Source organism: Macaca mulatta, chromosome 20 (assembly GCF_049350105.2).
Source record: "Macaca mulatta isolate MMU2019108-1 chromosome 20, T2T-MMU8v2.0, whole genome shotgun sequence".
Taxonomy (NCBI): Eukaryota; Metazoa; Chordata; class Mammalia; order Primates; family Cercopithecidae; genus Macaca; species Macaca mulatta.
This window is the reverse complement of record NC_133425.1, coordinates 77,364,576-77,652,933: the sequence shown is the minus strand read 5'-3', so window position 1 is coordinate 77,652,933 and position 288,358 is coordinate 77,364,576. Positions and strand designations below refer to the sequence as shown.

Here is a 288,358-nt window from a genome sequence, read left to right as displayed (position 1 = left end):
CCTGTACATTCTTATCTGTAACAGGTAATTATAGTCCTTTCTCACTGAATTTTTAAAGAGGATTAGAGAAGAGAACACAGAGAAAGCTCAGCATAGCCTCATAATAACTAAATATAAAATTACCATATGAGCCAGCAATTCTACTTCTCAGTATGTATCCAAAATAACTGAAAACAACGATTCAGGCACTTGTACACGAATGTTCACAGCAACACTATTCACAGTAATCCAAAGGGGAAAACAGTCCAAATGCCCGTCAACCAATGAATGGATAAATAAACTGTAGCCTATCATACACCGGAATATTACTCAGCCATAAAAAGGAGTGGGGGGTGACTGCTCCATGGACATAGGGTTTCCTTTTGGGGTAATAAAAACATCTTGAAGCTAGATAGGTGTGATTGTTGTGCAACGTTGTGAAGGTACTACATGCCACTAAATTTCACAGTTTACGATGATTAATTTTATGTTGTATGAATTTCATCTCAATTTTTTAAAAAGTTCAGCATAGTGTGAGGAACATACAAAATGTGCAGTAAACGGTAGCCATTATGACATCCCCACTGAAGCTTAAATCTCCCTCTGGGTTACATTCAAAGACTCCTTGTCAGCCACAGGCTTACGCAGCACAGCTTCAGGTGGGTCAAATGTAGCCAAAACTCTTCAGCTGGGCCACCAAGCCCCTCTATAGCCAGTTCCCAGATCACATCACTAACTTTACCTCTCAATATCTCCCTCTACCAGTGATTTTCCCCATTTGTGGAGGTGGGGGGGTGTCATTAATTCTTTTAAGAATCTGCTGGAAGCACTGAATCCTGTCTTCAGAGGGAAAATGCAAACAAAATTTCCACACGGCTTTTCAGGTCTCAAGACCACTCATGAGCAGTAGGAATGCTCCTAGTCTTTGTGAATTCAGGGTTACAGAAATGCACATACTCTCTACAACAATCTCTTCGGTGACTGAACCTCCACTAACATACTACCTCTGACCTTCCTTCATTCTTCCCCTGCCCTCACCCAGCAATGTCTGCCCATCCGTTAAGGCCCAGCTAATACACAACATATCTACTGTGACTACCCCAGCCTTCAAGGTCCTTCCCTTTCTCAGAATTCTTTTAGAAATCCATATGATATCACCTACTTGGTATATTACCACACACTGCTTTGTATTGCAGGATTTCTCTTCTTTTTTTCATAGGTTTACTTTTATCTCTAACTGTATTATAAACCGGAGGGTGCAAATTCACATGTCTCCAGAACCCAAGTAGTCAGGGATTATGATAGACTGGAGAGAATCTCCCTCTTCTAAAAAGCCTGGTTTCTCTGGGTCTATAGTTTGTCATGAAAAGTCAGAATTCTGGATATTTATGTGAAATCTTTTGGTTTTCAAATGCTAGTAACTACCCCCTAGAAGCACACATTAGGTGGACACATTTTGTGGAATGCATGACTGGTCTTGGTCAGACAAAAGGCACGGTCAAAGTAATAACTTCTGCAGGCCCTGATTTACTAGAATACAGCATGGGTGAATTCTCGGGTGCCTGGAGGGCTTTGACCTAGCATTCTAGGACAACCAACCACCTGTTAGCCAAAGTGACCAGAGTCTGGTTTTTCTTTAAAAGGCCTAATACTTTGCTTTAAGCTCCCTCCCAGGAAGGAGATTTCAGATTGTGTCCTGATTGAAGATTGAAAAACCGCACTTAGGTTGGAGGTAGTTATAACTTGGATCATTTCACAATTATTTGTGCAGTAATTTCATGACACATATTGGAATGGGCACAAGAGATGCAATAAGGAACAAGACAGACTGTACCTGTGCTCAGGAGTCCAAAAATGTAATGCAAGAGTTACTGATGAGGAAGAATAAGAATAGGGCATACATGAAAGAAAAAATACAAACAGCCAACAAATAAACACAAAGATGTTCATCATCACCAGCACTCAGGGACATACAAATTAAAAAGCACTTCACATGGGCAAAAATTAAGAAGTGTGCTAATGTTGATGTGGGAAAATGGCTTCTCTCTGAACTACAAGTGGGATCATAATTTGGCTCAGGCCCTTTCAAGGGCAATTTGCTGGTGCCATTAATGTTTAAATGTGCATCCCCTGTGACTCAGTGATTCCACTTCTTTGTAGCCACTTTGGAGAAAACACTCATAGTACAAAAAAGACATACTCAAGTATATCCATTGGAACATTGTTTGCAAAGGCAAAAAAAAAAAAATTCTATATCAATAGGGAACTGTTGGAGCAAGCTGTCCTATGTGGTTGTATAATGAAATTCTATGCAGTACATAAACCAGTAAGGTTGGTTTGTACCAATATGGAAAGTCTCCAAGACACAGTGCTGAAGGAAATGCATACACAATAAATATGACTACTCATTTTGTATGATACAATTCTATGGGTTAAAAACACACAGATGTTTCCAGTTTAAAAGGATCTAGACCAAACTCAAAAGAGTGGCAGCTTCTTATATGGAAGAATTCTCTAGAGATTGCTGGTGATGATCAAGGTAACTGGAGACTTATTAGGAATCTTTGAAAAAACATGCTCATGCCTTACCTGTGTGGTTGAGAAAATTTAAAACACTTAGATGATTTCATGGATCTGTTTTCATCAAGGACATCTGTGATGTACACTTTCTCACAAGTCGGAAAATCTCACAGTTCTCACTCCAGCATTATTTGCCCATTTTTGTTGTTGTTGTTGATTATATCATAGTGACTCTCTAACAACTGACTACACTATAACCTTGAACTGTCCCTAAGTTTCAAAACTGGTGTTTCAGGCCCATTTTTATTTCCATTTATAAAGCTATCTTCCTTTCAAAACAAAAACTGCTTAGACATGTGTTTTGGGGTGGCTGGGCCCAGCCAGGATCAGCTAGAAGCCTGAAATTACTCTCCAATGCCAAGCTGGCTGCTGGGTTCCTCCAAGAACCTGCTGTGAGGGGAAGTAATACAAATCTTTGTGGCTAAATGAACCCGGCACCAAAGCCTGGTCCCACCTGCCCTGGTGCAAGACACACAGGACATCTATCATTCTTATTTGGCCGTTCAGTGTTGGAGGACCCCCTAACACATCAGGAAGTGAAAATCCTTCCAGTCTCTCTTGCAGTGAGGGTCCAGCACATGGCCGAGACCCTTCCCATCACCCACTTGTCATGAAGCAATGGGAGCAGGTAAGCCAAAGCAGTAGCACTTGCAGCAGCCATTCTGGCAAAGGTGGCAGCCTCAGCTTCACCATCTTCCCAAGGCTTCTGTGACCCAGGTTTGCTCTGTCTTGTTTGCTGTGAGCAGGACACACCTTGGGGTCTATAACTGGGACATCAGCGGTAGGGTCTTTGGTGGTGGTATTCTTGGCTGTATGGCTTCTAGACCTATAGTTTCAGCCTTCCTGGAGATCCTTCAAACTTCCCAACACCATTTTGACAAATTGATTTTCTGCTTGGTCAGGGTTGGTTTCTATTAGTTGCCTCTGAGAACCTGACTGACCTGGTAATCTTGGGAAGGTTACCTAATTTCTTCTGTTTCTTCATCTATGAAAACGAGAATAATAATATCTATTTCACAGGCTTGCAAGGAGATAAAATATATGCCATGTTTTTAAAATATACATATTGCATATATGAAATATATTTTTAAATGCACATACATAGTAATATATTGACTGAATATGTTTTATGCACTTACATGAATTTATGAATATTATATATCTACATATAACATCTACATTAGGTAAAATAAATTAAAATGTCAAACCCTATAGTTTTCTCCCCAGGGTTGAGGGCAGTGGGGTGTGATGGGTTCTTAGGATTTATAGTACATTGTTGTTTACTTCCACTCCTAACATTTCATAGACAAATGGAAAGGTAAATGATGTAAAGCTTTTCAAGGAAGTAGGAAAAAAAATAAATAAAAAGACGGTATTTGTGGACCTAAGCTTGAGTACAAATAACCGCTCCAAACCGCCTGTGGCTCACTTATTTTGTGTGTAATCTGTGGTGACCTTTCGCTGAAGGCCAATTTTCTAATATCAAATAAATTCTGACCATAGTCCAGCTGGCTTGATAGCATTCACAGAACTTACCTCTTCTAATATCAGTCACAATAAACATAATTAGGGCTGAAAATCTTCTGGAAAACAACTCTTGAGCCCCAGAGTGAAGTCCACAGCCAAAGAGGTGACATCAAGATTAACGACTTAGTTGGGCGCCCATGCCAGCATTCCCTTGTCAGCCCAGGTAATCAAGAGGCAGAAGATGTGATAGTTTGGAAGGGCCTCGGGGATCCCAGTGTGCAAATTAGTCTGAGCATCAGATTCTCTAGAACCAGGAATTTATCCTCACCCTCTGTTCACAGGGAGTATGTAATCCTCAGGACAGGTCCTCCGGTTGCTTGATCAGCACAGAGGAAGAGAGGCTAGAGGTTCCCATTTCCCAGATCCATGGGAGCCTCAGAAATGAGCAGCCTCAACCAACAGAGACAGAAATAGAGGTAAGCTGAAAATGAGTGTGCCTTTTCCTGACTCTCTCTGGACCATCTGCAGGACAGATACAGAAACTCCCTCACAAATTGCCAGGGCACAGTCACTGTGTTCCTCATTAAGGCTTTTCACCTGAGGACTCCCAGCTTCCCCAGGATATTCCTTCATACATCCAAGCAATAGGAAAAGAGAAACAGAAAGCACATAACCCCAAACTCCAATGGGGAGAAAAGGCAGCAGCATATCTCAGCCTGAAACCAAAGCAGTCCTCTGCTTTGGTCTTAAAATAATGATTGATCAAAAGGGATCACAGCCACCTCTCCTCCCTTAATTCAGGAGCTGGTTAATGTACTGGGAGACGAAGGGGCCCCACAGCCATCTTTCTTCTCCCTCTTCCTCCCCATACTCTAGCCATTTCTTCGGGAAAAAGGGAGTGTATAAATATCTATTATTTGCCTCTCTAGTGTACTTTCCCAAATTATTTGCTTATAAAACCCCTTTTCTTCTCTGTGGGAAATTCATTCCATGTGGTTTACATGGGGCTAAACTTGCTATTCACAGAGAGCCCAGTACACACACACACAAACACACACATACACACACACACTGCCACCATAGTAGTGAACACCAATACCCAGAAGTGGCCAGTCCAAGAGTGACCATATGACCTACGACCTAAGTCAGTCCCATCAGAGCTTCCTCTGATAGACAAACACCAGAAGGTCTCTCTCTTCCTTTAAGTCTGTGAGTCACAGGGATAATATCATCTTGAGTTGCTTCTGGTCATTTCCTGCAAAAATATGGGGGAAGCTGTCTGCAGTAGGAGAGAATGGCACTACCATCCAAAGAAATACAAAAGGATAAACAGGAATAGACACAGAGCACAGATGCTATCAAAAGAGTCATTAAAAGAATGCTGTTTAATAAAAGAAGAAACTCAAAACAAACCCACTCACGTGTAATAAGAAGTTTGAGGTTAGAAATGGTGAAAGAGGCCGGGCGCGGTGGCTCAAGCCTGTAATCCCAGCACTTTGGGAGGCCGAGACGGGCGGATCACGAGGTCGGGAGATCGAGACCATCCTGGCTAACACGGTGAAACCCTGTCTCTACTAAAAAAAAATACAAAAAACTAGCCTGGCGAGGCGGCGGGCGCCTGTAGTCCCAGCTACTCGGGAGGCTGAGGCAGGAGAATGGCGGGAACCCGGGAGGCGGAGCTTGCAGTGAGCTGAGATCCGGCCACTGCACTCCAGCCTGGGCGACAGAGCGAGACTCCGTCTCAAAAAAAAAAAAAAAAAAAAAAAAAAAAAGAAATGGTGAAAGAATGAAAGGCAAGTTGACCCCACAGGCTATAAATAAAGCTGTGGGTCATACTGTGATCTTGGCATTTATATAGCACCTGCTGAGTGCCCAGCTCTAAACCAGGCGCTTTCTGAAATGCTTCGTGTAGCAACTGAGAGGGAGGAATTCCTTGGAACTTACACTAATTTATTTAACAAGGAAAGAGCCTGGCGAAGACTTCGAAACAGAGAGGTACTTAATAAATGTTTTATTGAATAGTGTGATTTGATAAATTCAGGAGACGGGGGACTATATTCTCCCTTGATCTTAACAGCATACTTCTATTCATTCAGCTTATGCATATGGCTTCTTATCCACTAATTGAGTGTGTGCTGTTAAACTGGGGTTCTGCTATCCCATACCCCTGCAAATTACTCTTCAATGTCTAGTCTCTGCCATAAGTTTATTCCTATTAAAGTTCATCTTTTAGTCCCAGCCCATCATCTTGGTCTGTCAACATGATACGGAATCCTGACTCCATCATCCAACATGTAAGTTTCTTCCTTTCACCTTTGAATCATTTAAAAATTTAACAGGCTTAACTAATACATCTGTATTGGAACTATTGGTAAATACAGGCAAGATAAGGAGAAGAGGGTTCCACAAGGTACAGGTAGAGAAAACTCCCTTCCTTCCTCCATCCAGAAAAAGAAAATGACATTAGTAGAAGATTTTCATATATAGTTAAACATCCAGTTATAAATCAACCTGCTAACTAATTGGACCCACGTTTCCACCTGCCAACTATGGGGGTTTTATGAAAGATGCTATCAGATACCCCGCTGGATGTCATGCATATCCTGCCTCCAGGCTGTTACAACAGTACAAGAATCGGATCACATAAGAATTAAATTTGGTTTGACATGACCAGTTCTTGGTGAACCCATTCTGGCTCCCAGTGATCCCAGCTCCCATTTCCACTGCCTCACAAACCATCTGTTTGATAATTGAGTCTGGGACTGCACAGTTCACTAGTGTTAAATTCACTAGCCGATAACTTCCAAAACAACCTTCCTTCTCTTTGGGAAAGTTCAAAATCTATCTATTATCAGTCTTCAGTCACCTCTCCTTTTTCTATTCAACAAATAAATATTTAAAGAATGCCTAACCATGTGGCTCTGTGTTAGGCATTTGGCAAATAGAGAGGAGTAAGCAGACAGGGTTGCTATTCTTAGAGAATTCCAATGACCATTGCCGGCAATTGCATTTCAATCAAGCAAGCATAACATGAGAATCTCCCATGAGATTCTCCCATAACATGGGAGAATCAAGCAAACACGACATGGGAGAATCTCCTGCTGTGCTTCACCAGGTCTATCTCTGGGGGAAATAGATCTGAGTTAGTGACTTTGGCTGCATCTTGCTGGCATTCTTCCTACGACTCTCTCCACCTCTGCAACTCCACTCAGATATACCAAGGAATTCCTCTCTGCTCTGGCAGTTCTAAGAAAAATAATGAGACAAATGGCCGGCAGTTGCTGAGTTGTAATGTTTATTGGGACAAGTCTCACAGGGTTTTTGCTCTCTACTTTAGAAAACTGTTTGCTACAGCCAGCCACAGATATAACTGAGCAGTACATGGGAAGAAGGATGTGCCCAGCATAAATCAGTAACATACCAGAAATTCAGGCATTAGCCAAAACTTCAAATTCAAGCCCAGCAAATTGCCTCACCAAACTAGAAAAGCCTCAAGTGCAGAGACATGACTATTGTCACAATCCCAAAGCAATGCTTGGAACATAGCAGGTACTTATGGAAGGTCAACTACGTTCATGACCCCTTTGTGCCTTTGGCTCCATGTGACTTTCAGTTCCTCTTATTACAGAGGAGGAGCCTACCTCCTTACCTCTTGAGTCTGTGCTGAACTTGTGACTTGCTTTGGCCAATAGAATTCTGTGGAAGTGCTATGTGCTGGATATGAATACCAGCTTCACAGTCTTGTTCTTTTCGCTTATGCTCCTGCACCTCTGCCTCTGCTATGAGAATATGCCCGGACTAGCAAGCTAGGATGAGAAACCAATCATCCTCTTCTAGGATGAGAACAGCCTTGTTGTCTCGGTTTCCCCTTGCCTAAGCCAGACTGTAAATGAATGATGCCCACTCGACCCTTGACCTGTGAGTGAGTCTAGCCAAGATCAGCAGAGCCACTGGCCTGCCCACACTTGACCCAGGACACACAACAACAGAAGCTTATTTGTGCTTGTTTGTTACACAGCATTATTTTTGGTAAGGACCATTCCATTGGTGGTATTAACAGTTCTCAAATATAAGAAGGACAAAGAGAAGAGGGAGGAAAGGGGACATTTCAAGGCTGAGCTTATTATAAATTTGCCACATATGTGATATCTACTCTTCATATTTGACATATTCTTCCTATGCCAAACGAATAGATTTGGAAAAGGAAAAAAGAAATCTGCCTTCCTGATTGTCATAAATTTCTTGAGGAGGAACGGATATGAGACAGAAGGGAAGAAGAAGGTTCAAAAGTAGCCTCTCTGTATCCTGTATAGCAACCAGCACTATAGATTTTACACTTAAAAGTTCCAATAGACCCACAAGATAAATTTCATCTAATTCTGGAGACCCGAGCTCATTTCTATGAATCGCTGATGGCCTCCTGCCTTCACACCTATGCTGGACCCAGATTCCCTTCCCTTTTCTCTATTTTTCCCACTGGAAGATAATCCTGATAGAAAAAATCAGAATTTAAACAGCAATCGAGGCCAGGCATGGTGGCTCATGCCTGTAATCCCAGCACTTTGGGAGGCTAAGGCGGGTGGATCACTTCAGGTCTGAGTTCAAGACCAGCCTGGCCAACATGGTGAAACCCCATCTCTACTAAAAATACAAAAATTAGCTGGGCATGTTGGTGGGCTCAGCTACTCGGGAGGCTGAGGCAGCCGAATCGCTCAAGCCTGGGAGGTGGAGGCTACAGTGAGCCGAGATTGCACCACTGCACTCCAGCCTGAGTGACAGTGAGACTCTGGCAAAAAACAAAAACAAACCAACAACAACAAAAAAAAACCAATAACAACAAAAAACCCCACAATCGAGGAGTGCTGCTTTCTCTCTCGTGTGTTAAAACTTCGTGCAAGCAGTCCTCTCTTTGTTCATCTACTTTTTTCCCCAAATGCAAGTGCAGAGCCCCTTTTAGTTGTCTTCAGTATGTTTCTCAAAGTGCTGACTTTTCTGGGTTTTGGATGAAGAGCACATGGTGAAGAGCACAGGCTCTAGAGTCAGACAGACATGTGTTTGGCTCCCAACAGTTCCCAGCTCTGCCACATAGGAACTGCATGGTCTTGAGTAAGTTTTCTAGCCTCTCAGGACTTAATTTTTCTTTGTAGGAATGGGAGACATTGTCATACCGTGTCACAGGGTTGTTGTGAATATTAAACGAGAAAATGGAAGCAAACTGTTCAGCACTATCCTGACACACAGTAGGCATCCAATACCCAGCAGCCAGCATGATTCTTTAAGCTGGGGCCCATTCTTTTGAGTTGGAGGATAAGTGGGATTTTTTTTTAATCCTTTGTCATTTCATTCTGCTGCTTATCATGGCTTTTCAGAGAGCTCTACAAGCAAATATGAGATGACCTGTCAACATTCTCCCTTTTGGTCTTTATTAGAATCACTCTATAGGACATTGATCAAGACTGGACTTTGCAACTCTGGGCAGTAGGAAGCTACACCAACATTAACCTAGCCTTAGAATTATGAATGTTGAGGAAGGATTCTGAAATCACCATTGCCAATGCCTGCCCGCTTCCCAGCCTGGACTCTTTCCTTCTTCCAAGGTCCGGGTATCATCAAGAGGCATCTCCAGTCTTGGTCCCAGGTCCAACTCCTGCCAGAACACTCCAGTTTCTCCAGGATGGGTCTCCTAGGAATGAGAAGAGTGCCACAAAGACCCACTACCCTCACTGCCTACTCTGCCACCTAAGCTGGCCAGCTGGTGGCCTTCCACTCACCGTATGGTCTATTCCTGGGGCTGCCACCGACTTACAGGAACCTCCACTTCTTTCAGGAACACCCAGGGGGTCTGCTCAGGCTCTGCCAGTCACTGTACTCACTTGTCTGCTTTCCTTCTGGCCCACTCTCCCTCAAAGCACTAGCCTCTCACTCCAGGATATGGACTTCATTGTAGGGTTACCGCTTGTGATAGTTTTGTGTGTTAACTTGGTCAGGCTATAGGACCCAGTTATTCAGTTGAACACTAGTCCAGATGTTGATGGGAAGGTATCATGAAGACATGGTTAAAGTCTGCAACCAGTAGACTTCAAGTAAAAGAGATTATTCTTGATAACCTTGGTGGGCTTCATCCAATTGGTTGAAAGGCCTTAAGAGCAAAATTGAGGTTTCCAAGAGGAAAAAGAAATCCCATCTGTGGACTGCAGAATCATCTTATGCCAGAGTACTCAACCAGATGGCCTGCCCTATGGATTTTAGACTTACCAGCTCCCACAACACGAATGTGTGTGTGTGTGTGTGTGTGTGTGTGTGTGTGTGTGTGTGTGTGTGTGTTAATCCACTACTGGTTCTCTTCTCTGTTAGCACCTCTCCTGCCCAGGAACCCCTGCCACTACCAATGCCCACACAGCCAGCAGACCAAACCCAAACTAGCCAAAATCTGATCTCACTGCTCCTACAAATCACAGCAAAACCACCCAGCTCCTAGTCACAAGGTCAATTTACCAGACTGACTGTCCTGTTCACATTTAACAATATCAAAAGCCAATAACATTTTCCTGAGCCGCTCCTGTGGCCCGAGATGATGCTAAGAACTATGCATGATTTCATTTAATCTTCCTGCCATCCTATATGGTAGGAATTACTATTATTCCTATTTATCCAAAGAAAGAATCAAGACTCAGCACCATCATGGAGGCTACTTAAGGTCTCCTGGCTACTAAACGGTGGAGCTGGTGTTCACACCTGCTCCAGCGACTTCCCAGTCCCAGTTTCTGGGGTATCTGGTTTAAGCTGTTTTCTTGATTCCAGTTTTACCCTAAATCCATGTTCTACATAGTAGTAATAGTGAAGCTGAATGTTGACCTCCTAAGAGACATGTCCACCTGAAACTTGTGAATGTGAGCGTGTTTTGAAAAAATATCTTGGCAGACATAATTAAGAACCTTGAGATAATATCCTTAATTAGAGTGGGCCCTAAATCTGGTCATAAGCGTGCTCACAAGAGAAGGGGCAAGACACAAAGAGGAAAAGGCCATGTGAAGACGAAGGCAGAGACTGGAGTGGTGCAACTACAAGCCAGGAGATGCCAAGAATTTCCAGCAACTGCCAGAAATGAGAAGAGAGGCATAAAACACCTTCTCCCTCCGAGCCTCCAGAAGGAACCAACCCTGCTGACCTTTTCATTTTAGACTTCTGACCTCCAGAACTGTAAAAAAAAATTGCTATTGTTTCAGCCACCTAGTCAATGTGTGGATTAAGGGACTTTTTGTTCCTGCAAACCCGGGAAACTAATACAGTGGTCAAAGTGATGCTTTAAACATGTAAATCAGATCATGTCATTTTCCTATGGAAAACCCTCCAGTGACATCCTACTACACTCAAGTAGAATTCAGACTCTTTACTCAGGCCTCCAGGCCCTATAGAGTCCGGTCTTGCCTTGCCCACTTACTCGTGACATCCTCCATCCTCAAGCCCCTGATCGGTTCACCCTAGCCACACCAGTGATCTTTCTGTTCCCAAATGCACCAAACCCATGCCTGCCTCAGGATCTTCAGACTAACTGTTCCTTCTGCCTGGAAATGTTTCCCCCAGATATTCTCAGGGCTGGCTCCTATTCACCTTCAGGACTCCAACGTCCCCTTCTCAGAAAGGCCTCCTCTGACCACAAATTCTAAAATAGCCCTTCCCCAAGCACACCCTATCCCACTGCCCTGCCCTGTATTTCTTCACAGCCCTTATACTTGTTTACCTGATTAGTTTATGAGTATTATCTGTTTGCCATGAGAGCAGATTTTTGTCTGCTTGTTCACTGATCAATCTCCAGCACCAAAAACAATGCTGGACACTTTGTAAGTACCTAATAAGTGTTTGTTTAATGAACAAAGATATTTTGTTCAACTCATCTAACCCTGGGGCCCAAGACAGCCACCAGATCCAGATAGAGAAAGGATTCAAGATTCTTCAATCTCCCATCTAGTCCTAAACCTCTGTTCTAGTGAAACCTGGGACTGAGCCCAAAGTTCCACCTGTCTTTGCAGCAAAGTGGACCCCCAAATCACCAGTCAACATCCCCTTCCCACTTCTGCACCAATCACAAAAACAGTCAGTCCATCCCAGAAACAGACAGGTTCACTTCTCTCAGCATCCAAATGCTGTCTACATCTGTCCTCGTCCCCTCTACTGCCCTCCAGCCCTTCCCACCCCTGCCATGCCCCTGCTCTCCTGGTCCATATATTATCCCCTGACTGGTGCTCACAATTGAGCTCAGGACACATGTTCCTCTTTTTTTTTTTTTTTTTTTTTTTTGAGACAGAGTCTCTCTCTGTGGCCAGGCTGGAGTACAATCGCATGATCTCAGCTCACTGCAACCTCTGTCTCCCAGGCTCAAGTAATTCTCCTACCTCAGCCTCCCGAGTAGCTGGGATTACTACACCAGCTACCGGCGTGTGCCACCATGCCTGGATAATTTTTGTATTTTTAGTAGAGATGGGGTTTCACCATGTTGTCCAGGCTGGTCTCGAACTCCTGACCTCAGGTAATCCACCCACCTCGGTCTCCCAAAGTGCTGTGATTGCAGGCGTGAGCCACCATGCCCAGCCGACATTTCTTGAGCCAGCAGGCATCTGTCACTTTACTTCCTCCTAGAGTCACACAGCAGCTCTCCATCTATCCTATTGGCAGGACTCTCAAGAATCTAAGAATGCTCTCTCCAGCTCACGGCTGCCAAGAAACTCCAGCAGCATGGGGAGCTGCAACCTCCTAGGCCCAATTATCCTGTGAACTCCAAACTCCCCACCAAGGGCTAGATCAGAGACTGCAGGAAGTCAAGGAGACCAGCTAAAGGCAGAGGACTTCCCTGAAAAAAGTTCTTGACAGGAAGCCTGCAGCACATCAATGCCAAGACATGGCCATCATCCTCTTCTCCAAGGAGCAGGTGTGCCAATGGCTCCACAGCTGTGTGCCACGCATGGCAGATGGAGTGGACAACCAGCGCCAGTTCTGGCCATAATCAAAACCCACAGGCCCAAGCCCCATCCTATTTAAGCTTGTTTCCCCATCCTTGAGTCCCAGAATTCTGTACCTGCCTTCTTTGAACTGAAACCCCCAACACCCAGGCATCCAAGATGGCCTCCAGCCCCCCTGGAACCAATGGGCTCAATGTCCAGGCTCACAGACCCCCTAGAGCCGGCACATGACACTCAACAGGGAGCTTTTAAACATATTTAGACCAGCTCCCCGCTCCCTGCCGACAACAAAGATTCTGAGCCAGTGGGACCAGCAGGCATTTTTTAAAAACTCTTTTTATGTTTTTATTGGGTTTTCATTTCTGGTTTTTTTTTTTTACCTGCAGCCACTGCCTTCGAGTGTAATTTAAACTTCACATACAAACTCCAACTCTTTGAACTTGAGGAGCTTTCTAGTTCTGCAAACCTTTCCCACACAGTTCCAGGGGCCCTCGTTGACCACCAAAGGTGAGCCTGGGAAGTGGGGAACAAACTCATAGACACACCTCTAGAGCAAGTCTGACTCAAGAGCTCCCTTGCCCTTGCTTTTCAGGAGCTCAGAAATAAGATGGAGTTTTCTCCCTTGTCCCCAAGAAGCCCATTCAGCTACCCTGATTTGGCCAGTTTCACCTGATGCTGAGTGGACACAGCTCTTCTGGTTTTAGCAAAGTTTTAAAACCATTCACCACCCAGGTTTGCTGAAGCTAGCATCGGGTTCATCTTTGGCGGTGAGTGATGCGTTTCAGTTGGGTATCCTCCCTCCGCAGGTTTTTCCCTTCGCCTGTCCACAAAGCTGGGCAGACACATCAGGCCCCATCCAGAATCTGACAGAATTCTCAGTCCAAAGAAGCTCAGGCAAGATCCCCAGCAGAGCTTACTGCCACCTACATGAAGGACTGTCCCCAGATGCCCTGATGGAGAATCCAAGACCCAGAGCAGATATGGAGAGTTGGAGAACACGTTAGAGAACACTCTCAGAGCTCCCTGCAGCCCTCTGAGGACACCCAGGACCCCTGAGGCCCTGTGTGGCCCCTTACGGGCCAGAGCTGCCTGAAGCCTCTAGGACAAAGGCCCCCAACCTACCTAATCCTAAGAATCACCTGGGGCGCTTGCTAAAAACCACAACGGAATCCAAATCTCTGGAGAAAAATGGACATCTTTATAAACCTCTGGATGATTCTCAGGCAATGTGGGGAAGCAGGGGGGTTAAGTCTTGGCCCAAGGCTGTTCCCCAATTCAAGATCCCACCCAGTCTCCTGAGCTTCCTAAGTGGTAGTGACTGCCCAGAACTAGGTATTATGTTTTGCTGAGCTCAGGCAAGCCAGTCTCCTGGAGGCCTAAATCACTAAGGTAACAGTTCCCAGAGTTTTAAAATGATTTAAAGACCATCCACATTAGAAACAACGACAGAAAGTGAATGAGGGGTATAGGGCCTGTTATGCAATTCAGATTCCCAGGCCATGAGCCAAAGAACCTGAAACAGAATCCCTGAGAGCAGGGCCCAGGAATCTGCTTTCTGAGGAAGCTTCTCCCCCAGGGACACCTTTGTGCCCACTGACATTTGTCAACTCCTGGCTGGTGTCTGATGGAGGGGCCATCAAGACCAGTTTTGGGGACCCAAGACACTTAGACACTCCACTGAAGACTGGGGCCTGTGTCCAGAAGATTCTCCATATTAAGCCCACTTGCAGAGACCGTCATTTCTGATCCTTTTTTCCAAGTCAGAACTTAAGACAAAAGCTCTTTCTCCAAAGCCTGCTGGGGAAACCTCAGAGCAGGCTAGCAGACCATTGCCTGCATGTGTGACCTTCTTAGGGAAGCCAGTCCTTCCCTGGTGTGAAGCTCAGGGCCACAATGAAGATGATGCATTTTCAGGAGGGGGCCCCTCTTCCACTCAGAGATGGTTCTATAACTCTTCTTACCCTACTAGACCTCTTCTTCCTCTTCTGTGAAATGGACTAAGTTGAATCCTAACAACCTCTACCCATTTCTCCTGGAGGATATCACTGATGAAAATGACTACCGAATGCCACCTCTTTTTATCCTGGACAAAGGCTATGGGTTCCAACAGGTCCCCCTATCCCTTCCTTACCACAATGCAGACAATATTCTCTCTCTACAGGGTGTAGCTGAGCACGTCACTTCCCTGCCTAGAATGCATCAATAATTTATTCATTGTTCTTAGGATACAATTCAAAACACTTCGCCCATAGGCGCTACGGCCATGGTGCCCCCATTAATCTCCCCGGCTTATCTTCCACCCGGTGTCTTTCCCCCACTTCTCAAAAGAGCTGGTCTCTTCCTCTCCTTGGGAACTTTGCACATTCTGTTCCCTTCCTGAAATGCCCTTTCCCTGGTAACTTCTAACTCAACCTCGGAGCTCACCTTTCCTGACCACTTTCCCTCCCCATGCTTAGCTCAGGCCTCATTAGCCCCCCTCATTGGTCCCTTGTTAGCATTTATCAAATGTGTAGTGAACTCATTATCTGCATAATTACATGTTCATTATCTGTCTCCCCAACAGGCTGTGATGCCACGAGGATGACCATGTCTATCCTGCTTAATATTATATTTCCATGGGGCCTGGTACATAATAAGTATTCAGTAAGTATTTGTTGAACAAGTGAGCAAACAAGAAAAGCAATTAATTAATCAAAAGTTTTAATAACACTGTTTTCCACACCCAGTACTTTCAAGAACCAGTGGGTGCCTAAACCCTAGACCGATGTATATTGATGAATACTGATTTAAGCAAACTTCTTCATCTGCCTTTGAATAGTCCGCAAGTTCAAAAGGGCAACATTTGCCAAATGTATGTGATTTTTTTGCATGACAAAGGGATTCTTCACTTTACACACATACACAAAAATCCCCGAAAGACATCTTTAAATAGTGTGTTCCCTCCGGTGCCCATAAGCTGTATTAAGAGCTCATTAATTATCTGCCAGGGAGGCTAGAACTAAGAGGCAAGTCGTAAGGACGGTTGCCAAGGGAAGAAATGATGATAAATCAGCACTTAAAGGAAAGTGTAAATCATGGTGGAAGTGGGGCCCAATTTACAGAAGTGCGATTTGTACACAGCTTATCAGGAACTTTCTTATTACGAAGCGCACTTGGAGGGGATAGAAACACTGTTGCCTTGGAACAAGATTTCTTCCTTTAAAAGGCATCTTTTCCACTCAGTCTCTGCACAGCTTTCAAAGGCATCTTTGAGTTACTGGCTTGGGACTGGAGTGTGTTCCTCCTCCTGCCTCTGCTACCCCATCAAACTCTCTGGACCACTCAGGTACCCTTCCCAGGCATGAGTGTAAGATTTTCTAAAGGTCCAGTCCACCTTATGCCAGGGTGGCTGGTAACTTGGGATTGAAGAGGGCACTCCCCAGGCATGTTGTTGGGAATGTAGCGGGTGCTCCATCAGAAAAGAAGAGCATTTACTGACTGGTCGGTGGGTGTTAACACTTGAGTTCATGCTTCAAAATATCCCTTGTCAAAAACTGGAAATAAGCAAAAAGAACTGAAAGGATAATGATAATGTTTGGCTGTGTCCCCATCCAAATCTCATCTTGAATTGTGGCTCCCATAATTCCCATGTGCTGTCGGCAGAAAATTGAATCATGGGGGCAGTTTCATCCATACTGTTCTCATGGTAGTGAATAAGTCTCACAAGATCTGATGGTTTTATGAGGGGAAACCCCTTTAACTTGGTTGTCATTTTCTCTCTTGCCACCACCATATAAGAAGTGCCTTTCACCTTCCACCATGATTGTGAGGGCCTCTCTAGCCATGTGGAACTGTGAGTCAACTAAACCTCTTTTTTTAATAAATTACTCAGTTTCGGGTATGTCTTTATCAGTAGCGTGAACACGAACTAATATAGAGAACAAGCAGAGGCTATTGATTCAGAGCTTGCAATAGCAACGGAATCAGCCACCATCACTTGCATTTGGCAGACTCCAAGGCAGGCAAAGGAGAGGGAAAGCTTCATGTTGGGAAAAGGGAAGCCTTCAAGTGTGCCCTGTTTGGAGGCTGTTGACACAGGGAAGGATAGGTGAGCTAGATAGGTAGAAGAGGGGCATCATATGCAGTTGTCTAGAGGGGCAAGTTTGACTTTCTTTGGTTTGTCTTAAGTTGGAAACAAGGACCAACTTGGGAAAACTGGCAATAATTGATCAAATCCTGGGTGTTTGGGGCCAATTGCTGCAGAGGTTTTGGGTCAGAGTTCTACTTCTCCGTAAGTCTGGCCATCGTCATTGTCTGCTTATATATTTGGCCTCTTGTTAGAATGGCACTACCTTTTTAAATTCCATGATAACACCAGGGCTTTCCGCAAGAGCATTTGTTCTTTCATGGGCAAACCTATGTTTCTGTCTTTGGGACATTTCCAGATGCCTTTAGGAGTCAGCAGGCTCTGCCTCTTCTTCCCATTTGCTCCTCCTTTCTCCATGCTGGGGTCTGTGCTCACCAGGGTTGCTCTATAACAAAATAATCCCTCGCTCTCTTTCATTCTGCCCTCCTGCTCTGTTTTCTTATGGCCCTTGGCTCTTTCTTCTGATGTGTAAGGCCTATTGTTCTTGGGTATGAATGTGTCCATCTCTTCCTCTCAACTCGGACTCTGCCAGAGCCTTGAAGGTGGGGCCATGTCTGAGTTATGTTTATGGCCTCAGACCCAAAACAGTCCTGGCCCACAGAAAGTGTGTGACAAATGTCACATGAATAATTGAATGAATGCATTGTTTTCGCTGCCAGCCCTCATGATAATGAAAGGAAAAGAAGAGAAAATAATGAACACAACAAAGATGGGGCAATAACAAAACCTCAAGAATTCTTAAGAAGATTCTGCTGTAGTGTCCCTGGTCTTCATGAAACCATAAATGAGCCCAAGATTGGGTCTTCACTCTCCTTGTCACTTTTCTGCCTTCCATTATTAAATGGTTCCAGATAAGGCTTCTCTTCTCCCCTTCATACTTTTCCCAGGTTTGGGGATCTTATAGTTTTCTTGAATCCCCATATATGCCTATTGAAATACAGGAGACATGGCAGAATGTCAAAATGCATCAATAATGAGTTCAAAGTAGGAGAGAAAGACTATTTTGAATGACCATGCCAGAGTTGGCAATGGATAAGTTCCTAGGAGAGAAATTACTTGGCCATCCTAGCCCAAGGAAAATGCATTGCTCCCTATATGATGTAAAATGACAACTCAAATGGCAATTCAAATATAATCACTGTGTGATGCAAGAGGTAGTGCGTATGTTGAGGTATGGCTACCTCAAGGCTTTTGTTCAGGATGCTGTGAAAAACTGCCAAGCAAAATTCTATTTAACCGTGTCACAGAGCCCATGTCTTTATACTTGAGATTATCTAATTAAATCAGGTAAGAGTCCCCATCTTCCACTTCAGCCAGATAATTAAAGGAAAATCAAAGCTTTGAGCCTGAAAAATTGTCAGCACTCCAATGCTTAGCCATTTGCAAATACAGCAGCAGCCAACACCTCTCCCATAACAAAATAGAGATAGATGCCATTTTCCCCATTTCCGTAACCCAGTCTGTTAACTGCAGTTTTGCATGTTGACAGTGCAATGATAATCACGACCCTGAGGCCCTACAGGATTGAGAAATGCCTTCTGAAGCATCAAACAGAGATTAAATTGTCTTGCCTGTAGTTACAGCGTTAATTTAAATTAGAATTCTTTGAAAACTGGTATTGGATTACCACTACTCAAAAGACATGAAATTTTATCTAAGGGTGACCCAGTATGAACCAGAATGTATGATTAACATGAACATTCTTCTTTTTTTTTTTTAAAGTCTTTCAAGATGCACAAGACTTTTTTAAAAAACAATTTATTGAATATAAAAACCACCATTTGGCTGGGTGTGGTGGCTCATGCCTGTAATTCCATCACTTTGGGAGGCTGAGGCAGGAGGATTGCTTGAGCCCAGGAGTTTGAAACCAACCTGGACAACATAGCAAGACCCCATTTTTAGTAAAAATGTAAAAAAAAATAGCCAGATGTGATGGGCATGTGCCTGTAGTCCCAGCTACTCCAGAGACTGAAATGGGAGAATCACCTGAGCCCAGGAAGTCGTGGTTGCAGTAAGCTGTGATCACACCACTGCACTCCAGCCTGGGTAACAGGAGTGAGACCCTGTCTCAAAAAATAAACAAATAACAACAACAACAACAACAAAATCCACCATTTACTTTGGAATGGAACATGACAGTTTTCAAGTGTTTCCATGTATTTCTTGTCTGATTCCAGTAACTCTTCAGAAATGTAGATGAGTAAAATGTTGAGGATAATGTCAGTGTCCCACCCAATTCCTTTTTTACTTTTACACTCAGACTTTGGTGTGCTTTCATTTCCAAATTGCAGCTCTATTTTGGAGAACTTCCCTTGGGCTATTAGAGAACACTTTGCCCAACTGGGTATAGCACTAGAAGTTTCTGGGAATTTACATTCCCTCATCCTGCCCTCAGTCCTAGTCAGTGACTGAAATGCAGGAGCATGAAAGGTTGGCCAGATATGGGTGGCTTACGCCTGTAATCCCAGCATTTTGGTAGGCAGAGGCCAGAGAATCACTTGAGGATAGGAGTTCAAAACTAGCCTTGGCAACATAACAAGACCCCATCTCTACAAAAAAAAAAAATTTTTTAATAGCCAGTGTCATGGCACACACCTGTAGTCCTAGCTACTCAAGAGGCTGAGGCAGGAGAATCCTTTGAGTCCAGGAGTTTGAGGCTGCAGTGAACTGTGATCATGTCACTGCACTCCAGCCTGGACAACAGAGCAAGACGTTCTCTCTGAAAAAAAAAAGAGGAAGAGGAAGAAGAAGCAGAAGCAGAACAAGAAGAAAACAACTCTGGAGCTGCCTTCAGAGTTCCCCTGTGGGATCAGGCTGGAGGGCTGGAGCTGGCTCCTGCAGGACTTTTCCTGAGATCACACCCTTGCTCTGCTTCCTCCCCTCTCCTTAGTACCCCCACTTTCTTAATAAGTCACCCAAAACTGAAGCCACAGGTAATAGCTACTCCTGGAGAGTATGACTTAAGACTCAGGGGTAATTAATTATCAACCTTTTACAAATGGAAAAATGGACTCAGAGGAAGTTAAGTGACTTGTCCAAGATCATATAAGCTGAGTCTAGAACCCAAGTCTTTCCATTAATCAGCCAATCAATCAGTATTTATTGAGCATCTATCACTATACTCAGAATAGGAAATAATAGAGAGCTAAACACACTACAGTCCCTAACACCATTCAAATGCACAGGCTGGTGAGAAGAACAGCAAGACTCACCACAATGATTTTAGCTGGCAGTACTTTCCAATTGAAAGGAACTTGGAACAAAAGGGTATTAATTATGTCTTTTCAGGTTGATTTTGTCATGACTCCACTTGAAGTCAGTCAAAAGAGTGAGCATTTTTACTGAACACAACTCAAGGTGTCTCAAGTCTAATCAATTGCTTTCCTGCCCATCAGGGCACTGCATTCAAGCAACTGCTGGGGGGAGAAATAGAGAGGGGTCTGGGTAGGATGGGAACTTAATGGGATCCATGATGGAGAAATAGAAAGGAAGAAAATGGCTGGGTCCAGGAAGAATCCGACACTAAAGAGGCAGTGTTTCTGCACGTGGTTACCATGCCTTCGAACACACCCCAGGGCCGTGGCCCTCAACCTCTCAGATGCCAGCTTCCTGGGGAAGGGCTGAGCCCACCCTCTGTAAACCAAAAATAAAATTCTAAGCTCCCCTCAACCATCTGAATTGATTCCCTCTTCTTGGCCAGGGCACTCCAAAGTTAACCTGAAAAACTGGTCTAGACAATGACAGGAAGTGGGGGTAGTGGGGATGGGACAGGCCTCATGATGCCCTCCTCCCTTTTGGAATTCAGGAAAAGCCAACCAGTATTTAACATCAACATAGACCTTAAGTCTGATAAGAAACATTTACAATCTGTTCTCTCTGAAGCCTGCTACCTGGAGGCTTCATGTGCATGAGAAAACTTTGGTCTCCACAACCTCTTATGTAACCCAGACATTCCTTTTCTATTGATAATAACTCTTCCAACCAATTGCCAATCCAGAAATTTTAAAATCTACCTATCACCTGGAACCCTCCCCACCAACCCCGCTTCAACGTGTCCCACCCTTCTAGACTGAACCAATGTATATCTTAAATGTGTTTGATTGATGTCTCACATCTCTGTAAAATGTATAAAACCAAGCTGTGTCCTGACCACCTTGGCCACATGTCAGCAGGACCTCCTGAGGCTGTGTCACAGGTGTGTCCTTAATCTTGGCAAAATAAACATTCTGAATTGATTGAGACCTGTCTCAGATACTTCAGGGTTCGCACCTCCTTAGGTCACCCACAACAAAGCCCAGCAGCATCTCAGGGGCATCACTAGACCTGGTGGCCTAGTGATCTGAATCTGCATTTCTGAGCCTGGCTCAATTTGTCTGAGACTGACAGAGATGAAGTTATTCATCTAAGTTCACACAACCCAGTAAGAAGAAAAGCCAAGATCTGAACCCAGGAATGCCTAACTCCCAAGCCCATGCTTGAATACCAAGAAACAAAAGGAAAGAACGGTATTCTCATGAGTTCTCAGTTTTTCTCAGCAGAATAAACCACACTGCTAAGTTAGGCTGAGCAAATGCCTAAGCATAAAAGGAAATGAAATTCTCAATGAAAAACAAAAAAGCAGAATTAAGTTATCTCACAAAGAAATAGCCTGGAAAGAAAGAGGAAAGCCTCTAAATGAGATGGAATGTAAAACAATGTTAATGTTCTAAAACTCAAAAGATGTGTCAGCTAGGAAGGAAAAGCTAAAGACAGAAGATGCTGGAGGTCATTTGTGTGTGTTTACCTTTATCTTCATAGTAACTTCACTGCAATCCCTCTGTATCACTTGCTACAAGAAAAGAAACAGCAGACATTAAAAGGCAAGAAAAAGGTTTAGTATTTTCCTAGTATGCACCCAAACATGATATGGATCAGGCCTTTCCTAAAAACTAGAGAAGCAAAATAAGATAAATAGGGTTTTTTGTTTGTTTGTTTGTTTGTTTTACCTATATACAAACAAAAGGAAATAGAAGGATGCTAGAATTTGCAAAGCCAATCTAACCTGATATAGCAGAAAAAATCTTTGGTTACACTAACTTGAGGTTAAACCTTAGAAGAACACACGGTAAAGGGAGTAGGCAGTCCTAAAAGTAGCTGGAAAATGGTAACATAAGTGATGCTGAAAGCTAAGGAATACTTCTTTCTGTGGGAGATCATGCTTAGGATCTAACTGTTTTTCAAGCACAGAAGAGGCACTCTTTATTGGGAGGCACCTTGTGGGGAATCACAAGGATTCCCTTCTACCTCCCAACCCCCTGGAAGTCTCTGCCCTCAGATTCAGGCAGAGGAATCCGAAATGCTTACTTGGCTTCCCTCTTGGGACTTGAAGCCTCATTAAAAATGCAAAGAGATCCTGGGAGGAAAGTAAAGCACCATTAATTTGAAGTAGGACCATTGAAATCTTCCCTGTGCACACGTGTCCTTGCCAGTGAGACCTTGGCCATTTCCTGGCCTGAAAAAAAAAAAATGTGGCGATAGTCAAACTCTCTTTTCCAGGGTTTGTTGTGAGAGCTCCAAGAACATGTGGAAACACATGGCACATGGTAGATACTCAGTAGCACAAAGCTCTCCCTCCTGAAACAGAAAAGTGCCAGACACAGGGGAACAAGTTTAAGGGGGATAAGGGAGCAGAGGAGGGGAAAGGGATGACTAGGGCTCCAGCTGCTCCTGCCTAAAAGGGAACTACCAGTGAGCGTCCTAAGTCAACTGCATTCCATGGCTGGAAGGTGGGGCCTGGAAAAAAATGGGGAGCACAGAAGAGAAGTATCTTGATACCTCAACCCAATATAGTCATGACTAAAAGGGAGACACTTTTCCCAGGGAATGTGTAGATGAGGTCAAGCTCCCTTGAGAAACTGTGAATTAACCATAATCTTCAGAGCCCAGAGCCTGAAGAGATGCTGGTGGCACCCAGAATTAGGAACTGAAGCTCTCCTACCCTCATTGTCAGTAGATCTTTTACCTCAAATCAGAATCCTCTGGAGGGCTTGTTAAAGGACAGATTGCTAAACCCCAACCCAGCCTTTCTGATTCAGTAGATCTGGGGTACAGGCCAAGAATGTGCATTTCTGACAAGTTCCCATATGATACTAGTTCTGCTGGTCCAGGGACCATACTTTTAAGAACCAGTGTTTTATACTTTTATTTAATAACCTTACGAGAGATCCTCAGCCTAAAGCTAACAGTGACTTTGAACAACTCCTCCTATTGGCACCCCTGCACTTGAGTTGAGGCATTGTGCTAGCTGACCCCTGAGAGCCCTGCCAGCTCTGGTGTTCTGCAATTTTGCAAGTGTCTAACCAGTTCAGTGCATTTACTGCTTAGCTCTGGGCTCAGAATGGGGAGAGAGCAGGAGTGCAAGTGTGACTGAGTGACAAGGAGAATCTCCAAAAGACAGAAAGAGCAAATACTGCATTTTTTTTCCCACTTCCCTAATTTTGCTCCATACTCTAAAGTACTCTCCTGACCTCAACTAAGCTTGCCCTGGGATCCTGAGGTTGGCAGATATTTAAAATAAAGAATGAGCTGTTTGGCCAGGTAGTTTTCCTAAACGTCCTCCCCACCAAGGATTCTCAGCCCCTATGGCTGTGCTTCGGTGACTCAACAATGACATCTGGTGGCCATGAAGGTGCATTCTAAGCCCTGATAACACCTACTCGTGCTTCTGAAGACTACAGCACATACAGGGGATGCCTAAATTGCCATAAATAAGCCCATTTATCAATCACATATAACATATCCCTACTATCTGTGAGCAAATTGTTCTCTTGGTTGAATGCCAGAAACATTAAAGTCTCTGACTTCTATTTTAAATCTCTATTCATTGACCCATTTGAAAGGATGCAATCCTTAGGAGGCTGACAACCCACTGTGGTTGATGCATCTTAACTAATATTCACATTTAAACTGTTTGGTTAAAGGAATGCAACAAAGCATTTGGCAGTGGAAAAAAATACAGCCTAACGTTGCATCCAACAATTTGATCTAAGCAAATAAATAAGTTATTTTCATTTCCAGTTTAACATAACAAGAATATTTTTACATGATAATTTGCTTTCAAAAATTCTAGCTGTGAAGTTCAATAACAGCACATGAAGCTTCCTGTCATTTCATATTTATGCTCCAATCCCAGTTTTGGCAGTTCCCATGGGCTCTAGACTGCTTGGCTAGAGACATTTTAGGCCATGTTTTCATAACAACAGGTAGAAAACGCAGCCCTAGAGCCAGGAAAAAATAAAGAACCTTTAATAGGGTTTTAGACATGGGACTTGCTCAGCTTTTCCTCCTCCTTGCTACCAGGCAAGTTTACAACTCAAAGAAATGGTCAAGCTTTCCCTTCTAGTCTCCTAAATATACGGTACCAGGTGCCTGTTCCAAGCTCACAGTGTCAGAAAAGTCCCTTCTCTCCCTGGATTGACTAACAGCAAGAGCAGCCAGCTGGTACTGATCAAGAATTGACTCCATGCTGGGGGCTGTGCCCAAAACATCATATGCAGCTGGTCAGATCTCCAGGGAATCACCAGGAAGGCAGAACTGTATGTATCCCATTTCACAGATGAGGCGATGGGGCCTAGCTGGTGAGGACCTTTGCACAAGGTCTCACAAATAGCATGGGTTCTGAACCCAGACATCTAATTCCAGACTAGGATCATGCCTGGCTGGGTGTGTCAGGGTGAATCTGACCCATCCTCATCTAGTCAAACCCTTCAAACAGCAGCTTCAACCTTTTCTCCTCCTGCCCTACATTTCCCACCACTGTCACACTCACCAACCCAATCCCTTCCAATGGCACCAGTGCCTCTTGCCAGTGAAATCTCACCCTGCTTATCACTACCCCCTCCCACCGTCCACCCTTGCATTAAGGGGGTGACATGAACATAAGCATCTTAAAGGCAAGACTCATATCTAATTTGTGTCTGTATTAATCCCACATGCTGGCACAGGACATTATAAGCAGTCAGCGACCAGTACATGTTTGCAGGATGAGCAGATGAATAAATGGACCTGGAGAAATGCACTTCCACACTGTAAGAGATCCCTGGGGGCAGGAAGGGAACTAATCCCATTGGAGGGCATGGACAGTGATGATGCTAACCCCCAAAGAGTGGATAGGGGGGTGGGAGCACAGGGAGGACATCTAAGGAATTCACTCAGAAGGAATCTCTAATACCCAGGATGTCACCAACAACCAGAGTGATCCCACCACTGAACAAGACACCTTCAAGGCAGAGTCAGGCGCTGCAGCATGGAGCCAAAACAGAGGCCTCTGCAACCCTTCCCCTTTTAGCCTCTCTGGTGGGGCATTTAGGGAACACACAGAACCCCCCTCTCTTCTCTAGCACAGAATTACCACCGCCCCTTTCTAGACTGTGAGCTCTTCAAAGGCACAGGCTGTTTGGTTCTCTGCTAAATCCTGGATATCCTTGACACCTAGAGGAGGTTCAGTAGGTATTCTTAAAGCATTCAAGCCTTAATTTCAGCAGCCACTACAAAGCAGTGGTAAGGAAAAATCTGTGTCATATCCAGAGCAACACCTAGAGTTCCTCAGTCTTTTACTGAAAGAGTGATGTATGTGTGTTCATATTTTGTAGATGCTAATTGTTGACAACATGATTTGGTAGCTTAAAAAATTGAAACTGACACCAGCAACCTGTTCAATCCATTTACAATCTTTCATCATCAATGCAAGGGACTTTGTCAACTGAGCGGGCCAGCTTCCCTTGTGAGGCCAGCATCTTGTTTCCTATTAGTGATGAGTATTACAAGTAAATAGATTGGCTTAGCATGTTAAATTGCATCCAACAGCCCAGCAAAAATCACAAGCTAATGTAAGAAAATAGAATCTGTGAAGTAAGGAGAGGGAGGATTCAAACCAATGCACATTTACTGATAAAAGTTTTGCTAACTAGCTTTGCCACCACCGGACTTGCTGCACCCCACCCTCCACAAATTGTCCAAAGTGATCTTTCTAAATGCCAATTGGCTCATATTGCCTCCCTGTTTAAAATTCTTTAGTAGTTTTTCCAATCTCTTTATCGTGTCATCCCAGACCCTCTGGAACGTAGGCCTTGCGTACCTCCCTAGCTCAAAACATCTCCCTTTACTCACTCCACGTTGTGCTACACACACTCCCCCTGTACTCCAGAAGTCTCATGGTATGCATGAATGGCTGCAGAGTCTCTTTCAACAGGACCTTTGCACAGGCTCACCCCTCCTTTAGGAATAATTTCCTTTACCCTTTCACCTAGCTAATTGCTTCAGGATTTAGACAAACTGTTTATCGTATCCAAGAGACTTTCCTAATGTAATGGGGTTAAATGGTGGTCCCTAAAAAGATATGTCTACATCCTAACACCCCAGAACCTATGAATGTGATAAAAAAAAAGGGGGGGTCTGTAGGGCCAGGTGCAATGGCTCACACCTGTAATGCCAGCACTTTGGGAGCCTGAGGTGGGTGGATCACTTGAACCCAGGAGTTCAAGACCAGCCTGGGCAACATGGTTGTATTAGTCCATTTTCATGCTGCTGATAAAGACATACCTGAGACTAGGTAATTTATAAAGAAAAAGACGGGTTTTTTTTGTTGTTTTTTTTTGTTTTTTTTAATTTATTTATTATTATTATACTTTAAGTTGTAGGGTACATGTGCATAACGTGCAGGTTTGTTACATATGTATACTTGTGCCATGTTGGTGTGCTGCACCCATCAACTCATCATTTACATCAGGTATAACTCCCAATGCAATCCCTCCCCCCTCCTCCCTCCCCATGATAGGCCCCGGTGTGTGATGTTCCCCTTCCTGAGTCCAAGTGATCTCATTGTTCAGTTCCCACCTATGAGTGAGAACATGCGGTGTTTGGTTTTCTGTTCTTGCGATAGTTTGCTAAGAATGATGGTTTCCAGCTGCATCCATGTCCCTACAAAGGACACAAACTCATCCTTTTTGATGGCTGCATAGTATTCCATGGTGTATATGTGCCACGTTTTCTTAATCCAATCTGTCACTGATGGACATTTGGGTTGATTCCAAGTCTTTGCTATTGTGAATAGTGCTGCAATAAACATACGTGTGCATGTGTCTTTATAGCAGCATAATTTATAATCCTTTGGGTATATACCCAGTAATGGGATGGCTGGGTCATATGGTACATCTAGTTCTAGATCCTTGAGGAATCGCCATACTGTTTTCCATAATGGTTGAACTAGTTTACAATCCCACCAACAGTGTAAAAGTGTTCCTATTTCTCCACATCCTCTCCAGCACCTGTTGTTTCCTGACTTTTTAATGATCGCCATTCTAACTGGTGTGAGATGGTATCTCATTGTGGTTTTGATTTGCATTTCTCTGATGGCCAGTGATGATGAGCATTTTTTCATGTGTCTGTTGGCTGTATGAATGTCTTCTTTTGAGAAATGTCTGTTCATATCCTTTGCCCACTTTTTGATGGGGTTGTTTGTTTTTTTCTTGTAAGTTTGTTTGAGTTCTTTGTAGGTTCTGGATATTAGCCCTTTGTCAGATGAGTAGATTGCAAAAATTTTCTCCCATTCTGTAGGTTGCCTGTTCACTCTGATGGTAGTTTCTTTTGCTGTGCAGAAGCTCTTTAGTTTAATTACATCCCATTTGTCAATTTTGGCTTTTGCTGCTGTTGCTTTTGGTGTTTTAGACATGAAATCTTTGCCCATGCCTATGTCCTGAATGGTACTACCTAGGTTTTCCTCTAGGATTTTTATGGTATTAGGTCTAACATTTAAGTCTCTAATCCAGCTTGAATTAATTTTCGTATAAGGAGTAAGGAAAGGATCCAGTTTCAACTTTCTACTTATGGCTAGCCAATTTTCCCAGCACCATTTATTAAATAGGGAATCCTTTCCCCATTTCTTGTTTCTCTCAGGTTTGTCAAAGATCAGATGGCTGTGGATGTGTGGTATTATTTCTGAGGACTCTGTTCTGTTCCATTGGTCTATATCTCTGTTTTGGTACCAGTACCATGCTGTTTTGGTTACTGTAGCCTTGTAGTATAGTTTGAAGTCAGGTAGCGTGATGCCTCCAGCTTTGTTCTTTTGACTTAGGATTGTCTTGGAGATGCGGGCTCTTTTTTGGTTCCATATGAACTTTAAAGCAGTTTTTTCCAATTCTGTGAAGAAACTCATTGGTAGCTTGATGGGGATGGCATTGAATCTATAAATTACCTTGGGCAGTATGGCCATTTTCACGATATTGATTCTTCCTATCCATGAGCATGGTATGTTCTTCCATTTGTTTGTGTCCTCTTTTATTTCACTGAGCAGTGGTTTGTAGTTCTCCTTGAAGAGGTCCTTTACATCCCTTGTAAGCTGAATTCCTAGGTATTTGATTCTCTTTGAAGCAATTGTGAATGGAAGTTCATTCCTGATTTGGCTCTCTGTTTGTCTGTTACTGGTGTATAAGAATGCTTGTGATTTTTGCACATTAATTTTGTATCCTGAGACTTTGCTGAAGTTGCTTATCAGCTTAAGGAGATTTTGGGCTGAGACAATGGGGTTTTCTAAATATACAATCATGTCATCTGCAAACAGGGACAATTTGACTTCTTCTTTTCCTAACTGAATACCCTTGATTTCTTTCTCTTGCCTGATTGCCCTAGCCAGAACTTCCAACACTATGTTGAATAGGAGTGGTGAGAGAGGGCATCCCTGTCTTGTGCCAGTTTTCAAAGGGAATTTTTCCAGTTTTTGCCCATTCAGTATGATATTGGCTGTGGGTTTGTCATAAATAGCTCTTATTATTTTGAGGTACGTTCCATCAATACCGAATTTATTGAGCGTTTTTAGCATGAAGGGCTGTTGAATTTTGTCAAAAGCCTTTTCTGCATCTATTGAGATAATCATGTGGTTCTTGTCTTTGGTTCTGTTTATATGCTGGATTATGTTTATTGATTTGCGAATGTTGAACCAGCCTTGCATCCCAGGGATGAAGCCCACTTGATCATGGTGGATAAGCTTTTTGATGTGTTGCTGAATCCGGTTTGCCAGTATTTTATTGAGGATTTTTGCATCGATGTTCATCAGGGATATTGGTCTAAAATTCTCTTTTTTTGTTGTGTCTCTGCCAGGCTTTGGTATCAGGATGATGTTGGCCTCATAAAATGAGTTAGGGAGGATTCCCTCTTTTTCTATTGATTGGAATAGTTTCAGAAGGAATGGTACCAACTCCTCCTTGTACCTCTGGTAGAATTCAGCTGTGAATCCATCTGGTCCTGGACTTTTTTCGGTTGGTAGGCTATTAATTATTGCCTCAATTTCAGAGCCTGCTATTGGTCTATTCAGGGATTCAACTTCTTCCTGGTTTAGTCTTGGAAGAGTGTAAGTGTCCAGGAAATTATCCATTTCTTCTAGATTTTCCAGTTTATTTGCGTAGAGGTGTTTATAGTATTCTCTGATGGTAGTTTGTATTTCTGTGGGGTCAGTGGTGATATCCCCTTTATCATTTTTAATTGCGTCGATTTGATTCTTCTCTCTTTTCTTCTTTATTAGTCTTGCTAGTGGTCTGTCAATTTTGTTGATCTTTTCAAAAAACCAACTCCTGGATTCATTGATTTTTTGGAGGGTTTTTTGTGTCTCTATCTCCTTCAGTTCTGCTCTGATCTTAGTTACTTCTTGCCTTCTGCTAGCTTTCGAATGTGTTTGCTCTTGCTTCTCTAGTTCTTTTAATTGCGATGTTAGAGTGTCAATTTTAGATCTTTCCAGCTTTCTCTTGTGGGCATTTAGTGCTATAAATTTCCCTCTACACACTGCTTTAAATGTGTCCCAGAGATTCTGGTATGTTGTATCTTTGTTCTCATTGGTTTCAAAGAACATCTTTATTTCTGCCTTTATTTCGTTATGTACCCAGTAGTCATTCAGGAGCAGGTTGTTCAGTTTCCATGTAGTTGAGTGGTTTTGATTGAGTTTCTTAGTCCTGAGTTCTAGTTTGATTGCACTGTGGTCTGAGAGACAGTTTGTTATAATTTCTGTTCTTGTACATTTGCTGAGGAGTGCTTTACTTCCAATTACGTGGTCAATTTTGGAGTAAGTACGATGTGGTGCTGAGAAGAATGTATATTCTGTTGATTTGGGGTGGAGAGTTCTATAGATGTCTATTAGGTCTGCTTGCTGCAGAGATGAGTTCAATTCCTGGATATCCTTGTTAACTTTCTGTCTCGTTGATCTGTCTAATGTTGACAGTGGAGTGTTGAAGTCTCCCATTATTATTGTATGGGAGTCTAAGTCTCTTTGTAAGTCTCTAAGGACTTGCTTTATGAATCTGGGTGCTCCTGTATTGGGTGCATATATATTTAGGATAGTTAGCTCTTCCTGTTGAATTGATCCCTTTACCATTATGTAATGGCCTTCTTTGTCTCTTTTGATCTTTGATGGTTTAAAGTCTGTTTTATCAGAGACTAGTATTGCAACCCCTGCTTTTTTTTGTTCTCCATTTGCTTGGTAAATCTTCCTCCATCCCTTTATTTTGAGCCTATGTATGTCTCTGCGTGTGAGATGGGTCTCCTGAATACAGCAGACTGATGGGTCTTGACTCTTTATCCAGTTTGCCAGTCTGTGTCTTTTAATTGGACCATTTAGTCCATTTACATTTAAGGTTAAGATTGTTATGTGTGAACTTGATCCTGCCATTATATTAACTGGTTATTTTGCTCGTTAGTTGATGCAGTTTCTTCCTAGCCTCGATGGTCTTTACATTTTGGCATGTTTTTGCAATGGCTGGTACCAGTTGTTCCTTTCCATGTTTAGTGCTTCCTTCAGGGTCTCTTGTAAGGCAGGCCTAGTGGTGACAAAATCTCTAAGCATTTGCTTATCTGTAAAGGATTTTATTTCTCCTTCACTTATGAAACTTAGTTTGGCTGGATATGAAATTCTGGGTTGAAAATTCTTTTCTTTAAGAATGTTGAATATTGGCCCCCACTCTCTTCTGGCTTGTAGAGTTTCTGCGGAGAGATCTGCTGTTAGTCTGATGGGCTTCCCTTTGTGGGTAACCCGACCTTTCTCTCTGGCTGCCCTTAAGATTTTTTCCTTCATTTCAACTTTGGTGAATCTGGCAATTATGTGTCTTGGAGTTGCTCTTCTCGAGGAGTATCTTTGTGGCGTTCTCTGTATTTCCTGGATTTGAATGTTGGCCTGCCCTACTAGGTTGGGGAAGTTCTCCTGGATGATATCCTGAAGAGTGTTTTCCAACTTGGTTCCATTTTCCCCCTCACTTTCAGGCACCCCAATCAGACGTAGATTTGGTCTTTTTACATAATCCCATACTTCTTGCAGGCTTTGTTCATTTCTTTTTCTTCTTTTTTCTTTTGGTTTCTCTTCTCGCTTCATTTCATTCATTTGATCCTCAATCGCTGATACTCTTTCTTCCAGTTGATCGAGTCGGTTACTGAAGCTTGTGCATTTGTCACGTATTTCTCGTGTCATGGTTTTCATCTCTTTCATTTCGTTTAGGACCTTCTCTGCATTAATTACTCTCGCCATCAATTCTTCCACTTTTTTTTCAAGATTTTTAGTTTCTTTACGCTGGGTACGTAATTCCTCTTTTAGCTCTGAGAAATTTGATGGACTGAAGCCTTCTTCTCTCATCTCGTCAAAGTCATTCTCCGTCCAGCTTTGATCCGTTGCTGGCGATGAGCTGCGCTCCTTTGCCGGGGGAGATGCACTCTTATTTTTTGAATTTCCAGCTTTTCTGCCCTGCTTTTTCCCCATCTTTGTGGTTTTATCTGCCTCTGGTCTTTGATGATGGTGATGTACTGATGGGGTTTTGGTATAGGTGTCCTTCCTGTTTGATAATTTTCCTTCTAACAGTCAGGACCCTCAGCTGTAGGTCTGCTGGAGATTGCTTGAGGTCTACTCCAGACCCTGTTTGCCTGGGTATCAGCAGCAGAGGCTGCAGAAGATAGAATATTTCTGAACAGCGAGTGTACCTGTCTGATTCTTGCTTTGGAAGCTTCCTGTCAGGGGTGTACTCCACCCTGTGAGGTGTGGGGTGTCAGACTGCCCCTAGTGGGGGATGTCTCCCAGTTAGGCTACTCAGGGGTCAGGGACCCACTTGAGCAGGGAGTCTGTCCCTTCTCAGATCTCAACCTCCGTGTTGGGAGATCCACTGCTCTCTTCAAAGCTGTCAGACAGAGTCGTTTGCGTCTGCAGAGGCTTCTGCTGTGTTTGTTATTGTTTACTGTGCCCTGTCCCCAGAGGTGGAGTCTACAGAGACAGGCAGGTTTCCTTGAGCTGCTGTGAGCTCCACCCAGTTCGAGCTTCCCAGCAGCTTTGTTTACCTACTTAAGCCTCAGCAATGGCGGGCGCCCCTCCCCCAGCCTCGCTGCTGCCTTGCCGGTAGATCACAGACTGCTGTGCTAGCAATGAGGGAGGCTCCGTGGGCGTGGGACCCTCCCGGCCAGGTGTGGGATATGATCTCCTGGTGTGCCTGTTTGCTTAAAGCGCAGTATTGGGGTGGGAGTTACCCAATTTTCCAGGTGTTGTGTGTCTCAGTTCCCCTGGCTAGGAAAAGGGATTCCCTTCCCCCTTGCGCTTCCCAGGTGAGGCAATGCCTCGCCCTGCTTCAGCTCTCGCTGCTCAGGCTGCAGTAGCTGACCAGCACCGATCGTCCGGCACTCCCCAGTGAGATGAACCCAGTACCTCAGTTGAAAATGCAGAAATCACCGGTCTTCTGTGTGGCTCGCGCTAGGAGTTGGAGACTGGAGCTGTTCCTATTCGGCCATCTTGCTCCGCCCCCCCAAGAAAAAGAGGTTTAATGGACTTACAGTTCCATGTGGCTGGAGAGGCCTCACAATCATGGTAGAAGGTGAAACGCATGTCTCACATGGTGGCAGACAAGAGAGAAGTGAGAACCAAGCAAAAGGGGTTTCCCCATGTAAAACCACCGATTCTCATGAGATGTATTCACTACCACGAGAACAGTATGGGGGAACGACCCTCATGATTAAATTGTCTCCCACCAGTCCTTCCCACAACATGTGGTAATTATGGGAGGTATAATTCAAGATGAGATTTGGGTGGGAACACAGGCAAACCACATCAATGGTGAAATTCCAGCTCTACAAAAATATAAAAAAGTTAGCCAGGCATGGTGGCACATGTGTATAGTCTCAGCTACTCCAGAGGCTAAGGTAAGAGGATTGCTTGAGCCTGGGTGGCAGAGGTTGCGGTGAGCTGAGATCACACCACTGCACTCCAGCCTGGGTGACAGAGTGAGACCCTGCCAAAGAAGGAAGGGAGGAAGGAAGGAAGGGAGGAAAGGAGGAAAGGAGGAAAGAAGGAAAGGAGGAAAGGAGGGAGGGAGGCTTGCAAATTTAGTTAAATTAAAGATCTTGAGATACGATCATCCTAATCAGAGTGGGCCCTGAATTCAATGGTAAGTGCCCTTGTAAGAGACACACAGAGGAGGGTCACAGGGAGAAGGAGGAAAGGAGCCATGAGACTAAAGCGATGCAGTCACAAGTCAAGGAATGATGCCAGGAACCACCAGAAGCTGGAAGGGAAAAGGAAGGGTCTTCCCCCAGAGCCTTTGGAGGAAGCATGGACCCACTGACAGCTTGATTTCAGACTTCTGGCCTCTAGAACTGTAAGAGAATCAATTTCTGTTGGTTTAAGCCACCAAGTGTGTGGGAATTTGTTACTACAGTTCTGGGAGACTAATACACTCGACCTTACCTTCAGAAGCTCCCTGTTCTGTGCTACCCCAACCTTGTCTCTGTCTTTTTTGTATGGTTTTGTGATTGCTATTTGATTTTGTTGCCTTCCACACCAGACCCTGTGCCCAGAAGGTGAAGATTTTATCTTCTGTGTTTTCTGCCAGGTTCCAGCACTTCCTTGAATGGTTCGCAAGGCTGTCAGCAGGTAAAGAGCAAAAATGACCAAGAGTCTAACATGATCTTTAAAATCCCCAAATCTGCCACAAATGTCTTCTGAGAACAAGCCTATAAGTTCCCCCTCGTGTCCCCTTGCTCAAAGCTTCTCTTGGTCCTCAGTTAATTCCTGCATTTCTTTGCCAACAATGCTATCACTGCCCACTTAGCCAGCCAGATGAATCATGTATCTCCCTCTTTTGTCAAAGGGTGACAAGCTCTTAAAATTATTCATAAATAATTTCCATGGGTTTTAAGCCTCCATTCACTGTTTCAGGCTTGAGTGCATCCATTGCCTGTGAATCCAACTTCATTGAGTAGAAAGGTAGACTCACTGTGGCATTAAAATTGTCTTTCTCTTTTTTAATTGCACATTACTAAAAATGGACATACACCACAACCCTACCTAAAGTGTTAGGTGAAAAAATGGAAGAATGATAAATGTGTATTCATCCCAAGGCTCTTGACAAGCTCCCTGAAGAAAACAAGCTCCCTAAATAAGGTTTAGTCCTTGGCTGCAAAGGGGTTTATAATCTAGGTTAGTCTAATAATAATAACTGCTAACATTTGCTGCCTTGCCACCAAATCTGTTTCGGTTTTGGTTTTTGATAAAGCACAATTACTTCCAAACGTACCACTAAAAATTTTTTTTTAAAGATTTCCCTTTCCTTTGTTTTTAAAATAAATATATATATCAACAATAAGCCAGAAGGTCTATTACCTGTTTACAAATGAGCTGGAAAGTAGAGGTAATGATAAGTCAAGCAATGCGGCACTGCTGGTGGGAATGCAAAATAGGATAGCCACTGTGGCAAACCATCCAGCAGTTCCTCAGAATGTTGAACAGAAAGTTACCATATGATCCAGCAATTCCACTCCTAGGTATGTAACCAAAGAAATTAGAAACAGGTATTCAAATATTCATAGCAGCATTATTTGTTACATCCAAAAGGTCCACCAACAACGCAATTGTCCATCCACCGATAAATGGATAAACAAAATGTGGTCCATCCATACAATGGACTACTGCCTAGCCACGAAAAGGAATAGAGCACTGACACATGGAAGCAGCATGGATGACACTCAAAAACACCATGTGGGTAAAAGAAGCCAGTCACAACGCCCACGTACTGTATGATTCCATTTAGATGAAATGTCCAGTCTAGGCAAATTCAAAGAGACTGATTAACAGTTGCCAGGGGTTACGGGAAATGAGGGTAGAGAGGTTAAGGGGCAATGGAGTTTCTCAGTCAGCTCAGGCTGCTATCACAGAAACACCATAGACTGAGTGGTCGAAATGGCAAACATTCATTTATCACAGTTACAGAGGCTGGAAGTCAGAGATCAGGGTGCCTAAGTGCCTGGTTTCTTGGTGAGGGCCTCTGCTTGGTTATATTCTCACATGGCTCTCCTGGGTGCATGCATGCAGAGAAAGAGCAGGGTGTAGTCCTTCTTTTGTTTTCTTTTTTTTTTTTTTTTTTTTTTTTTTTGAGACGGAGTCTCGCTGTGTCTCCCAGGCTGGAGTGCAGTGGTGCAATCTCGATCTTGGCTCACTGCAACCTCTGCCTCCCAGTTCAAGCGATTCTCCTGCCTCAGCCTCCTGAGTAGCTGGTTCTACAGGTGCCCACCAGCACACCCGGCTAATTTTTTGTATTTTTAGTAGAGACGGGGTTTCACTGTGTTAGCCAGGATGGTCTCAATCTCCTGACCTCCTCATCTGCCCGCCTCGGCCTCCCAAAGTGCTGGGATTACAGGCATGAGCCACCTCCCCCGGCCTCTTCTTTTCTTACAAGAACATTAATCCCATCCTGGGGGCTCCACCCTCATGACCTCATCCAAGCAGAATTAGCACCCAAAGGCCCCACCTCCTAATACTATCCCATTGAGGGCAAGGGTTTCAACATATACATTTGTTGGGGGGGATATTAACATGCAGTCCATAACATGAAGTGACTGCTCATGGGTATGAGGCCTCTTTATGTGGTGTCAAAAACGTTTTGAAATTGATTGTAGTGATAAATGCATAGCCCTGAGAATATACTGAAAGTCGTTGAATTGTGCAATTTAAATGAGCGAATTATATATTGGGTGACTTATATGTAAAAAATAAATAAATAAATAAATAAAAACCCTGTTACCAATAAAAAAGAAGAAGGAATATGAAAAGAAACAATGAAAGAAGGGATTACAACCTCAAAAAGATCAGGAATGAATATATCCTAGAGAAAGTACTGTCCTGTGAAAGATTCAAAGCCAATATCAACACCACAAAGCAATTATAGGGAAAAGCTTTGTGTCAAATCCAGGACAACTACAGACTCCCCTTTTCTTGAAAAGGTAATAATGCTTATTAGGTGACAGTACTGTTCTCAATGATCCAGAACATTCAGAACATTTTAAATGAGATAATATCATATAAATCACTAAAGTCTCAAAGACCCTGTGCAGTAATTTAATTTCTAGTTTATAGATGAGAAAACTGAAGTACAGAGAAGTGAAGTTGCTTGTCCACAATCACTACCTACAAGCAGAGTAACTCCAAAGCCCAGTGCTCAGCTGGGTAGACAAGATGTACCCATATGAAAACACGAGGAGTATAATATGTGGATCAAGAGAATGGCAGGGACAGTCAACGTCCTCACAGCTCCCTGAAGGAAAAGTGCTTCTGCAGAGAGGGCCTTGAAAAACTTAGTGCAAAGGGAATTTCCAGACACTTGGTGATATGGTTTGACTGTGTCCTCACCCAAATCTTACCTTGAATTGCAATTCCCATAATCCCCACATGTCGTGTGAGGGACCCAGTAGGAGGTAATTGAATCATGGGAGTGGTTACCCCCACACTGCTGTTCTTGTGATAGTGAGTGAGTCCTCATTAGATCTGATGGTTTTATAAGGGTGTTTCCCCACTCCTAATTCTGTACTTCTCCTTGCTGCCACAATGTGAAGAAGGACATGTTTGCTTCCCCTTCTCCTATGATTGTAAGTTTCCTGAGGCCTCCCCAGTCATGCTGAACTGTGCATCAATTAAACCTCTTTCCTTTACAAATTACCCAGGCTTAAGTATGTCTTTATTAGCAATGTGAGATCAGACTAATACACTTGGACAATTGGAAAGGGAAACTGAGTTTCTATATCTCTGGGCGTTGGACAAATAGCATCAGGAAAAGTGAAGTTCATTCAGACTGCGAGTAGACCCTCAAGGGAGATGCTGCAAGTGGAAATCAAGTACTTTGCCAATTGCACAAGCTGATGAATCTGGCTCCTAGTGTGCCAAGAAGCATTCAGGCAGAAAGCTCCATATTTATTTTCAGGCCCAGAACAAATTTGATTGGGCAGCAATAACTGCCTTAAATATAGTCTCTTCACACTGGACACAACTGAAATGTCTAGATCATAGTTTCCCAACTAGTGTTCCATGGAATACTAGTTCTGCTTGTTGCCAAGAGGAGGTTGGGTTGAGAGAAAAGTGTTGCATGTTTAAACAAACTTTATAAATGCCTGATAAAACTGGATTAAGATTTCTCTACTTAACTAAAATGCACTGAGAATCTTCAAGAGGCCACAATAGATGGCAATATTCACCTACAGGATCAGAAACCACATTCTCATAACAGAGAATTTGGCCTCACTGAACTCGTTTTACTTTCTACAAATGTGTATTTTCTCCTTTTTGGGACTTTGCCTACTTTTTCCTTCCCTCCTTATTACCTGCCAAACGCTTTGTCTCATTTCTTCCAGAAGTCTTCCCTGACCTCCACAAACGGACTTAGGATCTCTTGCTTTACATTCCCTAGACATTCCCCACTCTACCATCATAGCATTCAACACATTGTATTTATTACCACTCATTTGATTTTCTGCTCCTATTGCTAATCCACGAGCTCGGTAATTAAGGGGTCACATCTGCCTCATGTATCATGGTATCCCCAGGGTCTAGGACTCTGCTTGGCCCACAGTGTTTGTTCAATAAAGTTATGGTTAAATGAATGAATGAGTTGCAATCTACCTCCTTATAAACTCCTTTGCCCTCTGGAGACCCACAAGAGCTCTGTCTTTACGAGCAATGCCAATCACTGCTTGTCCTGGCCACAGACTCCCCAAGTCCATTTCTAAGGGGGTCTACTGACCCACAGTCCTGCTCCCTGTGGGGCTATATTCATAAAACAAGGTGTTGCCCCATCCCTAGCCACCTATGGGCTACAGAACCTGACCCAAAGGTGGTCGACCTAGAGGCAGTGCAAAGATGAACTAGACCCTTCAGATTTTTTTCCCTCTGTTTCAGGAGTTGAAAATAAGACACACAGACGGAAGTTGCCAGTTGATGGTGGATAGTACACAAAGAACATTTCTTCAAAATGTTCTTCGAAATCTATATCTGTACTGTTCAATAAAGTAATCATTAACTATTTAAATATAAATTTAAATTAATTAAAACTAAAAATTCAGAGTCACACTAGCCACATTTCAAGTGTTCAACAGTCATGTGAGGCTAATGGCTACTATATTAAACAATGCATGTGAAGAACATTTCCATCGTTGTAAAAAATTCTATTGGACAACACTATCCTGCGTCTTTACAGTACAGCTTATTTACCTTGACCAATGTAAGTACAGTGTAAGAGTCTCTGCTCCTTACAGAGACTCCAAAAAAGTCTCCAAAGGAATCCAACCAGAACACCATTGCACGATGTAGCCCATCATTCATTTAACATAAAAGTTGTATTGATGTACAAAGTGCTAGTAACATGTGATCTTCTGAGTGCTAGGGATGCATTAGTGAGCTCCTACCACTGAATGAAATTGGGCAGGGTGGCCCTGGTTGGAGCCTTGGGAAGCTGAGAAAATGATGGGGTTTGCACACTTCTTGCTGCTAATTGGGCTTTCAGCTATGAATGCTGGTGATCCTGGAATCCTGCTTCTAAGCCCCCCACATCCATTTGAAGCCTCTTGCCTCCTGATCTGCCTTGAACCTCCTTCTGCCTCTCCTGTGGCTGACCTAGCTCCTGCTTTGCTCCTTCCAAGCCCCCAGTCCTTTAGCTCTGCTCCCCTGACCCTCCTGGGACAGACCCTACCTCAGTAAACCCCTTTGATCCTTAAAGGTGCCCTAGGAGGTTTTAGAGCTTCCTTCCCCATCCATGGAGCACATTCCTTTACCTTTAAAAGCAAAATTAAGTCAAGGTGATGATCAGCCCTAAGTTATGGGGGACACCAACAACAGGTTAAGCCCCGACTAGACACTTGATTTTTTCCAATCCCCACTGCCGTCTTATAAGAATGTCACCCTCAGGTGAGGAAACAAATTCAGAGAGATCAAATAAGTAGTCCCAGATATACAGCAAGAAAGTGACTGGGTTGGGATTTAAATAAAGGTCTTTTACTCAAAGACCAACATTCCTTCTGTTGTACCTTAACTTCAATTCTCTCCTGGGATTTTTGTAACTCAGGGCTCCACTGGCCTCAAAGATTCCTCACACTTAAAAATGTCTCCTTACTCTTGCCCTCTCTCAAACATACAGTCCTTTCTTTCACAAGAAGAATCCAATGACAGATAATAGTTTAAAGCCTGATTCCACTCAAAGAGATTCATATTTCAACTAAGCAAGGAGTAGGCAAGCCATGGCTTATGGGTCAAATCTCGCCCACCACCTGTTTTTGCATGACCCACAAACTAAGACTGCTTTTTTACATTTTTTAAAGGTTGGAAACATTAAAGAAAAAATAATATTTTGTGACATGTGAAAATTATATAAAATTCAAATTTCAGTGTCCATACATAAAGCTGTACGTGTCCATACATAAAGCTGTACTGGGACATGGTCATGCCCATTCATTTACATGTCTACAGCTGCTTCTGTCCCACAAAGCAGAGTTGAGTAATTTCAAAAGAGATTGTGTGACCTGCGAAGCCTAAAATATTTATTATCAAGACCTTGATAGAAAATGTTTGCAGACCCCTGAATTATGCTAAGGGTGTTATGTTCTGACAGTGAAATCTCAGGCATTGATCATGATGGAAACAGAATATGTAAGACTGACATCACACGGTAATCTGGGAGTTGATGGTGTAATTCTCCCAGTCCCTGGGTTGGTGACATAGTAAAGAAGGGCCCCATGGAGTGCTTCTAGTAATATTGATTGGGTAGGTCTAAGGGAGGTATTCTGACATCCTCGATAATAAGAACTACTTAATCTGATCATACCAGACACAACCTCAAACCTAAGCAACACTTCAAAGGAAATCATACTGGGAAGACGCCTGAATGAAGTATTAATATTAGTAACCAAGGAGAGTGATCGAGTCAATTAGGCCAATTAACATGCAACAGTTCTGAGGTCTCACCAACATGGTATCATCTGCTTATGCACACATCATTTTTATCAGCCTCATAACTCTTTCATCTAGGAAGTGCTATTGGTCTTCTAAGCCCATGACCACTGCAAAGAGAACAGTTATACTCTGACCCAAAAAAAGATATGATTTTCCTCATTCTACCTTAACTTCTTTCCAACAAGGATAAAACACAGAAGCAAGCATCCCTCTGCCATCCTTTTCACCCTGGCTGTCACTCCATTCTCATCAGCAAATATCAAGAGAAGTGATCAGGGCCCCCACTATGACTCATTACTCAGATGTGAAGGCGGCTGTCTTCTTCCTTCAGTTCCTTGAAATATGAGAGATAATAGAAGTGGGGTTTTTTTGTTGTTGTTTCTTCTTTTTCTTTTTTTTTTTTTTTTTTTTTTTTTTTTTTTTTTGGCTCAGAGCTAAATTTAATGCTTAAGTACCACAACTATCCTTAGCCTAGATTGTAACGTCCTGGAATTAGGATTGTAATGTCCTAGAATTAGGATTGTAATGTCCTAGAGTGATATCCTAATCATGTCCTAATTCTGGGACACTACAATATTCCTAACTCCAAAATACTACTCTCAATGTTTTGTTCTTACTTCAATAACTCTTTTAATATGTAACTTTCAGTGTCATACACCTTAAATGATTTTTTGAGGTAACAAGCGCATAAGGAATAAAAAGATTATATGTGTATACACAAAAGAATATTTGTGTATACAATATATAATGGTATGTAATAAACAATATTATAGTTAATACAAAGTAACCATTTACTGTACACTTGCATGAGCCAGCCTCTCTACTAGATATTTCACATACCTCAGCTAATTCTTTCACAAACCTGTTTCTTATTGTCAGTAGATGAGGATGATTCATTATGAGGGCCTAATTGCAGGTCTGAGTCAGAATTTCTAAGGTCAAGCCAGGACTTTGGGCAGAAATTGGTTGCAGACTCCAGCAAGAGACACTAAGTCTAGGAGGACTTGTCAATTCACCAGATGCTCAGAACATGTACAGATGTCAGAGAAGGGTGAGAGCTGGGGAGCAAGCTGGAGTTACTATCACATGGCCAAAGAGCATGGACAAGGAAAAGCGTTCCTTTTCACAGCAAAGATTTACAGAACATCTCCCAACTCAAGGAGTTTAGGGTTAGACAGAGAATATTACAGCTCTCCACTACATAAAGTACAATGGAATGCTATAGGCAAACTGCTTTGGGAATTCAATCTCCCTTCAGCTCTGGGGGAAATAATAGATGGGGAATCAAAGAATTCAACAGCCACTGATTTAAGTGTCCAATATGCAATAGGTCCTCTGGTCAATGGGATATAAAGATGAGTGAGACACTGTCACACCACTGCTCACCATCTAACAAAGATAGAATACGTACAAGGGAAGACTTCCTAGAGAAAATATTATCTTATATACACATGTGCATGGTAGCATTATTTGCAATAGCCAAAAGGTGAAAGCAAACCAAATATCCATCAGCAGATGCATGGATAAACAAAATGTGGTATATCCATACAATGGGATATTATTCAGCCATAAAAAGGAATAAACTTCTGATACATACCACAACATTTCTAAACCCTGAGGACATTAAACCAACTAAAATAAGCCAGTCACACACACAAAAGAAAGACAAACACTGTGATTCTACTTACATGAGGCACCTAGAATAGTCAAATTCATAGAGACTGAAAGTAGAATGGTAGTTTCCAGGGGCTGGGGATAAGGGGGATGGGGAGTTCATGTTCACTGGGCATAGAGTTTCAGTTTTGCAAGACGAAAAGAATTCCACAGATGGATGGTAGCACAAGAATGTAAATGCACTTAATGCTGCTAAACTGTACACTTAAAACTAGTTAAAATGCTAAATTTTATGTTATGTGTATCTTACCACAATTTAGTCAATTTTTTTAAAAGTGAGCTTTAGTGATCAAGTCACTTTTGGACTTTTCAAACACAGAATCAAGGAGACGTAAATAAAAGTCAGAATTAAGAATGATCACAAGCCTAAGGAAACAGTCAAGAAGGAAGGATCTGAGGGTAGCCGGGGATTACCGAGAGCACTGCAACCTCGATGCCTGTGACAGCTCCTTAGCTCAAGTTGTGAATTTTATGTGGAATCTATTTAGGAAGAAATAGTCCCAGGCTAGGCCTTGCTGAAAAAAATGAAGAGGATATCAGTTTAGATGCAGGGAAGCAACAATATCTAGGCCACCTTTTATAAGGTAGTCACCTGGGAATCGTGGGGGTTTGCTCAACTCGCCCTTTGTCTCTTTGTACCAATGACTTTAAGATCAGCAATTTCAGGCCACTCCCAACAAGGCACCATATCATTTCACAGAAGTGTGGAGAAAGCACGAGGAGAAAGGAGAAAAGTTCCCCTCTCTTCGTTCATGATTCATGGAAAGGTCCCAAAAAGCTATCTAAGTTATTAGGATACATTCTGCAGAGTTTTGTGGCCTATAAGGCCTGTTTGGGCTTCAGTGAAATCAGAACCTGAGACAAGGACTTGAGTGCATGTGCTTCACTTGGAGGTGATCATAGATTATTAAAGAAAGGAAGTGAGGAACCAGGGAAAGTAAGACAGGGAAGAGTGGAAGACCAAGTCAGGATGTACACCTGGGGTTGGAGCTGTTGGCCAAAGGGGCTCAATTTCTGAACTGGGAACTCCAGAGGTGAGTACAGAATGCCTCCCAAACTACCCATCTGAAAGACAAAGGGCTGGAGCCTTCTTCCACAAACTCCCATCTTCTGTTGGTTAGGCATTGACCTCAGGGGTATTCACTCCCTGACATTTCCAGGAGGCCTTTGCATGACCCAAGCAGACCCTGGCAGCTCAGATAGACTCTGAGGGCAGAAAGCAGAAAGGAACTCCACACTTCTGTGCTTCTTATAGGATGCCACCAAATGAATCTGAGCTGTCATAGAAGTGTCTCCCACAGCCATGGCTAAAATCAGAAGTAGGCATGAGATATGGGGCACCAAAAGTGTCTCTACGTGGACCTGTATTGTCTTAGGATAATTTAAGGAAGACTGAGATAGTTCCACTGTATGGTGACTTGTGACATTTTATTATTCCCATAAAGCAACAAAGCTGGAGAAGGGACAAGGCTTTTTAACAGGCACTGTAAGCCTATCTCAAAAATATATATTATTGAGATCCTAAGAACTTGCAAGTCCCAAAAAACTTCTTCCACAAGGACAGTATTACACAACTGTCTCAAATGCAGCTACTTCCAGCAAAGTAACACGACTCCTCATAGTAAGACAAAGTCATGGAGAATGTTGTCAGATGTCACAAGGTGACAGCCATGAGAATGCCCCTCCTAGCCCTCTACCTAAAGGAATCACATTTGACCAACAGCTCCAGAGGCTGTGAGCTCAAATCCATGGATACATTTGTGCCAAGGCCATACTTCCGTGGGTTGCTCCCTGTTGATTACTGGGTGCAGCAGGGATTCTAAGGCAGGTCCTGTCCTGGGAGATGCAGAACTCCTCTGATGAGGAGTGAGACTCACGACCTTCCCTATGGCCTTGCAGAACCTTCAGTAGACTACCCCATCCTTAGACTCTACCCGGCCTGCCATCCTCTTCTTCACTTTGAGGGCAGACACACACGGCCATCTGGTAGCTCTCCTAGTGTTTCCTGACTCCTACTCCATTTTCTCTCACAGACTTTTCCCCTAATGAAATTCTTGCATATTTAATCCAGTCTTATTTGCTTCTCAGAGGAGCTGGACTAACATGAGCTGCACTGAAAAGTCCATGTGCCTATTTTCTCTGTGAAATCTGTGCTCATTGCCTCCCTCTTCCCATAAACACCTGAGAATATTTTTCTCATTATTTTCATACTTGGCCTCACCCCTATGTTCAGGTGAGTATCAATTTATACAGATTTTACATACAATAGAGGAAATATATGTTTACTATTCCACAATAAGAAAGAGCTGATTACCTCCAGCAAGTATTCTAATAATTTAATAGATGAGAAAATATTGGGAGGAGAGGGATACTATAATATTGTTTGATCATGTGGTAATTACATCTTCAGATCTGCAATGCTTTTGGAGGGACCCAGAAAAATTCCCTTAAACTATACAAACAAATTTGTTGTGCCAGGCACCAAGGTACGCTGCCCAGATCTCAAGTGAGTCTGCCAAGAGGAGTGCAGACAGCTGGCACCTCTAGCTGCAGAGCCTTAGGGGTGTACCCCAGTGGTCAAGCCAAGGCCAAGGTCTCCCTGGGCAGCTCCCAGCCAATGACTGGACATGACAGGGGTACTAGGGTCAGACATTTTCTGTCTGACATATGCTGCTCTAATGGGTGATCTCTACTTTGGAGCTACACATTAGTACAGTGAGGCCTTCTCAGATTTACTCTACAGGCTGAGGCTCTTTTTAAAACCTCTTCCCTTCCCCTCTCTACAGCTGTCAGATCTTCACTGTGATCTGAAGGCCTTCAGAGGATGAAACTGAGCCCCAGAGACAGAGCATACCTGCCCAATCTTTCTCAACAAGTCCATGTTCGAGCTAGAAACAGAACACACGTATCTTCAAGCTCCAAAGTACAGTGTTCCACCCACAGCTTGCTGCCTCTGCACCCCAGTGAGCTGGCTGGTGGCTGATGTGATCACCACAGTCAAACATCTTATACACTTAGACTCAGCAGTTGTCTCACTAGGTGCTCAGATGGCCAATTACATGTCTTCACATCTCCATTTGCTGTACTATAAAATTTAGAAGACACTTGCCTCACATCAGCTCCCAGGGTAAGGAGGAATAAAATACTTTTTGTAGCTGGAAGAAAAGCCATAAATAACACAGAATTGTGCAGTCAACTTTCACTTATCAGGGCAAATGGATGGGTGCACTGGTGCAGATACACGGCCTGGGGCTTCTGTGAATGCCAGAGCAGCATACACACAAGAGACCAGACAGACAAGCAGCTGGGGAACTAGGAAGGAGCCCCAGATAAGCCTGGGAAGAGTGGCCCTGCTGAGCCGGCCAATCTGAGCCTGCTCTCTTAATATGTGCTCTTCTGAATGGAAAAACAGCATATGTAAGCAGTGCACAAATATATGGCTTTTAAGTATATGAAGAGAGAGAGATTCAAGCTCTCTCAGTATGGCAGAAACACAAAATTAAACTTCATAATAAGATAACATTATAAATTCAAATAAGTAGAGATCGACATGCAATATTGGTGAGGGTGTATAGAAACAATGTATTCATGCAAATGTAAATTGTGCACGTTTCTCCAGAGGAAAATTTGGCAATTTCTACTAAAATATAAAGTGTTTATACACTTGGACCCAGCCATCCCACTACTAAGACTTCATGCTATAGATCAATTTGCACAGATACACAAATGCACAGGGTGACCATCGCCACAGAATTTGAAATAGCCAATCACTGGAAACAGACTCAAAGTCTACCGTGAGAAGAAAGTTTAAATAAATTGCAGTGAATATGCAATAATGATATGCAATGGAATGTGCTAATATGGAATAACAAGCCAACAATAAATAGAAAGATGCAGGATGGGTTGCTACTTAAAAAAACATGCATATGCTTATATATGCAGAGAATATGTTTGGAAGAAAGCAAAAAAACTGATGGAAAGTAGCTACTGTTCTGAGAAGGGACTGATAGTGGGAAGGAGACAGTTTTCACTGTATAACCTTTATACTGTATTTTTACCATTTCTTTGCCTTATTTGAAAAATAAAAAACTTGTTAAAAATGTATGTTTTCTCCCTATAACACTGCTCATGGCAGCAGAAGTAAAAACAACATCAATAATAACAACCACCAACCCGCATTTAGCACTTTATATGCCATTCAACATTTCCCACCTATTTCTCTGATGTGAGCAGACAGAAATGATTTCTACCTATTTCTCAAATAAAAAAGCTAGAGCCAAAGAGAGTGCTTGAAGTGCCCAAGGTCACTGGAGAGGTCATCTGGAAGGGACCACTCTTTAATTTTGCCATAGCTCATACCCACATCTTCAAGGAAAGAAGGGATGAAGAAGTATCCTAATTTCCATGCTCTAAATTCTGGGAGCTTTTCTTTCCACATCTTCTCTCTCTGCCTCACAAAGAAGAAAATCGTTGTCTCTAATTAAAAAAGCAACAAGGCAACACTGAAGTTTTAAATAAAGGGACAAAATAAATGTTTGGCAAACGCAGAAAAAGAAAGAGTCACAGAGGACTTTCAGGCTAGAGAAGGTGGCCTGGGATGGAAGAATGAGCCCAGATCCTATGGGGACAATCCTTCATTCTTCATTCTCTGCTGAAGTCTTTGAACTCATTCCTTTCTCTCTACCCAAAAGAGCCAGTAAGGATTCCCTGGGAAATCAGAAGAGAGATTCCAGGTGCTGTTTTTCCACCAGGGATGGAATGTGGAGGAAAATAATGGAGAGGGTTATCAAAGTGGTTAAAACAGAAGGACCTCTGCCCTGCGGGGCCTTAAAGCAATGCTGTGGCTGAGCTCCTAAGATGAGATAACCTTGGCTTGACAGCTTCTGGCTGTCAAATGGGCAAATCACTGCGTGCATTCAGCTTCTTTCCTTGAAAAGATTGAGATATTGAATCTTGTCTCAGTATCCGTAACACATCAACAATGCACGATCCTTAGGGGAATGTCCACGATTTAACAATTTATTGTTGAGTCAGAAGGAAATTATAAGAGTATGTAACAAGACACACATTCACACACATGCATGCATATTCATTATGTATATATAGGATACGTGTTATCAGTGGTGTTCTCAGAGTATTCAAATTGATTTTTACAATGATTTGTTTTTTTAGTATTTCCAAATTTTCCAGTTTTCTGTAATATGCTATATTATTTTTACATTCAGAAAATATATATATTTATATATAATATGTATTATAAAAAGATATTCATATATTATATATTATAAAAAGATATATACGTGTGTGTGTATATATACACACACACATAAACACACACACACACACACATATATTTTTTTGAGACAGAGTCTTACTCTGTCACCCAGCCTGGGCTCACTGCAACCTTCACCCCTGGATTCAAGCAATTCTCATGCTTCAGCCTCCCAAGTAGCTGGAATTACAGGAACCTGCCACCGCACCTGGCTAATTTTTGTATTTTTCGTTGAGATGGGATTTCACCATGCTGGCTGGGCTTGTCTCGAACTCCTGACCTCAAGTGATCTTTCTGCCTTGGTCTCCCAAAGTGCTGGGATTACAGGTGTGAGCCACCGTGACCGGCCAGAAAAAATAATATTTTTTTTAAATAAAGACCATAAATACAATGAGGGAAGTTTAAGAGATAACTCCATTGCAGTTAGGGTATGAGAATGCTATATACTTGAGGTCAGGGGTCGAGAGTTACAACTACCGTGACCAGCATTTCTACCCCCTTGGTTCTCCAGGATTAGGGCCTGTTAACTGGTGTCTAACATTTGGGACTGCCATTTCCATTAAACAGGGTAACCTGATGGTAATCCAGATTTCTTTTCACCTAGATTATGTTGCTGACAGCCTTCTCCTAGTTGACCTGTACAGTGTTAAAATGATTAAATGGGAAGCTGTAAGACTGAAGCAGCTCCAGTACATTGGGTTTCTACACAAGCAAACCAAAACCTAACTCAGTATAAATGGTCATATTTTAGGCCAATCAAAAACTGCTATCTCCTAACTAGGGACTTTCCTCTGGAACGATCCAAATAGAGCTACTGCTCCACTTTAACAAACCTTTTTGTTTGTTTTTGTTTCCTATCAAAGCCTTACCTTTGTGCCCCTCCAGTGAATCCCCAAACCAGTTGGAGGTTGGAGCTGCCTGACTCATGAATCACTATTGATTTTAAAGTTTATCTTTTGTTTTTCTTTGAGACAGAATCTCACTCTATCTCGCTCTGTTGCCCAGGCTGGAGTGCAGTGGCACAATCACGGCTCACTGCAGCCTGGATCACCCCAAGTGATACTCCCACCTCCGCCCAGGTAGCTGGGACTATAGTCATGTGCTACTATGCCTGGCTAATTTTTTGTAGAGACAGATTTTTTACCATGTTGCCCAGGCTGGTCTCGGGCTCCTGGCCTCAAGCAATCTACCTGCCTCAGCCTCTTAAAGTGGTTAGATGACAAGCATAAGTCACCATGCCTGACCTTTAAGTTTATCTTTTAACAAAAGTAATTATCAACATGTTGTATTAGTCTGTTCTCACACCGCTATAAAGAACTGCCTGAGACCAGGTAATTTATAAAGGAAAGAGGTTTAATTGACTCACAGTTCTGTGTGACTGGGGAGGCCTCAGGAAACTTACAATCATGGTGGAAGGTAAAGAGGAAGCAAGGAGAGAGAAGAACAAAGGAGGAACTTCCAAACACTCATAAAACCATAGTATCTCATAAGAACTCCCTCGCTATCATGGGAACATCATGGAGAAGACCACCCCCCAGAGTGGAGAAGTTTGGTAGGAACTTCTCTACTCTGGTCCCTTGCTACTGACAAGTACTGCCTCCTTGACCAAACTTTAGCCAGGCTCCTCACAGAACCCTTTTCTTGACTGAGCCTTGTCCTTGGCCTTTGGACCCAGTTTTAGCAAGAACCCTGCTTAGCCATTTAGCAATAATTCTCCACCCTTCACATCTAATCCAGTTCCTCTTCCCTCACCCTGGATACCTAACCAAGATCTTCTTAATACTTTTCTATCCTCTCACTCACCCTGCCTGTTGGCTATGAGTCCCCAGCTGTCCCTTTTGTATTTGAAGTTGAGTTCACTCTGTCTCCCCAATTGCAATAGTCTTGAATAAAGTCTTCCTTGACATTTTTCACAAGTGTTTGGTGCAATTTCTCTTTAACACTGCTCAAAATATGGGCCATGTTCCAGCAGCGTCAGCATCACTTAGACACTCATTGGAAATGCAGCACCTTAGAGCCCACCCCAGAACTGCTGAATCAGAATCTCCACTTTAACAAGATTCCCAGGCAATTTTTGTGGATATTAAAGTTTAAGAAGCACTGCTTTTGTCAACATGGCCTCAGCTCCTTCAATATGTGTGGAGCCCTAATTGTAGACCTTCAGGACAGCCCCCATAGGACCAGCCATTCATGACCAGCTGAGCAGACTCATTGACTTGTGCCCTGTCTCATTTTAACTCTCATCCTTTCAACCTCTTTACTCACCCTCTCCTGGATTCCATTTTCCATGTGCTCTGCCTCAAGCATGAGATGTCAATCATTCCACTCTCTCCAGTTGCATAGATCTGAGATAGAAGGAGATCCTTTAATACCTAAGGGTGGTGGAGGGGAGCAGGGTAAGAAGCCCTCACTAAGGTCTGGCCCTAGAATGGGGTTTAAAAAGGCAATCGGACTTTTAACACACCCAAGATTAACCTTTTGTTTGTATATATCCTCAGCCAATGTCTTTTCCCCTGCTCTGCCCTAAGCATAACAAAGATCTCCTTCTATTATATTCTGGGGAGCAAGAATAGGAACAGGAGTGGTGAAACTTTTTTGGCCAGATATGTGACATGGATAATCATTTGATCCAATGAAGCCATGTGTCTAGTGCCAACATGCCAAGAGAGTCTGGATTAGGGTCCCCAGGATATATTTACACTATTATAAAAAGTTATTTGTTGTTGATCTGAAATTAAAATTTAGTTGGTGTCCTGTATTTTATCTAGCAACTCTAGCCTGGCTCTATCAGGAATATGTTCAATGCTCATGAGTTGGATTTCAATGTCACAAGAAGATAAGATCACAGGACAAGACCCCCTATTATTCTCTCCTAATTGGAATACAAATTGTTATTGGCAGATTTACCCCTTCTACTACTCTTCCCATCTCTTACATGGATGGGGCTTATCATGGAAAAGGGAGAGGGAAGTCTAAATTCGGAAAGTATTGGGAAATACTATAGCAAGAAAAAAGGTGTTTTAATTTGTACATAGCTCTTTCAAAACACCCTCCCTTATAGCAATTCTGAGATATCTCATTGTCTGTTCAGGAAATATCATGACATCACTAATATATTCTTAGATTTGGCAAAAGAGACACTTTCCTGATGTTTCCTTCTAGTGTTTCTCTTTGGACTCCAAGGAGGTCATGGATACACCCCAGTGATAAAATTATGATCCATCCCCCTTCTCTACTCTGTACCCCATGACCTTGCCTGGTTAAAAAAAAAAAAAAAAGTATCTCTCCTCCAAACTGAGTCATTTTCTTCTACCTCTCTCAGAGCTCTGTTCCTATGCAGTTTTATGCTATAGTTATGTATGACTTAGGAATTTCTATGGTTTAGACTGGGAGCTCCCTGAGGACAGGGATGTAGCCCCCCCCCCAATTCCTGGCCCAGGTCCTGCCAATGGATAGGCCTCCACAAAAGTTTTTTGAATGAGTCCTGTATGCCTTTCTCATAAAGCTAAAAATGAGACCCCAGCTGGACTTTCACTTGACTCTACTAGACTGTCATCGTAACAGAAAATGAAATGACATCAGTTTTGTCCAGAATCCCTGCCAGGGCTTATGGTTACAAAAACTACTGGCAACACTCTTTACAGTGCACTCTCAAAGGACTTTCTTTGGCCTCTGAATGCACTGGAGCTTTTGAAATGAATGCAAGCCCTTCCATGCCTGCTGGGCTCCCTTTTAGAATCCACTGTAACCATTAATAAGAAAAAAAGATTCTTATACGCTACTACTTTAGACACTTTCTTATTCAGAACTAGGAATGGCCCCAGGAGGTGAGGCCTCCAACCTCTCAGGCAGGAGAGAAATAATAACCTTTTCATACTCCTTGTCCAGACTTGTGGAAGCCCAGGGTGGGAGTATGACAAATCGTAACCAGCTGTGAGATTCCAGGCCAGCTCAGAATGAGAAACCTATTGCACAGGGGGCTTTAATAGGTAAAAGCCCAAGTGTACAAAAGATACCAAGCTCCATGGAGATTTCAGGTCCAGCTGAGGCCCCATATCTCAATGAGAGTCTCCAATGGTCCTTAAAGGTATTCCCACAGTTTATCTAGACCTCATGCTGCCCAAATCACATAATCCTTCATGCCTAAGGGATTGTTTTCTCCTCTTTCTGAGAAAAAGGCACAAGCTAAGAGATTCTGAGGAGAGAAAGCTGCAACCTGCAAGGTTCACCAACCTCACTCTCTACTCCCAGTGTCTCTCTTGCCATTGAAAGTAATGGCAAGAACCACAATTACTTTTGCACCAACCTAATATTTATACTTGTTATCGCAGCAGGAAAATACAGCATCCTTTCAGTAATGGACATCGGCTGATTTGCCTGCCCCACATCCACCACTTGTCATTCTGAGGCTGTCAGTCATAGCCCCCCAAGCCACTCCCCTTGGTGATGGCAACGGTCCCAGATCAGGCCAATCATAATCCACCATGCCCCTGGCAACAGTGGCTAGTCTGAGAAGAGAGCATGTTACTCAAGGTGGGCTGCCCAGAGCTCTTCCCTGGAACTAATGCACAGACATCACATGAAAGCAGGCACTCTCCTTCCGCAAGGGGTCACTGAGCTAGGAGGATGGGAATCTGGGGCTGAAAGCAAGGACCTGTCTGCAGAGAGAAGCCAAACAAAGAAAAAAGAAGAGAGATGAGAAATGGGAAGACATACATACATCTCACTGCTAAGGTTCTGTATCCTTTAGTTCTTCCCTTGATCTTGGAAGCTACTCCACTGTCCATTTCCTCTTTTGCTTAAACTGGTTGACATTGTGTTTTTATAGCTCAGAACAAAAGGAGTCATGACTTAATATTCTCCCTGATGTTCTTTCTAACTTGGATAGACCCTTGAAGAAATACAACCCCTCTTAATCATTTCAAGGTAAAAGAGAAGTCAAAAAAAAGAAGAATGTATAAAACTACAGACTCTTACATAATCGCTGTAGGGTATGGCTATGTCTAGCTGAGGGAATCTGTCCTGAATAATAAAATAAGTAATAACCCAACAACAGGCACAACTAATATTTTGAGGCACTGCTGGCCATGCCCATGGAGAACTTGCCCCTATCCCCCTGGTCAAACTGGATGATGAGAAGTGGACAAAACTTTGATTAAATTGAGTCATAGAAAGAGCTGATCCAAAACATCACACAGAACTGAAGTACGAGGCTGCCATCTTGGGGTGTTGCAAGGGACCAAATGAAAGTAAAGTTGTCTGAGAACTACAAGGAGAGAAGAAAAAAACAGGCACTTCCTTCTTCTTAGCAACTCTCCCTATGGAAACACTTCATTTGTTTACTGATCTAGTGTAGCTGAACGAAGAAACTACTATTTTAACAGTTGGCACCTACGTATTTATTTTATTTGTTTTGTTTTGGTTTTTTTTGTTTTTTTTTTTTTTTTATTAAGAAACGACTTTGCTAGATTGCTTTGAGTGAAGAAGGTGAGATCCCAAACCTGCCTTGTAAGGAAAAAAAGAAATAAAGAGAACAGTAAACTTAGCTGTAAAAGAAGTGATTCAGAATATTGGAGGTTGGCAAGGGATGTGAGATGGGACCATACTCTTAGCAGGAAGCAGGAGCCTGCAGATTGGGGTGCTGATGAGAAGTTCTTTGTGGTGGAATGGTCAAGGAAGTTTTAAGAACAGAGCATCAAATATATACTTTTAAGATTTTTGTACTTAAGACTCATAAACATCTTTTATATCTTCCATCTTCAATAAAGTCTGACAATACACGTGCATGGGCAACAAAGAAGGAAACAGGATGAGTACCCTGTCTGGTCTGCATGAATGTGAGCAAAGAATACAGTGGTGGGAGATGAGATGGGAATGGGCTCATCAGCAAGAGAAACCTGGTCCTAGAAATAAGATCACCACCACCCCCAATCAGTTTTTCACATTTTAGGAAGAACATTGATTTTTTCACAAAATGTGGGTTAGAAGTCATTTTAAACTTTAGGTTTAAAGACAATTCATTGTAAACTTTAGGTTTCCAAAGTCCTTGGCCCATGTCTCTGATGTGAATACTAGACTGTATTTTCACATACTTTGTGGACTCACAAACTTGAGCTCTTTGAGGACAGGGGCATGTCTTACCCATACTAGTGCCTAGAACAATGTCTGGCCTGCATTTTTAAAATTAATTAGAAACTTTATATTTTAGAATGACTAAAGATTTACAGAAAAAAATTGCAAAGACAATATAGAAAGTTCCCTTAAACCTCACACCAGGTATCCCCTATTATAAACATTTTCCATTAGCATTGTACATTTGACATAATTAATGAATCAATATTTAAGCATTATTATGAACTAAAGTCCACACTTTATTCAGACTACCTTAGTTTTCATTCAATGTTCTTTCACTATTTCAGGATCCCACCCAGACATGTCTCTCCATGCTCCTCTTCGCTATGACAGTTTCACAGAATTTTCTTGTTTTTTAATACTCAGACAGTTTTTAAGTTGTGGTCAAGTATTTTGTACAATGTGAAACAATTGGAACTTGTCTGATCTTTTTCTCATGATTAAAGCAAGGCTGCAGAGAGGAAGACCATACAGGTAAAGTGACATTCTCATCACATCATATCAAAGGTGCATGCCATCAACATGACTTATCGCTGTTCATTTTGACCTTAATCTTCCAACAGAGGATGTGTTTGCCAGGTTTGTCAATGCAATGGTACACTCCCCTTCCTCTCCTTTCCAGACTTCACTCTTTTGAAGAAGTCACAATGCACAGCCCACACTAAAGAAATGGGAGCCATGCCCCAACTCCTTGGAGCAAAGAGTATCCACATAAATTATTTGCATTTCTTCTGCATAGGATATTTATGTATCCCCCTATTAATTTATTTAATCATTTATTTACATCAGTATGAACACATGGATATTGATTTTATACCTTCGGTTATAATCCAATACTACTCTGTTTTATAGATCATATTGTTCCCAGTTGGCCACTGGGAGCTCTTGCAGTTGCCTTCTTTGTCTCTTTGACATATCCAGTTGCTGTGGAGTTTTTTGTTTTGTTTTGCTTTGTTTTGAAGGGGAGAGTTTTGGGGCAGGGATTGTTTTTATGGGATTTTTATTTATTTCAATCGGTTTTTGGGGAACAAGTGATGTTTGGTTACATGGATAAGTTATTTAGTGATGATTTCCAATTTTCTGAAAAGGGGCTTGTATCCAAAATATACAGAGAATTCTTAGAACTCAGCAGTAAGAGAACAAAAAACCCAATTTAAAAATGGGCAAAAGATCTGAATGATCACCTCACTAAAGAAGATATTTCCAAGATTTTGGTGCACCCATCACCGGAGCAGTGTATGCTGTACCCAATGTGCAGTCTTTTATCCATCACCTACTCCCACCCAAAACTTCTGTACAGTAAAAGAAATAAAAAGCAGACTAAACAGAAAACCCACAGACTGGGAGAATATATTCTCAAACTATGTATCTGAAAAAGGACTAATATCCAGAATCTACAAGGAACTCAAACAAATCAGCAAGAAAATTATAAATAATCCTATCAAAAAGTGGGCTAAGGACATGAATAGATAATTCTCAAAACAAGATACACAAATGACCAATACACATATAAAAAAATGCCCAACATCACTAATTATCATGGAAATGCAAATCAAAACCACAATGCAATACCACTTTACTCCTGCAAGAATGGTCATAACTTTAAAATCAAAAACTAATAGATATTGGTGCGGATGTGATGAAAGGGAACACTTTTATAATGCTAGTGAGAATGTAAACTAGTACAATCATTATGGAAATTCCTTAAAAAACTAAATGTGGGTTTTTTGTTTTTGTTTTTGCTTTTTTTAAGGAACTTTCTGGCACACAAGATGCTCCAGGCTTATATTTCCTGCCCCAAGTCTTTAAATCCAGGAAGACCTAGTTTCCTGGCACCCATAATTTGGGTACCCATGAGATACAATTTTATCAACTAAAATACAATAATTCGTTTGCCTTTAGTTTTACAAATTCCACTCATTTCCAAAGTTACTTAGGTCAGTACCTGTTCCCCAACCCCTTTCAGGGAAATTGTTTCACACACTGTGATACAGTTAGACTGTTTTGTCACAGTCTACATTCCAATCTGAATTTCCTTGACTTCCTAAATGCTTTTTTAAATTGTGTAAAGTTCCCTGTTTGTGTGTTAAAGGTCAATGGGTTTTGATAGATACATAATCTTATTTGTCACAATTATAGTATTATACAGAATAATATCACTCCCCTAAAAAAAACCCTATGCTTCACCTATTCAACCCTCCCTTCCCCTCATCCAAGTCCCTGGCAATCATTTATTTTTGCATCATCTTTATAGTTTTGCCTTTTCCAAAATGTTATATCATTGAAATCAAACAATATGTAGCCTTTTTAGGCTGGCTTTCTCCACTTAGCAGTATGCATTTAAGTTTCATCTCTCTGCATCATATGCCATAGAATGAGAGGACTACAGTTAACCCATTTATCTACTGAAGCATATCTTGGTTGCTTCCAGTTATTGGTGGTTATAAATAAAGCTGCTATAAACATTTCTAGGCAGCCTTTCGTGTAAATGTAAGTTTTCAGATCAGTTGGAGAAATAACTAGGAGTGTACTGCTAGATTGTGTGGTAAGACTGTGTTTAGCTTTATAAGAAACTGCCAAATTGTCTTCCAAAGCCACGGTACCATTTTACATTTCCACCAGAAATGAATGAGCATTCTTTTTGCTCTACATCCTTGACAGCAATTGGTACTATCGGGTGGTTTTCTTTGTTTAATTTTAGTCATTCTAGGAGGTATAGCGATATCTCATTATTTTAATTTTCAGTTCCCTAATGACAAATGATGGCTTGCATTCATTCATAGGCCTATTTACCATCTATGTATCTTATTTGATGAGGTGATCGTTCAGGTCTTTTGTCCATTTTTAAATTGAGTTTTTTTGTTCTCTTATTGCTAAGTTCTAAGAATTCTCTGTACTTTTGGGATACAAGCCCTTTTACAGACATATGTTTTATACATATTTTCTCCCAATCTGTGGTTTGTCTTTTCATTCTCTTAACAGTGGCTCTTAAAAGTCGCTTTTTCAGACTTTGTTCATTTAATAAGGTCTAACTTGTCAATTTTTTCTTTCATAAATCATGTTTTTGGTATTGTATCTAAAAACCCATTGCTAAATAAAAGGTCACCTAGATTTTCTCCTATTTTATCTTCTAGAAGCTTTACAAGTTTGTGGTTTATATTTAGGTCTATGATTCACTTTGAGTTAATTTTTGTGAAAAGTGGAAGGTCTGTGTCTAGGTTGGGTTTCTTTGTTTCGGTTTGGTTTTGGTTTGCATATGGACATCCAGGAGTTTCAGCACCATTTGTTAAAAAGACTATCCTTTTTCTGTCAAATTGCCTTTATTCTTTTGTCAAAAATTGTTCGGCTATATTTGTGTGGGTCTATTTCTGGACTCTCTATTCTGTCTCATTGATCTGTTTGTCTATTCCTCCACCAACATTGACATCCTAATAATATTGAGTCTTTCAATCCATGAACATGGAATATCTATTCATTTAGTTTGATCTTTTATTTCTTATATCAGAGTTTTATAGTTTTCCACATATAGATTCTTTTCTTATTGCACTACAAAAGACTTCCAGTACAGTCAATGTTGATTACGTGTGGTGAGAAAAAAAAAAATCCTTGCTTTGTTCCCAAACTTAGAGAGAAAACACCCAGTTCTCATTATTAAATATAATGTTAGTGGTGGGTTTTTAAGATGTTCTTTATCAAGCTGAAGACACTTTCCTCTATTCTCAGTTTACTAAGAACTTTTGTCATACAGACATATGTCTCCACCAGATCTCTCATCAAGGAAGGACTTGTTGCCCCAGTTATCAGTTCTATCAGGGTTGCCTCAGCCACAGAGCTACCTTTCCCAAGGGCATATTCTTCCTGGGGCAACTCACATTCAGTGATTGATAGAGGGGTGTTGTAAAAGCCCAACCATTTTAGTACAATCAGAGTCAACTACGATGAAGAACATATGCTCAGAGCTCCCCCTGGAGTCAGCCAAAGCTTTGCCAGGCATACATCACAGTTCAACTTTTCCCTCTACCCAACCAGGCTTCTTTCTCCTCCATTCAACAGGTGCTGATGTCTGATAAACATCCTGTGCACCAAACTCTACCTCAGTGCTGACTTCCAAACACCCAAGCTCTTCCTATAGAGAAAACTTATTTTCCATGCCACCTCACAAATGACAGGGTGGCTTTTTTTTTCCTACCAGACCATCAGCTACACACACACACACACACACACACACACAGGAGTAGAGGGAGAAAAAAACATTTCCCTCATCATTTGGTTATCACTTAAGACTGCTAAATTTTTATGCTTGGCTGTAGGGTCTGTATCCATTTACCGTTGTCACTTAATACAGATTCTCTTAATGCTCCTTGTCCACATTGCAGAGTAATGCAGACACATTAGGAGAGATGCTTGGACTCTGAAATGGCCTGGCTCCTACCCCTAGACAAAGAAATTCAAATAGGCAGAGGTCACAACCAGAAAGCCTCTTCCAAAAGCAGCGCTGCTGCAAAAACCACCAGACACAAAGCCAAAGAGCTCATCAGAAGGGTCAAAAAGACGAAACACAAGTCAGACTCAGTCAGAAGATTGTCACTAAGGGTTTTAGTTCAGGATCAGATGAAACAGAGTGCTACCACCTAGTACAGTATATCACATATAAGAGTATATGCTAATTTTTGTGGGGATTTTTTGAGAACTCTTCTATATTCTGGCACAGAAGATGCTCCAGGCTTATCTGGTATCAGCTCAATTTTATTGAACAAATTCAATAAATATTTGCTGAGTACATTAATGAGCACATTCAGAATTAGAAGTTCTGGATCCTGACCCTAGTTTTTGTACACATAGTATACAATTGAGAGTCAACTATAAAACTACATACATATAGACTGTTTCATTTCCATGCATTCAACTTACAAACATTTCATCAGCTCTTTCATATTTGTAGATTTTTGGCTATTTCACAATAGCATTGTTAGCCAACTAATATTTCCATTTTAGTAGTATCTCCATATTTGAAGGTAAACCAATGTTTGTGCAATTATACGACTATTTTTTTGCATTTATTCTTATTAGTTTACAAATATGAGTGGAGAAAGGAAAATGAAAGTGTTGATTCCTGGCATAAGCATAGGTCTCATTAACTCACACAATAGAGACAAAGATAGAAATCAATAGGCCTGTGGAAAGTGATAAGTCATTAGCCTCAATCAGATGCTCATTGACTTCAAGCTGATCAACATTGTGCTCTATTATGAAAGGAAATAATAAAATGAAAGAACTTGTATGGAATGTATAAATCATCGAGAAAGATGCCTAAAAGGTAAGGTGTAATTAGGGACGTTAGAATGTTTTTCAGCTCTCTAGTAACAGAACCCACATGTAATCTTGTTGAAGTTTCATAGCTGACTTTTGCACAAGTTTTTGAAAGAACATTGTGTACAAAATCAGGGGGATGGCTCGACTGATGCACAGCCTTCCACTCTTACATAGTTGTATATCACCCAGTAGAAAATAAAATCTGTGACTGCAATACTGGTTTTTAGTCTGTCATATTTATATAAACCTTGCTATTTTGTCAGTACAAATGCATTGGCAATTTTGTTGGCCTAATACCAATCAGTACAAATAGATAGATGTGGGTATAGGTATAGGTGTACTTACGGGTATGGGTGTGGATACCAATGTACATGCCTAGGCATTTTAGCATACTCCCATTTCTGGAATGTGGCCCATAGTGTTGTTTTTTTCTTTTAAGAGGAAAATATGGAAGGGACAATGGGGTAGAGAAGAGAGAAAGGGGGAAGTGAGACTTATAGGCCCAATTCCCAGCCCATCCCCTGAGGTTGACCACCTCCCTTTCTTCAGAACTAGATCAATCACCTTACTCTACTCCTCTTTCATTTCCAGGGCATCATTTCTATTATTAAGGCCTGAATCCAGCTACCTTATGATCATTTATTTTAAACAGGACTCTGGTTCACAACCACTCTACAGGATAGATTCAAACCTTAAGACGAAGGAAACTCAGCCTTTGAAGTGGAACAATATCTGAGGACAAGGGGTGGAGGAGGCCTCTTATTATGTCTTTTAAATAAAATATTACAAATATTATAGCCATTTCAATACTTTCATAAATAAATACAAAAATATTGTCATTGTGCACCAATTTTGCTGATGGCATGAAAGCATTTCAAAGAATACACAGTAGGTATTTTTTCACTTGCAAATTTAATATGCATGATTTTGACAATTTGTGAGAGATCCTGGAGGAGCATGACATGTAGCAATTTGTAATTTTGCTAAGGCACTAATTTGAATCACCTCCACTGTGAACTAGTGTGTGGGGAATTAGTCATTTAGGTGGTCAATGAGCCAATACCTGCATCTTGATGCTAGTTTGTTGTTCACTGTTGATGAATCTGGGGGATTCTGGAAAGTTTCAAGAAAAATATACTACATAGTTCAATACAGTTAGCTGTTAGAATTGTATATGTAAAAATGCAGATAGAGCTCATTGGGGATGACCCTGCCTGACCACTGGAGCCAAATGCAGGTGTCAAGAGTGGTTAAAACCAGATAACCCACCTCTGTTTGACATTCTGTCTGGGCATTGGGGTAATAATTGGCATAATAATCTAGCACTCACTTGTTTGCATCATATAAACATTGAGGTGTTATTAAAAATATTCTGTCCATCAGTGTTGAGTACTGGTATGCTTCCTCACCTGTGGTAGATACCGTTCAGTGCCTGCCAATGCCCATCCTCCACCTCTTTCTTACTCACAGCCCCTTACTGTTGTCTATGACAGTAGTAGATCCAGTCCCTACCTTATCTACTCCCCTAATGTCTAGGGGTGGCCCTATGAATCCAGTTCTGGCTAAAGAGATGTAAGAGGAAGCCATCTGGGAAACTGCCAGAAAAACTTTGCTTTCCTATAAAAGTGACAGATGTGGCCTAAACTATTGCCCCTGACTTTCTGCCTTGAAGTCGGCCATGAGGATTAAAGCTATGGCAGCCTTCTTGCAACAACGAGGCCATAAGCAACAGAGAATGGCTGGGTTCCGGCCTTAATGGAAGGGATGGTGGCCTGGAGGTAAAAGCAATAAGCAGAGAAATAATGGCAGCAACAACGTGTTCCTGACATTTTTGAGCCACTGAACAAACACTTCCTGTGTTCTCTGTGTAAGCAAAACAAAGCCCTGTTCTCTGTCAGCCTTCATAAGTCAGTAGATCTGTTTTCTTAAAACCAAACACAAATACATCACTCATAAAAACACATCATTTGAAAAGATAATACCAATACCTCAAGACTCCAGTCCCACATTCTATGATTGTAAAAGGCTAAGAGGGTCTTAGAGTGGAAATCTTGATCCCTCAGACCTACTCACTTTACTTTGCTAGACAGAGCATAGAGCTTCCATAGGAATCTTCTCTCTGATTTCCCCCATATTTCTTTCAGTGAGGGTTCATGCCTCGGGAGAAAATGAACTTTAATCTACGGTGTGTCATGATATCGCTTTCTATCTGCCTCATGTTTGGTGTCACCTCTCAGTTATCAATGAACTATTTCAGGAAAGAGGAAAATCCTAGGGAAGGAATGGCAAAAGTTGATAGTGCTTTTGTTTTTCTTTTTCTTTTTCTTTTCTTTTCTTTTTTTTTTCTGAACCAAATTAGAAAGACTGTCAAGAGCCCTGGACAGCCTGAAGACTTCAGAAAGGGAACTAAACTCCAAGAGGGCCTCTCCAATATTCCTGTGACAAGCCTACACATGTGATGTGAAATATGCAGCTAAGCAAAATTTTTTCCAGGAACTCCACCAACCAGGAAGATATAAAGAGCATGCTTCCATTTAAAGGGCAATAAACTTCAACTTAATTAAACTAACTTTTTGGAAGCAGCTACTAAGGGCCAGGTTGTATGAGAGGAGCCAGGGACATAAAAAGGGACAAGGGTCATAGCCACAAGGAGATCACACTGTATGATGAGACGTATGCTCCTTTGACTGATTGGCTGAGAATTCTCCATTTTCATTTTTATCCAGATAGGAATGTAATAACTTCATCTTCCCTGGTATTCTAGGGTTTCTCCATCTGTATTACTAAGCCAGATGCTGTTTACTGTACCTCATGCTGGGGGTTGGGGGGTAGATAAGCCCATTAACTTACCATTCATCCTCAGCCTATGCCATTCTGCAGGCAGGATGCCCAGCCTGGATGTCAACTTTTTACAAATAACTATTGAAACTGTCAGTTATCTTCATGAACATTGCTGCAGTGAAAGAACAGCATAATTGGGGTGGGGGGTGGTAAAATGTTAGTGAGCTCATTTTTTTCACCAGCAAGAGTAACAAAACATCTTTCTGGGGATAATGTATTTACTCTTATTATTTGGTACATAGCACATAAATTACAAATAATACAAGAGTGAAAAATATCCAATTCCTTAGTTTTTAGGAGAGGTAGAACATATAATCTCTCAAGTTTCAAAAAATACAAAGATCATGGGACCCTATTTCTTTCCTATTTTTTTCTTTTTTTTTTTTTTTTTTTTAGTCTGATTTTAAACAGAAAAATCCTGACGCTTATTTTTCTTCTTGGATATTTGTATGCTTAAATACAAGGCAACAGGACTATCAGAAAACCCTGGTGATTAACCCTCAAGGAAAAGATGTAAATTTGAATGATCTATGACATTGTCCTCTAGGACACTGGATGGTTCATTATTAAGTCAACCAAAATGTAATTTCCAGTATCCTTTCCATCCCTCCTAGTCTATAAATCCACGACTCCAGCAATTTGCCTACTCCTGCCCATCCCTTAAAACTCAGCTCAGTTGCCAAAACCCTAGTGAAGGCTCCCTCTCTCCTGTGAGCAGTGTTAACGTTTCTTTTCTCCTAGTCTCCATTTATCTTCTGCTTTCTCTCATCTGGCCTTTCTCAAGCCATATTCTAATTGCTGTTAACCCTTACGTCTTTTGCCTTAGTGAGGTCCTAAGAGATGGGAGCCAAGTTCATTCACCCTGAATCCCAGGGCCTTGTACAGTTCTTGGTATACAGAATATCCTCAATAAGTGTTTGCTGAAGGGGAAAAGGAAAGAATTAACGTGGGAAGGGTGGAGCATCTTGGCGATTGTTTCCTTCTCCAAGAATTAGAGCTCCATGGTGCAGCAAGGCAAAAGGTCTCTGCCTCCCAGCAGAGGGAAGCAGAGAGCTGAGGAGCAGAAACTCCCTACAGGATAATAAACTCCCAGGAAGAGGCTTTTCCCCAGAACTATGGGTGGGAAAGGCCAAGTACCACCAAGAGAGGCAGCTGATTGGATTAGATGGTAATTGAGATAGTTGAGAGGTGTTTGCAATTAATTTAAAAGAGGAGCCATGTACTTTGGTTAGACTGGCAGAATGTGGCCAGGTGTGGCTTGTCTGGGGGCTCAGAGGGACAAGGGAGAGGCTAATCCAATCCAATATGATGTAAACTGCCTCTCATGAACAAGGTCCCAGTGTGAGCCAAAGTTCAATTAGCAGGGTAAAAAACAAACGCAAACCCACACATGCACATACCCACAGAACTTTAGGGTGGAGAGGACAAACCCAGTGACACTAAAAATCAGGGACACATCATTCATTGTCAGATGTCACGGGGTGCTCAGGTAGGACATCAAACCTGGAAGGAGTGTATAAGGACACTAAGAAACAAAGTTAGTCCAATATAATTGGGTGAATTGTGTTTTGTGGAACAGGGCCTCGTCTGAAAGTCCACAGTCCTGGTCCCAGCAGGGAATGGGCTACAACTGATCTCAACGTCTTGGTATTCATGAGGAAGAGGAAGAATAGAGAGCAAACCTAAATATCAACACAGAATGGGTCACTAATTGGTAGCCAGAATTTTAAAGAGACCTAAATACTAGATAGCCTATGAGGCAGGAGTTGACCAGGAAGACAACCCCTGAACAAAAGCCAGTGACAAAGAGAAGGTTCTGCTGGTCAGATCAGAAATACCAAGGGCACAGGACCTGAGAGAAGGAGTCCGGAAACAGTTGTGTTTTGAAATCGCAACGCCAGCCGGGCGCAGTGGCTCACGTCTGTAATCCCAGCACTTTGGAAGGCCAAGGCGGGCGGATCACGAGCTCAGGAGATCGAGACCATCCTGGCTAAAATGATGAAACCCCACCTCTACTAAAAATACAAAAAATTAGCCAGGCGTGGTGGTGGGTGCCTGTAGTACCAGGTACTCCGGAGGCTGAGGCAGGAGAATGGTGTGTACCCGGGAGGCAAAGCTTGCAGTGAGCCGAGATTGCGCCACTGACTCCAGCCTGGGTGACAGAGCAAGACTCCGTCTCAAAAAAAAAAAAAAAAAGGAAATCACAAGGCCTCTCCCTTGTCCCGCCTGAGGCCCAGACAAGCCACATCTGGCCAGATTCTGCCAGTTGACACTAAACTACATGGCTACCTTTTTCAATTAATTGCAAACACCTCTCAACTGTCTCAACCACCACCTAATCCAATCAACTGCCACTCATGAGCAAGGTCCCAGTGCGAGCCAAAGTTCAATTAGCCAGGGTAAAAAACAAACCCAAACCCACACGTGCACACCCTCACAGAGCTTTAGTATTGGGTTGCATTTTATAATTCTAAAGCCCTGGATTTTATTGCTGACAGTACGGTCTGTGGAGCAGAAACAACATCGTTACCAAGGAGGTTGCTGAAATGCAAAATCTCAGTCCCCACCCCAGACCTACTGAATCACACGTATTCTGCATTTTAGCAAAATCTCCAGATGCTGTGTGTGCCCGTTAAATTGGAGAAGCACTATTCACCACCACCTGATCCCTGCCTGCATCTCTGACTGGAACGGGGGGCATTTTCCATCCTGACAACAATGTTCCAGCCATACCAACCTTCTTTCTGTCCCTCAAATATGCCATACTCAGGGCAGGCACAGTGGCTCACTCCTGTAATCCCAGCACTTTGGGAGCCCGAGGCGGGTTGATGATTTGAGGCCAGAAGTTCAAGACCAGCATGGCTAACACAGTGAAACCCCATCTCTACTAAAAAAAAATACAATAATTAGCCAGGTATGGTGGTGCACACCTGTAGTCCCAGCTATTTGGGAGGCTAAGGCAGGAGAATTGCTTGAACCCAGGAGGCAGAGGTTGCAGTGAGCCAAGATGGCACCACTGCCCTCCAGCCTGGGCAACAGAGCAAAACCTTGTCTTAAAAAAAAAGAAATCATGCTCATTCCCAACTTAGGATCTCTGTCCTCTCTGTTCCCTCTATCCAGAACAATGGATGGGTTTTCTTGACATTCAAATCTTTATTTTCAGATCAGCTCTGCACAGAGGCCTTCTCTCCATATCCAACACAAATGAAATGCTTGAGCACTCACCTACATTCTGCAATTTGACTTCCATGCACAGGGCGTGGTTGTTTGCCTTGAACATTCATCAGAATCACCCAGAGAACGGTTACAACACAGATTCCTGCGTCCACCCCCAGAGTTTCTGATTCAGCAAGTCTAGGGCAGAATCTGAGAATTTGCATTTCTAACAAGTTCCCAGGTGATACTTATGCTGTTAATCTGGGATCACCCTTTGAGAATCATTGGCACTGTCTCAATGCCTGATGATATTTTCCTCATCACTCTTTTCTGTAGTATCATCCACACTCCACTGGAGTGTCCATTCTATGAGAGTAGGGAGTTTGTATGTTTTGTTCACCCTGTATCTCTAGTGCATGATACATAGTAGGTGCTCGGAAGAATGAAGTAATTAGTAGCTAATCCTTTTCATTATAGATTTTGGATCATCTGCATTTGGTTTAATCTAATTTTGCAAGAACTTTGCATTCCATCTTGTGCATATATGTAACAGCCGTGAGAGACTGTTCATTAGACACAATTTAACTTACAAAAATGTAAGCCTCACACAGAGTTGACATCTGTTACTGACAGTATATTTTAGGTTGTGAACTTCACTAGTTGGCCTTCTACTTGAGGATAGAGATTCCATCCAATACCATGTTTAGAAAATAGCCTCTTCTTTTTAACAACATGAACTCAGTGGCATTCTCTTTAAATTGAGGGCAACATCCTCTTACACACAACACTGAAAGAGGAAAAGTAAACAGTTTGATATATTCATACAGTCATTCTTTCATACTCTGCAGAGTAACATTTCTCATACATCAGAATTAAATACATCATCATAAGGTTTAACTGATCACTATGAATACATCTCAGTAACAACCAGGTTCCTGTATTGCTAATAAGATTATACTTCACCTATCGATCCATTTGAGCTTACCTCTAAGGAGCCTTAACAAGTCACATGTTCCTGAAATTACTGAAGAAACCAGTTCACTGTGCAGTGCCTCAGTCAGCCCTCCATTTGCAGATTTTGGAATAGCCACATGTCTGAGTCCACAGATAACTGTGTTTATCTGCTTCTCCTGCTACCTAAACCCTGTCGTAACCATTACTACCTCTACCTCCTCCCCTTCCTAGGTAGTTCCCCCTGGTGGGCCTCCTGCCCACACTTGGCTCTCTGACCCCACCAGACTCTGAATCTCCTCTTCCCTGTGAGACAGATTTGTTTTCATCTCTTTAATGCTGAGATAGAAACCGTCCCTGCATAACAAGGGGCCAGAATCAAAGTCCAGGCTTGCAACCAACAAATCTAGTACTAAATTCACTCTAAAGTTGGCCACTGAGAGAAGCACCTGGGGAGGAAGGATGGGGCATAGCCTTGCTAATTAAGCCAGATTCAAGGTGTCTGGAGTCTTGTGTAAGATGTTGTAGCTAAATGTCAAAGTCAAGGAGTCAGCTGGTAGAATGACAAACACTTCCTATCAGAATGCTGACAGGCAAAGGCAGCAGTGGCTGGGGAGATGCCAGCTCTCTGTGGCTCATCTGTATCACATCCATCCTTCCTGAACACTTGTGACCAGTGACCACATTGAAGAAAGCAGATGGGCTTCCTCCGGCTACACTTGTAAGAGATCCTTAAAAATACTGACACAGATGACAGTGAGGGTCTCAAAGGAGCTCCCAACACAAACCAAGGGCTGAGACCTGAATCAAACACAATATCAATTCAATAAAGCCTATTTGAAGGCTTTGAAGATCCAGTTTTGCTGTGTACCTACATATCACAAAACATTGGCTCAATTCTGAACTGAAAGGCTTTACAATCAATGTTATTTTAAAATACACTGTTTCCATTTTCAACATAGAATAAAATATTTTGGTGCAGGAACCTACAAATGGCCATTAATTCTGGCTTTTGGCCCATAATTCCTTTCCTGTGTGGGACCCATTTGCTCATCTAAGAGAAGCATTTGACTATTTATCTTTGTCATTTTTTTTACAATGATAGCAATCCTATGACGTAGAGCAGATTTCAATTATTTGTTCCCCCATTTTATGGTGAAAACCTCAGATTCGGAAAGATCAAGTGACTTGCATAGATTCCAGCTATGAAGTGGTACAGCCGAGACCCCATTTATCAAGCAGTCCAGCTATTGGCCATCCGCAACATCTCAGACTGGTCTCTCCCGTTGGTTTCTTCAATCAGGCAGTGCTCTCTGACATCTTTATTCCTGGCCAGTGAGCCTGAGGTTGCTGCTTTCACACACAACTCACTGTCAGTGGCTACGACTCTTTTTGTTTACTTTCAGCTGCCAGAAAAGATTCCTCTTCCAACCTCAATGGTGTTGGTAACTTCAGCTTCCACTAAAAATATTTTTTCTACTGAAAAAGCTGTGGTGGTTTGTGTAGGGGAAACAAAACCTTAGATCCTCATTGAATATCCTCTTTGCTGTATGTTCACTCATTTGTGATGAGATGAACTTTCTTTTTCTTCTCCCTAGCCCCATCCACCTTATCCTCCTTCTAGGGTATGGCACATACAAAGCTTGGGACCAGAAAGAGAATTTAGTAATAAAACTCAGTGTGGAAGAAAAAGAGACTGAGACTCTATTAGCATCATAACAAACAGAAACTCAGCCATGGGATCAATGTCGGCAATATAAAAGGTCTAGTTGTCTGGATCTAAACCCACCACAACCACCACTCATTCTAGAGTGGAGCTAAATGAAACTGGATGGTTGAGAAGCTGCTGCAGAGGCCAAGAAGAATAAACAGGTCTGAAGCTAAAGACAAAAAAGGGCTACTCCAAAACCTTATTCTACCTATGGGCTCAGTTCAACTTGAGAATAAAGGATCATTTAGGGTATTCTCTTGAACTGCGTGTGCTTGATTCTCAAATGCTAATTGCTTAATAATGGACTGGATCACCATCGTCTCCTATAAACAGGGTCGTAGATTGGGTCATGCTACAAGTATTGGCTTATCATCAACCAAGAACCAGGCAGTGACATGAATAATAATATATGGCATTTCCTTAAGAAACTCATAGCCCCAGGGACTTTTTGAAGATAATGACTGTGATGGTTAAATTTATGTGTCAACATGACTGAGCTAATCCATGCCCAGATAGTTAGTAAAATATTATTCCCGGGTGTGTCTAGGAGAGATTAGCATTTGAATCAGTAGACGCAACAAAGAAGATCAATCCTCATCAATGTGGGAAGATACTATCCAATCCATTGAGGTCATGAATGAACAAAATGGTGGCGGAAGGGTGAATTCTCTTTCTCTTTTTTTGAACTGGAACATCCATCTTCTCCTGGCATCTGACAATGGAGCTCCTGGTTCTTGGGCCTTCAAACTCCAGGACTTATGTCAGCTCCAACCACCCACTTCCCCACCCTCCAGGTTCTCAGGCCTTTAGACTCGAACTGAATTACCCCACCAGCTACAAATGGCATATCAAGGGTCTTCTCCTGCCTCATCAAGTGAGCCACTTCCCATAATAAATCACTTCTCATATCTCTCTTTACATATTCTATTGGTTTTATTTCTCTGGAGAACTCTAACTAATACAATGACCATGGACATTTAAACTTTTAAATGAGCTTATTATTATTCTCTCATAAAATTTTCAATGAAGATATTAAGACTTCATCAAGACAATGGATACAGATGTCTGCTGCAGTCAAACCATAAATGAAAAGCAAAAATGAAACTTAGAGCAAAACCTTTGAGAACAATGACCTCTGTCCCCCGAGCACTGAATAATAACTAATATATACCATATCCAATTTTTCATATGCCCGATTTCTCATTTTATAATAATATGAATACCTACAAGGTAAGTACTATTACTATTATGCCTATTTCACAGAAAAAACTGAACATCATAAAACTTAATAAACTTGAGCTCACACTTTGCTTTTGTTTTTTCCTGAACTACCAGTACCAGGCTAACACAACTCAACAGGGGCCTGCCCTCTCTGGATAGAACAGCAGCAAATGCTAAGATATATTAAAGCCTATGTTTTCATTAGCTTGAGGATTCTTCTGATGTTCTGGCTTGGCATGTGGTTACTGAATCTGGTTACTGACTGTTTGGTAGTAGGCCATTTTGGTTGCCAATTCAAATTTATTCACACTGAAGTTTTTATTTTAAAACAACAAAATCACAAATAAGGCACTAAAAATACACAACCAAAATTTGCTAATTTAATGTCACAACCAAATTCAGGTATTCCTTGAGGAAAAACTGTCTATTGAGAACAGGATGTGTAAAGACTCTATCAAATGCTACATTTTCTAATACTGCTTTAAATTTCTTTGTGTTCAAGTAAATAAAGATCATTCTAACAAAAAATGATTTTTTTTTTTTTTTTTTTTTTTTTTTGAGACGGAGTCTCGCTGTGTCTCCCAGGCTGGAGTGCAGTGGCGTGATCTCGGCTCACTGCAAGCTCCGCCTCCTGGGTTCACGCCATTCTCCGGCCTCAGCCTCCCAAGTAGCTGAGACTACAGGCGCCCGCCACCACGCCCGGCTAGTTTTTTGTATTTTTAGTAGAGACGGGGTTTCACCATGTTAGCCAGGATAGTCTCGATCTCCTGACCTCGTGATCCACCTGCCTCGGCCTCCCAAAGTTTGTATTTCTTTTTAAGAAACTTAATTGTTTTTATTCCTCATAATGATTCTTATGGACATATCTTACTAATTGTTCAATAGTGTTTCCTATCAGAGCTACTTGGGATATATTCCTTGAATGATTATGATTTGAAGCACTACAGAAAATTCACAAGAGTTTCTCTTCTGCAAAACATGTTTTCTAAAAACATAATGAAACACTGCTAAAAATCCTATAACCATGTATACAAAAAAGATAGGAGGGAAAATAAGAATAGTGGATGTGAAAAAGTGGGATAAATCCCCATCTTTCACCATATACAAAAGACAACTCCAAATGGATTAAGGACTTAAAGGTAAGACCTGATACTATGAAACTACCAAAGAAAAAAAAACATTGATCTGGGCAAAGATTTTTGGGGGGTTAGACTTCAAAAGTATCGGTAACAAAAGCAAAAACAGACAAATGTGATTGTATCAAGCCAAAAAGCTTCTGCACAGCAAAGAGAACAATTAACAAAGTGAAAAGACCACCAACAGCACGGGAGAAAATATTTGCAAACTATCCATCTGTCTTAGTTTGTGTTGCTTTAAAGGAATACCTGAGACTAGGTAACTTACAAAGAAAAGAGGTTTATTTAGCTCACTGTTCTGCAGGCTGTACAAGAAGCCTGGCACCAGCTTCTGCTTCTGGTGAGGGCTTCAGGCTGCTTCCACTCATGGTGGAAGGTGAAGGGGAGCAGGTGTGTACAGAGACCACATAGTGTGGGGGCAGGGAAGAGAGAGAGGTGAAAGGTACCACTAGACTCTTTAAACAATCAGCTCTTGGGAACTAATAGAGGGAGAACTCACTCATTACCACAAGGATGGCACCAAGTCATTCATGAGGGATCTGTCCCCATGACCCAAACACCTCCCATTAGGCCCCACCTCCATCATTGGGGATCAAATATCAATAGAAGGTTTGGATCATCAAATATCCTAACTATAGCAGTGTCCAACAAGGAGTTAACAACCAGAATATATAAAGAACTCAAACAACTCAAGAACAAAAAAACAAACAACAAATAATCTGATTTTAAAACGGACAGAACCAGGCACAGAGGCACATGCCTATAGTCCCAGCTACTCAGGTGGCTGAGGCAAGAGGATTGAGCCCAGGAGTTTGAGGCTGGCCTGGGCAACACCCCAGCTGACCCCATTCCTAGAAAGACCCCATTCCTAATTTTGTTTATTGGGCAAAAGACCTGAAGAGCCAGTTCTCAAAAGAAAACATACAAATGACCAAGAGTTATATATTTAAAAAAAAAACTCAACATCACTAATCTTCAGGGAAATGCAAATCAAAACCACAATGAGATATCATCTCGCTCCAGGTAGATTGATTATTATCAAGAAGATACAAAATAACAAATCCCGGCGGGCACAGTGGCTCATGCCTGTAATCCCAGCACTCTGGGAGGCCAAGGAGGGCCAATCACTTGAGGTCAGGAGTTCCAGACCAGCCTGCCCAATATAGCGAAACCCTATCTCTACTAAAAATACAAAAATTAGCTGGGTGTGATGGCGCACACCTGTAATCCCAGATACTCAGGAGGCTGAGGCATGAGAATCACTTGAACCTGGGAGGCAGAGGTTGTAGTGAGCCAAGACCATGCCATTGCACTCCAGCCTGGGCAACAGAATGAGACTCAAAAATAAAATAATAAAATCTCGAAAATAAAATAAAATAAAATAAAACAAAACGAAATAAAATAAAGTAAGTAAAATAAAATAAAACAAATCCTGGAAAGAATGCAGAGAAAGGGGAATTCTTGTATACTGTTGGTAGGAATGCAAAGTCATACAGCCATACGAAAAATATTATGGAGATCCTCAAAAAACTAAAAATAGAACTGCCATGTGATCCAAAAATACCACTGCTGGGTATACATCCAAAAGAAAGGAAATCAGTATATTGAAGATATACTGCACTCCCATGTTTATTAGAGCACTACTCACAGTTGTCAAGATATGGACTCAACCTAAGTGTGCATCAATGGATAAAGAATATGTAGTATGTATACCCAATGGAATATTATTCAGCAGTAAAAAGAGTGAAACCTTGTCATTTGCAGAAACATGGATGGAACTGGAGGTCATTATGTTAAGTGAAATAAGCCAGGCACACAAAAACAAACATCACATGTTCTCATGCCTATGTGGGAGCTAAAAACAAAAATAGATCTCATGGTGGTAGAGAGTAGAATAGTGCTTACCAGAGGCTGGGGAGAGAACGAGGAAAAGGGGAAAAGAGAAGTTGGTTAATGGGTACAAAAATACAGTTACATAGAATAAGTTTTAGTATTTGATAGTTCAGTAGGGAAATTATAGTTAACAATAATTTATTGTAGATTTAAAAATAGCTAGAGGAGAAAGAATTGTAATGTTCCCAACATAGGGAAAAGATAAATGTTTGAGGTGATGGGTAACCCAATTGCCATGATTTGATCATTACACATTGTATACAGGTATCAAAACATCATGTGTACGCCCCCCAACTGTGAACTATGATATATCAATTTTTTTAAGTTATGAAACATTTTTAAAGGGAGGTATAGAATAAAAGGGAGAATGAGGAAGAGAAGACTGAAGTAATCAGATGAGAGAAAAGAAAGGGGAAAAGGAAAGAAAAGAAAGGAAAGACGGAAAAAAAGAAGGTTCTCGCTTTGGCTTTTGGTGTAATCCTGCCCTTTGCCATGCTCATGTCACACATTCACACCACACACTCACACACACATCATATACACACCACACACACTACACCGCACACTCACACACCACACACACCACACCACACACACATCATACACACACCACACCACATCACACACACACACCACACCACACCACACACACACACCACACATGCCACACCACACACTCACACACCACACACACACCACACACATACCATACACACACACCACATAACACGCACATCATACACGCATGCCACATACCACACACACAACACACACACCACGCACACCACACACACATCATATACACACTGCACACACCACACCACACACACCACACATACCACACACACCACACAAACACACATCATACACACACACCACACACTCACACACCACACCACACACAATCACATACCCACACACAAACACTACGAACCATAGCACACACCACAAATCACACACACAGTACACCATACACACAGCACACACACCACACCACACACCCCACTCACCACATCACACATACCACACACACACACATCACACACACAAACCACACTCATACATCTCACACACCACACACTACTTCTTTACAGTTGTCTCAGCCCCACACATCTGGCACAAGTTGTAGAAGTTGGCAACATTTTGATGATCCAAGACACTCCTTTCAAGAACACAAATGAAGGCCATAAACACATCAATTATTTTCAATTGTTTTAAAATTAAAATTTAAAAGATTCTCAGAATGAAACCATTTACCATCAAAAGTTTTATGAAAGATGAATACTTAAGTTGCTTTCTATATTTGGTAATCTGTTGTATTTCTTTCTGAGTTTTTCTTAACAAAGAAAATATACTTATTGTGTGGATGGATGGACAAATGGATGGTACACAGTTAGAATAGAAATTATAAATCGTTAAACAGCATAACCCCAGCTAGAATTTGCTTTCCATCCCCCCTCCTGTATACCACCACCCTCTGGCCCCTTGGGAATGTGGCTTAGACATAAGAATTTTATCGTTGGGGAACATGTTGGTGGTTGACAAAGAAAACAGCATAAAATATTTTAAATTGGGACTGTCACATACGCACATCTGTACACATCTGAATGTGTGCATACACACACCAGTCCCAGGTACATGGAAACCATACCCATAACCCTCTCATCTACCAATATATAAAAGGAAATTCCGAGATTTGGATTATAGCTTCCACCCTCTCAGTGGAGCCTTATTATATTACTGGATGAGCTGTCAAACAGTCTGATAACGCTGTTTAAAATTCACAATTGGGCATATGTTTCCATTTAATCTGAGAAACAGCAAGGCCCACTCTAGCGGGTGATACGCTGTTTATCTGCTGCTTCCGCCGCGATTGTCAATGTTTCTGAAATGCCAGTGCTATCGGCAAAGCACTCTGATTAGGACGTCAGTCTGCCTTTGAGCAAAGGCTGCCAACAGCCAGCCTGTGCAGCGAAACAGAAGGGCCCTCAGCTCTGGCGCAGGGTTGGGAAGCTGGTTAGAAAGTACCCCCCCAAAAGGGAAGAAATTGCTGCAGAGATCTGTGCTTCCAAAAGGTAGCTTGACCCATCTGGAAATGTGAGCCAGTATCGAGAGATGCCTTTTGTCAGGAGACATATTCAGGCGACCTCACTCTAAATCCCCGTTTTTCATTGTAAATACATATTGTTCTATATTCTTAACAATAAAAGGACAGTAACAGAGAAAATTGTTATTCCTTTTCTTGTTTAAATATGATTAAATAGCATATAGATATATTCATGTTGTAAAAGATTCAAACATCCAAAATCACACAATATAAAACATGAGTAGGCCCTTTCCCTGTTCCTTGGTGGGTACCCTCCATTGCTGCATGGATTTACACATGGATCTTTACATATATGAATACACTTTTTTTAAAAAAACACAAAAGGAATCCATCAGTTTTGTGACTTGCTTTCTCCACTTTACAGCGACACATCTCAGAGGTCATCCCACATCTGAACACACAGCTCTACCTCATTCTTTATAATGACTACATAGCATTGCACAGAAAAGGTATATGATAATGTATTCACTACACGCTCAATTATTGATGTGCATGCTGCCTCCAGTTTTTTGCTTTTATAACTAATGCTAACATGAACTTCCTTGTACGTAGATTTTTATAAAACATGTGCTTGAGGGTTTTTGGTTTAAAAGTCTCCTAGAAATGGATTGTTAAGTCAAAAAGTATGTGAACCTTAAAATCTGATTTATATTAACCAAGTGCCTTCCCAACAGGCTTGAACAAGTCATGCTTCCACCAACAACATATGAGAATGTGTATTTTACTGCACTGTTGTAAATATCTGGTATTATCAAGCTTTTTGATTTTTGACATTCTAAGGAATGATTATCTTATTTTTTATGTTACTAATTACAACTTCAGATGAGCTTATCTCCTTTAATATTTTGGACATTGTTTTTCCTTCCTTTGCAAATTACCCAATATTTCTTTTTCTGCACATTTTTATTTAGGTGTTTGCCATTTATAGCAACTAATTCATAGAAGTTTCATATTGGGTATTAATACGTTTTCTGTTACATATGTTGAAAATATTTATCCCGGTCTCTCCACTTAGAATGACCTTAATTTCAGCACAAACTTTGTTAATTGGTCTTCGATGTGCTTAATTTTTTTTTTTTTACTTTAGGTCATCAAAATAACTTTGTCTTTTGGTTATGTAACATGTTAACATTAGGAGAACCTGGGAGAAGGGTACACAAGAACTCTCTGCACTATCTTTGCAACTTTAATGTAAATCAAAACTTATTCCAAAACAAAAATGATATACACATGTAAATATATGTGTGTGTTTATGTCTGCATTTGCTAAGCTGTCATTCCACAATTGCATTTTATGCCACTACTAGCTTTTCATCACTTTGTATGGAATACATATTTGTATGACAGTAACAGTGATTAAATAACCAAGTGGACCTTGTAGTAAATGAGTTATTTCTTTGCTGCCATTATGTCTGATTCTCCATAGGTTATTCCATCTGAAGGCTTTTTAGAATCATAAGTAGCTACGATCATTTTTCACCTCATCATCCCATTTTCCACAATGAGAAAATACTTCTAAATGTGAAGATTACTCTTTCCAAAGATCCCTAGCAAGCGCTCCTATAGGCATTAGTGAAATTTATTAACTGCACGTTTTTGAAGCCGCAGCAGCAGTAGAAACAAAATACTAAAGGACACCCATACAGTCCTACTGGTGACTCCCCAGTATTAGGCTCCTTCTAGACTATACATGAGCCTGTCAAGATGATCTTACTGAACTGACCAACCTGCTACTCTTTATTCCCAAGATATTAATGGGCTTTGGATTCACACCCAAGGTTTTTGGGAAGAGAGAAAATCTTGATCTAGTGTAAAATTTCCCGGGGAATATCAGTGGATCTAACCAGACTCAGTCCTATTGCATAGCTCTAATAACTTTTCCATGTGCGTTCTAGTTTACGAAGGCTTCCACACTCATTACCCCCATTTAATTCACTACAACCTGAATCGCAATCGTCTGCATTCTTGAGATGGGGGAAATGAGGTCCAGTGACAATCAGTGTGATTTACCCAAGGTCACCAATACAGTGAGCTTCAGAGCCAGAACCCACGCCCAATTCTTCTAAATTCAGATGCCAGCAGGAGAGAAGTTCAAGGAACAGCTTAGCAGAACAGACTCCAATCTCTGCTTGACCACTGACAATTTTGCAACTTTGTAAAGTCGCCATTCAAAATGTGTTGGACCAGATAATCACCGAGACTCCACACTACGTTAATACTCCAAATATAATTCCTAATCTATGTCTGTCAACCCTGGTCCTTGTCCTGGCTCTTTGACAGTGTTTCCAAAGTTTGGTAGTTTTTATAGGTTTCTGCCTGATTTTCTCCTAGTGTCCAACAGGACCAAAAAGTTCCATTCAGTGGCCTAAACTCGGGAGGCGGAGCTTGCAGTGAGCTGAGATCCGGCCACTGCACCCCAGCCTGGGCGACAGAGCGAGACTCTGTCTCAAAAAAAAAAAAAAAAAAAAAAAGTTCCATTCAGGTCAAAAAGTTCCAGTCTCACCTAAGAGTTCCTGAATCTTCATAGGAGGAAGTAGAGAAGCAGAGCATTTTCTCTGCTTGGGAATCCCAGAGCTCTGTGGTTAAAAGGCAAAACCACATTCATCATCCCTCACTGTATAAGTTGTATTTGAAATAGATTATAAGTTGTTTCAATAATAATCTTTATATTACTGATTTCATAAACTCCAAGTTTCCAAGAAAATATTTGCAGGGTGGGAAGTTCTTGACCTCTTTTCAAAAATAAGCTCAAGAAAGTCACACTCTTAGGTCAGATGATACAGGAAGGGAACCTAAGTACATCCACTTGTGTTGAAAAATAAAAGCTCAAGTCAAGAGAGATGTCTATCCTTGGCCTATTTGAACATGACAAATTTATTTTTTATAGAGTTAAAAATGTATTTTTCTTGAATTGTTTCCACTATCTCTAACCAATAATTTATGGAATTTCTTCCATAAAGATTTCTTCCATGGAGATACTATGTCACCTTAGATACAAACTCATGAAAAATTTAGGTAGTAGACAAAAAACAGTTGCAATGTTCTCTCTCTCTCTCTCTCTCTCTCTCCTCTCTCTCCCTCTCTCTGTCTCTCAGAGCTGAAGAGAACTTTTAGTAGCAAGTTTTGAATGCAATATAAAAAAGAAACAAATTGCTTTGTAGTACTTATTTTCTATATCTGTTTGTTTTGTTGCTTTTTTTCCGTTGAACTGAAGAGGCAAGCAGAAATCCAAATGTGCTCAGGATTCTGAGTTGATTTTGGATACCACTCTCGGCACTACAATTAGCAATGGATAATTCTTTAATTGTATCCATAAGAAGAAATGTAATCCAGAACTTGAGGGGAAAATATTTTGAATAATCACTTGCTATGGTACGGTACAATATGGCATGGCATGGTATGGTATGGTATGGTATGGTATGGTATGGTATGGTATGGTATAATCACTCCAAGCAAAACTGAATTCAGAGAGGTTCGTCTCTTCCTAAAAGAGGTGAGAGTGTCCCGTGTCCGTAGGGATGAAACATTGATATTATTGTGGCTTAATAATGTTAGGTCTGGAAAGTCAATAGGCTTATAAATGGATATAAAGCTTGCATTTATAAGACACAGATTCCAGGCCTGGGTACAACTTTACTTTCTGTATTGTCTTAGGAAAGTAATTCAGGCTGGGCGTGGTAGCTCACATCTGTAATCCTAGCACTTTGGGAGGCCGAGGTGGGCAGGTCACTTGAGGCCAGGAGTTCGAGGCCAGCCTGGCCAACAAAATGACACCCCATCTCCATTAAAAATACAACAACAACAACAACAAAAACTAGCTGGGCGTGGTGGTGCATGCCTGTAATCCCAGATACTCAGAAGGCTGACGGAGGAGAATCACTTGAACCGGGGAGGCAGAGGGTGCAGGGAGCCAAGATCAAGATCATGCCACTGCACTCCAGCCTGGGCAACAAAGTGAGATTCTGTCTCCAAAAAAAAAAAGGAAATAAAGAAAGAAAGGAATTTTAAGAAAGGAATTCAACCTCTCTGAGCCTCATTTTCTTCATCCATCAAAGAAAGCAAATGAACACATCCTAATGAATTAATAGGCATTGAACATCAATAGCTGATAACATCACACACAAAGAAATATCTACATCATGAATTATCAAAAAATGAACCTGATTCTGATAAAGTCTCAAGACCTAACTACCAATTTACAGGAAACACAGGGGACAGAGAACCATATTAAACCATACCACAGGGACACAGTCAGTAAAATTCAGACTGTGGTAAAATTTAAGATAGACTCCAACAACAATACAGAAAAAAGAGGGTAGGGGACAAAAAGAGAGAAAAAGAGGAAGAAACTGTCGATCGAAAGAGACGTAAGGGACATATCAACCGTTAGGTTGTATAAATCTAATTTGGATCTTATCTCAGACAAACAATGGTGGAAAAAACAATTGCGGAGCCTCTATTTTCCACTTAGGGATATAAATACTTGGACAGAGCCTTGCCCTCTCCCTTAGAACAGCAACAAAACAACAAGGCAAGACAATTGCAAATTCATTACTTTTTTCAAACCCATTGGCGAACTGAGGTCTCAAGGCAATCAGTTGGTCCATAATAAAAGGACAGACAGATACCTTCAAGGAGAGAGGAGATGTAACTACTAGCTTACCTGGGGTAGATGGAACTGGATGGACACTGGGGAAAAGCAGTCAGCTAGAATAGTCAACATAATACTAACAAATCAAATCTGGTGCTATATAAAAAGAATCATATATCACTGTATTAGTCCCTTCTCACGCTGCTAATGAAGACATACTCAAGCCTGGGTAATTTATAAAGGAAAGAAGTTTAATTGACTCACAGCTCTGCATGGATGAGGAGGCCTCAAGAAACTTACAATCATAGCAGAAGTGGAAGCAATCATGTCCTTCTTCACATGGTGGCAGCAAGGAGAAGTGCAGAGTGAAAGAAGGGGGAAAGCCCCTCAAAAAACCATCAGATCTCATGAGAATTCATTCACTGTCACAAGAACAGCGGTTTGGGGGTAACAACCCCCATGATTTAATTACCTCCCACCGGGTCCCTCCAAATGACGCATGGGGATTATGGGAAATACAATTCAAGATGAGATTTGGTTAGAGACACAGCCAAACCATACAAACCATATCAATCACAATCAAGTGGGATTTATCCCAGGGATGCTGATTCAGCATTTGAAAGTTAATCAATATAATTCACAACGTGAACATAAAAAAAAGAAGAAATATCATATGTAATGGTGAAAGACTAAATGCTATCCTATTAAGCTCAAGCCAAGGATGTCCTCTCTTATCAGTCCAGCTCAACATCATACTGGATGTACCATACTGGATGCATCCCAGTCAATGTAATAAACTGAAAAAAAGGAAATAAGAGCCTCACAGATTATTATTATATTATATGTATTAATAGAGAACTCCCCTATTTCCACCTATGTGAAGGATACACATGAATTCTTTGTACTATTTTTACAACTTTTCTAAAAGTCTAAATTTATTCCAAAATAAAACGTTTTGTTTTAAATTAACAAAATAGAGGTAATGATAACATCTTGAGTCCCTGGCCTCCCCTATTACCACCTAGCTTCTGTCTATCCCAGAAGCTAACCTACTCCATGAGTCTATCATTTGTTAGACCATCTTGGCCACTGTTTAGTTTCCTGTTGCTGCTGTACTATGTTACTACAAACTTAGTGGCTTAAAACTACGTAAGTGTATTGTCTTGTGATTCTGAAGGTAAGAAGTCCAAAATGGGTCTTACTGGGCTAAAATCCAGGTGTCAGCAGAGCCGAGCCTCCCTTTCTGGGGGCACTAGGGGAGAACCTGCCTCCTTGCCTTTTCCATCTTCTAGGGGCTGCCTGCATTCTTTGGCTCATGGCCCTTTCCTCCATCTTCCACGCCAGCAGTGTAGCATCTTCAAATCTTTCTCTGACTCTGACTTTCTCTTCTGCCTCCCTATTCTACTTTAAAAAGCACTTATGATTAACTTAGCCCTACAAGGAAAATCCCCATCTAATTAGGGTCAGCTGACAGGCAACCTTAATTCCATCTGCAACCTAATTCTTCTCTGTCATATAGCCTAACACACTCACAGCTTCCCAGGATTAGGATGTGGACAACTTTGGGAACCATTATTCTGCCTATCACAGCTACCCTTTGCCAGGAATGCCTGGAATGTGTGCATCTATCCAAGCTCTCTGTCAAATCAGGTCCCTAAGTCATAAATTCCAGAAACTTGTCCCTAGCTGGTTGGAAATGTTATTTCATTTCCTCAGATTACCTCAGATGTGATTTCCTCAACTCACCCATTCCCAATAAGCTTATTGACTTTATTTATTCCTGTTTTTGTTTGTTTGCTTGTTTACTGTATAACCTTTCTATCTTTGACTGCTATTACCACTGTCTGTCTAAGCCTATAAATTCGAAGGCTGATACAGACAAGTAAAATAAATGTTGCTGATAAGAAAACTCCTCTTAATGTTTATCTTAAAATATCTTTGTTGAAATGTAATCATATTTCTTCTTGTCTTCCTTTTGGCAGTAACAGAAAATAACTAGTCAATATTCACCGTATAGAAACCTTTTAAATTTACTCTATCTTTCTAATGCCAAAAATGCCCATCAATATTTTAGCCAACCAGCCAATCCAAGATAAACACAAATCTAGGATAAAACAGTAACTTCAAGATGGCTTTTTTTGTTTGTTTGTTTTTGTTTTGAGACAGAGTCTGACATGATCTCAGCTCACTGCAACCTCCGCCTCCCAGGTTCAAGTGATTCCCCTGCCTCAGCCTCCAGGTAGCTGGGATTACAGATGCCCACCACCATGCCCGGCTAATTTTTGTACTGTTAGTAGAGACGTGGTTTTGCCATGTTGGCCAGGCTGGTCTTGAACTCCTGACCTCAGGTGATCCACCCACCTTGGCCTCCCAAAGTGCTGGGATTACAGGCATGAGCCACCGTGCCCGGTCTCAAGATGACTTTTGAAATGATGGAGTGACATAGTCAAGCCCTAAGATAAACAGCCATCCACAAAGGTGACCTATGTGATAATTCCAACTTTTCCCCCTTAGCCAACATTCATCCTGCCCTGTTTCCTAAAGTTCTCATAGATCTGACTCAAATCCTTCATGAGTCTCCTATATAAGTTCAGCTTGGGTCTGCAGCTTTTTCTTCTCCAACTGACAAAATTTCAGTCATCTTTCAAGACTTCCCACACGATGCTTTTCTCTCCCCCAGGAACAATTAGTCAGCCTCTTCTCTGTGCTCCTGTGGGATGCTCTGGGAGTTCATACCTCTAACACAACCTTAACTTATGATGTTATAATTGTTTATATTACTGTTTTTTTATTTCAAGTCTGGTTATTAGTCTATAAATTCCAAGAAGGCAGCTACTGTGTCTGTTAAATGAGTCCTCCTGGATTTCTTCCTACCTCTCTGGCTACCTGAAAATTCAAGTAATGGAGAATTCAATCTCAATTCAATATTGGAATTCCTCAACACTTTTTCCTTGGTTCTTTCATCTTCTCAGTGTATATTCCTCTCCCTAGTTGATTTCCTTCATTCCATTGGTTTCAACTACTACCTTTATGCAAATCACACCCAAAGTGTATTTCCAGCCCGGAACTCACCAGTGAGATTAAACCCAAGTGTCCATGATCTTTTGAATATCTTAAAGGTACCTCAAATACATCATGTTCAAAACACAACTAAGGAACTTTCTTGCTAGTAATGAGAACTTGGGGTTACCGTCCGATAGGGTTTAGATCTGTGTCCCTGCCTAAATCCCATGTCAAGTTGTAATCCCCAATGTGGCAGGTGGGGCCAGGTGGGAGGTGATTGGATCATGGGGACAGATTTCTGTACTGGTGCTGTTTTCTTGATAGTAAATGAGTTATCACAAGACCTGGTTGTTTAAAAGGGGGTGGAACCTCCCCTCACCTCTTGCTCCCGCTCTGGCTGTATAAGATGTCCCTATTTCCCCTTCACCTTGCACCATGATTGTAAATTTCCTGAGGCCTCCCCAGAAGCAGAAAGTGTTCGCTTCCTGTACAGCCTGCAGAACCATGGGCCAATTAAACCTATTTTCTTTAGAAATTACCCAGTCTTAGGAATTTCTTCATAGCCATGTGAGAAAAGACTAATACACCTTCCCAGCATCAATTTTCCTGTTTCTTACAGCAGCAGTATCCTAATTTCCTTTAAGGACTTTATTCCTCCAACTCTTGGCCAAGCCGGTCCCTATGAGGTTCCTCCACTCTCATCTACTACTCTGGCCAGGGTGACTCTTGGACTGTAAGTATATAATCCAATCAAACCAAGCAAGTCACAGTGATGCCTTAGCTGGGGCTCCTAGAAAGAGAAGACTTTGCCCTTTCTCTGTACTTGGTGGACTGAGTAGAGTATATGATCATCTTGTTTCCATAAGTGGCCAAAAGTACCCAAGGGAAGCAGAGCCAAGAGACTGATCCTTGTCATATTGTTCGACCTCACGCCATACCTAATGCCAATATAACCTTTTTTCCAGTTTAGTCAACTAATTTCCTTTCTGTGCAAGCTAATTCATGTTAGGTTTTCTATCACTTGGATCATAAAGAACTTTAACTGATACCCTCTGCTCTATACCTGATCTTCCAGAGTCTCCAATTCAGTAAACTATGTCATCATCCATCCTCCTAAGGATAGCAGACACTTAGGAGTCATTTCAAATTCCTCCATCTCCCTTGCCTTCCATATCCAATCAGTCACCAGGTCCTGTCAATTAGATGCCCTAAATATGCTCAGATCTGTCTATTTCTTTCCACCTTTATTGTCCCCACTCTATCCCAACTACCTTAATGTTTGCGTGGACTAGTAAAGCCCAGTAATTACTCTACCCTCACCTACTCTTGTTTTCCTCCAATTAATTCTCCACACTACAACCAAAATGATCTGTTCGAAGCACTAAAGTATTAACTTCGGGCCGGGCATTGTGGCTCATGCCTGTAATCCCAGTACTTCGGGAAGCCAAAGTGAGCAGATCCCCTAAGGTCAAAAGTTCGAGACCAGCCTGGCCAACACAGCAAAACCCTGTCTCTACTAAAAATACCAAGGAAAAACTAGCTGGGTGTGGAGGCACACATATGTAGTCTCAGCTACTCTGGAGGCTGAGGCATGAGAATGGCTTGAACCAAGGAGGTAGAGGTTGCAGGGAGCAGAGATCATGCCACTGCACTCCAGCGTGAGTGACAGAGTGAGACTCTGTCAAGAAAGAAAGAAAGAAAGAAAGAGAGAGAGAGAGAGAGAGAGAGAGAGAGAAAGAAAGAAAGAAAGAAAGAAAGAAAGAAAGAAAGAAAGAAAGAAAAGAAAGAAGAAAGAAAGAAAGAGAAAAGAAAGAAAGAAAGAGAGAAGGAGGAAGGAAGGAAGGAGGGAGGGAAGGAGGGAGGGAGGGAGGGACGGTGGGAAGGAAGGAAGAGAGAGAGAAAGAAAGAGAGAGGAAGGGAGGAAGGAAGGAAGGAAGGAAGTTCACCTGTGGAAATATGCAATCATTTTCCATTGCTTTTAAGACAAAGACAAAACTCTTTAACATTGTATCTCTGTCTGGCTTCCCCCAAAACAGCAGGTCACAAAAGTGTGCCTGCATAGTTTAATTTGGGACATGATTCCAGGGAGCAGGAGTTCATGGATCAGGGAAAGTCGGTAAAACAGAGAAGGAGGGAATGAATGAATAAGTTGATCACTGCTGTGAGGAACTATGACCAATTCTGTGAGGAATTTCTGAAGGACCATGGGGAATGTGTCTCCGAAACGTCCACCAGAGACAATGGGTGAATGCTTCTACCCTGAAGGGGTAGAAGCATTTTCTTTCTTCTACCCTGCCTTTCATCCACCAATGGCTGAGAGTTGCTCCATGGGCACCAACTCCCTGGTATGTGTGGGTTGCCCACATATGGCTGCCAGGTCTGCAAAGGCCTAGGCCTCGAACCAGAGAAGCTCCAGGCACACCTAGGATGAGGTCAGCACAGAGCTGATGGGAGCTGGTGAGGCACTGTTCACTGTAGCCTTGGCTGGAATTAGAGTGGGAGCGACGTGGTGTAGCACAGGTGCCTGATGTCGTGCATGGTCTGGCCTCTGCCCAGTTCTCCAGCTTCCTCTCACCCTCTAACTTCATTCAAACCATGCTAGTCTTATAGCTCCTGGACTCCACACATTCTCACCCACCACCAGGTCTTTGAAGGTGTTTCCTCTGTCTGGAACACTTTTTCCTTCCCTCTTCTTCTGGTTCCCCCTGCTTATTCATCAGAACTCAGCTTGAGCAACATTTCCTCTGGGAAGCCTTCCCTAATCGTGTCAAATCCACCCACCAGGGGTACTCACAGCTCTGTGTGCTTCTCCTGTGAGATGCATATGAAGGCTGCAATTGCCCACTTGTTGATCAGGTGAGGGCATCCAACTTCTACTGGACTGTGTGCAACATGAGGAAAATCACAGCATCCCCAGCATTAACATGGTATATCAAAGTTTAAAGAATAAACAGATTTATCTTTTTACTCCTGTTAGTGTCTGGAACATCTAGGTGTGCAAATATTTTTAACATAATTAATCAATTAATAAGTGAAGCTAATACTTTAAGAAGCAGATATGTTACTTTCTGAAGAACTGTATTTAATTTTCACTGAATTTCATTCCATTTCTTAAAATTGTTACAATGAAGCTCCTCTCTTGGAAGCCCTAGGACATACACTGTATCAATTTCCCCTTTTTAAATGTATAATAACTATAAACAGCAACTGTAGTCCCCAAGAAAGAATAGTTGAGATAAAGAAAAAAAGAGAAATCATCAATGCAGCTAAGAAAGTTTCATTGTGAGTTAAGACAGGGGTGCTATCTAAAGCAAATTAATATAGGTTATTGACCACAGAAGAATAAAATTTATTGATATGTGAAAACAAACTCCCCAGAAGCACTCTGAACTCTCCCTGTTAGCCAACACCATCAATTATTATTATTAAGTGGCTGCTCAGCTGCTGTGCGGTGGAAGAGGAAGGGAGGTTTGGTAGCTAGGCAACAGGCTGGAAACTCAAAGGGTAGGAGCTGTGATTCTGGCTCCTCCATAAAAGTGATAAGTGGCCTTGAGTAAACGCCCCCTGTCTTGTTTTCTTCATCTGAAAAATAGCATCACCCGTCTGGCTTTCTGCACTGAGGGAAGAAAAACAGAGAATTCCACCCTGCAATTACAGAAAAGTGAGCTTATGGGGGCTGGGAAATAAAGAACACGTAAGGGAATCAACTTTTCACTCAGATCACCACTTTGTTACTAAAGGTTTGAGCTTGAGTCTTCTGTGCCTCAGTTTATCCATCTGGAATGATTCACAGATAATGGTCATGTCCTGGCTTAAAATACAAGGTAAAGGTATGACTTTATTTCTGTAGGAGAAAACTTGGGTAGAAAAACTTTTCCCCCAAAGTGCCCTTGGAATTTCTCAAATACCCCTAGCCCACCTGCTTTGTCCAAGCTCCAACAATACCTTGTTTGTATCCCTATTAAAAGTCTGTATTGTCTTGTGGCTTATTTGTTTAGACATCTGACTCACTTGTGAGCTCCAAAAGAGCCAGGCCATGCGTCCATGTCTGAAGCTTTAGCATCAGTTTCTTATCTAGAGTGAGTGCTCAATAAATCTTCACTGGAAGAATAAATAAAACAATGAATGAATGAATGAACAGGAAAGAATGAACCAACTGACCTCCTTGCACATCAACAGCCCTCTCCTCACTTCCTCATGCTGTTCCCACCTTCCTCGAATGATGACACTGTGCTGACTTTGAAGAAAAGAAATAATGACGAACAAGGGCGTCTGGAAAGCCAGGAATGGGGGTGGCGTTTCCAGGTGTGGGTGATGGGAAGAGTAGTGAGAAGACAGGAAGCAAAAGCAGAGGTGTGGTGTTTCTTGCAGAGACCACAGAAATCCCACTGAGAGAACAGAAGAACTGGCATGGAGAATAGAAGTGCAGCAGGCAACAGGAGAGAACTGTGAGAGCCTGAGTGGAGTACGGCAGGACCCCGGAGCCTGTAGATGCACTTGGGTCAGGGTGATGGGGGTGGCGGTACTCAACTGAGGACAGAAGAATTCAATTCATCTTTTGTTTCCTCTCCTGTTGGTTTTTTACACATAACGTGAAAAAACCTACTTTGGGGAAAAAATAAGCTAGTGGACGCAAATGTTTACAACAGCACTATTCACAACAGCCAAAAGGCAGAAACAGTACAAATGTCCATCAATGAATGAACGGATAAACAAAATATGGTCTATCTATACAATGGGATATTGTGCAGCCGTAAAAAAGGATAAAATACCGATACATGCTATAACACAGATGAACTACAAAAACATCATGCTGCATGAAAGAATCAAGTCACTAAGGGTTATATATTGCACAATTCCATTTACATGAAACCTCCAGAATATGTAAGTTAATGGACACAGAAAGCAGGCCAATGGGTTTCCAGGGGTTTGAAGGACAGGGAGTAGGAGTATGATGGAGCTTAATGGGTATGAGTTTTCCTTTCTGGGTGATGAAAATGTCTCGGAACTAGATAGAGATGGTAGTTATACAATATCATGAATGCACTTAATGCCACTGAATTGTACACTTTAAAGTGGTTAACAGTTAATTTTATGTATGTGAATTTTACCTCAATTAAGAAAAATAAGCTGGGCCAGGTGCAGTGGCTCACACCTGCAATCCCAGCACTTTGGGAGGCCAAGGTGATCAAATCACTTGATGCCAGGAGTTCAAGAACAGCCTGGCCAACATGGTGAAACCTTCTCTCTCCAAAAATAAACAAAAATGAGCCAGGTGTAGTGGAGCATGCCTGTAATCCCAGCTACTCGGGAGGCTGAGGCAGGAGAATCGCTTGAACCTTGGAAAGTGTAAGTCGCAGTGAGCCAAGATTATGCCACTGCACTCCAGCCTGGGTGATGGAACAAGACTCTGTATTAAAGAAAGAAAAGGAAGCTGGTAGAAAATACCTCCACCTTGGATTAACCCATTGTTAGAGGCTTCCTCCACTTTATGGAGAGAGACACTACAGTTAAAGCAGAACCAGGGCCTCTCCCAGCTTATAGCCAAAATGCCACTGACAGTCCCTGCCTGGCTCTGTCGTAGGAAAGTTATCCCTTGTGGCTCCTAAATCTGCCTTAGCTTTCTCCCTCCCTCCCAAAGAATGTAAACTCGGGGGGGTCAGGGACTGGGTCTATCCTGCTCAACTGCCATTTCCCAGCACCTAGCATGGTGTCTGACGTGGTGTATGACTACTGTGCCCTCTGATCCATTCTCCACACTGTAACAGGCGATCTGTTCAAAGTGAGAATTTTCATGGGTCCCCTTCCTTCCATTTTCAACCCTAATGGCTTCACTTGCTCTAGAATGAAGACCAATGTTTTGCCCTGAACCATAAGCTAAGCATGATCTGGCTCCTGCCCAGCTCACCTTGAATCTGCCCACCTCTATGACCCAGGCCTGTGACCTACTTTCAGTGAAGGTCACCACACTTTCTCCTGTGATGCAGACTTTCCATGTGCTACCCTCTGTCTCCACTTCAGCCTAATTAACTCTTACTCATCCTTCATTTCTGTGCCAAAGACTGTCCCCTCCACCTGCCAGCATCCACTCTCAACTTCCTTTTAAATAGAACTCCTATGCAACTAGCTAGCACCACTAACAACATCTTCTGGCCTACTTTATAGCTAGGTGTGGTCATGTGACTAAATGCTGGCCAAGCAACAATGATGTGTACAGCTGCCAAGTCACCTGTTGAAAGCCATTTCTTTCTCCCCTCCTTCTGGCTCAAAATGGTATCCACAGAGATAGGACTGGAAGCCAGAAGTTGAAGATAGCAGAGCTGCCCACCAACCTTGAACTGCTCACCTCTGTCATACAAAAGAGAAAGAAACTTACATCTTAGTGAAGCCATGACAATGTAGCATCTTTGTGAGAGCAGTTTAGCTTGCATCATAACTAATCTATATCTTACCTCAAATGAATCATACCAAAGCCTTTCCCTGCCCAGGGTAATCAGTCTGGTTAGTCTGACTCTTCCTATTATGTGTTCTCAAGTCACCATAGACCTCTTATTTCTATCACTGTGTGTGGGGGGTGCGGGCAGTGGGCAGTGGGGGGTGGCAGGGAGAAAGAGAGACAGAGACAGAGAAATTGTTTAACTCCTGCCCCTCTCCTCTAGATTATAAATCCCCCAAAGACAGAGGACACATCTACCTATTTGACCATGCAAATCCCAGCACACAAGTCCCAGGCCCTGTGTCTGGAACACAGTAGGTGTTCCATTATGCTTAATTCACCAATTATTTAAATAAGGCCATCTCTGTAAATAAGAACAAGATGATATACATTCTTAAGTAAAGCATAACTAGTGCTGAAAGGAAAAAACTCCACTGAATAACTTTGGAGAAAGTGGCCTTCCTTCATCTGTGCTCTTGGGTGAAGACAAGTCCTTACTAGGTCATAAATACCCATGAAATGAGATTGCACTTTGACTGATTCCCATTTATTATTTTTACCATTATTTAGAACCATTCCAAATAATACAGTTAGAGCCCAGCAGCATTCTTCCCTTCAAATATAACTGTCATTCCTGTAGAGTAAGTTTCAGAAATGTTTATATATTATCAAAATTAAGTTTCAAAATGAGCTACAGTATCTGGGAAAGGGGGATAATAATATTTCACAGAAACTAATTGGAAACTTGTTTTGAAATAAAGTAGTTATTATTTCCATCATGGAGAGATGAAAGCAGAGAGATTTCCTTTTATCTCACCCAGGCTAGTATCTTACATTATTTATTCAAATTAATTAAAACCTGGACAAATCCTACTGCGGCATTGCATATCAGTTAGAGATTATTCTTCTGGAAATGAACTTTTTTTTTCACAGATTTCATTTTGCAGTTACAAATGACTATTATTAAAATGTAACATATAAAACTAAATTGTCTTTCCTTTTTCTGGCCACATGCAAGATTCACTTTCCTATGAAGTATGATTCTTTTCTTCTGAACTTGGCAGCATGTGGTCTACTGGCCATGGCCCAAGCATCCAGAGAATCGCACAAAACCTGCTCCACTGTCCTGCTGAACTCCCTGCCAATAGGCTTGCTGGGTTCTCCACCAAAGTCCTGGGGACCCCCTCAGTGCCGTTGTATTGCCCCACCCCTTGCATCCCAAGGAACAAATATCAAGAAATGTTCTCCACCTGGTGACCTTGTCAAGACTCAAATTTTTTTCTACAGACTCAAACTCATGCAAAGTCACTACCTGTAAAAAGTGCCTGGAGTGTGGTGTTAACCTACTTTCAGATTTCTGAATCCTTAACTCTGAAGCTCTTTCTCGCCTATCCCCCAGGCCTTCCCATATCCTACTCACTTGGCCTGGAATGTTCTTCCTTGTTCCTTGATTGCCTAACTCCAACTTGTCCTTCAGGTCTCAACTTAGACATAACTTCCTCCAGAAAGACTCCCCTAACCTCACTCCCATCTACTGGGTCAGGTATGGCCTATGTGTTGCTATGACACCCCGTACCACTTAGCACTTGCAACTTTTTATTTATTTATTTATTATTATTATTATTAATCTTAGAGATGGTCTCTCACTCTGTTGCCCAGACTGGAATTCAGTGATGTAATCATAGCTCACAGCAGCCTCAAATCCCTGGGCTTAAGCAATCTTCTGGCTTCAGCCTCCCAGGTGGCTGGGACTACAGGCCCTTGCTACCATACCCAGTTAAGTTTTTATTTTATGTATTTATTTTTTGTACAGACAATGTCTTGCTATGTTGCCTAGACTGGTCTCAAATTCCTGGCCTCAGGTGATCTTCCTGCCTCGACCTCCTAAGGCACTGAGATTACAAGCATGAGCCACTGCACCTGGCCTACAACTTTGTAATTTGCTCTTCCTCCTTCTGAATTGTAAGCCCCAGGAGGGCGGGAGTTAGGTTGTCTTGCCCACCCCCCCCCCCACCTCCATCCTATCTTCAATACCCAGCACAGTGATGGGCACATAGCAATTAACCAATATATGTTTCATTCATTTTTAATTTAGGTTCAACTCTGATATCTGGCCCCTGGAAAAACCAATCCCTAATCTGCATCCCAAAGAATACTATCTTCAGGCTTTCCTGGCATTAACTTGGTGGCTCACCACCAGAGCTCTCTCTGGTGCTTCATCTTGACAACTAATGTCTTCTCTGCTCATTTCCTTCTACCCTTGGAAGGTCATGCCTAGTGCATCCAGGGTCTTCTCTTCTGGTCAATTTGTTTGAATTATGCTCATTAACTAGTTATTAAATCTGGCCCTATTTTTTGGGTTCTTTGCATCGCCATCCCATCTCTTGTACATCCAGGCCACCTTTTATCTTTCCACCATCCTGTCTACTCTAGTTCTCTCTGGCTCAACAAGGATTTAAGCTTGGTTTGCACTCATTAAGAGGAGACAAAGGATGTCTGTAGCTACTGGATAGTTGTTGAACAGACAAAACTTTAACAAATTTCCTACCTTCCTTTCTTTGCATCTCTATGACCTCTGCTCTTGATCCTGCTCAAACTTTCTCTTTTCCCCAAGACAATGAGATTCCTCCATCTTCCAACTAAAAAAAAGCCTCACACTCCGTCCCCAGAAAGAAAGTCACTTTCCAATCAGCTCTGTTTATTTTTGGCCTCTGCCTACATGTTGCCAACAACTCCTTTTTCATCACAACTTCCTAGATTTATGTTTTGTTTGTTTGTCTGTCTGTTTGCTTAACCATGATGAAAGGTGGAAAAAAGGGCAGGTTTTCCCAGAGGGAAGTCAATCAGATCATTTTCTCACAGGTTGCCTAAAGACTGTCATATCAATTAAACAATTCATCTCTCAGATGTATTCAGCTGAAGAATTTGTCCCTGGGTATTTGTACTAGAACATATTAAAACCAAGTCAAAACATCATATTATTTAACAGGAAATTCTTCTGACATATATGGTAAAAGGGAATTGAAAGCACTGTTTCCAAATCAACCACCAAGACATAAATTTGGCCAAAAGTTAGTCCAGCATATTGCAATGAACTCCTCTCATGATTTTACACTTTGCTTTACATTCTTTCCAATAGAACTCTACGTGTTTTGGGTAAACACACCAAGAGCCAACATGAAACAGAAGTTGGGATCATTATGGTTAACCTGAGCATGCTGGAAACCAAGGATCAGCTGAATGTTATTATACATGACCCATAAATTGGAGTGAATGGTAGAACTAGAACAAGCATGAACTATGCATTGCAAAATAGGCAGCAAAGTCTGGACAAAGAACAGACACCAACAATTTCCAAATAACCAGTAGCTAACTGATGGTTAGTATCTGTGATACTAAAAGTCCATATTTTCCACTCCAGAGCATGGCCTCAGTGATATTCGATTTTGATTGACTCATAGGGATAAATTGTTCAACTGATCCAGACTGTCTTGGTTCACATCTTGGTTACATGTAAAGAAAGGAGCTAATGACTATTGCTTACCTTCACTCTTCTTTTTGGCATCATTTGAGGTATGAGGAGATCAATAAATAATAGCTCTCTCTTCCCTTCTCAAGTTAAGAACCTATCGAGAAATAAGACACAAAAAACAGACACATAGAGATCAAAATGTCAGCTTTATTATTATAACTGATAAGACTAAGAGAATTTCGCTGGAGAATTGAGAACAAATGAACTTGCTAATACTCATTAATTAGTCAGATTTACCCACCAGTCCAAGGCATCCCTGCAATACTGTAGGATCCTCCCTACACAGGCTGTAGCTGCTTCTGTAAGTTTCTAACATATGTCAGTGTCCTGGAAATAGGAGAGCTCCAAGAAAGAGAGAAATTTCTGAGTTAAGTAGATTTACTTCCTTCTTCAATCAAAGAAGGCCAGGAGGGCCGGGCACGGTGACTCACGCCTGTAATCCCAACACTTTGGGAAGCCAAGGTGGGCAGATCACCTGAGGTCAGCAGTTCAAGACAAGCCTGGCCAACATGGCGAAACCCTGTCTCTACTAAAAATACAAAATTAGCCAGGCATGGTGGCCCGTGCCTGTAGTCCCAGCTGGTGTGTGCCTGTAGACCCAGCTACTGGAGAAGCAGAGGCAGCAGAATGGCTTGAACCCAGGAGGCAGAGGTTGCATTGAGCTGAGATTGCGCCACTGCACTCCAGCCTGGGCGACAGAGCAAAACTCTGTCTCAAACAAACAAACAAACAACACCAAAAAAAAAAACAACAAACAAACAAAAAAAAAACAAAGAAGGCCAGGAATGTGACAATGGCTGTTAAAACAAACGCAATTCATTATGAAAACATAAGTACACAGGCACTCCATACAGTAACCAATTAAATTCTATCAAATGTCCCACCAACAGCTTTCATATGGTCCAAAGATCGATAAGCTGAGAATTCCCTTAGTGATTCCAAGTTTACCTTTTAACACACATATGAAACAATATTTTAGGATTCCCATGAGGTTTTATAGATTTGTTTGGTCTTGTGTGGGATAAAGATAAGTTTTTCCTTCAGCATTTGAACTAAGCCAGAACGCTTGAAAGTGGGTACATTGCTTATTTGGGTTCTTTGATTAAGAAGACAATTCTTTCATCTATGCCTTCCAGAGCCCCTTCAGACAAGCTCAGAACTATCTATGGCTTCTACTAGTTAGAGCAAGAATATTATAAAGTCTCTGCTCCGTTTCAAACCAGACTTGGCTGAGAGCCTTTGTAAAATGCATCCATTCACTTTGCTCCTGCCATGAGTACATTAAATGTAATTTCATATTTATTTGATGATTTATGCTCTTTGAGAGCCTCATATCATCATCATTTATTTCAATGCTCACTGTTTGGGCCTAAATACACAGAGATAGAATATACAAAGAATTGGATTAAGTGTGTCCTAACGGTAAGACAAACTGTGGCTGACCAGGAAGATCTCTGAAACACAAATATGAAAGATGATGGAAATACATTTAAAAATGATGATGGTGGTGGTGAGTAGCACTTACTATGTGCCAGACACTCTTCTAAGCCCTTTATGTACATTCAATCATTTACTCTTAAATCTTTTTTTTTTTTTTGGGAGTCAGAGTCTCCTTCTGTCACCCAGGCTGGAGTGCAGTGGCACGATCACAGCTCACTGCAACCTCTGCCTCCCAGGTTCAAGCGATTCTCATGTCTCAGCCTCCCGAGTAGCTGGGACTACAGGCATGCACCACTAAACCTGGCTAATTTTTGTATTTTTACTAGACACTGCATTTCACCATGTTGGCCAGGCTGGCCTCCAACTACTGACCTCAGGTGATCCACCTGCCTCAGCCTCCCAGAGTGCTGGGATTATAGGTGTGAGCAATTGCACCTGGCCTTAAGTCCTTAAGGTCTTATTACCTCCATTTTATAGATAAGGCCAACTCAGGTTCATAGAAGTGAACTAAGTTGCCCATGGTCTCACTGCTATAGGAAGTGAAACCACCAGGATTTGACCCTGGGTGGTGTGATTCTAGAGCCTTCACGTAAAACCACACACTGAAGCAAGGGAATGCATAGGAGTACTGAACTGAATGAACAAGATGAGAGAATTCATCCCTCAATAAGCTGAAGTGAAATATGCTTAAGCCTTCATCCACAAACATACGCATGCACACACACACATCCCTCTTATCAGCTACAATCAAAGTAAAAAGATAAACCTAAAAAACAGACTCACTGCTTGCGGCAGATGATATAACATTAACAAATAACAAAGCGAAAGTCATATATCTCCACTCCTGTTGTAGTTCCATCTCCTTTATCAGGGATAATAATCTTTAAACTCAGGACAGTTGAATAAATGTAGTTTAGAAGGAACTGAAGTATGAGATAGGTAAGGTGATAGCAGGAGACCATCTTGTTGTTTTAAATGAGTTTATGTCTCCAGGCCTAAACAAATTACATCCTGGAGTATGAAGAGATTTTGCAGATGAAATCTAAGAGTCACTGTCAGTAATCTTTACAGGATCATAGAGAATTGAAAAGGTCCTGGGGCAAGGTACTAGAGACATGTACTAGAGACATGTAGAGCTAGGAAATTAGTATTCTAATTTTTCAAAATGAGGCGGAGGAAAGTGTATTCTGTGTCCTACAGATCTGCAAGCTTGATTTTGAAACAGGGTATGACTAGATGGTGTGTCAGCCCTTAAAAAGGAAGTGGTGATCACTAGAAACCAGGATGGATTCACCAAAGGTGAGAGTGAGGATGTCATGTGTACAATAAGGGGTGGGAGAGCAACCTCGATGTGGGTCCTATCACCCCGTAGGCCACAAGGGTTGATTCATTTGATCTGGCTGGGTGATGGATCCCCTTCTTTGCTTTATGTTCCATAAAGTTGCACACTTGCTCAAGGAGAAATACCAGAGAGAGAAAGGCCTTCATATGGGCAAGGGAATACAAATCCTGTGCCTCCCCAGAATCCCCAGACAAGCTCAGATCCATGTGTGGTTTAGACTAGTTAGGGTAAGCATATTTACAAAGTCTCTTATTATTCTTGGAGATCTGATGGATAAGACAGTGCTTTTAAGAGAACAAATACCTGATTGACCATTCATACCAAAAAAGCTTACATTTATGAATCAATGTCCTTCTTCTTAGAACACTTTTCCTTCAGAGTTGCACAGCTCATGGCCTCTTTCCATTAGGAGTCCACCCGAGTTTCACCTCCATAAAGAGGTCTTTAACCATATGATATAAGATAGCATTTGCCCTCTAAATACACTGAATACCTTGTTTTCTTTTTATGTATAGTTCATGTCATTATCTGACATCATATTATATATTCTAGCTCTTGTCACTATTTGACATTGTATTATATACAATATTATATACATTATGTATGTATGTACACATACACAAAATTGGTCTCTCTCCTCCTCTTGTAGAGCCAACAAATTCTATGTGAATTATGTCCCTACGTTATGCAGTAGCTCTGGCCTTTTGAATGTCAACTCCATGAGGCCAGGGACTTTGCTGTCTTTTTTACCACTGAGTTCCTAGTCACTAGAAGAGTACTAAAACATAGATGTGTTCAATACACATTTATTGCCCAATAACATTTGTCAATTAGTGAATGTCAATCTGGAGAATGGTCTCTAGTGGCTATAGTGTTCAGTCCTTGGCCTTACCCAAAATATTAACTCTGACAGAAAAGAAGAAAGATAACAAGAAAATTGATTCTGATTCCCAGTCAAGAAAACATTTATCTTTATTATTTATTACTGTCATCACCATTACCTACTATGTGATAGGCACTGTATTCTGCTCTTACACTATTAGAGATGCTCATAACAAAACTAAGAGGTAGAAATTATCATCTTCTCTTTGAGATGAGCAAAACTGGGCTCAGGGAGTTTAAATAACTGGCTAACATCAGACAGCAGTTACATGATGAAACTGGGATTAAAATCCGAGATCTGTCTCACTAAAAAGTGTGTCCCTTTTCACAAGATGATGATAACACTTATAAAAGCATGGGAAACCTACTTTAATTTGCAGCTGACTGGAAAAACTGGTACGTTAGATGAAAAAAATCAAGATTTAATGAGAGTTTGAGATTTGAATGGCAGGTCAGAATTCAAATATATATATATTAGGTATGAAGATGAAGTTCCATATACCAATTCTAAGCATCATATGCGCGAATTGGGAGGAAGGGGGAAGAAGAGGGTGAGGATAGTCATTTACTTGAAATAGACCAAGAGGCATCAACTGACCACAGGCTTAGTCTAAACCAGAAGTAATAAGTGGCTGTAAAATGAATTAAAACAATCTTAAACTGTATTATCAGGAATTTTTTTAAGGGAAAGGGGTTCCAGTTTTATTCTGCAAAAGCTAGACCAGGAAAATGAAAGTTAAAGTAGAGTGTTAAGACCCCTGGAATGGTGAAAATCTCATTATGAATGAAATGATTAAAGGGCTTGGTAAACCTTGGCCTGGGAGAGAGAAGACTCAGAGATATGAAGATATCTATCTTCCTATCTGAAAAACTGTCAAAAAAAAAAAAAAAAAAGGAAACCTTCTCTGTTGTTCCTGATGAGTGAGACTATAGGAAAGAGGTTTGATTAAAAATACAAAGCTTACTAACAACTAGATGCCTTCCCTGCTATGAGCGAGTTTCCAATCTATTAGGGGAGATATTCAAGCAGAGGCTGTGTCACCACCTGGCCTGGAAACTCTAGTATCTACCCAAAGGGGTAGAAGATTAGGTTGATTTTAGGGTTTGTTTGTTTTTTTTCAGTTCTATCTCCTTCTACATGTGGTGACCTTATTTTCTGAACCCCAATCCAAGACCTATGATACCATAAAAGACTTTTGTGTTGCTTCCAGATTTGAAAGACAGTCTAGCAGGTACAACCACCAAAATATTGTCATTTCTAGGAGATATCAGTGATGAAATAATGGGAAAAATATATGAAATTGGAACTTTCCTGGAAAAAGGAAGAAGTTAAATCACTCTACGGCAGGCATCTACTTCTCTTTGAATACTCATGTTTCAACCAAGAAGGCAGAAACTCTGGGTAAAAGTTCTTTTTTTTTTTTTTTTTCCTTGCACAGCAAGTTTTCTGGAACTAAGACCTCTTCCTCCAAAGGCTGAGTGCCAAAATATAATTACAAATATAATTATAATCTAGTTCATTTGCATTAAGAAAGTCAAGAAGTCATTGGAAAAGCTTCTTGGAGCATCATCAAGATTTCCAGGCCCTACCACAAGAGCCATGCCAGACCTTCCTTCATGACATTGCTTCCACCTTTGTGCACATGGCAGATGTTCTAGTCTGCAGCTCATCAAGATGCCAAACTATCCTTGTTCCTCCACCCTGGACCAGAGTGACTCCCGACCAACTCCTCATTTTAGGTTCTTGTACTAAGAGGTGAGGGGCCAAAGATTCCCCCTTGGCCAAATCTGGACTCTACCAGTAAGGAACTATTCAGACTGATGAAGATATTGTAATTCTGGATATCATGCATTGGACTGGTATCAGCTGTTCCCTACTAGACACAATGTTCTTTTCAATAAACTACTTTGTTTCACACTGACAGTCATTTTTCACCCTGCAGAATTTCAAAGCCAAGAATCCTGTATTACAATGTAAACAAACAAAATTAGACTCAAAATTGCCTTTTCTGATTTTGATATATTAATCAACTCTTCAGGAAAGCTTCTAAACATTTTCAATTACATCAAAACAGGCTGGCAACATTTTCCAACTTCAAAAAAAAATCAGGCTTAGTTAAAGGTTTGTTTTCTATTCCATTGGTACTCTATATTACATATTCGCAACTGTTTCTGTTTTAGTACAGATTGATTAATAGCATCAGTTCTAAAATCCCAGCATGTTCACACACAAGCAAAAAAGTATTTCCATCTGTAATCTTCATTAACCAAGGGAAATCTATCAATTTTGGCGTGCTTGCCGCTTCTTTCAGCTGCAGTCTTGAGTCCTTGCAAATGTCTGAGGCTATGAGCCTCACAGTTGCCATTAAATGCTAATTGTAGGGCAGGTGTGCACTCTAGAAATGGAGGCCAAAAAGAATGGATCAAATGAAACAAAGAGAAAGAGAAGTCTTGACACCCAAAAGACGCAGTCCCCTCTATGCTTTACACCTTACTTGACTGGGCAGGAAAACTGGCATTTGAACTAACAACGAAAATATGCTGCAGAACAAAACAAGAAGCAGGTATGATTCATAAGGGATGTGAAAAAAGAAAGTGTATACTGGACAATTATGTGCTTAATAGATTAGATGACGACAGCAGCTAAAGTGCTTCAATTACTTCTATTGTTACCTTCTTCAAGAAGTGGAAATCGTAGGAATAATGCTACCAAGACAACTGAAATGTTTTCACATCCTTCCCTAAATGTATTCCTTAAGAAAAAAAGCTTACGACTGCTCCTGCTGCTACTTGCTAAAGTTTTTCATAACCTTTAAAGAACTGTCTTATCTACTAGTTAAAACCAGCTAGTTACCAGGATTTACTGAATCCCCGCAGTTTGCGGCATGTGTTGAGTGCAAGAATACAAAAAGAATTAGAATACAAATCTGTTTCCTCAAAAGGGGCTACAATCTGTAGTAGAAACTGGATTTGGAAAAATGCTTGCAAAACATGTAAAAATACTCAAGCCTGAAAAATAATGTGATCTATTATATAATTAGATGGGGTTGTATGTGCCACTACATTGGGAATTTCACCTCCTTTATTAAAATGAAATGCAGAATTTTCAGCACTTGAAGGAGTTTCTCCAAGAGGATACAGGGGCTGGCCACTTTAGCACAGCTCCACTCTGGAATTTCTCTCTCTCTCTTTCTCTCTCTTTCACTCTTAGACACACACACACACACACACACACACACACACACACTTTTCTTGCCACTCCTTAATATAAATGAGATAGAGTAAAATTTTCAAAATTATTTTATTATTTCGCTTTGTGCCAGATGCGTAAAAGCAGTCGAGCTTATAGAGTCCAGCACAATAGCTACATAAACCCCCTGACTCCCAAGATTCTTATACAATAAGAATATTCCCATTCTTATTCCCCCAAAGGAGTTAGTGATTTAAGACTAATCTGAGACTGCTGGCACTAGGGCCTGTTCTACGATATTCCAGAATTAGGAATACACCTCTCATCTTCAACAGAAACTGTACTTCAATTCTTAATATCATGATGGGGAAGAAATTTCAGGTTGTCAGAAGATAGAGACTCACAAAAGGACCTCACATGTTTCTTATTTCCTGTCAAATGCAATGCAAAACAAACTCTCAGTATTATTCTACTGCTTCCAGTATTTTTGCCTAAAGATGGGAATTTCTAATCATGTAAACCCGATATTGCTCAGTTAGGGAGTGAAGCGGAGATTGGAAAAAAGTTTCATTCCTACTGTTAGTTTCTATGAGGACTGAGTTAGGAGGATTTTCCCAACATGTAAGCCAAGAGTCCCGAGAAAGTTTTACATTTCTATCAGCAGAAATTGAAAACCCACAGTGACACTGACACCTAGTCACACCTTTGTTCTGCCTTATATTGGACAAGAAGGAATGAGTTTCTCACCAATCTCACTCCAGACATACCTACTAAAAAGTGCTAGCAGGCAGAGGCATTCTAAACAGGCTTTAAGCATAAGCAGATACATCTTAAGCTTTATTAGACATTTCCTATTTTCTTCATCAGTGTAGATATACAGCAGGCTGTCTATCAGAAAAAGGCTTAGGAGTTTGGTTCTTTGATTAAGAAAAATAATCATGGTGTATTAGTCTATTTATTACCAAGAGAAGAAGAATTTGCTATGTAGCAAAGTCAAGGATTGAGGCCCCAACTGGAGACCTTCCTAAGGGTTTCTCTTAACAAGCCCCATCTGTTCAGTTCACTTCCAATTTGCTTGGCCTAAAGTGCTGATAGAATGACTGACAGAAGTACCTGACTTCACAGTGCCACCTTTAAATGAAACCCCATTCCCTACATTCATGGTTTGGTCCTTAGTCGGTTGGAAGATAAATCTCTTGATGAAATCACATTTAAAGAAGAGTTACTCACATAGTAAAAGGAGATACTATTCTGTCAGTAACTGTATTAGTCCTTTCTCATATTGCTGTTATGAAATACCTGAAACTAAATAATTTACAAAGAAAAGAAGTTTCATTGGCTCACACTTAAACAGGCTATACAAGAAGCACGGCTGGGGAGGCCTCAGGAAACTTACAATCATGGCAAAGATGAAGGGGAAGCAAATACATCTTACGTGGCTGGAGCAGAAGGAAGAAAGAGAGGAGCGAGGTGCTACACACTTTTAAATGATCAAATCTCATGATAACTCACTCACTATCATGAGAACAACACCAAAGGGGAAATCTGCCCCACAATCCAATCACCTCCCACCAGGCCCCACTTCCAACACTGGGAATTACAATTTGACATAAGATTTGGGCAGGGACACAGACCCAAACCATATCAGTAACTACACATAGAACGGACATGTAAAAGAATGATAGCCAAAATGCAGTGACTTATTCAGGAATGAAAGGGAGGATGATTTTCTAAAGGTGGTAAGACCTTCCTACAGACTTCATCATTATCAAATTGCCCTTATTTTTAAAAGGCTCCCATAAACTGTAACTCTGGTGATTTACATGAATCAATTAACATCTATGTGTAGTAATCATCCAGCAGAAAAATACGTTAGGTATATGTCAATTATTTTTTTTGTTTGTTTCATTTAACACAACACCAATCTCAATTCACATATGTTAACTCTTCTTTTTTTTTTTTGTTTTTTTTTTTTTTGTTTTTACCTGAGATGGAGTCCCCTCTGTCGCCCAGGCTAGAGTGCAGTGGCGCAAACTCCACTCACTGCAAGCTCCGCCTCCCAGGTTCACGCCATTCTCCTGCCTCAGCCTCCCGAGTAGCTGGGACTACAGGTGCCCGCCACCACGCCTGGCTAATTTTTTAAATTTTTAGTAGAGACGGGGTTTCATCATGTTAGCCAGGATGGTCTCAATCTCCTGACCTCGTGATCCGCCCGCCTCGGCCTCCCAAAGTGCTGGGATTACAGGCATGAGCCGCCGAATCCAGCCCTGTTCACTCTTCTTAATCCACAGTTGCTATTGCATGATTCTGTGCTCATCAACTTAAAAAAAAGAAACAATTTAATTTTAAGAAATCTAAATTAAGCATTTATGTTAGAAAACCAGTATGTCAGCTTAAAGGAGATGGTTGTGCTAATGTAACAAAAGGTTTACCTCATTCCTTCTGCTCACTGAGGTAACCCCCATTCAAGTTGATATCCTTAAGTGAGCTGTGCTAAAAAATGATTGTATCCAAGGAGCTTAGTAGGGGCAAAGGAAACTGCAACACAAAGGGAATCTTATGAGATTAACTTTATTATTTAATAGTTATAAGATTATACCTAAAATGCTAACTCAAGAATAAAGAAATGTCACCAGTTAACATAAGTTTAAATACTTACAAATATTGAAATAGTGGGAATTGTCAAGTGCAAACACAAGAGACAAGGGCGATGCTATGCCTGATCCTATGAGCAATTTTCAGACATTAGCTCATTCTGACAACTATGATCAAAGAACACAAAGAAACCAGAATTATAATGAAGTGATTTTACATGGTTTTGGTTAGTGTGTTTTCTGTTGGAAATAAAAGAAGGCAAACCAGAATTGGCTTAAATAATGACTTTTATCATATCACAAAGCAGGAAGTCCAGAGCTAGAGTGACTCCATGGTGAGTTCACTTGGTAACTCACCGATGTCAAAAGGAAACTTCTTTACAACTTTCTACTCTTCCAACCTAAGCATGTTGGCTTGCCCTCTGAGCCTGGTTCTCTTCAAGATCCTTAAGGTGGCTTCTGCAGTTCCAGGTATTATATAAGGGTGGCAATCATCAGAGGCAGAAACGTTTGCTTCTAAGTGTAAATTTTACACAGAAGCACCCTACACCTAAGCCAAAGACTCTCCCTCAATACTTATTGGACAAATTTATATCACAAACCCAAGTCTAAATCAATCACTAGAAGGGTAATAATTAGAATTAGAATGTCTGATTTAGACTATTCAAGATTCACCTCCTCTCAAGGCTGATGGAAATCCCCTAAAACACATGACTGCCCAATATTTGAGAAAATTTAGAGTTCTACCAGTAACAAATAAGGCTGGTGAGAATGACAATGGGGTAGGCAGCCTGAAGTATCAACCACATATAACTAACAGAAATAGAATAGAGCTTAACTTACTATGCTATGGCTCAATTCATAGAGTTGACACAGTTTAACAGGTGAACAGTATCATATATCTAAGATTAGCCATTGTTGTTATAGCAATATATCTTCACAGAGAGCTGGAAAGACATGAATCTCTCTGTAAAAGGCAGTAAGTGATTATAATTGAAGCACAAATCATTGCTAAATCCATATCATCTACATGGACCCACAATAGATGTTTCCTCTTTTATTGAAAAATCAAGGGTTCCTTTTACTGGAAATTTGAGTTCCAGTGAGTTTCCAGTAACAGTTTCACATTACAGACGTGCATTTGTAATAAGTTTAAATTGGTTAATTGGGCTCAATTTATCTAATGAGCTACTAAAGTGGTCAATTGTTATGCAAATTAGGGAACATGGCTGTATTAAAAAGTAATGTATTGTATAACATATTACCTGAATATATTCAGATATACATTGTTTCATTTTTCATTTCATTCTAAATTTTCATTTATCACATCACCATCTCCCACATAGAAAAAATGGCTACAATGATACTTGTTAACTGTGTGCACTGTTCTAAAATATTTACTCAATTCTCATGAGAAATAATACTATTGAAATATTTTACTCTGTTTAAGGGACGTCGGGAAACACAATGTGGTGCAATAAAGCAATCAACTGAGAGGCAGGAAAGAGAATTCTAAGTCTGATAGCATTTATTGAGCACTCACTGTGTACCAGGTGCTGTGCCAAGTGTCTAACCTGGACTTGTTTCTTTAATTCTCCTGATAACTCTGTCAACCAGGTACTATGATTATCCCATTTTCACACTGAAGCACAAAACTGGTGCACAGAGTCACTTGTGCAGGCTTACACAGTTAGTAAGTGGTAGGGGCAAGCTTCAAACCCAACCACATGACTTCAGAGCCAAAGCACTTAATCGTGGTGCAATACCACCTCTCTAGTTCTGGAATTGGCACTAGCTGCTTAAACTGGTGGGGGGTGGGGGGCTGGTTACAGTTTTCTAATGAATTAAGAATTTGATATATTGAAGAACATTTCCAGCCCTAATACTAAAAATGTCATGAAAGCCATGACCTTACAGACATTCTCTTCAGCCATATGGTTTATATTAAGATTATATTTATCACACAACTGAACACCCATCTCTGGACTTTCTAAGTAACAACAACTGCAAGGTAATTCGGAAGAAGGAAGAACTAAAAAGCCAACCATGACATATAAGTCACAGAAAAATTACATCCCCTTGGAGGAATAATGTTACAGTTTATGAGACCTAAATTCATAAGGTATCCCAGACACTCGCGTGAGACCTACCTAGAAAGTAGGCTACAGAACTGAATTTCCTACACTACGGCTCCTGAATTAACCAAATATTTTTCAAAGTACACTACAATGTTTCATGACAATTAACAATGGAAAATTCTTGCCTCTCAGAGCAAAAATTCTTTTTTTTTTTTTTTTTTTTTTTGAGACAGAGTCTCGCTCTGTCACCCAGGCTGGAGTGCAGTGGCCGGATCTCAGCTCACTGCAAGCTCCGCCTCCCGGGTTCATGCCATTCTCCTGCCTCAGCCTCCTGAGTAGCTGGGACTACAGGCGCCCGCCACCCCGCCCAGCTAGTTTTTTGTATTTTTTTAGTAGAGACAGGGTTTCACCGCGTTAGCCAGGATGGTTTCGATCTCCTGACCTCATGATCCGCCCGTCTCGGCCTCCCAAAGTGCTGGGATTACAGGCTTGAGCCACCGCGCCCGGCCTCAGAGCAAAAATTCTTTCATCTCTCTGAGTCTCCTAAAGAGTTAGAATTAAGGTATTTTTAAAAATCTCACCAAACATAATTATAAGTATTCATAGGATTTCTCAAAATATCCTCTTTGGATATACCCAAACAGAGGCATAGAGATTGATACATTTGCAGAAGAATATTAATTTTTTTTCTCCCAACACTGTGAACTAACTACTCACTAGAAGGGACTACCATTCAGCTTATCTGAAGAGTTAAAGTTGTAATCTAAATGACTAGTCTCTAATCATATGTTAAGGATACAAGCAGGATTGCGCAGCATCTTCCTGCAGTCTGTGAAGAAGTTCATCCTTGGTGTACTTTCTCACTATGTGTAAAGAAGGTCATTGAGTGGTCTAAGTTCTGGAAATTGTCCTAGTCAGAGGTGTTTTCTCAACCCAGTCCCTGTGGCCCCTGCTGGAATGGCCATGGCACAGAAGTGCAAAGGATAGAAACATTTTCTTCTGAAACAATCACTGGAATATAAAAATCAGCAAACTTTTTGTTAAGGATCAACTTTCTTTTGGGTGTACAGTAATATCTCAATTATCTCCAATAGATAAGGGAAATAGTAGTGTGACTGTACAAATAAGTCATGTCTCACAGTATGTGTGTGTATGTGGGCATATCATTTTATGGATTTTGTTTTGCAATCCCATTCTTCTTTTATTACATAATAAAGTTAATTTGTTATTCCTGAACAAAAGATGACCAAAAGGTTCCAAAGCATTGTGAATGCTAAGGGCAACTTGTGCTACAGTATGCAAGAACTAATCCATAACAACTTGCTTAAAAAGATAGTAGCAGCTTGTTTACATCTGTAATGTGAAATGTATTCCAAATAAAAGTGCTGTGCACTTCTATTCCCACATCCTTGCTATATCTTTGTCCTAGGTTTATGGAATACATAAATTAAAAAGAACTTTATGACATTTTCCACCAAGGAAAAACTTCAGGCAGCTGAAGAACAATACAAAAAGCCATTGATGACAAGAACCATCTGCTTGTCATGTAAATGTTTCCTAAATCAGAAAAGGCATGAAGTTCCTTTTGTTTTGTTTCTCCCTTTCACCTTTGAGGCCAATCAGATTCCATGGACAAGGGATAAAATGAGAGGAATTACTACTCTGTCTTGTCTGAGCCATTGACTTTGTAATAAAATAAGGATAATATGTCAATTCAGCAACAAAAGAGGCAAACAAGTAGGAACCGAAATAACAAAATTCATTTGGTAATATTGAGACTTCAGAACCAAGGGAAGTAGAATGATCAATGAAGTGAGTGGAGCAATGGCAACAGAGTCCCACCAGCTCAGGACCAAGCCTGCGTCAGACTCTTCCAAACCTCTGGCAAGTAATTTCACTGCTCTAGATCATGTTTCTTTTCTTTTCTTTTTTTGTTTTAGATACAGGGTCTTATTCTGTCACCTCAGGATGTAGTGCAGTGACTCAATCATAGCTCACTGCAGCCTCAAACTCCTGGGCTCAAATAATCCTGCCACTTCAACCTCCAAGCAGCTGGGACTACAGGCATGCACCACCACACCAGCTATTTTTTATATATTTATCTTTTGTAGTGATGAGTTCTCACTGTGTTTCCAGGGCTGGCCTTGAATTCCCGGCCTCAAGCAATCCTCCCATCTTAGCCTTCCAAGCCAAGCACTAGGATTTCAGTAGATCATGTTTCTTAATCTGTGAAATGGGAATAATACCAATACCTACTTCAAAGGATTGTGGTGAGAAATAAATCATCAGCTTGAAAGCACTTATCCCAGTGCCTGGCACATGGCCAGTAATCTATACATGCCAGCTGCTACTCCTATTAACCCAGGAGTAAGATCATCCAACTGAGGGACAGTATTTGGATAGCACACCCTGCCCTGAGAATGTCTCTCATTTCATATTTTAACAAAATATATGCAAGTTCTTCCTTTCATAAACTCTCCTTTGAAAATTTAATCCGCAAAGTAATATACATTTTCAGCCAGGCACAGTGGCTCCTGCCTGTAATCCCGGAGGCTGAGGTCAGCGGATCACTTGAGGCCAGGACTTCGAGACCAGCCTGGCCAACATGGCAAAACCCCATCTCTACTAAAAATACGCCAGGTATGATGGTGCGGGCCTATAATCCCAGCTACTTAGAGGCTGAGGCACAAGAATTGCTTGAACCTGGGAGGCAGAGGTTGCAGTGAGTGAAATACAATAACCAACTTTTGTGGTTTCATTATTGCATTTGAATTTTTATAGCTGTGAGCCAAGATTGCGCCATTGCACTCCAGCCTGGGCAACAGAGTGAGACTCTGTCTCAAAAAAAAAAAAAAAAAAAAAGTAATACATATTTCAAAAAAGATTTTGTTAATGTAGGTTTTATAGTGAGAGTCTCTTCCCCACTCACAATATCAATTGTAATCATGACTTTAAATACCACTGTTCTGGATGTGGGATATATGCTTCCAAACTTTCACATGTTTAAACAAACATAGATATCATTTTTATAATTTTTTTTTTTTTTTTTTTTTTTTTTTTTTTTTTTTTGAGATGGAGTCTCACTCTGTCGCCCAGGCTGGAGTGCAGTGGCGCCATCTCCACTCACTGCAAACTCCACCTCCCGGGTTCACGCCATTCTCCTGCCTCAGCCTCCCGAGTAGCTGGGACTACAGGCACCCACCGCCACGCCTGGCTAATTTTTTGTATTTTTAGTAGAGACGGGGTTTCACCATGTTAGCCAGGATGGTCTCAATCTCCTGACCTTGTGATCTGCCCGCCTCTGCCTCCCAAAGTGCTATGTTTACAGGCGTGAGCCACCACACCTGGCCTCATTTTTATAATTTTTTAAATAGAAATTAAACCATGTTATAGAAGTTATTGTTACTTCCTCTTTCACTTATGTACCCTGCATATCTTTCATAATATGTTAGTAGGTGCAGATTTGTGCTGTTAACATAAATCTAATATTAAATTGTAAATGATAAGGAGATAAATGATAAGATAAATCATGAAAATAAAAAGATCATTAAAAAGTGTTCTTTCATTGTTGCTTAGCTTTTAAGTGTGATGATGGCATTGGGATTAAGTTTTGTTTCAAGTCCTTACCTTTTAGAGATATCTACTGGAATATTTACAGAAAAATTACATAATGCCTAGGATTAGCTTCAAACTGAAAGAGGGATGGAAAGAGGAAAACTGGGAAACATAAATAAAACAAGATTGGTCATAAATTGATAATTAAGCTAGCTGATGACCATGTAGGGATGAAAGTATTCTCCTCTTTGTACTTTTGAATATTTTTGAAATTTTTTATAGCAAAAAATTTTAACATTTTCCCTCCTTAAAACTGATCGAATAAATGCCAAATAGCCATATCTTTAAATCACAGCAATTAATTCCTCCTGACTGGTTAGATAATAACTTAATCAACAAGACTAATCATTCCTAACACACATCCCCTAAGCAGCACAAACCAAATACAACTTAGCTTTCTTATATTTTGAATGATGCTATAAAAATTCAAATGCAGTAACGAAACCACAGAAGCTGGTTATTGTATGTCACCAATGTTAAGGGAGCTATTTATCGACAAGTGCAAATTATAAACTATTATAATTATTATTTTTTTAGAGTTAATGAAGTGTTTTCCTTTTGCTCTTACATTGAAATTATTGCAGCTGGATGAAAAAACAGAAACAGTTGTTTAAACTAGCTACACTCAAGAAATCAAAAAGATCATGCGGAGTGTTCTATTCACCCAGCTAGGAGGACACATACAACCTGGAGTGTGCTCACCAAAATGTTGCCATGCTGAAGCTAAAAGAAGTTCTTTATTATGCCGCTGGAGCGGAATAATATTTTGAGTTTCGTGTTTTACTCTATGCACACCTCAACACTTCCAGGAAGGTGGCCAGGCCCTTAGTATGTCTTGTCTCTGGGGCAGGAGAGGAGGTTTATAGGACATAGAGGGGGAACTGCCTGAATCCTATAGTTCCTCTTGGCTTTTGTAAAAGTCTACACACACTAAAGAGGTATGTCCCTGAAGCCCAGAGGCACACAGGAGAGACAGTACTTTCTAGGGCAGCAAAAGGGAAGAATTAGTTTTTTCAATATTGGGAAGAGGTCAGAGTTCAGAAGATCCTGTGAGACAAAGAATCTTACAAGGCAAAGAGTGTCTGTATTGTGCACCCAGCGATTTTGGATGCTAGACTTCCAGTCCTCTCAAAGATTTCTGACACTGAACGTGGACTGGAAGCAAGGGAGAAGCAGAATCTAAAAAGATCAAGATGAATGGAAAACGGATATCTCTGCATTATCAGTGAGATAATGACATGATAATGCATGATCAATGACAAGGAGATCATCACCTATGATTCGGCATCATTTAAGATCCTGAACTCTTGGACTATTGTTTGGGGCAGGACATCACTAATAAATATTTCAACTTAATTTCTGCCAGCCCATAAGTATAATGAGATGTTAGATTTAAGTTTAAGTGGATTTAAAGAAAATAAAAATGTCCAATAGCACAGCTCTTAGTTTGTGGTAGTTACTTCATACAGGCTACTCCATTAAAAATCCACCATGCCAATAAAAGAGACTATAGAAGCAACCTACCTCCATTCTGGAATAACCATCCTTTACATCTGCACAGCTTTGTATTGGTAAGGTGTTTTCACACATGTTGTCTCCTCTGATCCTCACAGAGTTCCGAGGGTTCAGCGGCTCTTGAGCTGTTGAGAGTAGATGGGCAGGAGTGAAATGGCTCAGTGGAAGACAGGACTTTCTCAACTGGTCACTAGTCATTTCTCTTGCTTGCTCGCTCTCTCACTCACATTCTTGCTAGAAACAAGAGGAACCATTTATTCAACATTTCATTTTAAAACATCTGTGCAAAATTATCACTTGTAAGATGGATTTTATGGAGGCTATTGTCAAGGATGAATTCACTTCCTCAGGGGTCGCAATTTAGGCTGCCATCCAATGGTGGTAGTTAAGTCTTGGCCAAATGTTACTCAGCAGAGAAATATTAATATAACAAAACAATTGTTTGCAGGTGTATTTACAAAGGAAAAACAATTATAGCACTTTGCAATGCCTTCTTACTATAAGAAACAGGTATCTTTCTTAAAACAATTCAACAGAGAAAAAAAAAAAAGTTCATTTAAAGAGCATTCTTTTAGTGCAAATTTTTGAAGCCAGAAGATTTAATGGAAGTTGCCTCTAAGGAATGGGAGTTGGGGAAATGAAGTAGGTGAGACTTTCATTTTTCTAATTTGTACGTTTCTTTTTGTATATATATATCATAGTTTGGAAACTAATCTTTTTTAATCAAATGAATCTAATATCTAATTGGATCTTCTCCTCTTTATCACATCATTGCTAACAAAATATCTGCAAACATAAGCATTCTTTAATAACTTACAGGGCTTTAAAAAGAGAACTTTGATTCCCAACTATTCACTTCTGTCACTAAAACCCCTGCCCTTGTTTGTCCATGCTCTTTAGGCCAGGAATTTCTAACTATGGTAAGAACACCAGTGGGATAAAGGAGTCTTCAAAATCAGCATCAGGATTAAGAATTCACTTTCCATCAGCCTACGCCATCTGGTGAGTACACAAGGTTTAAGGCACCTGCCTTTGATTTTTCAGGCATAGTCTCAGCATACAAGTAGTAATCTAGGAGAGCAGTTTTTTGTTTTTATTTTAAAGTTTTAACAGGAAAAAAATTCTCCGAAAGACAAAATGCATTTTTATGTCTGCAAAACTTACTACAGGCTTTCATGGCTAGAAATCCTAGAACCAAGAATCAAATTCAAGTCTTTCTATTTCTAAAGATCATGTTCTTTCCACTCCACTGTGCAACTTCCCGTAGAGATCATATTTTCATAAACTTAGTTTTCTTTAAAACAGGAAATTGGATTTGCAGAGTTTCTTTCAGCCCCTGCTGCTGTGTGAAACAGAGAAGATATCTCACTGTTATGGTCAGCAGTGCCTGGGTACCACCGGAAATATGCCGGGATGATTTGTGTCTAGGTATATGTGATGGCATCCATCTCCAAAAGCTGTGAGCACCTGCATAGCTTGAATTCAGCTTATGTGGAGCTTTCCAGCAGCCACAGAACAAACACACCTTCCCAGCACAACTAATATAAGAAGAATTAAAAAAAAAAAAAAAAACTTACTACAAATAATAAAATAACGAAACTTAAAGACATGTAACTGTCCTTATAGAAAAATACTGGCTTTCTGTTTTTTAATGGTGGGAGGCATATTCTTAGAGTAGTAGAGGGATATAGGAAGGTGAGAGCCAGAGCCCTTGACTCGGTCCACAGGCTCAGCAGCCTTCTTTTTGGCTGGCATCGGCTTCATAACCTGCTCTCTCCTTTTCTAGGAGTAAGGATCCCTTGCAGGTAAAGAGAAGACTGTTTGGCCTCTCCAGTCCTGTGATTTAAGACCTTTCTTTTGTTCCCTCTCACTAGTAAACGCAACAATTACCCCTTTCCTTGGGAAAGTAACAACTCTACGTCTCCTGTGGCCTGGTTTCCAGTTTCTAACATGTTCCCCTTACACTTCATTTTCACGTGTTTCCTCTTTCTGAGAACCTCCTCCATCCCTCCCAAATGTCTTCCAGGTTTAGACCTTGTGGCTTCATTTGCATGAATTGATTATGTTTTTTAAATTGTTTCTCTTCATAATCCCCATGGCAACTGGCTTCTTTAGAAATTTCCTCACGGTCCAAAGATATCATATCTTTTAACTGAAAATAACATTTTGACTAGAATTAGTAGAGGAAAATAAGCTGTTTTATTACCCTGTCCTTGAATTTTTATTTCTTTAATTTTCTTTTGTAAAATTAAAAATTTAAAAAAAAAACCTGTCAACTCAGCTGGATGGAATTTGTTGGGTATTGTGGGGCTTATAAGTTATTAAAGGATGTATATAAATTTTTAAATGCTGTCTCACCCATTTTACAGAGCAGGCAGCTTTTCACTTATTCATTCAATAAGTGTTTTTTTAGTATCTTAAGAACTGTGTTTAAAGCTGTGAAACATTTAAGGTGAGTATAAAACCCAGAATTGTCCTCCTGCACCTGAAATCGTTTTTAGATAACAATAAAACGTAGTGTGTAATTAAACACTGAAACTATAAAACAGCCCTATCATCATTTTCAGTTGATGTAAGAAGAAGGTGAAATTTGAATTGGGCCCTGAGGAGTAGGATTTGAAAAGCTGAAAGAACACCAAAAACATTATTCTAGGCATCATTCCAGAAGAGAAGGCAGTGTGAAATTTATATGAAAGATAAATATGGAATGTTTGGAGGGACAGTGAGTAGATCAGCTTGGCTAGAGGAGAGTACATTGAGACATATAAGACGGATAAAAAGCTAGAAGATAAGGCTAGAAGGCAGGTGTAGAAGGTCTTACCCATCAAGTCTCGACCTGGGTTTGGATTTTATCTCAAAGGTGATAGGATTAACTAGATAAAACGGAAGATTAATCTACAGGAAATTATGAAGTATAATCTAAAAGAATCTTTAAAATGGCTTGAGGGTCAGGCTTTCTCCCTGTCTTCTGTTTTGTTTCTCCTTCCTCCATTTCCCTACTCCACTTTCAACCAGTGATCTTGAGAATCACACAATTCTATTGTGCAATTTTTAAAGGGTGTCATTCTCCTGCTTAAAACAGTTCAATAGCCTTGCAGAGACTTTCAGATAAAATCCTACCAATTTAACACATGGCCTTTAAGATCTGGCCCTAACTTGCCTCTCCAGACTTGTCACCTATACAACAGGCATCACTTTAACCCTTTTCTGTTGGACTGAAATACCCTTCACTCCTCCATGCCCCTTTCCATTTTTTTGTCTGACAAACGTGTAACTCATCTTGAGGTTTTGGCTTAGATGTCACTTTCCCAAGGATGGATCTCAGAGCACTTTAAATCTAGATTATGCTGCCTGCCACATATTCCATCTCTATGACAGTACTTAGGATCCCTGTGATTGCCTTGGGCATATCCATAGAGGTGGGGTGGTTTCCCCAGTACCTAACAAAGCACCAGAAACATAAGAGATGCCTTAAAATTTCTGTTAAATTAAATAATAGAAAATGAAGAAGGCAGAAAAAATAGGAGTCTATGGCAATCAGACAGTCATAAAATATTAAGATTTAGGCATAAATTCTGGGATAGGCTTGCAGCAATGGAAAAGAAGGGATGGATTGAGGCACAGTAAAAAAAAGAAAGCTAGGTGGAATGCTAACAAACCTCAATTCTGACTGAGCTGACATAATTTGGTATACATAATTAAAAGGTCCATCCAACCCTATAGTTTCCAAACTCTGGCTGATCATCAGAATCATCCAGAGAATCAGGAATGTTTTTTGGTTTTGATGTGTTTTGATTTTTCATGATCATTCTCATAACAACTTACTGATGTTTAGGAGTTACCTAGATGTCATATAAGGCCATTTCTAGCACTCATGTTCTCATTGAACCAAGACATCTCTGAAAAGGTAATAAGCAACTGAATGTAAGAGCAGAAGGAATGCCTTACACTACTACATTTTTAGGCTGGTTAACCTGGAGTCACAATTTGCATGTAACAGGCAGCCAAAAGAAAAAAGAAAAAAAAAAAATATATATATATATATATATATATATATAATTGATAAATAAATCAGGGAAGGAGAAAGAGGGAGCACATTTTCTGAGATGGATTTGATGTTGGACAAGAGTTTCCCAACTGACACTCTACCATTTTTGTGTCCTTCCAGCTGTCTCAACAGAGCTCTCATCCTGCTTTAAGTCCTTGGCATTGCTGTTTTGGCTACTATAGTGACTATCTCTGAGGAACAGCACCCAATTTCTCTTTAAAGAATTAGCCTCCCCCATTGTGTATAGTCTTCTTGAAATTGTAAATTGTCATATGTGACTAGTGAGCACTTGAAATCTGGCGAGTGCAACTGAAGAACTGAGTATTTTAGTTAAATTAAATTTTATTTAATAATTATTATAATTTTTTTGAGACAGAGTCTTGCTCTATAGCATAGGCTGGAGTGTCGTGGTGCAATCCTGGCTCACTGCAACCTCTGCCTCCCAGCTTCAAGAAAGAAGGTCCTGCCCTCCCTTAGCTGAGATATAACAAAAACTCTCTCCTTGATTTTAAAAACTTGAGTCAAGTGTCCAAAGAGCAGAGAAATCAATTGGTGCTCACCATTCTTGCTGTGTCATTAAGTTCCTTGGAATGCCCTGGTTTCTGTTCTTTTAACTTAGCCTTGTTATCAAGCCTTCTTATCATCTATGAACTACCCAGTATCCTTCCAAATCACCATTTTGTTTAACAAGTCATTTCAATATCTGGTACCTACAAACAAACAAATGAACAAAAACTAATACTTAATATACCACTTTCATTGTCTCATTGTATAAAACAGTTCCTTCCTGTGCTCACCCCAGATTCTTCTCTAGTTTCTGCACTAGGAAAGTATGCATAGCCATTGCAGTATTTAAAAAAAAAAAAAAAAAGAAACAAAAAGAAAAAAATGCAAGCCACACATGTAATTTTATATTTTCTAGCAGCCACATTTTAAAAAGTACACAGAAACGGATGAAATTAGTTTTAAGGCTATATTTTATTTAAACAAATATATCTTTATTATTATTTAACATATAATATGAAAAAATATTGAGTTTTTTTTTTTTTAGGGTAAGTCTTTTGAAGTGTGGTATGTATTTTACACTTACAGCACATCTCACTGCAGATGCTAAATTTTGAAAGGTTCAAGTGACATATGTTCCTTCCGAAACAATATAGCCACATAGACAGAAAAATAACTCACACTGTTACTTTTAACATTTAAATTGCTGGGCATGGTGGCTCATGCCTATAATCTCAGCATGTTGGGAGCCCAAGGCAGGCAGATTGCTTGAGGCCAGGTGTTCAAGACCAGCCTGGCCAACACAGCGAAACTCCGTCTCTGCTAAAAATTCAAAAATTAGCCAGGTGTGGTTGTGGGCGCCTGTAATCCCAGCTACTCAGTAGGCTGAGGCATGAGAATTGCTTGAACCCAGGAGGCAGAGGTTGCAGTGAGCCAAGATCGTACCACTACACTCCAGCCTGAGCAACAGAGCAAGACTCTGTCTCAAAAAAATAATAATATTAAATAAAAATTTAATTTAACTAAAATATTCAGTTCCTCAGTTGCACTAGCCACATTTCAAGTGCTCACTAGTCACATACGACAAGCATCTATGTACTAGGCACCACACCCTTAGATCTGCTACAGGAGTGAACAGTCACAGGGAACCTTTTCTTGATGGATCCAGTAGTTGGCAGGAATTGGAGGCTTTCACCCTTCCAAAAAATTCCATTATGACAGGACTCAAAACTGTGTGAAGACCTATTTGAAATATTTCTTCCCCAAAAATGATGTTTCTTTGCCTGGGTAACTACAACAGGTTAACACACTATTGATTGTGAGATCTATCCTCTGTGCTCTGCAATTCAGGTACATAGAAAGATCAAGGAATTATCTTGTCAGGTAGTTTTCAAAATTAAAAATACATAATTACTCTTAAATCACTTATCATTTATAACATGTTGAGGGGTGGGAAGAGACTTGGAGGACTCATTTTAATTATAAGGATTTTCACTATCAAATAGAAAATAGAATTTTGAGTGGCAGGTTGAAGATGTTGAACTTTATCTCTCAGACAATAACAGATATTGTAAATTTTAGAGTGAAAGAATAACATAATAATGTCAATGTTTCAGGAAAACAAATCAGAATCCAGACTGGTACAACAGGAGTCCATAGAGAAGGTGTGGCGCTTCTAGCATCCTTAGATGATAGATATATGCTCTTATTTCTGCCGGGAATGCTGTTTTCCTCTTCTGAAGCTGATAAGACATGTGTTCATCCTAGTTCGGTTGCCCCTTAGTTTTCCAAGTGCAGATGGCAGACTGAGTCACTTCTCCCTTCACCTCTACTCTCACAGCAGTTCTTTGAAAATCCTGCACAAAAGTCAAATTTATAGAGACAAAAAGTAGTCACGAGGGGCTGAGGAATTATTGTTTAATGGGAACAGAGTTTTCGTTTTGCAATATGAAGAGTCCTATGGATGGATGGTCGTAAAAGCAGCACAACAGTGTGAATGATTGGTGGGCCTTTCCCCTGATTAGCTCCTCTCCACGTTTAGGAGCGTCCTCTTTTCCAGGCCAGAATGGTTTAGGTACCCTTGCTGTACCCTTTCATGACCCTCATACTTTCCTTACCCGGCTCTCATCACAACTGTCATCGACAGCTAATTCTGTGGTATATTAGTCTGCCAGGGTTACTGTAAGAAAACACTACGGATTGGGTGCCTTATACAGACTGGGTGTGATTTTCTCACAGTGCTGGAGACTAGAAGTCTAAGATCAAGGTGTTGGCAGGTTTGGTTTCTCCTGAGGCATTTTTTTTTAAATTTATTTATTTATTGGCTTTCAGATAGTCTTTCCTTTATGCAAACACAATCTTGGTGTCTGTGTCCAAATTTCCTCTTCTTATGAAGACATCAGTCAGACTGGATTAGGGCTCACCCTAAGGGTCTTGTTTTTGGTTTTTGTTTTGTTTTGTTTTTGAGACGGAGTCTCGCTCTGTCGCCCAGGCTGGAGTGCAGTGGCGGGATCTCCGCTCACTGCAAGCTCCGCCGCCTCCCGGGTTATCGCCATTCTCCTGCCTCAGCCACCCTAGAAGCTGGGACTACAGGCGCCCGCCATCACGCCTGGCTAATTTTTTTGTATTTTCAGTAGAGACGGGGTTTCACCGTGTTCGCCAGGATGGTCTCGATCTCCTGACCTCGTGATCCGTCCGCCTCGGCCTCCCAAAGTGCTGGGATTACAGGCGTGAGCCACTGCGCCCAGCCAGGGTCTTGTTTTAATCACCTCTTTAAAGGTTCTGTCTCCAAATACACTCACATTCTGAGGCACTGGGAGTTGGAACTTCAACATATGAATTTTGGGGGATGCAATGAGGCTTGTGATTAACCTCTACTGTTTCCACTTGTTAAACTTTATAACACCAGGGACTTTGTCTTGTTCATATTTCAGGACCTTTACCGTTGCTGCTGTCTTCGGAGCACACTACCTCCAACTCTTCATACAACAGGTTTTTCTCAACTTTCAAGCCTTAGCACCACCATCTGACAAGGGCCATTCCAGACCACCTTGTCTAAAGTAACCCTAAACGTTACTCTAGGGGTCACAACACTGTTTCCTCTATTTCACGGCAGTCACCACTTACTTATGTCCAGAATATCAGCTTCAGGAAAGATGAGGATAGGTGTTTTTACACGCTATTATACCCCGGCATCTCACACACAGTCACAAGTGAATAAGATTCCGTAGCCACTTAGTACATTACAATGATTTTATTTACTCCTGGGAAAACCTCAAGGGCTTTTAACATCCAAATCGGTGTTTGAATTTCAGCTCTAACATGGATTAGCTGTGTGAATTCCACCAAGTCCCTTACCCGCTCTGTGTCTCAGAATTCCTAACAACACGATGACAATACCTTCTTTCCGGTTCTTAGGGAGATTAAGCGAACTAATTACCCATAAGGTGACCAGGTCAAGAATCTGACATAAAATCTATGCTATCAGCTGAAATGCTATTAGCTTGAGGGTGTTCCAAAGCGTCGGACCTGGGAATGATTTTTGAAAACGTGTTTAGTTGGTACCCAGAGCATTAAACACCAGGGTATGAATGCCACTCTATTTTCAGTGGTTTTTAAAATTCTTTTTTGTTTTGTTTTTGAAACAAAGGCTTGCTCTATAGCCCAAGGTGGTGTCCAGTGGTGGGATCTCAGCTCACTGCAGCCTCGACCTCCCGGGTTCCAGTGATTCTCCAGCCTCAGCCTCCCAAGTAATGGAGACCACAGGTCCGTGCCACCACACCCACCTATTTTTTTTTTTTTTTGGTAGAGATAGGGTCTCACTATGTTGCCCAGGCTGGTCTTTTCAATTCTTTAGATCAAAACCAAGCCTTCTTCTCATTCAGGTGTCTTTGGCACCCATCCCTGCCTCCATCCCTTGCAGTTTCTTCAGATTCTTCTGTTTAGCAGGGATCACTCGGCCAGACACGCACCGGCAGCAGCCCGGGGATGAAGCCAGCCCGCCTGGGGTGGCCCCCGCCACGCTCCCCGGGACTCAGGGCTGCTGTAAGGAAAGCAGCAACTCGTAGGGTCCTGGTGAAGAGCAAACGACCTGGCCCCTGCACAGGGACCCAGAACACAGGAAGCCCGCCATCCACGTTAGGAAAACAATACACGTGGGTAACCAGACCCAGGCGGGTGGCACGCGTGACGCAAACCTGTGAGGCTGGCGAGGACTACTGAGTCTGAAGGGAGTCTCTGAGGAAGGGAGTCCCTGAGCGAGGATGGGTCCCCGAGGGGGCCAGGCCGACGTCCCGGGAAGGCGGCCCCCGGCTCGGGGAAGCCAGGCTCTGGGTCCTCCTCTGACTTTGGCCTTTTTGGGATCTGCCGCGCTCATCCCCGCGCCACCGCGCCGCGCGCTTACCCCAGCCTCTCAGTCACCAGAGCGCCCGCTGAGTGGCCGCGCCGGCGCGCGACACGCAGCGGCGGGGCCGCGGGGCGGAGCGGGGCGGTGCGCTTTACGAGAGCGACGCAGCTGCGCACGCGGCTCCGCGCATGTGCAGTGAGGCTCGCGGCCGGAGTGCGGCGCTGGGCGGAAGCCACCATGGCGGCCGAGCGGAAGACAAAGTTGTCCAAGAATCTGCTGCGCATGAAGGTGCGGGGACACTGAGAGAGCCATGCCGGGCGATAGGGGCACCCGATCGTTCCGACCTGGCCAGGGCCGAGGCGGCGGGCGAACGAGGGACACCAGAGGGGCCTCAGAGGGCTTCCAGCTCTCGTGCTCATTCATTCACTTAGCGCCTGCTCTGCACTGTTTACTGGGAACCGGGTTACGAATTAGGCCGACTCTCAGGAGGCCCACGGGTGGATGGGAGCTCGCATACACAGGAGCAAGCAGTCAGGGTACAGCTTACCAAGTGCAGTGAGGGTAGAAGCGCCGGAGCCCTGGGAACTCACCCAGCTTCTCGCGGGGTAGTGGTCCCTTTAGGTTCCTGGGAGGGTGGGAGGCACAGCGTCCTAAACTAGGAGAAACCTGAGTTCAGAAGTCCACGAGGCAAGAAAGAAAAAGAAAACCATGGAGATTTCCAAGAATGAGAGGTAATTCAGTATGTCTGGAAGGCAAGTACTAAGAAATGGGGTTGCAGAGTAGGCAGTGGTCACAACGTGCAGGAAATTTGAGGCCAGATTAAGGATATTTTCCTTTATTTTGTGAGCAATGGAAAGCTATTGACACGGGGAACAGTATAAAAAAATAGCAACTATTTATAGTACTAGACAATGTTTTAAGGGGTTTGCGTATATTAACCTGTGCAATTCACATAATGACACTTTGAGGTGACTACAGGCAATAACTCTCTTTTTACAGTTAAGGCAACTGAAACAGAAATAAGTAACTTACTCAAAGTCGCACAGCTAATAAGTAGTGTAGACAGGACGGGAACTCAGGCAGTCTTGCTCCAGAACCCTGGCTCTGTGTTACTTACTCTGTGATGCCTGTCACTGAGCACTACTTATAGAGGGTAGCAAACTGTTACATGTCATGTTTAAAGAGGTCGAATTTCCAAAAGAAGGAAGGAAGCGTTCATAATGTTTTGAAAGATTGGAGAGAGAGGCCATTCGCAGTGGTTCATGCCTGTAATCTCAGCACTTTGAGAGGCTGAGGTAGACAAATCGCTTAAGCCCAGGTGTTTTAAGACCAGCCTGGGCAACATGGTGAAACCTCATCTCTACAAAAGATACAAAATATTCGTTGGGCCTTGTGGCACGCACCTGTAGTCCCAGCTATTTGGGAGGCTGAAGTGGGAGGATCACTTGAGCCTGGGAGATCGAGGCTGCAGAGAGCTGAGATGGTGCCACTGCACTCCAGCCTGGGTGACAGAGGGAGACCCTGTCTCAAAAAAAAAAGAGAGTAAACATTACATGGGCAAGATTTGAATGGAGTTGAGCTAGGATGGAATTAGGAATGAATGGGTGAATGAGGATGCAGGACAAATTACATCTAACTTAGAGTTTGTCAAGCACTTTCATGCATATTAGGAAAATTTGAATCTTTACTGAACAGAGTTTGCTTTTGATTTTATGATTTGTAATAACATTAATTTCAGAGAAGTGGAGTGAACTGGCCAAGCAGATATTGAAAAGATTTTAGCAGTTGTTTTAGCTCTTGGAATAAGCCAGATGATGTACTGGGTGACTCAGGCTCAAACTAAATATCTGAGTTGCAACTAAGAAGGAAGAAATTAACTTAAAACAAGTGTCCACTCCCACCAAATGGGGAGACGCAACTGGACATTGGAAGCAAAGGAGAAGGAAAAAGATCACCCAGATTCTGTATTTGGTTTAGCAGTTTTGGTCATTGATGAGAAAAAACTTACTGGCAAGATAGCAGGAGACACTATCTATACTGATAGAAAAGAGTATACTGTGAGAAGGCATGGAACAGCTGCACTTAGGGTGCCTTAACCAGAGCTAAGTCCTATATAACATGGGTCCCCAACCACTAGGCCACGGAGCAGCACCAGTCCATGACCTGTTAGGAACGGGCTGCTCAACAGGAGGCGAGCAGCAGGCAGCAAGCGAGTGAAGCTTCATCTATATTTACAGCTGCTCCCCATAGCTTGCATTACCACCTGAGCTCCGCCTCCTGCCAGATCAGTGGCAGAATCCTAGATTCTCCTAGGATCAAAAACCCTACCGTGAACTGCACCTATGAAGGATCTACCTTGAGCTCTACTTATGAGAATCTAATACCTGATGATCTGTCGTTGTCTCCCATCACACACAGATGAGACTGTCTAGTTTCAGGAAAACAAGCTCAGGGCTTCCACTGATTCTACATTATGGTGAGTTGTATAATTATTTCGTTACATATTATAATAATAGAAACAAAGTGCGCAATAAATGTAATGCACTTGAATCATCCCTAAACCATCTACCCCTCCCCTCTCCACCACCCATGGAAAAATTGTCTTCCAGGAAACCCATCCCTGGGGACCACTTTTTAGGGCAAGTATGAGAGGGTTGAGGATTTAATCCTGACTCACTTGAAGGCCTTTGACTTGGTCAGCCATTGCAGGATGATCCCGATGGGAAGCAGAAAAAGAAAGATGTGGATGGAAGGTCTTCCAGTATGGAATGGTTGTAGAAAGGGTGCTTATTTGTGATTTTAGTACTGTTAGACTTTTAGAACAGGGCTTGGCAAGCTTTCTGTAAAAGACCATATAATAAATATTTTGGGCTTATGAGCCAGACAGTCTCTGTTACAACTACTCAGCTCTGCCAGTGTTGTTTGGGACAGGATGACCATGGCTGTATCAACAACAACGGACATCTAGCCTGAGGACCATATTGTGCTGTTGCCTGCTGTGAGTCCCCACTGGTTTTGGAGTGTGTTCTGAAATGCCCTAGAGTAGGAGAATCGAACTTCTACCTAAGTCTGGAGGTGCTTGATTCATATTCACAGGGAGTTCTATCCTTTCTGTGTGTACAGAACATATGTATATGGCTATTTTGTATACCAAAGGAATAGGTACATGACTAAATAGGAGAAATAAGGGCAGTTGGGTGGTATTGATGAGTTTTACCACGAGGCATATTAGTGATGAAATGAGGTATATGCACTTAAAAAAAACCATCCCAGAAAGAGAGTCTGGAAAAATAAGACAAGTCTAGGTTCATTTACATTCAGAGAACCTTCATTGAGTGAGCTCTTGTGTACCAAGGGTGCTGCCTAAGTACCAATGATACAAGATGAACAAGAGTCATGGTCTATTCAGAATCATAGTCTTGGGAGACACCAAAGCAGCATGATGGTGAACGATAATCCAGTGTTTATCAGGCTGTCTTGGGAAGGTGCTTCTTTATAGGAGCAGGCCTGGGAAGAGCCAAGCCAAATGCCAGCCAGGGAAGTCTTACCAAAGGACACATGCTGTGGGCCTAAAAGAGTAAATATTTTGCCAGACAGAAAATGGAAACATGTTGTTAAGTCGCAAAGGCAAAAGGACCGGGAAATATAGTGTGCACGTTCCAGAAACTACAGTTCTTTCCTGGGATGAGGATATAGGCACAGGTAAAATGGATGAGGACTGCAAAACACTAGTCTGCAAACTTGTTTTCTTTTACTTTTTATTTAAAATAGTGATAGATTCACAGGAAGTTGCAAAAAGTATACAGGGATATCCCGTGCATCCTTCATGCCACCTCCCCCAGCGGCAACATTTTATAACACTAGAATACAATAAAGAGCCAGGACATTGACAGCGAGCTTACTCAGATTTCACCATTTTACATGCGCTCACTTTGCGTGGACAGTTGCTGGGTCATATGGTAAGTGTATGTTTAGTTTGCTAAGAAACTGCCACGCTGTTTTCCACAGTGGCTGTACCATTTACTTTCCTACCAACAATGTTTGAGTGCAGTTTCTTCACACTATCATCAGTGCTTGATGTTATCACAGTCATGTGGTACTTAACAACAGGGATACATTCTGAAACATGCATTGTTAGGTGATTACATCATTGTGAGAGCATCATAGAGTTCACCTACACAAACCTGGATGGGGTAGCCTACCACACACCTAGGCTGTATGGTACAGCCTGATGTTCGTAGGCTACAAACCTGTACGGCATGCTACTGTACTAAATACTGTAGGCAGTTGTAACAGTGGTATCTGTGTATCTAAACATATCTAGATATACAAAAGTTACAGTAAAAGTGCAGTATTGTAATCTTATGGGACCACCATCATATATGGGTTCCATCATTGACCAAACATCATTTTGCAGCACATGACTATTTTATTCATGAACATTCTTAAGGTTTTTTTCATTTAACTTAGTAGTGATTGTTAAAGCCCTTATGCCTAAAGAGGCTTATGTTTGGAAGAGCTGGAATAGAAGGAGAAGAAATATGGGACCTGGGCCGGGCGCAGTGGCTCACGCCTGTAATCCCAGCACTTTGGGAGGCCGAGGCAGGTGGATCACAAGGTCAGGAGTTCGAGACCAGCCCGGCCAATATGGTGAAACCCCCGTCTCTACTAAAAATATAAAAATTAGCTGGGCATTGTGGCAGGCACGTAATCCCCGCTACTCGGGAGCTGAGGCAGGAGAATCACTTGAACCTAGGAGGTGGAGGTTGCAGTGAGCCGAGATCATGCCACTACACTCCAGCCTGGGCGACAGAGCAAGACTCTGTCTCGAAAAAAAAGAAATATGGGAACTGAATAAGGGAAAGAAATGGGGATACATAGAAACCAGTGGAACCTGAAACCTAACTGCTAGGAGGCTCCTGGGTATTTTCATATTTTATTTTCTTCAGTGTTGATATTTTATCATTTTGCTGTGTTTAGCCTCTTAAGTTTGTTCACTTATTCCCTGAAGAAATACAGGTATTCATGCTAATGAGAGACTGGCAGCAGCACTGTTATTTACTGCCATATTTTGAGTCAAGTTTCTGCAGATTTGATAATAAGAACAGCTGAAGAGTTTAGCAGCATTTCAGAGGAAAAATAAAAATGAAGAGCAGACTTATAGACGTACCTTTGCTTCTGTCTACATTTATCGGGCTCTTACTGTGCTTCAGTCATCATATTGGGATAGATGAAGGAGATGACCCTGACACCCAGTCCTTAAGGTCTCCAGAAGAGATAGATGCCCAAAAGTTAAGATGTGGTGAGTCTATTGGAGGAGCCTTGGAAGCATTTAGGAGAGAGACACTAATTTTACTGGCACTCACAGAAGTGTGGTAGCTTTACCTATGTCAGACGGGCGAGGAGTTGGCCAGGTGAAAGAGGATAAGAAGAGCATTTCAACCCCAGATCAGCAGGTGCCAAAGCCAGTGGGCTCTGTGGGTGAGCGCAAGACCTTCGAATGTGATGTCTTAGCCCTTAAGTTTTTTGGAGGAAACATACATTGTGCATTTTCTCATGCCCTGACACAATCCCTCATCATTTAGTGTAAAGTTAGAAGGGTAGAGCTAAACCATTTGATCACTTGCCCCAACCCTCAATCTTGAGATGGGTTCCATAGATAAATGAGGGAGAGCACATAGAAGAAAATTATTTGGGGTTTCCTCATTTCTAAAATGGGAAAAGTTTCTGACATTGATTTTGTTTGTTTTCACAGTTTATGCAAAGGGGACTGGACTCGGAAACCAAGAAACAACTAGAAGAAGAAGAAAAGAAAATCATTAGTGAAGAACACTGGTACTTGGATTTGCCAGAGCTTAAAGAAAAAGAGTAGGTTTATTCAAATTTATACTGACAATGGTTGGGGCGTTCAGAAGGAAACTCCTGGTAAATTTAACTCATCATTCCCGTGACATAAAGCCCATGAAATAGTTTCTGTTCAGTTTATTGAGTTAGCAGCACAACTAAAAAATATTAAACCTATAAAAGTTGTACATGGATTTATACATTTTTACTACTCCCCCTCCCAGCCACTGTTTATCACATTGTCCTTTTTTACGTTGAATAAAGGAACCTAGCCCACGTCTCTGATAGTAACAGCAGACCTTTTAGGGAAGCTATAATGTTCTCTCTATCACCTTAAGTTCTAAAGATTAGGTGTGTACTTCAGACCTCTCCAGTTTTGTTTCAATTACAGAGTTCATTAGGTTGAGCATTTTAAGGCAGGTCAGGAGTTTTTGTTTCTTTTTTTAAAATTGTTATTACTTGTAATACCATCCATTTTAACTAACATTTACTGAATCTATAGTGTGTACCAGGAACTGGGCTAAACACTTTACATCCTTAGTTATTGAATCTTCATAGCAAACTTAGGAGCTGCCTCCTATCATTCTGTCCCCTTTGGAGTTGAGGAACTGAGCTTAAGGGAGGGTAACTTGCCCAGGTTCACCCAGCTAGTCACTGCTGAAGCTGGGGTAGACGGTTTCTGGCCCCAAGCTTGGCTGGTGCCTGATCAACAATTTTGAGTGAAGGAGTGATGGATTTATTTCATCCATTAATTTAGCTGAATCCTTCTGGAAGCTATTTTTCATTTTTCCCGGATACTTTCCTTACCATTAGTAAGCTCTGTGTTGTGGTAGTTTTACTTAAACTTTGTTCAAATGACTGAAGATGCTGCTCACTATCTTGAGGCACATTTATGTCTTTCCATCCTGTACCTGATGTTTGGGCTTTGATTTGGAGTGTTATATTCCCTTGTTCATATGGCTGAGCTCTGGACCTTGTTTGAAGGTTAGATACCCTTCTCTAAAGGTAGAAAGTATGTCCCACCAGGAGGGATGGGGGGAAGGTACTTTTTTTCTCTACTTCTTGGAGGAAGCATGATGTTAGTAAGGAGGGAGAAGATAATGCCAGACGCAGGGTCACGGGGAGGAAGGGACCTTTGCTGCTGAGGAGCTATCATTTAATTTTATGTGTTAACTCAACTTGCCAAAGTGTTCCTTCCAGTTGTTTATTGAAAGAGCAGGACTGTTTCTGTCTTGTTTCCAGATTTTTCCCCCAAATACAGCATATTGTTCCCAGAAAATGACTTTTACATTTCTTCCTGGGACGGTAAATAATAATTGTTTGCCATTACTCAGCATCCTGTTTATGTATAGGTGTGTATATCAGCTCAGGATGTTGGCAGAAAAAGATGACACTCTCAGACTGAGGAGAGACTATCAAGGTGTGGGTGGGGCAGAGGGGAGCCCCTCGGGACAGTGCAGTACCTCCTAGCATGTGTAGTGGGAATGATTACCACCTGAGCTTGCAGAGTCAAGGGGTGGGTGGGGAATGGCTGCTACTGAATCTGGAGATAAGCTGTGTAGAGAGAGCACCTTACAGGAGCTGCTACCTCTATTCAAGGGTACAGCCAGCCCAAGGTCATCCTAGCAAGGGAGCCAGGTACCTGGCAGCAAAGGAGCCCTTCCGTGCATTACATTCAAGTCAGCCTCCCAGGCCAGAGAACAGGGCTGAAGATGGGAAGTAAGTCTGGAGGGGTAAATGGATGACATATCCTTGGTATATGTGTTGTATTGTAGTTGTTGTTGTTTTTAACACTCTAAATAGGGAGATCATGGAAGGGATTGGTTGATTAAGCACATGGGCTCTGAAGTCAGGCAGACCTGGGTTTGATGCCCAGCTCCGCCACTTGTTTACTTATCACCTTGGGTGAGTTACTTAACCTGTTTTGTGTCATTTGTATATTGGGTATGATGATAGATAGTACCTGTCCAGTGCATTCCGAGAAGTAGATGAGGTAATATATGTAAAACAGTCACTATAGCGCCAGGCGTAAAGCACAGTGATTGTCGCCGTTGTGTGCTTTTCCTTATACCTCAGTATATGAAGTACGCCCATTCCTTTCTACTGTCTTATGTTTGTGCATCCTTTTTTGCTAGTGTTAATCTGAACTATTCTGTGAAGTTGGAGATTGCATGTGTCTATGCTCTGAAAGTCTCAAGTTTCCCGTTTTTAATGTCAGCCGTATCAGTTTGTAATTCAGTGAAGATAATTAGGACTATTCAGTGTTAACACTGCCTCACAGAGGACACCTTTAACCGGTGGCTAGACTGTGTAGGGGAATGATGATCTAGCTGCCGTGCCTCAACTTGGAACAACTGAAGGACTTTCCTGACTCCAGAGCTCTCCTATGTGGCTGAGGCCTTAGTGTAGCCACATTGCACATCATCTTCTCCCTCTGCCCAGTCCTCCTGTCTGTTTTCCTAGAAGGGCATCTGCTGAACAACACTACCTGCTAAGTTTTCTGCATATAACTCTGTCTCAGAGTCTGTTTCCAGGGAACCCGATATAGTGTGAATTCCTAGGAGTGAAATTTACCAGATCAAAGATTTTGCTATGTATTGCCATATTGTTTTTCCCCCAAGGATATGGTCCAGTAAGAGTGTGCAGGTATAGGCAGTTTTATTACCCCTTTGCCGTAGCAAGTTGTTTAAGAAGTATTTTTGACTATTGTGCGTCTTATGCTTGTATTTTGTGGTGTATTTGAATTCAGAAGCTATAGGGACCTGAAACTAACAAGTTAGCCTGCCACACTTCCACTGATGCTGGTGGAAGATAGGAGCCTTCTAGGTCTGAGATGTAGGGGAGGGACAATATCCTTTCCTTCCAACCATTTGAAATTCATTAGTTGGGGTCCCTGTAACAAAAGACAGATTAACAAGAGAAAGGTGTACACTTTTATTTCACAAAAGTTTTAGGTGACACAGGAGCCCTCATAAGAAAATGAAGACTGAAGAATTGATTGAACCTGAGTGTTTTTATGTTAGGTTTGATGAAGAGTAGAAAGTTGTGAAGAAATATGATAAGACCAAGGGGTATGAGCGAAGAGTAATAAACCAGGAGAAACTTAGCAAGTCTTTTGTTCACATTCCCCTCTGTGTCTCTTCTTCTGAGATAAGGATGTTGCTTTCCTCTGAGTGTAGGGAGGGCACCTCTCATGTGAGTTTTATGACCTGCTTCAGGGGACAGTCAGAAAATCCTACCTGCACGTCATTTTTCAGATTCCTTCAACATAAAATTTTCAGTATGCCAAGATGCCATATTTTGGGGGTAGTGTATCCTGAACACCATCAGAGACAAAGGACTTACTGCACAGCAAGCAGCCCAAGCATCAAGTTTGCATCATTTCTCTTTTGTCCCCAAGTCCTATGAGGGATGGCATTAAGTGGCCCAGGTGGATGCTGTGAACCCAGTGGATTTGCATCATAGCTGAGATCTCCTGATCCTAGAAAACTGGAACTCTTGGTAATGGACCACAAGCAGACTTGCCTTCAGCCCCAAAAGAGGCATCGGCATTATGCTGGACAGTGAGCAAATCTGCCCTTTGCTTTAGAGGAAGACTGTTTTTCAAGGCTGCTTGCTATGCAGATATCCTTGCAAAGATAGCCCAGAACAAACAGGCAGTTAGTGCCTCACTCAAAAAATGTGCAGGAATGTGAGACCCACTGAGAGGGAGGGTTTTCTAACTGGAGTTTTGCCATGCTATTTGTGGCTTTAGGCAAGTGCAGCTTTTTCTCAGCAGTAGTTTCTCATCTGCGAAATTTATGAAATAGATCATTTTGTGTGTTTTAGCCCTAAAATTATAGAACCTCATTAATGAAAATTGGATAATTAAAATATAAAAACGGTTACGTTTTGAAGTATTTCACTTGCTTGCCAACTCTATAATTAATTTTTCTAATTCTTAAAACCATGCATGTAGATACAAAACACCTGTGCTCCTTTGTATATTAAAGTTACGGTGTCAGTGCAGAGCCGTGGGAAAGACCTCTGAGGGGCCAGCAGTCCTGCTCTGAATCCAGTCCTGGCCTCTGGAGGTTGCCTTTCTCTGGGTCCCTCATTTATCTTAAGTGAAAGCTTTGATGTGTGGTGTTTTCCCTAGAGAGGTGATTTACTTTGGAATTGAGGAGGTCTCATCAGCTGCTCACTCTATAAGGAATAAGATTGGGCAATTGAGAAGGTATCCCAAGTTCGTAGAAAAAGCTGAACAGCAAGTTCTGTGCCCAAATTTAGATTCCCTCTGGGAGAGGCATTTCTGAAGTAAGTGAGGTGCTGGCTAGACTAGAGGGCCAGTGAGAGAGGAACCAAAATCACAGTGGTTCTCAAAGTTTTGGAACTCAGAAGCTATTTGCATTTATAAAAATTATTTAGAACTCCTAGGCCGGGCACGGTGGCTCAATCCCAGCACTTTGGGAGGCCGAGGCAGGCAGAACACGAAGTCAGAAGATTGAGACCTGGCTAACATGGTGAAACCCCGTCTCTACTAAAAATACAAAAAAAAAATTAGCCAGGCTTGATGGCACGTGCCTGTAGTCCCAGCTTCTCAGGAGGCTGAGGCAGGAGAATCCCTTGCATCCGGGAGGCAGAGGTTGCAGTGAGCCGAGATCGCGCCACTGCACTCCAGCCTGGGCAACAGAACGAGATTCCATCTCAAAAAAAGTTACTTAGAACTCCTAGAGAGTGTTTTGTGTGGTTTATATTTGTCAATATTTACTATATAAGAAATTTTTTAAATTATTTAAATATTCATTTAGAAAACAAACTCATTACCTAACATTTTTAATGAAAAATAACTTTTTTAAGACAAAATATTTAACGAGAAGAGTGGCACTGTTTTCTGTTTTTGCAAATCTCTTTAACATTCTGGCATATTAGAAGACAGCTGGACTCTGAACGCCTGCAGTCAGCCTGTTAAAGCATGTTGTTTTGGTTGAAGTATATAAAGAAAAGCCACCCTCACACAGGTGATACGGTTGAAGAGAGAGGAGTAGTTCAATGGCCTTTTCATATGATTTTTTGGTACAACTCCAAAACTCAATCAGTAGTAGTTTCTTCAGAGTAAATTGCAATGTGGAATCTGAAAACACCAGTGAACTTTTCATGTCTTGGTCTGTCTTGTATTCTAATCTTTTACCCATATATGATTTCTTAACATCATGCATCTGTCATTTGGAAAATGCGTTGTATAGATTTTCCCAATGTTAACTCATCTTGTTATACAATATCAAAAATCACATTCATTAGTATCACTGTCGATTTCATCAGAAAAGTCTTTTAAGTGTTGGGAAGCTATCAAGCCCAAGATGACAGATAAAAGCTATTCGGAATTCTAACTTTTGCTTGAAAGCTTGAATTTTGTTATTGGCAATAAATAGTGTCAGTTGTTCCCCTTGAAGTGTCAGGTTCACTTTATTTTCAAGAAAATGTCTGCCAAAGAACCCAAACCCACAAAACCATAGTTACAGTGTCACAGTGAAAAAAGGTGTCTAATTCATCTCTCAGTTCAGTCACACAAGTGCTGTTAGATTATTTGACTATGAAGAAGTATCTTATATATATAGTTTCAATTTTGTATGCCAAATATTTTTTAAAGTAATTGAGGGCTAAGATTAATAAAAATAAATTTGTGCTGTATCATCAAGAACATCCTAATGTGAAACTGGCATTTTTCTTTGAACTGTGAGGACCTACCTGTGAAGAATGTAACTACCAGGATAGTCTGGTATCACTGCTGCTTTCACTCATGCTAAGATTTCATTTCACCCAGAGTTGCTTTTGCACAGTCTGCAAATGTCAACACAGTAAAAGACGACATCTTAGTGTTATCATGCAAGTAATTCTGACGTCCTGCTACTCTGCATTCTCTCCATTCCGGCTGCAGGGGCTTTATGTTTCTCAGGCCGGTTAGATTCCCTTCTCAGGGCCTCCACTTATGATGGGGCCCTCAGATGTTCTTCACCTGGGCATCCTCATATCTTGCTTCCTCACTGCCTCCTGGTCCTTGCTCAGATGTCACCCCACCCAAGAGGCCTACCCAGACCACTCTTTTCAAAGACGCCGCCTCTCCTCTTGTCTGCCCTCACTATCTCCCCTTAAACCGCTGTGTGCGGGTGTGGGGGTGGGGGTAGTTGTTGCATTCAGTGGAATGTACTTAAGTCTACAGCTGTTTGTGTTTTGATAGTACATGCGTCTTTGTAAACCATACTACTATCAAGGAAACATTGCCATCACCACATGAAGATCTTCATCCCTCTTTGTAATCACTCTCACCCCTGCTCTGACGCAAGCACTGTTCTGATTTCTTAAACCATAGATTAATTTTGTCTGTTCTTGAGCTTCATAAAAAAGGAATCATGCAGTATGTGCTTAACTGTGTCAGTGAAGTGTTTTGGATGTTCATCCTTGTTTTGGAACATCAGTAATTTGTTTCTGTTGCTAAGTGGTATTTCATTTTACAGATACACCACGGTATATCTATTCATTGTTTTATTGACTGTCATTAATAGAGAAGTGTTACAACACTTTCACTAAGGAAGTATGACAGTTCAACATTTGGAGTTAGATATCTTTTTAATTTTATTCTAGTGGCATCTCATTGTGGTTTTTAGTTAGCATTTTCCTGATGACTAATAATGTTAAAGAACTCATGGTTGGATTGTTTGCAGTTTTCTGGGGGTTTTTTCTTTTTCTTTTTTTTTTTTTTTGAGATAGAGTCTTGCTACAGTGCACTGGCACAACCTCAGCTCACTGCAACCTGCCTCCTGGGTTCAAGCGGTTCTCCTGCCTCAGCCTCCCGAGTAGCTGGGATTACAGGCACGCACCACCATGCCCAGCTAATTTTGTTTTTAACAGAGACCATGTTGGCCAGGCTGGTCTTGAACTCCTGATTTCAGGTTCAGGCCGCCCAAAGTGCCGGAATTACAGGTATGAGCCACCACACCCAGGCTGATTTTTTACGCTTATGTATAAAGCGGGTATGAACACTCATATTCTAGGTTTTTTTTGTTATGTTTTCATTTCTTTTGTAACTGTCGAATTGTACTTCAACAGAAATTTTCCGACCAGTTTCCAAAGTGTTCTATGATTTTACACTTTCACTAAGGAAGTATGAGAGTTTGGAGTTATGTATCTTTTTACTTTTAACTATTTTAGTGGCATCTTATTATGGTTTTTAATTTGCATTTTCCTGATGACTGACAATGTTAAAGAACTTCTTTTTGGGCCATTTCCACATGTGAAGTGCCTTTTCAAATATTTTGGCCATTTTAAAAATTGAGAAAGTTTTGTTGTTGTTTTGGTTTTTAAAATATTTTATATCACATATTTGTTCATCCCACTATCCATCCATCAGTTTATTGTATTTTTGATGCAGTAAGAGTAAGTTGCAGACATCAGTACATTTGTTTCCGAAATATTACAGCATGCACATCATTAACTCAAGCTCAGTGTTTCTAGGGTTTTTTTTGAGACAAAACGTACATACATCTGTGCATGTAGGAGTTATTTATGTTCTGAATACAAGTTCTTTGCCACCTATATATATATAGTGAATATTTTCTTCTAGCCTGTTAATGTTGTCTTTTGATGAGTTTTTATTAATTTTGTTTTATTAATGTTTTTCTTTTATGGTTTATTCCTTATGAGTCTTGTCTAATGAATCCTTGGCTATGCCAAGGTGATAAGATATTTTCTGTTTTCTTCTAGAAATTTTGTAGTTTTAGTGCTGACATTTTTATCCATGGTTTGCCTCTAACTTTTTTTGTACAGCATGAGGTAGAAATCAAAGGACATGTTTTTCATAGATAACCTGTGGTCTTTTTTTTTTTTTTTTTTTTTTTTTGAGACAGAGTCTCACTCTGTCACCCAGGCTGGAGTGCAGTGGCGCAATCTTGGCTCACCACAACCTCCGCCTCCTGGGTTCAGGCGATTCTCCTGCCCCAGCCTCCTGAGTAGCTGGGATTACAGGCGCCTCCCACCACACCTGGCTAATTTTTGTATTTTTATTAAAGACAGGGTTTCTCTGCGTTGGCCAGGCTGGTCTTGAACTCCTGACCTCAAGTGATCTGCCCGCCTTGGCCTCCCAAAGTGCTGGGATTACGGGCATGAGCCACCGTGCCTATTAACATTTATTGAAAAAATTTTCTTTACTTATTGCATTTTTATCTCTAAGTACTTCATATATTTATTTATCATAAATAGAGTTTTTCAAACTTTGTTGTGTGTATGTATGGGGTGGAGGGGTGTGTAGAAATTGAAGTTTGTACGTTGACGTATTCTGTAATGCTAAATTGACTCATTGACAAGTAGTTTTTTGTGGATTCCCATGCATAATTATGTCATCTGCAAAAAAAGAGAGTATACGTTTTATCTCCTCTTGTTGATTTATTTCATGGCTAAGGACCCAGTACAGTATTGAATAGAAACGGCAAGAGTAGTCCTTGAATTGTTTCTGATCGTAGTTGGGAAGGCCTTTACTTTTTCTCTATTACACATGAAGTGCTGTTTTCGTGAATGCCCCTTATCAGTGCTCAGAGATACTCCTTTATTTTCCTAGTTTGCTGAGGGTTTTCATCATAAATGATGTTGAATTTTGTCAAATAATTTTTTATGAGAGGATCATGATTTTTATTTTGTTAATGTGTTGAAAACTATATCAACTTTTGAATATCAGAACAGCCTTATATTTCTGACATACAGTCTACTTGGTCTTCATATGTAACATTTAAAATTTTTAAATTCAATTTGCTGACATTTTATTGATGATTTTCACATCTATATTTATATAAGATATTAGACTGTAGAGTTCTTGTAATGTCTTTGGTTTTGGCCATAAAATGAGTTGGAAAGTGTTCCTACCTCCTCTTCTCAGTTCTTGGTTTGTGTAAAATTGAAATTATTTCTTCCTTAAATGCTTGGTGAAATTCACCAGTGAAGCCATCCGGATCTGAAGCTTTCTCTATGAAAAGATTTTTAGTAATGAATTCCATTTATTTAATAGATACAGGACTAATCCAATTTTTCACTTCAGATTTTTTTTCAGTAATATATTTTTAAAAAATTTTCCCTTATTTACATAAATTCTAACTGATTTTTTTGCAGTCTCTATTTCTTAATTCAGGCTTTCTGTTTGTTTCTTCATTGCATTCATGTTTTCATTTAAATCCTTGAATAAATTTACAATAACTATTTTAAAGTCCGTTTCTACTGATTTCATATTTCTTCAATTGTTTTTCTTCTTTCTATGAGAGGGTTACATTTTCTTGCTTCCTTGCATGTCTAGGAATTTTTTATTGTGTGCTGTACATTTATATGCATTACATTGCTGACTACCTGGATTCTGTTATTTTTCTTAATAGAGTGTTGAATTTTGTTTCATTAGGCAGTTAACTTACATGCCAGTCAGCTTGTTTTTGTTAGGATGTGTTTTGTAGCTTTTACCCTAGAGCTAAATTGTCTCTACTCCTAAGCTGTGGCCTTTCTACTAAATATCACAGAGTGTTTAGCTTGTTCTCTCCTCTCTGGCCAGGCAGAACTCAGACATTTCCTTGCTGTGTGCAAGCTCTGTTATTTCTTCAACATACAATTGCAGGGTAACTGTTTTTGCCCCAGGTATGGTAGGCTGGAAAATGGTCCCCCGAATAATATCTAGGTTTTCATCTCTGGAACCTGTGAATGTTACCTTATATGGCAAAATTTACCTTGCTGGTATATGAGTAAATTATGAATCTTTAGATGAGAGATTATCCTGGATTATCTGGGTGGGCCATAAATATAATCACCTTTCCTTATAAGGAGGAGGTGAGGGAGATTTGACACACAGAAAGGCCTTGTAACCGTGGAAGCTTCTGGAGGGATCCCAGGCCTACCAACACCTGAATTTTGTATAGAACTGTAGGAGCATAAATTTCTGTTGCTCTAAGCCACCAATTTTGTTAGCTTAAGTTTGTTACAGCAGCCACAGGAAGCTAATGCAGCAGGTATTCTCCCAGAAATCATCTCTCCAGCAGTTATTTTTCCCCCAAGTCTGAAGACTCATCCTGCACATGTGCAGCTTAATGGTCAGCCAGAGATTCAAGGGAACCCAATATGCAGGTCCTGAATTCCATGCTGTAGCTCCCTTTCTGTGGTATCCTCACCCACATATTCCAGCAACCGCCATAACCCCAAACTTCAGTTTGTGTCTTTATTTTTTTCAACTAAAGCCCCAGTGAAACAGTTTGTCTCTTAAGCTCAGCAAGACAGGGCTTTGTGTGAGTTCCCACTCCCTGCTCCACAATCTGGAAATTGCCTCCAGGCAGAAAGCTCCGCATTCATGGGGCTCACTTCATTTGATTTTCTTCACCCAGGCATCACAGTTGTATGCTTGGACTTGTTGATTATCTAAACATAGTCATTTTATATTTTGTCCTGTTTTATATAGTTATGATGCGGGAAAGGTAGTTCCATACCAATTACTCCCCTACAGCTCGGGATGGAATAACCTGCTTTATTTTCATCCATTTTGTGATATAAATGTTTCATTCATTATTTGGCCCCTCTTTCTATAGACTGTAACCTCCATGAGAGCAGAGGCTTTTTTTTTTTTTTTTTTTTGGAGACATGTGTCTCACACTGTCCCCCAGGCTGGGGTGCAGTGGCACAGTCTCGGCTCACTGCAACCTCCACTTCCGGGATGCAAGCAGTTCTCCTGCCTCAGTCACCTGAGTAACTGGGACTCCAGCCATCCGCCACTATGCGCAGCTGAGGCTCTTTTATTGGTGGCTGTTTCTGCAGTTTGATTTAATACACACAGTTTGGTTTAATAAGTGTTTGTTGGATGAGGGAATCTTCATGAGAATCAGAGCCTACTCCAGCAAACAAGCCTTAAAAGCCGCATGTTTGCTTTCCTGCCACGCTTTAGGGTTTATGGCCAGGCTAGAGATAGATATGTCACCTTGGATTTAGGGTCATGAAGTGCTGACTCAGCAGAGAAATTCTGCAGGAGACAGTAATGTCCTGGTCCAGGGAAACGCAGCCTGCCCCAATGCCGTCAGTGGTGTCGTGCTCAGCCCTGTCAGCAGCAGCAACAGTTTTCCTAGGGTCATTCTCTAGCATGATTTTGGTTTCGGTGCAACCACCTAGCGACCATTATTTCTGTCCATCTTCCAGTTCTGCCCCTCCAGCCTTCCCGGTGATTCTGAGATGCCCAGTACAGCTGGCCCTTTGTATCGCAGATTTTGGTATCCACAAGGGGGACTGGAACCAGTCCCCCTTGGAAACAAAGAGCCTACAGTGTGTGTTCTTACAGTAAATTCCTCCTCTGCTGAAGTCATCCAGGGTCAGCCTTTGGTGTTTATAGCTAAGAGCTCTGACTGATAACACTGTTAAAGCTGCCCAAGCCTCTGATTTCCCACTACTTATCCTGGATTTGTAATAAGAATTTGGTGGGGGCCAAAATCTCAGAAGTCACCACTAAAGAACTTACCCGTGTAATCAAAAAACCACCTGTTCCCCAAAAACTATTGAAATTTTTTGAAAAAAATCTGTGTATAAGTGTACCACACAGCTCAGACCTGTGTTCAAGAATCAACGTAAATGCAAGTATAAAAAAGACTGGAAGGAAATACTCAAATATACTAACAGTCCTTTTTAACCTCTTGGTAAGGAATTTCCAGGCAGTTTATAAACTCATACTTTATTCTGCTTTCCAAATTATGTTCCTTAAAATGTGCTGCTTTGATAATTAGAAAATGGAATTTTTGAAATCCCTGAGAAGAAAATACAAAGTATGCCAGAAACTTTAGTAAAATGATTTGGAGTAGTGTGTCACTGTATACTGTATGTGTATTTTTACATACATATTATTTCCTTTCTGAAAAAGAATTGAAAAAAATTTTTGGTGAGGGGATGTAAACACAAAAGAAACTTTGCTTCAACTTTGGCAAATTCAAGTTTATTGTAGATACTTTAGATCTTTATATTATGTAGGTATTTATGCAAATTAAATGTGGTGTTTAAGAGAGGTTGTGCCTCCAGCCTGCTGCCCTTGTCTCCTAATGCCTTTGCTGACCAAATTAATCAGATTTTATTTTTAACCCTAAGTTAGAAATCTTACTGTATTTTTACTTCATTCTACTGAGAACCATAGGTTGATTTTTTTCATTCACAGTTTTGGCTTTTGTTTGTTGTGCTTTATATACGGAGAAATGCTATTTCTATGTTCCCATTTAGGAGTTTCATAATAGAAGAGCAGAGTTTCTTACTATGTGAAGATCTTCTCTATGGAAGAATGTCATTCAGAGGATTTAATCCTGAGGTTGAGGTATTAAATATAATTGCTTCAAATTTAAAATTTTTCCAATTGATTTTTTTTCTGCTAATAATTGGGCTTAGATATTTCTCTACCAAGTACCATTTCTACTCATTATATAGAAAATAACAAGTCTTGAAATATCACCATAGCTATTTAAAGAATTGCAGGCATTGTAGTCTAGTTTTGTGGTAGAGGTGAGTAGATAATTTCATATAGGGGTATACAGCCCTTGACAGTGCCACTGTAAATATTAGAATTTCAAGTTGAGTCGTTTACAGGAACGTCAAGATTTTATTCATATGATGCTATTATGAAAAGTTATTTTCTGGCACCTATAAATGTATTTTTTCTAATGGAAAAATGTTACTTTAGAATTGTATAATTTGACTTTTTAATGGACAGTTTTAATCCAAGCTTGTAAGTAGATTTTTAAATGAATCCTTTGGACAGTTTGTTTGAAAAACGAATATTTGCCTTATAACTGAGCTATTCATTTGAATTTCTGCTCCAGGATAGAGAAGCAGACCTTTATTTAACAAATATTCATTAGAACTCTGGCTCATATGTTAAAAGCCATCCTGTCAGGTACTTGATGAACCAAATGGACACTTGAGATATAAATCTTTAGTTTTGTAAATATTACACGAAGTCAGGGTTTCTCGCCCTTGGCAGTGTTGACATTTGGGGCCAGATAATTCTTTGTGGTGGTGGCTTTCTTAAGAGGATGATGAACCACATCCCTGTCCTCTGTTCTCTACCAACTAAATATCAGCACACACACACCCCACCCTCCAACCCAGTTGTGACAACCAAAAATGTTTCCAGGCATTGCCACAGGTTCCCTGGTGGGAAGAATCGTCCCCAGTTAAGAACCACTTCTGCAGGAGCCACAGTTAACTAAGCCAGTTGCCACAGTTTATTGAAAGACTCTAGATTAGTTTTCCTTTTCTGCTTTTTTGGCAGAGTGGAAGGAGGCATGTGTGATAATTAAGGTGTTATATTAGAAGTGTTTGTTTTTCATATCTACTGGTCTCACTTTGACCTGCTTTAATTAAGCTTCAGATTGAGAAGGAGAGGGGCTGCAGAGTGGGGTAAAAAGGGAAGAAAAAGGCAGGGATTATGAAGATGTGGTGTTCAAAGAGCACGGTTTGGATAGGCGAGCATTCCACAGTACGTCTGCTGCGCTGGGACAGGAGAGGTGCCACTGCCCGCAGAAATTGATGGGGGGCAGGGATGGGTGTTAGCAAATGGCCGTAATTACTGGATTCTGTAACACCGAATACACTCCCCCTAGGAAAAGGTTTTGAACTATTGTCACTCTTTTAAGCCTTAGAAAAACTAGTTGAGACTGATTTCTCATCTTGTATTCCTTCTCCTCTTGCTATAAAGAAGAGATTACACATTTAAAAAAAAAAAAAAAAAGGAAAGGTCAGAGGATAATTATCACAAAGGTTTATGTGAAAGAGTTGAAGGAGAGACCTGTGGTGCATGGATATTACATGGGATGCATTATCCACCCTAAAGTTTAGGAGGGTGGGGCTGAGGTGCAGATTCCCTCCATCATACAGGGCCAGCCTTCCACTTCTGCTGCCGCCTCCACGCACCACCACCACCACCACCAAGAGATGCATTTAAAATTATTGACTACTAGTGCTTCTTCCATTTGGCTTAAAGATGGAGTGGGGGAAGTTCAGAGAAAATCTGAAAGTTTATTATTTCTTCCCCCACTCACTGGAATGTGTCAGCAGTATGCCTGCTTTAAATATCAGTAACTAGTACTAAGATTTATGATCTTAAATACACTTTTAATTCACACTAAATATAATCCAGTGGGGCTTTGCCTATTTTTTTGACTCAGAGCTGACTTCTGTTAGACCATTGTGATATCAAGTATTACAGAGAGTCCCTTATCAATTTTAACTAGTTCTCTAGATTATTTGACTTCGGTTTCTCTGCCTTCAAAGAAGTTTGACATCAGTTCCTTTCACAAGCGTTTTCTAGCCTGAAGGTCAGCACTGGTGTATTTTTCAGAAATTGATGCTTCAGATGAATGCTAAGCACAAAGCAGAAGAAGTCGAAGATGAAACAGTGGAGCTTGATGTGTCAGATGAAGAGATGGCTAGAAGGTAACCGTCCTGCGCAGCAGCTTTCTAATCTGGACCAAGCATTCATTGGCTCTCCCAGGAATGCTTCTCTTACCCCACAGTCCACGGCAGCTTTCAAGGGAGTCCCCCTAGTAGGAAGATGACTGTGATCAGCCTTCTCTTAATGGCCTGCAGGGGCCGCAGACCTGTCTCAGGCTGCCAGTTGAGAGCCCATTTCCAGAGCTGCTGGAAATGTGTATTTTTAAATGTACATCTCAATTTATTTAGGGTAATGCAAACACCAAAATGGCAAGGAATTTAATCACTCTTGGAGAAGTTCATAAATTGTTAAATCAGATGGTTTCTTTTAATCATAGTTTTCTTTTTCTTAATCTTTTTTATTGCATATTTGGTCTGATATTCTTGACAAGGTTTGATTCCTACCTTTTTATTTGAAATTAAACGTGCTGTCTATCCTCTTGACAGATATGAGACCTTGGTGGGGACAATTGGGAAAAAGTTTGCCAGAAAGAGAGACCATGCCAATTACGAAGAAGATGAAAATGGAGACATAAAACCGATTAAAGCAAAGAAGATGTTCTTAAAGCCCCAGGATTAAGATGGATGCCTTAAGCAATGGACCATGGGTGCTTGATGGAAGTCAGCAGCGCATCTGGAGCTCATCCCGATAGCGTCTCTATAGTTATTAATACTGTAACGTTTACTTTGTAAAGAGATGTATCATTTTGGAACCATGCTGTTTAAAAAAACAGATGTGTGATGGATGTTGTACATCCTTTGCTTCATGGTATTCATTCATAAATTTTTAGCCCCTGATCTACAAATGTATATGTTTTTACAGGGCTGCTTCCTAAAGTTTTTTTGACCTCGGGTTTATCGTAATATAGTTCTCCAGTCACTGACCTTGAATTGACTCATATAAATTACTGCCAATGTTTAAATTGCCCTTATGTTTATATTTAAATTATTATGTCAAGCCAATTCATACATACAGTTTGGAATCAAATATTCTAAGAATTTATTAAATAAATTTATCAAGAATAAATATGCCTCTCCAGGCTTAAGTGTTTACGTGCTCCCAGGTCATTGTCAGTTTATGGTATTGTGTTATTTAAAGCATTGAATTAATAGAAAAAAATTGCTCTGTAATAAAAACCTGCTTTCACATACTTTTTATATTTTCTTGTACTTTCAAATAACAATTTTAGTCTAATTCAGTAATATAACTGTTTTCCAAATAGTAACTTTAAAAAACAGCCATTGGTCAGAATATAGTGATGTATGCGGTTGAACCATAAGAAATTGCCTTTTACAGGTCAAAAACAACCATTAGTTTCTTACGGTAAAGCCCAATAGAATTTACCACTGACCAATGGCACCATCTCCTAGTCTGAACTCTATTCTAAATGCTAAGTATAGAAAGAAGCACATAGAATTAAGTGTGTGTATGTGTGTCTGTCTGTCTGGAGATAAGTACCTAGGACTTCTGAGAACTACTGGTTTAATTTTGCTCCCAGGAAGTGAATGAGGTACATGTCTCCTCTCTCCTCAAATCTCTGTAAGGTTTTATTGCTCTGTGACCTCGGTTCTCTGGTGAGTTACGAGAAAAGATAGGAATTTGAAGTTATTTTTTTTTTCATTGTGAATATGAGAATGATGCACCTCCCAACTCTGGGAGGTAACAAGAAGTTCTTCTCCGTGCCTTACTACCACCACAATCCATGGACTTACTACATGTCTTATGTACCTGTCTGCACAGTACAACTTCTAACTGACAAACTCATTTCACCATAAAAGAAGTCGGGTAATGGGGGCTTATGCCTCGAATGCACTGGTCTTAGCATATCCCCCATCACCCAGGAACAGGGGGCATAATAGGACGATGGAATGGGCTGCTGAAGACTCAGTTATGGCACTGGGTAGAATACAACCCCATCTGACAAATGTAACATATGCTTTGAGTGACCACTCCATGGGACTGTTCTTGGTCAGAATGCACAGTCTGGAATCAAGCAGAGGTAGATGGAGTGGTCCCACTCATGGGTGATTTGTTTCCTGCTTCTAGCAACTCCTCGGAGACATCACCAGCACCAACCACCCTGTACTCATTCAGACATCTGTCCAGCGCCTTGGCCACAGGGCTCCCCCACCCAACCCAGAGACACTGATATTAACAGGATAACAACTTACTGTCAGAGGCCCGAGTTTTGGCTCTTTGGGGCCCCTCCAAAGTTTCAAAAATTGAACAGTTTCCCTCTCTTCTCTAGGAGTGGCAGCTTCCTGCATGATATCACAGTGTTTTCCTTTTGCCTCATTTAGTTCTTCCATACCCACTTAACAATTCATAATATTCAATTTTCTTTGTTAAAATAAGGGTGACTTTTAATCTCCTGACTAGATTTTAACTGTTGCCGACATCCTAAAGCAATAATATCTGAAATCATGGGTTTGCTAAGCTTAAAATGCTTATTTTTCTAATCTGCATTCAAGTATATAATGATTAAAGTTGAAATGTTTATCTGTCTACAACTTCCTGGAAGTTATCTCATGAATCCAGGAATTAGTATGCACTTTTTAAAAAACACTGCCTCGATATTTTAATGCCCTTTGACTCGGTTGGCAAGTCATCCCGTTCATCCCCTTAGTTGCCAAGTTACTGTCCTCTAGGGTAGGGCCCATATCTTATTTCATTTGTCCTGTGCCTAGCAAGGAATATGGCCTATGTTGAAGCTTTCAGTAAACATTTCTCCTGTAAGTGAATGAATGGCAGAATGATTTAGAAACCAACTGGCTCACAAAGACTATTTAAACCATAGTACTGAACAAAGACCAAAGGAGAAAAGCAAAGGCTATCGATTCTAAGCTTGCTATAGCAAAGGAGTCAGCCACCATCACTAGCATTTGCGCAGACTCAAAGGCAGGCAGAGGAATGCAAAAGATTTAAGAGCCGCGGAAGAGAAGGCTCAGGTGTGCTCTGATTGCACGGTTGGCATGAAGACGCTAGAGATAAGGTATCTACGTGCAGGGCACCCTGTGTGATAGGTAAGAGGTACATGTTTGACTTTCTCTAGTTAGTCCTAAGTTGAAAGCAAGGGCAAAATTAGGGAAGCTGTCAGTTAATTAAGTCCTGGCCATGTGGGGCCAATTGTTACAGAAATTATTTACCTTCCAGGGTAGCAATCCGGCTTCCCGCAAGTGTGGTTTGTATAGCAATCTGGCTTCCTGCAAGTGTGGTTTATGTAGCAGGCTGGATTCCTGGGTTGCTTACTGTAAATAGGAGTTGGTTTCTTGGGTAGGTTGCTACAGGTTATGGGTCAACATTCTATTTTTATATATGGTCCGGTCATTGTATATTCAGTTTCTCAGTCCTCAGGTTTATTTCTAATCATAATATGCAATGTTTGATCATGTCTATGAAAATATGCACCCAACTTAATAGGAAAACGCCACCAATGGGATCAGGAATGTTTGTGGCTCTAGCCATGAGCAGAAGTGCCTATTCTGGAGGCAAGCACTGCAGCAGTTAGCACCACAGAGACAAAGCCCACAAATCAAGGGAACTTTCACTATCCCAGATCTTGGGGGAAAAAACTGAATACCACATGGATATAAAATCCAGTTTAACAGATAACCATTGTTTCACGCCGATATACTTATGCAGTCACTGACATTCCCATTGGTTGATGAACTTAATCTAAGTGGGCTTTTGGGGGAAAGAGAGATGATGTAGCTATAATGGTAGTTTCAAGAAAATCCCTAGAGAACTCTCGCTTTTTAATATGTCTTTTATAAAGGTATCAGTTTCCTCCCCTTGCCTGCTGAGACACATTTTCCCAGTCTTGGCCTCAGAAAATACACAGATGCCTTATCATCTGAGTCCAGGGTGTCTTGGCAGCCTCTTAAAGAGAGACGGGAGTCTGACCTCCCTATAGAAATATTCTTGCATAAGCAGTTTATTAAAATTATTTGATGATTCTGTAAGTTCCTGTAGAGCTATAAGCTCTACTACACCAGGTTTACATTTTAATTTTAATCGTTATGAAAGCCAGAATCTTACCTTGTTCAGTTCTGTTTGGAAAAAAAAAAAATCATTTGCACAGAGAGGTCACTGCTTTTCAAACCAACAGCTCAATATTATATACCAGAGTTTCCTTCCAATATATTTTGCTTGTTTTTTGGGGTGGCTGTGTGTTTTCATTTTCCCCAGGGAAAAGATGCGCTGGGTTTCAGGATACTCATGATGTAAGAGTTCCTGGACTCATTCATGAAAGTTGCACTGATCTCTCTAAGATATGTTTGATCTGGATGGTATCTCTTGCTAATATCTCTTTCATCAGCATTGTCTGGATGGAAGAAAACTGCCTGCACATGAGAGCAGGGGTGACCCTACATAATTGCAAAATTGTGGCAGGATCTAACAGGACCATTGAGGTCATGGAGATGACAATCTGCCAAATATTAGCAGACTGCATGTTATTGTGACATCCCTCCCTCCTCTCCTGATCATGGCAGGTTCTCACCTCCACCACTCTTCTGTGACCGCTGCTCTGATCCCTGTACCTGATGGATAGTTCATCATGTATAACACCTGTGTCAAACAAACACTCTCCCTGAACTGAATCCTTCCTGCTTTCACCTCAGAGTCTCATTTAACCTCACGGGGATGGCCACAAGTCAAACATAGAGAATGACGCAGGAACAGGTCTGCAGTTCAAACCCTAGAGCAGTTTGTAGAGTCCATGAGAACAGAAAACGAGTTATGTCAGGAGGGTGAGGCACAAAGCCACACTTGACTATCTGAGCTCCTATCAGGCATTCAGTCAACAAGTTAGCAGATAATGACGGGAACAGGACATTACCTGCAGGAAAATAAAGCAAGGTGGAAGCAGCTGCTCCGATGGATGCTCCCCAAAAGAGTAACCATTGTGACGGCCATGCGGTAGAGACCTGTCTTTAAATGCCAAGAACATTTGGGACATCATTCACTGTAATGATGATAATAACAACAACTCAGTAATACATATTGAGTTTTGACACCGGGCCAGGCACTGAATTATGGGTGAGGGATGTAAAATATTACCTTCATTTTACCCGTGAAGAAACAGAGGCACAGAGACATTTGGTACATCCAATGTCACACAGCTTTTAAGTGATAGAATCAGGATTTGAACCCAGATCGGCTGACTACAAAGCTTGTGCTCTCTCTGTCATGCTGTTCCCGGACCAAACCAAGGGTCGGGCTACTTATTCTCGCAGCCCTGTAACGACATGCAGATGAACTGGGAGAGAATCGAGTTTTTATTTCTGTAACCAGTTACAGGGAGAAGGCCTAGAAATTATCCCCAGACCAACTCAAAACTACGAAGTTTTCCAGAGCTTATATACCTTCTAAGCTATATGTCTACATGTAAGTGTTCATTCATCTGAAGATGTAAGTAACTTCTTTTAATCTATAACAAAGATCTGAGTCCTAAAGCTTTTCCTCTGGAACCTCAGTAAATTTACTTAATCCACATGGGTCCAGGTGCTGGGATGAATACCCTTGTCTTGTCTCCTGCTAAATCATGGAGGTTTGGGGAGTTTCTTTAGTCCCCAATAAAGCTTGTTTGTGGAGGCCTGGAGAGTTTCTTTGGACCCCCCAATAAAACTTACTTACACCTAAACGGGTCCCGTTAAGAATTCCTTCATTATCCTGTCATGCTTCCAGGCCCAGGAAAGGCCCAGGCAAACCTCTTGATGGGCTTTTGTGACAGTCTAGCCTTTGCAGAAGGGCACGGGCTCTCTCAGCTTTTAATATTTAATGGAACCACTCGGTCAGTGCTGAAACCGTTGTTATGGAGGCCTGCGTTAGTAAGACCTGGCCTGCCACAATGTGGTGAAGAAAGCAAAAGAAAATAACTGGAAAACAGGTATAAAACCTGGGCCCATAAAACTGTTTTTTTGTTTGTTTGTTTGTTTGTTGTTTGTTTTTCTCCAAACAGAATCTTTCAGAATCCTATTGTTCTGGCAGGTGTTTTTTAATATTTCCTTCTTATAAATTTCCTTTTTATAGATGATATGCATTAAATTGACATGAACAATCAATCTTAGACACAAGAGATTGTTTTTATAAATAGGATCTCCTCAATATTAGTGATCCCATATTAAGGATGATTGTACACATGAACCAACGGTAACCAAAAATAATTTGAAAAGCAATTATTTAGTGAGAGCTCACTTGGAATATAACTGTATGTCATCATGTATTTATTTAAGTCATATTCTATGAAATATCCTATTTGAAAGCAAGGACACCCTTTGGTTCCAACCCCAAGTTACTCATGCAGTACTTTGTAAAAAGGAGGTGTTGGCTGGGCGCGGCGCCTGTAATCCCAACACTTTGGGAGGCCAAGGTGGGCAGATCACTTGAGGTCAGGAGTTCAAGATCAGCCTGGCCAACATGGCGAAACCCTGTCTCTACTAAAAATACAAAAGTTAGCCAGAGCAAGATTCCATCACACACACACACACACAAAAAGTATGTGTTTGATAGATAATAGTGAATTGAATGAAAATATCTTTCTATTTACCCAACCTCACATAAATGTTTTCAGTGAGTCTCTTCTGTGAATTCATTTAACAAATATTGGACTCCTCAGAGGTTTTTCGTGTTTCACTGTTTTCCAAGGTAATCCTGTCTGACAGCATATATTCACAAACTCAACCTCTTCAGTTGTTCAAGGCTCAGGAGTAATGCAGTAGAATTTCAGTATTTCCCCCAGAGACCAGCTTTATGAAATTCGTAGTTTGGTACGTACTGCTCCCCTCTGGTTGAATCCTGGCACCAGACTCGATTCTCTTCTGTCACGCAGAAGGTGTGAGGCAGTTGAGGTAGTTTCTTCCCAGAAATTAACTCTAGAGTTCGTTTTATCTGGTAAGGTCTAGCTAGGGAGATTTCCAGGCAGAATGTTAAACATGACAGATAGCTTTCTCTGGCTTCCTATGGTAAAATACAAGATAGAAAGGAACTATTTCATTTTTCAGCAGAATTTCAAGAAATGTTGAGGCCCCAAGGTAGTCTTTCTATACTAGCAATCAGAAAGTTTTCAAAGTCAGAAAATTCAAAGATCGAATCCAGCATATTGTCAGCAAAATTTGGTCTAAGGATAAATATTGAAGTAAATCCTCAAATGAAGATGCAACTGTTAAATCATTTTTTGAGATGTCAGAGAGATTTAAGAATGTGCTTCCTAGACCCTTCTTGCTATGTAAAATAGATTTCATGAATCCTAAGGGCATTGTCATTAATTTGGGGGATAGTTTGTTATGCAGCGATACACAACTAAAACACCAACTTCTCAATGTTTGCCAATCTTATGTGTACAACGTGTAGCATCTCAGTGTTACTTCATTTGCATTTATCTGACACTAATACGCTTGAGACGCTTTACATTAATCCCTGTGAATTCCCCCCACACCCAGCATTTTTTTTTTTTTTTTGAGACGGAGTCTTGCTCTGTCACCCAGGCTGGAGTGCAGTGGCCGCATCTGAGCTCACTGCAAGCTCCGCCTCCCGGGTTTATGCCATTCTCCTGCCTCAGCCTCCCGAGTAGCTGGGACTACAGGCGCCCGCCACCGCGCCCGGCTAGTTTTTTGTATTTTTAGTAGAGACGGGGTTTCACCGTGTTAGCCAGGATGGTCTCGTTCTCCTGACCTCGTGATCCGCCCGCCTCGGCCTCCCAAAGTGCTGGGATTACAGGCTTGAGCCACCGCGCCCGGCCCCACACCCAGCATTGAATGACAAAGTTTGAAGGGGAAAAAAAGTCTCTCTGAATTAGCCAGGATAATTCAGAGAAATAATAATAAATCAACAACAGGAGATAAACTATAGTGCAGATACTGCTGGAGAGAAATTTCAAGGGAAGAAAATAATTCCAGAATGTTAGGTTGCCCGCCTGGCACTGGTGCACCTTATAGAAGATAGTGGCAACATTGTACCTGCTTTCAAGAGAACACTTGTTCAACGGATTATGGCCTCTATGCCCTTGATTCTAGGAAAATTGGTCTCTGGATTGTTTGAAAGTACAGCTCAAAATGGCCAAATGCACAAGTCTGAGGTTGCTTCTCTCACCACCAGCAAAAGTGGCAGCAGTACCTGAGAGGCTCCAACAGAAATCTAACAGGAAACCACAGGATCTTAAGTTTCACTGGTGAAAGGAAGTGAGGTTGAAATCTAGCCTCATGATGAGAGAGGGGTATTAAGGCTGGGGATGGCAGAGGGCTTAAAACATCTGGGCAACATGGTGAAACCCCATCTCTACAAAAAATACCAAAAAGTTAGCTAGGCATGGTGGTGCGCACCTGTAGTCCCAGCTACCCAGGAGGCTGAGGTGAGCCTGGGGAGGTCGAGGCTACAGTGAGCCGTGATTGAGCCACTGCACTCCAACCTGGGCAAGAGTAAGACCCTGTCTCAAAACAAAAAAGACAAACCAAACCAAACAAAACATAACATAACAAACAAACAAATAAAAAACATCCTCCAGCACTCATGGATTAACAGCTAATCATTTTTAAATCTGAAATTGGATATTTCCAATATTTATGCCTTGGAGCAGTAGAGCTACACTAAGAAATGCCTGTGCTTACTTCGCTTCACAGATAAAGAGATTACAAAGAAAAAACAGAAAGCCACTACATATATACCAATAATTTCAAATGTGGGAGGAAGTAATAATTATGAAACTAGTAAGAGCTCTCTCTCAAATATGAATTATGCATATTGGAAACTCGTTGGTTTTAATACATAAAGTGCTAGAATTAGTAGTCTTATTCCAAAAATTCTAATTCATGTAAAATTAATTCTTAGAATAAAAATTCAAATACAAACTAACTCATTTTCCATTTCCTTGATGAAGAGTATTTTTATTCTTAAAAAGAAAAAAGAGAAGAAGAGAAGGAAAAGGAAGAGACAAGGAAGGATGGAAAGTTTTTTCTTCATTGAAAAGGAGCCAAGGAAGAGATGGGCTTCAAGTTGAAGATTTTAACAGTAACACTTTTAAAATATCGGAAGCCGGGCGCAGTGGCTCACGCCTGTAATCCCAGCACTTTGGGAGGCCGAGGCAGGTGGATTGCCTGAGGTTGGGAGTTTGAGACCAGCCTGACCAACATGGAGAAACCCCATCTCTACTAAAAATACAAAATTAGCCAGGCGTGGTGGTGCATGCCTGTAATCCCAGCTACTTGGGAGGCTGAGGCAGGAGAATCGCTTGAACCTGGGAGGCAGAGGTTGTGGGGAACTGAGATTGCACCATTGCACTATAGCCTGGGCAACAAGAGCGAAACTCCATCTCAAAAAAGAAATAAAAATAAATAATAAATAATAAAATAAAAATATCAGGACCAAATCTTTACCTTATAGGTCTCTTTTATGTTAAAGCTCTGTCAACTGGCAAAACAAATTAATGTTGTTTTTGTCAGCGTTTAAGTATTTATTTGCAAGCAATAAGATGCACCCATTTTAAGTCCAAGGTTTAATGAGTGTTGACAAATGCATTCACCTGTGTAGCTATTCCCATAATCAAGTTATAGAATGTTCCCATAATCCCTGGATTTCTCTCTTGCCTCTCTGTTGCCAATTCCAGACCCTCTATCCTAGGCACCCACTGATCTGTTTCTATCATATTATATTAGCTTTGCCTATTCTAAAATTTCACATAAATGAAATCTTACAGTATGTTGTTTTTCTAACTGGCTTCTTTTACTCAGCCTGATGTTTTCCTATTTATCCATGTTGTTGCATGTTTCCGGAGTTTTACTGCTTTTATTGCTGATTAGTATTCTGTACCACCACTGTACAAAATGTATTTTGTCCATTTATCAGTTGATGGTCACTTGGTTGTTTCCAGTTTCCCTCTATTAAAAATAAAATGGTATAGACATCTGTATATAAGTGCTTATGAAAACCTATTTTCATTTATCTTGGATTAGTATCTAGAAGTGCAATTGTTGGATCTTACAATGTGTACTTATTTGTATAAGAAACAAACTTTTCCAAAGCGAGTATGCCCTCCTAGACTCCCATCCTCAACATATGAGAGTTCTGCTTGCTCCTCATCCTCGTCAGCATTTGGTGTTGTCAGTTATATTTGATACTAGCTATTGCGGTTTTACTTCATAGTGGTTTAATTTGCATTTCCCTTTTGAACAGTACTGTTGAATGAACATCTTATCCTACACTTGTTGGCTATTCTGTATCTTCTATTGTAAAGGGTCCGTTCAAATATTTGCCAATTTAAAAAAATCCAATTGTGTGCCTTCTTGTTAATTTTCAAGTATTATTTAAATATTTTGGATAGTTAAGTTTTGTCAGACATGTATTTCCAAAAATTTTTTCCCTAGATCATAGCTTGCCTTTTCATAATCTCAATGTTATCTCTCCAAAGGCAGAAAGTTTTAATTTGATGAAGCCTGATTTGTCAGGATTTTTTATGATGTATATTTTGTTTCTTAACTTTGCCCACCTCAAGGTTATGACAGTTTTCTTCTAAAAAGTGTATAGGTTTAACTTTTACGTTTATGTCTGTAATTTATGTAGAGTTTATTTATGTTTATGGTATAAGTAAAGGGCTGAGATTCCTGGTTTGGTTTGGTTTGGTTTTCATACAAATGTTCCGTTGCTCTAGTGCTACTGGTTAAAACACCATACTTTTCCCTACTGATTATCCTTGGTACTGATTATACTGCTGTGGATTTCTTTCTGGACACTCTATTCTGCTCCATTTATCCATATGTCCATTCTTACACTAATATTTATCTATCTTGATGACTGCACCTTTATATTAAGTCTTGAACTACAGTAGTGTATTTATCCAACTTTGTCCTTTCCTTTCAAATTTGTTTTGAGTGCTCTAGGTAATTTACAATTTCATATATGTGTGTGTATACATATATGTATACATATATATACGTGTATACATATATACACAGAGTGATAACTTCTCATTATCACAAGGATAGCACCAAGCTATTCTTGACAGAATCCACCTCCATGACCCAAACACCCCCCACCAGGCCCAATCTCAAACATTGGAAATTACATGTCAACATGAGATTTGGAGGGACAAACCTCCAAACTGTGTCAGTCGCTGGGATCTAGAAAAGCGTTAATCAATGGAGTATGGTTTTTCCCCTTGATTCAGGGAAATTGACACCTAGATTTTTAGAAATTACCAAATTTACAAGGTTGCTTCTATCTAATGTGACACTGGCACCTGAGAATCTTTGGCACTGAAATCAGAAGTATTGTTGGTTAGAAGTGAGGGTGAAATCTTCTGCTATGGTGGTGGAGGCCACAGGGATCAATAACAAGAATGGTACCAGTCTGGGATTGGATAGGCAATTGCTGGGCAGATGTCCTCACAGAAGTATTTTTGTGTAAGGTTGTGATGGCCTCTGTGCAAGGTCGTGGTTTTTGCAGAGTGTTTGTGAATAGTTTTGTTTTGTTTTGTTTTGTTTTAATCAGGCAAGAGTGTTTGTGACAGTTTTTTCAGGGCATTTAGTCAATAAAAACCCTCCCTTCTTGACCTTTCCTAGTTCTGTCAGGATTTTCTTTTTTTTATTTTTTGAGACAGAGTCTTGCCCTGTTGCCCAGACTGGAGTGTAGTGGCACGATCTCGGCTCACTGCAACCTCCGTCTCCTGGGTTCAAGCAATTCTCCTGCCTCAGCCTCCGGAGCAGCTGGGATTACAGGTGCACGCCACCAGGCCCGGCTAATTTTTGTATTTTTAGTAGAGAGGGGGTTTCACCATATTGGTCAGGCTGGGCTCGAACTCCTGACCTCCTGATCTGCCTGCCTTGGCCTCCCAAAGTGCTGGGAATACAGCGTGAGCCACCACGCCTGGCAGAATTTTCTTAAGTGACTCCAATGATTCTGACAACTTTCACATTCCCCCCTTTTTATCAAGATACTTCTTTAAAAGCATCACTGATCAATCATGTGTAGTTAGATTTTGATTGTCTCTTGGTGCTGGGATGGACCTCTCCTGGGTTGTTGGTATGGTTCCACATTGGAAGGAGTGATTGGCAGTTAGGGGTCAGTGTCAAAACCCTTTAGCCACATTTGAGCAACAGGAAAGGTTTGAAGGAAGTGATTCTCAGACTAAGTCTATCTGGAGCCCACTATTAAGTTTAATTTTCTCTGTACCATAGTCTTTTGCTATCACCTCAAAGTGCTGGGCCGGCAGTATTTTTTTAAGGAGGTGTACTTCTGCAAAAGTTTAACACATGACAAATGCAAAGTTTAAAAAGAGAAAATGCAAAATTAATAGTAACATGAACATGTTAGAGTGCAGTGGCACGATCACAGCTCACTGCAGCCTCCACCTTTCCGGGCTCACCTCATCCTCCCAAGTAGTTGGGACTACAGGTGAACACCACCACACTCAGTTAACTTTTTTGTATTTTTTGTAGAGACAGGGTTTCACCATGTTGTTCAGGCTAGAGAAGGGTGTCTTTAAGCGCTCTGCCATCCCCAGCCTTAATACCCCAGCTTTCTCTGCCTCATCATGAGGCTAGAAGATTTCAACCTCACTTTCTTTCACCAGTAAGACTTAAGATCCAGTGGTTTCCTGTTAGATTCCTGCTGGATGCTCTCAGGTACTGCTGCCACTTTTGCTGGTGGTGACAGAAGTAATCTCAGACTTGTGCGTTTGGCCATTCTGAGCTGTACTTTCAAAAAATCCAGAGGCCAAGTTTTCTAGAATTAAGAGGATAGAGGCCATAATCTGTTAAACAAGTCTTCTCGTGAAAGCAAGTACAATGTTGCCACTATCTTCTATAAGGTGCACCAGTGCCAGCAGGCAACCTAACATTCTGGGATTATTTTCTTCCCTTGAAATTTCTTTCCAGCAGTATCTGCACTATAGTTTATCCCCTGTTGCTGATTTCCTATTATTTCCCTGAATTATCCTGGCTAATTCAGAGAAACATTCCCCTCCAAACTTTGTCATTCAATTATGGGAGGTGGGGGAATTCACAGGGATTCATGTAAAGCTTCTCAAATTCATTAGTAGTCAGATAAAAGGAATGAAGGAACATTGAGATCCTATACCTTGTACACATAAAATTGGCAAACATTTAGAAATTGATATTTTAGTTATGTATTGCTGCATAACAAACTATCCCCCAAATTAATGACAATATCAGATATTCACCTAAGTAAATACTTTAAAATTAAATATATGGGTATTTTATCAATAACTCAGAAGACTTATTCAACCAACAATATTAAATTAGCCATATGTATAAGTTACACAAATAAATACCATTCCATCTTTCAGAGGGGCTTATAGTTTTATTTTATTTTATTTTTATTATTTTATTTTATTTTTCGAGATGGAGTCTCTCTCTGTCACCCAGGCTGGAATGCAGTGACTTGACCTTGGCTCACTGCAGCCTCTGCCTCCTGGGTTTAAGTGATTCTCCTGCCTCAGCCTCCTGAATAACTGGGATTACAGGCATATACTACCACACCCGGCTAATTTTTGTATTTTTAGGAGGGACGGTGTTTCACCATGTTGGCCAGGCTGGTTTCAAACTCCTGACCTCAGGTGATCTGCCCACCTTGGCCTCCCAAAGTGCTGGGATTACAGGCATAAGCCACTGCATCCAGCCAGGGGCTTATAGTTTTATAACCTTAAGACAGCTAGCAGAGACAAATATAAAACTATCTGACCAGTAAATCCAGGCAAAAATGTATGTGGACAATTTTAAAGACATTTCTATTTTTTTAATCAATAATTTAAAAACCAGCTTATTCGTTAAAGATTTACTTCAGCCACATGAACTGAAAGCTATTTGGGTTAATTACTATATATTTTTAAAATTTTTAGGAAGGCTCATTTATTTGAACCTATCTGAATAGAATTCCTTAAGGGATTTCTGGCCAACTACACCAAATTTTACGATGTACACACACATACAGCATAATAAATGTACATATGCATAAACACACCTAAGTGTATGTAGGTACACACACACACAAGGATCTTAGAGCTCTTTAATTTTAGAATTTTAGTCATGAAATAGTAATATAAACTCTCTAGTTTGTAAAAGATAATTGAATCAAAATTTATTTCTGACAAAATGGGACAAGCTCATATGGCCAAATTTTAATTGCCCTGATAGGTAATCTAATGAAGGCTGTGAACCAAATTTTTGATTAAAGCAGCTTCCATAGCAGTTTGACCTCTTAAAAAGACATTTTTTTACCCTTTTATTCCTTCTCAGTTTCAAATGAGTTTATAGTTAAATTATTAATGTTTGTATTAATATTTTAACTAGGACTGCCTGAATTCTATAAAAAATAAAATTTCCCTGTGGCCTTGAATTTTTAGTAACAAATCTATCTTGTTAGCTCCTCTGGTTTTTTTGATCAGTCAGTGCAGGTGGGGATGCAATTAAGCAGCAGGATTTTTTGCTTTTTCTGGCTCCTGTACAGCACACAAAGTCACTTTTATATCAAACAGCAGTACCATGTATTATTACTCTGAGCTCAAGATTTTGACCAGTCTGATCTGAGAGCCTTTTATGAGCATTTATCCGGTTCTTTTTCTCTTAGACTATCAATCCTTCAATTAACAGTTCCATCACCCTAAGCAATTGTTAGTGAGGCAAACCCACATTTACATTTCCAAAAGGTATCTAGATTGTTGGTTGCCATGGAGCTGTTAGAATTTGCGAAGACATTAATTTGGAATCCCTTTAAGACTTTTTAACAAAAATCGTGGCTGAAGTGAAATAAGCACTGAGTTTTATCTCAACACCAGCAGAAAAGTCAACAGTTTCAAAGTAGGAATGGGGAAAAAAAGAAAGAACTTGGGAGGCTGAGGCAAGTCGATGGTTTGAGCTCAGGAGTTCGAGACAAGACAGGGAATATGGTGAAATCCCATCTCCACAAAAAAATACGAAAATTAGCCAGGCATGGCTGCACACACCTGCAGTCCCATCTACTGAGGAGACTGAGGTGGGAGGATTGCCTGAGCCTGGGAGGTCAAGGCTGCAGTGATGTATGTTCATCACACCACTGTACTCCAATCTGGGTGACAAAGTGAGACCTTGTCTCAAAAAAACAAAAACAAACAAACAAAAACTTAGAAGGTTCTACATGTTACATGTGTAGTCAGTTTCTTTTTCCTCAGAGTTTTTGATTTGTGTGTGAGGGGGGTTACATAACAGGCATATATATTTATAGGCTACATAAGATATTTTGATACAGACATACAATGCATGGTAATCACACAGGGTAGATAGAGTATCCAACACCTCAAATATTTATCCTTTCTTTGTGTTACAAACAATCCAATTATATTCTTTTAGTTATTTTTAAATGTACAATAAATTATTCTTGACTATAGATTGTCCTGTTCTTTTCTTGACTATAGATATTCTTGACTACAGATTGCCCTGTTCATTGCCCTGAGTCTTTTGTGGTTCCATATACATTTTAGGATTTTTTTTTTCTGTTTCTGTGAAGAATGTCATTGCCCTGTTGTACCATCAAATACTAGATCTCATTCATTCAAACCGAATTCTTGCAGGCATTGACTATCCCCCTCCCACCACCACATTACACTTACCAGACTCTGATAACCATCATTGTACTCTCTATCTCCATGAGTTCGATTGTTTTAATTTGCTTAGCAGCCACAAATAAGTGAGAACATGTGAAGTCTGCCTTTCTGTGCCTGGCTTATTTCACCTAACATAATGACCTTCCAATTCCATCCATGTTGTTGCAAATGACAGAATCTGATTCTTTTCTATGGCTGAATATTACTGCATTGTGTACATGTATCGTATTTTCTTTACCCATTTTCCTGTTGATGGACACTTAGGTTGCTTCCGAATCTTAGCTATTCTGACTAGTGCTTTAATAGATATGGGAGTGCAGATATCTCTTTGATATACTGATTTCATTTCTTTTGCATATATACCTGGAAGTGGGATTGGTGAATCATATAGTAGCTCTATTTTTAGGTTTTTTTTGAGGAATCTCCAAACTGTTCTCCATAGCAGTTGTATTAATTTACATTCCCACCAACAGTGTATGATGGTTCCCTTTTCTCCGTATCCTCACCAACATTTGTTATTGCCTGTCTTTTGGATAAAAATAATTTTAACTGGGATGAAATGATACCTCAATGTAGTTTTTATTTGCATTTCTCTGATGATCAATGAGGTTGAGTGCCTTTTATATGCCTGGTTGCCATTTCTATAACTTCTTTTGAGAAATTTCTATTCAGATATTTTCCCCATTTTTAATCAAATTATCAGATTTTTTTCTATTGATTTGTTTGAGCTCCTTATAAATTCTGGTTATTAATTCCTTGTCAAATGCATAGTTTGCAAATTTTTTTTCATTCTGTGGGTTGTCTTTTCACTTGTTGATTGTATTCTTTGCTATGCAGAAGCTTTTTCAATTAATGTGATTTGTCCATTTTTCTTTGATTTCCTGTGCTTATGGCATATTGCTCAAGAAATCTTTGCACAGTCCAATGTCTTGAAGGGTTTTTGTAAAGTTTTCTTGTAGTAGTTTTATAGTTTGAAGTCATGGTTTTAAGTCTTTAATCCATTTTTATTTTATTTTTGTATATGTGGGAGACAGGAGTCTAGCTTCATTCTTCTGCATATAGATATCCAGCTTTCCTGGCACCATTTATTGAAGAGATTGTTTTCTCCCCAGTGTATATTCTTGGCATCTTTGTCAAAAATGAGCTCACTGTAAATGTACAGATTTATTTCTGGTTTCTCTAACCTGTTCCACTGGTCTGTGTGTCTGTTTTTGTGCCAGTACCATGTTGTTTTGGTTACTGTAGCTCTGTAGTATAATTTGAAGTGAGATAATATGATTACTCCAGTTTGGTTCTTTTTGCTCATGATAACTTTGGCTATTCTGAGTCTTTTGTGGTTCCATATACATTTTAGGATTTTTTTCTGTTTCTGTGAAGAATGTCACTGGTATTTTGATAGAGATTGCATTGAATCTGTGGATTGCTCTGAGTAGTATTGACTTTTTAACAATATTTATTCTTGCACTCCATTAACATGGAATAACTTTCTTTTTTTATCCTCTTCAATTTCTTTCATCAATGTTTTATAATTTTAATTGTAGATATTTTTCACTTCTTTAAGTTTTTTCCTATTTAGTTTTATTTGTAGCTATTGTAAATTAGATTACTTTCTTGATTTGCTTTTCAGATTATTTGCTCTTCACATATAGAAATACTACTAATTTTTTATGTGAATTTTGCAACCTGTACTTCTACTGAATTTATCACATCCAATAGATTTTTTGTGAAATATTTAGGTTTTTCCAAACACAAGATCATATCATCTGTAAACCAGAATATTTTTTTCCAATTTGGATCCCCTTTATTTCTTTCTCCTGTCTGCTTGCTGCAGCTGAAACTTCCAGTATTATGTTGAACAACAGTGATGAAAGTGGGCATCCTTGCCTTGTTCCAGATCCTAGAGGAAAAGCTTTCAGTTTTTCCCCATGCAGTAAGATACTAGTTGTGGGTCTGTGGTATATGGTTTTTATTGAGCTGAGGTATGTTTCTTCTGTACCCAGTTTTTTTTAGGGTTTTTATCAGAAAGGATGTTGAATTTTATCAAGTACTTTTTCAGTATGAATTGTAATAGTCATATGGATTTTGTCCTTCGTTCTGTTGATATAATGTATCATATTGATTGATTTGCATATGTTGAACAATCCTTGCTTCCCTAGGATAAATCCCACTTGGTCATGATGAATGATCTTTTTAATGTGTTGTCCAATTTGGTTTGCTAATAGTTAGTTTAGAATTTTTGCATCAATATTCATCAGGAATATATTAGCCTGTAGTTTCTTTCTTTCTTGCTTGCTTTCTTTCTTGCTTTCTTTCTTTCTTTCTTTCTTTCCTTCTTTCTTTCTTTCCTTCTTTCTTTCTTTCCTTTCTTTCCTTCTTTCCTTTTTTCCTGATATGTCTTTGTCTGGTTTTGGTATTACAGTAATACTGGACTCACAGAACGAGTTTGGAAGCATTCCCTGCTCCTCTATTTTTCACAATAATTTGCGTAGGATTGGTAATCGTTCTTCTTTACATATTTGGTAAAATTCAGCAGTGAAGCCATCAGTTTCTGGGCTTTTTTTGCTGAGAGGCTTTGTATTACATCTTCAATCCCATTACTTGTTATTGGTTTGTTCAGATTAAGGATTTCTTCGTGGTTCAATCTCAGTAGGTCGTGTGTGTCTAGGAATTTTTCCATCTCTTCTAGGTTTTCTAATTTATTGACATACAGTTGCTCACAGTAGCCTTTAATGTTGCTTTGAATTTCTGTGGTATCAGTTATAACATCTCCATTTTCATCTCTGATTTTATTTATTTGGGTCTTCTCTCTTTTTCCTTAGGTAATCTGGATAAAGTTTCATCTATTTTGTTTATCTTTTCCAAAAACCAACTTTTTGTTTCATTGATCTTTTGTAGTTTTTTTTTTTCCTGTTTCAATTTTGTTTATTTCTACTCTGATCTTATTCTTCTACCAATTTTGGGTTTAATTTGCTCTTGCTTTTCTAATTCTTTAAGAGGTGGTTTATTTGAAGTTTTTCTACTTTTTTGATGTAGGCATTTATCAAAAGAAGCTATCACCTTCCCACTTAGTACTGCTTTCACTGTATCTGATAGGTTTTGGCATGTTGTGTTTCTGTTTTAATTTGTTTCACCTTAGGCCTCTTACTAGCAATGACACTCAACCTTAAAACCGATAACCTTAAACTAAAGTACCCATTACAGACATTCAACTTCTCCAATATACTAGGTTTTTATTCAATCACAATTCAATTCACCATACAATTCACCTACTCAAGCCTATTCACAAGCCAAAATATGACCTCACTTCTAGACCTAATTTGACTAGAAAAGTCTATACCAAAGACCCTTTCACAAACCCAAGTTTTAGCCTCCATTACTGTATCTACTCAAAAAGGCCTAATTAAACTCTTTCTCTCTTTTTTATCCCATCCCTTTTAACCTACTCTTAATTAATCTATTACCCCAAGTAATTTCAATTGCAACATAAACACTAACAAATATTGATCAACCAGCAACTTCCACCAATCAACATCCATAACTGTACAAGGCAGCCACACCCACAGAATCCTCATGCAACAACCCCGCTCCCTCACCCTCAAAAATCATTCAACTCTCTATACTATTGAAATCTATCATAATTACCACCCCATCGTACTCAACTATTCACCAAACCAATACCAACTCTATTAATAACACTAATAATAAAATCCCTCAAATGTCAATATTTAACTCTCATGTTTCAGGTTATTCCTCAATAGCCATCATCACAGTATAACCAAAAACAACCATCATACTGCCCAAATAAATAATAATAAAAAAAAACTATTAACCCCACGAAAGCTCTGCCAAAATTCAACACACTACCACAACCCACAGCACCACTAATAATTAACCCTAGACCTCCATAAATAGGAGAAGGTTTTAAAGAAACACCTACAAACCCTGTAACCAAAACAACACTCAATAAAATCATGCATATGCCATTATTCCCACATGGACTATAACCATGACTAATGATATGAATAATCATCATTGTACTTCAACTACAAGAACACTAATGACCAATACCAGCAAAACACACCCGCTAACAAAAATTATTAATTACTCATTTATTGATCTTCCCACACCATCTAATATTTCTACATGATGAAACTTTGGCTCACTTCTTGGTGCCTGCCTAATTCTCCAGATCATCACAGGATTATTTTTGGCCATGCATTATACATCAGACACCTCAACTGCCTTCTCTTCAGTTGCCCATATCAGGCGAGATGTAAACTACGGCTGAATGGTCCGCTATTTTCATGCTAACGGCGCTTCGATATTTTTATCTGCCTCTTCTTAACACATTGGCCGAAGCTTAAACTACGGATCGTTTATATTCCTAGAAACCTGAAATATTGGCATTATCCTCCTATTCACAACTAGAGAAACAGCATATATGGGTTATGTGCTCCCATGAGGCCAAATATTATTCTGAGGCACTGCAGTAATTACAAATCTACCATCAGCCGTCCCATATATTGGAACTGACCTTATACAATGAATCTGAGGTGGATTCTCAGTTGATGAAGCCACGCTTACACGATTTTTTGCCTTCCATTTCATCTTACCCTTCATCATTACAGCTCTAGCAACTATTCGCCTTTTATTTTTATGTAAAACAGGATCTAATAATCCTTCAGGGGTATCATCAGACCCTGACAAAATCACTTTCCATCCCTACTATACAACCAAAAATATTCTAGGTTTCATTTTTCTCCTCCTCCTTCTAATAACTCTAGTACTATTTTTGCCTGACCTTCTGAGCGACCAAATATTTACACTTTAGCCAACCCCCTCAACACCCCACCCCACATTAAGCCAGAGTGATACTTTGTGTTTGCATATGCAATCTTATGATCCATCCCTAGCAAACTAGGAGATGCACTGGCCCTTGTATTCTCCATTCTCATTCTAGCAGTTATTCCCATACTTCACATGTCTAAACAACCAAGCATAATATTCCGGCCAGTAAGTCAATGCCAATTCTGAATGTTACTGGGTGACCTGTTTACACTCACATGAATCGGAGGGCAGCCAGTCAAATACCCTTTTATTGCCATTGGAAACACAGCATCTGTTATGTACTTCTCAACCATCCTCACCTTCACACCACTAATTGAAAATAAACTACTTAAATGAAAATGCCCTTGTAGTATAATTCAATACTCTGGTCTTGTAAACCAGAAGTGGAGCATTCCCTCCCCAGGACAACTCAGGGAAAAAGCATTCCCGCTTCACTGTCCACACCCAAAGCTGAAATTCTAATTAAACTATTCCCTGAATTTTCTCAGCACACACTTCAACTACCATACCAGTGCTAATTAACTAGCACTAATACATTAGTGCTTTTACGTACTTCGTGCATTACTGTTAGTCCCCATGGATAATATATAGTACTGTAATGGCTTATTCATACATAGTACATTCATATATGAGAGTATATTATAATCTAGTGCACATACATACAAGCACATATTAACAATCCCTTAGCCAATTATTGCACATCTACTGTTTTGAACCATACAACAAAACCTCACCCATATGAATACTGACCCATACTAAAAATCCTTAATATTACATAGTACATACATTCGTTCATCGGACATAGCACAACTCAGTCAAGAAATCCCACACCAACATGGATATCCCTTACCAAATTTTGGTCTCTTAATCTACCAACCTCTGAGAAATCATCATCCGGCTCAGGAGTACTACCCTCCTCGCTCCAGGCCCGTAACACTTGGGGGTGACTATCCTGAAACTATACCTGGTATCTGGTTCTTACTTCAGAGCCATAACATTAAGATTGCCCACATGTTCCCCTTAAATAAGACAGCTTGATGGACTAGTGACTACCACCCTCTTAACCAGTCACAGGAGCACTGTCATGTATTTGGTATTTTTAACTTTGGGGGATGCTATCACTCACCATCGTGGAAGGCCTGGTCCCCTCCAAATCCACTGTAGACGAACTTGGATTTGATTCCTGCCAAATCATTGTAGAAGCTGTTCCCCTAGTCCTGGGTAGGTCCAGAAATTCTGTGCAAGAGTCAGGGCCTGGAGTCAAGAACCTTAGCAATCTACCTGGTGCTCTATTCTAGTGTAACTGAGCTGTCACCCAAGCTTCAAGACAAAGCCCTTCCCACTCTTCCCTCCCCTTTCCTTAAGCAGAGGGAGTGCCTCCCCATTGCCACCACTACCCCAGGCCTGCAGCAAGTACTTACTGGCTATGGCTGATGTTCACTCAAGGCCCAAGCACTCTTCAGGAACATAAAAGAATCAAAAGTAAATTTGCCAGAGAAGACATGCCTTGCAGACAGACATAAATTCTATAGAAACCAGAGTACTCAAACCAGAAAGACACTTATCTTTATGCCAGAAAAGACAAAAAGTCTTTTATTTTCCCAGGAGTGTTGTGAGGTCCTTTATTAAGGCAACCTTATAACCAAAGCAAATCCAAAATGAAGCCAAATACCCCTACCAAAAAGAGGGTGGCTTGGCATGAAAGAAAACTCACCAGGGCAGAAAAGGCAAACCATGGAAGTGGAGCTCCAAGGACTTAAGTGACTACTGAACACTAACTGCACGAATTGCCAGTTCCTCCTGATAGTGATATTTCTTCAGGTCCGCCTTCCAACACCATTTATGTCAAACTAAATCACTAACAGAGAGAGCCTCTCTAAAATAAAATTATATTTATTTGGAAACAGGGCATTGCAATGGGAATATGTATGCCATAGTAAACTATGAAGTTGGTGCAAAACTAATTAAAAGTAGTGGCAAAAACCACGAATACTTTTGCACCAATGTGCACTAATATGTGCATATTCAGGGAGGAAAAGGAAGACAGACGTTTTTAAAGGAAAAATCAAGAGGATTACGTAATTCTTTTGAGATAATTATCTTTGGCTAAAAGGATCAATAATGAGGGTAGTGCCAGTTCAGGACTGGACAGGCAGTTGCTGGGCAGATGTCCTCACAGCAGGTTTTGTTTGTTTGTTTTGTTTTTTTGTTTGTTGTTGTTGTTGTAAGGTTGCAATGGCCTTTGTGCAAGATTGTGGCTTTTGCAATGTTTTGTGATTGTTTTTATTAGGCATTTATCCATGGGAACCTCCCTTCATGGCCTTTTAAGACTCCATTTGTCAGTTTTTTTGTTTTTTAAAACAAATGACTTTATGTTTATCAATTTATTTTGTTTTGTTTTATTTTTCGAGACAGAGTCTTGCTCTGTTGCCCAGGCTTGAGTTCAGTGTTGCCATCTTGGCTCACTGCAACCTCCACCTCCCCAGTTCAAGTGATTCTCCTGCCTTAGCCTCCAGAGTAGCTAGGATTATAGGCACGTGCCACCACGCCCAGATAAGTTTTGTATTTTTAGTAGAGATAGGGTTTTGCCATATTGACCAGGCTGCTCTGGAACTCCTGAGCTCAAGCGATCCTCCCACCTCACCCTCCCAAAGTGCTAGGATTCCAGGCGTTAGCGTCAGCACCTGGCCACGTGACTTTATTTTTATATTGACAACTTTAACAGTACTATCTTTATTGTAAAATTCTAATTTATCTATCTTCAATTACTCTTAAAGAATCCATTGTTGCACTCTTTCTTTTCTTGCTGAAGACCAAACAGAAAAATAAAGAAATGAATGGAAAGGGAAGAATACAAGAAGAAAGAAAAGAAGAAAGGGAGGGGGAGAGAGGTAATAACAGAAATAAACAGAAAGAAAGAAAGAAGGAAAGAGCCATCAGAAGGAACAAAGAGGTTCTCATCCCTATCATACCCTCTCTAAATACCTCATAGGTGGCCAGAGACTTAACTTTTTCTGGGAATAACCCTCAAGCAATTACCAACCCAACTGATATCAAAACATCCCATCAGATGGAGAAATTCAGAGATGTGTGTTTGACACCATTTCGTAGGATTTTCCTAGCGATTAAGCTGCAGTTGCCCTCAATGCCAGCCTGCTTGATAAGGCAGCTTATAAGACTGCTTTCTCTTCTCTTTACTCCCCTCCAAACTTTTCCTTCACCTCCAAATGAACTGCTGGCACATGAATCCTCATCTCAAGGTCTGCTTCTGGGGGATCTCAAATCAAGACAGCAACTCTGAACCAGACGTTTGAATAATAGCTATTGGTAATGTACGAATGACAGACAGATTAATAGATAGGTAAAAGCTTGGACAGATGGATGAAATAAATGGATGGATAGATACACACATCCATTGTGATGGGGTGTGTGTATAGATGGGGATGGATGATTAATATATGAAATCATGAAGAGAATCATTGGAAAGGAGAAATATTACAGACATTTTTATCTGGAAGTTCATATTAATTAAATTCAAGTTTTCTTACTGAATGCATTAAAATTGCTTTGCATTTTTTTTAAATTATCATTGAAAATTTTAACCCTATACAATAGTAGAAAAACTACTAGTATCATAAATTTCCATATATCCATCTTCTAGGTTTCAAAAATTATCTACTCATAGTCATCTTGTTACATTTCTACCTCCACCCACATATCCCACTCTATATTATTTTAAATAAAATCCCAGATGTCATACAGTTTTATCTGAAAATATTTTACTATATATGTATAAAAGATAAGGACCCTTAAATAATAATCACAGTATTATTATCACATCTAAAGTAATTAACAATTTCTTAATATCATAAAATATCCAATAAGGATTCAATTTTCAAATTGTCTAATTTATTTATCTAATTTTTTTTACAGTTTTTAAAAGTCATGATCCAAACAAGGTCTCTACATTGTGGCTGGTTGATGTTTCTTTTAATTCTCTTTTAATCTGTGTATCTCTGCTCCATCTCTCTTTTTTTTCTTCTCATGCATTTCTTGAATAATTACTTGATACATTTTAATTTAACAAAAACTTGGCCAAATCGAATGCAAATTACATTTTTGCTTCCTATGAGTCATGCAATTTATAACTCAGGGTGAAGCCAGTGCTTTGACTTTATTTCTTACTGTCTGAAGACTAATAGTGGAAACTGTTATTTATATTGTGAAAAGCATTCTTGAAACGTAAGTACTTGGAGGCTGTGGAAACAGACATATGTATATGAAAGTAAAATTAGGAATTCTCAGAAGCTGGATAATTAAAGAGAATGAGAAAGCCAGCAGTAAACGCCAAATTACTGTGCTTTATAAATCTGGAAATTGATCATGCCATTTCCCTGCTTAAAATATTTCTATGCATTTCCATTACACAGAGAAGACACTCCAAACTCCTTATCCCGACCCTGTGTGATCCTGGCCTGTCTCCCCAACTACAAGCTCTCCCTCTCCCTCACTACACTACAATCACATGGCCTTCTCTCTAAACCTTTGGTCACATTATGCACTTGTTGTATTCTCAGTCTGGATAGCATTGTTTCTAATTCTAAAAATGCCTGCTCACAATGGAGAACTAAGAAAGTGCTGAGTACTTCTCAAGTTTAAAAACGTATAGCCAAATCTGAAAGCAACAGACAAGCGGCCATGGGGGATTTTAGCCATAGTAGTAAGCAGAAATAAAAATCTTGTGGCCCATGTGGGTATCTAGACAAGCAAATTCTTTAGGAACTGGACCTTGAACCCATGCTTTGAAATGGAATGACCCTTGGTGATCGTTCATTTGGATATAGAATTCTGGGTTGAAATTTGTTTTCACAAACACATAGACCAAGACCTATGACTCCTCACAGACCTTTTCTGTAAGCAGTATTAAAGAATGAGCTTAGGAAAACAAAGACAGTTGTGTCGTGCAAGAAGCATTAGTGAGGACAGAAATCAGCAAATATTAGTTGGAAAATCTAAATATACAACTATTGTAAGTTGTATAATTATTTGGTTTTAAAAATAATACCAGACAAAAATAACATGGAAGACAGGAGGGGAGCATTTTAAGGAGTTAAACTGTGCTTACGTCCTCGATTTATTTAAAAGGAGACCTAAAATACAAGTTTATGTAGATACGATTTTTAAAAATATAACATTTAAGTGTACATGTTAAAGTTCTGAGTAAGCACTAAAGGAACTGAAATAGATTATGGTTAAGTTAAAAATAGAAGGTCAAAGAAAACTTAATTCATCCAATACAAGACAAAAAAAGAGGAAAAATAAACAACAGCATATAGCATGGCATAGAATAGACAAATAAATGAATGGAATATAAGAAGTACAGAAATAACCCACATCTATATGGTCAGTAATATATTTTTTAAAGGCATCACAGCAATTTGGTGGCTAAGTCTTTTTAACAAATGGGGCAGGAACAACTGAATATCCTTATTTTTTAAAAAAAGTGAACCTTGGCCGGGCGCGGTGGCTCAAGCCTGTAATCCCAGCACTTTGGGAGGCCGAGACGGGCGGATCACGAGATCAGGAGATCGAGACCATCCTGGCTAACACGGTGAAACCCCGTCTCTACTAAAAAATACAAAAAACTAGCCGGGCGAGGTGGCGGGCGCCTGTAGTCCCAGCTACTTGGGAGGCTGAGGCAGGAGAATGGCGTGAACCCGGGAGGCGGAGCTTGCAGTGAGCCGAGATCGCGCCACTGCACTCCAGCCTGGGTGACAGAGCCAGACTCCGTCTCAAAAAAAAAAAAAAAAAAAAAAAGTGAACCTTGATCCCCCTATTCTCTCTTGTGTGGGCCACGCAGGTGTAAGAATTTCTCAAAACTCATGGAGCCATATGCTTAAGATGTGTGTGTGTGTGTATTGTATCTAAAATATTACTTAATTTTAAAAATCTTTATTAGAAATGATTACATCTGATTCCTTATCAACCTTTGTTCTCAGCCTAGATGTCACTTCCTCAAAGAGATCCTCCATAACCATTCATTGTAGGTTAAATTTAATCCTCAGTTCTTTACCTGCTCCCCTGCCTCCACACCCTTTCTATGGGTGGAACTTACTTTCCCATCTCTGGATTGGGGATTGGCCATGTGACATGCTTTGGCTAATGGAATCTAGGTGGAAGTGACAGTATGTAAGTTCTGACTTTAAGTCTTAGGAGGCATCACGTGTTTTGACTTCCTTTTGTGCTTACGCTCTTCCCATGAGAAGAGCCTCTGCTGGGTAGCCACTATGCCTTCTGCCTACTCCCTGGAAGGAATCCAAGTTGAGGGAAGCCATCCTAAACCAACTGAGCCCAATCCACAGCTTAAAGCAGAACTGCCAGGCTACACGCATCCTCAACAACAGACCCCCGGTTGATGTGAGAATAAATGGTTGTTGTTGAAGCTATTAAATTTTGGAATGGTTTGTTACACAGCATTTTGAAGGTCATAGCTACTCAACACTCTACTCTACACAAGTAAGCCTTCTTTGATTCTCTCTCATGTTTCCTGGTTTATTTCTTTGCCAGCAATTATTGAAATGGGTATATACTTATTAGTGTATTTGTTTGCTGTTTCATTGATTATTTCCCCACTAGCTTGTGGACTCAAAAAGGGCAGAGACCTAATCATTTTTATTCATTGTTTTATCATTCATGTAGAGCCTAGGTCCTGGCATATAGTAGTTTCTCAGTGAACATTTATTAAGCTGAATTGAACACTGCTCTTTCTAGGCTGGTGGAGGGAATGGCATCAAAGGAAGTTTGTTTTAGAGGGGGAGACCTGATCCTGTTTCGAGGTTGAGAGACAGAATCCTATGATAAGGGAAAGACTGAAAAGTTAGTGAGAGCTAAAGATAGAGATAGAGATGGAGATAGAGATGAAAACAGAGATACAGAGCTAGAAAGAGATAGACATAGATAGGGAGAGAGATACAGTCATGTACAGCATAATAATATTTTTGGTGAATAATGAACCACATATAGGAGAGTGGTCCCATAAGATCATAATGGAGCTGAAAAATTCCTACTGCCTAATGATGTCATAGCTGTCATAAAGTCATAGCATATTACCTTTTCTATGTTTAGATGCACAAATACTGACCATTGTATTACAATCGCCCACAGTATTCAGTATAGTAACATGCTGTACAGGTTTGTAGCCTAGCGGCAATCAACTATAACACACAGCCTAGGGATGTAGTTGGCTGTCTCACCGAGGCTTTGGTAAGTGCACTCTGTAATGTTTGCACAGCAAAATTCCCTAACGATGCATTTTTCAGAACATATCCCTGTCATTAAGGGACACAAGACTGTATGTCAATAGCTGGCTGAATATTATCTCGGTGTCAGGAATTTCCTCTCCTTTTTCTGGGTGTTCCATGGCACTGTGTTCCTTCCTACAGCTTCAATATTCAAAGCTGTCAGGGTTAAGCCTAACTCCCTAACATGGGTTTCAAGCCTTTCATGGTATGACCCTTGCCAATCTCACAGCTACATTCCAAGTTCCGCCGAGCAATGTGTGGCTTACAACACACCAAAGTTTGTATCTGAGGCTTTGCACAAATGCTGTCCCCTCTGCTTCCCTCTTCACTTGCCCAGTAGCTTTCTTGCAGCTGGCACCTGTTCTTGCTTCAAGTGTCCCTCTATACATCACCTGCAGGAAGCCATCTCTGACTCACTGGTTGGATTAGATGGCCTATCACTCGCCACACCTTGGCACTGATTGCATTCTTAATAACAACTGCCATGTACACGAGGCAGGCTCTAACAATTTTATATGCACGCACTCATTTCAGATTTATAACAGCTCTCACTATAAGGCAGGTATATTATTGTTCAATTCTTCAGATAAGAACAATGAAGCACAGAGGGAAAGAGTAACTTGTCTGAGATCCCACAGCCAGCAAGCGGTACAACCGAGACTTAAAGCTTGTCTCTGAGGCAGTCTGGATTCAGAGCGTGGGCTTTTCACTGCTACACTTAACTGCCATACTACGTTGTAGATGGTCTAGTACATTACTGTTCACTAGACATATACTGTGAGCCACGTATGTCATTTTAAATTTTCTAGTAGCCACAGATTTAAAAAGTAAAAAGGAACAAGTGGAATTAATTTTGATAATATATTTTGTTTAGCCCAACATATCCAAAATGCTAGCATTTCAATGTGCATGTGACGATAATTGGCGTGACTATCGTTATACTGAATTTTCAGTAAAAAAGTTATTGAGCATTTTACATTCTTCTTTATTTTTGTACTAAGGCAACCAAATCTAGGGTATGTTTTACACTTTACAGCATATCTCATTCGGCACCAGCCACATTTGAAGTGCCTCACAGCTACACGCAGCTGAGTGTTACTTTATAATCCCTGAGAGTACTCTATAATCCCTGATTATAATGCTACAATCCCTGAAAGTAAGGGCTGCATCTAGCTAATTGTTGTAACCATCCCCCCCACCTTCCCAGCATAGTAACCAGCACATAGTGGGTTCTTTAAAATTTCAAAACAAATAAGTCGTTGTATGAAAAAGACACTTGCACACGCATGTTTATAGTAGCACAAATTCACAATTACAAAAATATGGAACCAGCCCAAAAGAAAATGTGATGTATGTGTGTGTGTGTGTATATATATATATAGTGTGTATATATGTACATATGTGTATATATATGCACATTATGTGATATATACACACTATATACACACACACACACACACACATATATATACACCCACACCATAGAATACTACTCAGCCATAAAAAGAAACAAAGCAATGGCATTCACAGCAACCTGGATGGAGCTGGAGACCATTATTCTAAGTGAAGTAACTCAGGAATGGAAAACCAAACATCATTATGTTCTCACTTACAAGTGGGAGCTAAGCTTTGAGGACACAAAGGCATAAGAATGATACACCCATTACCCAATGTGTAATATTTTATTCCTCACCCCCTCCTCCCATCTTTCCCCCGACTTCGGGGACTCAAGGGGGAAGGTGGGAGAGGGGTTACAAAGAGAATATTACACGTTGGGTAATGGGTGCACCACAATCTCAGAAATCACCACTGGAGAACTTATCCGTATAACCAAACACCACCTGTTCCCCAAAAACTATTAAAATGAAAAATAAAATAAAATTTCAAATCAACTTATTGGTCACGTGGGCCTCCCCATTGGCAGATGCTTGGACTACTAACTAATTTCCACACCTTCAACTCTACAATACCATCAAGTCTTCACTTTCCTTTATTTCATTCTCATTCAGGCCCAGTAAACTTAGCCTGGGGCCACATGTAGGATGACCTCCCAAACTAACTGGGTCTTGGGAAACATGGGAGGGCTTACAGAAATAGCCCTTGATTCCCTAAACCTAGGTACTATCTCCAAGGAGGTTACTGTCATAATGTCAAGAAGCTATGGGATGATGTGGTCACTCACTTGGCAAACTGTCCATTCAGAAATTTCATTCTCTAAGCCATAGGAATGTCAACCCACTAAAGAATCTGCAGGCGTGGTAGACTGATTGCATTAGTGGCCCCAGTTATTCATCTTTCCCTGCATACATGCTCTTTGCCATGTGACTTTGCAGCTCCTGTCACTGAAGAGGCAGAGTGTCTCTTGACTTGATTTGGACAATAGAATATGATCATAGCGGGGTGCCAGCTCTATGCCTAGACCCCAAGGGGCTTTGCATGCATCCCACTTGTTCTCCCTCATGCCTCTGCCATTGCTATGACATAATGGCCAGGCTGGACCTCTGGAGAATAAGAGCTATGAGAAGCAGAACTGAGTCATCCCAGTTGTTCCTGCTGGGGCCAAGCTGCCTCAGCCAACAACCTGTCTATCCCAGATATGCAAGTGAGCCCAGTCAAGATCAACAGAGCCCCCTGGCCACCTAACCCCACAGACCTGTGAGGAGACAAGGCTTATTGTCGTGTGTTTGTTAGGAAGTAATAGTGTGTCAGTTGACAACCTAGTCAGCAGCAGAAGAAAATAACATTAATTAAGTGCCTGTTATGTACTAGGCACTCTGAATGGGTGCTTTCAATATATTTTCTCACTCAGTCCTCTGTCTTTTGTAGATGAAGAGGTTTTGCAAACATTATTTGCCCCCAACCCACAGTTAGTTAATAAGTAGCCTAATACATAGTGATCTGAATCTAAATCTATCATCAAAGTCCAGACTTGTTTCTCTATTTAGGAAGATCTGCTGAGCACTGATCAGAAGTGCTCTCTTAAGATGAAGTTGTTTGGTGTTTGAGGAAGTGTCCCCATACAAATGCACATGGACCCAGATCCTGTGGGTGTGACCTTATTTGGAAACAGGGTTTTTGCCAATATAATTAAGTTAAAACGAGTGCATACTGGAGTAGGGTGGGTAGTGATCCAGTGACTGGACTCAGAAAGGGGAAATCTGGACATGAAGACACACAGACACAGAGGGAAGGATAGGATGTGAAAGCAGAGGTAGAGGCCTGGTGCAGAGGCTCACTCCTGTGATCCCGGGACTTTGGGAGGCTGACGCCAGTGGATCACTTGAGGCCAGGAGTTGAAGACCAGCCTGGCCAACATGACAAAACTCCATCTCTACTAAAAGTACAAAAATTAGCTGGGCGTCGTGGCACATGCTTGTAACCCCAGCTACTCGGGAGTCTGAGGCAGAGAATCGCTTGAACCCGGGAGGCGGAGGCTGCAGTGGGCTGAGATTGTGCCACTGCACTCCAGCCTGGGAGACAGAGTGAGACTCCATCAGAAAGAAAGAAGAGAGAAAAAAGAAAGAGAGAGAGGAAGGAAGGAAGAAAGGAAGGAAGAGGGGAGGGAGGGAGGGAGGGAGGGAGGGAGGAAGGAAGGAAGGAAGGAAGGAAGGAAGGAAGGAAGGAAGGAAGGAAGGAAGGAAGGAAGGAAGAAAGGAAGGAAAGAAGGAAGGAAGGAAGGAAGGAAGGGCAGGTGGAGATTGGAGTGAAGCCACCACAAGTCCGGGAACGTCAAGGATGGCTGGCGTCCACTGCAGCTGGATGGCAAGGAAGGATCCCGCCGTAGAGACTTTAGATGACATGGCTCTGCAGACACCTTGGTTTCAGATTTCTAACCTCCAGAAATAAATTTCTGTTGTTTTAAACCACCAAGTTTGTGGTGCTTTATTACAGCAGCCCCAGGACATTAACAGAGTGTTTTCAAAACTGGTAGCTTTAACACTTCTTTTGTTTTTGCGTTTCTTTTTTTGACAGTTACCAATAGGAAGACATATAAACCGTTGCAAAGAAGCAGAATAACAGAGTTGCTAAGAGCATAATTCAGGCTCCAGAGATCTCTTAGGCTCAAATTTCAACTTCCGCTAATTATGTGATCTAAGGCAAGATACACAATCTCTTTGTGCCTCGATTTACCTCTCCATAAAACAGGACTGATGCAACAAATTGGATGCATCTCCAAGGAATCATGCTGAGTGAAAAATGCCAGTCCCATAAGCTCACATGCTCAATCGATTCCGTTAAAATCATGTTCCAGAATTGACACAATTCGAAAACTGGAGGACAGATTGGTGGTTGCCAGGGCTAGGGACACAGAAATGTGGTTGATGTGACTGTAAAAGGGCACGGTGAGGGATCCCTGTGGTGATGGAAAGGTTCTGCACCTTGAATATCAGTGGCAATTTCCTGGATGTGAGACTGTGCTAGAGTTTTGCAAGACACATCAGGGGAAACTGCATCATGGGCTCAAGGGATCTCTCTGTATTACATTTCATAACTGCATGCGATCCGCACTGATTTCAAAATAAATACTTTAACTTTTAGAAATGGAGCTAATAAGAGTATCCACTTTATAATTTGTGTTAGTTTGTATCCCGATGAATGAATGAGTGAATACATGAAAAACAGGTTGGACAGGGCCCAGCAGAAGTGCTCATGAGTCTTTATCATGATCAGTTATTGCTCAGTACTACATCCTGTTTCAGAACCGTTTTCAGTCTCGCATCTTGAAAGGTACCTGTGCATGTGACACCTGGGCTCAGTCTCTACTTTCTCATTGCCATGAGGCAATCTGAGTAGATGGCCATTCATACAGGTGAGTCAGACGTTATGACAATTGTCTACAGTGCACAGAGCCTTTCCAGTATCACTTCATCCATGCAACTCTGGAAAGAAGGCGCTTTCACATAGTGAGGGATCCAGCAGCCGTGCGTGGATGCTTTCAGCAACCAGTCCGGGGCATGTCAGCATGGGTCTGAGCACACTTGGTTCTCTTGGTGTGAGATGCAGTCCTTTACTCTCAGGGATTATGGCATTATAATCAGGGATTATAGAGTACTCTCAGGGATTATAAAGTAACCATCAGCTGCATGTAGCCATGAGGCACTTCAAATGTGGCTGGTGCTGAATGACATATGCTGTAAAGTGTATAAAATATACCCTAGATTTGGTTGACTTAGTACAAAAATAAAGAAGAATGTAAAATGGTCAATAACTTTTTGGAAGACACTGCCTACCTCCCAGAGCAGCCCATGGGACTACTGAGCACAGAGCTTTGCAGGCAGCACATGGCTGCGCCCTGTAAATGGTATTAGAAGTAGTTAAGGCAATCTTCCAAAGATGGAAACACAGTTGTAGTTTGAGGCGTTCCTTTTCTGTATTCACACAACCATGTACACCCTTCTCTCTTCCCTTCCCCATTCCCAACCCCAGTGTCTGAGAAGTCTTTATAATTTAGGAGTACCCACGTTACTGGCTGGCCATACCCGAGGGCGTTGGTGTTATCTGAACTCAGCACTTGTTTATAATAGAGAACTAAGTCAAAATCTCCATTGGAGACAGAGACCTTATAATATTACTATCATGTCAGCACAGAGACCTGGAAGTTTTAAATTCCATGAAATTCTATGCTCAATGATTCCCTCCTTCATAAACTTTTTATTGAAGCACAAATCATAGTGTAAGCCTCAATGAATTTTCACAAAGCGAGGGCGCTTGTGTAACCAATGTCTGTACTTAAAACAAAAACAGAACGTAGCCAGCCTTCCTGAGGCCCCCTCATGTCTGCTTCTAGTGAAGAGTCCCCTCCACCCAAAGTAACTACCATCCTGACATGTATTTATTTATTTATTTATTTATTTATTTATTTATTTATTTGAGATGGAGTCTTGCTCTGTCGCCCAGGCTGGAGTTCAGTGGCACAGTCTCGGCTCACTGCAACATCCACCTCCTGAGTTCAAGCAATTCTCCTGCCTCAGCCTCCCATGTAGCTGGGATTACAGGCGCCTGCCACCACACCCAGCTAATTTTAGTATTTTTAGTAGAGACGGGGTTTCGCCATGTTCGTCAGACTGGCCTCAAACTCCTGGCCTCAAGTGATCCACCCACCTCGGCCTCCCAAAGTGGTGGGATTACAGATATGAACTTGAATTAGGTTTTTCTTTTTTTGAAATGTATATAAATGCTTGGGGTTGAAGCAGAATCCCTTCTTTTATATAACAGTGTGGGCCAAGTGAGCAGAGGGGACCACTAGGATTTGGTTTGGCCTTTGTGTCCCAGATCAGATCAGAGAAGGCCGAGCAGCCAGGAGTCACAGGGCAGAAACAGTGGAGCTCCTGCTCCAGTAGGTGGGATGTATCACATATGAAATAGTGAAGTTATGAAATGCTTCATCCCTTAGCGTCTATTTTGGCTGGTATGAGTCTAGCTACACCAACTTTTTAAAAAATTAGTTTTAGCATGGTATATCTTTTTAAAAATCTTTTTACCTTCAGTCTTGGGATGTTTCTCTTGTGAACACTCACTTGTTTTCACTGTCGTGGTGGACATTAACCCTCAGGAGTTTGAGGAAAGTGTATTACTGTTCACTACAAAGTGAGTTTGGGGAAGGAAAGTGGTGTTGTCTCTGTTCTGAACCCACTCTGACCTTCTTCAGCTTCTCACCCAGTGCTGCTGCTTTATGATTTACCAAAGTGGGGCTGTCTCCCATCTCTCACCAAGCCAGGAATCTCACTCTCAATTACAATGAAGCAGAAGTCACAGGACACAATGATATAGAGATAGGTCAGGATGTTGCACTCTCCTTTTACTTCACAGCAATTATGGTGCCAGGTGTTACTGGCTCTGCCTCCTTGCACTTTTCTTGTGCGTTTCTTCAACCACCCATTCACAGCTGTCCTGAGAGGGAGAATGTTCTGTCCCTTTTATCATTTCATTCAGGTTAGGAAGAAAAGATTCATGATGACACTGAATTAGTGTGCTTTTACTTTATTTGAAACACTAATGAGGCATCTTTTCTCCAATTTTTCAAAAACATATAAATGCTGACAGTAATTTTCAAACAGGAAAATTTGACAATTTCAGCATTGCATTATTATAAGAAATAACACCTCAACAAAAGGCATTTACACACCACTTATGTCTTCTACCTTCCTGCAGATGAACATGCCTTTATTGGAAGGGGCACACAGACTTTGGAAATTTAAGAAATTTCCTGACTTAGGAAATTTGTTACACGTAGCACCAGGAGGTGTCATGATCCTTCTCAGGAGGAAAGACTTTCTGACACTTCCCAATAGATTTCAGTAAAACTTGGCACATAGTAGTTGCCAAGGGATGCCTTGGAATGAATGGAGGATTATTTCCTCGCCTCCTGAGTCCTAATCTCCCCATTTTTCTTGAATAACAGTCCCATTTACTGGGTGAACGGACCATACATCTCTACAAGGTCACTAGCAGCACCCAATGTAACTAAGAATAAATCTGGCATCTCCTGATATGGTTTGTCTGTGTCCCCACCCAAATCTCATCTTGAATTTTAGCTCCCATAATTCCCACATGTTGTGGGAAGGACCCAGTGGGGCATAATTGAGTCATAGTGGTAGTTTCCCTCATACTGTTCTCATGGTAGTGAATAAGCTTTATGAGATCTGATGGTTTTATCAGGGGTTTCCCTTTTTGCTTGGATTTCATTCTCTCTTCTTGCCTGTCGCCATGTAAGACGTCCCTTTGCTCTTCCTTCATCTTCTGCCATGACTGTGAGGCCTCTCCAGCCATGTGGAACTGTGAGTTCATTAACCCTTTTTACTTTATAAATTACTCAGTCTCGGGTATGTTTTTATTAACACCATGACTGATACAGCCTCCAAGCTCCTCACCCATTTAACATCAACGCTTACACCTTAATTAAAATAACCCATCAGCATATGAGATAAAAGGCTCTGAAATCATGCAGTTTATATATGAAATCCTGACTTAGAAAGAGAAGGTGAACTTCCATCTAGGATAGGAAAGAGAGAGCTTCCTTTGACCTTTCGCCGCTCTTCAATGAGAACTGATGCTTCTCTTGGTCTTTCCTGATGGCTAAGTTGGAGCTCTGACCGAGTCATCGGAAATAGCCTCAGCCAGCCATGGAAGAAGCTGTCTGGAACATCTAAACCAACGCCCTGTTGTCATCAAGAGTTGGATGGCAAATCAGTTTCCTTTCTCACACAAATTGTCATCAACTGGGGGTGGCTCTGTGCTGCACAATGCTGAGAGTCTGAGGCCATATCTAGCCTTAGTGGAAAAGAGTTTCCTGGTCGCTTAGCAATCTCTGCCCTGGTAATTGTTACAAAAAAATCAACCAAAATTTGGAACCAAGACAAAAAATACGTGTTTTTAGTATCATGTAAACAATGCCAGAACATTGTCTAAAAGCCCACGTAAGGACAACCTGACTTTTTGAGGAAATGTGACTTTGTTTGCTGTACAACTTGTATATTGTCCCAGTTCAGTAAAGGTAGATATTAAATTGGAGAAAACGAATAGAGTGCCAATTACTTTTCAATGTTTTTTAATTTTTATTTTTAAGTTCCAGGATACATGTGCAGGATGTGCAGGTTTGTTACATAGGTAAACATGTGCCATGGTGGTTTGCTGCACCTATCAACCCATCACCTAGGTATTAAGCCCAGCATGCATTAACTCTTTTTCCTATTCCTCTCCCTCCCCCAACCCTGCCTCCCGACAGGCCCCAATGTGTGTTGTTACCTCCCTGTGTCCATGTGTTCTCATTGTTCAGCTCCCACTCATAAGTGAAAACATGTAGTGTTTGGTTATCTGTTCCTTTTAGTTTGCTGAGGGTAATGGAGTGCCTGTTACTTTTATACCATAGAGATGCAAATAATTTCTGAGCGGCATAGAGCCTAACCCCAGATGATGAGTACATTGCTCCATGGAACCTTAATCTGTTATGTAGTTTTATATGTAATTTAGCAATCTAATTCTACCACCATTTTTTAAAGGACACTCTATGTTGTATACCAGCTTCTTATCTCCCCTCATATCCTCTCTGAGATTATTTATCTCATTAGTGAGTTAAATAAAACTTTGATGTATGCTCATTGTATATTTGTATGAGATTTTAACGTTTTCTGAAAATTATTTCTTGACCCTGTGGAAAGAGGAGGGAGGTAGCATGAAAATCATGAGTTTTCCCTTCCTGGCCTGGGGTCTGGTGGAGGAGAGGGGTCTGAGGATGTGGCCAACACAGGCTTGCACTGTGTACCCCATCCCAGGCCCTCCATGCCAGGGAGCCAACCCTGTAGAATGAAATGCACATGCATGATCAGTGCCTGCTTGGACCACCCAGTTGTGTACCAATCAGAAAGATCATGTTGCCTTTCAAAATCATTTAGTGACCTGATGAAACCCTACCACCATTGTATAAGGAAATGATGTATTGCTTCAAGCCAGCTCAAAGAAGTAAGCTTAAATAAAACTTTACATAGTCCAAAGCCTTCTCCGCGTTGCAGCATCTTTCCTAATGCTTTGCGCTCATGTTTTAGTTTTTCTCCTATCATTACTATAGCACCCTATAATTAGCTATGTGAATAACAACTTATTGTGTGCCTTCTAGAGCCAAGTAAGTTCTAAGTACTTAATACAGGTTAACTTATTTAATATTGTAACGGCTCCATTAGACAGCTACTATTAATCATCATCCTCTTGGCCGGGTGAGGTGGCTCATACCTGTAAACCCAGCACTTTGGGAGGCCAAGGTGGGCAGATCCCTTGAGGTCAGGAGTTCGAGACCACCCTGGCCAACACGGTGAAACTCCATCTCTATTAAAAATACCAAAATTAGCCAGGAGTGGTGGCAGGCACCTGTAATCCCAGCTACTCAGGAGGCTGAGGTGGGAGAATCGCTTGAACCTGGGAGGAGAAGACTGCAGTGAGCCGAGATCATGCCACTGCACTGCAGCCTGGGTGACAGAGCAAGACTCCATCTCAAAAAAAAAGAAAAAAATTGTCATCATCATCATTTTCCTCTCCACTTTACAAATGACAGTTCTAAGGCACTAGGAAAAAATCAAGTAAGATCCCCAAGATCTCATAGCTCATCAGTGGCAGAACTGTGACTTGAACCCAGGAAGCTGACTTCAAAAAGAAATTAACCACTGCATAATTGCTACTTTTTAAAAATTGGAATTGAACAAGTTCAGATTAAAAATTTTGCTCAACTCCACTATATCCTAGGTGTCTGACTTTGGACAAGTTAACGTTCTAAGTCTGTTGTGTTATCTAAAAATTGTGATGAGAATAGCACCTACTTCATGGACTCGTTGTAAGGATTGGATTGGTATATCCAAGTACAAGTTGCCCCCATTATTCACAGTTTCACTTTCTGTGGTTTCAGGTACCTGAGGACTACCAGGGTCTGAAAATATTGATGGAACATTCCAGAAGTAAACAATTTATAAGTTTTAAATTTCACTCTGTTCTGAGGAGCGTAATAAAATCTCACTCCATCCTGCTCCCTTCCACCCTGCCCTGCATAGGGGGGATTCATCCCTCTGTCTAGTGCTTTCACCCTGCTGACCCTCCCCACCCATTAGTCACTTAGGAGGCATCTCAGTGATCAGATCAACACTTGCTGTATTGCAGAGCTTGTGTTCAAACAACCCTTATTTTATTAATAATGGCCCCAACATGCAAGAGTAGTGCTGCTGGCAATTCGGACATGCCACAGAGAAGCTGTAAAGTGCTTCCTTCATGTAAAAAAAAAAAAAAAAAGTGAAAGTTCTCAACTTAATAAGGAAAGAAAAAAATGGTACACCGAGGTTGCTAAAAGCTACAGTAAGAACAAATCTTCTGTTTGTGAAATGGTGAAGAAGGCAAAAGAAACTCATGCTAGTTTTGCTGTTGCACCTCAAACTTGAAAAAGTATATATAGGTCTGTACTACCCCTGTTTCAGGCATTCACTGGGGGTCTTGGAACATATCCCCTGTGGATAAGGGGGTATGACTGTGAAATTGCTCAACAGAGTCCCTGGCATGTAGAAAGTCATCATGATGATTGTTACCTTAAAAAAAAAAACAAAAAAACAAACAAACAAAAAAAACAGGCAGTAGGAATTTTTATCAGGAGGAATAGGAGGTGTAAGCCCATAATTTGTTCATATTAGGTTTTTGAAAAAGTAATTGTGGTTTTGGCCATTTAAAAAAAAAAATGTCATGGCTAAAACCACAATCACTTTTGCACCAACCTAATAAAAGATTCTCCTGTGACCTAGTGGGAGGGAGAAGCATTAGCCAATCAACAGTGAGAGGCCCCATTTGGAGTAGGCTGTTCCTGAAGTCCTGGGTACAGATTCAGAGTCATGTTGACCTTCTCACTATCTGGACTCAAGCTAGAAAGGACACTCCAAAGTGACCTCTTGGCCTCGTCTTCATTCAGATACAAGGAAGAAAAGTGTGACTATTACTACCACATTCATGGAGCCCTTATTAAATGCCAGGCACTAGCTGAACCCTTTGCATTATCATCATAGTTAATCCTCACAAGCATTTTGTGAGACAATCATTACCACTGCCCCTGTGTTCAGAGTAAAAAGCAAAAAAGAAACCTTAAGATGCAGAGAAGTTGAGCAGCTTTCTTAAGGTCACCCAGCTGTTGAACAGCAAGCCTAAGATTTGAACCCAAGTCTTTGTGTCTTATTCAGTTTGCGCTTCTGTAATAAATTACCATAGACCGAGTGGTTTGAATGACAAACATTTATTTCTTACAGTTCTGGAGCTTGGAAGTCTGAGATCAAGGTGCTGGCAGACCCGGAGTGTGTTGAGCGCCCACTTCTTGGTTTGCAGACGGCCGTCTTCTTGTCGTGTCCTCACACGGTGAAGGGAGAAAAGCAAGCTCTCCCTTGTCTCCTCTTGTGACAGCACTAACCTCATCACAAGGACTGCATCCTCACAACCTAATCACCTCCCAAAGGCCCCAAATCACCTCCCAAAGGCCCCACCTCCAAATATCATCCCACTGAGGCTGAGATTTTGACACATGGATTTAGGGGGTGCACATTCAGACCATAACACCAGGTGACTCCAAAATGCCCATGACAAACTGCCTTGTTGATCTGCCACCAAGTATGTGACATTTGGAGCAATATTAACCAGGATTCAAACCACAAAAACAAAACCAAAATGCATCTGCTATGCTGGCGGCTTGGGGAAGAGTGAGCAGTTCTTTGACCTGAAAATAAGGAGAGCCACCTTGTGTTCCCACAAGTTGTTTGCACATCGCCCTATCCCACTTCATCCCAGCAGGTAGGGCAGAGTCCTAGCCAGAGAGAGGGGAGGGACAGGAACCTAGAACGATGCACAAGGGGAAGTGCACATCCCATCGTTCTCACATGTAAGGCCTTTTAGAGAGTGAGTTCTTCTTGGAGTCATTCATCCTGAGGACACATGAAGATGTGGGCCTGAGTGTTAGCCATAAGCCTTTGAAAACACTGTGGTGATGACGATGATGATAATGATGATGCTGGTATGAATTAGAATGTTGTGCTTGCAAGTAACGTAAACTGAATTCTGACCGTCTTTTACCAAAAGGAGAGTATTTTTGAATTCACACAATCAAAATATGATTCACACAATCAAGGCAAGCTTGGAGGACTCGGCTTAAAATGTTGGATTGGGGGCAGACAAATGTCTATAAAGGACCAAGAAATGTGAGACACACCTTCCATTTGTGGGAGACTGTCAGCCTCACCCTTCATGTTGACATTCCATTCCCTAAGAGGGTCATATGTTTGTTCTTACATCCAAGTCCTGGAGCTAAAATGCTGGCAGAGGCATGATGTAGGCCTTGTGCCTTCTATGGTTGGAAGAAAATCGCTGCCTCCCATCAAGATCTCACATCTGGGCAGTGACCCCCAAGTAGGAAACTAAGTGGATGCTGCACAGCCACACCCCCTCCAAAATATCCAGCATTACAATAGCAGTGGCAGGTACTGGCCTAGCTGTCATATAATTTTCAGACCTATTTTGCAACTCATCTTCGATATTCAACATGGAAGTGTGTGCTTTTTGTTCGTCAATGAATATTTCTTGCCTGAGCGTTTAAGCCTTACCAAAAAACCCTACCCAGACCAAAGAACAACATGTTTCTATTTAGAACCTTCTCTATGTGGAATTAGTTCGCCTCTGACTGTCAGGAGAGAGAGCGCAGGGCAATGCCAAAGAGAGGCGTGATGTGTCCAGCAATGAGTCATTACCTGTAATCAAAATAGGAGAAAGAACAGAAAATACAGCTAAACAAAAATCTCTCTATAATAAAATTCTCTGGGAAATTACCTGGTGGGAGAACATCTTCACACAGATGGAATTACCTGAGAGGAACAAATAATTTACAACAAATGCTTTGAGTTTACTTGTTGATCTTCCTGATTCCCATGGTAGGTTGGGAGTCTCACTTTAGTCATCTCTATAGTTTGCAATATGGTAAATAAGTTTTACTGTCTTACTGTGCTAGACACAATGTACATTATACTGTTATCCTAGTTAAGCATAACTCCAGTAATCTAGGGTTGCCAGTGGTCAGCTAAAATCTTTGATTTCCACGTCGAGGCTCAGTAAGGATTTTGTTTTATCTTGTTCCAGAGGGACTGTGCTCATAGACTTTAAGGATGAGATTCCAAAATAAATTTTAACAGAAAAGTTGCTTTTCTGTGGGAGAGGGCCACTAAATGGTAATATCACCCACCCTAAGCACTTTCTCTCTTTTCATGTTTACTCTCATCACTTTCTTTCTCCCCTAGGACATTGAAATATTGCCCATTTTCTCTGTTAAGCATTCTTTTATTCCCCATTCTTCACTAAATCTATTTCGAGAGTGTATATTTGTCAGAAATTAATTTTGTTGCCAAAAAATAGAAGTTCATCTTGAAATAGTTCAAAGAAAATGTATTGGTTCACACAATTTGCAAATCAATCCAAAGGGTAGGTCTGCAGGTATGACTACATCAAGGCGCTCAAACTATGTCATTAGACCTGAGTTTTTCTTCATGGTTCTGCTCCATTTTCCTCTATCCTGTCTTCATTCTCTAACAGACTCTCTCCTCGGTGGGCTCTAGAAGCTTCTGTTGTTACCATAGAAAGTACAGTTCAGCAGCTGTTCATTTCTCCCAGTGCCCATTAATAATCTTCCCACCAAAAATCTTTGATTGGCCCTTCCCAGGTCATGTGCCCACCATGAACTAATCACTGGAGCCAAGGATAGAGGTTGGTAGGTCAACCCGGGTTACACCCTGTGGTAGTGGGGGTGGGGATCCCTTGAATGACAGTGTCACCGAGATCCCAAAAAGAAAGAAGGCAGGGCAGGCAAGAGAGTAAGCAAATTTACCCTACAAACCTATTGAGGTCTCCCTATCTTGAGCCTTCACATCTGTCCCCAGTTTCTCTCTTCCTTTTGTTTCTATTTCTTGATGTGGAATTCTGAGCTGGGTATTGTACTGGGACTCAGAAACACCCATCTAGTTCTGCCATGTCCACCAATGATCTTGGAGGCCTCAGAGGGAGATATGGGCCTACAAGACCAATCAGTAGAGAAACAGTTTATTTTGAGCCCCACTACAGCGGGTGTGTTCAGGAGTCCTAAACCCCTGCATGGAGCATTGTATGTAGGTTGGACTAGAGACTTTTACTGGGCAGAAGTTACAACCACCCCATCAGAGCCTTTTGCATGGAATTTCTCTTTCTCTGAATTACACCATCCAGACATCCAGAATGGCATTCCAGAACATGGTCTTTATCACTAGTATAATGAAACTGATGAAATTTAATGTTCTATTCCAATAATATAATAGAATTTGTTTGTAGGCCTTTTATCGACTCCCTGTGTAATAAAAGAAATCATATTTTCACTGGATGCTTTTCCTGACTTATCCTGGGTCTGCTGTGAGGATGGTCCATTTTCCTGCTGGCAGCACTGGGAAAACAGAGAAAGGGAAGAGAAAAAGAGGGTGGGTGGGTTTTGCGGGTGATGCTGTATAGCCAGGTAGTAAAGGCACTTTGTATCCTACCCTTGAGCAAGACAGCAGGACTAGGAAAGGGGAAATTCTTTCAGCCAGGAGTCCTGTTGTTGAACCACTGTTTCATCATGCCTTCCCCCAGGAATACAGTGAATTGTGGATGTGTGGAGGGCTTCACTCTGCCCTTGGCTCTTACTGGTTTCTTACAGTAAATCAGGGACATCAATTACTGTGTAGACATGGTCAACGCATCAAGGTATTTTGTATGTAACACTTGTCTCTTTTGTTTTCTGAGAAACTGTATGTATTGCTCTAAAGTGAAATATATTTGAACCTTTATTAGTGCATTCAGGCAACCTTGTCTCTTCTGCTTTAAAACAGATACATTTGAAGCTAAATTCAAGATTCTCTTCCCTCCTCCTTCTGTTTTCCTTGCTCTTTTCCTCAGGATCTAGATCTGTAGGGACTGGTGTATTCTTCTGGCATTGGGGAAAGAGCATTTGTATTATCTTCCAGTTGGGATTTCTCATCGTCACTTTGGCCCAGGCTCAAGGCTGCCCACACCCAGTGGCCTCCGCTACAGTGTTTCCCGACCCACATGCCAGCACCCTGATTCTTCCAAGCTCTGCTCCCTACTCTCCTGAGGAGCTCCAGTTGGCTTTTCCCGGATCTCCTCACTCCCACTCAAAGCCAAAGGAGTCATGATGGAGGCTAAGGTCTGAATGTTTGTGTCCCAACAACCGGCACTATTCACAATAGCAAAGACTTGGAACCAACCCAAATGTCCATCAATGATAGACTGGATTAAGAAAATGTGGCACATATACACCATGGAATACTATGCAGCCATTAAAAAGGATGAGTTCATGTCCTTTGTAGGGACGTGGATAAAGCTGGAAACCATCATTCTCAGCAAACTATCACAAGAACAGAAAACCAAACACCGCATGTTCTCACTCACAGGTGGGAATTTAACAACGAGAACACTTGGATACAGGAAGGGGAACATCACACACCAGGGCCTGTCATGGGGTCGGGGGAGGGGGAAGGGATAGCATTAGGAGATATACCTAATGTAAATGACGAGTTAATGGGTGCAGCACACCAACATGGCACATGTAGACGTATGTAACAAACCTGCACGTTGTGCACATGTACCCTAGAAGTTAAAGTGTAATAAATAAATAAATAAATACTAATCCCCTTAAGAGGTGGGCCCTTTGGGAGGTTCTGCCTTCATGAATGGGATTAGTGCCCTTATCAAAGAGATCCCAGAGAGATCCTTCACCTGTTTCACCATCTGAGGATACAAGAAGATGAAAGTCTATGAACCAGGAAGCAGGCCCTTACCAGACACCAAATCTGCCAGCATCTTGATCTTGGACTCCCTGAGAACGGTGAGAAATAACTCTCTGTTGTGTAGAAGCTGTCCTGTCTGTGGTATTTTTTTACAGCAGCCCAAATGGACTCTGACAGTGGGGGTGGCATGAGAGGTTGTCAATCTTTCTCTGGCTAAATAGAACATCTTGTGGTTTATTTTGCTCCCAGGTAACCCCAAAATCATGTGGAAGCCCTTCTTCAGGGAACCCAATATGAGCTTCTCTGATCTGGGATTCTCAGACCCATGGGGGTGTCTATTCAGCACCTTCTCCTGATGGCTCACAGAGTTTTCAACCCTTGGGAAGCTGCAGAAGAGAATAAATCCCACGCTGTCATCTCAGCTCTCTTGATGTCTCTCACTGTCTTCAAAGAGTCTTCCCCACTTCTTCTGTAGCCTGAGCACATACCCCGCAGCCTGCTCACTCCACGACTTGGAGGAGTGGTTCTCAAATGGGGGTATGCATCACCTGGAGAGCTCCTTGCAACACAGGTTGCTGGCTCCAACCCTGTTTCTGATTCAGTAGCTGTGGTCAGTAGGACAATGGTCTTTGATATGATTGGGGCCTGTGTCCCCACCCAAATTTTATGTCAAATTGTAATCTCCAATGTTGGAGGTGCGGCCTGGGGGAAGGTGATTGGATTATGGGGGTGGATGTCCCCTTTGGTGCTGTTCTAGTGATAGTGAGAGAGTTATTGTGAAATCTGGTTGTTTAAAAGTGTGTAGTACCTCCCCGCCACTCTCTCTTCCTCCTGCTCTGGCCATGTGAAGATGTGCCTGCTTCTCCTTCACCTTCTGCCATAATTGTATGTTTCCTGAGGCCTTCCTATCCATGCTTCCTGTACAGCCTGTGGAACTGTGAGCCAATGAAACCTCTTTTCTTTATAAGTTACCTGGTCTCAGGTATTTCTTTATAGCAGTGCAAAAATGGACTAATACAGTTCTTAACAATGATAATGTTGCACGAATCCTCAAAGCCTGTGAATACGTTATCTTACGTGGCAAAAAGGACTTTGCAGTTGTGATTAAATTGAAGATCTTGACTTTGGGAGATTCCGCTGGACTATCTGGGTAGGCCCAATATAATCAGGAGGGCCTTATGAGCAGAAGGCAGGAGAGTCTATCAGAAAAGATGTGACAATGGAAGAGGACATTGGAGTGGTGCTGCCATAAGCAAAGGAATGCAGGCCTTTGGATGCTGGAAAAGGCAACAGATGGAGTCTTCCCTGGAGTCTCCAGAATGAACACAGGTCTGCTGAACACTTGATTTTAACCACTGCATATTGCTACTTTTAAAAAATTGAAGATGAACAAGTTCAGATGAAAAATTTTGCTCAACTCCACTATGTCCTAGGTGTGTGACTTTGGACAAGTTAACTTTCTAAGTCTGTTGTGTTATCTAAAAATTGTGATGAGAATAGCACCTACTTCATGGAGGGAATAGGGCTAGTAGGGTGTTAGTTGCTAAGGCTAGTAACAGGTTAATTATTATTTTTCGAATGTTATCGAAACTAGTTGATTGGAAGTCAACTGTACTGATTATACTAAAAGAATAGGATCCTCATCAGTAGATAGAAATATATAGAAACAATCAGACTACATCTACAAAGTGTCAATATCAGGCAGCGGCTTCAAAGCCGAAATGGTGGTTGGATGTAAAGTGATGTAATAATTGGCGGATAAGGCAGATAATGAGGAATGTTGATCTGATAATGACGTGGAGTCCGTGGAAGCCTGTGGCAATAAAAAATGTTGAACCGTAGACACCATCAGAAATAGTAAAAGATGTAAGACCCATTTCAGAATTCTGAGCTCCAAAACTGTAAGGTCATGCCTTTATGCTGTATTAAGCTGCTACATACGTGGTAATTTGTTATAGCAGCCATAGGAATATAATATAGAATTGGGGTGGCTCCTGAGAATCTGCATTTCTAATAGTCTCAGGTGATGCTAATGATTCAGGTCCAGGGATCACTCTTTGAGGACTGTTGGCTTTCAGGGAAGCACGCCATCCCCAGTGCTCTTCCAAACTTTGGACTATAAGCTAAACAAATCACTTGTTCTCTCAACAGTGCTAGAAGCATGCAAATAGAAGTGTTGGCTTCAACAACACTTATCCCCAGAAAGTGCCTATTAGGGAAATCAACATTTAGACGGATTTTTTTTTCTTTCCATTCTGCTCTGAAAGAATGGTGGAGAGCCACTAGGCTGTCACTATGACTAGCCATTAAAAACATATCGTGTAAGTATTTTATAAGTATTTATCTTGCTATATGGCTATTTATTATTTTCTCTGAGAGAAAATTGCAGAGCAGTGTCATGGTATATACTCTCATGAAATCGCCAAGGAAAACAGAAAAAGAGTCTCCACATTCTAGAAAGGAAATGGAACAGAGAGGTTTGCAATGAGCAAGGTATTCTGGTTCCCTTTGTGCACCCTCTGCCCACCAGCTCCTCCCCTTTTGCCACACCCAATTGACTTTGGCCATACCTCTATAATTATCTGACATTGCTCCCTTCCACTAAGCTCTTCCAGGTAATGGTATTGACTTGTCCATCCCAGTATGCTCAGATGGGGGTAACAGAGTAACAGTGATGGTTACTATGGGCCCTAAACCAGTCAGCCACATTCCCTAGATCTGCCAAGAGGTCTCCTGGGTTCTGTTTGAGATGGGAGACCTTATCCTATTGTCTCCAGAGCTCCTCGTAGAGGAAAAAAAGAGGAAGGAAGAGAACGAAGCCCTGATGATTTACCGTGAATCCAATACCTTGGGTGTAGTAGTTACAGAATATCAATGCACAGTGAGGAAGACTTGGAGGATCCATTAGACTGTTGCCCTTGCCATTTCTGCCTCCTCCTTCCCTTCCCTCTCTCTTTCTCCTCATCTCTCTCTTTCTCTTCTTCTTCTCTTGGCAGGCAGTGGAGTTCAACCCAGGATTTGAATTCTGGCCCTGCCTTTTGCTAGCATGTGACAAGAAATCTCTCCGATTATATTAAGTAGGGGCAAAGATACCCACCTCAATTCTCTGATGTGAACTAGATGAAAGAATATCTGCAATGTATCTGGTGCATAGTAGGAGCTCTATTAACATTCTCCATGAGGCTGTTGCTACTCTGCAGCCTTCTCATTACAAAGTACTATTCAATCAATGAATTTCACAGAGAATGAAGAGTAGGAAACAACTTTAATGAGAAACCCAGTTTCCTTTTCATTTCAAGACTATGACATTCCCACTTCTTTGAAGTCTTCCATTGCCTAGGTGGCCTTCCTCTTATAGTTAGGCATGCTTAGAGCTCTGGGCATGGGCTCGTCTTTGCCAAAATTTCTTTCAGCAAAGTAATTATATATGCCAATAGGCAAATAGAAAGCAAGACAGAGCCACAAGTAAGCGGCTTTCCCTGGCGTGTAATAGGCAAAGGGGCTCTTCGCCGAGATAGCATGCTGGATGTCCCGCAGCACCGGAGAGAAGTCTGTGCTGGCCCCCGAGTTGATGAATAGGAGGAAATTCTTCTGCGATAAGATGTAGTCCTGGCCGTAGTCTTCCTGAACCTCAGCGGGTAGGTGGTCCAGAATGTCCTTCTCCAGCTTTTCCCACTTGTCACTCGTGCCTGCGATACCTGGGGCGAAAGGAAAGGAAGAGTCAGATCCTGGGAAAGCCAAAGAAGTCAGGGAGCAGGCGCTCGTCTCTGTTGGGAAGGATGGGCCTTTGCAAATGCCATTTATTTATTTATTTATTTTTGTGAGACAGAGTCTTGCTGTATCACTTAGGCTGGAGTGCAGTGGTGTGATCTCAACCCACTGCAACCTCTGCCTCCAGAGTTGAAGCTATTCTTCTGCCTCAGCCTCCCGAGTAGCTGGGATTACAGGCATCCACCACCATGCCCAGCTAATTTTTGCATTTTTAGTAGAGATGGGGTTTCGCCATGTTGGCCAGGCTAGTCTTGAACTCCTGACCTCAAGTGATCTGCCCACCTCGGTCTCTCAAAGTGCCGGAATTTCAAGTGTGAGCCACCATGCCTGGCCTGCAAATGCCTTTTAAAATGTGTGCTTTATAATGGCATTTATTATCACTTCTAAACCTACATACAGAAAAGTGCACACATGTTTGGATTTTTCCAAACTGGTAGCCCATGTGACCAGCAAACAGATCAAGAACAGAACAGGGCTGGGCACAGTGACTCATATCTGTAATCTCAGCACTTTGGGAGGCCCAGGAAGGGGAATCACTTGAGCCTAGTAGTTCAAGATCAGCCTGGGCAACAGCGAGATCCCATCTCTAATACATATATATATACACATACACACACACACACACACACACGTATACATAGACATGGACACATACACAGAAATTTAGCTGGGCACAATGGTGCTCACCTGTAGTCCCAGCTATTCGAGAGACTGAGGCAGGAGGACCCTTGAGCCTACAAGTTGGAGGATGCAGTGAGCCATTATATGACTGCACCACTGCACTCCAGCCTGGGCAACAGAGCTACACTCCAATTTTAAGAAAAGAAAAAGGGGGAAAAAAAAAAACAGAACAGGACCAGCCTTGAAAGTCTCTCCTCTCAGCCCACTTCTCAGTAACCATTTTCCTGATAAACAGGATAGATTCATTTTGGCTGGTTTTGAACATTATATAAATTGAATCATATGAATAGTACTCATTGTTTAGCATCAGCTTCTTTATTCAACATTATGTTATGTGTGTTGATTCTCCTTTCAGCATAGTATTCCATTGCATCAAAATGCCATGAATTATTTAGCCGCTATACTGTGATGGACGCTGTGCTTGTTTTCAACTGGGCCTTTACAAATGCTGCTGCCACAAACACTCATGTCTTTTGGTGACTATTACATGTATAATATATCATGTAATGTCTACAATATAATATATACTGTATATAATATAGTATATATACACTCATATAAACATATACACATATAATTTTTTTAATATAGAAGTAATGTCTACCTTCATATTTAAAATTAAATGCAGGATTTTAGGCTGGGCACGGTGGCTCATGCCTGCAATCCCAGCATTTTGGGAGGCGCAGGTAGGTGGATCACCTGAGGTCAGGAGTTCAAGACCAGCCTAGCCAACACGGTGAAACCCTGTCTCTACTAAAAAATACAAAAATTAGCTGGGTATGGTGGTGGGTACCTGGAATCCCAGCTACTTGGGAGGCTGAAGCAGGGAGAATTGCTTGAATCCAGGAGGCAGAGGTTACAGTGAGCTAAGATCACACCACTGCACTCCAGCCTGGGTGACAGAATGAGACTCCGTCTCTAAATAAATAAATAAATAAAATATGGGATTTTAAAAATTTAATCTATTTAATAGATATGCTTTTCATTGATGTTTTTAAAAATATATGAAATGTAATTTTAATATAATTTACACATATATTTTAATTTTAATATACAAATTACATACAATTAAGTATAAATATATATTTTAAATAAAGGCAATACCTGCTTATTATATAAAATTAAATAATTTATTTACTTTAAAATGTAGCAGCTCTGCCTCCTCATTATATAAAGTGAATAATAAGGAGATGTGCGTATTTTAAAAATTAATCTCCTCTATGATAACTAACACTTTTGTGTGCCCTTCTACATTCCTTCCTTGTCCATACAAACACACATACACATAGAAGAATTTGATTTATTTTTTTAAACCAAGAAATAACAATAACAAAAAGGGTCATACTATAGTATTTATATTTTCCATGAATTTGTTTTGACTTAGTAATAAATCACAGACCTCCCTTCTCATCAATGTCTATAGATTAAACCAGAGCAAGAGAATTTCCCATTGAACAGCTTTTAGCCAACCACATCCCTATCCAACGACCTTCCAGTTGTTGCTATAGGTTTCAGCATTGCAAGCGCTGCCGCAGTAAATAGACTTTCACAACCTATTCGTTTGTACGTTGGCTTTACTTCTATAGGCAAGAATCCTCAAAGTACAGCCTGGTCAAAGGCACATTCATTTTGAATTTTAATAGCTACTGCCAGATTACTTTCCAAAAAGGTTGCAGTCTCCCTCACTCGCTCCTGCAAAGTGCTTGGTTGCTCAGATAGCTGTAGGGATGAGCCCTTGCTAGCTTGGGTGACTCCTGGATGTCAGGACTGCGGAGAAGGAGGGGTGCTTACTTGGAAATGTGGGCCAGTAAAATCCAATTATACTCATGGAAATGCAAACGAAGTTTCAATTGCTCCTTTCTTTTCAGGAAGGCACACACTGTGCTTAAAGAAATGATTATCCTGACAATTACTCTGGAGGCTTTTAGGTCCTGAAAAATATGTTTTCGTGAGCTAGTATTCCTCCTGCTACCTCTCCCTGTCCCTGTCTTCATAGGCTGGGGATTCCTTTTGCTTTCCGCCTCCTCCTTCTTTAAACACCTCATGGACTTTCTGGCCACTCTTGTGGGTACCCTATCCAGAGTCCCCAAAGCTCTCTTTGTGAGTGACAAAGCCATCAGTCTTTTGCCATCAGTCCATCATCATCTCCCACTTTTGACACACTCGCCCTACCCATCCATCCCATGCTACTTTGGTGCTACACACAATGAAGTTACTGATATGACCTGTATCAAAATCCCATCTCTGCCTCCCATCAGCTCTATGGCTTTGGAACTTCCTTAACTTCTCTGAGTCTCCATTTTCTCACTGCAGGATGGGGATATTATGACGCCTACTTCATAGGTGAGGATTAAGGGAGATAATGCACATAAAGCACTTAAAATCTGCTAATCTAGCATGCAGTATGATTTAGCTATCTTATTTCAGGGCACAAAAAAAATCTGGAATGTCTCTTAGAATGTCTTCAGAAGCTCCTTGTCTGTGTCCCTAAAGATTCCTTTTCTTGCCCCCACCTTCAAATAAGTATAAGTATGAAGTGTCATTCTCCAAACATGAGTTCTCTGCCTTCTGCTCTTGGGCTTCTTGCCTTCAGAGAGCTCATCAAATAGCTTTAAACTGGGGGCAGCCTGATATAAAAGGAAGAACCCAGGCACTGCATCTCGGGATCTGATCTCAAATTTCCCACCATCACGATGTACGTGGGGTACCAGATCCCCACCCTAGGGCATGTTATCCACCCCAGCTCAGCACCATCACCAGGAGAATAATGTCAACGAAACCTGCTCCTCAAAGTTGTGATGATTGGAGTATACATAGAAAGGGTGGAGGTATAAATTGGAGCAATATTTTAGAAAGCAGGTTGGTATGATTCAGTAAAGCTGAAGCCAGGAAAACTATGATCTAGTCATTCTTTCAGAGGCATTTGAACCAGAGTAACTCCATCTGGAATAGGGGCTGGGTAAGATGAGAATGAGACCCGCTGGGCTGCATTCCCTGGAGGTTAGGCATTCTTAATCACAGGATTCGATAGGAGGTTGGCAGGATTGGTATCACAAGATACAAGTCATAATAACCCTGCTGATAAAACAGGATGTGGTAAAGCAGCCAACCAAAACCCACCAAAATCAAGATGGTGACAAAAGTGACCTCTGGTCATCCTCACTGCTCATTATATGCTACTTATAATGCATTACCATGCTAAAAGACACGCCCACCAGCACCATGACAGTTTATAAATGCCATGGCAATGTCCAGAAGTTGCTCTGCATGGTCTAAAAGGGGGAGGAACCCACAGTTCCTGGTCATCCCTCCCACTTTCCCAGAAAACACATGAATAATTCACCCCTTGTCTAGAATATAATCAAGAAATAACTATAAGTATACTCAGTTAAGCAGTCAATGCTGCTGCTATACCTAAGAAATAGGCATTCTTTTATTCCTTTACTTTCTTGATAAACTGCTTTCACTTTACTCTATGAACTCACCCCAAATTCTTTCTCATGCAAGATCCAAAAACCCTCTCTTGGGATCTGGATCAGGAACCCTTTCCGGTAACAACTTCACTCTGGAGCATGTGTCATAGGAAAATTCAAGCACACAAAAAAACAAAGTACATGTACCAGAAAGTTCATAGCTGCATTGGTTCATACTTGTTCAAACTAGAAGGGACACAAACATGCCATCAACAGTAGAAAATCGTGGCATATTCACAGAATACTACACAGCAATGAAATGAGTGGACTACAGCTACACACAGTGGAGATAAATTGTCAAATGAGAATGTTTAGTGAAGGAAGCCAGACACAAAAGGATACATACATATTGATTCCATTCAAAGCGCAAAAGCAGTTAAAGTCAAATGCTATTGATTGGGATGGATATAACTCTACAAAGAAAAGCAATCAATGATCATTACAAAAAGTAAGAGGCGATTACCTATTGGGTAGTTGGAGAGGGCTGTGATGGTAGAGGATCATGTAGGGGCTTCTGGGTGTTGGTAATGTTTTATTTTTTTTTATCTGGGTGTTAAGTACAAGAGTGTTTATAATAATTTGTTGAACCATGTGTGTATAATGCTTTTTTCTGTTTATGTATTTCTCAATTTTAAAAAATAAGATCAACATCAGTAAAGAATGTATGGTAAGTGGGTATCCCAGTGCCTGGTAAGAACAGCTCTCCAGAACTATTATACATAGCAATTATATTAAATCTCCAAAATCATAACTTAACTGCAGGATTGCTCTCTCGTCTAAATGGAATTTTACATCTGTGTGTTGGAATTCTCTTTGGGCTAGGTCACCAAACCCTCAATCCTCCTGCCAGATTCAAAATCAAATTCACCATTTCCCTCTTCCACCAGCTGTCAACCGGCTTTCCTCTCTCTGTAACCCAGTCTCTCAGTTCAACCAGCACATTTGGCTTCACCTCTGACCCATATCTCTTCTCTATCACCTCTCCTCAATTCTCCTCCCCACCCAGGGAGTCCCCAAGTGGGAAACGCCTCTCAAGACTTCATCTTCTCTGCATTTTTATCGCTCCAGCCCTGCCTCTCATCCTGGTGACCCATTTCCCTTTCTCTGGGTCTCTGTCCCTGTCTCTTGAGTCTTGTAGCCCCTCTACAACCTTAGGAGGTTCTCAGCTACCAAGTGTTTCAAGCCAAAATTTCAATGTTTCTGTGTAGATTTTATCTTTTGGATTTGAGATAACATTCAAACCTTTAGTGTTTGTTCTTTAGTGCATTTAGCAATACCTTCTAGTCTGTGGTCTTTTATTAGACATACTTTTTATATCTTCACTTGAATCATCAATGAAATGTTTGATGGCCCGTAACTAAAGACTGAGCCTTGGGGTAAGCTGCCTCTGCCCAGAGTTCAGATATGCAGGGAGGGGAGTGGAGAGAATGACCATCTCTGCTTGGAGTGGAGGGGAGGTGGATCATATTCTTTAGAGGGAAGGAGAAAAATATTGTTTCTGAAATATAAAGAAGCTGGGGAAGGAAACCTTCTTGGCCAATGGAAACAAAAGACTAATAAATGTTACTCCGGGTATCTGCTCAAACTTTTAGATGAAAATAAGCGCTCAAGCTAAATAAAGAAATCTGGTATGAAATTGATGGATTATATATTGTTAAACAGGTTTAGATGGGGCAATGAAAATAATCAAAATTGGTGAGAGTCAGTTAGGGACCATTTTTGAGCTGCATTCCCAAAGACCAAATACAACTCTACCATCGAGGGAGGGAGTGTGTGTCCTAGAAAGGACCTGATCAGAGCAGGCACCAGGGGACCAGGGTTCTAACCCAGTGCGGCCTCTGCTTGCTGATGACTTATGAGCCAAAGCATTTACTTTGTGAAAGGAAGCAGGGGTGAAGCCATACATGGAGAGCCTGACACTTAGAAGAGGCCCACCCATCCCAAGTCCTGCTGGACCCTGAGAGCTGGAGAACTCTGTATGCATGACAACCCCATCCCAACCCCTTGCACTAAGAGACTTAACCAAACTCCAGCATGGTTTCTAACAGTGTAAGGCCCTGTCCCTTGGATGACAGCAGCCCCTCACTAAAATGCCTGCCTAAGAAGGCTCAGTCTTGCCAGAAAATTTTACTATTTGTTCTAGCCAACACATCCCTGAGAGGTCCCTGACTTCCCTTTCCTGAAATACTTACTAAAAAAAGAACTTTAAATTGTAAATATATAGCTCTTGCAATGCAGAAGCATTTCTCTCCAGGATCTGAGAGCCATTCCTTTGGAATTGAATCATGCAGAAGGATCAGACCTCTGTTTCTCAGTCTCTGTGGGAAGACAGAATCTGGACTTCTTTTATTGCCAAGCTGGCCCCTCTGCATGGACACTGAGGGACCCTTGTACTTTTTCACTAATCTGACTTACTGAGCCCCACTTTCCCCTCTCCCTCATTCTCCTTTTAAAATGTTTAAAACACCTTCGCACAAATCAAAATGGAGCTTAGCTCTTTCCCCTACAGTCAGCAGTTACTGAATCAAACCTGTTTTCACCACTTTAACTGATGTCTGGCTGTGCTCATCTTTGACAACACTGAGGGGTTCAATGTGTGCTCTGTCAGACCAAGAGGACCTTCAGGGTTCCTTCCAGGATGGATGAACATCACAGGTTCTTGGGCTCAGAAACCTACTTGTTCGGAAGCCTCCAGGTTGGATGGAAACAACTTTAATTCCCCACTTGGAAAGCTCGATTCTCATAACTGATGAGAACATGGTCACAGCCGCCTTTGATGAGCCGTAAGATGCCAGCTTTGCCATTGGGGCCCCTCCTATGGGAACAATGGGAGAAAAAGAAGTAAAGTTAGATATGTTCATTTGTTCATCCAATAAATATTTAATCGGCATCTACTGTATGCCAGGAACTGGTATCAGTGACTTGGGCAGACAAAGGCAGACAAGGGCCCTAAGCTCAGGTGAGCAGTGTTCTTGATCATTCCCGCAGAGTAGCTTCATTTGCTTCTGCCCTCCTTGGCTCCCCTATTGCAGCTGGTACGATGACAAATCAAGTTGAAGTCTCAATCTTGCCCAACTCCTAAGCAAAATGTAATTTAGGGCTGGCTGCAGTGGCTCATGCCTGTAATCCCAGCAGTGTGGGAAGCCGAGGTGGGTGGATTCCCTGAGGTCAGGAGTTCGAGATCAACCCGGCCAACATGGTGGAGCTCCGTCTCTACTAAAAACACAAAAATTTGCCGGGCGTGGTGATGCATACCTGTAATCCCAGCTACTCACGAGACTGAGACATAAGAATCACTTGGATCCCAGGGGGCAGAGGTTACAGTGAGCTGGGATCACGCTACTGCACTCCAGTCTGGTGACAGAGTGAAACTCCGTCTCAAAAAAAAAAAAAAGGAATTTAGGTAAGATGAAGAGCATCTACTGACCAGGCCCTGATCTTCTAGCCTGACCCTGAGGTTCCTGGTAAACATATCTTTTTCAGGGGAGGAGGGTCCGCTATTCAACCCACTACAACACCTATAATTTAACCGATTGGGCTCAATACTTGTTGCAATGAGGAATAATGTACATCATGGGGAATGGTGGGGCATCTCTGTAAGAGGGTGTGGGAAAGGACTTATTCTAGGGCTAGAGCAGATGCTCTGTATCCCACCTAAATCATATTTAGCTCAGAAGCTGGTGAAATTGAGCCTTAAACTGAGTTTGTCACTGGACCAGCTGTAAGGAAGTAATGGAAGGCAAGATCAAAGGAAGCCAGTAAAGGGAGTGATCTACTTGGAATAAGAGTCTCTGCAGATGTCATGGAGGCAAGGATCTCTACAAAAGACCATCCTGGATTACGATGAGCCCTAAATCTCATTAATGATGCATGTCCTTATCAGAGACAGAAAAAGAGAAGACACAAAGGATAAGGCCATGTGAAGATGGAAGCAGAGATTGGGCTTATGTCGCACAAGCCAAGGCACACCTAGGGCCACCAGTAGCTGAAATAGGCAAGGGTAGATTCTTTCCCAGACTCTCAAGAAGGAGCACAGCCCTGCTAACACTTGGTTTAGACATCTGGCCTCCAGAACTACGAAAGGATAAACTTCTGATGTTTTAAGCCACTCCATTTGTGATGATTTGTGACAGCAGCCCTAGACTATGAATTGAGGTGCATTCCTGGTGGTCTTCAGCAGGAAGACACTGAGGTTATGAAGGAGCAAAGACAGTGAGAGCTCACAGTGCCTCATGAAGTCTCATAGGAAGACTAGACCCATAACAACAGGGCTCCCAGTCTTGGCAAAGATTTCCCAAGTCAAAGAAGCATCCACTGGGTGAATGGACAAGCAAACTGTGGTCCAGCCATATAATGGAAGACCACTTAGCCATCAAAGGGAATGAGCTTGATACATGTAACAACATGGATGTCTCAAAACAATTATGGGCAGTCAGAGAGCCAAACAAAAAGGGTGTGTACTCTTTGATATAATCCCCTTCATGTAAAGTTCTAGGAAATGCAAATTAACCTCTAGTAAAACAGATCTAGTAAAAAAAGTGGTGACCTGAAAGCTGGGGGTGCTATGAACGTTGTGCCACCCCCATCAAAACTCATAGTTTGAAGCCCAAACTCCTAGTGTGATGGTATTTGGAGATGGGGCCTTTGGAAGGTAATTAAGTCCTGAGGGTGGAGCCCTCGTGATGAGAGGGATTAGTGCCCTTTTAAGAAGAGACACCATTGAGCTTATTTATTCTCTCTCTCAGACAGTTGGTGAGCTAGTAATTTGTTGTCTCTCAGACAATTGGCGAGCTAGTAAATTCCTCTTCCATTTTTGGTTTAAGCTAAGTTGGAGTTTGGCCCTGTCACTTAAAACAAAAGGTCCCAAGGCTTAACTGATATAATTTTAACACAATGTCTGGCATCAAGCAGGGTCTCATTAAACTGGTTAATCTTGCCGCAGATGGCCAGCGGATTTTTATGTAAGCGATTTATAGCTTCATGAAATCTTAGTGTTTGAAATCCAACTCCTTTCTATTACTAGTAAGAGAGGCCAAAGAAGGTAAAGCAACTTGTTCAAAGTCACAGTGTGGGCTGTGTGGCAACCCCAGTTTATGGGGTTAGCCAGAGTTCTCACTTCTCCATGACCTTTACAGATGATGAAGGTTGGTCAGATAGAAGGCAAACAGGTGAGCAGAGGAGCCAAAACTGACTGCATTCAAATCCTAGCTCGACCATTGATTAGCCACCTGTTATCAGGAGAGTCGCTTTATATTTGGCCTCTGCCTTTTTATTTGCAAATTAAGAATAGTGATAGTACAAGCATCATAGGATCGTTGTGAAAGTTAAATTAATAATATATTAGAATAGTGCCTGGCACAAAGTAAGCTCCATATAAGGGCTTCCTAGTATTAGTGCTACTCAGGCTTTTCAAAATAATATCTTAATAGCCCAAAAGGCTCCATATGTTCGTGGTTTCTTAGAGTAATAAGTGCACCTGCTTCAGAATCTCCAGCAGCTGTTGTTTATTATGTAGATTACTAAGAGCCACCCTGGACCCACTGAATCAGAATCTGCACTTAATATCTAGTCAAGTAATCTTTTGAATATTAAATCGTGAACTATTACCTTAGGGTTTTGTCACATATTTGTGCACATGAGCTTTCGTGATAATGCACTGCCTTATGGATAAGTGCTGTGGTTTGAATGTGTCCCTCCAAAAGCGTACATTGAAACTTAATCCCCAATGCAACACCTCCCCAGTGTTAGGAGGTGGGGTGTACCAAAAGGTGATTAGGCCTTGAGGATGGGGTGAATGGATTAATGCCATTATCTTGAGAGTGGGTTCATCACAAAAAGGGGAGTTTGGCCCCCTTGCACTCTCTTTCGCTTTCTCATTCTCTCTTGCCCTTTCACCTTCTGCTGTGGAACAACATAGCAAAAGACCCTCACGAGATGCCATCCCTTTGATCTTGGACTTCCCAGCCTCTAGAACCAAGAGCCAATCAATTTCTGTTCATTATAAATTACCCAGTCTGCGGTATCCTGTTATAGCAACACAAAACAGACTAAGACAACGAGTATGACATACGATGTTTGTTGAGAGTACATCATATACCACATTAACAATCTAAACAAAAAGCGCGCTTTGAATCAAACATTTAAGACTCATTTATCTTTTGCATTATTTTGAACGTGCAAAAACTGCCAATGTTAGACCACGTCTTACCTATGAAATGGCAGTATTATATGGTTCAACCTCATAGATCCAATCTTGCTGTTAATGCTTAAGATGACGTAAGATGAGATAAATATAGGTGTCCAAGATTGCTGATTAAGAGCCACTGTGTCTCAAGGCTTTCTGACCTTACATACACCTTCATTGTCTGTCCAGTTAGAGACTTTAATTTTTTAATTTAGCTTTTAATTTTATCAAGATAAAAACACTTCATATGAGTTCTACCTTCGTAACAATTTTTTTAAGTGTGCAATACAGCATTGTTAACTATTGGCACAATGTTGTATAGCAGATCTATGTAACTTATTCCTCTTGCATTACTCAGACACTTTAAATAACCTAATATTGGGTAACTTAAGAGAACACCCCTTGTTATGGACTTAATGTTTGTGTTTCCAAAAAATTCCTATCTCAAAGCCCTAATCCTCAGGATAGCTGTATTTGGAAATGAGGACTCTAAAAAAATAAAGTTAAATGAGATCAGAAAGATGAGGCCTCTGATCCAACAGAATTAGTATCCTTATAAGAAGAGACACCAGACACTTCACACTCTCTCCTTGAACATGCACCAAGGAAGGACTATGTGAGGACGCAGCAAGAAGGTAGCTGTCTGTAAACCAGGAAGACAGCCCTCACCAGAAAACCAACCATGCTGGCATTTTGATCTGGGACTTCTAAACTGCATAACTGTGAGAAAATAAATTTATGTTGTTTAGGCCACACGATTCATGGTATTTTATTGTGGCAGTCTGAGCAGACCAACATACGTAGTCAACAACAGGACCTGTCTTAACCAATAAGGTACAGAACTATGGACTCTTTCCACTCTTCCTAGACCTAGACTGCAAACTTTCTATCCTTACTTAGCATAGGCACGAAAATCATCCCCCCTCTTCTAAGTCATATTCCCCCACATGCCTCTGTGAACTATTCAGTCAATTTCTTCCCTGGGCTGTGTTCCCTTATCTGGCAAGGGAATAAATTCAGCATTCATTTTGTTGATTATTCTGGTGGTCATTTTCTTTCCTTTACATTGTGGTATATTGTTGACAGCGGGCTAAAAATAAGGGATTTGAAGTTACCGTTCTGAAGCTTACAAAAGAATTGTGGAGACCCTGTCTCTCCCCGCCATATGTGTACTTAGCATCATGTTTTCAAGGTTCATTCATGTTGTAGCATGTATCGGTACTTCACTCTTTGTAAAGCTGAAAACTATTCCTTTTATGGATATGCCACATTTTATTTATAAAGTGACCCATTTATGTATATTTGAGTTGTTTATACCTTTGGCTATTATGAATAATGTTGCTATGCCCATCATCTAAGTACAAGTTTTTGTTTGAACACCTGTTTTCTATCTCTTACATATACACCTAGGAGTAGAATTGCTAGGTCACACGGTAATTCTAAATTTAACTTATTGAGGAACTGCCAAATGTTTTCCACATCTGCTGAACCATTTTATATTTCTACCAGTAGTATAAGAGGGTTCCAATTTCTCCACATTCTCACCAACATGTGTTTTTTTCTGTGTTTTATTATTATTATAGCCATCTTAGGGTGTATGTTGTATTATGGTGGTTTTTCATTACGGCCATCTTAGGAGGTATGTTATCTTATTGAGGTTTGATTTCCAGCCATTGTGTATTTAGAAGGCCTCTGGTGATTCTGATGCAGCTAAAGCTTGAAAATGTGGTCCGGGGATTAGTACCACCAACATCACTCAGGAACTAGTCATAGATTTGCAGAATGTTAGGCCCCACCCAGACCAATCCAGTCAGATTCTGCCTTTTAGCAAGATCTCCAAGTGATGCCCACATATGTCAGTGTTGAGAAGCAATGGAGTAAGAGATAGCCCTAAATTGCCAACACTTCCTAATTACCATTTAAACAGACCAGAGTTAGGGTTTGTATTTTATGCCCCTGCTTATCTTACATGTTCTTGCTTAACAGCCTGGAAAAGTAGAAAGCACATAGTACTTGGAGTAAAACAGACCCTGGTTCAAATCCTGAGTTTATCACTTACCAGCTCTACAAACTTGGGTTACAGAGTGCTTGATCTAGAAAATTAATTAATATCTGCATTCTGTGGATGTTAGAATGGACATCTTGGACACCTATATTTATCTCATCTTATGTCATCTTAAACATTAATGGCAAGATTGGATCTTTGAGGTTGAACCATACAATACTGCCATTTCATAGGTAAGACATGGTCTAATATTGGCAGTTCTTGCAGTGTTCAATTTACATGTAGGCATGTAAATCTCTCACACAACCCAGCACGAGAAAGTTCACTCAGTCTTGCTCTACCCACCTTCCCCCTTGTCCAACAAGCGCCCTGCAGAGTATCAGGGAAGAAAATCTCAGCCTTGGCTTCCTGTTTTGCCACTGAGCAACTGAGGGACTGGCTGAATGACTTGCCAAATGATTCTTTTAAGGCAGCTGGCTCAGCAAGGAAAAGTCCAGGAATGATCCCACAGTCTGGACTGAGACAGAACTCAAGGCTGAAACTGTGAACTCTACTAGATCCTTTAATTTGTAGACTTGTAAGAATCTCTAAGATTGCTTGCTTTGGTGTAAAGTAATTTTGATGTATTTTAAACAGCTTGGGCTGGGCTCAGTAGCTCATGCCTATGATCCCAACACATTGGGAGGCCAAGACAAGAGGACTGTTTGAAGCCAGGAGTTCAAAACCATCCTAGGCAACACAGTGAGACCCCATGGCAAAATAAATAAGCAGATGTGATGGCATATGCCTGTATTCCCAGCTACTCAGGAAAGTGAAGTGGGATTATTGCTTGAGCCCAAGAGTTCAAGGTTATATAAGCTACAATCGTGCCACTGCACTCCAACCTGGGCAACAGAGGGAGATCTGTTTTAGGGGGCTTTATTTTCAAGTCTTCTTATTCAAGCATAGCATCAGGGCCTGAAAAAGGTTTTGGGCCTCAAACAGAACAATTTTCCAACTGTCCTTTGTACCATTAGAGTTGTTTCCCACTTCCTCTAATCCTAGGTTAAAAAAATAAAAATACGAAAACTAAAAACAACAACAACAAAAAAACAGCTTGATGTGGCAGACAACTGTGATTACTATCTCTCAGTAGAGAGGTCCCTTTGACTCGGGGACTTCCTATATACCAGTGACTGTGCTAAGCACTCAGAACCCGCGGTGCATTTAAATCTGCAGCCAAGATCAGAGGTTTTCAACTGGGGGTGATTTTGCACCCCAGTGATCATGGGAAATATCTGAAGATGTGTCACAACTAGGGGTGGGTGCTACTACTGTCTAATGGGTCAGGGACACATATGCTGTTAACACTCCATAATGCACAGGACAGTCCCCCTACAGAAAGAATTCTCTCCACCAAAATGCCAGTAGTGCCAAGGTTGAGAAATATTGCCCTGGACTCAGGTGCTACATGACCATCATTTGAAGATAGAGACAGACAAGTAAGGTGACCTGACCCAGGTCACCCAGCTAGTAACCGAAGAGCAAGATTTAAGCCAAAATGACACAAAACCTCTGAGGCCTGGGTCATTTTAGAAGGGCTTGTTTTCAAGCATAGCATGCAATTGCACACGAGTGTTTACGTGAACATTTCTGAAGAGGAAAACTGGCGCTTTTAGGCCTCTCAAACAAAAGTTTTTCCAACTGCCCTTTGTACCGTCAGAGTTGCCTCCCATGCCTCTGATCCTTGGTTAAATATTTATCCAACTGCCTTGCTGGGATCTGTGTTAAAGAGCTATGCTATTTGTGTGGGAGGGATAATCAACATGTTATTACAATGGGGACAAGTCTCCTGTAGTAGACATGGTCAAATCTGGAAGGAGTGACCTGTTGGGGTCACCTCCTCAGGAGCTAGTAAGTGATGGGGCAGAGGATGAAGGGTCATTCGGTGTCACAGTCAGAGGCAGTTATACCAGCAGCTGGCAGATTAAGAAGCTACAAGCACACAGACTGTCAGCTGCTGCCCCAGATCCTCGTGGTTGATGGTTTTGGGGTTGCCAATGCTACTGGGCCATTCACTGCATGCCAAGCTCAAGGCTGATGCTTAAACATGCGTATTTCATCTCATCTCTCCATGGTCCCCAGAAGAAGCAATTACTATTATCCTCATCTTAAAATGAGGAGGCTGCAACTCAGAGGTTCAGAACTGTTCCCAAGGTCATGCAGTTGTCATTGGTAAAGACAGGATTAAAACCCGGGCAGTCTGTCTTCATTCTGCTTGCCTGGCATCCTAGAAGATTCTTACCTGTATTCCTACATGATGTATCTTACTCTTTCCCTTTCGTGTTCCTTTCTTTAGGGATGGAATATGTAGGAGGGAAGGACATCGGAGGGAAGGACGTGGTTGACTCTAGATTGCATTTCTTAGAGAAGAACTTAAAGAAGTAATGTTTTTCCCCATCCCACTCCTGGAACTTCCCACCTGTAGGAGTGTATTGAGAAGACATGGGTTATGTTGACTTTATTTCCACACAAGAATGGGAGTTAGACTGGAACAAGCATCTAACAGTGGAGCTAGTAGAAAGCAAAAATGGTCAATAAGGTACCACTGGGAAGAGCATCTGAGACCCTTTGGCCTTGTGTTTGATGCGGTGGTAACATATGGTTACACTGAGTCACCAGGGAAGGAGGTGGCTTAGTGAGTCAGAATATGAAACTCAAGTTCAAGTTCAAGTTCTAGCTTACAGACCAGTCACTGAATCCTTCTGACTTTGGTTTTTATAACTGCAAAATGAGGATAGCAACATTACAGAGGTTATTGGGGTCATATACCTGAGAGCATTCAACAAATGCCTGAAATGTAGTGGATCCTTCATAATAACTCTTAATATTTATTAGATATCTACTATATGCCAAGCACTGTTCTGAGTGTTTTAACATCAGCTCTAAATGTATTTAATGGTCACAACTGTCACAGGAGGTAGATTCTAGTATTATCCTCAGGAACCTCATTTTAAAAAATGAAAACACTAAAGTGTAGAGAGTTTAAGTGACTTTCCCAAGGACACAGAAAGTGATAGAAATAATAGCTAGCCCTTACATAAAATTCACAGTGTCCACACAAAAACTTGCACAAAAAATATTCAGAGAAGCATTATTCATAATAGCCCAAAATTGGAAAGAACTTAAATGTCCATCAACTGATGAATGGATTTTTAAAATGTGGTTATACTCATATGCATATTCAAAAAGCTGCAAAGAACCCTATTGAGGAGAACGTTTTGGGAGTTTCAACTTTCAGACAAACATCCTTTTAAGCAATGTGTATGTTCCAACTCTGGCTGCCTCTGCCCAAATGAGAGGCACATGGAACTTCTCACTGAGGTTGGACAACCAGGTAGAAGGTCAGGAGAGGGCGTGGAAATTCTGCCTGATAGAGACAGCAAGGAGGGTAAGAAGTGGCCAGTGGGCACAGGGAACTGAGCAGTATTTAACAGAAAACAAAGGAGCCAAACTTTAATGGGTTAATGAGGTTATCGAGAAGTAGAGGCTGCAAGTCACCTAGCTTTTGAAGGAGCTCAGGGGAAAAGGGTAAAAGAAGCTCTCACTGTTCAGCTCCCACTTACAAGTGAGGACATGCGGTATTTGGTTTTCTGTTCCTGCGTTAGGTTGCTAAGGATAATGGATTCCAGCTCCATCCATGTCCCTGCAAAGGACATGATCTCATTCCTTTTTATGCCTGCATAATATTCCATGCTGTATATGTACCACATTTTCTTTAATCTATCATCGATGGGCATTTGGGTTGATTCCATGTCTTTGCTATTGTGAATAGGGCTGCAATGGAAAATACATGTACCTCAGAATTTAAAATTAAACTTAAAATTAAAAAATAAACACGTGTGGGGCAGTGTCCATTAATAAAAATAATAATAACTCATAGGCTTCAGGGAAGACATACTACACATGAGCATCTATGCTAAGAACTTTATAAGGATTATTTTATTTAAGCCTCAGAACGCCCCTATGTGGTCTTATTTCCTCCGCTTATTCATCCGCTCTTATTGCCTTTATGGGGACAAAAGTGGAGCTTAGAGAGGCTATAGGACCTCGGGTTTTCCAGGAGTGTCACCCAACCAGGAAGTGAAGAGGAGAGCCCCGCCCTCCTGGCTCCCAGCCCAGCTCAAGGAGAAAAGGACTGAGAGTCTGGGGAGGAATCATTCTTACAGCGTAGCCTGGGGTAGAATGAAAGGCCCAGGGAGAGAGAAGGAGTTAGTCAGGAGGAGGAAGGAGGAAAGGCTGAAGAGGAGAATGAGTGACAACAGAAGGAGCGAGGAGAAGTTAGGGAAGTTCATGCGGGACAGCTTCAGTTTGTTTGTGAGAGTTCCAGAGAGGAGGGGAATAGAGCAGAGAAATAAACAGCAAACACGATTTGCAATAATTTTTTCTTCTATTCTGCACACCTCTTGCCTTCCAAGGAGGGCAGATCCAATGGAAGTGTTTAGTTTATTGAGCAGCTAAGAGTAGGTGGATGTGATATGAACGTATGGTTATGGGGGAAGGAAGGAGAGGGAAAGATAAGGAAAGAAACTGGGGAGATTTGGGAGCCAGGAAGGACTGGGAGGGGGAAGTAACCAGGGTGAGGTGGCTAGCAACTGAACACCTTCGGAAGGAGGAAAAAAAAAATCTAAAGGGAATTTGCATTAAATGATGCTTTGCGGTATATGGAATCTCCAGTAAAATCTGCATTTTCTGGAGTTGGCTCTGCCTTTTTGGAACGTGATAAAGTGTTAAGCGTTCCTTCAACATGGTGTAAAGAATGAGGAGAAAGTGTTCATGGAGACCTGAATTACATAAGATTGGGAGGAATGAAGTTTAAATTTGAGGAAAAAAAAGAAAAATGTTTGGAATCAGTAATTAGGTGCATGTGATTTGTTGTAAATCAGAGCTCGTTGAAAGTCAAACCAGACACATTATTTTCCCACAGCTGCTATAACAAATTACTACAAACCTAGCAGTTTAAACATTACAGATTTATTATCTTATGATAAAATCAAGGAGTCAGCAGGGTCATGCTCCTTCTGGAGGCTCTAGGGGAGAACTAGTTCCCTTAACTTTTCCAGCTTCTAGAAGCCACCTGCATTCCTTGGTTTCTGGCCCCTTCCTCCATCTTCAAAGCCAGCTGGGTACCATCTTCCAGTTTCTCTCTGACTCTGACCCTCATGCCTCTTTCTTATAAGGACCCTTGTGATTGCATCAGATCCATCCAGAATATCCAGGATAACCTCCTCATCTCAAGATCCTTCACTCAATCACGCATGCACAGTCCCATTTGCCATGTGAGGTAACAGGCTCACAGGTTGCAGACACTGAGATGTGTATGTCTCTGAGGACCCATTATTCTGCCTCCCAGACCAGCTGCCTACTCACAGCAGCCTGAGATAGTTTCTTCACAGTTATTTATTCTGCAGCAATGAATAACTGGAACAGAGTCATCAATTCCAGCTCAGTTTTTCCTGGCTGGTGCAAAGTTCCATGATAAGTCTATGCCACCAAAATTCTTGTCATTCAGAAGGTGACAGAGGTGCCAGACTCAAGACAATCTGGTGGGTCAGGGCAACCACGTGCTTCTTCTGGAACCCTTATTAGTGACTGACTGCCTCTCTGCCTCCATGCACCTTGCTTCAAAGTGAAAATAACAGCAATGAACTCCCAAATAAGCACGTTTTCCAAAACTGCTATTACATTAATTTTGCCAAAGATATATCAACAAGTCAGCATCACATTAGATGTTAATTTCTGTGGATTTGTTGGTTATATATTGCCTTTTACACATACTTTGACTTTTCTAATCCTTGCGTTACATTCTGGTTTTTTCTTTTCCAGTTCAAAATCTTTTCTATTGTTTCACAAAACTCTCCAGTAAGTGCTAGACAGTCCCTTACTGTGTTCTCTGCTGAATTCCCCTGTTCCTTATCAATTACGGTGTTATGGACTGAATTGTTTGCCCCACCACACAGAAGAGTTTATATGTTGCAGTCCTAACCTCCAGTGTCTTGGAACATGACTGTATTAGAAGATAGAACCTTTAAAAAGATGATTATAGTTAAATGGGATCATAGGAGTGGGCCCTAATTCAGTATGACTGCCATTCTTATAAGAAGAGGAAGAGACACCAGGGATGCATCAGACAGAGAGATGACCATGTGAGGACACAGCAAAAAGGTGGTCATCTGAAAGCCGAGAAGAGAGAGCTCAGGAGAAACCAACCCTGCCGACAACTTGGTCTTGGACTTCCAGCCTCCAGAACTGTGAGAAAAAAAAAATTTCTGTTTTTTTAAGACACCCTGTCTGTCGTATTTTCTTATGGTAGCCCTAGCAAACTAACACAGAGGAAAACTGATAGTTTCTGAGCTTTGTTTCCTTAATTTTTAATATTTTGTGGGTACATAGTCAGTGTATATATTTATGGGCTACATGAGATGTTTTGATGCAAGCATGCAATGCATAACAATCACATCAGGGCAAATGGGGTCTCCATCACCTTAAGCATTTATCCTTTGTGTTACACACAATCTAGTTATACTCTTTTAGTTATTTTTAAATGTACATTAAATTATTATTGACTATTGTCACTCTGTTGTGCTATCAAATACTAGATCTTACTCATTCTTTCTAACTATTTTTTGTACCCATTAACCATTCCTACTGCTCCCTCCTTAGTTCTCTCCACTACTCTTCCCAGCCTCTGGTAACCATCATTCTACTCTATCTCCATGAGTTCAATTTAGCTCCCACAAATAAGTGAGAACATGTGAAGTTTGTCTTTATGCTCATTATGTTATTTCACTTAATATAATGACTTCCAGTTCCATCCACGTTATTGCAAATGACAATATCTCATTCTTTTATATGGCTGAATAGGACTCCATTGTGTGTATATGTACCACATTTTCTTTATCCACTCATCTGTTGATAGACACTTAGGTTACTTTCAAATGTTGGCTACAGTGAACAGTGCTGCAACACACATAGGAGTGCAGATATCTTTTTGATATATTGATTTCCTTTCTTGTGGGTACATACCTAGCAGTGGAATTGCTGGATAACATGGCAGCTCTATTTTTAGAGCTGTTCTCCATAGCAGTTGTACTAATTTACACCCCTACCAACAGTGTACAAGGGTTCTCTTTCTCCACATCCTTACCAGCATTTGCTATTGCCTCACTTTTGGATGAAAGCCATTTTTCCTGGGGTGAGATCATATCTCATTGTAGTTTTGACTTGCATTTCTCTGATGATCAATGATATTGAGCACCTTTTCATATGCTCGTTTGCTATTTGTATGTCTTGTCTTCTTTTGAGAAATGCCTGTTCAGATCTTTTGTACATTTTAAGTGAGATTATTTGATTTTTTCCTGTAGAGTTGTTTGAGCTCCTTATATTTTCTGGTTATTAAGTCCTTGTCAAATGGGTAGTTTGCAATATTTTCTCCAATTCTGTGGGTTGTCTCTTCACTTTGTTGATTGTATCTTTTGCTGTGCAGAAGCTTTTTAACTTGATGTGATCTCATTTGCCTGTGCTTGTTGGGTGTTACTCAAGAAACTTTGCCAATTCCAATGTCCTGGAGAGTTTCCCTAATGTTTTCTTATAGTACAGTAGTTTCATAGTTTGAGGTCTTAGATTTAAGTATCGAATCCATTTTGATTTAATTTTTTATATGGTGAGAGACAGGGATCTAGTTTCATTCTTTTGCATATGGATATCCAGTTTCCTTCGTTCCTTCCTTTCTTTCTTTTTCTTTCTTTCTTTCTTTCTTTCTTTCTTTTTTCTCTTTCTTTTATTTATTTATTTTTTTTGACAGGGTCTCACTCTGTCACCCAGGCTGGAGTGCAATGGAGTGATCACAGCTCACTGCAGCCTCTACCTCCCTGAGCTCAAGTGATCCACCTACCTCAGCCTCCCAAGTAGCTGGGACTATAGGCACATGCCACCATGCCTGGCTAATTTTTTGTAGAGACAGGGTTTTGCCATGTTGCCCAGGCTGGTTTTGAACTTCTGGGCTCAAGCAATCCACCTGGCCTCCCTATGTGCTGGGAATACAGGCATGAGCCACAGCACCTGGTCAAGTTTTCTCAGCGCCATTTATTGAATAGACTGTCGTTTCCCCAGTGTATGTTATTGCATTTGTTGAAAATGAGTTCACCATAGATGTGTAGATTTACTTCTGGGTTCTCTATACTGTTCTGTTGGTCTGTATGTCTGTTTTTATGCCAGTACCATGCTGTTTTGGTTACTGCAGCTCTGTAGTATAATTTGAAGTCAGCTAATGTGATTCCTGCAGTTTTGTTCTTTCTGCTCAGGATATCTTTGGCTCTTCTGAGTCTTTTGTGGTTCCATAAAAATTTTGGGATTGCTTTTTCTATTTCTGTGAAGATTGTCATTGGTATTTGGATAAGGATTGCATTGAATCTATAGATTTCTTTGAATAGTATGGACATTTTAAAAATATTGATTTTTCCAACTTATGGACATGGAATATCTTTCAATTTTTTGTGTCCTCTTCAATTTCTCTCATCAGTATTAGATAATTTTCATTGTAGAGATCTTTCACTTCTCTGGTTAGGTTAATTCCCGGGTATTTCATTTTATTTGTAGCTATTGTAAATGGAACTACTTTCTTGACTTTTCTTTCTGATTGTTTGCTATTGGCATACTCACGCCTGTAATCCCAGCACTTTGGGAGGCAGAGGCAGGCAGATCACAAAGTCAAGAGATTGAGACCATCCTGGCCAACATTATGAAACCCTGTCTCTACTAAAAATACAAAAAAAAAAAATAGCTAGGCATGGTGGCGCACACCTGTAGTCCCAGCTACTCAGGAGGCTGAGGCAGGAGAATCACCTGAACCCAGGAGGTGGAGGCTGCAGTGAGCCGAGATCACTTCACTGTACTCCAGCTTGGCAACAGAGCGAGACTCTGCCTTAAAAAAAAAAAAAAAGTATGCCACTGATTTTTGTAGTTGATTTTGTATGCTGCAACTTTACTGAATTTGTTTATCAGTTTTAATTGTTTTTGGTGGAGTCTTTAGTTTTTTCCAAATATAAGATCATATCATCTGCAAACAAGGATAATTCAACTTATTCCTTTCCAACTTGGATGCTTTTTATTTCTTTCTTTTGTCTGCTTGCACTAGCCAGGACTTCCAGTATTATGTAGAATAACAGTGGTGAAAGTGGGCATCCTTGTCATGTTCTGGATCTTAGAGGAAAGGATTTCAGTTTGTTCCCATTCAGTATGACACTAGCTATAGGTCTATTGTATATGGCTTTTGTTAGGTTGAGGTGTGTTCCTTCTATACACAGTTTTTTTTAAATTGAGGGTTTTTATCATGCAGGAATGTTGAATTTTATCAGATGCTTTTCTTAGCATCAACTGAAATTATCATATGGTTTTGTCCTTCATTCTGTTGAGATTATGTATCACTCTGATTGATTTGTGTAAATGTTGAACCATCTCTGCATCCCTAGGATAAATCCCACTTAGTCACAATGAATGATCTTTTTAATGTGCTGTTGAATTCAGTTTGCTAGTATTTTGTTAAGGATTTTTACATCAATGTTCATGAGGTATCTTGGCCTGTAGTTTTTTGTTGTTGTTGTTGTTGTTGTTTTTCTTAACATGTATTTTCTGGTTTTGCTATCAGAACAATATAGGTCTCGTAGGATGAGTTTGGAAGTATTCCCTCCACCACTATTTTTCAGAATACTTGAGTAGAATTGATATTAGTTCTTCTTTAAAAGTTTTGTAAAATTCAGCAGTGAAGCCATGAGGTCCCAGCCTTTTCTTTGCTTGCAGACTTTTTACTACAGCTTTGAACTCATTACTTGTTATTTGTCCGTTCAGGTTTTGGATTCCTTCATGGTTCAATCTTGGTAGGCTCTCTGTAAGAATTTATCCATCTCTTCTAGGTTCTCCAATTTATTGGCATATAGTTAGTTACTCATAGTAGCCTCTAATGATCCTTCAAGTTTCTGTGGTATTGGTTGTAATGTCTCCTTTGTCATCTCTGATTTTATTGGGTCTTGTCTCTTTTGTTCTTACTCTCATTAAACGTTTGTCAATTTTGTTTATCTTTTCCAGAAACCAACTTTTCATTTTGTTGATCTTTTGTATTGTTTTCATTTCAATTTTATGTATTTGTTCTCTGATATTTATGATTTCTTTTCTTCTACTAATTTTGAGGTTGGTTTGCTCTTGCTTTTCTAGTTTTTTGAGATGCATCACTAGGTTGTTTACTTGAAGCGTTTCTACTTTTTTAATGTAGGCACTTATAGCTACCAGCTTCCCTCTTAGTACTACTTTCATCACATCCCATGGGTTTTGGGATGTTTGATTTCCATTATCATTTATTTTGAGAAATTTTTAAATTTTCTTCTTAATTTTTTCATTGACCTACTGGTCACTCAGAAACATATTGTTTAATTTCCGTGTGCTTGTATAGTTTCCAAAATTCCTCTTATTTTTTATTTCTAGTTTTGGTCCATTGTGGTCAGAGAAGATGCTTGATATTATTTCATTTTTTAAAATGTTTTAAGACTTATTTTGTGGCCTAACATATGGTCTATCCTTGAGAACGATCCATGAGCTCAGGAGAAGAATGCGTATTCTGCAGCCTTTGGATAAAATGTTCTGTAAATAACAATTAGGTCTATTTGGTCTATAGTGCAGATTAAGTTTGATGTTTCTTTGTTAATTTTCTGCCTGGGTGATCTATCCAAAGCTGAAAGTGGAGTATTGAAGTCTCCAGCTATTAATGTATTGAGGTCTATCTCTCTGTTTAGCTCTAATAATATTTCCTTTATACATCTGGGTGCTCTGGTGTTGGGTGCATGTATATTTACAATGGTTATATCCCCATGCTGAATGAACACCTTTATGACTATATAATGACCTTCTTTGTCTCTTTTTATGGTTTTGGTCTTGAAATCTATTTTTCCTGATATAAGTATGGCTACTCCTGATCTTTTTGGTTTCCATTTGCATGATATCTTTTTCCTCTCTGGACAGTGCTTTGTTTCTGTCTTTACACAAACTCCCGGCCCTGTTGAGTACATACGCCTCCCATCTCTTCTGATTTCTTGCTACTGTTTTAACAGCTTTATAAAGTACATTGGGTGGTTTCTGAGTCCTACAAATAAACTCATTTCTAGAGTGTCTCTGGGACATGAAGTTTCAAAGCTGGTTGTGGTGAAGGAAAACTTCATACATCTTGGTGAGTGGGTGGGAGAAAGAAGAGAGAGGCACGGGGAAAAACAAATCCAAGATGACTCAAAGCTCTGAAACTCAAAAGACTAGGACAGAAAGAAGTCAGGGTCCAGTTTCAATGTTCTGCCTATGGCTAGCCAGTTACCCCAGCATCATTTATTGAATAGGGAATCCTTACCCCCATTGCTTGTTTTTGTCAGGTTTGTTGAAGGTCAGATAGTCGTAGGTGTATTGCTTTATTTCTGGGTACTCTATTCTGTTCCATTGATCTTTGTATCTGCTTTTGTACCGGGACCATGCTGTTTTGCTTACAGGTAGCCCTGTAGTATAGTTTGAAGTCAGGTAGTGTGATGCCTGCAGCTTTGTTCTTTTTAATTAGTGGTGCCTTGGCTATTCATGCTCTTTTTTGGTTCCATATGAATTTTTAAATCTTTTTTTCTCGTTCTGTGAAGAACCTCAATGGTAGTTTAATAGGAATAGCATTGAATCTATAAATTGCTTTGGGCAGAGTGGCCATTTTAACTATATTGATTCTTATCCATGAACATGAGATGTTTTTCCATTTGTTTGTGTCATCTCCAACTTCTTTGAGCAGCGTTTTGTAGTTTTCCTTGTAGAGATCTTTCACCTCCCTAGTTAGCTGTATTTCTAGGCATTCTGGAGGGCTGACAGCAAGTTTTGTTTCAGATAGGTTAACTTGGTGATGATCTTAAGAAAATAGATGGACATAGCTGGGTGTAATGAATTTGCACAACCAGAGGGTGAGAATAAGAGTGAGATACATTATTTATTTTGGCATTCAGGGTTTCCCTTCAATAAAAATACATGACAACAGAGTAAGGAGTTCTGGCTTGGAAAGACCTTTAGAGGCCAAGTCAAAGATATGCAGAAGTGTATGCTCTGTATTATAAGTTATTTTTTGAGAGAGGGTCTCACTCTGTCACCCAGGCATGAACAGTGGCATGAACACAGCTCACTGTAGCCTCAACCTCCCAGGCTCAACTGATTCATCTCAGCCTTCTGAGTAGCTGAGACTACAGGCACATGCCACCATGCCTGGCTTTTTTTGTTTGTTTGTTTGTTTTTGTACAGACGAGATCTCACTATGTTGCCCAGGCTGGTATCAAACTCCTGGGCTCAACTAATCCTCCTGCCTTGGCCTTCCAAAGTGCTGGAGTTATATCCTTGAGCCACCACACCTAGCCTTGTATTTTAAGCTCTTTGCTCACCCATTCATTAATCCATTTTCCATTTTTCACTTGTTCACACACTTGCCTTTCTTCATTGATTAACTGAGTTGCTGCTGCATGCCAGACACGGGGCCTACAGCACATACTCCACATTTTGGCAATAACTAAAGTGATCTCATATGCATGAAGGTGTTGCTCAAAGTTGAGAACAGAGAAAAAAAGAGAAACCTCCTTGTCAACGTGCCAAGGAGGAGGCAGTACTCTGTTATTTCAGTAAATATTTATTATATAAGTGAGGCATAGAGTCTGTGAGACTTTCCCAGAAGTACTAGACTGTTCCAGGGAAACGAGAAAGGTGAGGCTTCCACACAGGCCAAAATTGTAAAGGCTTTCAGAACAAAGATTAGGAAAATATTGCTGTGTGTTTTCTCAGGATTCATTTGCTTCGGCAAGGTAGCAGGAAATTGGAAATACTTTAGGGTTCTCACACAGCTAAAATATAATACTCATGGCTCCTAACCATCCTGGAGAAACCTTTGTCTCCTCCAACTCTCTCTTTCTCTCTCTCTCTCTCTCTCTCTCTCCCCCTCTCTCTCTCCCTACCTTCTTCTTTGCTTATGCCTCAGGCCAACCAACACTGTAGTCAAAGACAATAGCAGTTAGTTTTAAGAAAATTACTGAGTTAAAGCCAGGAAATAGAATGTGATGGACAACAATATTTGTCTAGGAAATACGAAGAACCCCCTCCGCCACCAAATCATTCTAGAACTGATATTCACATTACCAAAAAAAAAAAGCGCAAAACACAAAAATCAAGCAAACAAACAAAAACAGCCTAGTCGTATCCTTTATTTTAAGAAATTTTACTGAGAATTAATTGATCCAACAGTGAAGAGTGTTACTCCTCTACTTGAAGGCAGGGTCCTAGAGTCCAGAGCCCATCCCTTTGGCTTCCCTCTCACCTCTGCAGTGACCCAGTGACCCAAAAGTCAGGTCAAAGGATCTTCCCCAGACTGAATAAAAACCCGAGGAACCCCAGTTTGAAAATGTCCGTTCCAGCAAAGAGGGTACACTATGACACACATGGGCATTGTTTACGAAAAGGCAAGACTGTTCAGTCCTTGACTCAAGTTGTGTACTATTTGTTCTTGGAAACAGAGAGACAAACCATCCAGTGTCATCACATCCTGACCCAGCTGGGTTGAGGCTGCTCAACACTGGGGATAATCTTCAGGTTAACAATAGCAGGCAGCTTGTGTTTGACGGCATGAACAGAGGGAAAGTATGGCCTACTCAGCTTACAGGGAACTGAACACAGTGTGTTAAATTGACGAAGTGTTGAAAACAGATTGCTTGAAATGCTGACATTATTTGTAATGTGAGATTTCCTGTGCAAATCTAGCAACCTTGTGTGTTGGCAGTCACATTATGAAGATATATATGAACCCTAAATCCCCAGTAATAAATGGATGAGTTAGAAGGCAGATGAGAGTTTGTACCTGAAAGAATTTGGAAGAGGAGAAAGGTTTTATTGTGTGAAAGTCAACAGGGGATAAACAATTTGACTAATCCTGACCCAGCCCTGCCTTTGCATGCCCTGCTTTTTTATTCAGCCCACAAAGAATGCCATGAGCCATGTCTTGTGATGGGCACCCCATGACCACGTGTGAAAATGCTGACTCACCTCCCATGCTGCTGACATTCACCAGCCTTCCTTTGGATTTCCTAAGAAGAGGCAAAAATGTCTTTGTGACCTCCACAGTTCCAAAGAAGTTCACGGCCATGCATTGTTTGTAGTCAGTCATAGGAAGAAGCTCCCCATCAGATGGAAAGCCAAGCACCCCAGCATTGTTGACCACAGCCCACAGTCCTGGAGACAGAAAACCATAATGAGTGAGTGTCTGGAAGAGTAAGTGAATAACACAACCTGTGACACCTGGAAGACCATGCAAGAGGTGTTACGTGTGAGCCAGGTTTCCCATGGGATTAGAGTCTGCCACTGGACAAAGGCAAGAGTCTTAGGGAAAAGGAGTGGGAGTGGGAGGGGAATTCCTGTACCAGGAAGCCAGATGTGCAGAGGTGTAAAGTAGAACATTCTGTTCCAGAAACTCTTCAGAATTTACTAAGCGAACCAGCAGGTATTGCAGATTAAGGGTTTGGCAGGAGCCATTATCCTGAAAGGACCTCTAATCCTTGTTAAGGTGTTTAGATAGGGAACCACTGATAGGGAACCAACAAACCACTGATAAAACAAATTCCCCACCACAGGCATGCCACGTGGGAAGACCCCTGTGCATGGAGGCTCTGTATGTCTAAAGGATTTTAGGAGATGGATGGCATTGTAAAATGTGAATGCTGTGAAGATTAGTCTCTGGAAAGTAATGGGGAAGGAAAGATGGGTTGCCATTGGGATAGCCAATTGGGATATCCAAGGAGGCCATTGGGATAGCCCAGGTGGAAGAAGGTGAGGGTCCAGTGCATGCAGTGCTAAGTCATAGCGCTATGCAATGGTAGGAAGGAGCTGGAAGGTAACTACCCAGGAGGTAGACTTGACAGGACTAGGGTCAGTAGGATACAGGCATTGAGGATAAGCTGAGGGTCTCAGTGACCCACAGGTTTCCGGCTTGAATGACTGGTTAGGTGGTAGTGCCAGTGTCGGAGCTGTGGGATGCAGGAGAGCAAAACAATTTGCAGAATGGCAGCAGGGAATAAAAAAACAATGAGCAGTTTTTGACATGTTGAAGTTGAAGCCTCTGGAGTATAAGGGAAGATGTCTGGTAGATAACTTTGTATACGTGGAGAAGAAGGGTTAGGTTGGTAATATATTAGTATATTTGGGAGTTATTGGTATAAACCAGTGTTTTTTGGCCCTGCCCTAACATAAGCATCACATTGGGAGCTTTAAAAACTAATGATACCTGGGATTCCATCCTAGGGACAGATTTAATTGGGTTTGGGGGATCTGTTCAGTCACACAGGGCCTGGTGCTTCAGAAGGGTCCTGTATGTGGTTTCAGTCTCTGCTGTCACCATCTTACATTCCTAATAATTTTCCAAACTCAAACTAGGGGCCCTATATTTTCATATTGCTTTGGGTCTGCCAAGTTACATAGCCCATCCTGAACCCCAGCATGGGTAATTTTCAAATGATTCTAATGTGCAGCTGGATTGAGAACTCTCGGTATAGGGAGCAAATGGTATGGCCCCAGACACATGGATTGGGAAGTCTGGGGATGCAACCCTCAGTAGCATTTGTATTTGTGGGGAGACAGAGGCAAAGTTTCATCCAGGAGAAGTGGAAAGAAAGATTGGAGAACTAGGAGAGCAATGGGGGCTGGGGACCCCAAAACCATGGAGGACAGTATAAACAACATGCTTAAATACTGCAGGGAAGTTAAAACCTGGGTCTTCCAGGAATCCCATTACTGGGTATACATCCAAAGGAATATAAACCATTCTATTATAAAGATGATTCACACGTAGGTTCGTTGCAGCCCTATTCACAATAGCGAAGACATGGAATCAACCCAAACGCCCATCAATGATAGACTGGATAAAGAAGATGTGGTACATATACACCATGGAATACTATGCAGCCATTAAAAAGAATGAGATCATATCCTTTGCAGGGACATAGATGGAGCTGAAAGCCATTATCCTCAGCAAACTAAAGCAGGAACAGAAAATCAAACACCGCATGTTCTCACTTGTAAGTGGGGGCTGAACAATGAGAACACATGGACGCATGGTGGGGAACAACCCACACTGGGGCCTGTTGTAGGGAGGGGAGGTAGAGCTTCAGGAATAATAGCTAATGAATCCTGGGCTCAATACCTACAGGGTGGGTGGATCTGTGCAGCAAACCACCATGGCACATGTTTACCTATGTAACAAACCAGCACATCCTGCACGTGTAACCCAGAATTTAAAATAAAAGTTGAAAAAAAAAAAAAAAACCAACTAGGTCTTCAGGCTAATACTGATTAGCTTTGCCAGATTAGTTAGGGAGGCAGAGTGAGAACCAACATCAAATTGAAGGTGAGGAAGAGAATCAGAGAGCTACAGGGTTCCATGGAGCTTGGCCATGAAGGAAAGAGAAGAGGAGGGGTAATGGGTAAAGGAGGACAGTGACCATGAAGGGATTTTCCTTCTAAGCTGGGGACTCTAATGCATGTTGCTATTGTGGACAGGAAAGCAATGAGCTGGGGCTGGTGGAGTTGTTCATGGAAGAGTGACTGAGAAGTTGATGAGAATGAGATAGAGGTTTCTGTAAGTTCTGTGTGGATGGGCCCATGTCTGAGTTACTCCGAAGGTCTTCATGTTGATAGAGGCCCCCACGCATGGTAGGGGTTCAGCACAGGTGTGTTCCAGTGCAAGCAGTGGCCAGAGTGGAGTAGGGGGCATGATCAACCCAAGCTGGAACAAGAACTGGGTGTTCAGGAGGAGGGTAAAGGCACGGAGGGTGCTGGCGGCAGTACCTCTGTCCTGCAGCATTGCTGCAACCTTGCTGTAAGCATCTTTTATCTGCACTGGCTTCGTGACGTCCATTTGGAGCACCGAGAGGCGCGGGGAGCAGGTTCTTCGCAATTCCTCAGCTCCTGGGCCATTTTCATTCAAAACTCCGGCGAATACCGTGAAGCCCAGCTCATCCAGATACTTGCACAAAGCGTGACCAAGCCCGCAATCACCACCTGCATAGGGTCAGGGGAGTAGGGAGTGAGTTCAAACCACAGTGACAAGAGAAAATATTTAACAAGGAAAACATATTACGTTGTTTAGGATTCTCCATGCTCTCTGAAGAGAGGGATTCCTGAGGAAGTTTCTTTATGTGCTAAGTGGGGAGGTGGGAGGAGAAGCCAAGCCACACAGATACATTTCTCCATATAAAGAAAGGGACATAATGTAGAACTGAGGGGTGGTGGGTGGGCATAGGTGGAAAGAGAAAGGTTTTGGGGGAAGAGTAGTCCAGGAGTGGCTGCTGGCCAAAGAAATTGGGAAGGAAAACCAAGACATGTAATGGAAGTAGTTTTAGTAATCTACGATGTGTAGTGTTTGATGTAACCTCACTCACTCTAAAACTTTCAGTCAAACATTCATTACAAACTCATACTTTGGACTTGGTTTTGCCTTATGGAGACACAGGCCAATAACAGAGGCTGCCCACAGGGGCAAGTTCATTCTGGATTATAAAAGTTAAAAGTTCATGGCCACCTGTGTTTCTCACCCTCCTGGGCCTTTTTTCCTGTCTATGACTGACCCTGAGCTATGGAATAGACATCAAGCCTAGAAAGAAAGTTACAACAGAAACCAAATAGAAAGCCCTAATTGCATTGCTCTGTGAAAATGGAGAGTAATGTAATACACAAAGTATGACTTAAGCTTCTCAGAATTTGAGATAGGAGTGTACCCACCCAGCCAAGAGGGTATTAGGGACCCCGGAAAGAGTGTTTTATACCCACAAGTGCAAAATGTAGATGTCTGAAATTCCCAAGTTGAAGATAACGTGAACATTAAATCACCCTTTGAGCTACATACACCATGATAAACAAATAACAGTTAATGTCTTTCTCCTTTTAATGAGAAAGTATTTCACATTGCCTGTGTCATGTGATCTTCCTTGGACTCCTGCAGGGATCTCTTTTGTCAGTAGCCAGACATCCCCGCCAAGAATTGGGAAATAAGGAAAATTAGAGTACATGCAGAGAATCAACTCAAAGATCAGTATGTGAGTGGGCAGAAAAGAGATCTTGCTTCCAAGCTAACAACAGGGGCCTGAAATCTACTGTCCGCAAAGAGAGGACAGGTGTTCACATACACTGTTGATAAACATGTGCAGGACTAAAATCAGCCAATGTGAATTCGCCTATCTTTTGACCCCAAAAGTCTCAGTATTCATCCTAGAGAAATACTTGCAGGTACATAAATGATGTTCTTTATAGCACAGTGTAAGAGCAAAAGAAGGAATTAAATGTCCATGAATAGGAGAATGGTTACATAAATTATGGTACATAAAATGGAATACGACAAAGCAGTTTTAAAGATGGAATAGAACTATCCAAAATGACATGGATATTGCTCCAAGATGCTTTGTTAAGTGAAATAAAATAACTTGTGGTATAATAATAATTAATAAAATCCAATTTAATGCAAAAAAGGAGGAGAGTTGATTCTATACATACCAAGGTGTGGAAATGTAAAAGCAAACAAACAAAAAAGAATTTGGAAGGAGAGATCCCTAAGTTCCCCTTAGGAAGAGAGGCAGAATGGTGGGGGACCTTATCTTGTAATGTTTACCATTTTTGCTACAAGAAAGTACTTTTTTCTTTTTTTAAAGGCTATGCTAATTAGAATGGAGATTGGCCAGCCCTCTAAGTGTAGAAAAGGGTGGAAAAGAGAGAGAAAGTCTGGCATGGTTGGCATCTGCAAACACTGCCAGAGAGAGAATGATAGTCATGACAAAAGGTGTGTGTGCTCCTGTCCTTCTGACACCATTAAGAGATGAATGCCTCTGGTTGCCATCACTGATTGCGTTTAACGTTTGCTCCATCTCCTTCCTTATGTCTCCATGTGTGTCGGTGCTCAGTAAATAGCCCTTGAGTGTAAGTGGTTTCCTCCCTGGGGCTGGCCAGAAGAGGAGATGGCACCAACTGAGACAGATGCAAGTGTCTGGACCATGTGATAGACACCTGCCTTAATGTAAATTAATGTATTAGAATTCTGGTACGAATACATAATAATATGTGTGTATAACCATTTTGTGAGCCCAGTTCCTGAAGAAATGGACCTGTTGCTGGACAAATCCAACTTCTGGATCCACAGCGCTGAGGCCAGAAGCTGAGCACTGGCAAGTTCACCAGTCAGCAGACCAATGCTGTGTGGGTCTCCCTGGAATCCCCTAAATACCACTGGTGGTCAAGTCTATCCTATAAAATTATTCCCGAAATGTCTACAGTAGAAATTATCCTTCCTATCTTACAGATGAGGGAACTGAAAACAAGAGATGCCAAGATCACACAGATGGTAGGGATCAACCTGGACTCTTTATTGGATCCTAAATCCAAGTTCACCAGTCACTGTCATACTGGACCAGCCACCTTCTCCTTCATCTGTGTGAGCAGAGAAGGGAGGTTTGGGCAAGCTAATCCCAGGATGATCCTCTTGTGGTCTGTAAGAAAGGATATGAATTAACCTGAAAATAACTAACTTTGAACCAGGTTGAAGTGAAAAGTACCTAGAGCCTGGTTATACACACCCTGCTGGGTGAGGCCAAGAGTTTCATGGACAGCCTCTCCCATTTTGTGATGTACCATACCTTATGCTTCTGCCTTATTATTGGCACAGCTAGATATATGGGAGGCATGGATTTTAAAGCACCCAGTTCCCCTTAGAGGCTTGTGTGATATCAGGATGCCCAGCATATTCCTTCTGCACAGAGAAGAAAACTGCTCTGCAGTGCAGAGATGAAGACCATGACCTTGACTCTACAGGGCATATAAACACCCCACCAGGGTGTCTGCTGCTGTCTAGAGACCTAAGACAGGAGGAAAAGGGTCATCCACCCAATTAGAGCTGCTGACCATGAAGGCATGCAAACTGTCACCTGTATCCAAACCTGAAGTCCATCATCTGCTCCCCAAATCCACATGAGAATCATGAACTTTGCACTTTCCAGTCCTTCCTTTGACCTTGCATCCCACAAACACTTTGATGTGTTCAACACTGTATGCCTCCACACATGATGCCGAGAGCTTCCCCTTCCCCACTTGGGGTCCGTCCATAAGGTTGTAATTGTCCTGTGTAACTCCACCACTTGTCTGAGGCTGACTGGACCAGAGTCAACCAGCTTTTCTCTTTCAGAAATGTGGGGTTGTGGCTGCAAGATCCAAAGCAGTGTCCAATACTGTCTGACCCAGAAGGACATTAAACTCAATAGCAAATGGGGGTCTGGGGGTCTATCTTCCTTCATGCACATGGAGATATGGGCTAAGTCCTCTTGAAGAGTAACAAGAGGCAAAGCTACAAATAAGAGCAGAGTCTGAGGTCGGATGTTGTCCACAGACATAGATGAGCATCTTCTTGGCTCATGATAACTTTTCAGTCTCTGGTAAACCTCAAGTGACCTCTTCCCCATGTGTGCCTTAAGAAATTCCACATCCTCATAATAATCCCTCTTCTTTCTCAAGTTAGTTTCAGTATCTTTCCTAAACTCCATCTTTTTCACTTACTGCAGACACTAAAACTAGTTATCTCTGCTTTGGAAAACAGTCCTCAAAAGGTTAAATGTAATGTTACCAGATGACCTAGCAATTCTGCTCTTAGGTGTGTACCCAAGAGAAATGAAAATATATGTTTCTGCAAAAACCTGTACACGAATGTTCATAGAAGCATTATTCATAATAACAGAAAAAAGGAAACTAAGCAAACATCCATCAACTAATGAATGGATAAAAAATATGGTATATCCAACAGTGGGATATTATTAAGCCATAGAAAGGAATGAAGTTTCTAGGCTTGCTACAGTACAAACATTGAAAACATTATACTGAGTGTAACAAGCCAGTGCGGTAGGTAAAGGGATGAGAGCAAGGAGGAGACATTGTGATCTGACTCCTTTTCCTCTGAGCAGAGGATAATTTGTCACATTTTGGAAGGCAGTGCCTTTGAGCAGCTTCATGAGCCTAGGATCTGACTCTCTTAGGAAAGTTCCTTGGAAGAGCCTACAGGTGATGACATTGTTGAACTTTAGACAAGCCCTGTAATCCTGGAAAACTGCAAAGGTTAACAAATGTCCCCACCCTTTTGTGTTCTGGGAAGCAGCTCACTGCAAATAACTCACTTCCCCATATGACTTAGATGAGACTCACAGATGCTCCCACTTCTTTACCTATGACAAGGCCAGATCCAGAGCCTCCAAACTCCCTTTCTTTGTTTTTGTGGTTAGTTGAACTGCCTGTTTCCACTGGTCGGTCAGAACAAAGTGTTTGTTAACCTAACTTTGGTGTAGTTTCTCTCCTTTCCCCAGGTCCTGGGCCACCCTCAGCCTGAGCCAGCAGACAAGTCCTCTTTACAGACCTTCCTGATCAGCCCTCAACGTCTGTCTGATTGTGTCACTCTGATCATCCCAGCCCCCAACACCCACTTCTTTCTAGCCTTGTTTATGCCTCTTTAGCAACACAAAACATTTACTGCCTCATCTTGAGACACTTGGAGATTATGTGGTTAGAACATTCCCTCTACTGCAATAATCCTTTTGAGTAAAATCTTTCCTAACTAAATCTGAGTTTGCTTTTATTTGGCAGTGAATTAATGAAGCCAGAGATCACAGGAGACCATCTGCTTGTGTTTACCTATGAGGCAGTGTGGCATAGGGGCATGGGTACGAATCTAGTCCTGCTATTCCTGCCTGTCTAACCCTAGAGAACCTTTCTAATTGCTCTGTGCCTCCACTTCCTTATCTGTAAAATGGGCTTAATAATGGTACCCATGTCAGTTAATATTTGTGAAGTGCCTAATAGAGCCTATTCCAAATAATTACTACATCAGTCTTTTTAAAAAACAATACTGTGTCTTTATTTTAATTTTCAGGTGTTTCCACTCACATTATTGGTAAGCGTAGAGTTTGCCTCTACTGACTGTCAGGTGAACATCTTGGTTAAGACTCAGACTGCCTGATTCTCCTCTTCCACTTTCCTATGTGACTTTCCCGATATGGGCCTCGGGAAAGTCACACATAATCATGTAGAACCTCCACTTCCTCACGTGGAATGTAGAGTCATCATAATACCCCCTCCTAGGCTGGCATGGGAAGTCAGCAAGACAGGATTTCGCACTGGCCCAGCGTGTTGTGAATGGCTGTCATTAGTATCATGGCTCTAATCCTGGCGTCATTTCTGACTTATGATGTTAGAGATCAGGCTGTGCTAGCCCCTGGTGTCTATGAAGTCTTGAGGCAGTTCAGGGGTCAGAGGGCCTTGAAAAAATCTGTGGCTGAGGAATCGCTCCTTGAGGAGAGGGAAAAACAATTGTGTACTCCGGAAACCCGGCGACAAAGCCAGGGCTTTCGTGAGAAGGTGGAAGGGTTTCATAAGAGTTACCCAACAGTGGTGTTTGACAATACGCACACCGAGTATGGATTGCCTGTTTACCAAGTTCCAGCTAGTTCACATGCATTTACTCATTGAATCCTTTCAATCATCGTGGGAAGTAAGTAATGTTACCATCACCCATTTACAGAGGAGGAAACTGAGACATGGAAGGATTAAGTCATTCAGCTAAGACATAGCAAAGGTAGTTTGGAGCCAGGCACAGACTGGGATATAAACAATTCGGGTATAAAATATTCAAATCCTCCAAAGCACAAGGCCTAGCCCATAGTGGATGTTCAATAAAAAAGCACATGTTGGATGAATAAGCATTGAAGAGGGCACTAGAATATGAGTGCCTTACAAACCAAGAGAGGGTCCTTTGTCGCTAGAGCTGAGGACACCTGACTCATAGTAAGTGCTCAACGGGGTAGAGAAAATGCTGAGGTTGGTGTTAAACTATGTCATTTGGGATCATTCCATCTCTAGGAGCCTGGAAACCCATCAACCTGGAACAGGCAATGAGTACTAGAGACCCATTTGTACAAGATTGGAGTGAATTTGAAATAGCAGTTAATTCTAAAAATAGTAATAAAGTCTCAGTTTATGTGCAAATTGGAAATAATGTGAATCACCTTGAATTTTAGAGCGTTAGGAATTGTATTTTGTAGTTGCAAAGTGTATTTATGCTACTGCCACATGGGGGCACTATATTAGCTGGTGAACGGAAACACCCCATCATTTGTTGGTTCAAGTCTTAAATTGGCAAATTGTGAATAACGCGTGTTTGGGAGTTCCTCAGGCCAGGCCCCTTGAATGAAATGCATCCACCCTGTAAATACAGGACTGAGTGATGGGATGCATGTGCTCTGGAACACAAGCACTGTCCTTTGGAAGCTACAGTTAGAGAGAAGGAAGAGGGGGAAGAATTTACAAACCTGTAAATGGTTTTTAGTCATTAATGAAACATCATACAAGAAATAAAACCTCACAGTCAATACTGAGATCAATAAAAGAAGACCTTCTCCATAATCTCACCAATACTGCATAACTCTCATAATGTTCATATTCTTTTTCTTCTAGTCTCCTTTCCTACATATCATTCTTTAACAGTTATAGCACACATACAATTCGACAGCTGATTTTTAAATTACTATTATATAGACCAGTTTTACATATTTCTACATAGTCTTCAAAACCATAATTTTTCATTACTGTAGATAAAATTGTCCTTATTAAAATGCAGCCAAGAAAAATGATGAGAACCTGGATTCTGGAGCTGGGAGACCTGGGTTCAAATCCCAGCTCTGTCACTTAACAGCTGTGTGACTTTGGTTGTCACTTAACCTCTCTGTGCCCCAGTTTCCCCATCTTTAAAATGCAGTGACACTAGGACCTGGCTCATAGAGCTGTCAGGAGAATTAAATAATTTTATATATTAAAGGAATTGGAACAAGGTCTGGCACAAAGCCACTACTCTCCAAGTGTTTATTAAATAAATGGTAACTTTTTTTTTTTTTTTGAAACAGAGTCTCACTCTGTCGCCCAGGCTTGAGTGCAGTGGCACAATCTTGGCTCACTGCAACCTCCACCTCCCGTGTTCAAGCAGTTATCTTCTTCAGCCTCCCGAGTAGCTGGGATTACAGGAGCCCACCACCACGCCCAGGTAATTTTTGTATTTTTAGTAGAGACGGGGTTTCACCATCTTGGCCAGGCTGGTCTTGAACCCCTGACCTCGTGATCCACCCGCCTTGGTCTCCCAAAGTGCTGGGATTACAGGCATGAGCCACCGTGCCTGGCCCATAAATGGTAACTTTTTAAAAAACCCACACTACACTACTCCTTTCACTGGCTTCTTCTAGTTTCTGGAACCAAAAGGGTTTTCAGTTCAGTTCTCCTCTCAGAAGGTCATCACCGCTATTCTAGCCACAGTGAAGAATCAGCCAAAGATCACAGCTCTGCTTTCTGAGTCCTTACCCCTAAAGCTCCTCCGAGCACCCCCTTTGCCAGTGATATCTTCAACCACCAGCAGCTTAAGGCGGAGATGCTAACGGGGTTGGTATCTTCAGAGGCACCAAGACCCTTTCTCATAGTGGAAGCCCACTTCTAATAGTAGAATGGACAAACACAAATTGAAGATCTACTAGGTATCAGTAAAAGGATGTGATCTGAACAGGCATTTCATTTGTCCCATACAATTAATTTTGTAAAAATTTGAACAAAGACTCAAAATCGAGAGATTGTACCTGAAAACCCAGAGCAATGATTTCCCTTGATTAACCAGATGAGCCAGCATTCCCACAAGGGACCCATCAGCTGAGACTGAGGACCTCCAGGGCTCCCCCTCTGATGGGGTATGCACTCCAAGGAACAAGGTTCACTCATCAAGAGCTCACACACACATTCCCATCACCAGCTTCCCTCAGTAATGTGGCCTGCCCTGAGCCTACCATCACCAGCTTCCCTCAGTAATGCAGCCTGCCCTGAGCCCATAGCCTTTTGAGCTGGAGACCCCTGACATACAGTTTCCCACTTACGAAGGTCATCTGAATCAAAGCTGTTTATCTGGTTGAAAGCCTGTGGGAAACTAGTGGGAAATGGACTTTCCCCACCCTTTCGTTTAAGACTTAGGCAATCCATCAGATTGCCACCCTCATGTTGACATTGCCTGTTCCCCATAAAATAGATTAAGGTATAATAAAATGTTAGATAAATACAACAAAACTCCAGCATACTTAGGATTGCCCTGAGGTCAAAATAAAGCTCAACTCTTAATCCAGGAAGAGCAACTGCTTGACATCCCACCTCCTTTGCCCTCAGCATTCTTAAACGATAACAGTTGTCGGGTGAGGAGGCCTTGGGAAATAGCTAGATTTTTCATGTCAATTTTTTTAATGGAAACAAATGCTTTTTTCTTGGAACACAACCTTGATGAAGAATTCTCCCATATTCTTGTCATTCCTGTGTTAAGATGAGCAACTGAAATGCCCGGGAAATTAAATACTCGCCCAAAGTTACACAACCGGAATGTGGTAGAGTCGGCCCTTAAACCCAGGTTTGCTCTTTGCAAAGCACATTCCTTTACTGTCCCGGTACCACTTTTAACTTCTGACACTTCTTCCTACCTGTCTTCACCTCCATTCTTTTGCTCACTTATTCATTCAGGGAGATCACCGTGTTAGGTCCTAACAACCCCCACCCATAAAAGACAAATACTCCCTGGCTTCACGAAGCGTACTGCTTAGGAAAGAGGTTTTCACGCCTGAGTCCCAATACAGTCTAAAAAAAAGTCAACGCCCAGGTCCCATCCCCACAGAGTCTCATTTAATTGGCCTGGATGGGATCAGTACCCACTGGCAACAGTTTCTGAGATCTCTCCAGGAGATTCCAAAGTTCAGCCAGGATTGAGAGCCACCAATGCAGGGCAGTGATTTTCAACCACGGACAATTTTGTCCCTTGGGGAATATCTGGCAATGTCTGGAAACATTTTTGGTTGTCACAACACAGAGTACTATTGAGGCCAGAGATGCTTCTCAACATCTGCCAGCCAACATCCAGCCTCAAATGTCAACAGTGCCAAGGCTGAGAAATCCTGGTCTAGAGAGAAAATGCACATTGGATAAATAATTACAATATTGGTGAACGTTATTAATAGGAAAGACTTAGGAATATAAGTCATAGTCTACTTTGACAGAGAACTCCAGGTTCCTCCTTAAGGGAACCCTCATCAGAAAAAAAATATGGGCAGGAAAGAGAAGAAACTAGGTGATCACCCTCAGGGTATGGACTCTCTTGGGCTGTCTGGTTCACTGTTCTAGACCCCACACCTACTGAGCGACTGTAGTAAATATTTACTGAAAGACAGAATGAGCAACTGAGTAAATGAAGAAGTATCACAGTCTGGGCACCACCCATCACCTTCTCACAGTTTCATGTGCTTGCCCTGTACTCACTCCCTGGACCCACTCATCACCCTCCCTGAGCTCTGCCATCTGTCCACAGTGCCTAAAAATCAGATTCTTTCTTTTAAATTACCTTCATTTTTTAATAGGAATATAACTTGTGAAAAGTTTCTCAAATTCTGTATTCACAAAGGAAACTGAACTATACAGATGACTAATTCAGCATTCAGCTAAGACCTGGTCACCATGAAAATTCGCATTACCCTTAGGGCACAGGTGAACCAACACAAAGCTGATGTGGGAATGGGTGGGGTAGGCGGGCCCTAATGACTTTTGCCCATGAAAGGGGACTACAAAAGTTTGAGAGCCTTATGTTTATATATGCTATCTTGCTTTATGCTTGCAACCTAAGGTAAGGTGCTCATTTTTTAAAAAAACAGATTTTATTTTTTAGAGCCAATTTAGATTTACAAAAAAATCAGAAAGCTAGTACTGAGAGTTCCCAAATACTTCGCGTACAGTTTCCCTGTTATTAACATCTTATGGCTGGATGTGGTAGCTCACACCTGTAATTCCAGAACTTTGGGAGGCTGAGGCAGGAGAATCGCTTGAGCCCAAGAGTTTGAGACCAACCTGGGTAACAAACGGAGGCCCTGCCTCTACAAATAATTTAAAAATTAGCCAAGTGTGCTGGCACACGCCCCTGGCCCCAGCTACTCAGGAGGCTGAGGTGGGAGAATCACCTGAGCCCAGGAGGTTGAGGCTGCAGTGAGCATGATCACACTGCTGCACTCCAGCCTGAGTGACAGAGCAAGACCCTGTCTCAAAAAAAAAAAAAAAAGTGAACAACAATAGCAAAAATCTTACATTAATATGATGTAGTTACACCTTCTACAATTAATGACCCAATATTGATACATTATTATTAACTAAATTCTGTGCTTTATTCAGATTGCATTACTTTTACCTAATGTCCTTTTTCTGCTGTAGGATCCTGTTCAGGACATTGTTACATTTAGTCATCCTGTTTGCTTAGACTCCTCTGGGCTATGACAGGTTCTCAGACCTGACATAGTTGACATAGTTGATGGTTTGAAGGAGTGCTCATCAGATATTTTGTAGAATGACTCTCTATCTGAATTTGTCTGATGCTTTTCTCCTGATTAGACTGGGAGTATAGGTTTGGGGGAAGAAGATCACAGAGGTAAAATGCCATTTCACATCACATCACATCACATCAAGGGTACATAGCACCCATGTGACGTAAGACCGCTGCTGATGTTGACCTGGAAGATGTTGACCTGGATGAAGTAGTGTTCATCAGTTTTCTCCACTGCACAGTTGCTTTTTCCCCTTCCCAAGCTGTACACTTTGAAACGAAGCTGTTGTGCACAGACCACACTTAAAAACTGGCGAGTTAGTCTGAGCGCGGTGGCTCACGCCTGTAATCCCAACATTTTGCAAGGCCAAGGCGGGTGGATCATGACGTCAGGAGATCGAGACCATCCTGGCCAACGTGGTGAAACCCCATCTCTACTAAAAATACAAAAATTAGCCGGGCATGGTGGCAGGTGCCTATAGTCCCAGCTACTCAGGAGGCTGAGGCAGGAGAATCACTTGAACCAGAGAGGTGGAGCTTGCAGTGAGCTGAGATCACACCACTGCACTCCAGCCTGGTGACAGAGCGAGACACCATCTCAAAAAAAAAAAAGAAAGAAAGAGAGAAAAGAAAAGAAAAAGAAAAAGTGGGGAGTCATGCTCCTTCTTTAGGGTGGAATAGCTCCATAAATTAATTGGAATTCTGCAGAGAAGATTTATCTCTTCTCCCTCACTTATTAATTTGTTCAATTACTTATTTATATCAGTTTGGACTCATGAACATTGATTTTATACTTTGGGTTATAGCTTACTACTTTATTTATTGTGTTGCTCTAATTCTTCCAGCTTTGGCTATTTAGAGCTTCCAGTTGGCTCCCTAAAAAAAAAGTGTACATTTTTTCCCATTTTACAGAGGAGGAAACCAAGCCTCAGAAAGAATATAAAAAGTTTCCAGCCTCACCCAAGTGAAAAAGCAGAGGTGCAATTTGAACCCTACGTCCATAAAATTCTAAGGCACCTGTTTGGTTGGTTGGTTGTTTTTGTTTGTTTATATTTCCTGTCTAACACATTCTCTCTGAATATAGTCAACTTCCATGAATCAATGACTGGTGTATATTTCACCTATCATTGTGAATAAGCAATAGCATTTTTGAGGTTACCAATCTGCTATGTATTATACATTATAGAGAAACTTAATCAGCACCCAGGTTAAGAAATGGAACATCACCAGTTCACCAGCAATCTCCCTTATATCTCCTTTCAGTTGTCCCCACCCTTCATAGGTTACCACAATCCTGACTTATAACAGCATAGATCTGTTTCACCTGATTTTTGTTTTAAATAAATGGAATTAGGTGTCAGTCCTCTTTGTGGCTGGCTTCTTTTGTTCATTCTCCTATGTTTTCCTGTGGTTTGGTTAATAGAAGTTTTTTTGTAAATGTTCCAACCATATATTTCACAAGAATGGCTACAAGTAAAGTAACACTTGTAAAAACACGTTAAGCAACTACATAAAGAGTAAGTTTACTTAAGATTAGCATGACACAAAAAAGAGAAAACGAAGCAGAGATACAACTAAATTGCCCCACTATCGCAGGGTCCTTTTTATAATTGTCTAAGGTTTTATCTAAGTAGGGCAGCCTTACTAATGTTCCTTTTTTTCATGGGAAAGATGCTTCCTGACTGACAGGATGTCATTCTTGCCAACACATGACCAAAAACTCACTCAGCTGCTTCTAAAATGTAATGGTACAAGATGCAACTTGCCAAACTTGAATAAAATCCAAGATGTCTGTGATTTACAGTTTTCTATCTTCTGTTTCATTACTAATTACCACCATTGACCTAGTTCTTTACAACAGAGATGTCCCCGGGCAAGCTTACCCTTCTCATGCCACCGTGGACACTGTTCAATCAAATCACCTCTCCCTTGGAATCTACTCACCCCAATACTCCTCACCAACCACAGAGGAAACCAATTTGCCACCCTCACTCACACCAGAGCACTGTGTTATTTTCTAGTTGGATCCACGTTTTCATTGCATGGTTTTCCAGTTGAATCCAGGCTTCTCATTTCTGCTCCATTCTTACCACATCTCTCCCCAACTCACGAACTTGCTCTGACACCCACTTGCCTGATAGGTAATGGATACAGTATACTGTCTGGATATTAATAACTCCTGCCATTTGCCCACTCCAGGGAAGTTTTGTACATTTCCCAACCTTAGGACCTACCTTCTATTCTAGTTGGGCTGATTTCTTCATCATCTCACATATGTCCTGCTTACTCCATCCTGTGTTCCCGCCTATTCATTATCTCATTCTTTCAATAGCTCTTTGTTAAGCATGTGTCATGTACTCTTCTACATCATGGGGACACGGCAACATGTAAAACCATCCAAGTCCCCATCCCACGGAGCTTAGCTTGTAGGGGGTGATGGGAGACATTCAATGAGCAAACGTATTGATGTCAGGTGGGAATGGATGTTTGCAACAGAATAGTGACTGGGTGCCAGGATGCCATGTTCAGGGACAGCAACTCTGAGTGGGTAGCAGCTGAATAGCTATCCCAGGGAAGGGTGCACCAGGTACAGTGCAGAGCAGGTGCAAAGGCTCTCAGACAGGAACATAATTCTCAGTCGAAGAGCAGAGAGGCCATTCTAACCAGAGGAAAATAAGCAAAGAAGAGAATAAAAGGAGCTAAATTATAGCAGTAGTTCAAGGCCAGTCCATGTGGCCTTCAAGTCAGTGATTTTCAGTCCCCCTCAACCCCCCACCAGGGAACATTTGACAATGTCTGGAGACGTTTTTGGTTGTAAAAACGGGGATGGGCTACTGATATCTGGTGAGGCCAGGGAGCTGCTAAATACCCCAAAATGCATAGAACAGACCCCACCACAAAGAACCATCTGGCCGCAAATGCGGAGAGAGCCGAGGTTGAGAGACTCTGCTTTCAGCCATGGAGAAGACCGTGAGTTTCATTGTAAAGTGTGATGAGAGATATCATCAGAAAGTTTTGAACCAAGGTGTGACTTGAGTTGACTTAGGTTTAAAAAAAAAAAAAAAGAAATATTTCTATTGGACAGCACCCTTCCTTTTCTGCTAAAGACACTAGTGGGGAAAGAGGAAAAAAATGACACCCCAAAGAGATGAAGTGGGAGTGGGGACAGAAAGTAACATTTCTGGAGGTTGGAAAATTAAGTTGGTAGAAATGGCTAAGTGGTATGTTAAGAATAGGGCAGGGCTGGGCACGGTGGCTCATGCCTGTAATCTCAGCATTTTGGGAGACTGAGGCAGGCGGATAACTTGAGGTCAGGAGTTCGAGGCCAGTCTGGGCAACATGGTGAAACCCCATTTCTGCTAAAAATGCAAAAATTAGCCAGCTGTGGTGGCACACGCCCGTAGTCCCAGCTACTTTGGAGGCTGAAGCAGGAGAATCACTTGGGAGGCGGAGGTTGCAGTGAGCCAAGATCGCACCACTGTACTCCAGCCCGGGCGACGGAGTGAGACTCTGTCTCAAAAAATAAATAAATAAATAAATAAATAAAAGAATAGGGCAGTCTGTTAATGGCTATGAGGATTTTGGGAGGGTGATAAAAGTGTGGAATAAGTGGTGATGGTTGCATAACCTTGTAAATACAGTGAAAACCACTGAAATGTATACCTTAAAGAGTAAATTTTATGGTATGTCAATTATATCTCAATAAAAAGTTATATTAGGCCAGGCACAGTGGCTCATGTCTGTAATCCCAGCACTTTGAGGGGCCGAGGCTGGAGGATCATTTGAGGCCAGGAGTTTGAGTCCAGCCTGGGCAATACGGTGAAACCCCGTGTCTACTTAAAACACAAAAATTAGCTGGGCATGCTGGTGCACATCTGTAATCCCAGCTACTCAGGAGGCTGAGACATGAAAATCACTTGAACCCAGGAGTCGGAGGTTGCAGTGAGCCAAGATCACACCAATACACTCCAGCCTGGCTGACAGAGCGAGACTCTGTCTCAAAAAAAAAAAAAAAAAAAGTTAGATTTAAAAAAGAATGGAGCAGTCTAATATTTACAATGTCTGTGATGACAGAGGAGCCCTGAATTTTCTGGAAGGCATATTACTTTCATCTGATCTATGTGCGTGGCTTTCCTTTCTTTTTTTTTTTTTTTTTCAATAGGTGGGTTAAGGTAAGTGATTAAGGAGAAAGGGCTCATGAAATGTTTGGGCTGATAGCAGAGTAAAGAATGAGAGATGAGAGTTCATCTTCACTAGAAATCACAGCTAGAGGTGACTTGGAGAAAGACAAGCTTGGGAACTTGTAAACATGCAGGGGAAGGCATGGATAGACCTCCCTTAGGTCATCATGTAAGGACTCACGCATATGATCTCTTTTTTGTTTGTTTTGTTTTGTTTTGTTTTCACACGGAGTCTAACTCTGTCACCCAGGCTGGAGTGCAGTGGCCAGATCTCAGCTCACTGCAAGCTCCGCCTCCTGGGTTCACGCTATTCTCCTGCCTCAGCCTCCCAAGTAGCTGGGACTACAGGCGCCCACCACAATGCCTGGCTAATTTTTTGTGTTTTTAGCAGAGACTGGGTTTCACTGAAGCACATGATCTCTTGACTTCATGAGCATGGTGACCTTAACTGATATCTGAATCACTTTGATTATCAGGAACAACTGCTTATTAAATAAAAATGATAATGAACTTCTATCTATGGTCATGCATTCTATGTTAGAACTTCTTTACATAATACAAGGGGAAGATGCTCTACTAGCCCAGTACCATCCATGTTCAGTGTTGTGTGAGCTCCCCAGTAGCAATGCAAGATGAAACTTTGTTTCCACGGGCAGCAGCCCACAAAGTCTTCTCTGTGCACAGTCTCAGAGTTGATAGAACATCTTTAGAGGTCAACCACAACCAAAGAGTCTAATCAGTTCACTCAGCTTCCCTCTGCCCCCCATACTGGACTGGGTGCTACAGGTACAATGGTGACCAAGATGGACAGAGTTCTTGGCCTTAAGGTCTTACAGACTAGTGGAGAGCTCAGAGTCCATGGCTAGTGCTGTGAACTTTCCCCAGTCCTGCTAAACTTATCATTGGTTATGTTGGTGTTTTTTATCTTAGTTTTCAATCCCCGCTACTTAAATAAATAATAAATAAATATAAAAACTTGGGAGAATGAAAAATGGAGATATTTCAATTTTGTCTTTTCATCTCTGTAGACTGCAGGGGTGTATCAAGTGTAGTTTACTTGGGATGTGCGCCTCTTCCAAATCTTCTCTACCTGTAAGACTTTTGGTTTGACTTTTTCTCCTGCAGTCCAGCTGACTCTGATCACTAATTCCCTGATGTACATGGGCTCCTTCTGTTGACCTCTGCATTTGCCAAGAAGCCGAAGCCTGTGCTAGCAGAAAAAAAGACTTCTTCTTAGCAACTTTTAGCTAATAAGTGCTATAGTTGGAATGTGTTCCCCAAATTTCGTATGTAGTAAACTTAATCCTCAAATTCATATGTTGATAGCATTGAGAGGTGGAGCCTTTGGGAGGTAGTTAGGACTAGACAAGGTCATCAATGGGGCCCCCGAGAGGGGACTGGTGGCTTTATAAGAAGAGGAAGAGAGACCTAAGCTGGCATGCTCTTGCTTTCTTGCCATATGATGCCCTCTACCATGTTATGATGAGAAAAGGAGGTCCTCACCCAATGCCAGTGCCTTGCTCTTGGGTTTTTCAGCCTCCAGAACTGTGAGTGAATAAATGCCTGTTGTTTTAAGGCAACTAGTTTGTTATACTTTTTTACAGCAGCTCCAGGAGACCAACAAAGTGAACTACCCGTCTCCTACCACATGTGATCTTCAGTAGACTTCCTAACCCTGCCCAAGCTAAGAGAAAGGATGCTTTTTCCCTGGATTGTGAGTTTTGAGCATAAAAAATTAGAGAGATGGGCAAGAGCTAGATTCAAGGCCTAGCTTTGTCAGTTACTCTCCTAGTGGGACTAGGAAAAGCTAGTCCAAGGGAAATGCATGCCCAGGGTCTAGCCTTCTGTAGATAGTTTCTGAGCAGGTAGAAGACCTCAACGGATGCTCCTCCGCTATGAGCAAACTAGAACTCACTGACAATTCCATTCACAAGAACCTCTCACTAGAACCGTTTGGATACAGGACAGTTCCCTTGCTCTGACCAAGGAGGAACAGCTGCCCACACTCAGTTCCCTGGGTCTAAGAGACAGTCAGACAATATCTTTGTTAAATTCATTATTTGCAAAGGCCTGGGGCAGAACACCAAAACAGAAAAAGAGGTAAGAGGATCCAGGCGTAACTTCTCAATTTTTGGCAAACCAGAATGCCCACCCAAATAACAGAGAGGGGCACAGCCTTCCCAGTCCCACAGCCCACCAAGGAGGGACCTGGGATTGCTCATTTTTCCAGGAACCAACCCCCTATAATAGTCTCCGCAAGCTACCTACAAGACTGTCATCAAATCTCGGATACAACTTGATCCCTGGTTATATACCACGCAGACGTTATTTCTTGAGCACCTATGATGTGGTTGGCTCTGCATAAGGCACCAAGGGCACAGTGTGATCCTATCCTTGGTGATGGTGAGCCCTTGATAGAGACCTGCACCAGGTGCCAAGGGCACATGAAGAAGCATCCAAAGTCCATGGGGCCTGGGAGAGAGCAGGGAAGATTACACAGCTAAGCAAACTCTCAAAACTAGTATCCCCATTTTACAGATTAGTAATCTGAGGCTCTGAGATGTTAATTATCTGTCCCAGGTGACACACCAAGCAGCTGGAAGAGCTGAGAAGCTGCAACTAACTGATTCCAAAGTCCATGCTCTTTTTTTTTTTTTTTTTTAAGTTCCGGGATACATGTGCCGAACATACAGGTTTGTTACATAGGTATACATGTGCCATGGTAGTTTGCTGCACCTATCAACATGTCACCCTGGTGTTAAACCCTGCCTGCATTAGCTATTTGTCCTGAGGCTTTCCCTCCCCTCACTCCCACTCCAACAGGCCCCAACGTGTGTCATTCCCCTCTCTGTGTCCATATGTTCTCATAGTTAAGTTCTCACTTATGTGTGAGAACATGCGGTGTTTGGTTTTCGGTTCCTGTGTTAGTTTGCTGAGGATGATGGCTTCCGGCTTCATCCATGTCCCTGCAAAGGACATTATCTCATTCCTTTTTAGTCCATGCTCTTTTTGCGCTGCTAGATAATCTCTCTCACCCTGGGGGGAAGGCACTTGCCTGCCTAGCAGTCACAGTCTTCGTTGGCTTATGCATTCATTCATGCATGCACACATTTCTTCAGTACATGTTTCTTAAGCATCCACTGCATACTAGGAGCTGTATGAAATGCTGTTATTACAGAACTGAATGAAATAATCAAGATAGTCTAGTGGGACTATGACACAGATATTTACTTGATAAATACTCAATTTCAAGGTGAGAAAAGTACTATGAAGGTAACAAATAGGTTATGAAGATTGAGAAATACACCTGGAGACTTAAAGCCTGGAGAACAGAGAATACCTGTTCAAGAAGTTAATATTTAAGCTAGTAGTTATCAACTGGCAGGGATTTTGTCCTCATGGGGCATTTGGCATTGTCTAGAGACGTTTCTTCTTATCACAACTGGGGAGCAGATTACTGTGTCATCCAGTGAGTAGAGACTAAACATCCTATAATGTACAGAAAAGCCCCAACAACAAAGAAATTTTCCAGCCCCAAACGTCAATAGTGCCAAGACTTAAAAACAATAAAAACAGAAACCATGACTACCGGCAGTTAATTGTCATGTCTTCGACTAAGACATGAAGGTGAAGAAGTAAGCCAGCCTGTAAAGCAAGGAGGAAAAAACATTCCAGGTGAAAAGAAGAGTACATGGAAAGGCTTAAGAGCTTGGTGCTTCCAGCTAACCTGCAGGGGAGAGAGGTGTGGGATCTGGGGGCTCAAATTCCACAGGGCCCTCTAGTCTTGGGCAAAAGCTCGGGTTAGAATTCTCTATAGCAGAACGCCTTTGATGGGTGTTAAGCCAGAAAAAGACCTTCAGGCTACTCTGCAGAGAACAGGTTAAAGAGACAAAAGAGGAATCCCAGAAGTGAGCAAGCAGCCCTAAAAGAAATGACGGTAGCTTTGACTGCATCAGAAGCAGAGGAGGTGACGAGCCATGGACATATCTAGGTGCACTTTGAAAGTAATAGCCTCAGCACAGAGAACAAATTGTATATGGGTGGGCGGTGGAGGAGATGGGCAGACAAATGAGAATGGAGGGGAGCTCGTGGGATTCTGGTCTCTACAGAGTGCTGGGTAGTGCAGCTCACCAAGATGGGGAACACCGAGCAAGGGCCAGAAGAGAAGGGTCCCAAATCAAGAACTCAGTTTCAAGCATGTAAAGCCTGAGACACCCAATGGAACTGGGTATATAAGGGTTGGAGAGGGAAACTGTTTATACGAGATTTTGAGCTGTGGTCCATTCGTAAAGTAGGGCTGGCTGTCCACTAACTTCACCTGGGATGGAGGCTCTCTAAAGAAACACCAATGCCCAGGCACATGCCTTAGATCAGATGAACTTGAGCTCTGGGAGTGGGTGCCCAAACATCATTATTTTTTAAAAGCCCCAAGGTGATTCTAACACACAGTGATGGTTGACATCCACTAGATTCGAGAAGCTGTCCCAAGGTGGAGACCTTCTCTGTACGCATGCAGCCCCACTGCAGGACTGAGAAGCCTCACCTTTGTGCCTTACCAAAGGAACTGTCTCTAGTTTGTGTCTATTGAAAAATTCCATCTCTGCTGCATCAGCGGTTGGCTGAAGTCTATCTGTCAAAACAATGAACTGCTTGTAGTCTCCGGCATCCTTGTGTTACCTGCAGTTCCAGACCTTTTGTTCGAAGACTCTCTTGTTTATGGCAATGTCAATCTCCTGGTAAGGCCCCAGGGCTGTTTCCTCTCTTTCATTCTTTGGGGGACAGAATGTTTGCAATCTCTTTGGTGAACTTTCTTTCCAAAATGCTCACAGCATCTTCTGACACTGTGTACTCAAAGCAGGAGATATATTCAGACCTAGCCTGTTCTTCAAGGTCCAGTTACATCTCCATTTCCCTTTAATATTATGGGGCACCCATCATGTGACTTGCTTTGTACCTGGCATTTGGGGACACCATGATCCACATGAATGGCATGACCCCTGATCTAGGACAAAGTGTCTCAACCTGAGAGCTATTGACATTTGAGGTCAGGTAATTTCTTTGTAGTAGGGGCTGTGCTTTGCATTATAGAATGTTTAGTGGCATCCTGGCTTCAACACTCAATACCTGTAGCATGTTGTCATTCCCCCCTACCCTATAGATTTTGACAACCAAAAATATCTCCAGAATTGCCAAATATTCCCCTAGGTAGCCAAATTGCTCCCAGTCAAGAACAACTGCTTGAGAGGGAAGAGTATATTAAATAAATAGTCACAGAGAATGCTGATAAAGAATATGAAAGGGTCATAAACGGGAGAGATGTAATTTAACAGAGAGATATAAGCTCAACCTGGGACTACCTGTTCTAGCCCAGAAAGTAGCCAGGATTATTTTCATCATAATGCATTCTCTTATTACTTTATTGTCCTTTGTCTTCTTTGATTTCCTACAACAGCATTCACTGTTGTGTACTATGCAGCCAGGCACAGCAGTAAGCATTTGGCATGCTCATTTCATTTTATTCTCGTAGCTATTTTACTGACTACAAGCAGTTCATTGTCATGTCTTATACAACTACCGTATAACCAATATTGGCACCACAAACAATTGAAGATTTCCTATATAAGCAAATTGCCTTTCTAACCAATAGCATGGCATATTAGTCTTGCAAACTAGAACAAAAGCTCAGACATCTATAGTGTCCACTTTTCCTTATCTCTTAAACAACAGCCTCCTAGTTCATCAGTTATCACAATCCTTTTTGTACTATTAATGTCTCTTTTTCAAGTCCTTCCTTCTGGATCTCCAAATCACTCCCCAAATTTCTCTCTTCCACCAAATTTTTTCTTTTGATCTTCATGTTCCCTGGAGCTAATTCCCCATCTGCTCTTTCCCTTTTCCACCAAAATTCTCAAATTTTCAGAGTTGCCCACTAACATCATCTCCTTGCTGCCTTTGCACTGGGACTCCTTCCTGTACCCTTTCCTGAAAGAATCTCTCTAATCGGTATCCCCAAGGCAGTGAAATGCAGAGCTATCATCTCATCTCATTCACTCGCTCCTCCATATCGGATGTTGTTCGTATTTTCCTTGGAACCCTACACCACCTAGGTCTCCCTCCCACCTCCTATCCTATAGATATGAGTGGACCCAACCGCCCAGTGCCCTGTCCTAATCTCTGTCTATGCACTTCTCTCAGATATCTTTTTAGCTTTCAGAGCTTCATTTGTCCTACATATGTGGAAGATTAACCTAATTTTATCTTCCATCTTGGGCTGTTTCTTGGATTTTAGCCTCATTTCTCCAATTTAATTTGGACACCACCACCTGAATACAACCTTGCCATTTCAAATTCAACATGTCTCAAACGAAAGATACTACGTTTTTCACAAAGTCAGCTCCTTTTCCTCAGTCTTGCAAGACCTACAGTTTCTCTTCATTGTAAAATCACCCTCAGACCCTCAGAATCATACTCTATGTTTCTTTGTCTATGCGTTCATTCCTTGAGCCTGTTGTGGGTGCCGTGTTTTTCACTGGGGCCATCATGCCTCCCTGCATGGAGCTCATAGTCCATCTGGAAATACAGGCAGTCAAAAGAGCAATCAGAAGACAGCCATGATAGGGAGAGTCCAATGTGTAATGGGTCTCTCCTTTTCTTCTCTGCCTAGGTCCAATGAGACAGCAAGTTCTATAGGGCTTTCTTCATAAAGTCCCTCCAGTTGGCTGCTTGCTCTTCCAACTCGTGGCCTCTACCCCAGCCTGCTACATGCTCTTGCTTCTTCTCACTTCTGCCCACTTCTCTGAACTCTCACACCTTACACTGTCTTTTAATGTCCTGGCTTTTTGCCTACCTACTCCTCTATACTACAAGTTGATTCATTGTCATGAATGCATGTTATTTGCCACTGTATTCCCAGTACCAGGCACAGAGGTGCTCAATAAATGTTGGTGAAATAATGAATGAATGGATTCTAATCCCCTTTCCACACTACCAATCAGAGTTCTTTTTTAAAACCCTCCTACGCCATTGTCTTCTTCTCTAGCTCTTCCCTAAACTTCATGCTTTAACAGCATACCAGGTAGGTTCTGAAGTAGTAATCTAGAGGTGGCCAGATAACAACCCCCCGGCACGACTGGGAATATTTGGAAAACAGTGACGAGCTTCATGAGCAGAAGGCACTCATGATTGCTCACTGGAAAAGTACCACCCCTGCTAATGGAGGGAGATCTGGAAGTTCCTGGCTGTTCAGTCTTCAGTGTTCTCTGGTGCTATGGGGTAAGGAGCTCTCTTTCTTAAGGAAGGAAAGTGAGCTTTGCCGTAAGATTCTGTGCCTGAACGTGGAAGGTGCTTCGGTCAACCAAGCAGGTCTGAAAAAGTTGGCGGCCATCGCCCCTTTCCCTTAACGGGGCACATTCGCCATCTGCCTGTCTGCACTGCGTGTATTATCTCCTTGAGCTAAAAGACCTGCATTTGAATTCCAGCACTGCCAATTACTTATTTGTCACGTGGCCTTAATTATATAAACTTGAAAACCCCAATTTTGTCATCGTTGAGTTGGGTTAATAATGAAAACCATTTCATCAATATCTGGACCATGATCACTCTAGAATATGGGTATTGGGTATATTTTATATATTTGCTCCTCTTGTGTACACTTAAAGATTTACATACTTTTTTTTTTTTTTTTTTTTTTTTTGCCATCTTGGCTCACCGCAACATCTGACTCCCATGTTCAAGCGATCCTTCTGTCTCAGCCTCCCAAGTAGCTGGGATTACAGATGCCCACCACCATACCTGGCTAATTTTTGTATTTTTGGTAGATATGGGGTTTCACCATGTTGCTCAGGCTGGTGTTGAACTCCTGGACTTAAGTGATCCGCCCGCGTTGGCCTCCCAAAGTGCTTGGATTGCAGGTGTGAGCCACCATGCCTGGCCCATAATAATTTTTAAATTTCTTATATAAGATATATCCTGGCTGGGCACGGTGGCTCACGCCTGTAATCCCAGCACTTTGGGAGGCCGAGACGGGCGGATCACGAGGTCAGGAGATCGAGACCATCCTGATTAACACAGTGAAACCCCGTCTCTACTAAAAAATACAAAAAACTAGCCAGGCGAGGTGGCGGGTGCCTGTAGTCCCAGCTACTCGGGAGGCTGAGGCAGGAGAATGGCGTAAACCCAGGAGGCCGAGCTTGCAGTGAGCTGAGATTCGGCCACTGAACTCCAGCCTGGGCAACAGAGCGAGACTCCGTCTCAAAAAATAAAAAATAAAAATAAAAAAATTTAAAAAAAACCAGATATCCTATAAGGTGTTTGTGAGAATTAAATGAAATTAGGCATAGAAAGTGCTCCTTACAATGCCTGACACATAGGAAGCCTCTGACACAAGGTGGCTCTCAATAGCACAGTCACACCACTATCCTAGCCATGAGGGTCTTGCGGCACTGAGATCATCTTATACATTCATTGGTTTGTTTGCATTATGTCTTTCTCCACTAGAATTAAGCTTCATAAGGGCAAGGCCTTATTCTGTTTTTGTTTCACACTGTATCTCGAGTGTGCATAGTAGGCAATTGGTACTGAAAACATTAGCCGTTAAAACAAGCAGTTTCAGCCCCAGACATAGCTCACATCACTCACTCATCCTGCTTCCAGTCAGCACCCTTCGCTCCCCACCTAAGAGGTAATGCCCTGTCTCATAGAGATGAGGACTCAGGAGGAAATGCAACAGGTGAACAGTTTGCCTAGAGCAAAGGTCTTCACAATCCAGCACCTCCCAAAGACTCTCTGTAACAGAAGAACCAAAAAGACAGTTCAGGGTAAATTATTAGGAGAAAAAACTCAAGAGGCTAGAGTGGTCCCAGCAGAAGCTTTCAGCAAGGTCAGAGCTTAAAAGGGCAAGAACCAAAGGTAGACAGCACAGAGCCGAAAGTCTCCACACTAGAGAAGCATTTGTCAATGAAAAAACTGGATTAAGCTGAGACCTGCAAAACGAGTCTGCTACAAAAAGAGGGCTTGCCAGCCAAGGAACAGTCAGAATGCAAAGAACAAAGGAGCAGGGCACCATTGTATGAGGCAGATGAGGCACATTAATGAATGGCCCAGAAGACAGAACTCTCATCGCCTATTTTCCTTTCATCTCCTTTGCCAAGGGGATTACTGGACTAGAAAAGATAGGAAATAGGTAAAAATCATTATATTTTATGAGGCAGCTACTATGTATCAGGCAGCAACATATATTCACAATCTTGCTTAATGCTTAGAAGAGATATCAATCTTGATTCCACTTTATATGTGAGAAAAATTAACCTCAGAGAGGTGAAGCAGCTTGCTCATGAGTGCAGAGCTAGTGAGTAGCCTAATACCTTCATTTAGATACTGTATATCTTAAGAGGGAAGCTTAAGATGGATGGGGGGCTCCCTGGGGGTAAACAGCCCAGTGCTGACCCCATTTAAGTTCACAGTCAAACCTCCCTGAACCATTTTCATACCAGCTGCAGTTTAGACACAGCATCTGCTATTTAGAGAGCTGGTTTTCTTTTGTTTTTTTCTCTTTTCTTTCTTTTCTTTTTTTTTTTTTTTTTTTTTTTACAGAGTCTCACTCTGTCACCGAGGCTGGAGTGCGGTGGTATGATCTCACCTCACTGCAACCTCTGCCTCCCATGTTCAAGCGACTCTCGTGCCTCAGCCTCCTGAGTAGAGTAGCTGGGATTACAGGTGCACACCACCACACCCTGCTAATTTTTGTATTTTTAGTAGAGATGGGGTTTCGCCCTGTTGGACAAGCTGGTCTCGAACTCCTGACCTCAGGTGATCTGCCTGCCTTGGCCTCCCAAACTGCTGAGACTACAGGTGTGAGCAACCATGCCCGGCCAGAAGAGTTGGTTTTCTGAACCTAGTGTGACAGGGGAACACTTCTTCCCCACTTCCTATGCTCTTTGAAATATGGAGGGATATCTTTCAGTGTGACATTCCTGGCCACTCTGGCTCCCCTACCCTCCTTCCCCCAAGGGAGGTAGAGCAAAGTATCTGATTGGTGAGTTTGGCGGAAAGAACTGGACATGAACATTTTACCTGGTGCAAAGGTCTTTTCTCTCTCTAGCAGGGGAACCAAATGACAATTCAGAGAAAATGATCAGGACTGAGAAGGAGAGGAGAAAACGCAAGAGGCCAGACCATCCTGTGGACACTGTCATCTCTTCCTTCCAACCTCCCAGCCTATAAAACACCTGTGCTAAGCCCAGCTGCCCAGTCCAGGCCCCATCTGTGGGTGAGGCCTGAGACTTTTCCACCTTGCCTTGGCTGAGCACCGTTATTACCACATGCCAGACCTGTGCTCCAATATGCATCTATCAGGAATAAAGCTGATGTCTTAAGCTCCCTGTATTGTTTCTCCATTGGTTCAGAATTCGGGGGGAAATGGGGTTTAGGGACTGACCCCACCAAACAAAGCAACAGCATCTGGTGAAGAACCCTACATTTGTTCTGATTTAACTTCACCTCATTTAGCTCCAGTTGGGTTTGCATTGCTCATACCAAGATGCTATGTGATATTAACTCTGAGTCAACAGCTCGGAGGAATGTCAATAAAGAAACTGGAAATGGTTCAGAGGAGGCTAAAGAGAATGATGAACATTCTGGAAACTAGGCCATGGGAAGAATGGTAAAAAGAATGAGAAGATTTAGTTCAAAGAAGACTTGGCTCTGATATGATGCAGTCCACATGTTTCAAGGGCAATCATGCAAAATAATACTTTAATTAGGTTATGTGACTTCCAAGAGCAGAGTTAACTTCAAGGGAAGAATATTTTGCTCATTATAGGGAAGATATTTACAACTATTAGCATTGTATAAAAATGAAATAATTTCCACCAATAGAGGATCAAACCCCTGTCACTGGGATTATTCAAAACCCCAATGGATGAAATGGGATGATCCTGAACAGGGTGTTCCGGTGTTGGGAAATGGTTGGGTCTGAAATAAAGTTTATCTATATGATTTTTATAAACCCTAAAGTGGCTGAATGAACTGTCTTGGCTCCTCACCCCTTTTGCCCCAATATCACAAGTGACCTAAAACAAGGAGGGCAGGCCAGGGGAGATCCCTTGCATGTGACCAGATCCTGGCTGGGAAGCCCCAGTCCCCACACAGCACTTGCTAATGGGAGGGAACATGGAAGGCTCAGAGCTCTATATGCTCCACTAGGGAAAAGCTTGGCCCAAGAGGAACTTCTTTTTCCCTTCATCCTTCCTTGAAGGAGTCTGTGATAGCCCAAGTAAGAAGACAGAGGCCCTGATAGCAACTAACCTGCAAAAATTGTGTCAAGAGATGCAACTCCATAAGCAAGAGAAAAGTTTCTTCTCTGCCTGCTTCTCTCTGCAGGAACCAAAGCAGAAGTTGAAAGCTAACATGTGGCCACAAGAATATGTTGTTTGATCTATGGGATTGTTTAAAATATAAGAAAGAGGCCAGATGCAGTAGCTTACACCCGTAATCCCAGCACGAAGCAGGTGGACTAGCTGAGGTCAGGAGTTCGATACCAGCCTGACCAACATGGTGAAAGCCTGTCTCTACTAAAAATACAAAGTTAGCTAGGCATCGTGGCGGGTGTCTGTAAACCCAGCTACCTGGGGGGCTGAGGCAGGAGAATTGCTGGAACCCAGGAGGAGGAGGTTGCAGTGAGCCGAGATCGTGCCATTGCACTCCAGCCTGGGTAACAAGACCAAAACTCCTTCTCAAAAAATAATAAATAAAATAAAATAAAATATAAGAAAGAAGTCATTGCCAACTTGTTTTAAATGGGAGATTTCACACACAAAGATCCACAATTTTCATTTTGCCCTGAAATACCACAAAAGTGGCAAAGTGGCAATAATTGACTGGAAGTAGGAAGCAGCTGCCTTCTCTAGTCAGGGGGTATGTGCTCCAGTTTGTATGGGACTTACCACCCTCCACCAAGTTCTAGACACTGAGGCCAAGTGCAATAGTTCCGGCTCACACCTGTAATTCCAGCACTTTGGGAGGCCGAGGCAGGAAGATCACCTGACGTCAGGGGTTCAAGCCCAGCCAGGTCAACATGGTGAAACTCCATCTCTACTAAAAAATACAAAAATTAGCTGGGTATGGTGGCGGGCCCCTGTAATCCCAGCTACTCGGGAGGCTGAGGCAAGGAGAATTGCTTGAACCTGAGAGGCAGAGATTGCAGTGAACCAAGATTGCACTACTGCACTCCAGCCTGGGCAACAGAGCGAGACTCTGTGCAAAAAAAAATTTTTAAAAAAGAAAAGAAAGGGGAAAGGTTCAGGACAGGAGATAATACATTTGTTTTAAAACATGCCAAATTTAAAGTTTCAGGCTAAATTTCTGGAAATATGAGTCAGGAGCTCATCAGAATGTCAGGTATACAAAACCACGATTTACCAATCCTCTCACAGAGGAGACAATTGATACCACAGGAGCAGGTATGACTTTGCTACTGGGTAGGGAATGCAGCCAAATAAGAAGGTGAAGTAAAGACAGAGTCAGAGGTTACCTTGGAGGAAGGGTAGGAAGAAGAACCTGGAAGAGTCAAAGGACAAAGAAATGCGGGAGAAGCATGGAAATGCAGTTCTTGCAAGGCTAGCGAGGCCAAGAAAAGAAGGAAAATATGGTCAGCGGTGCTGGAGCAGACGTCAAGCTCTGGTGATTAGAGGACACCAGTGACCCTCAGAGAGCAGTTTCAGCAGTCTGGGGGGAGCCAGTGCATGTTGTATTTGTACCACTTCCTGGGTAAGCAGGAGCACGCTTAGAACCAAATCAGCACAAAGCCTTGTCCAGGGCAAGCCAACAATTAAGTCACCATGGAACAATGGAGCTTCCAACGGCTCAGCCTTGTCACTCTGCCCTTTTTATGCAAATGACCCCAGCAAAAAGAAGAGCAAAGGTAAGTACTTCAGTAAGTGGGCAGATTGGGACAATCTTATTGTGTCCAACTAACGACCATGAAAAGGAGAGGACATTTCACCCACATGGCTGGTTCACTCACGGTGCATTCGCTCATTAACGCTGTGTTAGGCCTAATGTGCTCAGAGACTGAGAAGAGGCACATGGTCATGAAAAGAGACCTGGTTCCTGCTTCAAGCAGCTTGCAGTATAGTTGGGATGGATTTCCATGCCATCCGAATACTCCCCAATCAAAACACTCCATCTATAATGCCTGATACAATCATTGTTCAAACTTTCACAAAATCACCTGGGTTAACCACACCTTTTTATGCTTCCCTGTAGTAGGAAAAGGTAAAACTTAAACCTCATGATAAGTGGGGACATTTGTTCATGTAAAAAGCATCTGGTAGACTGGATTACAGACTCACTGACGACCATCCTTTCAACATCCACCATCACTTTATTGCTCATGCTTCGCCAGCATCTATCTACAAATCTAACCAAGTTCTATTTCATTATTTCCAACTTCCAGTGATATTTCACTTGAACTACGCTTCACTGCTCTCAGACTCAGTTCTGAAGTCAAGCTTAGCACACGGCATTTCTCAAGTCATCACCCTCTGCAAACATCCCTAGCCCTGTCTGTGGTAACCTTATTTCATCATCTTTCATAAGTATCTTCTACACCCAATCAATTGCCAAGCTCTGTGTTAGGCAGTGTCATGGGCACATAATAGACGTTCAATATTTACTTTTTGGTTAAGTGGACACATTTTATATTCTGGGTAACCTTTGTAGGCTAATACCAACTATGGATCGAACACTTCTAATGACAGTGGTTAAGAGGATGGCTTTTGGTAAGCGTTGGATCTGATCTGGGTTTAGTCCAATCTCTGCTACTTAGTAGCTCAGTGACTTTGGACATATTCCCTTGTTTACAAATGTAAATTATTAGGGTTGTGAGAATCAAATATAAAATACATGTAAAGCTCAGAGCACAGAGATGTTATTTCTCTTAGTCTCTTAGTACAATGTCAATGTTTATCCATCTAAATAATCTAACGTGCAATCCAAAGGAGTCCAAACCCCAAGATGATACCAATGGTATTCAACTTGAGAACCTTAGTTGGATTATTCAATAATTGCAAGAAGGGGTCTTCACTGACCTGAGACCCTTTCTTATGAGCATAAAATATTTTCACTGAAAACAGATCTTACTTCTCCTCCTGGATCCATTCTCCAATATATCCAGTTTTGAAATTTTCAATCAAAAATTATCTAATGCAGGCCGGGCGCGGTGGCTCAAGCCTGTAATCCCAGCACTTTGGGAGGCCGAGATGGGCGGATCACGAGGTCAGGAGATCGAGACCATCCTGGCTAACACGGTGAAACCCCGTCTCTACTAAAAAAAAGTTCAAAAAAACTCGCCGGACGAGGTGGCGGGTGCCTGTAGTCCCAGCTACTCGGGAGGCTGAGGCAGGAGAATGGCGTGAACCCGGGAGGCGGAGCTTGCAGTGAGCCGAGATTGCGCCACCGCACTCCAGCCTGGGCGACAGAGCGAGACTCCGTCTCAAAAAAATAAAATAAATAAAATTTTAAAAAATTATCTATCTAATGAAGCAAGCTTTATTGAGTGCTAGCTATATTCGTTGTAGCTACTTAACCAGTTAGGCTGGAATACCTTCCCACTTTCCCTGGGGAAAACTACTTTTAGATTCTTAACAAGGTCCCTCTTTCTTTGTCAAGCTTTCACCAGCCCCACACACAAGACCTGTGTCTGCCTGGGATCCACTTTGGGAATGAACTTGGAGGTTTCTTATATGCCCTATCACACAGCCACAGTTGGGTGTGGCCATGTCTTTCCCAGTGGTCCATGAAGCCCTGAGGTGTCTGCCCTGTACCCAGTAGATGGTGAATCAATACTCAATATTTGAGATGTTTGAGAAAGACTGGAGGGGGCAGGATTAAAAACCAGAGGATAGAAAATTAAAGTTACCTGTGCATCTCCTGCCAAGCTTAGTGGGTAGGCTGAGAAGGACAGTGCATAACCTCAGAGGAGGGGGAAGGAACTCCAGTGAATGTGTGTCCAAGATGAAAGAAAAGTAGGAATTTTGATACCATCACTTGAGAGTAATTGCATGGTCTTAAAATTTCCTTCCCCCTTTGCTTCTGGAAAATGCATGGCACATACTGGGCTCTCAGTGAATATTTATTGAATGAATATGTGAATGCTTCTGTTTGTCAACCTTTTCTTTTGTTCTTTTTGTTCCTTCGTGTTCTTCCTAACTACTCAAGCTTTCCCCCTCACCACCCCAATACAGTCATTCTTCCTCTCCTTCTCTCTCTCTCTCTCTTTCTCTCTCTCTCTCTCTCTCGTTTGCTAACTCCATCTATAGTAGTATAAGTTATGTAGGGGTGTGTGTGTGTGTGTGTGTGTGTGTGTGTGTGTATTATTTTCCATTTACAGAAGAGAAAACAGAAGTCCCAAAGTCCAAAACTGAGCACCAAAGTTTACACAGCTGTCCACACAGCTAGTAATAAAGATGCAGCAAATAAAGTCCTATTCCCCCAGAACCCTCCCACTTTTATGTGCATCAATCCAGGGTGCACTTTGACTCCCAGCAACCAGCACCTGTGACTCTTTCCCCAAAGGGCCAGAACCCACCTTGCCAGCCAGTGTCCACATGATGCCAGAAGTGCACGGAATTAAATCTCCCCTCCTCCCCACATCCAAGGGGGAAGAGGGGTGACTGCCCTTAACTAATGATTGACAGCTGTGAAGGCATAAAGACGACAGCTCTCCAGTCCCCAGTTGGCACAGCTCTGATGTGTGATCCACACTACCGCACGTCCGCCCAGGGTGATCTTCAGAGGACTTCTCAATGTCACACCCTTGCCTGGCTTCTTCCTTTTCCCTGCCCATCTTCTCTGGAAACCCTCCCAATAAATCTTTCGCACAAATCCTCACAGAAAGCACTGCTTCTGGGGACCTAGCCTAAGGCAAGGTAGATGCAAGATTCAAACCAAGCCTGTCTGTCTTCAGAGTTTTCTCCCACTATGTTGTGGTTGAGATGTTGTTACAATCATGCCAGTCTATTCTTTGCTCATTTTACAGTTATACATTGAAAATGCATCATACAACCCCGTCTCTACTGAAAATACAAAAATTAGCCAGTGTGATAGCACATGCCTGTAATCCCAGCTACTTGGGAGGCTGAGGCAGAAGAATCACTTGAACCCGGGAGGCAGAGGTTGCAGTGAGCTGAGACCATGCCACTGCACTCCAGCCTAGGCAACAGAGTGAGACCCGTCTCAAAAAATAAAATAAAATAAAATAAAATAAAATGCATCACACATACATTTTAAAAATTTGAATGGCCGCTGTGGCTTCAGGCAGCTTGAAGACAAATATGTATTCAAACACCCTATGCTTGCTTACTTTTTCTTACTATATTTATATTGTCTCTAAGGCAACAAACTTTTGAACATATTAGCAAAATGAAATCAAGGGCTTAAAGGGGAGAAAAAAAGTTACTTTTTTGACTTGTCTTTGTAATTGCCTCTCGCCTGGATCCATAATTAAATACAAACTAAAAGGAGCTTTAGCTGTTTAGTGCTCTCTTTTAAGTATTTTTATTATATGAGTAATGTAATCACATTAGAGAAATTTGAAATCCAGGGGAGAAAAAAAAAACATGCAAATACTCTAATCCAACCATTAACCAACTATTTCCTTTATAAACTATTTCCTTTCATTTACACACTCTTTCCAGTACACTAATCCAACCATATACAAACTATTTTCTTCCAGCTGTTATCACAGCTTTTCTCCCAGCCCAGGGATCTATGCATTTGACGTGGTCTCAGACTTGTTCCAAAGCTGGGGTTTCCTGTGAGTTTTCCTTTGGCCCAGGCAGTTTTCCATTTAACACAGTTCTTGGGGCTGTCATATTAAATGGTCGCACATTGTCATACCCAGAGGATGTACCATATATTATCACCCTTTGGTTGCTTTTGATATTGAATATTAATCTTATTAAACAATAAGATTGTGTTGAATGTGCCATTTTGGTTTTGCTTCTACTCTTTTGTTTTCATATTTCAGATTATGTCTTTAAAATAAATGTCCAAGACTTGGATTATCAGATAAAGGAACAATATGTATGGCTTTTGATGTACACTGCCACATTTTTTGCCAGTCCTGCCCCACCAAAACGCATACTAATCTATGTTATCATAAGCCAATGTGAAACAAAGGTCATTCCAAACTCAGCATGGCTTCTCATTCTTTAAAGAGTTCTGGTCTAACAAAATGAATTCATTTTAAATTTCTCGATTTCATACAAAGGTTTTGAAACCTTGTCTAGAATTATATGAGCATATAGCATTCCTCATTAAAATGACAGAGAATTTGAAAATAACAAAGAACGTGAAAGTCACATTTCAGTCATCCTTAAATATATGTAGTACTCATCTTAATCCTAAACTTTCATAATTGCTGTAAGCATTTCATGTAGGGATTAGTCCTTAAGCTTGAGTTGCCTAATTAATTCAATCATCCTTACTCAACACTAAACACGGCACCTTCAGTGGCTGATGTGGGCTCACTGAGTTGGGTGCCTGTTTTGTGAGTGTTAATTCATGCCTGCATCTTGAAATGCAGAAGATAAAGAATGTTGACAAAATAAACAAGCAAGAAGGAATTCCCATTTTTCTCAGCTACCCTGTGGTTTGCCTGAGTTCATCCTAAGCTTTCCTAATAGAACAGGACACGGAATAGGAAGATTGAGACTCTCTTACAAATGTCACCGATAAGCCATTTGAGAATTCTAGTGAAAATGTGGAAAACCCAGCCAGACTCCCAGATACCTGATTCCAGGTGAGGTCAGACGTTCTTGCAGATAAATATCCCATTGACTGAATTTTCTCCCCTTAAACTTTCAAAAATTAATTTAAATAAGCTTGTTTTCTGTGACACATCAAACCCCCAACAAGCACCACTTGAATTTTGTTTCAAGAAAGCGTTTTTCTTTAACACAATAACAAAATCTGTTTCTCTGTAAATTGCCAAGCCCCAGATTTTCTCTCAACCACATACCCATCCCATTCTTGCCTTCACCCTGAGGCCCATGGTCAGAGGGGTGATGATCTCCCACAAACGATTCCACAGCTGATTTTTTTTTTAATTTGGCAGGGCTTTCTGGGTTAGGATAACGTTGGATAATCCTAATTACAGCCATATCCAAGCTTAAACTCCGTAACCAAACAAACCAGTTTTACAACTCAAAGAAATTTAATTTGGCCTCACACTTGCGGTGGGGAAACTCACACACACACACTCACACACACACAAAGAAGGGAAAAACTGGCAGCTCAGCTAACAAGCAACCGAATTTGGACACACTGCCAGCTTGGTCCAATTAAGAAACATTAGAGGTCTAATGAGGAACAGTTCAGACAGGACGCAAGGTTCTTGACAGCAGCCAAGCAAACTGCAAAGTCTCCAGCCCAGGTGAGTGAATCCCTTCAACCTTTCAAAACAGCAAGGGGCCAGTAGAACTTGGCTTGTAAGCTTTCTTGCATACCTAGGGAAGAAGGGTCCAGGTGGAGAACCTGGCCAAACAATGATCTCAGAACAAAAGTCCATTTAAGCCTAAAAAACAATCTATGGGACATTCCTGGGTACAACAGAACACATGAAATATTGCCATTTTGCCTATTAATATTTATTCCTGGGAAATTAACAAACTCATTGTCTGGGTGCATTTCATCCTCTCCTTCCCTCCTGCTACCAGCCCCTTCAAATGCACCTCCTGGAAAAAACTGAACCAAAGCAATGTCATGAAAAATACTTGGGCGAGGGCTTTCATTTACTCCATGCCAAGTATTTTAAGCCAGATTTGACAAAGTCCTGCTAAGGCAAAGCAAGTTTCAGATCGTGCCCTCCGTGAAAATTGCAGCGCCGTTCTGCTTACCTGTCACCAGGACTGCCTTCTGATCCACAGGTAACAACTCTTGGCCAGATAAGTAAGTATACATGAGGAAACATGACAGACAGAAGAGGATCAAGCCCCAAAACGGGGACAGGATGAGTAGGCAGACTGCACAGAGGCCTGCCAGGCAGACCATCCAGTTCCACAGCTGCCCCGAGCTCTTCTTGTATTTGCAAAATACTGTCCCGCACAGTACTGTGGGGACAGCCAGACAGATCCATGTCGTGTCTGAGAAGAAAGTGCTCATTCTCAGTGACTCGCTGCACCTTCAAGTGCTCAGGGCCAGTGAGTCTAGTGGGCAAAGGCTGACCGGAGGCAGCCTGAGTTATGTGAACAGAGAGTCAAGAAGGGAGGGGAGAAAGCAGCCCCAGCCCCTTTCGACTGAGCAGAGATTAAGCATAATCATATTCCCAGTGGGTAATTTAAACCAGTGTGCACTTCAACATAAATACCAAGGCACTTCCTATTTGACCACTCTCCCCCTCCCTGCCCCCTGCATACACAACACATGCACATACTCACCCACAAACACACACCTTCTATTTTTTTAATGACAGTCCACCTCTGGAGAGATGACTAATTGGATAATAATTGACAGAATTCGAACTGCACAGAGAATAACAGGAAAATCCTCTAGCTCCCGGGAAAATACTGTCTTCTTCAAGAGCCTGCAGTGTGTCTGGGTGCTGAGTCCTTTTTCTGACTCAGGAGTGAGTGAGAGAGAGAGAGAGAGAGAGAGGGAGAGTGTGTGTGTGTGTGTGTGTGTGTGTGTGTGTGTGTGTGCATGCATATAAATTCAGGCAATCAATGAAGTTTGGAAAATAGATTCTGGAAGGGAAGGCACCTCTGATCTGGTCCATAGCTTCAGGACTCCTACAAATCCCAACTGAGGCAGGCTGAAGGGTTGGATGGAGAGGGATATGAAAGTAGAGGAAGATATTCCTTGGCAGAGGAAAGTGCTTTGGTCTTTCCTGAGGGGAAACATGCCAGGGAGAGATAATAATGACAATTAAATAATAGCGGCTAACATCTATTGGTACTTTTTTGTGACAGAGGCTGTGCATAGCTGCTTATTTGTTCATTCGCTTTATTGCAAGCCTATTCTATGCCAGCTTCCATTCACTGGCACTCGGCTCATTCTCCTTGAATACAATATCCTTATGAAGCTGGTTCTAGTATTATAGTAATTTTACAGGTGAGGAAACCAGGGCACAGAGAGGATAAGAGACTTAGTCAAGATCTCACAGCAGTGCAGTCTTGCAGCCTGATCTCAGAGCTTTTTGCTCCTAAGCATTCTATTCCACTGCCTGTTTTAGGCAAAAAATAATAATAATAAAAAAATAAAAATTAATACATTATGTGCTAGATCTTTCCTATTTTCACCCCATTTCAACCTTATAAAACACTTAGAGGTGGATATTATTATTATGGCCAATTTACAGAAAGAAAAACTGAGGCTGGGAAAAAAATAAATCCCTTACTCACAATTGGCTTGAAAGCCAGCACTGTGCCGCTACAGCACCACCTAACAGTGCTGAGCCAGAGAGGGGCCACTGCACCTGGGCTCACGGTGTGCCCCACGTGGGCCACATGCCTGGCTGTAGGGAGGCGAGGTTCTGATCAAGGCTGGGCTTTGGCGAAGCTAGAGAGAACCTTTCTCTATTTGAGGTCGGTTTCCCTGTATTCAAATCTAATCTGAGCTCCACCACTGATTAATTACATAGTCTTGGGTGGGTCACTTTACCTCTCTAGACCTTCATCCCTTCAGCTATAAAATCATATCATATCCTGCCTGGAACAGTAGAAGGAACCTCATAAATGCTAGTGATTCGTGTTTTTTAAAAAGGAGGAGAATGAAGAATAAGAGGAAGTCGTGTAAAACAAAGCGTCCAATGGAACATAGACTTGTCCCAAAACACGTGCTGGAGTTAAATGAGGGGCAGGAGGAGGAGGGGAGAGGATGCCTTTTGTGGATGATGCTGGGGAGGCAGGACTTGGGAAGGAAGGGACCCAGCAGTACACCCCCTGTAAAGGGAGGCAAGCAGAGCCCACCCGGGCTCAGAGCCAACTCAAGACCCAAGGGAGAAGGGGTGGGAAGCAGTGTCTTGTGAACCATTACTGTGCTGTGGGACTGTGGGGTTGGACAACAAGGCAATTATGAGGGTCTACGTGCAGTGATGGCAACTCTTGTCTGCCCTCCCAGCCACATGGACATTTGAGTCAAGGAGATGTTACCAGCTGCAGGCTGGGAAGCTTAGGGGCAGGGATCTGGAGTTGTCTTTGGCTAGCCCTGAACTCTCCCTCACTCCACAGACCCCAATTCCTTCCTGGGTGTCCTCTGAGCCACGGGGCACCTCTCACAATCCTTGTGGCCTTACCAGCCCAGAGCATCCTGGCAGTTAGCTCCGGTCGAAAAACAGTTTCCAGGTGAGGAGACAGGACTAGTTATGGCTCTTTGCTGAGAGTCTTGGCATTTGGTCAGTGGCTCCCCACATTTGGGCTGGGTTTCCTGCCAAGTGCATGTCCACGTGAGAGGAGGTGACTTTTCTCCTGGAGGCAGCCCCTGTGACTTCCCAGACCTGCTCTGTCCTGGGGCTTCCAAGGAGAGGGCAAAATCTGTGAGCAAAAGCCACCCTCAGGCCACACAGAAGTCCCAGGAAGGATACACCATGAGCCCTGATGGTGAAGGGGATGAACAGTATTAAGAACATGAGCTTTCAGGTCTCACAGACTTTTAAATTGAGTTCGAATCCTGACTTAGCTGTGAGTCACTGGGCAAGTTACCTGCCCTTCCTAAGCCTCAGTTTCCTCTTCTGTAAAATGAGGGTAGGAGGAGTCCTGCTTCCAAGGGCTGTTTTGAAAAGTGAATGACATCATTCTTGCATTGTCCCTGGCACTGACATGTACTCATGAATGGTAGGCACTTTTCTCATTTTTGGGGGTACCAACTGCGTCTTAGTCTTTTTCCTCTGGGCAGAGAGAAAGAGGTTCTTGCCAGCTACCTCCTCATTCATTTATTTCTTCTTTCAGTTCAGCACCCAGGTGTTTCCCTTGTCATCCTTCAGATATCTGTTTAAACGTCACCTCCTGTCACCCAATCTGAGTATCTCCTATCAGCACGCCTTATTCATTGCCTTTGTTGCACTTAGCTCAAGACACAATTATATATTTACTTTGATTATTTTAACACCATTTTCTGTCTCCCATACTAGACCATAAACTTCATGAGGGCAGGAACCTTATCTGTTTATTGTTTTACCTTTACTGTTCACCAAATGCCCAGTCCAGTGTCTGACACATCATGTATACATAATTAATGTTTGTTGGATGAATATAGGAAGGAGCACATTTCTATTGAGAGCCTTCTACGTGGCCAGTTCTGCACTAGCCATGAAGGAATTCAGCAGTGAATAATATAGACCCGGTTCCTGGCCTTGCAGAGTTGAGGACCCAGTGCTTCCAGGAGGCCTGCTGCAGGAGCAGGGACTAGTGGAGGGGGGGTGTGCATGGTGGTGGAAAGGAAGGCTATTTACCAGTTGGGGAATATATGGAATTGTAGAATCCCCAGGTGAGAACTAGCCCAACCCTTTCTGAGCCCTGAACGTCCTCATCCTGACGTCAGGGTCGGTCCATCTGAGAGCTACCACTGAATGAAGATTTCCCCCAATCTATTGAGCTAAATCGTGTTTCTTGTTTGTCCCCACCATTTTGTCCTGAAGCTATTCTCGAGGCCATCATGGCTTGGCCAGTGTCCCTTTTCTGGCAAGCTTGCTCTCAGCCTTCCAGGGAGAAGGAGCCAATTGGACCAACTCATTCTTGCTAATGATGCCGGTGGGTCAATGTGCCATTTCCTCCTGCCAGCAGAGGGGCCTTTTGGAAAATGCCTTCTGAAAACAAAACATCTTACCCAAAAGAAAGGATTGCCTTCCCACCAAAAAGAAAAAAAAAAATGCTGGGCAAAGCAATGCTGGGAAAAAAATGCTGAGAATCCTCCAATGTATACTTTCTTAGAATTGGTGGATCATGAGTTTAGAAGAGAACTTGAGGAAGGAACTGCCCATCTGAATGGGGATTCTCTCTGTAACATCCCCACCAAGTGGTCATCTTGTCTATTGCCAAAACATCTCTGAGAACAGGCGCTTCACTGCCTCTGAAAGCTGATTTTCCCATTCAAGACGACGGCTCAGGACAGTAGAACCTTCTCCTCTAGGCCAAATTCATCTTGACATTTGTCTTCCCTCTCCACATGGAGTCGGAGGATGTCTTGTTCTATTTCTTTCAAATATTTGAAAGATATTTCAGAACTCAAACATTTTTAAAATCACGTTGTTACAATAACTGAAGAACATGTTGCTATGATGAGGGTAACATAATGATGGCATGATTTGCCAAGCAAAGAATGACTGTGTGTTGACGTCATAGTGACCCAAAGTTCAGGATATGGACAGGGTGGTACAAGCCATAACAGATCGTCTCAGGGACATCACAGAGATCTTGTTGGTAATACGGGGTTTTTGTTTGGTTGTTTGTTTCTTGCTTTTTGAGCATTAGGGTAATAACTAATGTTTTAAGTGTTTGTGATTGTACAAATATCATGTATTACATATTTGTCTATTTCATACAGTGGGGAGGGGTGAGGAGACTAGGAGAAGATGGCCAGTAGTTGGGGCTGGACCATGCCTTTTTTCTGTCTTTGAAATAATACGTGGTAAAGATGTCTAAACTCCTCAATTATAAATTCCAAGTAAGTCAGATCCCATTTTTTATAGGGTTTCAGGGATCTGCAGCCACTTCTCAGAATAGCATCCAATTTCTTACATCTCCCCTGAAAGATTAGGCCCGGGACTGGGCACAACAATTTCAGTACAGTGCAAAGAACATAGACTAGAATAAGATTATCACCTCCCCTATCCTTGAAGCTATATTTTTGCTTATGTGTCCAAAGACTTATTTGCTCTTTTAACAAAAGTGCCCTATTCTTGACTATCACGGTGTTTGTTATCAAGCAAAATTCCAGTTTTTATAGTTTCTGTGTCACTTTTAACTTTTTTGGTAAAATATCGTACTCATGTGGAGAAATTATCCAAAATATAAATAAACATCCATTCATCCATAGTGATATAAGTTATCAGTTAAGTGAATGAGAAGAGACAAATCTCACATGCTGAAGAATTATAGATAATGGACATAAATACTCCTTGCCTCAAGGACTTGGAGTGTAAGTCTCCATTAAGTGTGAGCTACACAGGGTAACTTTCTTCCAGAGTGCAGTATGAAAACAGAGAAACAGAGCAACTTTACCATGAAGAAACCCGACAAACACTACCTCAGCCAGGTAGTGAAGGTCAGCACCAACAATGGCAAGTCATGTTGATAGTATGATGTGATTAAAAAAAAAAAAAAAAAAGCAACTTTATCATTGCAGAACATTCTACAAAATACCCAACAAGTATTGGGTCAAGGTCATCAAAAAACAAGGACATTCTGAGAAACAGTCTCAGCCAAAAGGAGCCCAAGGAGACGTGACGACTAAATGTAATGTGGAAACCTGAGACAGAAAAGAGGCATCAGGTGAAAACCAAGGAAATCTGAATACAGTATAGACTTTAGTTAATAATAATATATCAGCATTGGTTCATGAATTGTGACAAATGTGAGGTCAGATGGAAATTAGCATCAGAACTTGGTATGTAACCAGGGCTTTTGCAGAGTGGTGTGTGTGTGTGTGTGTGTGTGTGTGTGTGTATCTGTCTGGGGGCATGTATATGTGTGTATACCTGCATGTGTGTGCTTGTGTACAGGTGTATAGGTGTGTAGGTGTACCTGAATGTGTCTGCGTGTGTGTAAGTGTATGTATGTGTATACATATGTAGGTATGTGGATATTCGTGTGTGTGTGTACATGCGTACATGTATGTTTATGTACTCATGTGTGTAGAGGTGTGTGTCTGTGTCTGTGGGTGTATGTGCGGCATATGGGGAGGATGTAGGGAGTGTGTGGGGGTGTCTCCATTCATATGTGTGTATATGTGTGTGTGCACATGCATGTGTAGATATGTATAAGGGTATTGTACATGTGCACACATGCATAGGTGTGTGGATGTGCATGTACACAGGCATATCTATATATTCGTGTGTGTCTTTGAGTGAATATTTGTGTATGTATGTGCATGTGTGTATGTATATGTAGATGTGTCTATCTCTGTATCTGCATCAGTATATGTATATATGTGCATATGTATACATATGCAGATGTGTATATCTCTGTGTGTAGGTGTATGTGTGTATGTGTATATACATGTAGATGTGTACATGTATCTCTCTGTATCTGTGTGTAGGTATATGTGTGTATGTGCATGTGTGTGTGTATATATATAGAGAGAGAGATGGGTACATCTCTGTATCTGTTTGTAGGTAATGTGTGTATGTGCATGTGTGTATATATATAGATGTGTACATCTCTGTATCTGTGTGTAGGTATATGTGTGTATGTGCATGTGTATATACATAGATGTGAATGTATATATATATATCGGTATCTATGTGTAGGTATATATGTGTGCATGCATGTGTGTATATACATAAACGTGTATCTCTCTGTATCTGTCTGTAGGTATGTGTGTGCATGTGTGTATATATTTAGCTGTGTACATGTATCTCTTTGTATCTGTGGGTAGGTATATGTGTGTATGTGCATGTGTGTATATACGTCGATGTGTATGTGTATCTCTATCTGTGTGTAGGTAGGTATGTATGTGCTTGTGTGTATATATGTAGAGGTATACATGTGTCTCTGTATCTGTGTAGGTACATGTGTGTGTTTGCATATGTGTATATATTTAGACGTATATGTGTATCTCTCTGTATCTGTGTGTAGGTGTCTGTGTGTGTACGTGTGTATGTGTTTGGATGTGTTTCTGCACATGCACTGCCAGTGAGTCAACCAGTCAGTCCACTTGCAACAAGGAGGCCTGCTCACAGCTGCTGGACCAGAGGAAGGCTGTTGAAGGTGGGTGTGGGTTCCTTCCTTGCTCCATTACAGCTCTCAAGCCCAGCTGCTAAGCATTTCCTTGGGCTCTGCAGTCTGTAAACTGGGGATAACATTAATAGTCTCTCCCTCATTGTGTTCTTAGGAAAGTTATGTGAGATAAATGCTGGTTAAATGTCAAGTACAATGTCTGGTCCAGATTTCTCATTCAATAACACTTGACTTCAGGAACCTCCTCCTGACCGATGGGTCAGAAATTACCCTGACTTGCGTGTTCTTTACTTATCCTGTGACTTTCTATTTGTGGAGACCACTCCCAAGCCAACTTTGCCTTTGTCTGCCACTTATGACTATAAATCCAAGAATGAAGCAATAAGGGTAGGGAGAGGCAATCCACTGAAATTAAACAATAATAGATTACCTGATGATTAGCTTTAGTCCACTCCCTGATTCATCAATTATTTGCTAAATGTTTATTCCAGACCAATAATTAGAGATACAGACCCCTCCTTGCCCTTGAGGCTTGGGTGTGCGTGAGGAGTAAGGCACGCTCCTGCATGCCTTGCGTTCCATACACAGTGAATCAGCGAATTCTGTTAGGAAAAGACAGATTGAAAGATCCCTGAGCTCTGTTTCGATTTTTTCTCTTGGATAATTACAAGGATTCTCTGTCTATACAACTGTAATTCTCCTAAATACATCAAGAGATCAACATGTATAAAAATGTTTCTCCCCATGTGTCCCAGTATTTCTCTCTCTCTCTCTCTCTGTTTTTTTCTCTCTCGCTCACTCTTTCTCTCTCTCTCTCCCCCCTCTTCTTATTCTCCCTCTTAAATTTCTTGAATTTTACATCCACCATCTCCCCTTCCTTTCCTCACTCTTGGAAAGGAACAGAGTGTGAGAATTCTACCCTGAACAGGGGGAAGTGATAGAATGGATGCCCCTCTATCACTAGGCTGAATGTTTTTTCAGCCCCTTCCAACAGCAGAGAGGAGGCCTTGCATCCCCTTCCACGTTGGTCAGCCAAGCCAGAGCAACCCTCTGTCAGGGCAGTGATTCCAGCGTGACTTCCTGAAGTGCTTCTTAGATGGCGTCTGGAGAGAGTGCCCACTTTCCCTGGTCCATGGCGAGATGCTGACCACCAGCAAGGACAACATATTGAATTTCCATAAGATCTGATTCACCTCATTGAAGGGACTGTCTTCAGAGATGATAGCTTTCCTCCTCTTTCAAGCATTAAAATAGCTTTTTGTATATGAGACCACTGTGGTAGGTGATCACACTTAGTGGTTGTTGCTGTTTGATATCCTTACTTGGCAAAAGCAAAAGTTGGCAAGCCTACATGACTTCCACAATTTTGGTGAGAAATCTTAACCAGCATTCAAAGTTCAAAGATATGGGAGCCCCACTGATGTACACATGGTGGCTTTGAGTTAGACTGACCTGGGTTAGAATTCCAACTCTGCTACTTAATTGACAATGAGACCTGCTCTCTCTGCTCTGAGCCTGCTCACCTGCTCACCAGTACTGCAGATAATAATACCTAACTTCTATTGGTTATAAGGACAGTCTATGTAGATGGTCTGGCATGTCACAGTTTTCCATGGCAGCCATTATCACAAGAGTCTTCTTGGTCCCAACAAAAATTCCTGCAGTCTAATTCTTTCTGGCTTCTGTCCTTTCTTCTTGGGTCCTACAACCTGATAAATAGAAGCTGAAGGCAACTAATATACAACTTTGGCATGAATAGTCATGGCCAAGTTTCACAGAAGGAAACACACTTGTATCTGTATCTCCAGTCTCCAGAAGGGACATTAAACCTAGGTTGAGACTATTAGAAAGAAGATACTTAAATATTTGGGAGCAGAGCTGAATAACAAAAGTAAATTACATCATAAGCCAGATGTTCCAGGAACTTCATTTCTTTCTTTTTTTTTTTTTTTTTTGCCTGAAGGAAAAGTTTTAATTCATAAAGGAAACGATGAGCAGAAACTGCTATCACAAAATAGTAATTCATGGTTCATGGTTATTTAAAATGAGCCCATTTGAAAATAATCAAAGATGTTCACAATGATTTATAAAGAGAGTTGTTCATTTCAGTGTTATTTATCATATGCAAAATGTAGAAACATCCTAAATGGCTTACCATAAAGTATTTGTTATATAAATTACGGTACTTTAGTTTGATGGACTGCTATGCAGCCATTAAAAATTGTGTTGTTGAGAAATATTTAATGATTTGAGAAAATGATTGCAATATTTTCTAAGCAAGGAGAGCAGATTACAAAGTAGAATGTATAGTATGATCATATTTTATGCCATTATAACACTGATATCAGCTGAACGCTTCTAAACTTCAGGATCCAGATAAGATTGGCTCAAATGCCCAATTCTATGGTCTTGGGAAGCCTTGCCAAGAGTTCTTCAGTTTCTCAGGGAACTACTTTCTTACAGGTCCTTCTGCCTCTTGTCAGCCACTGCTTCGCTATGTCATTCTGACTTCAGGGTGAAACTCAACCTCTCTTATCTGCTTGCAAAACAAAATTTATAGCAGTAAAGCTATTTTTGGTGGCATTGATGTTGGGGTAATAAAGATGGATGGGATAGAGGTATTCATACTCTGTGGTGGTATGAGTAGTAGTCCCTCAAAAGATATGTCCATGTTCTAACTCCAGGAACCTGTGAATATGATCCTTGGAGAAAGAGGGTCTTTATAGATGTAACAAAGTAAAGGATGTGGAGATGAGATCGTCTTGGATTAGCATAGGCTCTAAATCCAGTGACACATATCTTTATAAGAGAAGAGAAGACGACAGAGGTAGACACAGGACAAAGGCCACGTGAAGACAGGGCAGAGATTACAGCCACAGTGCCACAGCCAGGTGATGCCTGGAGCCACCAGAAGCTGAAAGAGACAGTGAGTAGCCTCCCTTGGAGCCTCTAGAGGAACTATGGCCCTACCAACACATAGGTTTTAGAAGTCTGTCCTCCAGAACTGTGAGCAAATAGATTTAGATTTCTTTTATTTAAGCCAGGGTTCCCCAACCTCTGGGCCATAGACTGGTACCAGTCCGTGGCCTGTTACGAACCAATCTGCGCAGCAGGAGGTGAGCAGTGGGCAAGCTAGTGAAGCTACATCTGTATACACAGCCTCTCTCCATTGTTCACATTACCTCTTGAGCTCTGCGTCCTGTCAGATCAGTAGTGGCATTAGATTCTTATAGAAGCACAAACCCTACTGTGAGCTGCACATGTGAGGGATCTAGGTTGTGTGCTCCTTATGAGAATCTAACACCTGGTGATCTGTCACTGTCTCCCATCACCCCCAGATGGGACTGTCTAGTTGTAGGAAAACAAGCTCAGGGCTCCCACTGACTCTACATTACGGTGAGTTGTATAATTATTTCATTATATGTGACAATGTAATAGTAATACAAATAAAGTGCACAATAAATGTAATGTACTTGAATCATCCTAAAACCATCCCCCGCTACCCCCACAAAGACCTGTGGAAAATTGTCTTCCATGAAACCAGTTGCTGGTACCAATAAAAGTTGTGGGCTGCTGATTCAAGCCACCAAGGTCATGGTCATCCATTAAGGCAGACCTAGGTACCACAATCACCAAAGGAAATACAACAGTGATGATAACTCTACTTACTAAAGGATGCTTTGTCTCCTCTCACCACCACCAGGGAGTTTCACTCACCTCCTAGACACTTTCTTGAGCTTCTCTTAATTTTCTCACTCTCTCTTTAACCTCCTCCTCTTCCTCCCACCCATATTGTTCCACAGACTCAACTTCTCCCTGTTTCCTACGGGGTTGTCATCTTACTTGTGATCTCACAGCCCACTCTAACTCCTACTTCCAAAGTTACATGTGCTAAATTTACTTTATTCATAGCCTTCCCTGTCTCAGTGAGGGCAACTTCGTCCTTTCAGCAGCACAGCATGCAAGCACTGGACTCCCCTTGACTCTGTTCTTGGAATCAATCCACATCCAATGCACCAAGAAACCTTGCTGGCTCTACCTTCACAATGTATCCACTACCTGACCACTTCTGACTCCCTCCACTGCTGCTAACCTAGTCCTAGGCGTCATCACCCGCTGCCAGCATTGCAGCTGCTTCCAGTAGATCCCTCTGGTTCCACGCTTGTCTCCCAACAGTCTGTTTTCAACCCAGCACCAGAAAAAAATTCCTTTCATAACTTTAGTCCGATCTTATCACTCATCTACTGAAAACCTGGCAGTCTCCCTTCTCACCTAGAGAAAAGCCAAAATCCTTAAATGGCTACAAGGATGATCTGGCCCTTGTAGTTCTTAGACCACAGCTGACTTCTACCCCCTCATTCACTCCATTCTAGTCCCAAGGACCTACTTACTTCTTATCAAACACATGGGACACCCTCCTTGATCTAGCAGTTTCCTCTGCCTAGAATGTTCTTGTCCAGTTGCCTAATTCCCTCGACTCCTGTGATTCCTTTCTCATATGTCTCTGGCTCAATGCAACTGGCCACCTCAACATGCTCTGAATTTTCCCGTGGAAATGATCTAAATAATAAAACCATGGCAATGACAACAAACAACAAACTTCCTGCTCTATCTGTCTGCTGACAATGGACTGAATGTTTGTGTCACCTCAACCCCCAAGTTCATATGCTGAAATCCTAACCCCCAATGTGATGGTATTTGGAGGTAGAGCCTTTGGGAGGTAATTAGACTATGGCAGTAGAGCCCTCAGGAATGGGATTAGTGCCCTTACAACCTGGAGAGTTCTCTTGCCCTCTTTTGGCCGTGGGAGGATAAAGGAAGCCAGCAACCCGCAGAGCCAGCAGTTCTGCAGCCTCACCAGAACCCAATCATGCTGGCACCCTGATCTCAGACTTGCCTCCTCCAGAACTGTGAAAAAAAATTATGTTGTTGATAAGCCTCCTGTTGGTGATAAGCCACCTCTGGTACTTTGGAATAGCAGCCCAAACTGAACAAAACACTGTCTATCTGTCAAAAACAAAATAAAACAAAATGATTGTCGTGAGTACACTGTTAACGTGTTTATTTGAACTGAAATATGAAGTCAATTATTTTTTCTAACAGCTGATCATTAAATATAATGTGGCCATAAAACTCAAAAATAATTTAAATACTTTGATTTAGCTGTTTGACTTGACAGCGTGAAATGGCTTTGCCAATTACATGATGAGCATATTCCAGAAGTTGAATGAGTTAAATCTTCAGTTATAAAGTTGTCCTAAAATATATTTAACAAACAAAAGATAAAAGCATTTTATCAAAAATATTTCATTCACAATATTGTATTATATTGAGATTAACATTAACGCTGTTGTGATTTACCCAACTCTGAGTATACTTAGGTAATGTAATGCCTCGGAGAAAAAAAAACAACTAGTATAATTAGTACTCATTTGATAAGGGTTTAAACCCATTTTGGTTTAATTTCTGGACACTAAAGATTGAATAATAAATTATTTTGCCAGTAATCTTGTTTTCAATTCTCAGCTTCCAGCAAAAGTGAAGAAGAACCTAACCTAGTTGTCAGTTGATCTTAAAATGTAATTTGGGGTATATAATTCAAAAGGAGGTTTAAAAATTGAGTGTCCCATCTATTCCTAACTTGCTGAGAATTTTATCATAACAGGATGTTGAATTTTGTCAAAAGTTTGTTCTTCATCTATGGATATGATCATATGATTAAGCTTATTTAATATGCTAATATTGAGAATTATATTGATGGATTTTTAAATTGAGTAAACTTGCTCTTCAAATCTAGTTCCATCCCCATCTACTCACTTCTGTGAATGAAAATTCTCAGTGATACACATATAAAAATTTTTTAAATAGCAATATAATTCATGCTGAAACCTGTATTTTTCTATTAATAAGTAGCATTCATATTAAGATACCTGAAAAATTGGAAAAAAGCCACATCCATCGAATTAATACTTTATTTTTTATATTTAATAATTTAAAAATTTTATAGTAATATTTTGTTATCTATGACTAATAATTAAAATGTTAACTCAATCCAGAAGGTGGCTGATACAGAAGTCTATGGTAACTATGTTACCATATATATGTTATATATATATATATGTTTAGCTTTTATCTTCATATGCATATTCATATATATTTATTCCATATATGTTTATATTTATATATATGAATGTACATTCATTACAGAGAAATGGGAGGAGAAATCAATAAGAAACATTTAAGTATAAAATATATTATAGTGAATAAAATTCTGTGAAGGAAGTAAAATAGAACTGCAGATACAAGAAGAAAAAAATACGTAAAATTTCCAACTGCTAACAAGAGAACATGTTTATGTGTTTTGAAAATGTTGTAACATGTTGGAAGTATTGAACTGCCAAGATATTTTGATTGCTCTGGATATATTTAAAAGAATGATATCATAGTTTAACTCAAAATGTCAATATAATAAATGTTAGGTATCTACTATTTACAACCATTTAGACATAAGACAAAAATTTTAGGTATCCACTTTAAAATGTGCTAGGAATAGAATAATTTTTTTAAAAAAATCCTTTAGGGGCAATAAGCAAAAATGTCTGAAGACCTCTGATTTCAAATACCTTATGGCAAGACATCCCCTTTATTAGTGAGAAATTCAATACAATTCTTTTTTAAGTAAGCAGCTAGAGTTTTCCTGGCCAACAGTGGGCTGGCCCAGCATTCAAGTTCCCTTCCAGGGAGATTACAGGGAATATCAAACTTACCCCATGTGCCAACTAAATGTGGTAATGGCCATGTCAGCTGGGTTCTCCCAATTTCCTTCTGGATTAGGTCCCTATTTACCTGCCGCATCTCTTCTGTTGCTCCAAGTCACACTCCTCTGTGCCCCAACTTCATAGAAACACTCATGGGTCCCCGACACCCCAGCTCCATCGTGCTTCATGGCCCACTGCTCCCTCTACCTTTCCTGTCTTCTACTACTGCCCCTTGTCCTCCAAGACTCAACTCAGGTACCACCTCCAAAAGCAAGCCTTCTATGATCCCTCCACAGTCTCCAGGTTGGGATAGGGGTCCTGTTTTAGTTCCCATAGTCCCCTGGTTCTCTCCATCATGGCACACTAAACTTATGGGACTGCAATTCCAAAAATGTAATGGGAAAGCAGCTCACCCGGGGTGTCTGTTAGGAATGCTCATTCCTGGCCTCACTGCAGGAAAGTCTATTTGAACATTTGGGGAGTGGAGTCCAGGAAGCTGCACATTTAACACACATCCCAGGTGATCTGTTGCAAATGGTGTAATGAACACATTTTGAGAAATTCTGTTATCGTGCAATTGCTCACTTACTTGACTGACCCACACTAGCCTCTGAACTTTCTCAAGGCAGAGAATGTTTTATTCACCATCATCTCTGCCTATAGTAGCTAGAACACTGCCTGGCATGTAAACGGCACTCCATAAATATTTGTTGAATGCAGGAACAGGTGCATTAATTCATTAGGCAATACTCCCATTTTCACTATCTCCTATATCAAGTCTTGCGTTAACCTGTGTCAGCTAAGTCATCACATTCCTTGGTTGGAGTTGATCTTTATACCCATTCGGTGAGGTTACTTGGGTTTTCTCATATTAATCAGAAGTTACATTTATCTCTGATAATATAAAATATTAATAATTCTAACTTCATCAGCAATTATTTTTAGTTGGCACACACTTTCAAGGTTCAGAGTCTTGGTGTGCCATAAAGAGTTTAGAGGTCTTGCCCTAAATAGCCTGCTGCAGCTTATAAACTCCACTTATCTGCCATAGTTTATGTGGCCACCTCCCTCAGTCCAAGAATAAGAGCAATGCAACCCCTTTTACCTTATTGTGGCACGGGGAGGCACAGTCTATAATCTCAGTTATACAATAAACTGACCGACATTTGTATGGAATCAAAAGAATATTTAACGAGTCTATGTCGGGTGCCATGCACTAAGCCTTAGCATCCACAGAAGCCATTCTGGAACAACTTCCCTCCCCTCCTCAGCTCATTCCTCCCCTGTATCTCCCCTGGCTGCGGCATCCTGGTTGTCGTCAACCATTCCACAGTGATAGGCAGGAAACCTTTCTGCTGGTATTTTTTTTTTCTCTCTCTCTCCTTCCACATCCCCAAGGCCCTGTGGTCCACGCTGTGCTTGGTCCCCATGTCCTCCCCTGCATTGCCCCATTTCTTGTCCTGCTCTCTTACCCAAGGCTTGCTCTTAGCATCATCTCATCCCACAGGCCTTTGGGGAGTAGTGCAGGGAAGAGGTGGTTCTGGACCCTGGGAAAAGATAGAGGGAGTGAGAAGGCAGCACTGAGGTCTGTCCTCAGCATGATTCCCTGAGAGATTCTCAAACCGTGTAGACTGTCCAGATTAACATGCTGACCCTCTGGGGTGTCACTCTAGTCAGGAGGCCATCAGGAAAATGGAAGGGGCAGAAGGAATGGAAAGAGGGAGCGGGTCCAAGAGATTTTGCAAAGGGAAATTAAACTCACCTGGGAATGAAGGGAAAGAGAGGGCATGTCAAAATGGTACCACAATTGCCAAGTGTTCCCAGAGATAAGGAATTCACTTTTGGACATTAGGACAAGATAAATTAAAAACATTCCAGTGTCAAGTTCACATTTATTGCAGAGTCGTCAGCCCAAGATTCAGAGTTGAAACCAAGAGAATTGAAGTGAAATGATGTAGCTGTTAAAAGAAAGGCTGAAGGCTGAATCTTGGGTTTTACCCAGTTGTGAGCTAGGAAGAAAACACAAAGGGGTCAATAAAAAGTAAACAGAGAAGGAGGGAGAGGAGAATGAAGTAGGAGTGAGAGGAGGAGACGGCCAGCCGAGAGTAAGTGAGAGAGTGTTAGTTAAAGGAGAAAGAATCCCAGCACTTGGGGAGGCCAAGGCGGGCAGATCACTTGAGGTCAGGAGTTTGAGACCACCCTGGCCAACATGGTGAAACCCTGTCTCTACTAAAAATGCAAACAATTAGCCAGAGGTAGTGGTGTGCACCTGTAGTCCCAGCTACTCTGGAAGCTGAGGAAGGAGAATTGCTTGAACCTGGGAGGTGGAGGCTGCAGTGAGCTGAGATCGTGCCTCTGCACTCCAGCCTGGGTGATAGAGTGAGACTCCATCTCAAGAACAAAATAAAATAACTAAAGGGGAAAGAGTCTACAGGAAAAGGGTAGAAGAAATACTGTCAGCGACAGAAAAATTCAAACACATGACAGACAGCAAAGGTGTTTTGCAAAAAGGAAATTCTAAAGAAATGGTAAATTTTAATTCATCTTACATAACTGAATCCCTAATGAAACACTGGTGCTAGAATTGCATTTAGTATCAGATAATGAACCCATAGCATCCACAGTACTGCTTTTAGTTTTGTAGGTGCATCTGAATAACATATAAGTTGCTTTCCAAGAAACACCACCTGAATGTTCCTTACAAACAAGGACAAGAAATAAAGGGAACCTCATCTCCATACCACGCACCGCCTATTAATATTATGTTGCACTACCATGGTCTCTGGGGGAGCAAAAACATTTGGGTGTGCTGTGAGTTAGGTAAACACCCACTAAATATTGATGCACACAAAATTAGAAGGACTAAAATAATTCTGGCATAAAATTACCCTAGCAGTCAGGGGAGAGACAAAATGAAGTAATTTGATCGTGAAAATTAATACAAGTCGACTCTCAGTTTTCAATGCAGCTAACTGAAAACCACTTATTATTCAAACCTCATTTTCCCTCCTGGTTTGTACTCTTTTTTGCATTGCCCTGAGAGAAATGAAGGCAAGAGGAGGGTCCCAGGGGCAAAGCTGTCATATTGAGATAATGAAACAAGAGTCTAATGTTTATTTTTCTAATGCAGTGGCTCCTCATCTTTTAGTCACATTGATGTTGCCCCCTATGACACACATCCATGGCCATGTCCAAGGGGATAGGCCATCCTCTCCCATTCAAACAGCATTGAAATTAGAATGAGACTGACGTTATTGTAGGTGTAATCTTTTTTGTGATAGCTTTATTAATATCTAATTCACATATCATACAATTTACCAATTTAAAGTGTACAAATCAGGCCAGGTGCAGTGGTTCACGCCTGTAATCCCAGCACTTTGGGAGGCCAAGTCAGGCGGGTCACCTAAGGTTAGGAGGTCGCAACAAGCCTGACCAACATGGTGAAACCTTGTCTCTACTAAAAATACAAAAATTAGCCAGGCATGGTGGGGGGTGCCTGTAATCCCAGCTACTTGGGAGGCTGAAGCAGGAGAATCGCTTGAGCCTGGAAGCGAAGGTTGCAGTGAGCTGAGATGGTGCCACTGCACTCCAGCCTGGGTGACAAGAGCGAGACTATATCTCAAAAAAAAAAAAAAAAAAAAAGAAAGAGTGTACAAATCGGTGGTTTTTTGGCCTTGTGCAACCATCATTGTTTCACCTTAAAAAGTAACCCATTAGCAGTCACTCGCCATTTCACCCCAAAACCCCTAGTTTTCAGCAGCCACCAGCTTTCTATCTCTGTGGGTTAGCCTATTCTGGACATTGCCTACAAGTAAAATCACACAATATGTGGCCTTTTATGAGTTGTTTCTGCAACTGGCTAAGGAAAACATGAGCGAAATGTTTTCATGGTTCATCCATGTTGTAGCATGCATCAGGATTTCTTGCCTTTTCTGGCTGAATCATATTCTATTGCATGAACATGTCACATTTTATTTATCCATTCAACAGTTAATGGATATTTGGGTTGTTTCCATTTTGGGGCTATTATGAATAATGTTGCTTTGAACATTCCTGTACAAGTTTTGCACATGTAATCTTGAATGTGAGCTATAACAAGAGCACCTAACATTGTCCAATAAGTGTCTGTAGGGAATATAGGCACCGTCTCATTTCATCAGCTCAGCACTACAACATGCAGAGCCAGGATTCAAATCTCCATCACTCTGACTCTAAAGTCTTTGCTTCTAATCTCCTTGTTTTATTTCCTCTAAATCTAAAGATCAGAAAAGGGAAGTTATTCATTATTTCAAGTGAATTATTATCCTATAAGTAAGACATTAGTTATGACATTAGTTATTCCCGTGGTGCCCCACTTCCTTTCCCCTACACTTATCTGTGCATGCCTGCTGGACTTCCAAATGTTAGAACCTGCATGGTTTTACGTTGCTTTGTTATGGAGAAACTGGAAGTGATGGGGAAGAAATCCACCCCATGCATACTTTCAACCAATAAGCAATGAATGTTAGTGAATAAATAGTGAACAACCTCAGCCAGCAGGTAGAATAACACTGAGAAAGGTGTTTACTGCATTTCAGAGTTTCTCCAGAAGGATTCAGTTTATGAAAGGATTTTTTTTTTTTTTTTTTTTTTTTTTTTTGGAAGGAGGGTCTCGCTGTGTCACGCAGGCTGGGGTGCAGTGCAGTGGTGTAATCTCAGCTCACTGCAACCTCCACCTCCTGGGTTCAAGCAATTATCTGCGTCAGACTCCCGAGTAGCTGGGATTACAGGTGCCTGCTGCCACGCCCAGCTAATTTTCGTATTTTTAGTAGAGATGGGATTTCACCATCTTGGCCAGGCTGGTCTTGAACTCTTGACCTCCTGATCCACCCGCCTCGGCCTCCCAAAGTGCTAGGATTACAGGCGTGAGCCACTGCGCCGGGCCAGTTTATGGAAGGATTAAGCCCCCAGCAGTATTAAGCTTGGTTGTCCTCAGTGATACCTGATTTCCTTCCCTTCCCTGTCTCACATCTCCACCCCCCTACTGGTAGTTTCTGGGATGACCTCCAAAATAAACTACTTGCCCTTGAATCCTTATCTAAAGGTCTGTTTCTGGGAGAACTGAAACTAAGACATGGTGGTTATTTCTCGCAGTTGAATCACACCAGAATTCCTTGCAGAGACTATTCTGAGACACATCACTCCCTCCTAGGAGGAGGTCCCACATCCAAGAAGGAAGTATTAATGGGTTTGCACATCATTTTCTGAAGGGGGTTTAAAAGAAGCAGGTTGGGAGCAGATGTCTCTTGGAGGATCCGGTCATTATGGAATAAGTATCTTTTATATTCAGTTTGCTGAAGACCAATAGGCTATAGGCAATACGGTGGATGATAAACATAACCACTGCAGTTGTAGTACCTAGGACTGTCTTAACTCTCACTGCATTGTCCCAGCACTTAACATGATGCTTGATACAAAGCAGGTGCCCAATACATGCTGACTATCATTTAATAAAGTTATTCTTTACAGACCAGTGAGAAGAATACATCTGAGTCTTCCATCTTTGAATACATCATTCTTTCCTGGCACATGTTGTTCTACTGTCTTTTATGAGGATAAAAGCTAGACTGCTATAAAAAATAAAAACCCTCAAAACACAGTGGCTTAATACAGAAACCAACACCCGTAATAAAATTGTGAAGAACTAAACACAGACACATACACATACAAGTGAGTACAAGTAAAACGAAATCTGAGTAAGATCTATCAACTGTATCAATGTTGATATCTTGGTTGTGATATTATACTACAGTTTCACAAAATGTTATCATTGGGGGAAACTGAGCAAAGAGTATGCAGGAGATCTCTTACAATGGCATGTGAATCTACAATGATCTCAACAAAACTTTTTATTAAAAATGTATAGTGTCATAAATAACAGTATAGGTAATCTAGAATGGTGAGCCTAGTGAGACAGTTGTACTCCACAAGGTCATTCAAAGTCCCAGGTTCCTTGTATCTTGTTGTTCCAATATCTCATAGGGGTACTATCTTCACCTACAGGGCTGGAGCTGAGGCAAAGCTCAGTGTCAGTCCATAGGAGGGGAGAAAAGAGAGAAATGAATTTCCTTTTAGGCATGTGATGCAGAAATGGCACCTATCACTTCCACTCACATTATATTGGCAAAAACTTAGCCACATGGGCACGTCTAGCTGCAAGGGAAGCTGGTAAGTGGAGCTTTTATTCTGGATGGTCATGTGCAAGTACAACACTACTATTATGGAAGAAGGGAAAGACATTTTGAGTAAGAACTGGCAATCTTCCACAAAGCACAAACTGATTTTGTTAATTGGCATAGTGAGATATTATTTGGTGTGTGCCAAAAATCCCTTCTTTGGGGAAAACCACATCTGACATGTTCTATACTAACCTTTCTCTATCCAGAGCCTAGAGATAAGGAGAGAGGACTCTATGATGTCTGAGGCTCGACAGCTAGATCCACCTTTTGAGCTTCCAGTTACAGGAGCCAAGCATCCCTACTTTTGATTTATCTACATTGGGATGGATTTCTATGATTTGCAACCCAAAGAGACCTGATGAACATAGTTGGTATCCTGACTCCTCAATTTCCGAAAACACTGAGACATGAAAGTGGCAAATATAAGCTTTACTGTCTCAAAGGGTCCTTTGTGTCCTTCTAGGAGAGCCCCAAATGCTTGAGCACTGAACACAGAGCCCTTGGCCAGGACACTCACAATAACATGTAGGTTTAGTCAGCACTATTTAAACACTTAGTTTAATCAGTACTTAGTGAAGCAAGGGTAATAATAATGAGTTATTTCAGAAGTTTTTAACAGGAAAAAAGAAAAACCATTGACCCAAATAGTATGCTTGATAATTCTTAATAAGTGCTATAAATGCTTCTAAAAGAATATTAAGTTGCTTAATTGCTGAATAAATGAAAATATAAACATTATGCTACTTGGAGAGTTCTTTAATATGTAATGGGGAAAACCATTTTATGAAATGTACTGCATGTGATAAATGCTTGTTTTCTTTTCTAAAATCAATTATTGAAACCATTAACCACTGTTTAAATATAGCTTAATTTTTTTCTGTTTATTCCCCTTTACATATTTTTTATTGGTGAAAGAAAATAGGTTTATCTAGGAGAGAGAGCTGCATAGTGAAAGAGATGGAATGTGAAGGATATGGAAGTCAGAAGCCTTGGCTTTTAATCACAGCTCCGTCATTTACTAGTTCTGTAACCTTGGGTAAGTAACTTAAACTCACCTGATTTCCAGGTGCAGTGTGGAACTATTACAAGGGCTCTCTTACCCACCTCAGAGAATTGTAGTGGTACTACCACTAAGTCATAGCACTTTTAGGGCAGTGCTTATCAGCCTTTACTATACATAAGAATTACTTAGGGATTTTGCTAAATGCAGATTTGTATTTATTAAGCTTAGAATGGGATCCAAAACCCAACATTTCTAATAAGCTCTCATGTGATGTTGATGTTACTGGTCCATACTTTTGGATAGCAAGGTTCTCATGTGACTGCCTTAGAGATGATTTCTGATCCAAGCTGGGCCAAAAGAAGGTCTCGTTTGCTAGCCTGAGATTTGAACAGGGACAACCAGAAATGGGACATATAGTCACTTGCTCATTCATTCACAAATAAAAAAAACTTCTGTCTCTATGCCAAACACTATAGTAGGCAGTGGAGAGACACCAATCAATCAAGTAGGTCTCTGCATTCACGGAGCTTTCATTATAGTAATATGCAAGATAATTACAGATAAGCTAAGGGCTGTGAAGAGATTGAAGAATTTCAAAGGGATGCAGGAGCCTTGAAGTGAAAAGTGTTGGGGAAAGCCAAGCTCTTACTTTCCCTTCTGTAGTGACCTTGGCAGGTAAGAGTTGAACATGATGGCTTAGCAAATGGGGGAAGCCTGGATCCCTGAGTGGTTATGTGGAGCACAGCATTCTTCCCGTCCCTGCAGACTGCATTGGACGGTGATCAGAGTGAGAAATAAAATACTTCACACCTGTGAGGAATTGTGACGGCAAACTGATCTTTCTGAGATGCATCCACTGCCTGGATATATTACTGGGGGAAGACAATACTAAACAAACACTCATATACAAACTCACGTTGAAGTTAATTTCTTTCTCCAGTCGTTTCTATCTTAGATCTCTTGGTCAGACCTTTATAAAATCGACTCACTAAATTATGATGGAAGCTAAGGAAGCAATTACAGAGTTTGTAATTTTCCTTTAAAACACACCTGCTTATATTTTAGAAGAGTCCTGGGTGGCACAAGAATATTAACATTTAAATTCACCATTTCTCATGTTTATCCACACACTCTAAATCTGGGTATCCTTCAGAGGATCCTGTAATCCCCCAAAGGAAATCTGTCTTCTTTACTGCATCCTCAGTGGGTCTTTTCTTCCTTGGCTGCTGGTCTCAAGAGCACATAGCTGGTCTCTCAGCCCCCTGAATATTCTTCCTCTTCTCCTCTAATTTTTATGTATCCTAAGCAGCCACTGCAAAGCTGTTCCTTAAGACTGCTTAGTACAAGAAGTCTCTTATGACTTATGCCTGGGTAACAGGTGAGGACAAGACAGGCAGGAAGAGTCAGAACATCCTATGAGAGAGGCCAGTGCCAGGGACTGGCACTTCTTGCTTTCTTCACGGGGCCTTCATTAATTTTTCTATCCTAGGACCTGAGTTTGTTCTTATAACTGTGTGTGCTTAGTGAAAACTGAGTGGTAAATCATTCAATTGATATGAACCTCTTTGAGTCTGCATTTGGGACAAGTTCTATCGGTAAAAGCAGCATATGAAGTCAAAACCTCCATCCTCCAAGACACCAAAATGAAATCCTCCCCAGCCAGGGGTCCATTCCAGGACGCATTTCCATACACGTGTACAGTCTGCAACTATCCACAGAACCACATTCATGATAAGGAGACAAAAGATGGGCCTCAAAAGGAGACTTTTGAGTGAGGATACCAACTTTCTGCGTTCCTTGGTTCATTCAGCAACAAAGATTAGTCTTGGCATTACTGCCTGCTTGGCGACCAGAACAAAGAGAAATAAGGAAAATTAGGGACACAGGAAAACATATGGGCACACATAGATGTGGAAACTCAGAGATAAAAGAGACTTAAAGAGATACATGGAGAGTGAATATTCTGTCGCCTTTTAGAGCCATATCCATCATCCATCCACCCAAGCAATGCTGACCTGAGCGCCTATTTATCAGGCACTGTGCTAGGCCTTGGTAATAAATAAAGATGGAGGTAAAAGTCTAAAAGCAGACATTGGAGGTGGGACGAGCAGTTGACGTGGCCCTAACAGGTTCCCACCACGGCGGAACGCACAGACAGGGCAGGTGGGGGAAGATGTGGCCCTAAAAGGGTTCCCGCTACGGCGGAACGCACAGCCAGGGAACGTGGGGGAATTCAAGGAGCGAACTTCCTGGCGCCCCAACGTTGGTAAAGGTGAACGAGACACCTGCGCATCATAGAGACGCCGAGACCTCCAGGCTTCCTAGAGAGGCCCGGAAGTGGCTCCAGGAGGCCGGTCCGACGACTCCGGCTCCCGAGCGGGGACGGTGGGCAGCTAGGGAGGGCTGGGCCTCCCCGCCTGCCATAGTCTGCCTGCCGCGCCCTTGTTCCTGCAGCTGTGAGTGGGCCTGGGCTGGGGTTGGGGGCCGCCGCCCTTCTGCGGGGACCTTGGGCCGCCTTGGCCTGGAACGCAACAGGTGGCGTTCCCGGGGGTGGGGGACGGTGATGAATGACTGAGCAGGGTGGCGGGAAGGAGCATCCCCTTTCAGGTGTCTTCCTGATCCCAGGGGGCCGGGCGCAGCTTGGCTTTCTAGAATGTCGCCAAGGTCTCAAACACTGGCTCTCTTCATTTTTTAAGGACAGCAGGCCCCAATCTCCGAACTTTCCACCGGTGTTTGGCTATGCTTGATTCCTATTGATTTTCTGCACACTTTGGGGGAACGATTTCCTCCTCATTATGACGTGGTTCTGGTTTCCCACTTAAAATGGCAGTGACAGGTTCCCATTTAAACTGCATGTGTTTGTTGGGAAAAGGTAAGTAGGTTTAAACAAAACCTTATAGGCTAGTCATAGTACCAGATGAACCAGACATGACAGAAATTGTGGAGGTGGAGTGAACCCTGAAAATCTGAGACAGGTCTCAGTTAATTTAGAAAGTTTATTTTGCCAACATTGAAGACATGTACCCATGACACAGCCTCAGGCGGTCTTGACCACATATACTCAAGGTGGTCAGAGCACATTTTCGTTTCATACATTTTAGGGAGACATGAGACAACAACAGATGTAAGATGAACATTTTTTCAGTCTGGAAAGGCGGGACAACTGGAAGCAGGGAGGGGGCTTCTAGGTCGTAGGTAGGTAAGAGACAAATAGTGACATTCTTTTGAGTTTGATTGGCCTCTCCAAAGGAAGCAATCAGATATGCCTTTATTTCGGTGAGCAGAAATATATGAATAGAATGGGAGGCAGGTTTGCCCTAAGCAGTTCACAGCTTGACTTTTCCCTTTACCTTAGTGATCTTGGAGCCCCAAGATTTATTTTCCTTTCACAGTGGTAGGATAATGACCTAAGTGAATCTGCATTGTCCCAGCGTTAGTGTGCGGCATTACACGTGGTAGTTAAGAGTTATACAGACCCGGCTTCAAGCCCTAAATCCTGCCCAGCCACTTATGACCTGCATAATTTGTGGGCAAGGTTCCTAACCTCTGATCTGTTTTCCTCATTTCTGAAAGCTGATAAGACTAGTAACTACCTCAGAAGATTGTCCTGAGGCTTAAATGCTAAACCTTTAAACTACCTGTATTAATCCATTCTCGTGTTGCTAATAAAGACATACCTAAGACTAGGTAATTTATAAAGGAAAGAGGTTTAATGGACTCACAGTTCCCCATGGCTGGGGAAGCCTCATAATCATGGCAGAAGGCAAAGGAGGAGTAAAGTCACGTCTTATGTCTTGCATGGTGGCAGGCAAGAGAGCTTGTGCAGGGGAACTCCCCTTTATAAAACCATCAGCTCTTGTGAAACTTATTCACTGTTGTGAGAACAGCATGGGAAAAACCCACCCCCGTGATTCAATTACTTCCCACTGGGTCCCTCCCAGGACATGTGGGAATTATGGGATCTAAAATTCAAGGTGAGATTTGGGTGGAGACATAGCCAAACCATATCCTTCTGCCCCTGGCCCCTCCCAAATCTCATGTCCTCACGTTTCAAAACCAATCATGCCTTCCCAACAGTCCCCCAAAGTCTTAACTCATTTTGGCATTAACTTAAAAGTCCACACTCCAAAGTCTCATCTGAGACAAGGCAGGCACCTTCCACCTATGAGCCCGTAAAACCAAAAGCAAGTTAATTACTTCCTAGATACAATGGGGGTACAGGTATTGGGTAAATACACTCATTCCAAAAGGGAGAAATTGGCCAAAACGAAGGAGCTACAGGCCCCATGCAAGTCTAAAATTCAGCAGGGCAGTCAAATCTTGAAGCTCTAAAATGATCCCCTTTGACTCCATGTCCCATATCCAGGTCACACTGATGCAAGAGGTGGGTTCCCCTAGTCTTGGGCAGCTCCATCCCTGTGGTTTTGCAGGGTACAGCCCCACTTTTGGCTACTCTCAGGGCTGGCATTGAGTGTCTGCTGCTTTTCTAGGTGCACGGTGCAAGCTGTTGGTGGATCTACCATTCTGGGGTCTGGAGGATGGTAGCTGTCTTCTCACAGCTCCACTAGGCAGTGTCCCAGTGGGGACTCTGTGGGGTGGTTCCAACCCCACATTTCCCTTCCACGCTGCCCTAGTAGTGGTTTTCCATGAGGGCCCCACCCCTGTAGCCAACTTCTGCGTGAACATTCAGGAGTTTCCATACATCCTCTGAAATCTAGACAGAGGTTTCCAAACCTCAATTCTTGACTTCTGTACATCCACAGGCTTAACACCACATGGAAGTTGCCAAGGCTTGGGGCTTGCACCCTCTGATGCCACAACCTGAGCTGTACCTTGGCCCATTTTAGCCACAGCTGGAGCTGCTGGGATACAGAACACCAAGTTCCTCTGCTGCACAGAGCAGGGGGGCCCTGGACCCAGCCCAGGAAACCATTTTTGCCTCCTAGGCTTCTGGGCCTGTGATGGGAGGGGCTGCCATGAAGGTCTCTGACATGACCTGGAGACATTTTCCCCATTGTCTTGATGATTAGCATTTGGCTCCTTGTTACTTATGCAAATTTCTGCAGCCAGCGTGAATTTCTCCCCAGAAAATGGGTTTTTCTTTTCCATTGCATCATTAGGCAGCAAATTTTCCAAACTTATACTCTGCTTCCTCTTGAATGCTTTGCAGCTTAGAAATTTCTTACCCCAGATACCCTAAATCATCCCTCTGAAGTTCTAAGTTACACAGTTCTCTATGGCAAGGACAAAATGCCATCAGTCTCTTTGCTGAAACATAACAAGAGTCACTTTTGCTCCAGTTCCCAAAAAGTTCCTCATCTCCATCTGAGACCACCTCAGCCTGGACTTTATTGTCTATATCGCTGTCAGCATTTTGGTCACAGCCATTCAAGTCTCTAGGAAGTTCCCAACTTCCCCACATCTTCCTGTCTTCTTCTGGGCCCTCAAAACTGTTGCAACCTTTGCCTGTAAACCAGTTCCAAAGTCACTTCCACATTTTTGGATACCCTTACAGTAGCACCCCATACCCGGTACCAATTTACTGTGTTAGTCCATTCTCATGCTGCTAATAAAGACATTCCCAAGACTGGGTAATTTATAATGGAAAGAGGTTTAATGGACTCACAGTTCCACATGGCTGGGGAGGCCTCATAATCATGGCAGAAGGTAAAGGAAGAGCAAAGTCACGTCTTACATGGCGGCTGGCCAGAGAGCTTGTGTAGGGGAATTTTCCTTTATAAAACCATCAGATGTTGTGGGACTTACTATCACGAGAATAGCATGGGAAAGACCCACCCCCATGATTCAATTACCTACTACTGGGTCCCTCCCAGGACATGTGGGACTTACGGGAGATACAATTCAAGAGGAGACTTGGGTAGAGACACAGCCAAACTGTATCACTCCCTAACCCATCATAAATAATAAGTGTAGCCATGGTTGTTGCTGTTTTTATTTTGGGGAGGAGGAAACATGATCAGAGAGGTTCAGTGAATTGCCCAGGGTCACACAGGGAATTGGTGGAACAGCCAAGTCTGATTCTCAGATTTCCAAACTGAGAGTCTCTGGGAACTGCAGGGGCCGCGATGAGGTTGCAGAATGTGTTAACAGTGAAAGCCCTCACAGGACTCAGGTCAGTACCCAGCACTTCAGGCAGGGGCTCTGCACAGCCTCAAGTGCTGCTGCGTTAAGGTGAACTGTAGAGTCAGATGCACCTGGGTTATTGGTACGGCTCCCTGCTCTACCATTTGCTAGCTGTAGCACTTGGAGTTAGGCACTTTGTGTCTCTGAGCTTCAGTTTTCTCATCTGTAAAATGGAATTAACAAATTAGTACTCATCTCAGAGGTATGTGAAATAATTCCTGGACAGAGTATTGTAGAATGCCTGGCACAGAGTAAGTGCTTAATAAGTGGCAGTTGCCCAGCACTTTGGGAGGCTGAGACGGGCGGATCGCGAGGTCAGGAGATCGAGACCATCCTGGCTAACACGGTGAAACCCCGTCTCTACTGAAAAATACGAAAAACTAGCCGGGCAAGGTGGCGGGCGCCTGTAGTCCCAGCTACTCGGGAGGCTGAGGCAGGAGAATGGCGTGAACCCGGGAGGCGGAGCTTGCAGTGAGCTGAGATCCAGTCACTGCACTCCAGCCTGGGCGGCAGAGCGAGACTCCATCTCAAAAAAAAAAAAAAAAGTGGCAGTTGATATTACTTCAATTACTTGATATTACTTCAATGTATAGATGTGGCAAACTGCTAACTTAGTGAAGAGGAAAATACAAGTGTAGTACTCCTTGCAGATAGGACAGAAAGAGGCATTTGAAGAGCTTGCAAAATGTTCACCCCATTTAGATTTACTGGGTCTACAATCTGCTAGATATTCCTTGTCCCTACAGATATTGCCGGTCTGTGCTCACATGGCATTTATACGATAGCTTGGGAAACAGATGGGAAATACCAATTATAAAATTTTTTCATTTCTTTTGTCATCAGCATTGTGGAGAATTGCAAGGCTCTTGTGCCATAGATATCTAGGTAGAAGTTTAGCTAGCCGAACAAGATTTGAAACACCTCAGATGATGACCCTGAATTACAGACAGCTGTCCTGCTACCTACTTATGTTCAAAACCCTGCATAAATACCCATATCTATTACCAGTATACTGGTTTTTACTTAACCCTATACCCTTAATTTTCTTCCCAGGTGTTTTGGCCTTTTGGAATTTTTTTTTTTTTTTTTTGGATGGCATCTCGCTGTGTCATCCAGACTGGTGTGTAGTGGTGCAATCTCCGCTCACTGCAACCTCCATCCCCCATGTTCAAGCGATTCTCCTGTCTCAGCTTTCCAAGTAGCTGAGATTACAGGTGTGCATCACCACGCCCGGCTACTTTTTTCTGTTTTTAGTAGAGACAGGGGTTTCACCATGTTGGCCCAGCTGGTCTCTAACTCCTGACCTCCAGTGATCCACCTGCCTCAGCCTTCCAAAGTGCTGGAATTATAAGCATGAGCCACTGCACCCAGCCCCTTTTGAATTTTATATGTCACATCTCTTTTATCTATATCAGAATTCTTCTCCTTATCACCCCTAACTGCATATTTATTTTTATTGTTTTGACTTCCTTATATTAAACACAAGTAGATAATTTTCAGATCATGCATGGAATTTGAACAGCACCATTTCATAAGCCCTCTGGCATCAATATATTTGCCAGATCTTGATATAATAACAATACAGTTACCTTTTACCTCTGGTCAGCACTTGTACAGTGATTTAAAGCACCTAATCATGGGGTTATACTACTTGGAGATATTTTTTATATCTCTTAAAGTAAATATCGTAAGTTTTTATTTTTATGGGAACCGTCTTAAATTCTCTCTGTTCCATAGTTTCTATTGGTGAAATGCTAATGACACCCATATTTCTATGTTGCATAATAATACCAGAGGGCTAGTAACACAATCATCTTGAACTCATAGGGATGAAGGAACTGCGTGGGTAGTTGAAGGTTCTCATTTCTGATCTTTAGCATTTAATTAGGTCTTTTAAAATGTAAAGTACTCCCAGTCATCTTTTACTAGTTTTTTCTCATAACTTCCCTTGAGATGTCAACATTATTCCCCTCGCTTTACCTTAGTATTCTCAAGAGGTCAGGTGGATTTTAAATTTTATTTTTTTCCTGTTTGTAATTAAGCTTTTTTTTTTTTTTTTTTTTTTCCCCCTTGATCATGTGCTTAACTTTAACCTGTATCCACCAAAATGGCTGCTCAGGTCAGATGTAGCCCTCCCCACCAGGGGAGAGCAATTACTGAACAAAGCCACAGTTTGGAAGAACCTTCAAGCACTTGCCATTATAAAGGCAGGTCTGAGTGCCCAGCCCTAGAAGGAATCAGACAGAAACTAATTAATAAAACAGGAGCCACAGAGTAGATGAAAATCAGGCAGCTGGCTGAAGAACAACTGTATATTCTCTTCTCCCTTCTGGCTTAGCATTCATGAGAATTTTGGGTGGGGGCAGGTCTGCAAAATGCATTTGCTAAGATTTTTCCGTGCTTATCAATGTTGAGGATCAGGAAGGGAGGAGGCGGCCCCCAGCAGTGCAGCAGATGGCTACCATCCTGTGAAGGCTTTACTGGCCTGGTGGATAAGCTTTTTCCTTGCTGTTTATTTTGTTAAGTTATTTATTTTTCCTTACCTTTCTCTTCTGACCCCCCGATCAGATCAGTTATACAAGTTTTTGCCTCAGATCATTCTGAAACTAGTTGGAAGGTAATGGAGTAGCATCACTAGGCCTGGCAAGTTTCTGAAGCATTAATAATCCGAAGTTATATGTTCCTTACTTGATTAATGTGCACATGAACCATGATTGACCTGTGGTCTTGTGACTGGACTGGAATGTGTAATTTTAAAACTAAAGACTAATTAAAGATAGGTATTTCCGTTGGAATTTTTTAATTGGACTTTTGAAGTCCTTGTCCATTTTCAGAATTCCTTATGGTGGAATTCTTACAGAGATATTAAGAAGATCTTAAATCGTTATCTGGCATCCTGTTTGTCAAAACTTTCAGCCAGACAAGAACATTTCCAAAGCCTACTGTTTCAGTTAATGACATCGCCTTCCTCAGAACATCATCTGGGTGCAACATGCTGCCACCTCCTGCAGTTGTTCGCTAGCCCTCACCCTGATTTCACCTGAGCACACTGGCCTTTTGTCCTCACTGGTAACCCTCTAGCCTAGAGCCACATCTCCCTTCCCTGGACCCTGGCCCATTTCCTCCTCCAGGGGAAGCCTCCTCTTTCACAAGTACTGAGGTGGCCCCAACAGTTCCTTTCTGTAAACCTAAAAAGGCTTCTGTTGTCTGCAGAATGGAATTCAACTAGCCAGGCATCATGGTGCATGCCTGTAGTCCCAGCTACTCAGGATGCTGAGGTAGGAGGATCTCTCGAGGTCGGGAAATCAAGGTTGCAGTGAGCCGTGGTCACACCTCTACACTCTAGCCTGGGCAACAGAGTGAGACCTTGTCTCGAAAAAAAAAATGGGATTCAAACTTTATGGAAGGGGACAGAAGCCTTTCTCCAGGTTCACCCCAGGCTGTCTTTTCACCCCCAAGCACCAGCTCTGTGCTTCTCTTTGCATACCAGCCATGGCGGACTCCCCATGTTAGCTGCCCAGCACAGCCTTCTCTGCCTCTGATCCATTGATTCGTGGTTCACCCTCACCAGTGATAACCCTCCTCTCAGCCTACCTAGATCCTCCCATGGGCCCTGTAGCACTAAAGCTCACTCTCCCATGAACTCTTCCTGATCTGCCCTGTCAGAATCAGTCTCCCTACCCCTCACCTTGGTGTTCCCACTGCACTTTGTTTATACCAACATTAAAAGAGTAACTTTATTTTCATCTTTTTTTTGCCTTTTCCTTTTGATATCTGTGGAAGCCTCTTTCTCATTTGTAAGCTCTGGAAAGCAGGACCTCTGTCTCATTTGGGTTTGTATCTTTCATTCCATAACCATCACTTTTTAGGAGATATGTTATTGTTAAAATGGCAGCATTAATGTCATGCAGAACAGTGACTCTTAAACACTGCAGAGCCCTGGGTAAAGTAATTTGTGCCCATCACAATTTTACTAAATTGGATATATTTTAGGGTGTTCAGAATAATCCATAGATTCAACAGAATATTTATTGAGCATCTACTATGTTCTGGATTCTAGTAGGGACACCCCAGAAGACAGAGGGCCTCAGTTCTCATAGAACTTTACATTCTCTGGGAAGGAGATCAATAATAAAAAGTAAATAGTTTTAGATAGACAGTAAAATGTTCCATGAAGAAAACAAAGCAACGTTTAGGGTACAAGCAGCTCTGTTAGATCAGAGAAGCCTCTCTGAGGACTTGTGAGCAGACCTAAATATTGAGAAAGATGCTGCTAGAAAAGGACCTAGTGCACGACGTGTCACACTGAAGTGAGAACAGGAGGCACTAATGAGGTCAGCGTCTTCAAGGAAAGGAAAGAAAGTCTGTGCAGTTGGAGCATAGAATGCCAGTGGCAGAAGAGTGGGAGACTGTGACCAGGTCATGGAGGTGAACATGGGAAGTCTGTACTGAAATATCAGTAACTGATGTCTACCATGTTGTGAAACTGTTTGTCATGAAGGGTTGTGAGTACACTAAAGAATAGAATTGACTGCATTTGGTTTTATGACCACTTTCAATCCAAATGGGAGTGTTCTGCACTCAGAAAACAATAGAATCATAAGGTCACTGTTAGATACATTGAGGGAGTGCTGGCACGTTCATTCTTCATGAATTTTCTTGAAAGCACAACCGTGGCAGTTGCATAATGGAACCTTGGGAACTCATCAGTCATCCTCTGCCCCATTTTGCTCAGTTTCCCTAGTATTTCTCACTCTTCTCCATACCGTCAAGCCACTGAGACAGACACTTGCTGAACCTCGTCTTCACTTGTCACACTGACCGATTCTGCATGAGTGCTCTGATTCGTTTCATTGGCAGTCTCATGCACTCACACAGGTGTCCAGAAGAACTTACAAAACTCTTTGTAACCCTGTGCTTTTTGAGAGATCTAATCATGGTATGTGGAAATGTGATACGCTAGTTGAATCTCTAAACTCTGGAGTGTGAAGAAAAGTCTACTCAAGAAATGACATCTGTGGAGTGCCCATACGGTACCAGGTGTTTTATTGGACATTGTTTGCACATTATCCCATGCAGTCTTCATGCAGGCTCATTATCAGCTCCACTGTTAGATGAAGCAGCAGGCTCAGAGTCTTTAACACATGTGGTAAACACACAGTCCAAAATCCCACAACTGGTAAGTGGACACCAAAGTCCATTCTCTTTCCATTTAAGACTGTGTTTTAGTGGTTAAGAGTACGGGCTCCTGGGGCCACACTGCCATCGGGTGTGAATCCAGGTAAGTTTGGGCAAGTTTATTTCCTGTCTCTGTGCTTTATTTTTCTCAGCTGAAAAACAGGATCTAATAGTACTGTCCTGGTAAGATTATTAAAAGGATTAATTGGCTAACATACACGTAAAGCAGTTAGCATGCTGCCTGGCCCTAATAGTAAGCACTAGGTATGGGTTTGTCTTTATTATTTCCACTGTACCGTGCTGCCTTTTTAAAAACCTTAGCATTCCTGTAACATAGCACAACACACAGCCAGACAGAAGAGAAAAGTGAAGTCTAGAGAAGTGTCTTGACCAAGATCACGTAACCACTTAAGGGCTGAGGCAAGACGCCTTCACTGTGTATTCCTGTCCCCCATATTTTTTTCTTTCTTTATGCATGTACACTGACTCCACACTCATAGCCTCTCTGCCATACAAGCTCTTCATCCTGCCTAGCCCCAGCCTCTGCTGCTCCCGCTCCCCTCCCATCTCCACACTCTTCCATGTTGAAGTCTACTTACATGGTGCAGTGACTGCAGTTGTGGGTGCCTGGCTGGGAAAGAGAAATGGTAGGGCTCTTGATTGCTTGCAGTCTTCATGCCTAACCACAGCTCTGAGCGTCTGTGTTGACTTGAGCGCACGTGTTGGGGTGTGTGTGTGTGTGCATGCGCCCAGTGCCTTTGAGGACCTGTGTGCTTCCTGTTCCATTTCTCTCCCTATTTTTTCTTTTTTTTTTTTTTTTTTTTTTTTTTTGAGACGGAGTCTCGCTCTGTCGCCCAGGCTAGAGTGCAGTGGCGTGTTCTTGGCTCACTGCCAGCTCCGCCTCCCAGGTTCACGCCATTCTCCTGCCTCAGCCTCCCGAGTAGCTGGGACTACAGGTGCCCACCACCACGCCCGGCTTATTTTTTGTATTTTTAGTAGACACGGGGTTTCACCGTGTTAGCCAGGATGGTCTCTATCTCCTGACCTCGTGATCTGCCCGTCACAGCCTCCCAAAGTGCTGGGATTACAGGCATGAGCCACCGTACCCGGCCTCTCTCCCTCTTACATGGAAGGAGCTGGGTATCTTAGTTTTTGCTTATTTTGTTTTGTTTTTGGGAGAAGGGTCATTAGAGCCTTGAAAGAAATATGGGGAGGGGAGGGCCACAGAAGAAGAGGGAAAGAGAAGTGGGACCCCTCAAAGGCACTGAGCTCTTGTACTTTAAGTACCTACAAGATTTGCAGTGGGGGAGGTAGGGCATCGTTTGCTACATAAAGGAGTTTTTCCCCATATATATATTTTTTAAGTATAGGGCTAATAAAGCAGTATTAAGCCATGCTGCAGTGTGCAATTTTACAGAAAAGATTTTGGGAGAGTCCTTTAGAGTGCTCTCTAATTTTCTGATGCATGGGGGGGTGGGGGGGAAATGCCTCTTCCTACCAAATTTGAATCAATTCTTTTCAAAAAGGCTCTAATCATTTTCAAGAATTAACAATAATGCCTTACATTTGAAACGTTTTTTGTGTTTCTCAAAGCACTGCCAATTACATTATCTTATTTAACCTCCCCATTAACCTTTTCAGGTGGGCAGAGCAGATAATACTGTCCCCATATTACATCAGGAGAAATTTGAAGCCCAGGAACTGAAGGGAAAGTAGCTAAATGACACAGCTATGACTAGACCCAGGCCTTAACTTTTCATTCTACTACAGCATATTGACTTTTTGGTTTTGTTAGCTCAAAATTAAGGGGAATGATACTTGCATTTGGATCAGTAACAGTGATGCATACTTCTTACAGGTCCAGTTATCTTTTGACTGCCACATATGGACCCCAAAAGATCTCAAAAGGAAACTGTCCTCATTACAGGAGGAGGTGGCTATTTTGGTTTTCGGTAAGTGTGTCTATAAAATATACATGTGGAATTATTTTACTAGTAGTTGCCAGAAGCTTTCAACTCTGACAACAGAGTAGACTTTTACTTGTTTGTATAATGTCAAACTAGAAATGAACTGTGTTGCCCACTGCTCAGATACTGCAGTTGAGAACTACAGGTATATTTCACTTTAAGAAAAATTCTTTATAAAGCTGTGAAATTGGGAGGGATGACTATTCACATCACCAAAAACAATTTTAAATCATAGCTGTTCTTTCACAGTTATGTTATTATTCTCAAATATTCCAAAGAATAGATAGTGGGCCCTAGAACCAAAGGGAAAAAATGCCACCATTCTTTGAAGATAAAGCCTCTCTCTTTGTAATTTAAGTAGATGAGAGGATTCTCACTTTTGAAAATTTGAAGAAGTGAACCTTGCACCAAGGAACACGCATAGTGAGGGGCTCAGGATGAGCCAGGAAGACTTGAATCAGCCCCACCTTGATTGGTAAATTACTTTATACACTTCCCCTACGCACAGCTTAAGAGCGACTTGATGCAACATTTACCGTTTCTCATTTCAGCCTGGGCTGTGCTCTGAACCAAAAGGGAGTCCACGTGATTCTGTTTGACATCAGCAGCCCTGCTGAAACCATTCCAGAAGGAATCAAGTTTATACAAGGAGACATCTGCCACCTGTCTGACATAGAGAAAGCCTTCCAGGATGCAGACATCACTTGTGTGTTCCATATTGCCTCTTATGGTATGTCAGGGCGGGAGCAACTCAATCGAAACCTGATCGAAGAAGTCAACATCGGGGGCACAGACAACATCCTCCAGGCTTGCCAAAGAAGAAGGGTGCCCAGGTTAGTTTACACCAGCACTTTCAATGTCATCTTTGGAGGTCAAGTTATCAGAAATGGGGATGAATCTCTGCCCTACCTGCCTCTTCACCTCCACCCTGATCACTACTCTCGGACAAAGTCTATTGCAGAGAAGAAGGTGCTGGAGGCGAATGGTACACCCCTGGACAGAGGCGACGGCGTCTTAAGAACCTGCGCTCTGAGGCCAGCTGGCATCTATGGGCCTGGAGAACAAAGACACCTTCCCAGAATAGTCAGCTACATCGAGAAGGGTCTGTTCAAGTTTGTCTACGGGGACCCCAGGAGCCTGGTTGAGTTTGTCCACGTGGATAACTTGGTGCAGGCTCACATTCTGGCCTCAGAAGCCCTGAGAGCTGACAAGGGCCATATTGCCTCTGGGCAGCCCTACTTCATCTCAGATGGCAGACCCGTGAACAACTTTGAGTTCTTCCGGCCTCTGGTTGAGGGCCTGGGCTACACGTTCCCATCTACCCGCCTGCCATTGACTTTGGTCTACTGCTTTGCTTTTCTAACAGAGATGGTTCACTTCATTTTGGGTCGACTCTACAACTTCCAGCCCTTCCTCACTCGCACTGAAGTTTACAAAACTGGTGTCACACATTATTTTAGCTTAGAGAAAGCCAAGAAAGAGCTAGGTTATAAGGCTCAGCCATTTGACCTCCAGGAAGCAGTGGAATGGTTTAAAGCCCATGGTCATGGCAGAAGTTCTGGAAGTCGTGACTCAGAGTGTTTTATTTGGGATGGGCTATTGGTCTTCCTCCTGATTATAGCAGTTCTCATCTGGCTGCCTTCTTCTGTGATTCTGTCACTGTGAAGGAGAGGCCAGAAATAAGGTGATCACAGTTGGCTGAGATGGTTCTCAAGAAACATGGGTTTTAAAATGTGTACAGTGGTATCTGTTGCCAAACATTGGCTCTTCAAATTGCTGCTTACGAATAGGTTCTTGGATTGAATCTTTATTTCTTACTTCCTTGCACTAAGCCAGATGGGAATGAAAAGAAAGAAGCAGAGATTAGTTTGAAATTTCATTTCTTATGTCCTTCTGTTTTAGATGGGTACAATAGAAGTCAGTTTGGAGCCATAGAAGTAGGCTTAGTTGGGTTGGAGATGTCTGTCTTGAATTTCTTAGAAGGCAAGATATACTTATTTCCGTTTTATGCACTCTGCATCTACCTAAAACCTCTGATTGATGTGGGAATGACAAAACACTATCAGGCTTGAAAGCATGTGAAAAACGCCAAATTGGCCCAGATCCCCAACAGAGCAATCCTCGAGGGGATGGTAGCTATTGCTGGAGAGGCATTAGCTATTCACAGTGTCCATTTTAGGTGTTAACTTTCACCCTTTGTGATATCGGGGCACTATGCCTATGTGAACACATGGTAATGTTTGATGTTTAGGCCTTTATCCTACCTCATAGGATTCTTTTGAGGATTAAATTAAAGCATACAAAGTGCTCCTTAACACACATAGCCATTCTTTTTATCAGAATTTTCATGGTACATTCCTTATGAGGGCTTTCTTCCTCAGTGTTCTCTTTAGAGGGCTGTTGCTACTGGACTTTCTGGAATGTCTGGGTGTGCCCTCAGAGCCTGCAACAAGTGTATTTGGATATACTCTAAAGTTTTGGCCTCCAAGAAGGTGAAAAGGAAGCAACTAAAAATCTGATGATTAAGGGAGTCAATCAAGCTAATGCCATTTTTAGTTTAAAAAATGAAGCATAGCTCTAAACTCATAGACTGGTTTTCTTACTGGGAAGAAGTTTGGCTCTCTGAAGACAGCTTCCAGTGAGGAATGTTGAACAGTGGCAGCACTGTCTGGCCACCCACGAACTGTTACCAATGATCCAGTTACACTGTTGCATAGGAATCCAAGTGGAAAGAAGACAGAGTCCATGTCTGTCCATGGCTCCAGCTACAGAAAGGATAACATGAGAACATTACAGGGGGGACACATTACTGTGGAAAGTTCTGCTAGAGTTACTCTGAGAGTATCTACAAATAGATGAGAAATCCCTGTTGAATGCTGCCTGGATGTTGTCAGAAAAGCTCTGAACTTGATGTCAGAACACCGACACCATGAATACCATGTGTGGCCTTAACCAAGGAACAGAAGCCCTTTAGAACTTAGCTTCCTCACTTGGGACCTGGGACTGACTGCATTTGCCCTTTCTATAAACCCACCCACCTCATAGGGTTCATTGGGAGCATAAAGCAAGATGTGGTGAAAGTACTTTTAATATAAATTGCAACATCAATATGAGGTGATGGTAGTGGTTGTTTTTAGGAAAATGTGTTTGGAGTCTTTTCTATCATAAAGAAGCTTTTGCATTAGCCTGAGGTTAACGCATATGAGCACCTGCCGTGTATTGTTCCAGAACTGCTTGAATATCCTCATCAAGTGACAAGTGGTTTCCCCAGAGCAGGTCATCCAAGACAGCAGGGTGGAAGCTGCATTGTCCTTTATGACTTGGCCTCAAATGTCACAGTGTCATTCCACAGTATATTGGTTATGCAAGTCAATCCTATCCGGTAGGGGAAGGAAATACACAAAGGTATTTCCGTATTATACCAGAAGATGGAGATGGTCAAAGGCAATCTTGGAGGCTGGGCTCTTGGCCTCATATGAGTCATCCTTCCTTTTCCATGAAAGGTTGCCCACATTTCCAGCTACATAGCTTTCTCTGCCTGCTTCCTGCCAGAAGGATTTTAGGGGCCAAACAGCTGTGTTAACATTTTGCACTATATTCCTTTCCATTCAAGCTGGCAGTGGTGCTAGGAATATTATTTTGAATGTGTCACCTGAGTTTTATTGCAGTTCACTCACAAAAGCCACACCCACAAATCTCTGAGGTAAGTCCTCCACCGTGAGCTTCTGCTCAGACTGCCAAGGGACAATACGCTGTGCTTCTTAGAAGCCTTATTGTCTGAACAGCTCTCTGGGGTGCCACATCAGGCCTTCCTGAGATCTTAAAAAGATATTATACTCAAGCCACAGCCGTGCATTGTCATTTCCACAATCTCATGTATTTACACAGGTTAGCCATATTCAGTGTGGGAGGAGACTACACAAGGACATGAATACCAGGAGGTGGTGTCATTGGAGGCCAACGTGGAATCTGGCTGCCACTTTCCTGCTTCCGTATCTCCCCAATTCTGTTACTCTCTCCCACTGCAGCTTGAAATGGTAGATTTTCTCAGTGCTCATTCCTCAGCCCTGTTCTAATACCATACTTTCTCCCTAGGTGAGCTCACCTAAGCCCATGGCCTCCATTTCCATCTCTAACCCAAATATGTACTACTAGAGGCACAGTTTCAGACCATTCTTGGGCTCCAGACTCATATCTAGTACTTCTGCAACTCCACGTGGATGTCCCACATGCACCTGTCAGCCAGTGTAGCCAAAGTAGAATTCATAATCCTCTCCCACCCCAAATTCTTATAGGGCTCCCTTCCTTAGTAAATATCTCCACTACTCACGGAATTTCCCATCCCAGAGATCTGGGATCATCCCTGACCCCTGCCTCTCCTAAACTTGACATACCTAACCCATGTTTAAACCACTTGATTTTTACTTGTAATCATGCCCTAAAACGGCCCAAGGTATAGGTGTACCTTCCCTCCCATAGATTCAGTAGTAGCCCATTTGCTCTTCCACCCATATCCACACCCACCTTCAGTCCATTCTCCACATGTCTAGCCGAGAAAGCCTATAAAGGTGCAAATCTTTTGTCACTTCTCTGCTGAAAACTCTGGTTAGGTTGAGAATCTTTAACATGACCAAGAGGCCTTGTCTGAACTGGCCCCTTGCCTATCTCTCTACCTTCATCTCATATTATTCTGCATTCTCTGCCCCAATTACACTGACCTTTTGTAGGTTCCTGGGCTCCAAGCTTCTCAGGATCCCTGCTCCTCCTTTTGGCCTGAATGATGTTTATTTCGTGTCTCTTGTTAAGTCTTCTAGAGGCCTTCCCTGATCCCAGCAATTTAGGATTGGTCCTCCTGCTACAAATGATGCTACAAGCTCTGATAGCTTCCTGCCTTTCTTTTACAGCATTGCTCATAACTGTAAACATTTGTACAATTATTTGATTAATGCCTGTTAGCTCTATGAGGGTGAGAACTTTGTCTTGCTTACTGCTCTACTAATGCCTGGCACAGTGCAGGAGTTCAATGAGTATTTGTCCAATGAATGCTGTTTTCCCATCTGCTATGGATGAACACTCTTTTCTAGCACACAGATAACTCACTGTTTCTAATCTTTTGGAGAGTGGGGAAAATAGCCAACCTACACTAGAATTGTGGTAACTAAGTCAAGATTAGATGAGGTCTAGTAAGTAAGGGAAGTCATTGCCTATATGATCTGGTGGAGTATTAATGCTATAAGATGGTCAGGGAATGGGGGAGGAATGTGGGCCAAGTGATTTGTGCTCCCTCCACATCTCAGCTGAAAACTCACCACTTTAAAAGACTTAGTCTGTTTCCTGAAAGGGAGCTCCCCTTCCCTTCTATGGTCAGGAGACGCAGCAGTTAAGAAATTTCATTAGTTCTAGGGTTCCCAGCTGCCCTCACCTTGCCTCAACCTTAGATTGAATCACTCTGCCCTGCCTAACACAATAAAAGTATGCTCATACTTGCGTACCTGGGGATGCTCGCAGAGGCCTGGGCAGAAGCAACCCGGCACTGCTACCTCACCCGTGGCTTCTGAGGAGTGTGTGGGAGGTTATCCATATGGTTGATGGAGGGTCACAATGGAGGAAGGATGTGTGAGCAACAAGGAGCCCTGTATTGGAACCTAAAGGTAATGCCCAAACTGCTCCCACCTGCAAAAAGAAAAAAGGGGTCTGGAAAGCCTGTTGGAAATACTTGTTGGATGTCCTCAGTGCTGTTTCCGGTGACAGGGGCAGAAAGTGCCACATTATGAGCAGTAACAGTTAGTGGAGGGTCAAACAGCTCATTCTGGCACCAAGTTACCTATGCTGTGGTGTTTCTCAAGCCTAGGGAATAGGCCTAGGGATTCTTTTCAAGAAAATGTTTTATTTTCCTCAACCACCTAGCATGGTGTATAAAAGAGGCAAGTGTTGCTTTGTCGTAGATTGTTGGGGCTGCTTCTACCTTGTATTGCTCTCCAAATCTCCGGTTCACGCAGCCTTACAAAGACAGGGTAGAAGTTGCCTGCAGAATGCCATGCCCCAGCTCTGACCCAATTAGACATCATTATAGGGACACTGGTGCCCCTGCTGGCTGGCCTTGGAAGCCAGCACCAGCAATGTTATTAAAATTTTCCCCAGCATCTCTTGCTTTAGAGATG

General features: G+C 41.6%; 3 protein-coding genes and 1 long non-coding RNA gene across 10 annotated transcripts; 2 read left to right on the top strand and 2 right to left on the bottom strand.

The window, feature by feature from the left end:
* Positions 1–115,777: 115,777 nt before the first annotated feature.
* On the bottom strand, positions 115,778–117,012 carry LOC144338256 (uncharacterized). The gene is made up of 2 exons (XR_013412242.1): positions 116,829–117,012; positions 115,778–116,629 (listed from the first exon to the last, which is right to left on the bottom strand). It is a non-coding gene; the product is annotated as an uncharacterized LOC144338256 (long non-coding RNA).
* Positions 117,013–117,111: 99 nt separating this feature from the next.
* On the top strand, positions 117,112–137,816 carry MPHOSPH6 (M-phase phosphoprotein 6). The gene is made up of 5 exons (NM_001193603.1): positions 117,112–117,172; positions 122,640–122,752; positions 134,975–135,065; positions 137,088–137,182; positions 137,627–137,816. The coding sequence occupies exons 1-5, from the start codon at positions 117,122–117,124 to the stop codon at positions 137,757–137,759; spliced, it is 483 nt and encodes a 160-aa protein (NP_001180532.1). The 5' UTR covers positions 117,112–117,121; the 3' UTR covers positions 137,760–137,816.
* A 46,652-nt stretch (positions 137,817–184,468) lies between these two features.
* Positions 184,469–248,481, bottom strand: HSD17B2 (hydroxysteroid 17-beta dehydrogenase 2). Its single transcript, XM_015126697.3, has 5 exons — positions 247,934–248,481; positions 214,251–214,463; positions 211,458–211,643; positions 191,825–191,962; positions 184,469–184,920 (listed from the first exon to the last, which is right to left on the bottom strand). The coding sequence occupies exons 1-5, from the start codon at positions 248,196–248,198 to the stop codon at positions 184,559–184,561; spliced, it is 1,164 nt and encodes a 387-aa protein (XP_014982183.2). The 5' UTR covers positions 248,199–248,481; the 3' UTR covers positions 184,469–184,558.
* SDR42E1 (short chain dehydrogenase/reductase family 42E, member 1) lies at positions 246,864–285,310 on the top strand. 7 transcript variants are annotated; one of them, XM_077984002.1, is made up of 5 exons: positions 246,864–247,470; positions 267,196–267,396; positions 268,828–268,941; positions 282,089–282,182; positions 282,749–285,305. In XM_077984002.1, exons 4-5 carry the CDS (start codon positions 282,115–282,117, stop codon positions 283,860–283,862), a joined length of 1,182 nt encoding a protein of 393 aa, XP_077840128.1. In that variant the 5' UTR covers positions 246,864–247,470; positions 267,196–267,396; positions 268,828–268,941; positions 282,089–282,114; the 3' UTR covers positions 283,863–285,305. The 7 variants fall into 7 exon arrangements, with proteins under 7 accessions (XP_077840128.1, XP_077840126.1, XP_014982157.1 ...); XM_077984000.1 differs by having other exon boundaries at positions 268,821–268,941; XM_015126671.3 differs by lacking the exons at positions 246,864–247,470; positions 267,196–267,396 and adding an exon at positions 267,528–267,894 and having other exon boundaries at positions 268,821–268,941.
* The last annotated feature ends 3,048 nt before the right edge of the window (positions 285,311–288,358 follow it).

Coding starts and splice junctions, on each gene's coding strand:
- MPHOSPH6 (NM_001193603.1), top strand. CDS start 117,122: ATGGCGGCCGAGCGGAAGACAAAGTTGTCCAAGAATCTGCTGCGCATG. Junction 117,173..122,639: donor AGAATCTGCTGCGCATGAAG/GTGCGGGGACAC, acceptor TTGTTTTCACAG/TTTATGCAAAGGGGACTGGA. Junction 135,066..137,087: donor GATTTAATCCTGAGGTTGAG/GTATTAAATATA, acceptor TGTATTTTTCAG/AAATTGATGCTTCAGATGAA.
- HSD17B2 (XM_015126697.3), bottom strand. CDS start 248,198: ATGAGCACTTTCTTCTCAGACACGACATGGATCTGTCTGGCTGTCCCC. Junction 214,464..247,933: donor GAAGGCAGTCCTGGTGACAG/GTAAGCAGAACG, acceptor GACCCTATGCAG/GTGGTGATTGCGGGCTTGGT. Junction 191,963..211,457: donor GAATGTCAGCAGCATGGGAG/GTGAGTCAGCAT, acceptor TTGTTCCCATAG/GAGGGGCCCCAATGGCAAAG.
- SDR42E1 (NM_001194527.3), top strand. CDS start 282,115: ATGGACCCCAAAAGATCTCAAAAGGAAACTGTCCTCATTACAGGAGGA. Junction 282,183..282,748: donor GGTGGCTATTTTGGTTTTCG/GTAAGTGTGTCT, acceptor TTCTCATTTCAG/CCTGGGCTGTGCTCTGAACC.